At 47.0% G+C, this 285,749-nt stretch overlaps 3 protein-coding genes, 1 long non-coding RNA gene and 1 other non-coding gene across 7 annotated transcripts; 1 reads left to right on the top strand and 4 right to left on the bottom strand.

Annotated features, from left to right (window-relative positions):
- Window positions 1-17,504: 17,504 nt before the first annotated feature.
- Window positions 17,505-51,091, bottom strand: SLC22A2 (solute carrier family 22 member 2). Of its 2 annotated transcripts, XM_047769796.1 has the most exons (11): window positions 50,544-51,091; window positions 48,775-48,878; window positions 41,681-41,835; window positions 39,231-39,399; window positions 33,919-34,033; window positions 32,201-32,307; window positions 30,480-30,694; window positions 29,270-29,378; window positions 28,274-28,386; window positions 24,165-24,264; window positions 17,505-18,479 (listed from the first exon to the last, which is right to left on the bottom strand). In XM_047769796.1, exons 1-11 carry the CDS (start codon window positions 50,952-50,954, stop codon window positions 18,413-18,415), a joined length of 1,665 nt encoding a protein of 554 aa, XP_047625752.1. In that variant the 5' UTR covers window positions 50,955-51,091; the 3' UTR covers window positions 17,505-18,412. The 2 variants fall into 2 exon arrangements, with proteins under 2 accessions (XP_047625752.1, XP_047625753.1); XM_047769797.1 differs by lacking the exon at window positions 28,274-28,386 and having other exon boundaries at window positions 18,419-18,479.
- Window positions 51,092-107,330: 56,239 nt separating this feature from the next.
- LOC125121768 (small nucleolar RNA SNORA18) lies at window positions 107,331-107,458 on the bottom strand. Its single transcript, XR_007133631.1, has one exon. It is a non-coding gene; the product is annotated as a small nucleolar RNA SNORA18 (small nucleolar RNA).
- A 6,459-nt stretch (window positions 107,459-113,917) lies between these two features.
- Window positions 113,918-129,733, bottom strand: LOC125121501 (uncharacterized). 2 transcript variants are annotated; one of them, XR_007133480.1, is made up of 3 exons: window positions 129,186-129,733; window positions 128,112-128,252; window positions 113,918-114,205 (listed from the first exon to the last, which is right to left on the bottom strand). It is a non-coding gene; the product is annotated as an uncharacterized LOC125121501 (long non-coding RNA). The 2 variants fall into 2 exon arrangements; XR_007133481.1 differs by lacking the exon at window positions 113,918-114,205 and adding an exon at window positions 121,492-121,520.
- Window positions 129,734-129,968: 235 nt separating this feature from the next.
- On the top strand, window positions 129,969-227,801 carry SLC22A3 (solute carrier family 22 member 3). Its single transcript, XM_047769795.1, is given in 12 exon segments — window positions 129,969-130,262; window positions 130,265-130,446; window positions 171,655-171,758; window positions 174,070-174,224; window positions 175,961-176,129; window positions 176,972-177,089; window positions 207,364-207,461; window positions 207,581-207,795; window positions 216,320-216,428; window positions 217,378-217,490; window positions 220,532-220,631; window positions 225,962-227,801. Coding segments are annotated over 12 exon segments (1,674 nt in total). The 5' UTR covers window positions 129,969-130,012; the 3' UTR covers window positions 226,023-227,801.
- Window positions 227,802-228,621: 820 nt separating this feature from the next.
- PLG (plasminogen) lies at window positions 228,622-273,208 on the bottom strand. The gene is made up of 18 exons (XM_047769794.1): window positions 273,079-273,208; window positions 271,644-271,750; window positions 266,979-267,093; window positions 265,221-265,360; window positions 262,797-262,917; window positions 260,290-260,408; window positions 259,005-259,167; window positions 257,970-258,115; window positions 254,074-254,233; window positions 248,032-248,210; window positions 246,170-246,318; window positions 244,973-245,066; window positions 241,766-241,886; window positions 239,742-239,816; window positions 239,000-239,137; window positions 236,785-236,891; window positions 229,646-229,791; window positions 228,622-229,026 (listed from the first exon to the last, which is right to left on the bottom strand). Exons 2-18 carry the CDS (start codon window positions 271,708-271,710, stop codon window positions 228,865-228,867), a joined length of 2,202 nt encoding a protein of 733 aa, XP_047625750.1. The 5' UTR covers window positions 271,711-271,750; window positions 273,079-273,208; the 3' UTR covers window positions 228,622-228,864.
- Window positions 273,209-285,749: the final 12,541 nt, after the last annotated feature.

Below are 285,749 nucleotides of genomic sequence, written 5' to 3'. Positions count from 1 at the left end.
ATGAATCTAGAAAGTGAGCTCATGTGCAATAATATCGCAGTAAAATATGAAAAAGAAGAGTTCGGTTTGCTGTGAATTAAGAGTAACTGGTTCAAGGTTCTGGTAATGACCACTTTTTTTAGTTACCACTTAAAAAGAAGTGATTTCCTTCCTGGAGTACAAAAACATTTGTTTTAAAATGTCTTTACTTGGGAGACAAACCACAATGACAACCTCATGGGCACCCTTCAGGGTACATTGGGGGGAACATATTCTACCAGGAATTGGAGGCAAGATCAAAGCGATGTGGTCACATCATCAACACTTCTGGCCAGACTGGTTATGCCGGGGGGTTGGCCCCGCGGACTTGAGATCTTGGTATTCCGTCCTGGGCAGTGGCTGCTCTTCCTTCGAGCATGGACCTGGGCTACCTAGAAACCTGAGCTCGTGCTCTTGGCAAAAGCAAAACAAAACAAAACAAAACAAAACACGCAAGTCTACGTCCATTTAAAAATTATACATAAATAAATAACCCAAACAAAAGCACCCCTGGACCCAAAGAAGGGACCTAGCTCTTCATTTCAGCTTCTCCCAAGCAAAGCCATGTCTCATCTTTCTCACCAGGACAGTTCTCTCTGGGTATGTAAATTGCAGGCTTTGAATCTTTGTTGCAAATGTGTATTCAAACATCCCCTGCTAGCCTTTCTTAGCATCTTCTGGCAAAACTTCTGAGGGAGGCTTTGGACAGAGAGGAGTCACTATTAAAAACAACAGGGAGACCTCTGACTTTCTTCCCGCTCAGTAGACACATCTGAACAAACTAGATGTGGCGGGCGGTTCTGGAGGAGAAGCAGGCCAGGGTTTCCGTGGAAAGCACGAGGGTTTGGATCCCAGTGGGTTTGTCTGCACAGCGAGGGGGCGCGTGTATGCAGACCCCCAGACCGGCTCCGCCCCGGGTGGACGCAGGACCAAAGCGCATCTGAAGGTCGCCTGATGTGCCAACAGGGGGCGCCGGGCCTCCTCCCGGCCTGACCGTCCCCCAACCCCCTTCCACAAAGGCGCCCAAACCAGTCCCCACAGAGGGGGTGGGGAACACTCGGAGAGAGGAGAGCCCGAGGGGCAGGGGCGGGGGTGGGACACAGGCCTTGGGAAGCAGCAGAAGCTTCTAGCAAAGCCTTGGCAGCCAGGCCCCCCTGGCGGCCTTCCTGGTAGCTGTGAAGTCCTGTTGGTTCGGCAAGCACGTGCTGAGCGCCTGCTGTGTACTCCATCGCCTTGGGCTGCTGGGGTGTGTGGAACAGCGCCCCCTCCCGGCGGGAATGAAGCCCTGGCGAGGCAGTTGAGGTCAGGTACTTAGACGGGCCGGGCAGCACGGCCAACTGTAAAGACAGAGGAGAGAGAGGTTTGACGGCCCTGAAATCAGCCTCCCCATCCTGCCCCAATGCGCCTTCAGGGCCTAGAATCCAGCCTCTAGAGCTTTCTCCGTGCAGGTCTTGAGAGCCAACCACTGAGACGCACGAAGTGAGTGCGGACAAGAGGGCCAGGGTGGAGCGCAGAGGGCGACCCCAGGGTGGAAGGCTCCCTCGCGGCCTCGCTCCCTAAGGCACAGAGGGACCGTAAAAGCAGCAGCGTCTTGTCCCTTTAGAAAGAGGCCGGGTCTTGGGGAATGAGCTGGCGGTGATTCTAGTGCCTCTTCTACCATCTGCTGACCTAATGGCCGGGATCAAGTGAGTCCCTGAGCTGCGTGAGCCCCCGTGTCCTCCTGACACCCACTGTGCCTTGTGAGGGTGCCGTGAGAAGAGTGTGCAAAGTGTGGACCAGCTCCAGGCCCAGGCCAGACGGCGCCACTGCGGGGTGTCACCCAGCCTCCCGCCCTTGGGTCCCCACATCTGCAGGGAACCCCCCAGTCGGTCTCCAGCTGGAGGGGGAAGGAAAGCCATCCATGCAGCTCGCTCCCTGCATCTGGCTACTAAGGGCAACGTGGCCTATTGTCCCTCCCACCTCTGCCTCCTCCTGCAGGCGAAGGTTCAATGTCAGGTTTTGAGATGTCAGTGGAACAAAAGAGAAGCCAGCCCGCATTGATCTTTTAGAAGGGTCTCCTTTAGAAGGGATGCCAGAGGGTACACTCGTCTGGGTTAACTTTGCCTCTGACTGAAATTCCCCAAATATCAGAGGCTTAAACAAGAGAAACGTTCTTTCTTATATTCAAGAAGTTTGAGGAGGCTTGCCCGGCGCTGGTTGATGATTTGGGGGCAGGTCCAGGGACCGCCGTCTCATTGCTCTGCTGGGCAGGGCCTCCCAGGTCCCAGGTGGCCGCTGGTGCTCGCTCGTTGCCACATTGCAGGAGCCATGCTTTCACGACACTTCCTGGAAGAAGGGGGACTTCAGATAAAAACGAAGTCCGAGAAAAATAAGTTTGCTTTGCTCACACATTTGAACTTTGTGGCCTGAGAACTTGTGGAATCATGCAGTCAATACACATGGGTCTGCAGCTTAGCGGTTTCCCATCTGGGGCCCCATGGGTCTGATTCTTTTTAATGACTGTGTTGGGATGCACTGAGCAACACAGGTTATTCAGGAGTTCCCTGGTGGCCTAGGGGTTAAGAACCCCGTGTTGTCACGGCAGTGGCCTGGGTCACTGCTGTGACTCAGGTTCTATCCCTGGCCTGGCCCAGAAACTTCCACGTGTCACAGATGTGGACCCCCCAAAAAAAAAAAGAGAGAGAGAGAGAGAGAGAGAAGCTATTCAACCATTTCCTTTTCTGTTCCTAGAATTTGGTCCTCTTCACTGGAAATTAAATGATGGTTTTTGGTGGTTGTTGTTGGCTCTCCTGCCCCATCTCATTTGTCACACCCCCCTGCGCGGCCTGGCTCTCCAGAGGACTTTCAGGATGGAAGCCCAGCTCCATCCCCTGGCCAGGCTTTCCCTCCAGGACGGGGTCAATAGGCTCCAGCACGGGTCCACGCTCCGTTGTCCCCCACACACCTTTCGCAAGCTCCATTCTAGCACCTCTGTCTTGCGTTTGCCAGAAGGGCCGAATGGTGCCAGATCTCTCTGCCCTTCAAGCATTGTGCTTATGAAACACATTTTTCTTGCTGATTCAGGTCGTCTTTGTCTCATTGTACGAATTTACCTTGTTCTCTCTCTTTTTATGTATGTACATGCCTATGTGTATATAATGACGTCTCACACTGGGTGTTACGTTACATAGAAAATCATCCCAAACACACATGACTGCATACGAAGGTTCTCAGTGGGTACAGTTCCCAAACATCTCAGTTAATATCTTCTGTCTGAATTGAGTAGCTCCCCTCCCACCAGGTGCTATAGTTGCCCCTCAAAAGCAGCAGAGCTTGTCTGATCTGCTGCCCCTCGAGGATGTGCAGTCAGGGGACCTCTGTCTGCCTCTAATGCTGCTGTCCCTTTGCGGGGTGACATAGTAGATCTCAGGGGCCATAGTGGCCTTCTGTTTAGCAAGTAGGCCCCACCCAGGACCTTTTGGGAATGAAAGTGGGATGGGGAAGGGGACAAGGGAACAGTCCCGGGAAGGGTTGCTGTGTCTGGGCCTGGAGACAAGAAAAAGTCACCATTTGAAAGTGTGAGGGTATGTTTTTGCCAAAAAACAGAGACTGTCAGAGACCACCACAGTCGTGTTGAAAAGACAAAGATGCCTAGTGGTCCTGTTGTGGCTCAGGGGTTAATGAACCCGACTAGTATCCATGAGAATGAGTTTGATCCCTGGCCGTTCTCAGTGGGTTAAGGATCCGGCGTTGCCGCGAGCTGTGGTGTAGGTCGCAGACGCAGCTCGGATCCTGCATTGCTGTGGCTGTGGTGTAGGCCGGCAGCTGTGGCTCTGATTCGACCCCTAGCCTGGGAACCTCCATATGCCGTGGGTGTGGCCCCAGAAAGACAATTAAAAAAAAACAAAACAAAAAAACAGTCCCCACAAAGATGCCTAAATATGGAGGGTTTGTAATGGCCAAGCAGGGACAATTTCAACATCATAAAAATTGTCATTAGAATTGATTGGAACAAGCTGAGACTATAAAGAAAGTCACAAGGCCGTGATAATCCTGAAAAGGAACAGATAATAGGAATCATGCCAAGGAAAAAGTGCACATGAGTTTCTAATAAAGTTTATGAGGCATTCTGTTAACTGTTCAACACAACGAATGTGAGTTTGCGACTCATGTTTAGATGAACACCAAGGTTAATGAGCGTAAATAAGAAACAGACATAGACGGAATGAAGGCATGCTTGAAATACAGAATGTCTATGGTTTGATCATTTTAATTTAAAATACGTTGGCCAGACAGAATTAAACTGACTTGGAAACCAAGGTCAAATCTTTCAGGGACTCAATCCAAGTTGAAGACAGTAGGTTAGGAATGCAGGCGGATGTGGACCTGCTTGGTCCATGTGGGAAAAGATGCCCCGAGCAGGGGTGGAGGGCTGGCAGGTGGAGAGGGATGACAGAGGCTCATGCGCGTTGCCCCCATTGTGAACCACGGTGCCAACGGGTAGCCGCTGCCCTTGGCCCCACTGCCCAGCTGGAGGAGAGGGAGATGTCACGTCCTAGATGCTCAGGAGTCCTTAGGACGGACCACCAGGTGAGGATCCTTGGGTTCTTGCAGGAAAGAATTCAAGAGCAAGCCGAAGGAAAGAGAAATCAAGTTTATTTAGAGGGATACACACTCTATAGGCAGAATGAGGACCATCGCAGGAAGCGGGAGCGGCCCCAGGGCATGGGGTCTTCGGTTCTCGTGGGCCAAGTAATTTCATAAGCGGGTGACCAGGAGGAATATTCCTGCTATTTCAGGGAAGGGTGGGGATTTCTCAGAAATTGGGCCACTGCCCACATTCTGGCCTTTTACAGCCCACCTTGGGACTGTCATGGCATCAGGGGGAGTGATTTTTAGGCAGTGGGCACAGTGTTTTATTGTGTGCCTCTAATGGGAGCAATAGCTCAGGGGCCACATCTGTTGTCATAATTTTCCAACCCCCATGCAGAAGGCTGAAAACGATGCAGGTAATATTGAGATATTGTTGGGGTGTCACATTTAGTCCGGACGGATGAGTGGGTGTCCTAGACTCTTGATGCTGGGACATTTCCATTCCATTGTGAGCAAAAACATCAAAGAACAGACTGGTCAGGGAAGGGGGCAAATCTGCTTTGCAGCCAATGCAAACTCTTCTAATGTCCACTTGTCTGTACCCCCAAAATTTGAAGAGTGACCCATCCATCCTGAGTGTGTGTGACCATGTTGTGACCTTCTATTTAATAGCGAGCAAAATGCTCCAGGAAGCTGTCTTAGCTTCTGCTAATAATGGGGAGAAATGTAGATTTCATATTCAAAAATGGAATAAGCAGAGAAACTATCACCAAATGTTAGAAAGATTTAGGCGTTCAAGACAAAGTGACAAAGATTTGAATGTTCAAGACAAGGTGACATAGCACATGATTCCTTTTAAAGGAGTTCCCTCCACCAAGAAGAGAAAAATTAAGAAAATCTTGAATTCACATCCTCTCCCAGTTTCTAGAAGATAATGAAATCATGAAAAAATTGTTCATAGGTTTATTACTTTTAGAGGAAAAAAATCGGGAACAGCTACAGAGACAACAAAAGGCACAAGAATACTACGGAAAACCAAAGGAGTGAATTAGGAGGTGAGCTCGAGGACTTTTGCCAGAACGAAGAGAACCGTGGCAACAGTGAGCATGATGAATAAAAAGATAAAAGTCAAGGAAAGCAGATGCCTTAAATGCAATACGCCCATGTAGAAGATTCGAGATTAAACTGCCTCGTGTTTTATCCCGAAGCTTCAGGCCTCATCTGGGTTCCACCAAAAGCAGAGGAGTGCTTTGCTCTGGAGTGGGATCTGGGGGAAGCTGGGAATATGGGGAGAGGAGGTGAGTGAGATGCAGAGCTCCTTCCGTGGGGCAGAGATACAGGGATACCCAGAATTACTGGATCAAGACAAAAGGCCTTCCAACTGAATCACACCAAAGATACCCCTCAAGTGTGGAGACAGCCCTAAATACCCCTAGACTCAATACCCTCCACTGTACATCAGACACATTCGGGTTGAATTATCTACATGTGGGAAATAAAACCACTTAAAACACTAGAAAATGATGTAGGTTAATATTTGAGTATTTCAGTTTGGGCAAGACCTTTGAGACATAATACCAATCAAGAAACTGCAAAGGATGGAGTTCCCATCAGGGCGCATCGAAAACAAATCTGAGGAGTATCCATGAGGATGTGGGTTTGATGTGGGTTTGATCCCTGGCCTCACTCAGCGGGTTAAGGATCTGGTGTTGCTGTGAGCTGTGGTGTAGATTGCAGATGTGGCTCGGATCCCGTGTTGCTGTGGCTGTGGCGTAGACCGATGGCTGCAGCTCTGGTTAGACCCCTAGCCTGGGAACCTCCATATGCTGCGGGTGCAGGCCTAAAAAGCAAAAAAAAAGAAAACCCCAAGCCAAACCTAAAAGGCCAATGATCAATCCTAAGACACACTTTGAGGATTCCCTGCCAATTAATGGGTTAATACATATGAAACGTTTTTACCTCTTAATAAGGAGAGGCACATTATCCCCAAAGGAAAATGGGCAAAGGGCAAAAACAGGCACATTGCCGTGAAAAGAAAATTGCCAAGAAACACAAAAACGTGTTCCACCTCATTGCTCAAGAAATGGGTAAAAGAGTCACGAGGGACGATCGTTTGCTGCTCACTTTTGAAAAGCTGCCTGTGTAAGTGGTGCGTGTGCATGTGTGTGTGCGCGTGCAAATGTGATGAGAGAGAGAGGAGAGGGGAGAGGAGAGATGGAGACAGGGGAGGCACCCTCTCCGGTGTGTTGGTAGAATTAATTTGCAACACATTCTGAAGGACAATTTGATACACGCAGCCAAGTGTTGAAATGTACACCGCGAACCTAATAGTCAACAGAAAAATCTCTCTATTCTCTATATGAGCCCTGCTCGTAACCATTCCGTTTTTTTTTAAAGGTTAAGGGTGTTTTTTTTGTTTTGTTTTTTTTTTATGTTTTTTTAGGGCCGCACCTGCGGCATATGGAGGTTCCCAGGCTAGGCGTCGAATTGGAGCTACAGCCACTGGCCTGCACCACAGCCGCAGCAACGCCAGATCCTTAACCCACTGAGTGAGGCCAGGGATCCAACCCACATCCTCATGGTTCCTAGTCAGATTCGTTTCCGCTGCAGTCCGGAAACTCCGAGAGTGGGTTTGTTTGTTTTTTTTAATTTTATTTGGGTGCAGTTGACTTACAATGCTGTGTTAATTTCAGGTGTACAGGAAGATGAATCAGTTATATACACACACCCATTCTTTTTCAGATTCTTTCTCCATATAGATGGTGATGATTGTCTTTTTAGGGCCGCACCCACGTCACATGGAGGTTCCCAGGCCAGGGGTCAAGTGGGAGCTACTGCTGCTGGCCTACACCACAGCCCCAGCAACGTGGGATCTGAGCCACGCCTGTGACCTACACCACAGCTCATGGCAACACCGGACCCTTAACCCACTGAGTGAGGCCAGGGATCGAACCTGCATCCTCATGGATACTAGTCGGGTTCCATAACCTCTGAGCCACGGCGGGAACTCCCCCCAACAGACTATTGCAGAGCACTGAGCGGATCTCCCTGTGCCATACAGTAGGTCCCTGTCGCCTCCTTCCTTCCTCAGCCTGCCTGCAGAGGCAACACGAAGTAACAGCAGAAAAGTCTCTCTCTCTCTCCTCCCCTCTCTCTGTCCTCACGTCTTTTGTCGTCCGCTCTCTTATCTCCCACGGCACAATGACTTTCCTAGTTTGATCTGTTGGCCAACCCTGCTTCATCAGTTTCATGGGACTTTGCTTCATTAAGGCCACGTGGTCTTAATCAATGCCCCCTTCTCCGGGATGCCTGAGAAAGGATCATGCCACTAGCTGAAGCTGGCCAAATTCTCTGGCACCAAACCGAAAGCGGAGGGGGGACTCTCTTCTTGAGAAAACCATTATTTCAAAATGTGTCTGAGCTGAGCTAAGATCATCAGTGTCTGACCCTGGGCGGTCACTTCCTCCTTAGGACAATTAGAGACAGCCAGGCTCGGCTTTGGAGGAGTCCCCCGAAAATGCCTGTAGACACTTCCTTTGAAGACCCAGAAATGGACATTTTTCCCGGCCTCCCAACTCAGCGTGGCTCAAAGAAAAAAGCAGCCTACATTGTCAGCTGTGGGAAAGCATTTCTGCACATTTTGTGTCAACCCATGTTGGCAGGGAACCTACACAGAGCCTGTGGCAGTGCGTGCAGCTTTGGGACTCTCCCCTGGTTAAGTCCTGCATGTGAGGGTGCCGGCCAGGGGACAGGGGACATGGACATGGGAAGAGGTGATGTGGGGAACGCTTCCCAGGTGAGAGCAGCCTCCTGGACAAGGGTCAGCCCACGTCAGAGTTGTTTATGAGGGTTGATGCTTAGAGTCAAAATGGTTTATGCACAAAGATCATTGCAAAACACATTTACACAAATAAGTACCATAAAATAAAATTAGAGCAACATGTTTGTGGCTTCTGTGAGTATGAATAGTAAGCCGAAGAAAAATACGATTTATTACAGTATTTCTTCTATAAAGGCCTCTGCCTTTTTCAGAGTGTGTTTCTTGATGACACGAAACAAGCCCCAGGCCTGTGGGCTATTAAGTGGAGAGGCCAGAGTTCCCGTTGTGATTAAGACAGTAACCACTGGGGAGTTCCCGTTGTAGCTCAGTGGTAACAAACCCGACTCGTATCCAAGGCCTGGCTCAGTGGATTAAGGATCCGGCGTTGCCATGAACTGTGGTGTAGGTCGAAGACTCGGCTTGGATCCCGTGTTGCTGTGGCTGTGGTGTAGGCGGGCAGCTGCAGCTCCGATTCGACCCCTAGCCTGGGAACTTCCATATGCCACGGGTGCGGCCCTAAGAAGCAAAACAAACCAACAAACCCCAAGACAGTAGCCACTGTGTGTATTTCACCACAATTAAAAGAAACTGTGTCCAGTAAGTGGACCGAAGCACGCAGGTGTGTTTCCCCCCACCTGGCAAGGGAGTTTCAAGCAACTGGTGGAGTTAGCCCCCCCCCCCGCCCCCACCTTGAACTCCCCTCTGGTTGGTTCCCATCCCCCTGCAGATCCCAGGGGAAGCCCGCCTGGGCTCCCAGACAAGGCCTGGTCACCCTGTGGCTTCTCCTTCTGGGCTGCCACCTTTGAGCGGGCTGTGTCAGTGCCTGCAGTGGGAGAGTCACCGTCTTATTCTAACTCCTTGTTGAAAGCTTTCTTTTCTGCTGCCGCATGAATTCCATGACCCAGGAATCACATCTTTTTCTTTTTTGGCTCTGCCCTTGGCATGTGGAAATTCCTGAGCTGGAGAGTCACAACAGAGACCTCAGCCACAGCAGTGAAAACTCGGGATCCTTAACCCACCGAGCCACCAGGGAACTCGCAGGAATAGCACCTTCTAGATCCATGCTGACTTTCTTTTTTGTTGTTGTTGTTGTTGTTGTTGCTATTTCTTGGGCCGCTCCCGCGGCATATGGAGGTTCCCAGGCTAGGGGTTGAATCGGAGCTGCAGCCACCGGCCTACACCAGAGCCACAGCAACGCAGGATCCGAGCCGCGTCTGCAACCTACACCACAGCTCACGGCAACGCCGGATTGTTAACCCACTGAGCAAGGGCAGGGACCGAACCCGCAACCTCATGGTTCCTGGTCGGATTCGTTAACCACTGCGCCACGACGGGAACTCCCATGCTGACTTTCTATGTCTCATACAGGACATACACACAGACAACACTTCATTAATAGTGGTCAAATAAACACTACTGTGAATGTCAATTAGCTGCCTACTTTTGCTTGACCCCATAGATTTTAATCCTTTTTTTGTTTATTGTGAGTGGCAGAGAATTTTCAGTAAGGCCTAGAGACAGCATGGAGAGGAACAATTCTAAAACCAGAAGCTCTTAAAATTATTCACGGCAGGGAGTTCCCACTGCAGTTTATTCAATTAAGAATCTGACTGTAGAAGCTACGCTGCTGTGGAGGAGCAGGTTTGATCCCTGGCCTGGCAGAGCTGTGGGTTAAAAGATATGGCCTCGTCGCAGCTACAGTGTAGGTCACAGCTGTGGCTCAGGTTCAGTTCCTGGCCTGGGAACTTCCATATGCCATGGGTGCCATCACAAAAAAAATTATTCATGGTAAATCCCATTTAGCTACTCTTGGTGCTGCCAGAATCCCCAGGTTTCATCTCTTGTAGGTTCTGGTGGTTTGTAAGCACTGGCCCTGCTGGGTTCCGTCTAGGCTTCCCAGGACCTAAATAAATAGGAGATGAATATGAATGTCCTTCCAGATGTTTTATTACAGTATCTTTCTCCAAGACAAGGAAAAGCTCCGTAACTGGACTGTGTCATAGCCAGTGGTAGATTACTTTGACCCAGATTGATCCGCAGACGGTGCCGCGGAGTCTGGGGTTCACCAAGGTCTGGAGATGCAAGAGAATTTATGTTTCTCCCTGTGCCTCTCGTAGCTACTCCAGCTGAGCCTGTCCTGATGACAGGCTAGCCACAGACTAGCCCCACAATACATCAAATATTTAAGGGAGTTTATCTCCTTGTGGCTTTAACCCCAGAAGCAGCGTCAGAATAATTATTAATTTAGTTAACTAAAGCTGGCTTTAAACTTTGGCTTAAAACTTGGTTGGTTAATGCTTAATTTTTCACAGTTCTGGGGCTAGTGACAAACACACTTGCCCTCTGGGTTAATCTCATTGACAGAGGTTGGTTGTAACATGTGCAGGTTTTCTTTCCATCCTAAATACTAGAATTTTGTGCTTTTTTTTTTTCTGTCTTTTTGTCTTTTTAGGGTCTCCCCCGAGGCATATGGAGGTTCCCAGGCTAGGGGTCCAATCGGAGCTGTAGATGCCGGCCTACGCCACAGCCACGGCAATGTGGGATCCGAGACGAGTCTTCAACCTACACCGAAGCTCACAGCAACGCCAGATCCTTAACCCACTGAGCAAGGCCAGGGATCGAACCGCCAACCACATGGTTCTTAGTCAGATTCGTTAACCACTACCACAATGGGAACTCCGAGAATTTTTTTTTTTTTTAAACCAAAAAATTTGTTTAAGTACATCAAAAAATTTTAAGTATGTCAAAGAAAGAAGACATCTATTCTAAGTCACTTTCGAGTAATTATTCCTGGATTTTTAGCATCATCACTTGATTTGAATGAATGAAAACCAAGAGTTCATTTAACCTGATTGCTTTCCAATTTTTAAGGATTATTGGGTCCACTGAATTAACAGTGATTCCTCACGTGTCAGAAGAGCTTGAATCTTCAATAACCAAAGAAACTTCAAGTTTCTTTGTGCTTGTACTTTTTTTCCCCAGATAAATATTTATTAAGTTACTGTAGTTTATTTGCTTTCCTAGACTAGGAACTTGCAAGATTTTTCCTTGACTACTAACTAGCTTGAGTAGCACTATAATTGTCTTTTATCCTGGCAAAGATAAAGTGCATTTTACTTCAACGACATTGAGTAGCAGCTACTTGCTACAATTACTGAATCAAATTTGGTGGAGAAAGATTCAGATTTAGTTATAAATACAATTACATGTAAGTTACAAAGTATACAACCTAAAAAATCATCCTTCGGGATTTAAAACCCCAAGAGATGAATTACAATGGAAAGATTTATTTTGTAAGTGATAGAAATATCGAATTAAAACCCAAAGTAGAAACCCTGGTGTTTCTAAAAGGTCTTATGTTTTAGTCTTGTTTCCTGAAGGATTTCTTTAAAGTACTCCAACCTGTTTTTATGGTTTCTTGCTGTCTTGGGTACAAAAATTATTGCATGGTGCTCTAAGGTACTGATGGCCTCAGGACACTGAGACCTGCTCCTGGACATTGGGACATCTGTGATGTCCCTGCGTGAAGCGTCCGGGGGTTGCCAAGCATGTGGGGTTCGTTTCTAGTGTGTTTGTTTTCTTAGAAGGTTACAGGTTAAGTTTCATTGCTGTATGCTTCTTAAATGCCAGTTTACCCTCTGGCCCCATATCTAATTGTCATCTTTTTTGTCCTGCCTCGATCTCTCCCTCTCCTCTGTGCCCTCCTCTCAGCCCCGCCCAGGCTAGCACTGGGTGGCCCTGTGCCTCCTGCTGCCCTTCCATTTCCCTGCCTGACTCTCTGCCCACAGGGTCAAGGCCATGTCCCCCAGCGGCTCTGCCTGCCTCTCCCCACCCTATATACATGCTGAATCCCAACCACATAGGGTGTCACCCCCAAACTTCCAGTATCTGCATGGAACACACTTTTCTCCTTTGTCTACAGAATTGGGGTGAAATGTCAGCCCCCCAAGGGACCGATCCCCACTTGGCCGGCGGGATCAGCTCTGATGTTGGGAGCCGGGCACTTCCTCCCCGTTGTCCCCAGGTGCACGCTGGGCTGTCATTACGTGGTTATTTCCTCCATCCCCCGGTGACATCAAAGCCCACATCCATCCTGTGCATCTTGTCCTGATGCCTGGCGGGAAGCTGGCACTATTAATCGGTGGCCCATAAGTGCGGAGGAGAGAAGATAGCACCCTCCACGCCGTGGTTCGGGTAGAGGGACCTCGCAGGCACGATGCAGTCCTAGTTACAGCACCTGCTTGCTGTGTTTGAACTGGGCGCCTGCAGGAACTGTGAGCTCCAAGAGCTCGGGACCTGGGGAGCTTGTTCCTCCAGCGGTCCCCAAGCCTTGCCGTTCTTGGCCCAACATGAAAATCACCACTGACCATCTATTTTTGGGGGAAATACTTTGTGACATTTCTCAAGTGTTCCTGGGGGTAAGAGATGGCTTGGAAAATGTGCACACAAGATATGAATGTGGCCCTTTGCAGAATTCTTCTTATCAAAATCTAAAGATGATGAGCATTATTATTATTATTTTTTTGTCTTTTTGCCATTTCTTGGGCCGCTCCCATGGCACATGGAGGTTCCCAGGCTAGGGGTCAAATCAGAGCTGTAGCCGCCGGCCTACACCACAGACACAGCAACACAGGATCCGAGCGGCGTCTGCAACCTACACCACACCTCACGGCAACGCCGGATCCCTAACCCACTGAACGAGGCCAGGGATCGACCTCACAAACTCATGGTTCCCAGTCGGATTTGGTAACCACTGCGCCACGACAGGAACTCCCAATGATGAGCATTATTGTCATGGGCAGTAAAGCCTCAGTGAGAAGCGCTGACTCCAAGGAAACCTCAGGCCGTCTAAATGGATGGCTGCAGCCAGGAATGGAGCTCTGGGCTCGAGCCACTGACCTGAGAATCCCTGCCGGCACCTGGTGTCGGACTCACTGCTTTGTAGGAGGTTCCGGGCACAGGAGCACTAAAGTGGTGGGAGGCTGAACAGCACCAGGGCGTAGACCCACGGCACAGCCAGACCGGTTTCCAGGATTAATGTTCTCTGCCCTGCAGGTGGCTCCGCAGCCGAACCCTGAGGTTCTGGGTCACGGAGCGCATCTCTTTCAATGAGGGGCCAGAGGGCACACTGCTTGGCATCAAAGATGCTGCATCACTAGAGGAGTGGGGGTGGGGAGGGAGAGGAGGCAGCCCAGGGCCATGGGAATCTGGAACGTGGCGCCTCAATTTTCCCAGGACCAGTCGTGATAGAGGCGGTGTCCTTGTGTCCTTGGGTTTGAAGCAAAGCACTCCTGATGCAGATTTGCTGGACTCCAGGCTTGGGAGGGATGCAGAAGGAGGGTGCATTAACATCACATGAACCTGAAAATTAGAGCAGCTGTGGACGAGGACACCCCTTACTCCATGTATTCCTGCCTTAGAGAAATTGTTGCTGGAGTTCCCTGGTGGCCTAGCCATTAAAGATCTGGGGTTGTCACTGCGGTGGTGTAGCTTTGATCCCTGGCCTGGGAACTTCCACATGCTGCAGGCATGGCCAAAAAGAGAGTAAGAAAAGAAAAGGAAAAAAGGGAAGGAAGGAAGGAAGGATGGAAGGAAGGATGGAAGGAAGGATGGAAGGAAGGAAGGAAGAAAGAAAGAAAAAAGAAAGAAAGAAAGAAAGAAAGAAAGAAAGAAAGAAAGAAAGAAAGAAAGAAAGAAAGAAAGAAAGAAAGAAAGAAAGAAAAAGGAAGGAGGGAGGGAGGGAGGGAGGGAGGAAAGAGTTGCCAGAGACATCTAAAAGTGAACTTGAGCCCAAGACCCATTTGTTCAATGGCATAGAACTTAAGGCACTCTGGCTCAGTTTCAGAGTCCTGGTTAATCATGGATCTTGTGCTAAGATCTGCCAATGAGGGAAAAGGGAAGGGAGTTTTATTCTTGGGGTTTGGTCAGGGTAGTAGGGTTTTATACACATCATCCTAATCATGGAGGCTTGCAGAGAGAAATAAGGAAATTTCTGTTTTTATTTAAAATAACAGCATCGGGCATTCCTGTTGTGGCTCAGCCGGTCATGAACCCAACTGGTATCCATGAGGATGCAGGTTTGATCCCTGGCCACATTCAGTGAGTTGAGGATCCTGTTTTGCCATGAGCTGAGGTGTAGGTCACAGCTGAGGCTCGGATCTGGCATTGCTGTGCTGTGGCCTAGGTCGGCAGCTGCAGCGCCGATTCAACCTCTAGTCTGAGAACTTCCATATACCTCCCGTGCAGCCCTGAAAAGCAATGTGTGTATATATATATATTTACCTCAGCATTGGACATCGAAGCTCATGAAACCAGCCTCTCCTGGAATGACTGACAGCTTTACCCTTCCGAGATGGTTAATTTTGCATCACCTTGATTGGCCTTGGGGTGCCCAGGTGAAACATGATTTCTGGGTGTGCCTGTGAGGGTGTTTCTGGGTGAGGTTAGCATTTGAAGCGGTGGACTCAGTAAAGTGGATTATCCCCTCCCCAGCTTAGGGGAGGTGGGGCACCGTCCAATCACTTGAGGACTGACCGGAACAGGAAGCAGGGAAGGGAGGTCAATTCTCAGCCTGCCTGCACCGCTGAGCTGGGACATCTGTCTTCTCTTTTTGCTGCACCTGCGGCATGTGGATGTTCCCAGGTCAGGGATGGAGCACACCCAATGGCAGTGACCTGAGCCACTGCAATGACAACGTGGGATCCTTAACCCATTGCATCACAAGAGAACGCCTAAAAAACTGTACTTTTAACCACTCATTTTTAAAAAATTTTATTTTATTATTTTTTTTTGTCTTTTGTTGTTGTTATTGTTGTTGTTGTTGTTGCTATTTCTTGGGCCGCTCCCGCGGCATATGGAGGTTCCCAGGCTAGGGGTCGAATCAGAGCTGTAGCCACCGGCCTACGCCAGAGCCACAGCAACGCGGGATCCGAGCCGAGTCTGCAACCTACACCACAGCTCACGGAAACGCCGGATTGTTAACCCACTGAGCAAGGCCAGGGACCGAACCCGCAACCTCATGGTTCCTAGTCGGATTCGTTAACCACTGCGCCACGACGGGAACTCCTAAAAATTTTATTTTGAAATAACTAAGCAAAGAGTCCAGAGAGGTCCCGGGTCCCCTCCACCTGTTTCCCCCCAATGGTTATGTCTTATATAAAATAGTATGAAGTCAAAACCGGGAAACTGACATTGCTGCAAAATGTGGATGGCGTTCTCTGTCATTTCATCATTTCGTCACACAAGAAGCCTTATATAAGCACTGCCAAAGATAATCTAATTTTTTTCCATCTCAATAGTTTTTCCTTTCATGACTGACTTTTAGAGATTGGCTCTTTTTTTTTTTTTTTGTCTTTTCTAGGGCTGCACCGGCGGCATATGGAGGTTCCCAGGCTAGAGGTCTAATCAGAGCTGCAGCTGCTGGCCTACGCCAGAGCCCCAGCAACACCAGATCCAAGCCTCATCTGCGACCCACACCACAGCTCACAGCAACGCCAGATCCTTAACCCACTGAGCGAGGCCAGGGATCAAACCTGCAACCTCATGGTTCCTAGTTGGATTTGTTAACCACTGAGCCACGATGGGAACTCCCTAGAGACTGGCTTTTATCACTCCGCATAACATGCCTGAGATCCATTCAGGGGAAGGATCTTGTGTTGTGTGGGTATTGTTGGTCTGTCCCTTTTTCTTTTCCTTTCTTTTCTTTTTTTTAACGGTTTATCCCGAATGTGATAGATGTCCAAGCACAGAGCATAGCAGAGGAGACGGTTTTTCACCACTTACAGAGGTCTCCCGTTAGCAACACCATCAGACAGTTCATCAGAACCCTATGAATGATATGCTCAAAATTCTGGGTAAAGCGTGTGCTAGGCGCATGAAGTAATGACTTCTGTATCATCCAAATATTATTATTTGTACTTTTATGCCCATGTTTTATTAAAGATCTGTTCCTTTTCTTGTTGAGGAGTGTTCCTTGGTATGAGGGACATTTGGGGTATTTCCATACTGTGTCTATTATGGATAAAAATGGCCACATGCAATTATGCATGGAATTTGGGGGGGACATATATTTTCCTTTCTCTGGGATGCATGTCCAGGTGTGCAGTTGCTAGGTGATATTGGAAGTATATGTTTAGCTTTTAAAGAAACGGCCAGGTTATTTTTCAGAGTTAATCCTTTATTTTTAAAAACAGCATGAACACACCATGGACATGGACGTGAAAACACACACACAAAAGCACCAGCATTGCAGAAAAATCTAATCTTTCCCAGTGCATGGCCCAGGGCCACACCCCATCCCCTAGACCATTAGTTGGATGTACAGCCGTCATTCCTATGTTATCATTCTCAGACTCACCTTTACCCTTCACTGTGGAGGAGTTTCTGTGGAGTAGCTGTAAATCTTTTTTTCTTTTTTTTTTTTTCCTTTTTAACTGATGAGTCCAAATACCATGGTTTATTGAATCATGCCTTATATTTAAGGACTTTGGTTATTTCCAAATGTTACTGTCATCAACACATGATGCAATGAATACCTCTGAGATGCATGTCTGTATACATTAGAGTTCCTCAAAGATGAAAGTGGTGACATTGTTGGGTCACAGACATGCACTGATATTGATATCAAGTATTGATATCAACTGATGTATTTCTGATATTGATAGACACGGCCAAATTCCTTTCCTAAAGAGTGTACCCATCAATACTCCAGCCAGCAATGCATGAAAGTTTCTTCATCTCCTCACCTACTCTTGATGTTTTTATTTATCAAGCTTTATTAATTTTATTGCTATGATGAGCGAAGAGTATTTCATTGTTATTTTGTATTTCCATGACTAACTTTTTTTTAAAGTTAACCATTTTTAATGCGACTTTTGGAGTTCCCGTGGTGGCGCAGTGGTTAACGAATCCGACTGGAAACCATGAGGTTGTGGGTTCAGTCCCTGGCCTTGCTCAGTGTGTTAAGGACCCGGTGTTGCCGCGAGCTGTGGTGAAGGTTGCAGACGTGGCTCGGATCCCGTGTTGCTGTGGCTCTGGCACAGGCTGGTGGCTACAGCTCCAATTAGACCCCTAGCCTGGGAACCTCCATATGCCACGGGAGTGGCCCAAGAAATGACAAAAAGACCAAAAAAAAAATTTAATGCGACTTCTATAAATAACTTTGTATTCTTGGGCCATTATTTTCCCCTAACGGTCTGTCTAAAGGACTGTCTTTTCCTTGTGATCGTTAGTAGCTCTCTATTTCTTTTGGATATTTTATATGTGTTGCAAATATTTTCCCGGATTGGTCACTCATCCATTAAATTACCCAGCTAGCCTCATTTCACTTAGTCTTGCTTTGTGCAGTCACGTTGATCCATCGATCTTTCACTTTAGGTCTCCCGGGTTCTGTTCTTGCCTAAGAAGTCTTTCTCATTTCCCATTATGGAAACATTCCCTTATATCTTTTCTACTGTTGTTGGTCTGCTGACTACTGGAGCTGCTGCTTGACGCTCCAGCGGGCGCATTAAGTCTAGATCTTGGGTTAGAGCATTTATACCAACAAATGTGACCTGATCTGTTATTATGTTTCATCCTTCTGGCCAAGCATCATTATCATTCATTCCTCAATGGTCCGCCATATTTCTGCTGATGTAAGTTACCAAATCTTGACAGTCTTTTCATGGATAAGCTCCCTCTTTTCCTAGACAGACTGTTTACTCCTCCCCGTGAGATTTTCTAGAATAGACTCTGGATGTGTGGGGGAGGTCTTGAGACGTTCTGGCATCCGCTGTCAAGGTATCTACGTAAGATGCAGGCATTAACACTGTTCCAGCGAGGGAGGACTGCAGGACCTCATCCCAGAGGCAGACACACTGGTATACAGAACAACAAACTCCATTTGGTCAAGGTTAATAGTGTTCAGAGAGAAGTAAGGTTGAATTGCATGTGCTTTGCGAAGAGAGCAGAAATCTCTGAGTCTAGCCTTGTTTTCTCAAAGAGAGCCAGAGCAGCTCTCTCGTCCTAATTTGGTGGAATGTCTAGCTTCTTGACTTGGAGATAAATGAGCTTTTCCTTGTTTTTCCTTGGTCTGCAAAAATAAAATGGAGCGGGGAGAAAGAAGTGGTGAGGAACTGTACATCAAAATAAAGTGGATCATAAACGGAGCAACGTGTGAGTACAAGCTTTGTTCAGGATCAGTCTTGCGTAGGGTTCCCTGTGGTGATGCTTGGAACGAAAACGGACAGAGCTTGGTGAAGAGCTCATGTGGATGCAGCGGTTCCTAAAACTCTCTCCCGAGAGTGGGACCGGCCTATGTTCCTTATTTAAGGTGTTTCACCCATCTCTGTAACACAGAGGTGGGAAATGTCAAAATTTAATTTTCTATTGATTAAAAATGATGACTGCAAAATCTAGGCACTGTTATCAATTCTGAATAACAGAATTGGAGAAATTATTTTTACCAAAGTTCATGTACTTTTCAGAAGTTGTACAAGTAAAAAAGCCATTTAAAGATGTATTCAGGGACGTCGGCTGTGGCCCAGTGGGTGAAGAATCTGACTCTTGGAGTTCCCGTTGTGGTGCAGCGGAAACGAATCTGACCAGCATCCCTGAGGATGCGGGTTTGATTCTTGTCCTTGCTCAGTGGGTTAAGGCTCTGGCATTACTGTGAGCTGTGGTGTAGGTCTCAGATGCGGCTCAGATTCTGGCGCAGGCCTGCAGCTACAGCTCCGGTTTGACCTCTAGCCTGGGAACCTCCATATGCAGTGGGTGCGGCCCTAAAAAGACACACACACACAAAATCTGACTGTAGCAGCTTGGGTCGCTGCAGAGGTTCGGGTTGGATCCTCAGTGCTACTCAGTGGGTTAAGGGTCCACAGTTGCTGCAGCTGCGGCTTGGATTCAGCCCCTGGCTGGGGAACTTCCATGTGCTGCTGAGTGCAGCCATAAAAAAAAATTTGTTCCGATTGCAACTTTTCTCAGTCCTCTCGTCTTTATGAACATCAGAATGTTGCTAGCACTCATTGCAGAAATCCTGCATTCCTCATTTGCTGTTCCCAGCCTTCCTGACATGTTTCTGTTGATAAAGCTGAAATCCAGGGTGGTGGGGCTGCTCCTGGGTCCCCTGCATCTTCACAGAATCTCCTCCACCCGGAGGCGCTTGGCCTTGCCTCAGTCTCTGGACCAATCTGAGAGACGGGCATGGGAGTAGAAGCTCCCCCAAATCACCAAGTGGTGCTGGGGTCCTCTCAGACTCCAGACCTGAGGGTCCAAGGGTGTCCGCTGAGTTCCCAGGGTCTCCATGCCAACAACGGCAACAACAGCAACAAAGCCATAGCAACAGCAGCCACAGCAAGCGCAGCAACACAACAGCAGCAGCAGCAGCAACAGCAGTAGCAACAGCCCCCAAGCAGCTGGGCGACAGGGAGCTGAACAGAGCTCCGTGCACCGGCCCCGCATGGCCTCCGCCCCACTCGTGGCCCAGCCCTCTGAGGTGAGGAGAGTCCACGAGCCCTGACTCAGGCTGCCAGGACTAGACCCTTCTTGGCTTTGTCGCTTACTGGCCCTGTGACTGGGCAAATCCCTCCCTTGCTCTCACCTTTGTTTTTTTTTTCCAGTTGTCAATGCGGTTAATAATTCTACCTGTTCCACAGGGTTGCTGCAGGGGTTAAATGAGGCGAAACATGCAAACGCCTTGGAAAGCGCTCCCTGAGACCTCTTAGCACACGTTAGCTCCGGTGACCTGATTTTATAGACACTGAGACAGGCTGACAGGGTGAAATAAGGTGGCAAGAGTAAGCCAGAGGCTCTCTTGTTCCTAGGATGGGCTCAGGAACAGAATGACTTGGATGGGGGGCAGGGGGGCGATCCCGGCTCTGCCCGGGTCAGCTCTTCCTGCTGGAGAAGCCAGCCGGAGCCCAGGGGCCGATTTGACTTGTTCCCCCCCGCCCCCCGACTCCCCACCACCTCTGCCTCCTGCCGGCTGCCCCACCTGGTCCTTCTCTTTGGGGGGCACTGTTGCTCAGCTCTGCCTTAGTCCCCAGCTTCTCACACGCTCCTGAGAACCCCAAGCCTTACAGACCTGTTCTGTCTGTAAAAGGTGAACGCAGTTATGTGATACAGAAAACAGAAAAGGGCAAGTCTTCCTAGACGTACCTGCAGATCACACAGAGAGCGAGGACACAAGACAGCAACAGGGATAATCAGTGAACACATCTCTTTAGCTACTTTGAACCAGCCTGAGGAAAATGGAAAACTCTCTCACTTATAGGCGTGTGTATATCGCTGACCTGCATGTCTCCACCTCAAAACCATTCGGCAGAGATTTAAAAAATCTGATTTCCACTTAAGTCATCTGGCTACATAGTTTCCTGTTTTATAGATCAGCTATGAATCTTCTATGAAGACTTTTCGGGAGTTCCCGTTGTGGCACAGTGGTTAACGAATCCGACTAGGAACCATGAGGTTGCGGGTTCCATCCCTGGCCGCGCTCAGTGGGTTAAGGATCCGGTGTGGCCGTGAGCTGTGGTGTAGGTCGCAGATGGGTCTCGGATCCTGCGTTGCTGTGGCTCTGGTGTAGGCCGGCAGCCACAGCTCCAATTGGACCCCTAGCCTGGGAACCTCCATATGCCTCAGGAGCGGCCCTAGAAAAGGCAAAAAGACAAAAAAAAAAGGAATTTCCGGTGGTTATCAGACATTTACTGAGCGTCGGGCACCTTATACATATCTTCTCACCTCATCATTACAAAAATACATGGAGTTGGAAGTGTTGCCCCCAATTACAGATGCAAAGTTAGAGCCTGGAGGAGTTAAGGTCACTTGAGAGGACATGTGAAGACCTGGCATCACGTATTACTGCCTTCCTGGCACTGGAGCTGGCGGGGAACAGCCTGGGCGAACCTCCCTTAGGGATGCTGTGGAAGGAACTCGGCTTTTACCCCACAACCACTTGGTGAGCCAGGAACTGTGTGTGCCAGGAACTGCGTTTGGGTCCAGCGACACGACAGGACATGGGATGGAGTCTCTGTCTTCAGTGCAGCCTGGGAAGCTGCAGTGACTTGGGGGTCCAGGGGGAATGGGTGGTCAAGGTCAAGAATCGCAAAGGCACAGGACATAAGGGATGCCAGCCTGTGACAGCCTCCAGCGGGCGTGTCCTGCAACGAGCTCAGGGATGGCTCAGTGCCTGCAAACTGTTAATGGGAGGAAACGCCCGCTCAGTGTTACCCAATCCTCTGACTTAAAAACACAACAAAACAAAACAATAAAACAGATACTGGAAATTCAGTTTCTGTGGAATTTCCCACTTTTAAAAAACAGCACATGGGAAGCAAAGCCCTTGAGACCCTGGTGTCCTCTGGGCTGCAGGGCGTGGCCTCTGGCTGAATGCAAAGCCTCTTCCAGCTCCAAGCCACGAGGTCTAGGAAAACCTGTAGTACTGTGATTCTGCTGCTGTGACATTTGCCCAAGTACTGAATAAGCAAAATGGGAAGGGTTGGTAGGATGGATACAATTCAGTTCATGGTGCCAATGGGTCAAAAATGGAATGTGGGTAAAATAAATGGAAATACCTAAGCATAAATTTGTAAGGAGTGTGTCATATATGTTTCTCTTGATTTTTTTCTTTTTACGGATGCAGCTGTGGCAAATGGAAGTTCCCAGGCTAGGGGTCGAATTGGAGCTGCAGCTGCCAGCCGACGCCACAGCCATAGCAATGCCGGATTCGAGCTGCATCAGCAACCTACATCACAGCTTGTGGCAATGCCAGATACTTAACCCCCTAAGCAAGGCCAGGGATCGAACCTGCGTCCTCATGGATCCTAGGCAGTTGTGTTTCCGCTGAGCCACGATGGGAACTCCAAATCTGTACGCTTAGTGGTAATATGGCATACTGCCTATTTCCCTGCATTCTTTCCCAGCACGGTACAGCTGACCCTTGAATAACCCAAGTTTGAACTGCCTGGGTCCATTTATATGCAGATATTTTTCAATAAATATATTGGAAATTTTGTGTGTGTGTGATTCGTGACAATTTGAAAAAACTCACGGATGAACCAGATAGCCTAGAAATATTTTTAAAAATTACAAAAGAGTTAGGTGGCTATTAGCCTCTCCTTACCTAGTTCTAAGGTGAGTGATATTTAATATAAAATTAATAATGAGTTCATTTTCTGTTTTATAACTTGGCTCTCCAAGAGTTACATTACTGTACAATATGCCCCTTTTGCAGGCTTGTGTTGGAGAAACTGCCTACCAGCCTATCAGCATAGCTAAGTGGTTTTTTAAGCATGTAACAATATCTCTAATACTGCATTTATTTTTTTTTTTGTCTTTTTGTTGTTGTTGTTGTTGCTGTTTCTTGTGCCGCTCCCGCGGCATATGGAGGTTCCCAGGCTAGGGGTTGAATCGGAGCTGTAGCCACTGGCCTACACCAGAGCCACAGCAACTTGGGATCCGAGCCGCGTCTGCAACCTACACCACAGCTCATGGCAACGCCGGGTCCTTAACCCACTGAGCAAGGCCAGGGACCGAACCCTCAACCTCATGGTTCCTAGTCGGATTCGTTAACTACTGCGCCACGACGGGAACTCCTCTAATACTGTATTATGAGTATGATTGTAATACTGTGTGCCATAAAAGTTTTATAACAATTCATTCATTAGTGTATAGGCTAGGCTGCCAGGAAGCAATCCTATCCATTCTCTAGGCAGCAGTAAAGCTATCACACTGCTGCTTCTTCGTTATCAACGTGTGAATCATTAGGCCTAAAATTTGAATCTTTTTCACATTATCTTTTTATTGTTGATGCCTAGTGTTAGTCAAATGTGTAACAGCTACAGTGTTTTGTATCGCACAAGAGAGCATTCAAGTAGGTTGTCTGTAAGACTGACAATTTGTCTTACAAACAGATGTCAACTTACCGTATCGGTAACTACACAGTATAGTATTGCAAATATATTTTCTCATCCTTAGGATTTTCTCAGTATTTTCTTTTTTCTAGCTCACCTTATTGTAAGTATACAGTATATAATGCATAGAAAATACAAAATATGTGTTAACTGATTATGTGTTAACTGATTATGTGTTAACTTACCTGCTAAGAGCTTCTGGTAAACAGCAGGCTCTTGGCAGGTAAGTTTTGGGGAGTTGAAGGTTATACGTGGATTTTGGCTGCAGAGGGCGTTGACACCCCAATCTTTGTGTTGTTCAACTGTATTTTGCTCTGACAATCCCAGGGGTATTAGTGGGGTGTTACTTTGTGTTTCTTTTGCTATGAAGGAGGCTGAGCATATTTTAATATTTTAGAGCTCGTTCCATCTTCTTTTCCACTGAATTATATTTTACCCATTTTTCCCTATTGAGAGGTTGCTCTTACGGATTTGTTAGAACTCTTTATATGTTGGGAAAATTAGCCCTTTATGGAATACTTTCTCTCAGTTCTTTTTTATGGTTGTTTGCTTGTTTTGTGTGTTTTTAAGCTGATGGCAATGTGTCAATGCAGAATTTTAAATTTTGATTAAGGCAAACTTTTTGTAATGTGGGTCCTGGATGTGGGGGTGTGTGTCAAATTATAAAGACCTTTCTCACTATGAAAGGATAAAGGTATTGCCATCTAGTATCTTCATTCTTTTACTGTTTCTTAGTCTTTGATTTCATGTGTATTGAGCTCAGTGTACGGTGTGAGGTATAGGTTCGACCTCATCTTTCTTTCCAACTGGCTGCAGAATTTTCCCCAAACCTGTGTTGAATAGCTCATGGAGGAATTCCAACTCCCTACCTCCGCATGGTTTCAGCTTCTTCAATGGTCTCAGGCAAAGTCTTCCCTTTGGTTTCTGGAAGCAGCAGCACCAGGCCTCCAGCAATCAAGCCAACCACAGCTGAAAGCCAAACAGACGCGAATCACATTCGCAACTGAAGCAGGCTGGCTCCATAATTAGAGCTTCCCTTATTCTTTAAAAAAAAAAAAAAAAAAAAAAACCCAAACCAAAAACCAAAAAAAAACCTTCTTTTTTTTTTTTTTGGTGATTTCCTATACTGACAGATTCCTTTGCCATCTCTAACTGCTCTATTCTCCATCATAAATATTTCGCCCATTCCAAACTCTGCTGGATTACAATTCCTTATAGGGACATGAAATACTTAACGTTTTGAGGCAAGGTTATTCTCGGCTAGAGGACAGTGCCATGATATTAAGATAGGTTGGAGTTGGAAAATAACTCTGAAAAAAATGCTAAGAAAAGAACGAATAGAAGCCTGCCAATATAAAGCACTTAGTAATGAAAATGAGCCAGGAACTTGAAACATTATTAGCAAAATAAAAGTAATGAGTCATGTAGTACCGTATACCAGCGTTAAATAGGATAGCCGGCGCTTTTGGTTCTGATTCAGGTGTTGGGTCAATTCCTCTTGTTCCTTTTTCCTTTAGTCTCTAACTATAATCTTTTGCAGAGGCTGGGGGTAATAGTAAACCTTATGGTGTTTCTGTTTCTGTTTTCCATTAAAGTTTTGGGATTTTCAGGTTACATCTTTATATGTTTGTCTAGAGTAGAAAGTAGGAAGTAGGATGTGGGATCTTTACTAGTTTTGAGTTTCAAAAACTGCCTGCTGGACTCCATTTCTGTAGTCTTAAAACTGGCAGAAATATAGACCATAGCAGACAGTGGTTCAGGGCACTGGCTGCAGCTCCAGGCACCTGGGTCCAGTCCTGAGCCCTCCTCGTGCTGGTCCTGGAGCCCTGAGAAGTTCTGCCATCTCCCCGATGCTGCTCCAGACTGCCCTACAGAAAGTGGGTCGGGGTATCTGTACCTCAAAGGCTTATTATGAGGCTGAAATGAACTCATCTTTGTTAAGCACTTAGAAAAGTACTTGGCACGTGCTATGAACTAAATAGCTAACCTCTCAAGGTCTTTCCAGACCTCGAAAGATTCGAGTGGTTGTAACTCATGCAAACGAGAAACATATTCCGCTGGCTTTGAGTCTCTGAAGTGTGTGGTCTTTGAAGAATACATCAGAGGCATCATCTATTTAGTATTTCATATTTGCAAACATAGGTCTGCTAAGGAAGCAAGATACCCCTTATCATTTTTTTCCAGGGCTCTTTCAACCAGGACTTTCCAATGTATTAATTTGTTGATGTTCAGGCTTCTCAGTGACCCCTTCTGGCTGTGTCGAGAGCCCAATGCCATTATTGTGTGAAAAGAGAAAGAAGTTAAAACGTAAAACTGTTAGGTGGGCTTCCTGCCAGCTATTAAAGGTTGGTGAGAGAAGGAAAATTCCAGCAAACATAAAATTGGGAGTTGTCTCTGTGTCTACTTCACATGTTGAAATGCAGTTAACATCTTGTCTTTTCGAGGGAAAGGCAAGGTGTGAGGGAATGTTGGTGATGGTCCCTGTGGGTCTGGGCTCTGCCTTTTAAGTTAACTGGCACTGGGAGAACAAACAGCAGTGACGTTATCTATTTGCTACCCGTGGGTCACCTAGGGACGTGGCCGAGATTGAAGTGAAAGGAAAGATCTACAGCCTGCGATGGGGCTTCCTCTGGATGGAAAGGGGTTCCTGGGGTCAGGACCCTCCGCCAGTGTCGGGGCAGGAAGGAGTTTGGGGCAGGACATCTCAGCGGTGCCAGCTGCTCTGTGGCCAAAGCATGATTATCTCCAATAAAGACCTCGTGTTCTATCAGCTTTGGCCATCTCCCTGCGGAGCTGGAATGTGGAGGCGTTCGCTGGGTCCATTTCGAGGGGGACTTCTAGCAGCAGTATGGAACTTTTGCTGGCATGGAAAATCTCCCCTCACAACTCCCTTGAGAAGAAGGAAAGAGAGACTCAGGTGTGACCATGTGCAGGGTAGAGAGGAAAGCCCTCTGCTGTGCCCCTGGGGGGCATCTGAGATGGTCTTTGCCTTCCTCCCCCAGATGAGGCCAGTCTTGTGTGTCAATGGGGGAAAGGGTCACATTTTTGGCACATTAAAGGAAGGACTCAGGGAGTTCCTGCTGTGGCTCAGTGGAAAGGAATCTGACTGGTATCCATGAGGACGCAGGTTCGATCCCTGGCCTCGCTCAGTGGGTTAAGGATCCAGTGCTGCCTTGAGCTGTGGCGTAGGTCACGGACATGGCTCGGATCCTGCACTGCTGTGACTGTGGTGGGGGCCGGCAACTGCAGCAGCTCCGATTCAGCCCCCAGCCTAGGAACCTCCATATGCCGAGGGTGTGGCCCTAAAAAGACAAATTGATAAATAAATAAAAGAAAGACTCAGAACGAGTCTTAAAGAAGCCTGAAGTGAGTGCCTCAGGGCCAACACTGGGAAGGCGAGTGCCACGTGTGTGAATCTGGAGCCACGTCTGTGTGGACGGACGCAGAGGAGAGGACCTGTCTGCCTCTGTGAGAAAAGGCGATGGAGCTGAAAGGACGAGGTGCCCAGGGTCAGCCCCGTCTAGTCCTGGGCTTGTGTTCAGCAGTGCTGATAATTCGGTTTGTCCTTCTGCTTCCGTCCTGCAGGCTGGTCAGGGAGGGGGCGAGCTCAGCGTCGGTACATCCTTCAGGCTCAGAGGGAAGTGCTGTGTCCGTGCTCCTTACACCTGACTGCCAAGGCATCTGAGGATGGGGTGCCCGGCACCCACACAGATGTTCCTTTAATGCAGATGAGTTTTCTTTAAAATTTTTTTTTTTTGCGTAAGCTGCATCATATATATATTCTCTTCTTCGACTTCTTCTTCTTCTTCTTTTTTTGGCAGCACCTGCAGCAGGCAGAAGTTCCTGCGCCAGGGATGGAACCCGAGCCGTGGCACTGACAACGCTGTATCCTCAATGGCGAGGCCATCAGGGCATGCCCCTCAACTTATTTTTTCACTCAACCTCATCTTGGTGGCATCTATCTATGTTGATTTATCTCCCTCTGAGGATCCGTTCTCGTTTCTATAGAGCAGAAGTTGGTCTATACGTTTTGACAACGTTTCCACGAGGGCGTTTGTCTTTTGTTGATTTATGGAGGTTCTTCCCATAGCCTGGAGCCCAATCCTGTGTTGGCGATATTATTGCAAGTATCTCCTTCCGGGAAGTTGGCTTCTCATTTTCAATGGTGTCTGCTGGTCTTGAAGGGTCTCCTGGGGAGGTGGGAGTGGGGCAGCCACGGTGATCTCTGGGGTCACAAAAGCTGGTGGTGGAAATGCCAGGGAGCATTCACTCACTTGAACTCTTGCTGAAGGCAGACCTTCTGCCTGGGTAATTCGCTAATGCATGTTCCCCCCTTCTTTTGAAGGCTGCAGGTGTGGCATATGGAAGTTCCCAGGCTAGGGGTTGAATCAGAGCTGCAGCTGCCGGCCTACACCACAGCCACAATGCAGGATACTTTATCGCACTGAGCGAGGCCAGGGATCAAACCTGCATCCTCATGGATGCTAGTTGGGTTCTTAACCCACTGAGCCATGACGGGAACTCCTCACTATGCATTTTCTTAATCTTGGTCTTCATTTTCCCTGGGTTTGGAAGTTGCTCTTTGCAAAAGCTTAACCACCTTTCTTTGAAGTAATGAAGAAAAAGGTTTGTAGTTTTCTACCTCTGGGCCTAGAGGAGGCAGAAAGAGTGAGTTCTTGGACAGAGAGACCCCAGGGAAGTGGCAGAAGTCAGTGAGGAGAGAGGGTATCCTCAGGGGAACTTGCTTCCCCTTCACTTGCCCTTGACTTTGCACCTGCACAGGCACGAGTCCTCGTGGCTCCCAAACCTGAGGCTTAGTAGCTGCTCGTACTGTCAGTGATGCTGGGATCATGACGCTAGTACCAATGACTAGTCAAGTTAGGTAGTTACATAGGCATGATGTCTATTTGGAGGTGGAGAAATGGAGGCCCCTGGAAGAATAGGATTTCAGTCAAAGGCATCTCTGAGGCGTTCTTACCAAAGACCACCAGTGGGAGCTCGTGCCAGATGTCGGTGAGCCGGTAGACCAGGAATGGCGTAATGATGCCACCGATGTCACACATTGAGGAGCACACGAGGACCCCAAGGTTCCTGAAACACAGGACACTGATGTACTTTTCGACTTATCACAGGACAGTAACTGAAAGAGGATGTCCGTTTTATTTTCAACGTGCAGAAATGACACCAAGTACTCAATTCCGTTCATAGTCTGTGGTACCTGTTTTGCTCTAACTTTCTTAAAGATTTTTAATTGGGGGCAGGGGGCAAGTCTTGCTTTTTACTCTCATCGCAGCTCTGCTGCTCTGTTCTGTGGTCCTCCTTGGGCTGTCCCCCCTCCTGTGGCCGTTTGGTCACCCTCTCCAGTGGCGCGGTACCTTCTGTTCTCATCACACGGCTTCTGTGTTTGACCCCAGCCTGTAAGTGTGAGATGTGAACTGGCTACTGTCTTGACCTGGTCTCGTCTTGCCTTATCCTGGATTTTGAAGACAAAGGTGTCTTCCCTAGTGATTTTCACACTAAGTCAGAAAGAGAAAGACAAACACCATATGATATGACCTATATGTGGAATCTAAACTATGACACAAAGGAACTTAACTATGAAGCAGAAGCAGACGCAGAGACAGAGAAGAGACTTGTGAGTCCCAAGGTGGGGGTGGGGGAAGGATGGGGAGTTTGGGGTTAGTCGACGCAGACTATCATGTATGGTATGGATGAGCAACAAGGCTCTCCGGTAGAGCCCATGAAACTACACTCAATAGCCTGCGATAAACCAGAGTGGAAAAGAAAAAAATATATATGTATAACTGAATCACTTTGCTGTACAGCAAAAATCAACACAGTAAATCAATGCTAATAAAATTAAAAACAAACAAACAAACAAAAAAGCAAAAGTTCTCTGCTGGCACCTGCAGCCATTCTCACCAGTAAACAAATGTCCCGATGGCCCCCCTTCGTGCGGAGGGAAGCTTCTCACCTGATGAAGGTGGGGTACAGCTCCGCGTTGACCAGGCAAACCATCTCATAGGCCATTGTGATCCCCATTCTGCCCAAGCACAGGACGGTAATTCTTAGCCAGTGTGGGTCTGAGGGGAAAAACACAAACACTTACACATGCTGCACCTGCTTCCTGGTTTCCAATCGGTGCTCCGGAATGGGGTGTGCAAGGAGAAAGCCCACACTCCAGAATAACACAAAAACAAACAATCGGTTCTTCTACAGACGCGAGACAATTCAGCAAAATTCCCCGTGTCTGCTTGTTTGAGCCTCAGACGCAACTCTGACAGGTCCTCAGTGTGGACACTGGTCACTAATGACGGTGGGATTATGCCAGCTTCCAAGCTGGGCCAACTCCAGCCCACAGAGGTCACCCAGAAGAAACAGCAAAAGATGGGCATGTATTAAACAACTGTCAACAAACCAAACCCCTGGTTGTTAATAAGACTCTGTTTCAGAGGCTGCTGCTTCCCCTTATTAGGAAAGCATTTTCCCAGGAAAGAGAGGACTCGAATCGTAGTTCGTGGTTGGCATTTACTTACGTTTTCTCCTTTAGTCGGCAGGGAAGGAGTTCCCATTGTGGCTCAGTGGTAATGAGTCCAACTAGCACCCAGGAGGACGCAGGTTGGATCCCTGGCCTCGCTCAGCGGGTTAAGGATCCAGACCTGCAGTGTAGGTCGCAGACGCGGCTTGGATCCTGCCTTGCTGTGGCTGTGACATAGACGAGAAGCTGCCGCTCCGATTCCACCCCTAGCCTGGAAAAGTCCTTGTGCCACTGGTGCAGCCCTAAAAAGACCAAAGGGAAAAACAGATTCTGCAGGGACGTCACGGGGTTTCCTAAATCATATCTGCGGAACGCTGGGAAAGACGGTAATCCGGGCCTGCTCTCCCCAAAGCCCACGTGCTCTCTGCTCCGGGCCAGCTCCATGGCCTGGAGCAGGCCCCCTGGCCTCTCTGGTTATATTCTATCTGAAAACTGCTGGGTGTGATTACATTACATCAGGCCGCCACTGGGTGTCGCTGTTCTTAGAGGCGGGTTTGCTCAGAGCGCCTCCCAGATGTTTCCTTCATTCTTTCCAATCATAATTTAATGCCGTCGTTAAATCACATGTTCTTCCCGTCAAGTGGCCCTGCCGTCTTCTCCTCCCAGGGTCTTGGAGGACGAGAGCCTGGCTGGGCCTGACACTTACCCTCAGGGATAAAGACCGAGGCCAGACAGGCTGCCCCTGCCACCACATTTGACGCAGCCCAGGGATGACGGCGACCTAGGCGGTCGATGGTGAGGAGGATGATGAAGGCGGCTGGGAATTCAACCAGCGCTGAGTAGAAGAAGTCCAGGTAGAGGTTGCTCCCGGCGAGGCCCATGTGCATGACAAGGCCCTGGTAGAGAACAGAGCTCGTGAACCTGAGCAGAGAGGAGAGCTCAGGTCAAGCCAAGCGCCCAGAGAGAGTCAGCAGAAGGCTGTGGGTCTTTCTTTGGCCTTGTCTTGGTCCCCTCCCCGATGGTCCACGGCTTCTCCACTACCTGACCCACTGTGGTGCCTGGTCGTGACCCCGGAATCGGGAAGAGGGGAAGAATTAGGCTAACACCCCTGGCCAATTGAGCGGCGACAGGAAATGACTTACTAGAGTGATTGACTTAGTAAAACTGCATCAGGTTATTCCTGATTTGCTGTTTCTCTCTTTATGGTCTTCTAACGCAGTGGCAATCACAAGGATTGACTATTGAGTCCAAACGTCGGGGACCAAGGAGACCAAACGGGCACCAAATTCCCAAAGAGGTACAGACGCCCCCTTTTTGGGGGCTACAGTCAAGGCATGCGGAAGGTGCTGAGCCAGGGGCGGAAGCCACGCCACAGCAGTGGCAGTGCTTTCACCGGGCCACCAGGGGATATTCCAGCAGAGCCCTGCTTTTGATCATTTATCCTCTGACCTGCCACAAGCAACACTTTAACCGTGTGGCTCGTTGGGTTGCCTAAACGTACGCAAGGTCTGTAAGGGAAAATACGAGGAGACTCAGCAGGAGTCGCAATTCCTCAGAAAAGAAAAGGACGATGAGGCCAAATTTCACTGATAGATTTTACACGCAACATGGAGAAGGGCTGAATCAATTCCTGATGAGCTTTGCTTTCGTCAGTGACTGTGACTCTTCCTTTGGCTGCTGTGAGGTCTCCCAGGGCTGCCCACAGTGAGGGGATGCCGGCTGCGCCAAAGGCGGCCGATGCAGGGGCCCGTGGTCCACAGATGGGCAGGGTGGTCAGGCTTGAGTTCCTGGACTGCGGAGCCAGTGGCTTTTGCTTGTGGTTTATTTTTGTTTGAGAAGCTAATTTTTTTTTTTTCTTCTCCAGGTCGAAAAGAGAAAGAAAAAGCCCTTTTTTTTTTTTTTTTTTTTGCCAGTCTCGTACCAGTGGGGAGAGATCTACATTTACCATCAGTTTGGACGATATATTAGAATCACCTGGAGGGTTTTAAAAGCATTGGTTCCACTGGGTTGTGATGATCCTTGTACAACTATAAATGTCATAAAATTCATTGAGTAATAATACAAAAAAAAAGAAAGGAAAAAGAGAAGGAAAAATAAATTGGTTACCCGGGCTCTTCTGTCCAACAATGAAATCTGTTATCTTTGTGGGGGAGGGCTCTGGCCTTGGTAGTTTATAACCTCCCAGGAGATTCTGAGACAAAGCCCAGGTTGGGAAGGTAGTGATCTCTGAAGTTGGGACTGTAAGCTGATTTCAAATCTGCTTGGGAAAAACGACTTCAGGAAAATCTGCTATGAGCGAGCCCACTTGCCGTCCACCATTGAGGCCAGCTGGACCCAGGCTCGGTTTGAAGGTATTTTTGGCCCCTTGATGTGGGCGACTGGGATTAGGAGCATTGGAGGGATTTCTAAGGGAAAAATATTCCTTACCAGTTGTACATCAAGATCAAAGTGTGTTTCCTTATCTGAGGGGTTCTGACCAAATCGAGAAATGAGGGCTTCAACTTCTCGCCAACTTCCTCGTCAGGCCTGAGGCTCTGGGAAGAGAAACAACAAGACCGGCTTTGTGTATTTGATGATGCCGTCCTGGGGTCACTCAGGGAACAATGGTAATACTTGACCCTTGCTGAGGGCTTTTAATGCGCCCAGGACTAGCTAAACCTTTCACACGCAGCAGCTCGTTGAAGCATCCCAACTACCTGAAATGTTAGGTCTGTTTTTCATTCCATTACACAAGAGGAAGCTGGGCCACGGAGAAGTGAGGTCACTCATGCAGGTATATAAAGTGACACTATTGGTAAAAGCACAGCGGGTAAAATCGAGGTCCAGCCCAGGGGCCCTGGGGCCTGGGGGTGTTGACCCGACGTCTCGGCACACCCCGACCATGTGGCACAAGGGTCACAAGACTGTGCTCTGGGAAGCTGGCACTCAGACCAGCCTCAGCGTCGCCTGGAGCTTGTCAGAATGAAAGATCTCAGGCCACAGGCCAGCCAGACTGAACCCGAATCTGCGTTGTCACAAGGTCCCAGGGGAATCCGGGTCTGGAAGGACCCGGTAGGTGGAGGCGGGGACATGCCATCCCCAGGGTTCAGGGGCTGAACCCTTGTGAGAACGGCTCCCCTCTGCCTCTGTCCTGAGCAGTGTGTTACAGTGCGTGAAGGACCCCGGAACAACGGGAAGAAGCCTCCAGAACGCCAGCTACGACCAGCCTTCCTGCCCCCGCCTGAACTCTGAGACCCACAGATGCTTTGTTCCCTGGCCAGTTTCTGAGAGGATCTGGAATCTCAGAATCAGTGCTAATGCCACTGGAAAGAAGGTCTATTCCAACCTCCCAGGAGAAAGTGAAGAAAAAGTCCTTTGAGCCCCTAAATCCTCACTCTGAATGTCACCTAAATCTCAAATTCTTACAAATCGCCAGGCTTAGGTCCTCATTCAGAAATGGTTTACTCTTTTTTTTTTTTTTTTTTTCCCCTGCACCCATGGCCTCTGGAACTTCCTGGGCTGGGGATCAAACCTGTGCCACAGCAGTGACCAGAGCCACTGCAGTGACAATGCCAGATCCTTAACCCGCAGCACCACAAGAGAGAACTCCAGTTTACTAATCTTTCAATAAAATGTCTTAATACCTTGCTTTTCTCTTTTCTAGGCCCTGTCAGATGAAACGGTTTAATGAAAGGGGATGAGGTCTGGTAAAGGCAAGTCACTAAATGCAACGAAAAATGGACACTTCAGCAATTTGTTCTATTCAAGAAGGCAGGGGATTGCTTAAAATTTGGGGGGAGAATTTCTATCTAAAATTTTAAAAGTCCTAAGAAACTGTGTTTGAAGAATCTCGTCTCTGGGGACACCTCCCTCCCCAAGGGTGCTGACGGACACACGGACAAACCAGTCATCGGGTCCTGGGCACGGGAACTGTGCCATCTCGAGATAGAAGCTCCTCATTGGACTTTTACGTGACGTTTGATTGCCTTTTCGTTTTACGTTTTTCATCTGCTTAAACCATTCTACCAGGGAACTGCAATCTTAGGACAAAGGGCATGTCCCTTCGCATATGCTGGGTCCTGCTGTGGCTTCCGGTTGAGACAGTGCCTGGTTTTCTGAATCCTCCCTGGATTTGACCTGATGTGAGGCTTCAATCGCTGGCTCACCTGAAGAGAGGCAGGTAGAGATTTTCCATTTTTCTTTGCGATGTGCTTAATGATACTCATGGCTTTAGCGTTTTTGTTCTGGGAGATCAGCCACCTGGGGGACTCAGGTACACACCTAGGGCACAGGACAGGTGTCATCAGTGCTGTTAGGTGGAAGAGAAAATCCTGCCCCCTCCACTACTGCTCCCTCTCCCCCCATGGTTATCACATTCCCCGTGGGGGATCTTATAGTGAGGTTTGGTTGGACCCACAAAGGAAATAAGAGTCGGGGGGGGCTGCACAGCAAAGGAAGCCATCAACAAAATGAAAAGGCAGCTTACTGAAGGAGAGACAATGTTTGCAAACCATGTATGTGATAAAGGATTAATATCCAAAATATATCAAGAACTCATACAACGCAATAGCCAAAAACCCAAGCAATTTGATTTAAAAATGGGCAGAAAAGGAATACAAAAATATGATACCTTTTAAAATTGCACCTCACAAAATCAGCTACCTCGGAATACACCTGACCAAGGAGGTAAAGGACCTATATGCCGAGAACTCTAAAACTTTAATCAAAGAAATCAAAGAAGATGTAAAGAAATGGAAAGATATTCCATGTTCCTGGATTGGGAAAATCAATATTGTAAAAATGGCCATCCTACCCAAAGCAATCTACAGATTCAATGCAATCCCTATCAAATGACCCAGGACATTTTTCACAGAACTAGAACAAACAATCCAAACATTTATATGGAACCACAAAAGACCCAGAATCGCCAAAGCAATCCTGAGAAACAAAAACCAAGCAGGAGGCATAACTCTCCCAGACTTCAAGAAATACTACAAAGCCACAGTCATCAAAACAGTGTGGTACTGGGATCAAAACAGACAGACAGACCAATGGAACAGAATAGAGAACCCGGAAATAAACACTGACACCTATGGTCAATTAATCTTTGACAAGGGAGGCAAGAACATCAAATGGGAAAAAGAAAGTCTATTCAGCAAGCATTGCTGGGGAACCTGGACCGCTGCATGCAAAGCAATGAAACTAGAACACACCCTCACACCATGCACAAAAATAAACTCAAAATGGCTGAAAGACTTAAATATACGACAGGACACCATCAAACTCCTAGAAGAAAACATAGGCAAAACACTCTCTGACATCAACATCATGAATATTTTCTCAGGTCAGTCTCCCAAAGCAATCGAAATTAGAGCAAAAATAAACCCATGGGACCTCATCAAACTGAAAAGCTTTTGCACCGCAAAGGAAACCCAAAAGAAAACAAAAAGACAACTTACAGAATGGGAGAAAACAGTTTCAAATGATGCAACTGACAAGGGCTTAATCTCTAGAATATATAAACAACTTATACAACCCAACAGCAAAAAAGCCAATCAATCAATGGAAAAATGGGCAAAAGATCTGAATAGACTGTTCTCCAAAGAAGATATACAGATGGCCAGCAAACACATGAAAAAAATGCTCAACATCGCTGGTTATAAGAGAAATGCAAATCAAAACTACCATGAGATACCACCTCACACCAGTCAGAATGGCCATCATTAATAAATCCACAAATAACAAGTGCTGGAGGGGCTGTGGAGAAAAGGGAACCCTCCTGCACTGTTGGTGGGAATGTAAACTGGTACAGCCACTATGGAGAACAGTTTGGAGATACCTTAGAAATCTATACATAGAACTTCCACTCTTGGGCATCTACCCGGACAAAACTCTACTTCAAAGAGACACATGCACCCGCATGTTCATTGCAGCACTATTCATAATAGCCAGGACATGGAAACAACCCAAATGTCCATCGACAGAGGATTGGATTTGGAAGAGGTGGTATATATACACAATGGAATACTACTCAGCCATAAAAAAGAATGACATGATGCCATTTGCTGCAACATGGATGGAACTAGAGAATCTCATACCGAGTGAAATGAGCCAGAAAGACAAAGACAAATACCATATGATATCACTTATAACTGGAATCTAATATCCAGCACAAATGAGCATCTCCTCAGAAAAGAAAATCATGGACTTGGAGAAGAGACTTGTGGCTGCCTGCTGGGAGGGGGAGGGAGTGGGAGGGATGGGGAGCTTGGGCTTATCCGACACAACTTAGAATAGATTTACAAGGAGATCCTGCTGAGTAGCATTGAGAACTTTGTCTAGATACTCATGTTGCAACAGAACAAAGGGTGGGGAAAAAATGTAATGTATACATGTAAGGATAACTTGATCCCCTTGCTGTACAGTGGGAAAATAATAAAAAAAAAATGGGCAGAGTATCTGAATAGACATTTTTCCAAAGAAGACCTACAAATAGCCAACAGGTGTATGAAAAGATGCTCAACTTCACTAATCCCCAGAGAAATACAACTCAAAACTACAATGAGATATCACCTCACACCTGTCAGGATGGCTATCATCAGAAAGACAAGAAACAGGAGTTCCACTGTAGCTCAATGGCTTAAGAATCTGACTGCAGCAGCTTGGGTTACTCCAGAGGTGTGGGTTTGATCCTCGGCCAGGCACAGTGGGTTAAAGAATCCAGTGTTGCTGTGGCTGTGACTTGCATTCAATCCCTGGCTCTGGAACTTCCATATGCCATGGGTGAGGCCATTTAAAAAAAAAAAAAAGACAAGAAATAATAAGTGTTGATGAGAATGTGGAGGAAAGGGGACCATGGTGCTTTGTTGGTGGGAATGTAAATTGGTATAGCTGCTGGGGAAAACACTATGAAGCTTCCTTTGAAAAATTAAAAAAGAACTACCTCACGACCCCAAAATTCCACTTCTGGGTATTTATCCCAAGAAAAGAAAAACACTAACTGGGAAAGATATATGCTTCCACATATTCATTGCATTATTACTTAGGTAGCCAAGATAAGGAAGCATCCCTCAGTACACACAGAGGGATTGCTTTACGAGCCCTTGTGTACACCAAAGTCCCTGGGTACTCCCGTCCTTAAAGAAAATACCATAGTATAGGAAATACAGTCAGCGCCTCCCTCCTCAAGTTTCACATCTGGGGATTCAACCAATAGCAGACTGTAATTTCACAGATGCAAAACGTATGCCTGTGTATATTTGATGATGATGATGGTGATGATGAGAGGGGATCTCCCAAGGAGAATGAGATGAGACATTGCGATCAGATGGGGCAACAATTTGAAAGCCAGCCAGCACACATTGGGAAGGTGAAGGACTTGAGAACCAGGTCAGAGCAGGCAGGGACTGGAGGTAGCTAACTTAGCGGGGGGAAGGCAGGATGCGTTCTGAGAGGCATATCCAGATACGTTAAGAACTGCCTAGTTGAACAGAAAGTAAGGTAAATTTTGAGGCTGTGAGTGCAGAGTTAGGAACACTGGGTAAACTCCACGGGAATGGGAATCCTTGCTCAGGGAAATGTCTCTTGAACCCGAGCTCGGGTTTGCTGGTTGACGGTCATCCTTGACGCTGTTGAAGCAGAGGCTGGATGATCAGCCACTGGGGGCTGTGCTGTGGGACTGGACTTCCGCCCTGGACAGGAAGCTGAGCCAGGTGTGCTGATGGCCTCCTGGGATGGTCAGTCAAGACAAGTGAAGCGCTGACCCCAACCAGCTCCTTCTGTGACGTCCACACCCCTGAGCCCCTCTAACCCTTCCTTTCTCTCCATGGGTGCCACCTCCCTCTTCTTCCATCCTGGCTCCTCGTCCTCAACTTGGACTTCAAAAACAGGTGTTTTTTTTGTGTTCTGCCCTACCCCCTTCCACTCCTGGCCCCGTTCATTTCCTCTGGGCCGTCCCATCCAGCCCACAGCTGCCACAGACATGAATTGGACTTGAATTCCTCATCCTTAAGCTTCACTGCCCCCGGATGTCTGCACGGAGATGTCCTTCCAGGGTCTCAAGTTCCAAATGCCCAAAGCTCATCTTTCCTTCCAAATCCGCCCCCCTTCTCCTGTTCCTTATTTCTGAACAACACATGGACCCACAAGCCTACACTCTGGGTGTCATCCACTAGGGACCTCCTCTCTCTAAACCTCCACAATTTAGTCTGTCACCAAGCTCTGTCATTGCCACCTTATTAAAGTTTATAATGTTTCCTCTTCACACCTACAACTTCTGTCTTAATTCGGGCCCTTGTCTCCTCTTGCAAGAATCATGGTGATAGTCTAACCCAGCCATCTGGACAAGAAATAACAAATTCCTAAGGGGATGGATTTGGAGAGAGAAAGGACACAAGGATGGAGCTAAGGGTTACTCTCAGAGTTTTACTGGCTTCTAGAGGAGAAACAGGCCTCCTGGGAAGGGTTGAATATTTAATTCACAGACAAAACAGCTATGGATGGGAAGAGCAGGTAGAAAGTCTAGGAACTAAATAAATGCGCTTTTGCAGGGGAGAGAGATTTGGTTAATAATCCAGCATCCCTCTTGGTTTATCTCAGGAAAACTTGCATTAGGAGTTTCTGATAGTTTTTGCTGTTCCTATTGCTTTCTATGTTTCTCTTGGGCAGGGCTGACAAACATGTTTTCATTGCCCTGCTAACTCTGATTGACTGGTATGGTCTGGCTGGGGTGCCCTGTTGGCCTTCTCAGGGATAAAGACTGCAGTGATTGATTGGGGATGTCTGCTTTGGGCATGGACATGGGAAATGGTGACACGAGTGCCATAATTCATCTTCTCTCTTCTGGGGCAGAATAAGAACACTAATATTGTCAGTCTCTTTAAAGGGTGTCACGGCCACTATAAGCTAATTTAAACTCCACATAAATAATATGAAAGTGTGAGGATTTAAACGCCACATAAATAATATGAAAATGTGAGATCCAAGTCATAAGACTCTTAAGCTCAAAGTGAAAGAACATTTGATTTCCAGAGACAATGGTTGAAGCATGTGATTTTTATCCCTGAAACATAGACTTGAGTTTCCTGTGAAACAAAAGAATGAAGAAAATCTTCATAGCTTGGAAGGAGGGTCTGCATTTTGGAAGACAGCCTTTTTTTTTTTTTTTGGTCTTCTTAGGGCCGCAGCTGCATCATATGGAAGCTCCCGGGCTAGGGGTCAAATTGGAGCTGTAGCCGCCCGCCTACACCACAGCCACAGCCACCGAGATCTAAGCCACGTCTGCGACCGACACCACAGCTCATGGCAAAGCTGTGTTCTTTAATCCACTGAGTGAGGCCAGGGATTGAACCCACATCCTCATGGAAACTAGTTGGGTTCGTTACCGCTGGGACACAAAGGGAACTCTGAAGACAGCATTTTTAGCTAAAGAAAATATTTAATATTTTAATTTATTTCTTTTTTGTTCAGCTGGACTTACCAGTAATAGAACAAGAAGCAGAAGTTGGGCAGAGTCACGGTGAACTGCAGCCACCTCCAGTGTGGAAGTGCGTATGCCACCCCAGCAAGCACCAGGAGCCCAACGGTGAAGGCCACTTGGTAAAAGATCCCCACTGTTCTCCGATAGCTCAGCCCGACAAACTCTGTAACTGCAGAAAGAACCCCAACAGTCAACGCAAGCCAGCACAACAGTGGGCTGACTGTCCAAAGATGGGGAAACTAGAATGACAACCTCCAAAAAAAGCAGCCCAAATTCTAGAATTTTCTATATAGCCCTCTGAAAAAGTAAAAATGTTCTTTGGGGCCTATTTTATTGCAATTTTTGATGTTGAGTTAATTAATATAACTTCTTATAATCCCACATTACCTGGTGTGAAAGTCCTACCACCTCAAACAACACATGATTTACAGAATAATTTTAAGGACACATGCAATTATATTTCAGATACACACAAAATGTTCATCTAGAGTAATAAAGCAGTGATAATTTAGGACCCGAATAAATGAATCAAACCTTGACTTTAGAGCATAGACAGTTTTCATATAAATGAATAGCCCAGTTTAACTTGTTTCCGTACATGAGTTGGCCATTTTCTTGACTGTCCCATTAATGTGTTTCAATGGCTTGCAAACCCAGGGATGAATTTCCAAGCTGACCGGAGTCAGCTAGTACTGGCTTGGAGAGCCGATTTCTACATTTTCAGAAATGTGACAAGCTGGTTTTTAACCCATTGCTAACTCAAGATCAGTCCTGACAGGAGTCTTTACAACCTAGAAACTGGACAACACTATGAATCAGGCTCTTTGTTTTCCAAGAGCCAGTTAATTGACATAACATGGCATAATAATCAGCCGCATCCCACCCCATGGCTACACCACGACAGACTGTAAAGTCTGTGGTGCATGGATTTAGGAAATGGTCATTGTTATGACACAGACACGCAAGAATTGGGGTTCCAGCTATTCCACGAACTCAGGGTTTTGTTTTGAATATTTGGTAATCGTGTTAAAGACGTCAACAATTTTTAAACCAAAGAGAAATTATTTCTATAAATTACTGTGAATAATCCAAAAGCATTTAAAAGGAGAGTTAAACAAAATTACGCATATGTTCAATAAATAGAATTGCCTTCCTTCAGTGTGGCTGGGAGAAGGTCGTGGAGAAGGTCGGGGCGCCGGGTAGAAAGAAGGCACCGCATGGCAGGTGAGCCTTCAGGACATGCAGAGGGACCGGAGAGAAAATGAGTGGGAGAAGGCTGAAATGTAAATTCAAATTCCACATACTTCTACACGTCCTGTGTTCTAGAAGCCAATTTCTCATGCAATCACCACGTACATTAATTCCTTTGTTGTCTAAATGTAGATCAGGCGACCCCATGACAGGCACCGAAGTGTATTTAGCATCATCTCCTCGTCATCTCAAAGAATTCCCCAAATTAACTCTCCTGGGTAAAATTTTAAGCACACATATTCTAGTGCTCTTGTGCAAAACGAGAGATGTATTCATCTTATTTGAATTTCAGTGTCCATTTCCCTGAGTACAGATGCTATTTGAATGCAGCTCTGAAGGGAAAGGACTTATGGAGTGAATTCCCAGTATGTGATTGTGGTGGAAATTCATCTTCCTTTAAGGATGCTTTGCTGTCATAATTCAGATATTCTCCTATGATCCATGGAGCTTGAGCATAACCAGCTCCTAATGAGTAGGATGTAAATGATATTCCCGGCCCTACGCATGGCTTCCCGAGGAACTGAGATTGACCGCATACTTGTATCCTCAGTTTCCTTGCGTATAAACTATGAGGATAACTATGAGAGTTTCCTGGTGGGCTAGTGGTTAGGACTCAGTACTTTCACTGAGGTGGCCTAGGTTCCATCCCTGGTCTGGTAAGTGATCCCACATCAAGCCAGTGCATATGTGGCCAAGGAAGAAAGAAAGAAAAAAGGAAGGAAGAAAAGAAGGAAGGCAGGAACAATGAAAGAAAGAAAAAAGAAAGAAAGAAGAAAAGAAGGAAATGAAAACTGAGGATAACTGCGGTTTACTAGAATGGCTATTTTCAAAGAAATACAGTCCCTTATAAATGTAATACATTTCTCATAGTGGATTTTTTTCTCTGTGTAGCCTAATAGGCTGGATTTTCTCTCTATGAAACACCCCAGGGTACAGAAAGCAAAATTCCTAAAGTTATATAAGAACTTGGATGGCATAATGTTTACCCTCATTTCTGCTTCCTCATCTTCTTCATAGGAGGAATGCAGAATGAGTTTACTGAAAAGACTTCAGAAATGCTTTCGATACAGGAAAAAAATCTTTCGACATTGACTTGAAGCTGAGTCCCCTCTTCTGCGCCCCCCCACCCCCCATCTGGCAGGTTGTATTTTGGCAGCAACTCCCTTTGCTCCCCCAGCTACCGCCACAGGTGTTCTTACTCAGGATGTAGCCTATCATCCAGCCTGCCTTGCTGACCAGTCCCTGGATCAAGCGAAAAACGAGCATCCACGTATAGGTTGGGGAGATGGCCGTGAGGACTCCGGACACCGCGTTGATGAGGATTGTGAGCAAGAGGCAGAGCTTACGGCCAAACCTGCAGGGAGGAAACAGAGGGGGAGTAGAATTCCATTCACTCGGAGAAAACCCTTAGACCAAAGCAGAGGTCACCGCTGAAGGATGGAAGCTGAACGTTCAGATGGACACCCAGGAAGGGAGCCCTCCTTCAGGTCACGTCCGGCAGGACTTCTCATCGGAGCATCATGTATCGACTTGAAGCACAGTGAACCCCATTCACCCTGGACTGGAGCCCTTCTCAGCCCCACACAGAGTGGGGGCAGGGGGGCGCACAGGGAAGGGGAAGGGGTGTTTTTTCAGGCCGCCCACTGCCGATCGCCCCAGGAGCCCATTCGGGGCTTCCATCATCACCCAAGCTGGGCCTTTGCACCAACAGTCTTAAGCAGCGGCCCACCCAGGATCTTTTGCTTTAGAAAAAAAACGGAGTTCAGTGCTCCGGGTCCTTCCCCATCCATTTCCCACACTGCCTCTGGACACTGTGGTATTGTTGTCTCCATGGAAACGGTGGGACAATGGGGTCCCCTTGCATGTCGCCATCCCAGAGGGCCTTCGCTGTGGAGCTGGGCAGCTTCTGCACATTTTATTTGTGGGGCTTGGATTTTGTCTGTTTAGGGACCTGGAGAATCATATCAGTACCCAGAGCAGAAGAGAATGTGTAACCTTGACCTTACCCCTTCCTGTGATGTCCAGCGAGTGTGCCGGCCTTTCTCCACTGTCTCATCTGGACAAGACCTGTCTGATCCCACCGGCAGAGGATTAAGAGCAATATTACACTTAAAGAGCTGGGTGCCCAGCCCTCCCCCTCCCTCCCTGTGCAAAGCTGACTCGAGGCTCAGTCTCTCATTTTCCCATTTTATCAGGTCCTCCTGGTTTTGTTCTAAAGGACGTCCTAATCAGCTGTTAGGGGATATGTTAAAATTTCTTCATAGCAAGTGATGTTTTACTTAATCCTTTTTTTTAAGGGCCACTCCCATGGCATATGGAGGTTCCCAGGCTGGGGGTCCAGCTGGAGCTGCTGCCGCCAGCCTACACCACAGCCACAGCAACGCCGGATCTGAGCTGCATCTGCGACCTACACGACAGTTCACAGCCACGCCAAATCCTTAACCCACTGAGTGAGGCCAGGGATCAAACCTGCATCCTCATGGTTCCTAGTTGGATTCGTTTCCTCTGCGCCATGAGGGGAGCTCCGATTTTATTTCATTTTTGTTTATCTACTTCAAACTGAATGTCACTGTGTTGCCTCGTATTAGCAGGGTACATTCGATGTGGCCGGACATCTTTTAACCGTCCCTCTTCTCTTAGGCACCTCTGATCTAGTGACCATTTGAATACTGACCATCTGAAAACAACTGGCAACATCATTAATAGTTACCTGGGGAGTTCCCGTCATGGCGCAGTGGTTAACGAATCCGACTGGGAACCATGAGGTTGAGGGTTCGGTCCCTGCCCTTGCTCAGTGGGTTAACGATCCGGCGTTGCCATGAGCTGTGGTGTAGGTTGCAGATGTGGCTCGGATCCCGAGTTGCTGTGGCTCTGGTGTAGGCTGGTGGCTACAGCTCCAATTCAACCCCTAGCCTGGGAACCTCCATATGCCTCGGGGGCGGCCCAAGAAATAGCAACAACAACAACAACAACAGCAACAAAGACAAAAGACAAAAAAAAAAAAAAAGTTACCTGGGATTCTTAATGCTTTAAATCTCAAATGTAAAGACATGGAGAACAAACACACTTGTGGTTGCCGAGGGGGAGGGGAGGGGGAGGGGGAGGGATGGATTAGGAGTTTGGGGTTCGTAGATGCAAACTATTATATTTAGAATGGATGAGCCATGAGGTCTTACAGTGCAGCGCAGGGCACTGTCTCCAGTCTCTTGGGATAGAACACGATGGAAGAGCATATGAGAAAAAGATTGGTCACTTTGCTGTACAGCAGAAACGGGCACGACACTGTAAATCAACTGTACTCTAATAAAAATTTTTACAAGAGTAATAAATATGCAAAAGGTATCTCTCCCTGATTATGTTACTGCGTCTGACCATTCTGTACATTCATGAGGTTTTTTTTATACCTATCTCCTGTATTTGTATGGGGAGAATGCCATATATCGGTGCATTATTTCTAGCCAACTCTGTTCGGTGACCTCACTTCGGAAGCTTGGGATGGACCCCTGTGGGAATACTGACACCGCTGAGATCAGCAGCTCCTCCAAATCAGGGCTTTTTCCGTTAGAGAGCCAGTTGTTAAACATTTAAAGCCTGGCATTACATCACTGATGCTTACAGTAAAAAACCTGGAATTGGTGAGAGATTCCTTTTGTGTGTCAGGTGATCCTGAAAATCATTCCTTGGACAGTTTGAATGATGAAATAAATTCGACATCTTAGAAAAGGTTTATTGAGCATATGTTCTCCCTCCTCCCTTTCATCCTTCTTTCCTTCATCCGCAAAGCCGACTCTCAGAGAGTTTTGCAACTTCCTGTAAGACTCAGCATCCTTATTACAACCCATTCATAAGCTCCTCCCAACTTTCTTCTAAAAGACACACCCCCCCTCAGTTCCCTTTGTGACTCAATGGGTTAAGAACCCAACTGGCATCCATGAGGATGTGGGTTTGATCCCTGGCTTCGCTCAGTGGGTGAAGGATCTGGTGTTGCCCCAAGCTGCAGTGTAGGTCCCAGATGTGGTAGGTCAAAGATGTGGCTCAGATCTGGCACGGCTGTGGTATAGGCTGGCAGCTGCAGCTCCGACTGGACCCCTAGCCAGGAACTTCCATATGCCCAGGTGTGGCCCTAAAAACAAAAGACAAACAAACAAAAAAATAAAAGACACCCCGTCAACTTTAGGTCACATTTTCAAAATTCCTTGTACAATGAGGTCTGACGGCACAGCACAGGGAGCTGTACCCAATCTCTTGTGACAGAACATGATGGAGGATAATGTGAGAAAAAGAACATGTGTGTGTGTGTGTGTGTGTGTGTGTGTGTGTGTCTGTGTGTGTGTATGACTAGGTCACTTTGCTGTACAGTAGCAATTGACCCAACATTGTAAATCAGCTATTCTTTAATAAAAAATTAAAAAGAAATAAAAATTCCTCGTAGCAGACAATCTATTTTAATTAAGGCTGGTTTAATCTATAATACGAAATGGGTTTCTATGAGATTCTTGCCCCAGGGTATAAACTTGACAATTATTCAGAAATAGGCCTTACGTGTGCAAAAGATAGCGTGAGAGTGTCCTTTTGGGGCCCTACGGTGGTTGTCTTCTTACACCCTCTGACTTGCACACACAAACAAGAGAAAGGGGCAACAACCACCAAAACTTCAGGTGGGTTAAGAAAAAGAAATGGAAGTAGGTTCACAGCTTTGGGTGGAAGAATAATGAGTCAGCACCTTTGCACGGGAGTTTTCAGCCAGAGGGACAGAGTCATGAGCTCATCCAAGAAGGTGGATAATTGACTGGGTTATAAGGTAGGAATGTGCAGTCAGGAAAGAAGTATACCCAGACTCCTACTCTTTGGGTAGGATGAGAATAATTAACTCCTTTATTTAACCAGCCGTGAGGCTCGGTCACTTCTGTGCGGGCGCGTCGAGTGTTGGAATCTGCTCCTTACGGAGAAGGAAGGCGTGGAGAGGGAGCAGGGGCCAGCGGGCTGGGCAGCCACCTGCTGCAGCAGGTGGACTCTGGACCTCCCTCGTCAGGGTGTCTGTCCTGACTTAAAGGGTCATCTCTAAACCACGGTCCTCACTTCTGTGACAATAAAAGTCAAAGTGGATGGAGTTCCCGATGTGGCACAATGGGTTAAGAATCCTGAGCTGCTGCAGCTGTGGCCCAGGTCAAAGCTGTGGCTCAGATTCCATCCCTGGCCTGGGAAATTCCACATGCCACGGGCACGGCTACTAAAAAAGAAAACAAAGGTACAAACCAATGACCTCCCTCTGTACCCCCCGAGGCTCTTGGCCACACAGAGTGCCAGCAAGAGACTTGAACGGAGTCTGAGTGGATACAGAAGTGGTGTCACACCCAGGGCTGCTTGTGGCCAAGCACCCCCCCTGTCACCGTCCCTCCCTCCTGCTGCCACAGGGGGCTTGGGGCCTTGAAAAGTCAGATTCCCCAGAGGAGGCGATTGACGAAGCTGTCCTTATTAATTTTTTTTTTTTTTTTTGGTTTTTAGGGCTGCACCCGCAGCATATGAAGGTTCCCAGGCTAGGGGTCCAATCAGAACTACAGCTGCCAGCCTACGCCAGAGCCACAGCAACACCAGATCCGAGCCGAGTCTGGGACCTACACCACAGCTCACGGCAATGACGGATCCTTAACCCACTGAGCAAGGCCAGGGATCGAACACACAACCTCATGGTTCCCAGTCAGGTTTGTTAACTGCTGAGCCATGACAGGAATTCCATGTCCTTATTAATCTTTAACACATTTGCTAGTTTTAATCCAGACTGACAGCTTAGTATCATCCGAGAAGATATTCTACCTACATTTAATACTAAACTCAGAGGTTTGGGTTTGGGTTTATCAAAGATATAGTGGGAGGGGGACAAGCATAAATGTCTACCGTTTGTTTTAGAATTAAATAGGGAATTTTTTTTTTTTTTGTCTTTTTGCCATTTCTTGGGCCGCTCCCACGGCATATGGAGGTTCCCAGGCTAGGGGTCGAATCAGAGCTGTAGCCACAGACCTACACCAGAGCCACAGTCACATGGGATCCGAGCTGCATCTGCAACCTACACCACAGTTCACGACAACGCCAGATCCTTAACCCACAGAGCAAGGCCAGGGATTGAACCCGCAATCTCATGGTTCCTAGTCTGATTCATTAACCTCTGAGCCACGACAGAAACACCAAATAGGGAATTATTATGTTATGCTATTTTATTTTATTTTTGTCTTTTGTCTTTTTTTTTTTTAGGACTGCACCCACGGCATATGGAGGTTCTCAGGCTAGGGGTTCAATCGGAGCTACAGCTGCCGGCCTACACCACAGCCACTGCAACGATGGATCCGAGCTGCGTCTGTGACCTACACCACAGGTCACAGCAACGCCAGGTCCGTAACTATATAGGGAATTATTTGATTATAAGTTATAACATAGAATTATATTCAAAATAAATTCTAAATATAATTACTTTTTAAAATGTTATTTTATTTTTTATTTTTTATTTTTGTCTTTTTGCCTTTTCTAGGGCCACACCCACAGCATATGGAGATTCCCAGGCTTGGGGTCTAATCTGAGCTGCAGCTGCCAGCCTACACCACAGCCACATCAGTGCCAGATCCGAGCCGCGTCTGCGACCTACACCATAGCTCATGGCAATGCCGGATCCTTAACCCACTGAGCAAGGCCAGGGATTGAACCCACAACCTCATGGTTCCTAGTCAGCTTCATTAACCACTGAGCCACGACGGGAACTCCTAAAATAAGTTATTTTATAATAAATTGTACAAGGTTGTACATTTATTATATAGCGATATAGCATATGTCACCAGGTGACTAATGATGAAGGAGAAGGGGACTCTCCATAATGTTGCCCGCAGGGCCTGGCACAGGGAAACCACTCAGTAAACAGTCAATATTACGGATATTAAATAATTGGCCCTGGAGTTCCCATCGTGGCGCAGCGGAAATGAATCTGACGAGCATCCATGAGGATGCAGGTTCAATCCCTGGCCTCGCTCAGTGCTTAAGGATCTGGGCTTGCTGTGGCTGTGGCTTAGGCCAGTGGCTATAGCTCTGATTCAACCCCTAGCCTGGGAACTTCCATATGCCAAGGGCGAGGTCCTAAAAAGACAAATAAATAAAGAGCCCTGCTAGCCAAATTATGTAAGGTGCTTATCAAACATAAAGCTGTTTATTTTTTTTTTGTTCCTCTCCTTTTGGGGACTTCTTAAAATATCTAATTAGTCATCAACAGAGTAAAGAGGAACGTCCAGCGCGGTGAATCCAGGATGACAAAATGATGGATAAATGAGAGACACAGGAATAGCTGGATCAGTCTGTGTCACTGGCAACCAGCTCCCGAAGACCCCGACCCATGAGAGAGGACCCTTTGCCGAACGTTCCACGTGGGAGGTCTCTCGGGAGATATGACATAACAGAATTAGATAGTTACCTCCACTGAGAGGACACCCTGTTTCCCTGTCACCAAATTGACTCATAGGTACCATAAATATAATTACATCTGGCCCCAGGGCCCCCATTCAGGAATTCTGTGGCCCCTCGGGCTCAGAAAAGAACAATAGGTACACACACACACACACACACACACACACACACACACACACACACACAGAGTTCCCGATGTGGCACAGCAGAAACGAATCTGACTAGGAACCATGAGGGGCGGGTTCGATCCCTGGCCTTGCTCGGTGGGTTAAGGATCCAGCCTTGCCGTGAGCTGTGGTGTAGGTCATAGACGTGGCTCGGATCTGGTGTTGCTGTGACTGTGGCTTAGGCCGGCGGCTGTAGCTCCGATTGGACCCCTAGCCTGGGAACTTTTATACGCCGTGGGTGCCGCCCTAAAAAGACAAAAAAAAAAAAAAAAGACAATAGGTAGCAGCAGTTATCTGGTTCAGGTACAGGACAGGGAGGCAGAGGATGAAGCTCAGAAGCCCCAAAGGCACAGGACCAGGAGGATGATATGAGGCCAAAGAATGAACTGGGATCAAAGCATCCATCACTCTCCCTTCCAACCCTAAGCTTCGGGACGTTGCACCAAGAGCTACCACTGCCTAAGGTTCAAACATCCCCTTGAGGCCCTCAAGAATTAGAAACTAGAGACATCGGTCATGCTTATGGAAGCCGCAGATGAAATCTAAGCCTCAGGACAATCGACATTAGACCAGGAATTGGGGGTCCGTGTGCTCTGGGAAAGGATGGGATTCAAGTCCAGGCAGGTGAATCCGAGCGCTCTCCTGGGACTGTTTAAATTCTACCACCTTTGCCCCGCACCTACCTGTCTGCGACGTAGCCGATGCCCACAGAACCGATAAAGAATCCTACATTCACAGCCGACTGAAACAGGTCCAGCAACCAGGAGTTGGCGCATACCAGGTCGAACTGCGAGGGCCGAGGGGTGTCCCGAGTCAGGAGGGAGAGAAAACAAAATCCGGTTAGATGCCACGGAGCCCGGGGGCCTCAGGAGATGTTCTTTGCATTGCCCCAACGTGGCTGAGTGCCAAGTAACCAACTGTTTTTTGCTTAGATAAATCTTTACACAAGCGAAAGATGTGTCCTGCAGTCTATTTTGCGTCATTGGGTTAACCTCTATTTTGGCTAAATCAGCTGAAATTGGGTAATGACTTATGTGCGAAACCATTTTCCTTCCTAATTTTAATACTCAGAGGCAAAGAGGAGCGCAGGCGCATAAGGACCCGCGTGTCACCGGGCCGGGGTGGGGGGGGGGGAAATTGGGCTGTTTGGTGCCTCTTTGCTGTCTCTTTAAATTTGGGGAATTAAGAGTATCTTGCTGGAGTTCCTGTGGTGGCGCAGTGGTTAGCCATGTGGTGCAGTAGGAACCATGAGGTCTTGGGTTTGATCCCTGGCCTCGCTCAGTGGGTTAAGGATCTGGTGTTGCCATGAGCTGTGGTGTAGATTGCAGAGGCAGCTCGGATCCCGCGTTGCTGTGGCTGTGGTGCAGGCCGGCGGCTACAGCTCCGATTCGATCCCTAGCCTGGGAACCTCTAATATGCCTCGGGAGCGGCCCTAGAAAAGGCAAAAAGACAAAAAAAAAAAAAAGAGTTGCGAATAGCTGTTTCCTGTGCTCTCCTTTGGAACAAGAGGTGGTGTTGAAGGAGGGACAGGTGCTGACCTGGAGGTCAGGAGGGAGGGTTTCTAGGGCTAACAGCTATCATTTTTTTGTTTTTTTGTTTTTTCACTCTGTGGCCTCGTGCAAAATTTTTCTCTGCTCTGGGCCTTGGTTTCCTCAGTCTGAACGAGTGAGATCGGCCTGGAAACCTCCAAAGTTGTAGGATGTTAAATCTATAATCCTCCACATCTCCTGTAACTCTCCGACAACTTTAGATCCTTTGAAAATGCTTCTCTACCTAAACACCTGTTCACAGAGATTATCTTCATATCATCCAAGCAGGTTTATTTCTTCCCCCAAGCGGTCCTTTTAAATTAAGCCCAGCAACTGGCTTTCTTTGTATTTGCAGAATAATTTCATCCCCCCCTTTTGCTTTGCCTCCAATAGAAACAATTTACTTTTTCTATTTATTAAAAAAGAGGCTTCCCAATTAGCTGTTAATGCCAAGTGCAGTTTTTAATAAAATAATCCCATAGCATCCGCTCCAATCCCATATGGTTTGATATGGACACTTTGAGCAAATTAGAAGAAATTAGCCATTGAGAGCAAAGCACATTGCGTCACGGCAGGGCCCTGTTTTGATGAATTCCAGGGGCTGCCGGTAACGGAGGCGAAGGTTGGGCTTTCGGAAAAAGCAGCAGCTTGAAAATTTCCCCTTTGCTGGCATTATTTCCAGGAATTCTGATACACTTTTGCTTGTCTATTACACCTGGACCTGTGTACATTGGAATCATTACTGTCAGAATTTCAAGTTTAAACTAACCTGCTCACCCTCCAGACAAATAAGAGCCTGGAGGTTTTTGTTGGAAACTAGGATTTTAACTCCAAAGAGCATGTCTGGGCTCCCCTGGGTAATTCCTTAAGAAAAGCTGCACTATGGGCTTCCTCTGTCCCTTCTAGGTCCCATGCGAACTTACCTCGGTGACGATGGAGGAGCCGGGCGTGTCGTACACCCAGCCATACCGACAGGGGCCCAGCGGCAGGTGGCTGCTGTTGGCGGCCAGGCTGGCCAGCGGGTCCACGCAGCCCAGGGCACTCTGGTTCCAGTCCACCTCGTAGCGGCGACACTGGCGGGGGAAGGCCTGGCCCGCCGGCCCCGGGCCTGGCACCGTGTAGTTCAGTTCCTCGGCCAGGCTCCAGCCGCATCTCTGGCTCAACTCGGCCACCCCGGGGCTCCGGCAGCGGTGGTCCGGGATGAAGCCGAGGAAGACGATGCCCACGTAGATTGGGGTGAATGCAGCCGAGAGCAGAGCTAGAAGGAAGAAGGTTTGTTTCTGGAAGAAGTTGAATTCCCCCGTGTGCTCCAGGATGTCGTCCACCGTCAGCATTTTCCCCTCCTGATGCTCCGGATGCTGCTTCCTGAGCTGCAGGTGCCGCTGGGATGAGCTGTGGGCAGCTCAGCACGGCTGCGACCAAGAGTCAACGGGTGAGCACTGGTTTACTTTAGAAGGCGCCCAGCCTTGGTCCAGACCTTTACAGGTCAGGCTGACTCCTCCTGCGGCTCCCCTGACCACCCCCCCCACCCCACCTCCTGGCAAGTCACGGGGTGAGATGCTGAGTTTATTGCAACATCGCTCCCAGAGTTGGTTGCAACCTCATGCCGACCCCCCACACACAATCCTTTCTCTCCACCGCACGGGGAGAAATCTGAGTGCTTTCACGTATCGCAGACCTGTTAATCTTTCTCTAGTAAACGGAGTGTCCAGGAAATTAATATATTCCTATCTCACCCACACAGCCAACCTCTTCTCTAAGGGGTTGCAGGGAAAACACGCACTCTTGGCCTGGCTCTCCCAGTGCAAAGTGAATCACGACCTGCGCTCAGAGCTCTCTTCCACATCCGAGGCGGTTTGCACATTCTATCGCTGGGCTCGTTCTGCAAACCACAGCAAGTGCGCTCGGATACCTGCTGGGCTGCTTGTTTGGACTCTTCGCGGATTTTATAATTCTGCTCTTGAAAGCATGAAAATCTGGCATGCTTGCCTTTGAACCCTGAAACCACTTAACCCGTTTGTGAGGAAAGAATAAAATGTTCTCCAAACACAAAGGTCAAGTGTAAATGCAGGCAGGAATGTTCTCATTCTGCTGCCGTTTAAGTGGTTCTGCCTGTGGTCTGGGAGGCCCCTTTAGGAGGGCGTTGGGTCCATCCAAAGGTGAAGGAAACAGGCAAACGTCTTTCCTGGTGGGGAAAGCATCCTTGTTGCGGTGGCAGCTGCCCCGTCAGAAGGGCTGACGCACGTGCGTGTTCCAATACCAGAAACTGGACGTCCCATTATGGCTCCGGAGGTTAAGAACCCGGCGTAGTGTCCATGAGGATGTGGGTTTGATCCCTGGCCTCCATAGTGGGCCAAGGATTCAGAGTTGCTCTGGCACTGCTGCAGCTCGGATTGGACCCCTAGCCTCGGAACTTCCAGATGCTGTAAGTGTGACCATTAAAAAACAAAACAAAACAAAACAAAACAAAACAAAACAAAAAAAGAGTTCCCATTGTGGCCCCGTGGGTTAAGAGTCTGACATGGTGTCTGTGAGGACATGATTTTGATCCCGAGCCTCACTCGGTGAGTTAAGGATTGGGTGTTGCTGTGAGCTGTGGTGTAGGTCGAAGATGCAGCTCGGATCCCTAGTTGCTGTGGCTGTGGCATAGGCCAGCAGCCGAAGCACCAATTCAGCCCCTAGCCTGGGAACGTCCATACGCCCAGGTGTGGCCCTAAAAAGAAAAAAATCTTAAATTCAATCCTGTTTTCTTTTTTTCCCATTGGGTTCTGTTTTCTGCAGGCAGAACAGCAAGGGTCTGCAAGTAGCAACTCCGAGTGGTCCTTCACCCCACGGTAGCGGCAAACTTCTTGTTTTCTTAAAAAAGCAAGAACCAGGGTGCCTGTGGGGACCCTGCCAACCTCTTCTGTGCTTTGTCGGACTCCCCAGGGTGCTCTGCTTGATGGTGGAAGGATGGGAGGACTGCTGCCACCTGCCCTAGATGGAGTGAGTGGGTTCAGACTCTAGAGAACCAAGACTGGGGGGTGTTGCTGTCACAGAGCTGCAGGAGTTCAGAGTGCATCCACCCAGATATACCCACTGACGGTTCGATAGGAAAAAGCAAAGCAAAACAAAACAAATGAGAACTGGATTTTTTTCTTTTTTCTTTTTAGAGTTGCACCTGCTGCATGTGGAAGTTCCCAGGCTGGGGGTCGAATCAGAGCTGCAGCTGCCAGCCTACACCACAGCCACAGCAACACAGGATCTGAGCCGTGTCTGCAACCTACACCGCGGCTCATGGCAACGCCAGATCCTTAACCCACTGAGTGAGGTCGGGGATGGAACCCAAGTCCTCAGGGATCCTAGTTGGGTTCTTCATCTGCTGAGCCACAAGGGGAACTCCAACACCTGGATTAAATTGCTGGTGGTACCGTGAGTGGCCAAGGCCAAGGGCAGGATGTGGTGAGCAGGGGTCTTGGCTTCTAACGTAATAAATTGTCACAGACTGAAAATGCCAGACCAGGGAAGCTGTGGCTCATCCCACAGCGGTTTTGGATAATGGGTAACGGGAAGGATTTCCAGGAGATGAGGTCCTGACTGGTTGTCTGCATCCAGAGAGGTGTTGCAGTTCTTTGCTCAGGAATACTCCAGAACTAGAGAGATTTTTTTTTTCAAATAAAGATAAAAAAATCATTAATAACATAAATGACAGATAAGCTGAATTGTGCCATCTACGCCACTCTCCTGGAGGTGGAAGTTAAGGTAGACTCTCATTCCTCTTTAAGCTTTTTAAAAAAGTCAGTCTCTCGTTAGCGCCAAATCACATTGTCTCATAAAATAATCCCAGAATGCCGTCGGACAAAACATCGATTTCCGAGTTGCTGTCTGTAATTCTTCAGTGTGGTTTCATCTTCTGAACAAGGGTGCTGAGTGCCCTGGACGTTCCCCAGTCGGGAGCAGTTGGCAGCGACCAGCTGTCACCCAGTCCCACCTCTGTCAAATGCGTGGATCCCTCGACAGGGCCGTCAACACACAGCCGCTGAATCTCGGGGCTGCCAGCTTCACGGCCCGACATTCCGAGTTTCTGTCACGCCAGTCCTGTCTCCTGCTCTCTACCTATTGGCCCAGCTCTCACCTCCAGAACTACCTGCACGCCTCCTCGAGGCGACAGCCCCTCCCACAGTAGAGATGTGGGCATTGCCATGGCGACGTGGGGAGACAGGCGGTCTATGGTTTCTCCCAGGGGTCAGGCACGGCCAGCAGGCGCTTTCCTCTTACTCCCCGACCCCCACCTCCAGCCTCTTCTCTGACCCCAGGTGCCGATGGCAGAAACCAGAGGAGGACTGGCAAGTGGCAGAGAGCTTGACAGGGAGGAGGGGAGGGAAGAACGATGCTGGCGTCTCTTGAGTGTGTGCCCTGCTGCGGGCAGCCTTTGAGGAGTCGTGCCCATGTGACTTTTCTTCTGTCATCCAGAGACCATCCTTGGGGGGCAGATGTGAATGTTCCTATTTTATGGAAGAGGACACAGAGGGTCAGAGAACTTAGGGTCAGCCAGCCCGTGAAGGATGAGTCAGAGCCAAGGCAAGGGTGTCCCCATGCCTCCCCTGTCTGCTGTCACTCTCAGGAAGTGACGTAGGAGGTGGCAAGTGAGAAAGGGCCCAAGGTCCCCAAACCTGACTCCAATCCCAGAGTCCAGAGGTGGTCCTGACTGCCTCTTCCTAGGAAACCCTACAAACACCTGCACCCTGGATTTGACGTGGACACGGTTCTCTTCAAGATGCCCGATCTTCACGCTCTGAGCAAAGGGCACCAGGTGCAGGGCAAGCAGAGCCTCACTTGCCAAGAAGGCGCGATGCTAAAATCCCCTGTGATCACCTGCAGCAACCATCCGGTAAAGGGCGGGCAGGATCTCAGCCCACTCAGAGCAATCGCTTGCCCGGCCATCCGACACTCTCGCATTGAGGTACCAGCCAAAGAGCCATGCCCACCATAAACCCATCCTCCTGAGGTGACAGACGGGCCCTCCATGGAAGCCACGCGGGCGGGGAGGGGGAGAAACCCCAAGAGGGAGGGAATGGAGCAGTGGTGCTGACGCCACGCTGACAAGGCGAGTCTCCTGGGCACCCACCCCGGTCTTCGTGGGGGAGCACTCACACCCTCAGAACCGCGGCAGGAGGCTGAGCAAATCCAGCACCAAATGATCCTTTAATCCATGTAATATGATGACCCATTGTGATGAGTGTCGGAGTATTTCTCCGTCTTTTATCTGTTTACTTTGGAATGTACCTAAATAACTATTGTCCCCAGGTGCTGCCTGCTGGCAGCATGGAGGAGGGAGGAGGGCCCGGGCCGACTTCTGAGCTCCCCGCCAGACCGTGGGTGGTTAGAGCTGTGCGTCCCACCAGGGACAAGCCCCCTGACCCAGAGAAAAGGCACGATGTGGCCTGGGGTCCGTGCTGCTGCAGGTAAGCTGGAGTCCGCCTGAGACCAGGGTGCCTGAAAGCAGGTTGTCTCGGGGTGAGGAAGGTCGTGTGTCCTCCAGGTGCTCGCAGGGGGGGGATGGCAGCAGAGGGGGCGGGACCGGGAGGGTCCACACAGCTGAGCTGTGACCAGCCTTTCGCGAGAGCCTCTGTGTCACCTCGGCTGGCTCCCCGCGTGTAAACTGGTCAGAGAGCAGCTGAGTGGGAACCTGCCCCTGTCAGCGGCCACCAGGCTTTCTTCACCAACTCCCCCCCTCCCCTCACCCCATCCTGCACTGACCTCGGCCTCTTCCCCGCCCCGCTGTCCTTCTGTGTACACTGGCCAGAGCGGCAGGAGAGCTGTGTTGACCCAGAATCGTGACCTCACGGAGCCTGTGGATGGAAGGACCTCAGAAAACATCGAACAGCACCGTCTGATGCTTAATTCCTCAGAAACATCTGCCCAGGTCATCCACTGATGCTTCCTATGCTGGGGAGGCCGCTGTTCCAGTGGGCATCGCTGATTCCTCTTCCAGAATCTTCCACCCTCTTGACATTGTTCTTTTGTCGCGGGGGAGATAGCTTAGGTTAACACTGTCCCCCACAGAACGTCCAGTTCTTAGAAGATGGCTTTCCTTGACCTCAGACCCTTCTCTTTTCCACGGTAAATGCCCCTCCAGGTGGCAGGTGTCCAATTTTTCTCCACCAGGGACCACCCCGATGTGAGCCCTAGTTTCTCCCCTGAATGTGCAGCATCCAGGATGGAGCGCCAGTGGGGGTCCCCCAGGCGCTGAGAGCTGGGTGCTGCCTTCTCGAGCAGAGCTGGGCTGACCCCGGCACCTCGGCCGTCAGCCCGCTACAGTGCCCTTCCTGCCGAGGGAGGCCTGATGGGGACTCTCCTTGGGCTTCCTTCATCATCAGAATCTCCTGCTTTGTTTCTCTTCATTGGTTCTCTTCTCCCCACAAAATGATGATTCTGAGCTTGTTTCCTTTAAGCCAGGAAGGTGGAGTTAACACAGGCCCTGGGGTCAGGGGGCCTGCCCTACGAGGGCGGGAACAAGGTTTCAGGGCTCCCTCCCACCCCTAGCACCCTCTTTTCCCTCTTAGCTCAGGCTCCAGGCCCTGGGGGGTGGGAGGGGGTGCACAAAATGCCTGGACCCTGTGCCTTAAAATACAAGACACCAAACCACGAGGGCAACCTGGCTGACGTCCTGGGTTCATTTGAAGAGCTGGAGGGAAATGTGATTTTTCAAAGAGCAGGACAGTTGGTGACGAAGTTTCCTTCTTCCCAGATACAGTTTGACTATATCACCTCCTACGTAAAAGGCACAGCGGATTCGATTGGTCCTTTGGCTTCCGAGTCAGGCTGAACCTGAGGCTCAGACAGGCGCTCAGCCTTCTATGCTCAGAGCAATTTGATGGGGCAGCTCCACCTTCCCCCTTCATGGGGTTTTGTTTGCCAAAGCAAACGCCGTGTTATTGTCCAAATACAGCAGAACTTCCGCGGGCATTTAACCAAAACCCAGGAGTGAGTCAAGCCAATTTAAAACAACAACAACAACAAAAACAAACAAACAAAAAAAAAAAACAAAGAGAGATGGATAGCTTTCCTCTAAGAGAGTGGATCTGATCCGGATGGAGGGAATACACTTTCAATGTTCAGGATGCCACTGAGAAGTGGGAAGTCTCTTTATGATTCCACTTCCATAACTCTCAGCTTGCGTTTTTGTTAACGTCTGGATTAGTGATCAATTTCCTCCTTGCACAGGTTGTTATTTCTTGAGGCTGTTTATCGGGAGCACTGAGGGTAATAGCGCTAATCCTCTCATCGGCTTAGGAGGTGGGATTTCTCCACAGGTGTGTGGACCGGGGTCAAAGGGAATTCATAAGGCTAACGCCCGTTAATCCCAAGCCAATTTTAATGAAGTAAATAAACGAGTAAGTAATGCATGGCTAGAAACACATGTGTTTTAAAAAAATCTATGCACGTGTAATGATTTTTTAAAAGTCCCACGAAATGATGAATCTGGGCATCAATCTTCATTAGATGAATGAGGAGGAGGAATTTCATCTTGGAGAGGTCAGGCTGACGCCACCTAACTAGCCTCATCCATCAACAGAAGGGAATAAACTGAATCCCCAGGGTTCCTTTAAACATCGTAATTGAAGGGCTTCATGATAGGCTAGCGGTAAATCCGAAGTCTTCAATGTCATGTGCACAGAGAAAGACCCCCCATAATGCTTCGTTTGCTACAGAACTATCATCACAACAGAAACACCTATAAATTCTCCCCCCTCTTTCTCTCCAATGTCCACCTTAATACAGGTGGAGCCAAGCCGGGCTGCGTGAGGTGTGTGGGTCCCGGGTCAACTGCTACTACGTCCTCTTCCTCTCTTTGGGTTACCACCCTCCTTCATTAAGAGAAAAATTATCAAGTCTGTCACCCAGAGAATTAATTCCTCTAGAAAGCCTTCATCTTCCTAAGAAAGACAAATTTAAGTAGAAGATGAGGGGTGGACTTGGAAGTAATTTTGGGATGGCACCCATGGCATGTGGAAGCTCCGACGGAAATGAGAGAAGATGGCAACTGATTAAAGGGCCTTGTTTGTATTTGAGATGTTTCCTCCAGATCCAGTTTCGGAGTTGAGCTTCTTTGATTCGGGAATAGAAGGAACATGCAGCCTCAGAACACGGTTTTCAGGGGACCACAAGAAAACTGGGGAAGCTGCAGGTGGGTGAGCAGGTGCTGGGCAAGCGTGTGGTCGCTTAGGGGTGCATCTTTCCTATGATGGCTCCTAAACTGGAAGCTGGGAGAAGGAGCAGGGATGCTGTCAGGCATTACTCAGGTCCCGGCCATTTCGGTCCAATGGCTATTGTTTGTCTTCCTGGACTGATGGCTGCAGGGTTCTGTCTTGATACCCAGTCGGGCCTTTGTCCGTGGGCATGCTCCCTCTGTCACAAGCGAGGCATTTGTCAGAAGCGGCTTAAGTCCTCTGTGCAAAGAAACCAAACCAGCCTTGGCTGGGGAGACACAACGGTGTGATGGAAAGGGGCTCCCTGGTGGCCTAGCAGTGTTGCTGTCACTGCTGTGGTGCGGGTTCAATCCCTGGCCCAGGAACCTCTGCATGCTGGGGGCTTGGCCAAAACAAACAAGCAGAACACAGGTGATGGGGGATCAGTCACAGAGAAACATAAGATGTGATAGGGTGTTTGCAGGCGTGGTCTCGGAGCAGAGGGGATCTGCCAGGAGGCCAGCCTCTTCCAGAATCTCCTAGACTAGGTCTCTGAGACTGAGATGTTGCCGGCAGGACAGTCTCGCCTGGTGAATCAGAGAACAGCAGCTCCCCCACACTGAGGGGAGGAGTCAGGTGGGGTTCCGATTCTAGAAAATTCTCTGTTCCCTTCCAATACGTTCTTGCTCCATTCTCTCGACGATCTCTCCAGTGGAATCTTCATAGATAAGTTGGAGATTTTCATTCCTTCCTCCATTTCTTTCGTCTATTTTCCATCTCTGTTTCTCTGTGTCGAGGTCTATGTGAGAGCCCCAGATGCATTTCTCTTCTGCTGCGCTTACTCTCAAGTTTAATTTGTCTACGGCATTTTATTTTAAGGCCTGAATTTCCATTGGGTGCCTTTTCGGTCTCCTTGTTTTTTGAATGTAATTTTGTATTCTTACATTATGCATTCAAATACTTCCTTTACATGTTCAGACTTTTCAAACAGGCTCATCGAAAAATATGTTTTAGCTGGGGGATAATATGAGAAAAAGCCTATATCCGTATTCTTCATAGATACATCCATATATACATATGTATGACTGGGTCACTTTGCTGTACAGCAGAAATGGGCACAACATGAAAACAACTATCCTTTAATAAAAATGTAAAAAAAACCCAAATTTTTTAAAAATTAAAAATATTTTTGAGATTTCCTTATTTTTGTGCTTCGGGGAGTGAATTTTCTCCAGTTCTTCGCTTAATTGGAGGAACTTGGTTTCGGCTGCTCATCACCTCCAGCTTGAATCCATGACTTCTGTCCTTCCTTAGCATTAAACCCCCAGGGCCAAGGGGTTTATGGCACTCCGTGGACTCAACTCATGATGTAACTCAAGGACCACCTGCAGCATGCAAAAGTTCCCTGGGCCGGGGATCAAACCCACGCCACAGCAGTGACAATGTCAGATCCTTAACCCACTGAGCCACCAGGGAGCTCACCACCTCTCTGATTTTGACTTCCTTCTATGGCGCCAGCTCTAGGGATGTGCTTTTCTTGCTTTTGAGCTTGGTTCTCTATTCAACAATGAACTGATCCAGGATTTCCCAGCATCACAGAGAAGGTCTGTTAAGTCTGCTGTACCTACCAGGGTCAGCTAGTATTTATGATGTGCCTACTGTATACCTACTTGTGCGGAGGATGAGAAATAAGAATGCATGGTCTTTTTCTTCAGGGAACTTAAAGCCCAGAGGATCAGACAAATGCAACATTTATAATAAAATACAAGAAGTTCAACGCTACACGGGGTTCACTGGAAGCACCAAGGAGGGGGCATCTGACTCAGGCGTTAGGGAGGTGGGAAAGCCAGTGAGGAAATGCACATTTTTTCTAAATAAAGACTTGATTGGAAAAGATGAATGCGGAAGATCATTTTTGTGGGGGAAAGGTTTTGGCTTTGTCTTATTTTAAAAATCTGTGTGTGAGACCCACAGCCGCAACAGTACACAGAAGTGTACTCATTCCCACAGTCGAGGACTTTCAGAAGCTTCGCGTTTCTTTCAACACCAAAGATGTTATGTAATGAATCATTTATTTAGCAAGTGTCATCCAAGCAACTATTAAGGTAGCATCTTAAAAGATTAATTTTACCACTGGGACACAAATCACCCCGGAAGACCCAGAGTCATTGCCAACTTCCATGAATATTTATTAGAAGGCTATTCCCAAGGACTTAGGAAACATTATGCTATTTTGTTTTGTTGGTTTTTTTTTTAGCATTAAAAAAGTGCTACTTATCCACATATTTTTTGGAATACATGAAAATTATGACTTACAGTGAGGGTAAATAATCTGAGAGACAATTTTAAAATAAGGGACCTGGGAGTTCTCATCGTGGCTCAGTAGGTTAAGAACCTGACACAGTGTTCGTGAGGATGCGGGTTCAATCCCTGGCCTCGCTCAGTGGGTTAAAGATCTGGGGTTGCCGTGAGCTGTGGTGTAAGCTGGCAGCTGCAGCTCTGATTCGACCCCTAGCCTGGGAACTTCTGTGTGCCACAGGTGCAGCCTTAAAAAAAATTAATTAATCTGAAATGGAAGAAATATATTGAACTCGCTGTAGACTCATGGGAGGTCTGAGCTGTATGTTACCTTGTTGGAAAGCCAGTCCAAAGAAGTTGGAACCAGGTTTTTCATTTAGCAGCATTCTTGGTCTCTACTGTCTAGATGCCGGTAACACCCATTCCCATCCCTCCAAATCCCAACCAAATATCCCAGATGGTGCTCGGTGACTCGGGATGAGAACTACTGGTCCACACCCTTTCTTATACAGATGAGATGTGGAGGCCAGGAGAGAACCTGCTGCCACTCTGTGCAGCTGGTGTAGAGGCAGAGCCTGGAACAGCATCCCTGCTCTTCTGCGCCTCTTCTTGGGCTCTTTTTGAAGGAACTGCAATAAAACCTCCCGGCTAGTGTTAGTTAACCACCCAGGCCTGTTTGCAGCAGAGGCCTGGGCTCGGACCCTCAAAATAACGTAGCTTCTATTGACAAACTTGGGCTTGGCAAGTGCATCCTGTTTGGGTTGTCTCCAGTGGACTTAACCACGATTTTTGTGAAATTTCAATGATACTCATTGAGTTGATTCTAAGTAACCAAAATGTTCCTTCCAAGCTTCACATTTTCTTTTGGAAAAAGTATCTGCTTCTCTCTCCATCTCCTTCACTTGTGAAATTAAAAAAAAAAAGCCGTGAGCCAGGCCAAGGGGATTCTGTGCTTTGATCATTTTCCACGGTGCTGATGACTGGGCGACCGCCTGCTTGCCAAACAGTAAATGAATCCGTACACAGCTTTTGTTCCTTGGATAATCAGCTGTCATAGACCCAAAGTTAAAGTTCACGCCATGAAAACATCCGGTTTTAACTGAAATCTGTTGTTCTGGTTGGACTATTCAGACACCTGGGGGAAAAGACCAGATAATTCACATTTGGAAACTCTGGTCCTGGGATCCGCCTTTATCCACCATGTTGACAAATGAGTGAGAGAGACAGCAGAGGGTGAGTGGAGCCAGGTTCCAGAATATTCCTCCGTAGGGACTGTACCCAGCCCTTCCTGGTGGACAGAGGGTTCACTTTCTCGCAGGTTCCCCGGGGTCACTTGGCCTGCCTGGCGGCTTGGATTCTGACACTGCAGAGCTGTTGTCTCTGAAATCTAGCAGCCTGGGGTTGGACACGGACCCCCGAGCCAGCAAGTGGCCAGTGACATTCTAGCTCAACTCCAATTTATGTCAGTGTGCCGGTGACGAAATTCATGAGTCTCCCATGACACTGGTGAGCGGCTGATGGGGCAAATCCTTGCCCACAGCCCGTGCCAGCAGCCACAGCAGGTGTTGCCGCTTGCCTGTTGTTGAAATGACCCAGAGGCTCTGCGAGGCAGCTCCGGAATGCTGCTGACGCCACCCGGGGGCTCAGCCGGCCTACCTGTGTACGCTGCCACCCTGCCAGTTGGTAAAAAGATCTGTTTCCGTATTGTGAGGCGTCCTCACTGTACCAGATGACGAATTTTGAGCTGGCTTTGTGCAGAACCCAGAAACATCCAGATTCCCTCGTGGCTCAGCTGGTTAAGGATCTGGCATTGTCCCTGCTGTGGCTCTGGTTATAGCTGTGCTGAGGGTCGGATCCCTGATCTAGGGACTTCTACACACTGCAGGAGATGCAAAAAAAAAAAAAAAAAAAAGGAGAGAGAGAAAGAGAAGGAAAGAAATAGCCCCGTCAAATTAAAAATTGGAGGTGGAAAAAAAAAATGAGTCAGGGAGTTCCCATTGTGGCTCAGTGGGTGAAGAACCCGGTTAGTATCCATGAGGATGCAGATTTGATCCCTGGCCTCACACAGTGAATTAAGGATCTGCCATGAGCTGTGGTGTAGGTTGAGAATGCCACTTGGATCTGGTGTGGCTGTGGTTGTAGCTGTGGTGAAGGCCGGGGCTTCGGCTCTGATTTAGCCCCTAGTCTGGGAATGTTCATGGGCCGCAGACGCTGCCCTGAAAAGGCAAAAAAAAAAAAAAAAAAAAAGGAAGAAGAGGAAAAGAAAAAAGAAAAGGTCAATGCATAATCAGGATGCCTGGAGGCCCCACAAAGCCCCCATCTCTTTCCCCTGAATTCCTACGTCTTCTGCATTGTCAACCGAATGGAGCTGTGATGACGTCCAGGTAGGCAAGGACAAACTCCTGGTCCCTTTCCTTACACAGCACAGCGTGGGATGTGGCAGCATGGGACAGCAGAAAGAGGACTGACCAAAGAGAGTCCAAAGCTCTGGATTCCATTCACAGGCGGACGGTTTTATAGGTAACTCAGCAGCTGGGGTCCAGGGCGGGCAGATGGAGCCCAAACCTCATGACCTCCCCTACGAATCTTTGACAGGCAGGGAGTTGCTCCGCCCCACTCCTGCTTTCCTTCTGTCCCTTAGAGAGATTCCCCACTCTCAGCCTCTGCCTGCAGAGCAGCAGCACTGTAGCCCCGGACAAGCTTCCTGTCTCTTAGGGGTCAAGCCTTTGCTTCTTCCCCCTCGATGGTGGCTCTGCTGGCCTCCGAGCTCCCTCTCTTGGTCCTCATGTCAGGACCCAGAGATGGTCCAGCTTATTTTTCTCTGCTTATCAATTTACTGTGAGCAGCAGACGCCATGAGTGAATGAATATTAAATGATACGGGGCAGAACTTCTCAGATTATACTCCCCCAAAGCACTGTTTTTGCCCAAACTGGATCCATTTTAATTGCAGCTAAAACCAGACTCTTGTCTCTCTCACCCACTTCTCTGTTTGTGACCAGAAAAGAACTTATCTTCAATTTTTTTTCTCTAGTGGAATTTTTTTTCTTAGATTTCTTTGGCTGCAATTTTCCTTCCTTCCTTCCTTTCTGTTTTTTCGGTCCACACCCACAGCATAAGAAGTTCCCAGGCTAGGGGTCGAATCAGAGCTACAGCTGCTGGCTTATACCACAGCCACACAGGATCTGAGCCACAACTGCCACCTTCACCACAGCTCATGGCAACGCCACATCCTTAACCCACTGAGCAAGGCCAGGGATCGAACCTGCATCCTCATGGAACCTAGTCAGGTTCGTTAACCACTGAGCCACGAAGGGAACTTCCTGCTACCAATTTTCAAGTAGACAACTAATCAAGTGGCAAATGAAGTTTTATTTTTACGCTTGAGATAGCTCTGTTAACAGCCTTTAAAAAAAATGGGCTCAGATGTGCAACTATTTGAAAGGAATTCTGAAGCAGGTGTGCGAGCTTAGACATCTGGACTCTGGGCTCAAGGCAAGTCCATTTCTCCTGTTGCTCAGGCCAAAACCCTCCATGTCAGTCTTGATGGCTATTTCTGACCCCTATTTCCTTTTCACTCACAGGTAGCCCGTCAGCTCCAACTGGCAAAACATGCCAGATTGGATGCTTCTCGCCATCCGTCCTGCCCCCCTCCCTGGTTCAGGCCACCACGCGCTCTCACCGGGGTTGGGCTTTCCCTGCTTCCCTGGACCCCTTACCACCTACTGTTTCTGATCCAGCAAATCCTCCGGAGCTCCCCTTCTCGCCCTAGAATAAGACCTGCGGGATTCCTCGCCTCCCCCCTGCCCTACCCTCGCGCCCCCAACCCTGGCCTCCCGCTTGCTCTCCGTCGCCCCCTGCTGGACCTCACACCTAATTTTTATATCAGGTAGGAGGTGCGTGTCAAGATTAATTTCTTGGCAAAGGATATATCCCATTGTTCCAACGTCATGAGTTGAAAAATCTATACTTTCTCTACCGAAATGCATTTGCACTTTTGGCACAATCTGTTGTCCATAAACGTATGGGTCTGTTTCTGGACCCTGGACTTTTCCATTGGTCTATTTGCCCATCTCTATGCCAACACCACATTGCCTCCATCAGTGTAGTTTTAGAATATATCTTGACATGGAGTCGGGTTAGTTCTCCACCTTTGTTCTTTTCCAGAGTTCTCTGCCTATTCTGGGTCTTTCTCATTTCCACATGAATGCTAGAATTTGCTTGTGAAAGGAAAGCTTCCTGGAATTTTGATAGAGATTGAGTCTGCAGATCAATGTAGTATGAGTTAAAATTTTAACAATATTGAGTCTTTCAGTGTATAAAAATGGCATATCTCACTCTCGCTTAGATCTTTAATTTTCCTCATCAGTCTCTTGTAAATTCTCAATATAGAGGCCTTGCATAGCTTTCATCAAGTTTTGTATTTTCTTATTTTTGCTGCTATTTTAAATGATGTTTAATTTTAACTGTTGATTGTTGCTAGCGTATAAACATATCTTGCATATTTGCCCTGTATCTTGCAACGATGATAAAATCATTATTAATTTTAGATTTTTAAAAATTAAAATCACGTCATCTGCAAATAAAGATAGTTTACTTCTTTTCCAGTCTGGATGGTTTTTATTTCTTTTTCGTGCTTGATTGAGCTGCTTGGCATCTCCAGGACAATGTTGAATAGAAGTAAATAGAGGAGGCGTTCCCTGGTGGCCTAGTGGTTAAAGGATCTGGCATTGTCACGCCTGTGTTCGAGTCACTGCTGTGGTGTCAGTTGAGTCCCTGGTCTGGGGAATTTCCACATGCCATGAGCACACCCAAAAAAAAAAAAAAAAAGGTAGGTAGGAGAGACATCTTATTTTGTTATTAATAACCTTAGGAGTAAATCACTTAGTGTTTCACAGTTAATTATGATATGAACTGTAAGTTATTCATAGACCCACATTATCAGATAAAGAAACTTCCCTTCTAGTCCTTAGTTTATATGAATACACATAAAGTGTGTTTCTTATAGAAGCCTTTAATGGAATTTTGCCGTATTTATGTTCTCTGACAATCTGTGCCTTTTAACTCTTTAACGCTAAGGTCTTTAGATAATTGATATTTAATATGATAATTTATATAACTAGATTTAAGTTGATAATCTTGCTCTTTATCCTGTCTGTTTTTCGTTCCCTTTTCCCTGTTTTCTCCCTTATTTTGGATCAATTGCTTGCCATTACTCCATTTTGTTTCTTTTGTTGACTTATTAGCTAAAACTTTTGTTTTGCTATTTAGTGGTTGCTTTAGTGTTTATCATACACATACTTCAAGCGGTATTACAGGACTTCCATAGAGCATAAGCATGTGCGATGTTAGAACCCCCGGCTTGGGAGTTTCCTTCATGGCTCAGTGGTTAATGAACCTGGCTAGGATCCATGAGGAGGCGGATTCGATCCCTGACCTTGCTCAGTGGGTTAAGGATCTAGCGTTGCTGTGCACTCTGGGGTAGGTCAGATGTGGCTCTGATCCTGCATTGCTGTTGCTGTGGCTGTGGTGTGGGCCGGCAGCTATAGCTCTGACTCAATCCCTGGCCTGGGAACTTCCATAGGCCATGGGTGTGACCCTAAAAAGCCAAAAAAAAAAAAAAAAAAGAACCCCTGGCTTGCATGTTATTGTTAATCCACATTTTTACTTAAACCCCACATCTTGTGAAAATCCACAGTCTTTTTTGTTTGTTTGTCTAAAAGTTTTAAATGTTAAAAAATTTTTTGCTTTGGGGAGTTCCTGTTGTGGCTCGGTGGTAACAAACTTGACTAGTATCCATGAGGAGGCGGGTTTGATCCCTGGCCTCGCTTAGTGGGTTAAGGATCCAGCATTGCCACTAGCTCTGGTGTAAGTTGCCGACACAGGTCAGATTTGGCGTTGCTGAGGCTGTGGCATAGGCCAGCAGCTGCAGCTTCAATTCTACCTCTAGCCCAGGAACTTCCATGTGCCACATGTTTGGCCCCCTGCCCCCAAAAAAGGCTTTTTGTTTTCAAAGTTAAAAAAATTTAACAAGACATTATTTTTGCTTACATTGTCAAGAATATTTTTTTTTATTGATGTATAGTTGATTTACCGTTTGTGTTCATGTCTGCTGTACTGCAAGGTGACTCAGTTATACATACATGTACATATATTCTTTTTAAGATAGTCTTTCCATTATGGTTTATCTCAGGATACTGAATGTAGTTCCCTGTGCTATAAAGTAGTACCTTGTTGTTTATCCATATGACATCAATAGTCTTTTAAATAAGAAGAAAACAATTTTACATCTTTACCAACGTAATGTTATCACTGATTCCCCTTCTTCCTCCGTGTAGGTCATGAGATCTCTTCTGGGTGTGATTTTCGGCCCATCAGGGACATATGGCAAAGTCTGGACACAGTTTTTGGGCATCACAACCGAGGGGAGCTACTATTAAACATCCAGAGGTTAGAGGTGGGTGTTGACAAACATTCTACCGTGCACAGGACAGTCCCCAGAACAGAGAATCATCCAGCTTCTCATAGCAACAGCACCGAGCTTGAAAAACCACTGGTGTGAATTTCCATTTGCTTTCACTATCCTTTTGCCTCAAGAGCTTCCATTAAAATTTCTTTCAAGGTGGCTCTGAAGGCAGTGAATTTTTTTCAGTTTTTTAAAATTTAGAATGTTTGCTTTAATCCCCCCACTTTTGTTTTGTCTTCTGTCTTTTTAAGGGCTGCATCATGGCATATGGAAGTTCCCAGGCTTAGGGGTTGAATCGGAGCTGTAGTTGCCGGCCTACACCACAGCCACAGCAATGCCAGATCCGAGCCAAGTCTGTAAACTACACCACAGCTCACGGCAACGCTGGATACTTAACCCATGGAGTGAGGCCAGGGACAAACCCAAGTCCTCATGGATACTAGTTGGGTTTAATAACCACTGAGGCAGGACAGGAATTACCTTCCTGCAATTTTTTTTTTTTTTTTTTTTGCTTTTTAGGGCTGCACCTGCGGCATATGGAGGTTCCCAGCCTAAGGGTCTAATTGGAGCTACAGCTGCTGGCCTACACCACAGTCACAGCAAAGCAGGATCCGAGCAGCATCTGTGACCTACATCACAGCTCACAGCAATGCTGGATTCCTAACCCACTGAGTGAGGCCAGGGATCAAACCTGCAACCTTATGGTTCCTAGTTGGATTTGTTTTTGCTGTGCCACGACGGGAACTCCCCTTTCCCTAATTTATGAAAGGTAGTTTTGGGGGAATAGAATTTTAGCTTTGAGGTCTTTTTTCTTTCAGAAAAGAAAGATATAATACACAGGGGAACAAAGATAAGGATGACAGCAGATTTATTTTTGGAAACAGTGCAAGCAAGAAGATAGTGGAGCAGTATCTTCAAAGTGCAGGCATATCTTGGAGATATTGCACATACAGTTCCAGACCACCACAATAAAGCAAATATTGCAATCAAATGAATCACATGAATTTTTTGGTTTCCCGGTGCATATAAATGTCATATTTACACTGCACAGTAATCTAGTAAGCATGCAATAGCAATAGACTGAAAGAATGACGTACAATGTATTTAATTAAAAAATACTTCATGGCTTAAAAATGCTAACCTGGAGTTCCCGTATATCTTTTTCTTCAGCTGCTTTCCCGACTTTGTCTTTATTGGTGGCTTGTGAAATTTGATTATGAAGTACCTTGGTGTGATGTTTTTGATGTTTTTGTCTTCAGGGTTAGGTCAACATCTTGGATTTGTGGGTTTATATTTCTCACCAAATTTGGAAAAATTTCATTCATTATTTCTTTAAAATAGTTTTTCTTGTGTTTCTTTCTCTACTCTTCTTCAGGGATTCCAAATATACATATATTAGGTCATTTGAAGTTGTCCTAGAGTTGGCTGATGATTTTGTCATCTTTTTAAGTTCTCTCTCTTTTTCTTTATTGTCTTATTTTGGATGGCTTTTATTGCTGTTTTCAAAGACACTAATCTTTAATTCTGCAATGTCTAATTTGTTGTTGATCACATCCAGTGTATTTTTATCTAATAGTTTGTAGCTTCCATCTCTAGATGTTTGATTTGGACATCTAGGATACAGTTACACAGTCAGAATAACTGTTTTATGTCCTTGTTTGCTAATTCTATCATTTAATCAGTTCTGGGTTAGTTTCGATTGGTTGATTTTTCTCCTTGTAGATATTTTCCTGTTTCTTGGCAGGCAGGGTGAAACTTACTTCGTTTGGTGCTACTTTCTATGTTTAATATTCTTGGGCTTTATTTTGTGATGCAGTTAAATTACCTGGAAAAAAATTGATCCTTTTTGTTCTTGCTTTCCAGAATTTAGTTGGAAAAGAGCAGCATTTAGTCTCAGGCTAGTAATTCCACAGTACTGAAAAAATATGACTCTGAGTGCCAAAGACCCATTAATTAGTTTTTCCTGGGGACAGGCACTTTTTCTGTCCCTGTGTGAGTAGCCTTCCTACTAATCTGCTCAGACAGTTCTTTGCTCAGCTTCACAGTTTCCTCATGTGCATGTGCCTAGCAGTACTTTGCTAAATTCTTTTTTTTTTCTTTCTTTTTGGCTGCACTCATGGCATGCAGAAGTTCCTGGGCCAGGGATTGAACCCTTGCCACAGCAATATCCTGAGCCACAGCGGTGCAACCCTGGATCCTTAATCCTTCACCACCAAGGAACTCCTCTTCTGAATTCCTGGGGGAGACCCTCCACAGACCTCAGGAATTTTTTCTCCATGTGACTTTCCTCTCTGGCACTTACTTCTGCAAACTCTGGGTACCCTGTTCTCCCACACTCTCAACTCTGCTGATGCAGTAGAGCTCTGGTTACCAAGGGAGTCCACTGAACACCGCCTGGGTCTTCTGTCTCCTCACCACAGCCTTGAAACCCTCTCATGGCAGAAGCTGGGGTCATCAGAGGGCTCGCCTTGTCTATTTCCCACCTCTTAGGATTACTATTCTTTATTGCCTGATGTCCAGTGCCTTGAAAATGGCTGTGTGATGTGTTTCATTTGGGTTTTAAGATTGTTTCAGGCAGGAGGGTAAATCTGGTTTCTGTTGCTCCATCTTGATCAGAAGTTACAAATTAACCAGATTTTATTTCCTTCCGACAAGCATGTATGCATGTGGCTATGATTTTATTATTGTACACATCCCATAGATAGTTGCTGTAAATAAAAATTGATCCTGGTTTTATATTGGAACTGAACAGATGAATAATTCATACATTTTGTTTGCAGGTAAGTCACACCTTACAGGTGCTGACCAAGTCAGAGAATCCTGGCCTCACTTACCTTCCAGCGACTCATGTGCCTGCAGGGACCTCTTGTCTTATTAAGGGATGAATGGCCCCTTCTCAGTGAAGGCCTTTGTTCCCATCAACTATCCACTTGAAATTTGGTCAAGTTCACTCCTTGAAATTCCATATTTTGCCTCCCTGATACGTCTATGAACAAACTTCCCTTAAAAAGACCATATCACATTTCCAGTTTTAAAATCGAAATCTAAAATAATACACTTCTAAAAATACCCTTACCATGATGAGGTTCTTAGGCATGAAAATATTGAGATATGTTACAGAGATGTTCAGAAGGTAAATGGTGGAATCGCCACATGAGGTGTTTCCGTGTCTCTGACACGTGGATCTTGAAAGCAGGAATAAAAGCCGAGCAGCCCACACTAACACAAGTAGCCTGTTCCCTCTTGGGATGGAAGGCCAAGGCAAAGCCAGCACATTTTAGGCAGCTGGAAATTTATGCCAACATTTCTTCCCCGGTTTATTTTTGGCCTTTTTATTTTAAAAAGTTTTAACTTATAAAGGTGTTCAAAATTTAAACAGATTTTTTTTCTTTGACTTCTTCCATTATTTTTATGCTGGACTGTCATTCCTGAGAGGGTATCAAGTTTTAACCTATATTATTTTTATGGGGTCATCTTCTATGTATTATTATTGAATTCATATGGAATTTATTAGGGATATGAGATAAGAAACCAACATTATTTTTTCCAAAATGTCAAGAAATTTTGCTAGCACCATTTCTTTAAAAAATACCACCCCTGGAGTTCCTGCTGTGGTGCAATGGGTTAAGAATCCAACTGCATCGGCTCAGGGCACCGTGGAGGTGTGGGTTCGATTCCTGGCCCCACCCAGCAGGTTAAAGGATAACAGTGTAGGTTGCAGCTGCAGCTCGGATTCAATCCTGGCCCAGGAACTTCCATATACCATGAGTGCAGCTATAAAAAATAAAAATAAAGATAAACACCACCACCACTGATTTGTGGTGTCATTTTTATAAAATGTACACTTCCTTGTAATAAGAGCTGTTCATGGGTTCTTAGTTCTCCTGTTTATTTTTGTTTAAATGTCTATAGTGCTTCTCTAAATCACAGAAAGGACTTTTTGTAGATAAGACCTACACTATTCCTGTTCACTGACTGTTCTTATTCAGTCACTCAATCTTCCAGACAAACTTTATGTTAACTTTTTCAAGTTCCAAAAAACCCCCCCACCATTACCTATATCTATAATGCTTCTCTAAATCATAGGCAGGATCTATCTTTTATGGTTTACTATATATACAATAAATAACCAACATGGACCTACTGTCTAGCACAGGGAACTATACTCAATATCTTCTAATAATCTGTAATGGAAAAGAGTCTATGAAGTTCCTTTGGTGGCCCAGCAGTAATGAGCCTGACTAATATCCATGAGGATGCAGGTTCGATCCTGGCCTCACTCAGTGGGTTAAGGATCCTGCATGGCCGTGAGCCGTGGTGTCGGTTGCAGATGCAGCTTGGATCTGTTGTGGCTGTGGCTGTGGCTGTGGTGTAGACCGGCGACTGCAGCTCCAATTTGACCCCGAACCTGGGAAACTCCATGTGCCACAGATGTGGCCCTAAAAAAGAAAAAAAGAAAAGAATCTAAAAAAGTATCCCTTTTGCTGTATACTTGAAACTAACACATTAACAACATTGTATATCAACTATATTTCAATACATTTTTTTAAATTAAAATTTCAAAAAAATGAGAACACTCCAATGCTTTGGGGGAAGAACTGCCATTTTTACAATACTTTAATCTTCTCAATCTTATCACCCAGAAATATTTTCTCCCTCAACTTATGTAGATACTGAGATAGAATATATTCTCTGTGCATTTTTAATAAGATTTTCTCCAAGTTATTTTTATTAATTTTTTTTTTTTGATATTACTGATATTGTGGCTGGGAAGGCTGAGCTTTGTAACTGGGCTTTGTCAATGATTTTTTTTTTTTTTCTTTTTAGGGCTGCACCCACAGCATATGGAAGTTCCCAGGCTAAGGGTCGAATTGGAACTTATACAACAGCCACAGCAATGCGGGCTCAGAGCCCCATCTGTGACCTACACCACAGCTCACGGCAATGCAGGATCAATCGAACCTGCAGCCTCAAGGATACTAGTCAGATTCCTTTCCACTGAGCCACGACAGGAACTCCCTGTAACTGACTTTTGCTGGTTAATAGAAGAGACATCAATGTCTCTACATCTTTTGTTGGTCTTCTTTCCATGTTTCTGTAGTTTTCAGCTGGTTTTGATTTTGTATGGTGTTTTTAATCAATAGGTCACTTAAAACCCTTAATATTCTCTTGATTATGATTCTTTTTTTTTTTTTTAATCTTTTCTAGGGCCAAACCCATGGCACATGGAGGTTCCCAAGCTAGGGGTCTAATTGGAGCTGTAGCTGCCAGCCTGCACCAGAGACACAGCAATGCTGGATCTGAGCTGAGTCTGCAACCTACACCACGGCTCGCGGCAACGCCGGATCTTTAACCCACTGAGTGAGGCCAGGGATCGAACCCGCAACCTCATGGTTCATAGTCAGATTTGTTAACCACTGAGCCACGATAGGAACTCCCTTGATTATGATTCTGTGTAATGAATGCTAGGAGTTTCTATGAAATCCTGAGTTGGAGAGGGCAGAACACTAACCCAAACTTCTAAAACATCCTTACTATGTGATGTATTTTTGCTATAAAATTCTTGAATTCCTTAGAGACGAGTAGATCTTTAGATATAACAAAGCCAACTCTCTCATTTAGAGAGAATGAAGCAGTCTCTGGTATGTGGCGGTTGCATATTTTTTTTTTCCTTTTTAGGGCCACACCTGTGGCATATGGAAGTTCTCAGACTAGGGGTCAAATTGGAGCTGCAGCTGATGGCCTACACCACAGCCACAGCAATGCCAGATCCCAGCCAATCTGCGACCTACACGGCAGCATGCGGCAACTCCAGATCCTTAACCTACTGAGCAAGGCCAGGGATGGAACCCGCATTCTCAGAGAGACAGCGGCGGGTTCTTAACCCATTGAGCCACGATGCGAATTCCAGCTGTTGTAATTTTAGATGCTGAGAGGGGGGCGAAAGAAACATTAGTGACCACGTTGTAATGAGCAGTCATCATTACTTCAATATTCGGGTAATGTGACACTTCCGTTTCCTGCAATTTTCCCCACAAGTGATAGCAGCACGGTCCCCTGCTTTCTCAAAATGGCACATTTTATAGCAGAGCAGAAGCAGAAAGGAAGCTTCCACACACTCCCCCAGGCTGTTTTCTAAGCACACAGCAAATGATGGGACAGGCTGTTGCACTGGCAGCATCTCGGGAAGTGTGGATGGCCAGTACAAATAAACCGTGAGCCTCCAAGTTCAAACTCACTGCTGTAGAGTCACGAGTGTCCGGGAGAAGGGGTGGGGGGCACAGCGGTGCCTGGAACTCAGGGCAACTCAACAGGGAAAGATCCTTGTGGGAACTTGTATCCTTAAAGCCACCAAATAAACACTTTAAAGAGTTCTCCAAGGACATAGCATTTATTTGCCTTGGAAGATGGGCAGTTGTCCAAATCCCCTGGAGGGAGTCAGCCTTGCAGAGTGGAGGATGCAGCCCTGAGAGCAGAGAGAGCTAACACAGACCTTCCTCATCATTTGTCACCAGCCTGGAAGAGTCCTGCCCCTCTTCTTGTCCTCTTTGCTCCTTGTGTGGTTAGAAAGCCTTCTGAGAATCATTCCCTGGGGGTGGGGTAGGAAATGAGCCTGACTCCAAGGTCAGGGGCAGTCAAGTTCCCCAGAGAGCTGAGGACAACCCACTTTTGCAGCATCACCTCCAAAGCTCCCTTGAAAGGGGGTGGAGATGGCATCTCCATCTTCATAGAAAACATTCATGAGCTTATCCAACAACTACAGAGGGGGTTTGTGGTGTGCCCAAGACTTTGAGTTACAAAGGATCCAGAAGACCTGGTCTCAGCATCGAGGAGGACGGCATCTAAGGGTGGGCAGCAAACAGAGAGAGACGCCCATGTTCAATGACAGCTTTTATTATTTTCCTCTGCAAGCGGCAAGCACCTCCCTGGATAGCTTAGAATAGTTTGAAGGGAGTATATTGTAATGAGTGGCCCTTGTATATATCATGAAGTTACAAAGAGGTGAAAAATAACGGGATAGGAGTTCCTGTCGTGGCGCAGTGGTTAACGAATCTGACTGGGAATCACGAGGTTGCGGGTTCGATCCCTGGCCTCGCTCAGTGGGTTAAGGATCCGGCGTTGCCTGCCGTGAGCTGTGGTGTAGGTTGCAGACGCGGCTCGGATCCTGCATTGCTGTGGCTGTGGCGTAGGCCAGCGGCTACAGCTCCGATTAGATCCCTAGCCTGGGAACCTCCATATGCCATGGGAGTGGCTCTAGAAAAGGCAAAAAGACAAAAAAAAAAAAAGAAAGAAAGAAAGAAAAAAGAAAAATAACGGGATACACCAGAACATCAAGGCTGGAGTCTCTGCTCCTACCACCCATGTGACCTTGACCACTCATGGCACTACAAACCATAGGCATGCATGCCTTGGGGCACTGATGGGTTACATAAGGACATTAACCCAGGGGGACTTGCTGGAAGAGGTGGTTACTGGTGTTAGCAGAAACCTGGCCTCCAGGGATCAAGGTCAAGGATGGGTTCTTCATTTAGGTCCTTAGACTGGATTCTTCCATGGCTATGGTCTGGAAATGTTTTTTTAATGAATAGGTCAATATCCAGCACTGACAGGGCAGGGCATAACAAAATGCAAGCTGGGCTGTGATCTTACATTTGCACACCAATCAAGTATTTATTTATTGGATGCTTGTGACTTCCACGCACCCACCTCTCACAAGACCGTGGACACCCTGAGGGCAAGGTCAGTGTCTTGCTTGTCTGTGGGAGCTCAGTCTCTAGTGCTGTGCTGGGTGTGGGGTGGGGTTCAGTAAAGCCACCGAAGCCCCAGCGGGAGAAGAACATTGAAGAAACCCATGACACATGCCCTGTGTGAGCAGGTGAAGACGGCACTGCTTTGCCACCAGAGCTTCGCAGACTCAGTCTGGGCTGAGCAGGACAGGGCTCCCAGCCACCCCACTTTCTGGAGTGTGCTTGGGTGAGGAAATCGCACTTGGCAGGAGACTGCACTCAGCTCAGAGCTCGGGAGGGAATCCTGTCTCTGAGGCAGACTGGGTCGTTGACTCCACCTGGTGGTGTTTGCAGAGTCCTCACTCACCTGCCGAGAAGCATTCAGTACCTACTCCAAGAACAGGAAGACTCTCAAGGAGGGGCTGGGGGCTGGGTGAGCCCCTCGGAGCATCCGTGGTCCCCACACCTGCCAGGCACGTGGGCACTGCCCCCCTGCCCCCAACCCACAGGGCAGCTTTCCTAGTGGGACAGCCTTCTTACTCCCTGAGTAACAAAGCCTTCTGCAAGAGTGCTGTCTGAATGCCCCGGATGGCCAGTGGTGGAACAGGCAGCTGTGAGGTTGAGCTGTTCCCACTGAGCAGTCTGAGGTCCAGAGGAAAATTCCGAGGGAGACATCTCCCCCCCGGATGTCCCACCTCCCAGTGGACTCATCTCTGCTACACCAACGCTGCCCCTTACCTTCCATGTACATGGGGCTCTGCCATTTATAGGGATGTTCATGTGTGACCTTGAACCTAGCTGGCTGTCCAGCGGAGATAGAAGAGGAGTGCCCTTGGCCGTGACACAGGTGAGAGATGGACAGGTGAGGTCACCCAGAGAGGAAACAGCGGGTGGGGCTAGCCAAGGCCGGCATATGCTTTGCAGAGGCTACACCCTCCGAATCCAGTCCCTGCTATTTGGTCCTCGCACCCCCAGTGCTTGACCTGAGGGGTGACACCTCCTGTAACTGGTACACTTCGCTCCGTCTAGCAGATCCCGCGGGGTGGCTTATTTGTGCTGACCTCATCGTTGGACAGCCCATCTAAGAGGGATCAGAAAAAAGAAAGAGACCTGAAGGTTTATTCGAGGTATTTCTAGAAGCAGGACACCTCCCCCATCCCTGTGGGCAAGACAGCCCGGGACTGGAGAAGCCACGGCGCCAAACGCACGACAGGCGTTCCAAAGAAAACACAGATGGTTCTCTTTCTAAAGCAGGCTGTGGGGACACTGTGTCTTTTCTTTTTTGAGGTCATGTTCATTCAGTAGGGGTACGGGGGACTTTGTTATGGGCAAAGACAATTCCAAATGCATGGACTAATTAGCTGAAACCAAGAAGTGTAGGGTTAAGAAAAATAAGAGGGGGAGAGGGGATGAAATTGTCTGGATGTCACAGAGATAGTTTCTATCTCAAAAGAATGGCGGGTGTTCCGGGAGAAACTTCAGGAGAAGTGGAGCTGTCATGAGAAGCCAGGTTGATCTCTGATCCTTTGACCTCAGAGGAAGAGGACTCTGCATCCGTCATAAACATCCTGTTATCAGAGAGGATTACCCAAAGCAGCATCGTTTCCCAAGACCGGATTCACCTAAAATGAAGCAACACAAGCGCTGTTGTTTTTGACCGGAATTAGGAAAACTCGGGAGACACACAACCCTATAAAAATATTTTCTTAAAGGGCAAAATCACTGACTGTCCTTCCACCAGAAGCTCAGAACAAGTCGTATTGAACGTTGTTCTGACTGGGAACACGGCGATGACCAGTCAAGGCTTTTCCATACAGGTGCACAAACACACACACGTATACCCGTATAGTTACACACGTGCGTGCCGATGCACATAGCCACATGGATACGCGCAGGGCCAAGTCCTCACCCCTAGCACCTCAGGATATGACTGCATTTGGAGATGCAAACACAGCCTTTCAAGTTGCCTTTAGAGAAGCAGTTAAGTTAAAAGAGGCTGTTGGGAGTTCCCGCTGTGGTTCAACGGGTTAAGAACCCAACAGAAGGTTCCCAAGGAGGCGGTTCCACCCCTGGCCTTGCTCAGTGGGTTAAGGATGCGGTGTTGCTGCCAGCTGCATTGTAGGTCCAGCATGCGGCTTGAGTCTGCCGTGGCTGTGGCTATGGTGTAGACACATTTGACCCCTAGCCTGGGAACTTTCATATACCACAGGTGCAGCCCTAAGAAGAAAAAGGAAAAAAGAAAGAACAAACAAGCAAAAACTCCGAGGCTGTTGGGGCTGCAGCCATATCACCAGTGCTGGCACGAGTTGCGCATGAAGGGGGGACCTGCCAGAGGCGGCGTCTGCAAGCCCAGGGGAGGCCTCAGAGGGAAGCCAACCCTGCCCATAGCTGACCTTGGACTTCTGACCCCCGGAATGGTGAGAAAATAAATCGGGTTTAAGCCACCCAGTCTGCGGAATTTTGGGTTGGCTGCCCCAACAGTAGATAATGGATGGCCGAGATGTCAATGGCAAGATTTTTTCTCATTCTCCTCATGCTTGGCTCCTTCTCTCTCTGTTCCTGCCTCGCCTCAAGGCCACCGCGTAAGCTTGTCACGTATGGGTCCCCACTGCTGTGTACACTCAGAGAGAAACGCGCATGTGTACGGGCAGAGGGGAGGGCCCGCCGCTGTTTTCCACAATGAAGATCATGTTTCAAGTGGTCCTTGACATTTTGGTTTGCATGATGCTTTATACCTCTTTACTGTTGAAACAGCTTCAAACTTAGAGAAACGTTGCAAGCATAAGACAAAATACCCACGCGGTTTTTTGGGGTTTTTTTTTTTTTTTTGGAACCTTTGATCCATTTGAGACTGATGGACCATGTGATGCGACGCCATGGGCTCTGAACACTTGGGTGTGTGTTTCGTCGTCATCGCTGGCAGGAAAAGTACAGGAAGGATGCTGGGCTCTTCCTGTGGGAGCCCATCCTTGGTGCCCCGGTTCCACTCCCCACTATTTTTTATATATATATATATATTTTTTTTGCTTTTTTGGGTGGCACTCAAAGCATATGTAAGTTCCCAGGCTAGGGGTCCAGTCGGAGCTGTAGCTGCCAGCCTACACCACAGCCACAGCAATGCCAGATCCGAACTGAGTCTGAGACCTACACCACAGCTCATGGCAAGGCCAGATCCTTAACCCACTGAGCATAGGCCAGGGATCGAACCTGCATCTTCATGGACGTTAGTTGGGTTCATTTCCTTAGAGCCACAATGGGAACTCCCGCTTTGCTACTTTTTGATACAGGATGTTTCAGGGTCACCTGTGTGTCCCGTGCCCCAGCGCTGGAATTGGCTATTTCTCTAAGGAGCTGCTCTTCCTTTGGCAGAGAACGGTATGTAAAGGCCAAGATTAGGAGTTCCTATTGTGGCTCAGTGGGTTGAGAGCCTGAGGTCGTCTCTGTGAGGATGTGGGTTTGATCCTTAACCTGGCTCAGTGGGTTAAGGATCCAGGGTTGCCGAAACCTGTGGGTAGGCTGCAGCTCCAGCTCGGCTTCGATCCCTAGCCCAGGAACTTCTGTATGCTGCAGGTGTGGCCGTTAAAAGAAAAATATAAAACAAAACAGAAAAAAAAGCCAAGATCCTTGGAGTTCCCGGTGGCTCAGTGGGTTAAGGATCCAATGTTGTCACTGCTGTCTGGGGTCGCTGCTATGTCTCCCCAGTTTTATCCCTCGCCTGGGGACCTTCCATATGCTGTGGGCACAGCCATAAACAAACAAATAAATAAATGCCAAGATCCAGACCCTAGATGTGCTCAGTGTGCTCAGGGGGCAGCGGGGGAGGGGGCTGCACCCAGTCGATAGAGTTAGAGGCTATACAGACACTTACACACATACATGTGTGTTTGCACGCGCATTTATACACGCCTCTGTATACACAGCTACAGGTACACATGCATCTGTACGTCTCCATCTGGATCTATGCTTGTTAGTATATTGACAACCATGAATTCACAATCTGTTTCCACTTACTATTTACTCGAGTTCCGAGTTGTCCTTATCTGTGCCTTCCACCTCCGACAGTGAGGCATCTGGACTGTGTCCGCTCAATCCCCTGGACTTCCTGCCTCACCTGCCAGGATGCTGAGCCCCAGGCCAGGCACCCCCCACGAGACCCTCCTCACCGCTGGGCCCCCCCCTGGCCTGGCAGCCCCTCTAAGTGGACGCCTCCTCGCTCCCCAGGCCCTGACACTCCACTGAGCCTCCCCCTACAAGCCACCCTCCTCTCTCTTCTTGGGGCCCCCCAAGTGTGAACACCCTAGGAACCTGGCTTGTCCTGCAAGGCTGCCCTCCTCACCCCCAGTGGCCCCAGCAGCCCGGGTGTGGCTGCCTGCCCTGCTCACACAGAGCGGCTGGGTGGTTCTGCAAAGGAAGAGAAGGGCAAAGGCGGGGAGGGCCACTCTACTGTCCTCACTGGGCAGGACCCGGGGCAAATCCTTCCATGGCACTCACGGGGAAGGCGTCCCCCGCATGGCCTGGGTGTGTCATGGTGGCTCTGTGCCCCTCGGTGTCATCCCTTTGTTTTATTTTATTTTATTTTTTCAATCTTTTTTTTTCATCCCTTTGTTTCAGTGTTTTACCACCACAAACAAAGCTGCAATAAACATCCTTGTAGAAACCAGTGGACTGGGTTTTGCTTTTATGCCTAAGGGACAGATTTCCAGGGGTGGGATTGCTGGGTCAAAGGTAAGAATTTAAAGAATGTCCGGCAATCCTGTGACAATCTCTGAGGCTCTGTTTCTTCGCACGGGAAACCAATGTGCTGAGGAGCGTCCGTCATGGTCCACGCACGTGGGTTGGAAAAAGAAATTTCCAGCACAGCCAGTGAAGAGAAAGAAGAATTTACTGATATAAGAGATGCCGCGAGCACAGTGGGGCCACTTCCTGATAATCGGGGAGAGCCGACGCCTGCCAGTGGTCCTGTCTGTTTTTATAGCCCAGGAAGAGGAGAGGTCTCACTCTCAGGATACACCCGCTGACCTGCTGGGTGGTTGGGGAAAGAGGGGTCTTCTGATATGCTTACTGGCTGGTTGAGGGCGTATAAGGCCCCTAGAGGGGCGGAGTGAGGCGTGGGCCACCCACCTTTCCTATAGGGGTGGGAAGGGGTAGGCCAGGTGGCTCGAGGTGGAGGAGGGGTGTTACAATGAGACAGGTGGGGCGATGATAAGGGACTGCTCATTCTTGTCTTGGGTTCCGTCTCCTCTAAGGGGCTGTGAAGTCCCACAGTGTCTGGTATCCTTGGTCTGATGGCCCCTGGCCTTGGCGGGTGTCAGGGACTCAGGGAGCACAGGTGCGTATGGGAGATGGTGGAACCTTCTCCAGTAGCCACACCAGCCAAGAAAACTCCCTTTCATATTGAACTAGATCCCTTTTCTTACAGTGTCTTTGTTTGGCTTTGGAGTCAGGATAATGTCGGCTTCATAGAATGAGTTAGAAAGTGTTCCTTCCTTTTCAGCATTTTGGAAGAGGTTGGGAAGAGTTTGGTGTTAATTCTTTGAATGTTTAAATCTGTTCCAGGGCTTTTATTTGTTGAGAGGTTTTTGATTAGTGATTTAATCTTGTTACTGGTTAGAGGTCTGTTCATATTTCTGTCTCTTCATGATTTAATCTTGGTAGGTTGTCTGCCTAGGAATTTGTGAACTTCGTTATCTGATCTGTTGGCAAACACTTGTTCATAACACTCTCTTACAATATTTTTTCTTTGCATACTTTGAAAGTGTCAAATATTACTGTTTTAAAGCAAAAACAAACAAACAAACAAACAAAAAAACCCTCCCTTTCAATCCCTGTGGGTCCCCATCAGGGGACAGAGTGAATCCCATCCCCACTTTCAGAATTTACCCTCTCACCCTCTGCATCTGGCTCTGTGTCCAGCAAACTGAGCCTTGAATGCAGGCCAGGCACGGCTGGGCTAGGAGGTTGACCAGCAAGCCAGTCCTTGTCATGGCGTGTGCCATGGGCTGTGGGGGCACAGGATGGGGCGGCTCAGATGCAGAGGAGGGCAGGGAGGGTGGCAAGGGCTTTCCAGAGGAGTGATGCATGACCCTGCTCTGGAAGGTCAGGTAGGTGCCTGCCGGCCAAGGGAGAGGCAGGGAGTGTCCCACAAAGGAAACAAGTGACAGTGACCCATATGGGGCATGCCGAGTGCACACTCTCCACTGGGATGCCAGGTCCCCCTCCTCCTGCCACAGCCCCCATCCTCACTGCCCCCCAACACAGCAGGCCCCTCCAGCATCACACTTTCACTCTGTCATCCTCCTAGACTTTCTCCTGAGGAAAAGCCACCTTTCAAAGCCCGGCGTCCCCAGGTGTGCCAGGCCTTCCCCTGCTGCCGCTGCAGCCACTTATCTGCCCAGGAACAACCAGCCCAGTGCCTGGCACTTGGTGTTTATCAAATCCTGTAGCTCTTATCACCAGAAACACTTATCTCAGCATCTGATCTTAGGCTGGGAAGTGGGTTTGGGGCTTCCTGCTCCCCCTGGATAGACCCCACGAGGGGTCAGGCCAGGTTGTGCACCAATGGGGCTCAGCTGGGTGGGCACAGAAAGAAAGAGCCCTTTGTGCCGTGGTCTTTAGACGGTGCAGAGGCCTTGTCCTCTGAAAATCCTTCATACCCCCGGGGCTATGCTGGGAGGTGGGTACGCAGGCAAAACCCTCTGCTTCTGTTTAGTTACCAGCAAAGTAAACCCAACATCCAGCTTTCCCACCAAGCGGGGGCAGAGGGGGAGGCTGTTGAGCAATATTCAGCCATGGGAGGAGGAGAGGAGGCTTCTTCATGTTTTCTCTTCCCATCAGGGCCCAGAGTGATTGGGTGAGTGGCCAGTGGAGCAATCCTCATGTCTCGTATCTGAACAGCTGCTGGCCCCCCACCTGCAGGGATGGTGAGGACAGCTGACACCCACTCATTCTTTTTTTTGTCCCCCTTTTTTTTAGGACCGCACCTGCAGCATATGGAGTTTCCCCGGCTAGGGGTCAAATCGGAGATATAGCTGCTGGCCTATACCACAGCTCAGGGCCATCCTGGATCCTTAACCCACTGAGCAAGGCCAGGGATCGAACCTGCGTCCTCAGGGATGCTAGTCAGATTTGCTTCCACTGAGCCATGACGGGAACTCCAGACCCTCTCCTTCTGCTGAGACAGAATCATCCTGCCATTTTCGAGGTCTTTCCTTTGAAAGAGTTACTGCATTTGTCATTAAAGCTCATCTCTAAAGGCCACTTTTTTTTGGTCAGTATTTTACAGTCAAATCGAAATAACTAAACTAAAATCCACGTGTGCTGGTGGAAGAGCATGTTAAGGAGTAAAGTGGTTATGGTAAAAGGGTGTGCCCCCAGGCCCTGTGAATTTGAAGTAAGTGTACAGGTCGAGTCTAACAGATTAATGCACCTGCTGAAATGACTAGACATCAAAGTCCTGGTTTATCCGTAAGACGGAACATGAGCACCTGCCAAGCTGGGAGGGCGGCGATTTCAAGCTCCCAGTCAAGAAATCGCCTTGGAAAGGGCTAGCTCTGAGAGTCGGGCTCATTTCTGGGCTGAGTCCATTTCCAGGAAATCGCTGTGCTTGGTAGCTCATCTCTAACAGAACACTTTATCCGCGGGGTAAGTGTCTGAAATTGCCCAGGAAGGGTTCAGTTGGTCCTAAGACCAGTGGAGGTTCTCCCAGGAATGTGTGGTGGGAAGGCAGTGGGGGCCAGTGCCACCAAGCCTGGCAGGAAGAACCAGGGGGCTGCTCTTCCTGGAACCAGCTTCGTGACCTTGAGCAAGTCACTTAGCTTCCAAGACTTCTTCCAGTCCTACATGCTCAGATGTACAAGCTTTGGGGAGATGGTGACAGAGCATCAGGTAGAGAAAGCCTTGCTGATGAGAAAGAGAAACGCAAGCTCTAACGTCCACGCTTTCTAACGTGTGTTGGAATCCCTTCTCTGCGTTCACGCTCTCAGGCTGTAATCACTTAGATTACGGCGACTGGAACAGAGTGGAGCAATTCAGAAGAGGTCTGGAAAATAGGCAAGTCCTGAGTTGACAGGGAAGGGAGGAGCCTGCCCTGGAAAGAGAAGGTTGTTCCAGGCAAGGATGAGTTTATCTGGAGCCTTGGAGGAGCAGTGGGTGGGATGAAGCGTGGGTGCTGGGGTTTGGGTAATAAGAGAAAGCCAGAGAGGCTGAGGTCATGGGAAAAATGCTTTAGTTGCTAAATGAGGTTCACCCAAACTTGTCGGAAGCAAGAATGGTGGACTTGACCAGGAATGAAATCTGCTGGTCCATCAGATCCAGCTGGTTGCACTTCATGGGCCAGGGAGATACATTTCAGAACCACAGTCACTGACATAGTGGAGCCAGCAAGATACTCAAGGCAAAAACAAACAAACAAACAAAATAAAACAAAGAAATAACAACAAAATCATCTTCTATCACTCAGACTTTAAAAAGAACCCTTGGCTACCAGATGTTGTTAGAATCATTTCAGGATTCGGAAATAGAACAAATGTAGCTTAAAAAAAAAAGAAAGCTGAGGACCTCCTGTTGTGGCTCAGCGGTTAACGAACCCGACTAGGATCCATGAGGATGTGGGTTCGATCCCTGGTCTTGATCATTGGGTTAAGGATCTGGCCTTGCTGTGAGTTGTGGTGCAGGTCAAAGACGCAGCTAGGATCTGGTGTTGCTGTGGCTGTGGTGTAGGCCAGTAGCTACAGCTCTGATTTGATCCCTAGCCTGGTAACATCCATATGCCTCGGTTTTGGCCCTAAAAAGCCAAAAAAAAAAAAAAAACCCAAAAAGTTGAATGGCATTGTTCTCAAATGCCCCCCTTTCTTTGGTCTTTTGAGGGCCGCATCTGCAGCATTTGGAAGTTCCCAGGCTAGGGGTTGAATCAGAGCTGCAGCCCGTGGCCTACACCACAGTCACAGCCATACAGGCACTGAATGGCTTATGTGACCTACATCACAACACACAGCAATGCTGGATCCTTAACCCACTGAGCGAGGCCAGGGATTGAACCTGCGTCCTCATGGTTACTGGCGAGCTTCATTTGTGCTGAGCCACGATGGGAACTCCCTTCCTTCCCCATTTTAGCACAAATCAGCAAAGGCTCTTACAGACCAGCATCATTTAACTCACCCATTCTCCAGATGGCGAAAATAAGCCCTGGGAGAGAGAATGCAGAATCACAACATAGGTTTACTTCCATGGGTTCTTCAGTTGACAGGGCACGTTAGCAAGATCTATGAAAATGCAAGGATGTGCTATAAGCAGATAGGGTAGGGGCTCCCTGGAGAAAGAGAACCAGGCATGGATTTCTTGGCAGAAGAGAAGCCATTTTTAGCCTAAGCCATTTTGGGATCTAAGCCGGGCCACAATATTTGCCCTTGAGCAGGTCTCAGTAATTAACGATCTTGAGTGAACAAAAGAATACAGAGACTGTTACCAGGCAAGAGAGGTAGCAATACCCAAGATAAATACTCCCAGTTCTGTTCCAATGGTAAAGGTTAGTCTGAAGCTGTCAACCACCAGGCCAACCGGAACCCAAAGGATGATGACATTGACCTTTTCTGAGCCTCGTGACTTCAATCAACCGAAGCTTGGATTGTCAACCACCCAAGCCCCTTCATGAATAGGTGTGAACCCTGAGCTTAAAACTTACCTAATTGGTGGAATCTAAAAAAAGGACACAGGAGTTCCCATTGCGGCTCAGTGGTTAACAAATCCAACTAGGAACCATGAGGTTGCCGGTTCGATCCCTGGCCTTGCTCAGTGGGTTAAGGATCTGGCATTGCCATGAGCTGTGGTATAGGTCAAAGACTCGGCTCGGATCCCGTGTTGCTGTGGCTTCTGGTGTAGGCTGGCGGCCACAGCCCCGATTAGACCCCTAGCCTGGGAATCTCCATATGCCGCAGGTGTGGCCTTAGAAAAGGCAAAAAGACTAAATAAATAAATAAATAAAAATTAAAAAATTAAAACTTAAAGAGGACGCAATGAACTTCTTTAGAGAACAGACGCTGACTCACAGACTTGGAAAAACTTATGGTTTCCAAATAAGGCAGGTTGGGGGGTCGGGGGATACACAGAGGGTTTGGGATGGAAATGCTACAAATTTATTGTGATGATGGCTGTACCCCTCTAAATGTAATAAAATCCATTAGGTAATTTTAAAAAAACCCTTATCTGATTCGCTGTGCTGAGAGACACAGCTCTGGGAAAGACCTGGTGCTCTTCTTACTACAAGGAATAAATCCTTCTCTCCCCACATCTTTGTCTTGGTTGCATCACGGCTCAACACTCACCAAGAGGCAAAACCAGTTTTTCAGGGAAGGTTTCTTGCTCTTATTTACAGGGGATTGTTAGGGTCTGGGAAGCTGGTAGCCAAAGAGGCCTTTAATTTATACTTTCTAGTTCTCTTCAAATCCTGAAGTATACTCCTAGTTCTAGAACCTTTAGAACAAGAATTATGGAAAGATGAAGGGAGTTCCCATCATGGCTCAGTGGTTAATGAACACGACTAGTATCCATGAGGATGCAGGTTCGATCCCTGGCCTTGCTCTGGGTTAAGGATTCGGTGTTGCCATGAGTTGTGGTGTAGGTTGCAGACGCAGCTCAGATCCCATGTTGCTGTGGCTGTGGCTGTGGCTGTGGCTGTGGCTGGTGGCTACAGCTCCAATTTGACCCCTAGCCTGGGAACCTCTTTAAGGCCGCAGGTGCAGGTGTAAAAAGACAAAAAAAAAAAAAAAAAAGACAAGATGAAGAAAGATGAAGGCTTCACAGACCTCATCTTACTACCTGAAAACTAGGTTCACCTCTTGCTGGGTGTTGAGCCAAAAGACACAGGCAAGCCAAACATCAGAAGGAAGAATTATTCTTGCAGCCAGTTAGGAAAATACCAAGGATCTTTCCCAAAGCAGTGTCTTCCTGAACAGCAAGATAGGGAATTTTTAAGCTAAGAGTCGATGCATATTCACGAGGGGCTTGAGCAGGCATCATGCAGCCTAGGACTGGGGCCAAGGTTGATGGAGCGCCGGCTCTAGTTGACTGAAGTCTCGGGGTCAACATTGTCAGTCCACCCTCCCCACCTGCTGCAGAAATCAGAGACTTACCGGGTTGTGATGCATTTCCCTTGAGAAGGCAGTAGGACCCTGTTTTGTTGCTGAACTATTGTTTCTTGACGGCTTTTCCTTTGTTCCGCACCCCCTTACTTCCCTGAAGATTTTGATTACTGGAGTTCCCGTCGTGGCTCAGTGGAAACGAATCTGACAGGCATCCATGAGGATACAGGTTCGATCTCCAGCCTCACTCAGTGGGTTAAGGATCCTACGTTGCTGTGGCTGTGATGTAGGCCTGCGGCTGCAGCTCCAAATCGACCCCAGCCTGGGAACTTACATAAGTCGTGGGTGTGGCCCTAAAAAAAAGACCAAAAAAAAAAAAAATTAGATCACTGATTACTGAGACCTGTTCAAGGGCAGGCTTTGTGGTCACACTTAGATCACAAAATGGCTGAATTTAGGCCCCAAGCGGCTTCTCATGTCAAGAAAGCCATGCCTGGTTCTCTCTCTGAGGATGCCTACCCTTTGTGCTTACTGTCTGTCTCTTCAATTGACAGGCGAGCCAGCTGAAGCCATGAAGATGCACTTGTTAATTCCTCTTCGTGCCTGCCAGGCCGCTGGACACACAGGCCGCAATAAATCTCTGAAGCCACGTGCTGACCCCCAAGGTTGAAGGATGGCGCTAACGTGACCTAGCGGAATAATCGTGGCAAAAGAGCTAATGATTGTGGGGAGGGGACACATCTGGTTGGTATCTGTTGTAGAAATGTAAGCGGATAAGGCAGAGGCCCCCCCAGGGGAAAATGACCCGATACGGGTTTTTGACAGAAGAGAAGCCATTTTAGGGTTGAGCCAGTCTCTCTAATCCTGGCCACAAGCCTGCCCTTGAGTAGATCTCTGTGATAAGGATCTTGAGGGGACAGAAGGACGGTTATCGGGCCCGAGAAACAACAATGGCAGAGATAATGCCTCTGTTCTCAGCTCCCGGTTCTGTTTCAAGGGTGCAGATGAGCCTGAAGTACTTTCTGGACGGTTTTGCCGAATTCAGATCTTCCTCAGGATCCGCTGGAACCTGAGGGATGGCCACGTGGGGGCCCTGGTACCTTCAACCAACGCGCGCTGGCGCTCCATCCACTTTGGCCCCAGCCCTAGGCTGCATTCCGGCTGCTCAAGCCCCTTCGTGAATATGCATGTTTAGCTTAAAACTCCCCCAGTCTTGGAGTTCCCGTTGCTGCTCAGCAGAAATGAATCTGACCAGCATCCATGAGCACACAGGTTCGATCCCTGGCCTCGATCCGTGGGTTAAGGGGATTCAGTGGTGCCGTGAGCTGTGGTGTAGGTCAAAGATGTGGCTCGGATCCAATGTTGCTGTGGCTGTGGTGTAGGCCAGCAGCTATAGCTTCAATTAGACCCCGAGCCTGGGAACCTCCATGTGCCATGGCTGCGGCCCTTAAAAATAAAGAAAGAAAGAAAGAAAGAAAGAAAGAAAGAAAGAAAGAAATGAATATTCCCCCAATCTTGCTGTTCAGGAAGACCCTGCTTGGGAAGGAAGGATCACTGGCTACAAGTAATAAATCTGTCCTTCTCCACGGCCACCCAGATGTTTGTCTTTGTGGTGTCTTTTGGCTGGACACCCACCAAGAGGTGAATTTAGTTTTGGGGTAACAGGAAAGTGGTGAGTATGGGATAATTTAAAATTGTTGACACAGCGCATGGATATTTGTGGAAGGAGTCTAAAGTAACCTTCCTGAAATATCAACGTGCTATGCTCCCTCTCTAAGGAGGGTGGCCGAGGATGAAGGGGAGGGGGCAGGGGCGACCCGGACAGTTTCTGGTGGGGCTCGTTTCTAGGCTACCGCACCTGGTACCTTCGGGCGTTCAACGCAGGCTGCCTCTAAAATCCATGCTGGGTGCTTTCCAGAAGTTTTCTATCTCGCCGATGCCTGCGTCTCCCTCCCTCAGCCTCAGAAGAATGTAGGGAAGGCACAATGATGGAGGGGCGGGGGCGGGGGCCCTGGGGGGCCCGTCACATCACCCAGGAGCGTCCTGCTGTCACCCCCCAGGGGCCTTGTTGGCACAGAAGAGATTCTCAGCAGAGTCAACATCCGAGCTCCCCAGCAGCAAGACTTTTCATCAGTGTTTTGACCTATTGGTTTGAGTCCAAAAATTGTGACTCCTTCTTAACGTATCCTTTTTTTTTTTTTTGATACTATTCCTTCAGAAATCATCGCAGAGCACAGAATTCTTGCCAAGCACTCAAGTTATGTGAGGAAAGAGGAGGAGGAAGGAAGGGGGGAAGGCAGTGTTTCGAGCAGGGGTGAAGAACGTGCTTTTGCTGGTTGAGCTGGGCCAGTGCTGACTCTCTGGCCCATAAATCAAATGCGTTCATTCGGGGAAGCCCTGCTATTGGGTGCCGGGCTCTGGGTGGAGCCACGGGAAGCGGAGATGAGTGTGGCAGCTTTGTCCTCATGGAGTCACGTGGACTCTTTGGCTGAACAATAACCCGCTTGTGAACAGAGTCCGTGGCGCCTGGAAGAGCCTCTGTGGAGGAGCCAGGGCTCAGCAAACGTGGTGAGGTCCGCCAGAGCTGAGAATCGGGGGGTCCAGCCATCCAGAGTCAAGAGACGGGACTGAAGGTCTAGTTGGTCATCAGCTTTCAGCTGACACCCGAAAGGCCATATTAGACGTCAGGTCACTCTGGCGTTCCCGTCCTAGCATGGCAGAATGAATCTGACTAGGAACCATGAGGTTGCGGGTTCGATCCCTGGCCTCCATCAGTGGGTTAAGGATCCTACGTTGCTGTGAGCTGAGGTGTAGGTAGCAGACACGGATCAGATCTGGCATGGCTGTGGCTGTGGTGTAGGCCAGCAGCTATAGCTTCAATTAGACCCCTAGCCTGGGAACCTCCATGTGCCATGGGTGTGGCCCTAAAAAGCAAAAAAAAAAAAAAAAAAAAGAAGTCAGGCCTCTCTTGTTTAGACTAAGGGCTACTTTAGACTCATTGCAGCAAAGTTAAAAAACCGCCTCAGGAGAATCGAGCTCACCCACCAGTAAATTAACAACCTGTTGGCACAAAAATAAGTGGATTCTGGAGGAAGATATCAAAATCTGGATTCTTAGTAACCTAGCAGCCACAACGCCAGTGTAAACTCAGAAATTGATGGCGTGTGATAAGCAGTAAAACGTGACCCATAAACAAGGGGTCAAGAGAACATTACAAAGAAATAACCCAGGCGTGGCAGCTGGAAGTGGACAAAGACTGAAAAAGCCCTTATAAACATATTCAAGGAATTCAAGACAAAAATACTTATAATAAAAAGACAGTAATGGTATTTCAGTACAGTACGAGAAACCATAAAAAAGAACCAAATCGACATTTTATTTATTTAATTATTTTGCAAGTTTAGGGCCACATGCGTGGCGTATGGAAGTTCCCAGACTAGGGGTTGAATCAGAGCCACAGCTGCCAGGCTACACCACAGCCACAGCAGCATAGGATCCTTAAGCCACTGCGTGAGGCCAAGGATTGTACCTGCAAACTTGAGATCCTAGCTGAGTTCATTAACTGCTGAGCCACAAAGGGAAACTCCAAACCAAATGGAAATTTTGGAACTAAAAAAATAAAATATCCAAAATGAAAAATGAAAGAGATGGGCTTAGTAGATTACATACGACAAAATAAATGATCAGTGAACTTGCAGACTGATTAATGAAAATGATAAGTTCTGAAAAGCAAAGAGAAACAGATTGTAAAAACATTGACTTGTAAGACAAAGTCAAGCAATCTAAAAGGGTATAACTGGAGGAAAATGGGGCAAAAATTATTATCTGAAAAAATAATGATTTAAGACTTCCTAAATTTAGTGAAACACCTTAACTTTGTAGATCCAAATAGTTCGGAAAACATAAGCAGGACAGAGAAACCTCACCTTGGCATGTCATCATCAAATTGCTGAAAATCAAAGATAAAGGAGTTCCCACTGTGGTTCAGTGGGTTAGGAACCCAACTAGTACTGCCAGAGCTGGGGCCCTTACAGGAACAAATATGACCAGGACTCATGGAATGGGGTCAATGGTCCTACAAATATATGTAATTTTATTAGTTTGAGATCAAAATTCACCATCATAATGATTGTAAGGTCTGCAATTCAGTGGTTTTTGGGTATATTCTCATTCCAGAATATCGCTCTCATCCCTAAAGAAGCCACGAGCCTCCCAATTCCCCGTTCCTCCCAGGCCCTGGTAACCACACGCTCGCTTCCTGTTACTACAAATGTGCCTATTCCAGACTTGTCTATAAATGGCATCTTACAACATGTGGCATTCTCTCTCTGGCTTCTGCCATGTAGCATAAAGTTTTATAGGTCCCCCCACGACAGAGCCTGTGTCAGGTAACAAAGAGTTGCACCTAGGTGTCCTTCTGAGACGTTAATAGCAAGGCTGAAAGTTTTGGTCTTTGATGCACTGTGAGTTAAATTTTGTATATGCTATGTGTCGACTAAAAAAATGCACCATCTAAAAGTTGAGAGTTAAATTTTATTTGGGGTGAACTTAGGGCTTGGAGTTCCTGTTGTGGTGAAGCAGAAAGGAATCCGACTAGGAACCATGAGGTTTCGCGTTGGGTCCCTGGCCTTGCTCAGTGGGTTGAGGATCAGGTGTGGCCGTGAGCTGTGGTGTAGGTGGCAGATGTATACTGATGATCTTGCAGGCACAGCTTAGATCCCGAGTTGCTGTGGCTGTGGTGTAGGCCGGCAGCTGTAGCTCCAATTAAACCCCTAGCCTGGGAACCTCCATATGCCATGGGTGCGGGCCTAAAAAGCAAAAAAAAAGGGGGGGGGGGAATTAGGGCTTAAGCCCAGGAGACTGCATCTCAGGTAGCCCTGAGAACCGCTCAAGGAGGTGAGGAGGGAGCTGGGATACATGCGTTTTTGCAACAAAGGGAAGGTAGTAGGAACAAAAGATTTACAGGCAACCAGATATACAGAAAAGGCTTTATAGAAAACCAGTTTCTAGGGGAAGATGTGAAGGCTTGAGCTTAGTGGAATTACTCCTTTGCTATGCACCCTCGCTGGGGGCCAGTCTGAACTACTGCCCCACGGAAGAGAGGGGGGACTATTGAGATAAAAGCCCTAAAGCGGGGGCCGGGGCGGGGGGGCAGGGGGGGCTGCAGCCAGGCACTCAGTTCACAGAGGTTCGCTGCTGCTCTCGTGAAGGTGACTCCGAGTCACAGACAGCAGTCATCACATTGACGGATTTTAGTGTTTTTCTAGATATGGGGAGATGCAAGAATTGGGCTCATAAAATCTTCTAAAAATAACTCTCTGGAGACCTGTTCTTCCAGTTTTCCCAGAGCACAGAGCGCCTCTCTCCTGGTCTCCGCCCTGAGCAGTGCTGCGCGTGGGCCGCTGCCATGGCACATGGTTTAATGCATGCAGAGGCTGATGGCCAGGGTCAAGCTTTGCATGTGAAATAGGGATCAGATTTATTCTTTTTCATGTGGACTTTCAGTTGTTTCAGCACCATTTGCTGAAAGACTGTTCTTTTCTCCCCTGAATGGTCTTGGCACCCTTGAGAGATGTCAGTTGACCACAGACGTGTGGGCTTATTCCTGCACGTTCTGTTCCATCCCATTGGTTTCTACATTTGTCCATAGGGCAGCACCACACTGTTTTGACTGTTGTAACTTTATAATATGTTCTAGAACTGGGAAGTGTAAGTCCTACGTTCTTCTTTTTCAAGATGGTTTTGGCTATTTGGGGTTTTTGTATTGTCGCAAGAACTTTAGGATCTTCAGTCCATTTCTGCAAAAAAAAAAAAAGTGGAATTTTGATAAAGAATGAATGGAATCTGTAGATCACTTGGGGAACACTGCCATCTTAACAGTGTTAAGCTTTCCAATCTATGAAACGAGATGTCTTTTCATTTATTTAAGTTTTCTTTAATAAGCACTCTTTATTTCCAGAATGCTTTGTGGTCTTCAGTGTATACGGCTTGTACTTCCCTGATTACATTTATTTGTAAATATTTTATTCTTTTTGCTGCTGTTGTAAAAAGAATTTTTTAATTTTAATTCTTAATTTTTTTATTTTTTTAGCACCACACCCGTGGCATATGGAAATTCCCAGGCTAGGGGTCGGATCCAAGCTACATCTGTGACCTACACCACAGCTCATGACAATGCAGGTTCCTTAACCCACTGAGAAAGGCCAGGGATTGAACCGGCAACCTCATGATTCCTAGTTGGATTTGTTTCCGCTGTACCACGATGGAAACTCCAGAATTATTTTAAATGTCAGTTTTTTGTTTTGTGTTTTTTTTTTCCCTGTGACATGTGGAAGTTCCCGGGACAGGAATCAAACCCATGCCGCTGCAGTGACAACACCAGATCCTCAACCCACTGCACCACAAGAGAACTCCCTAAATGTCATTTCTGGGTTGTTCATTGTTAGTCTACAGAAATACAGCTGATATTAGCAAATTGATCTCATATCCTGAAACTCTTCTGAACTCATTTATGAGCTCTTATTGTTTTGTTGTATTTTTTCCATTTGCTTGTGAGTGTTTTTCACAAATGCTCCCCAACAGTGGCTTTGGTCCTGGGTAGGTTCCAAGTTAGATGACATAAGGGCAAGTCTTTTGAGCTGATTCTCCCGGGAGTCGCCAGACCATCAAAACAAGTAATTGCAGTTCCTTGTGAATGAAGTCTATTCTGCTCCCTCTGGAGTGGTACCAGGAACACAGAATGGGATTTTCGGTTTTTATTTGGGTCATCCAACATGTGTAGGACAGTAAGTGGCCTGAGTTAGAATATAAGCAGACACGTGGGCAGCGGTGAATGACATGGCTGACTGGTCAGAGACCTGACAAAAGCAAGACTGGAAGGCTGGGGACAGAGGAGGTTGCCTGTATGTATGAGAAGTGCGAGTATCTCACACCGCGTGTTTTGTGCTCACCAGAAAGCACCCGTCTACCGAACAACCAAGTAGATGAAATAACTAGGTCACCTGATATCAGCCAGGCTCTGTCACTGGCATCACGATGCTAGCCCAAAGGGGACCTGAGTGAAGAGACTATGGGGGCAGGAATGGGGACATGGGCCCAGAAGCACGGCTTCCAATTGGCCAGGCTGGTCAAGCTACACCTGCTGCGCAATCTACACTCTCCCACCCCCCTCGCTCCCGGGCATAAGGCTTCCCTCTCAGCCATGCCATTGTTCCAGTGGCTGCCACTATGTCTGCAGTCCAGGCAGCAAGAAGAAGAAAAATAGGGAAGAAGGCCACCTGAACTCTTTCCTGGAGACTTGCCGAGGCCCCACCAGTTCTACGTGTATCTCCCGTGGCAGAACTGGGTCGCAAGGCCACCGTCTCTGCCGAGGAGGCTGGGGGATGCAGTGGCACCTGCAGTTGTCAGAAACGCACCGCGAATTTTAATTTTTCATTAGTTCACCTCGTTCATCAGGAGCTATTGATAGATTCCAAAAAATTGTAATTCTTCCATAGACGGTAAAGAAAGACATTCCTATTGATTAAATACACAGCGTGCAGGCAGTAGAGATGACCCACCAAGCTACACCAAATTCTTTGAGGAGTCTAGTAAAAAATGGACAAACTGGGGTTAGATTAATGAAGAAAAATAAAAGAAGGCACAAATAACAGCCCATGGAAAGAGGGACAGAATGAGGCAGCGGTGGAATTTCCTTGCCTTGAGAGGCGGACAACTCCATATCCTGCCATTTGAACGCCTAACCTCGCCCGAACTCATGCCCTCTCCTGCGCCCACGGCCTGCCCTTGGTTTGGGTGCTTGTCTCCCATCTGTGCCATCACCCTGGCCCCTAACTGGGCTCCCCACGCCTGCTCTCCTCCTTCCTACCTGCTCTGTGCCCTTCAGATGCTGTCAACCAGCAGCAGAACTTTCACCATGAAGCTCACTCTCCAGCCCCTTCTCGCTCTGACGCCGATATCTTTTCACCTCAGTTAAAATACTCTCCATCCTCTGAATTCATCCCCGCGATTCATTTCCAGCCTCTGCAATCTTGCTGATGCCCCTCCCTGTGAAACCAAATGTCACCCAGCAAAACAGCACTATTCCTACCAAGTCCCCAGCTTGAAACCTGGACTACTTCCACTCAAGGCATAACAATTTTGTGGGGTTTTTCTTGTTTTTTGTTTTTCCTTTGCTTTTAGGACCGCACGCACGACATATGGAGGTTCCCAGGCTGGGGACTGAATCGGAGCCTGTTCCACAGCCACAGCCACACCAGATCCGAGCTCCGTCTGTGAACACCACAGCAACACCATATCCTTAATCCACTAGGCGAGGCCAGGGATCGAACCCAAATCCTCATGGATACTAGTTGGGTTCCTTACCGCTGAGCCACAATGGGAACTCCAATTTTGTGTATTTTTAAAATTTGATATAATTTCACCCATACTGAAAAATTCCCAAAGTAATTTTAAAAATGTCTGGGTGGAAGTTCCCGCCATGGCTCTGCAGAAACGAATCTGCAGACGATGCAGGTTTGATCCCTGGCCTCGATCAGTTGGTTAAGGATCCAGCATTGCCGTGAGCTGTGGTGTAGGTTGCAGACATGGCTCGAACCATGTGTTGCTGTGGCTGTGGTGTAGGCAGGCAGCTGCAGCTCCGATTTTGACCCCTAGCCTGGGAACCTTCATATGCTGTGGGTGTGGCTCTAAAAAGCAAAAATAAAAAATAAAAATAAGTCTGGGTAGCATTTCCCAGATTTACAAGTTACTTATATTTTGCCCTATTTTATCTCTGCCTCTGTACATGCACGCACACACACACACACACTTTTTATGAACCGCGTGAAAGGAAGTTAGAGACATACTGCTTCCTCTCACTTAAATACTTCTGTGTTGGAGTTTCCGTTGTGGCGCAGTGGTTAACGAATCCGATTAGGAACCATGAGGTTGCGGGTTCGATCCCTGGCCTTGCTCAGTGGGTTAAGGATCTGGCGTTGCCATGAGCTGGGGTGTAGTTTGCAGATGCGGCTCGGATCTGGCGTTGCTATGGCAGTGGTGTAGGCCGGTGGCTTCAGCTCCAATTAGACCCCTAGCCTGGGAACCTCCATGTGCCTCGGGTGCAGCCCTAAAAAAAAAAAAATTATTTCTGTGTCTATTTCTTGAGAACAAGGGTATTTTGTTATATAACCACACTGCAATGATCAAATTACAACACAATCATCTAACCCAGTGTCTGTATGCCAGTGTCATCGTCCCTTCTGGCTGCTTGTTCCCGTCCGGGACCAGCCCTGCCCTCAGCTGCTGAGTCCTTGGTGTTCTCTTCTCTGGGTCAGTTCTCAGCATTTGTTTTTCTTCCTTCTAGGGCTGGGACCGTGTCGCGCGTAGCACAACAGTTTCTCTTTCACACAGTGGTTGTGTGTACACGCTACGTATTTCCTCTCCCAGCCTTTGGACACCTCGGCGGGGTTATCAACGAGTGATCCAACTTTTACGCTTTGCCTGGCCCTTCCCAGAGTGCTCAGCACACGAGAGATTTGTTAGGGACAAAGCAACTACTGTTCCTGTGATTGGAGAGGTTGCTTTACAGGACAATTGCCTAGCTCTAAGGAGTCCACCCGAATTAATGGGCACCCGAAAACTGTAGCGTGGTCCCAACGCTGTAATAAAGAAGGTATTAGGGGCACAGTCTTTAAGCCTTAGCCTGCTGTGGCCCACTTTGCCTGGCATAGCAATAAAGCTATTTTTTTCTTCTTTACCCCCCAAAATAAAAAAAAAGAAGGTGTTAGGCCAAGGCAGAAAAGATAGCTTTTCTTAATATTCTCATAAAATCAAAAGCCAAGAATGCAAACCAAGTCCTTCCAACTTACAAGGGTTCTTATTCTGTGCAGTAGATTCCAAGCCCTCTGGGCCTCTTCAGAACCCAGGAGGCACCTTCTTTCTTTAGTTCATGTTCAGTCTCTTTCTTTGGACTGTATCCTCTCTCTTAACATGTAAACACATTCAAGCCTTTCACTTTAAAATAAAACTCAACTGCACGTCAGCTGTACTTCCCGTCTCTGTCAGTAGCTACGAACAAGGGCAACATCCTTGTCACCAAATCTAATGGACATTTTCCAGACCTTGTCTTAGGTGGGCTTTCCGCATTATTAAATATGGTTGAGCACTTTTTTCTTCTGGAAATACTGTCCTTTTTTTATTGGCTTCTTAAAGTTATATTTGTCTTTTTAGGGCCATATCCGGGACATATGGAGGTTCCTAGACCAGGGATCGAATTGGAACCGCTGTCCTAAACCACAGCCTCAGCGATGCAGGATCTGAGCCACGTCTGTGACCTACACCACAGCTCAAGTCAATGCCAGATCCTTAACCCACTGAGCGAGGCCAGGGATCAAACCTGCATCCTCATGGATCCTAGTAAGGTTTGTTTCCATTAAGCCACGAAGGGAACTCCTAAAGTATATTTAATTTACAATGTTGTGTCAATTTCTGCTGTACAGCAAGTTGACCCAGTCATACCTGTCTGTGTGTGTATACATATGTGTGTGTGTATACACACACACACACACACATATGTATATGTACATTACTTTTCTCATATTATCTTACATCATATTCTATCCCAAGAGATTGGATATGGTTCCCTGGACTATACAGTAGGACCTCATGGCTTATTCATTCTGAATGTAATAGTTTGCATTTACTAACCCCAAACTCCCAGTCCATCCCATTCACTCTTCCTGCCCCTTGGCAACCACAAGTCTGTTCTCCCTGTCTGTGAGTCTGTTTCTGTTCTGTAGATAGGTTCATTTGTGCCACATTTTAGATTCCAGATATAAGTGATATCCCTTTGGTATTTGTCTCTTTCTGACTTACTTTGCTTAGTATGAGAATCTGTAGTTGCATCCATGTTTCTGGGAATGGCATTGTTTTGTTCTTTTTTATGGCTGAGTAGTATTCTATTCATCTTCTTAGTCCATTCATCTGTCGATGGACATTTACATTGTTTCCATGTCTAGGCTGTTGTGAATAGTGCTGCTTTGAACATAGTGGGCTCATGTATCTTTTTGAATTGTAGTTTTGTCCAGATACCCGCATGGGGGTGGGATTGCTGGATCACAGGTAGTCCTATATTTAGTTTTCTGAGAAATCTCCCTATTGTTTTCCACAGTGGTTGCATAAATTTACATTCCCACCAACAGTATAGGAGGATTCTCTTTTCTCCATACCCACTCCAGCATTTGTTATTTGTAGACTTATTAATGATGGCCATTCTGACTGGAGTGAGGTGGTACCTTGTAGTTTTGATTTGCATTTCTCTAATAATTAGTGATCTCGAGCATTTTTTCATGTGCCTACTGGCCATCCGTATATCTTGTTTGGAGAAATGTCTATTTAGGGATCTTAGACATTTAGAAATGTCTAAAATCGGTCTTCCGTGCATTTTTTGGTTGGGTTGTTTGTTTTTGTTGTTGTTGAGTCGTATGAGTTGTCTGTGTGTTTTGGAGATTAAGTCCTGGTCAGTTGCATCAATGGCAAGTATTTTCTCCGATTCTGTAGGTTGTCTTTTCATTTTTGTTTTGTGTTATGGTTTCCTTTGCTATTCAAAAGCTCGTAAGTTTGATAGGTCCCAATGGTTTATTTTTGTTTTTATTTCCACTGCCTTGGAAGACTGACCCAAGAAAATATTTGTATGGTTGATGTCAGAGACTGCTTTGCTTATGTTCTCTTCTAGGAGTTTTATGATGTCATATTTTATGTTTAAGTCTTTAAGCCATTTTGAATTTATTTTTGTACAGGGTGGGAGGGTGTGTTCTAGTTTCACTGATTTATGCAGCTGTCCAGTTGTCCCAGCACCACTTGCTGAAGAGACTCTTTTCCCCATCTCATATGTCAAAGATTTGTCGAATCTCCTTTGTCAAAGATTAATTGGCCGGAGGTGTCTGGGTCTTGTTTCTGGGCCCTCTCTTCTGCTCCTTTGATCCGCATGTCTGTTTTTGCACCGGTGTGGGAAACACTGTCTTGTTTTGGCCTCTCAGACACGACTCCTTTGGGTTTCCTTCTTCATCTTCATCTCTTTTGAGGCTCTTTCCTCTCCACCCAGACATTCCGAATGAGAGTTCCTCAATTTTAGTCTCTTTCTCTTTGCATTTTGCACCCTTTTCCTTAAAATCTCATCATCTGTTGTGGCTTTAATTAACATGTATATGTAAATGACTCAAAATTACCCAGTCTTGCCTTTGACTGAGAACTTTGGACTTGACTGCTGCCTTGACATCTCCAGTAGGATGGCTCAAAGGCAACCTAAACTTGACATGTCTGTATCAGTCAGCTACCGCTGCTATAACAAAGTACCATAAACTGGGTGGCTTAAACAGATGTATTTTCTCATAATTCTGAAGGCTAGAAGCAGCAGTGGTTTTTTTAGAGGCCTCTCTCAGCCTATAGATGGCCGTCTTCTCACTGTCTTCACGCAGTCTTCCCTCTCTGTCTGCATCGGTGTCCTAGTCATCTCTTCTTACAAGGACACCAGACTGGATCAGGATGCATCCATATGAGCTCCTTTTAACAAATAACCTCCTTATAGGCCCTGTCTCCAAATACAGACACATTCTGAGGTGCTGGGGGCTAGGGCTTCAAAACACGAATTTTGGGAGACACAATTCACCCCATAACAGTGTCTAATACCAAATTTATTATCCTTTCCCCAAACTTTTCTATCTCAGTTAATAACACCACCATGCATCTACTTCCAGAAACCAGTAGCCCAGGAACCATCTGTATGTCTGCTTCTCTTTCCCCCACTCACCTACCATCACCAACTACTGTTAATTGTAACCTCCTAAGTATCTCCGGGGTCATCCATTTTTCCCACATCCATCTCTCTCTCTCCCTTTTTTTTTTTTTTTTTTTAGGGCCGCACCCACAGCCTGTGGAAGTTCCCAGGCTAGGGGTCAACTTGGAGCTGTAGCTGCCAGCCTATGCCACAGTCACAGCAACTCGGGATCTGAGCCATGTCTGTGACCTACACCACAGCTCACAGGAACACCAATCCTTAATCCACTGACTGAGGCCAGGGATTGAACCCGCATCCTCATGGATGCTAGTCAGATTCTTTTCCACTGCGCCACAATGGGAACTCTCAAAACTGAGGATTTAAGCCTCAAGTATCTCTGAGAAAAATACTCTAAGGAGGTGAGGGGGGAACTAGGGTATATAGGATTTTGCAACAAAGGTCAGGTAGTAGGAACAAAGGATTATAGCTAATAACGGAAAACTAGATATCTCAGATTAAGGAGTTTAGCGCTTTTCTATGTGTGGGAAGGTGCAAGGTCTGGCTCACTGAAACCATTCTTTTGCTAAGCATCTCAGCTATCTGGGGCCGGTATCCCGGTCCTGTGTAAGTTTAAAATAATGGAAGGATCTTTTTGCAACCCCAAACTGGAAAGGAGGTTGACTATCTTTTCACCTGGTAAAAGTACAGGAGATGTGCTGGCAGCTGGTCTGTAGATGCCCCACCTTTCATGGTCTGTGCACTTGAGTGGGAAGAATTTCCGGACTCATAGCAGGATGAAAAGAGTTTATTGTGATATGAGACGCTGGATGGTGCTAGCCCAGGGAGAGGAGAGGTCTTGCAATACACCTGCTGACCTGCCGATTGGTTGGGGAAAGGGACTCTTCTGATACACTTGCTGGTTGGTTGGGTGCATATAAGGCCTCTATAGGGGTAGGGTGAGGAGTGGGCCACGTACCTTTCCTAGAAGGTGCAGGAAGGAGTAGGCCAGGTGGCTCAAGTTTGGGGAGGGGACTCAAGATGGGTGGAGTGTTGATAAGGGTCTGGTAAGTCCATGTTTTTTGTTGTTGTTGTTGTTTGTTTGTTTGTTTTTTGCTTTTTTAGGGCCACACCTGCAGCATATGGAAGTTCCCAGGCTAGGGATCCAATCTAGGAGTTGAGCTACAGCTGCCGGTCTACACCACAGCCACAGCAACACAGGATCCAAGCCACATCTGCTACCTACACCACAGCTCACGGCAACGCCAGATCCCTGACCCACTGAACAAAGCCAGGGATTGAAATAGCATCCTCACGGATACTAGTGGGATTCGTTTCTGCAGAGCCACAATGGGAACTCCCAGGCTCTGATAATTCTTGTCTTGGCCATGGTCTTTGAGTTCCAGCTCCTGGAAGAGGCCTTGAAGTCCCATATCACCTGCCCTGGGAGCCACGGGGGAGAGGGGGCACCTTCCTCCTCTGTCTGAGCTTCCGGGGTCTGCACCTCACACCCCCTCCAGCAACAGAGCCTGATGGAGAGTAAACAGGTGCCGATGCACGCAGAGCCTCACAAAAAGAGGAGCAGCCTGGGGGACCAGGGAAGATGGAGTGACTGAAAGATCCCAGGGGCTGGGGAAGAAGGTGTCAGGGATGCTGTCAAAACTTGGCCTCCGTCCACAGTGCCGAATAGAAATGCAGATACAGAGTTTTGGGTGAAGGAGAAAAAAATCAGCTTTATTGCTTTTCCAGGCAAAGGGAGGCCACAGCAGGCGAGGGCCCTCAGGACAGCCCTCCTTTGGGAGAGAATAGGAAGTGGTTTTATAGTTTGGGGGTGGAAAATGGGGCCACAGACAAGGATCAGGATAGATGCAAGCTTTTGTTTTTTTTAAAGTTGGTGTTTCGGGGCCCCAGGACGGGTTCTGGTGGTCCTCCTCTCCCGTTTTCATTTGCCGGGGGGGTTTAGTTCTGCAGAAGCGCTCAAGGCTGTTGTTCTGTATTTTCCTTGAGGAGGAACCAGCACCTGCCCCAAGGCTGCACCATTGTCTCTCAACGGCTCCTCCCCCGTCTCTGCATCCCCTTCCTTCCCTGATGAGCAACCGTTTGATTCTGCCCTTTGGAACTCAGGGCAGGTCCTGGAGGCTGAAGCCTATTCCCTAAAAACAAGAAAGGTGGGGGGCGGGGGACACTGAAAGGCTTGTGTGCCCAGGAGCCCCTCAGGGCCCAGCTCAGTGGAGTGTCAGGGAGACGATCCCCCCAAATCCAGAATTAAGGCGTCCTCCCTCTGTGATTGCCCGTGGGCCCAGGGCAGGGGCAGAGGAGAGGCCAGGTGCAGCGCATCCAAACCCCCGATTTCCATAACTGCCTCTGGGCCAAAGTAAGGGATGACTAAACCTTCTTGGCGACCCACACGTGTGCTGCACCAGCACCCGCACCCCCCCCCCTCGGCCTTTCTCCAGAAGGTTGACGAGATCAAAGAGCACCGCCAGCCAGGAAAGTGCTTTTATTTCTGACCAGGCCACCTTCCCGCCCCAATTAGAGGTTACATACGTCCTCATGGTATTTCAGTCTTTTCTTCCGGACGCTTATCCCAGGGCGATTCTCCCGTTTGCTTACGTGTGATAGCTGTCAATTGCCCACTGGTCTGAAGGTTCTTTGGGGGTTGAGGGCAGCTTTTTTCTTATCATTTTATCTTGGTAGCTAGCATAGTAGGCACTCGAAAACTCGCTATGGTCTCTTAACTCAATGGAAAATTTGCTACCTGGTCTGACCGGAAGGTCTTGTCTACTATGGACAAAAAGTTTGAGCATAAGGGAAAAATACATTCGGCTAAAAGCATTCTGAGTTTATTTAATTTACAGTTAAAGGTGGCAGAAAAAGATGCAAGATATTATTTCCAATGATGAGTTAGCCTCACTTTGATTATGGAGCTGTGATTTCTGAACGAGTAAGAGAAAAGCATTTTAGAAGATTTGGAAAAGATATGTTTATGTATTAAAAGATATGGTTAACCTATGGTCTATTTTATTTTCAAATGCATGATTTCACCTTGTTTTAAAAATATATGTTGAGCCCTGTTCAGTTTTTTCCTATTTTATAGCCTGCCTTTTAAAAATTGAAGTATAACTGATTTACAACGCTGTGCAACAAAGTGATTATATATATATCTCTCTCCATATATGTCTCTCTCTCCATATGTATATGTATCCATGTATGTGTATCTCTCCATAGATATATATATCCATTCTTTCTCGTATTCTTTTCCATCGTAGGCTATTAACAAGATATTGAATATAGTTACTTGTGTTATACGAAGGTCCTTGCTGTTTATCTATTTTATCCATGGCCGTGTGTGTCTGTTCATCCCAAGCTCCTAATTTATCCCTCCATCATCCCTTCCCCTTTGCTGACCATATATTTGGTTTCTACGCAAGCACAGTTCAGTTTTGATCCAATCTGAGCTGAGAGTTTCCTTCTCATAAGGAATTTTTTTTTTTTTTTTGGTCTTTTTAGGGCGGCACCTGCAGCATATGGAGGTTCCCAGGCTAGGGGTCTAATCGGAGCTACAGCTGCCTGCCTGCACCAGAGCCACAGCAATGCCAGATCCGAGCTGCCTCTGCGACCTACACCACAGCTCACGGCAATGCTGGATCCTTAATCCACTGAGCGAAGCCAGGGATGGAACCCACATTTTCATGGATACTAGTCGGGTTCATTGCCACTGAGCCACTGTGGGAACTCTTCTAACAGGAGGATTTAACCCCTCGCTTTAAGTAAAGAAAGTGTTGTCATGACGACTGCAGTCAAGAGTGAGCTGTCTTCAGTTGAAAACAACGAAGCATATATCTGAAGTGTTCAAATTAAAAATAAATGAGACCAGCCTTGAACATTCCCTGAGCAGATAAAACCAGTTCAGCCACGCCAACAAAGTTTACTTTAGGTTATTTTGCAAGGCTAACTTAATTGGATCATTTCTTGCTTATGCCTCCGGAAATCATAAGCGAGACTTCCACTGTTTCCCAAAATCGATATGAGATAATCCCTGCCCAATAACCTCTCGTTTAAGAAGATGCTAATATTCTAACCCATCGCATTGAAGACAGTCACCGCCCTCTCACTACATCAGCTACTTTATTACAATTTACCCAGAGCTTCATTCCACGTTCTGGTTTCAATGCAAACTGCCTTTTTGATGTGTGCAAAACAAACTTTTCTACTTACTACTTTTTTTTTTTTTTTGGTCTTTTTAGGGCCACACTCGTCACATGGAGGTTCCCAGGCAAGGGGCTGAATTGGAGCTACAGATGCCGGCCACAGCCACAGCCACGGCCACGGCCACATCAGATCTGAGCTCTGACTGCAATCGACACCACAGTCACCGCAACGCCCAGACCCTTAACCCACTGAGCGAGGCCAGCGGGTTAAGGCCATGACCTCATGGTTCCTAGTCAGATCCTTCACTTCTGCTGCGCCGCAATGGGAACTCCCTACTTACTACTTTGGTGATTCATTGACGTTGTAGCCAAAACTGCGGTCGCTGTACAATTAAGTCTCGGAGACAGAGTTTTGAGGAAGAGAAAGGACAGCTTTATTGCCTTGCCGGGCAAAGAAGGACACAGCAGGCTAAGGCCTCAAATCTATGTCCTGTCCTGACAGGGGACAGGAAGGGGTTTTTATAGGTTTCGTTCAGAAGACAGGCTTGTTGATGAGGTGTCCATATTATGCTTCATCCATAGGTCATTTCAGCATCGTCAAGGACGGTGGCAGGGGTCTGGTGATGGTTTCTGGTTGTCTTCGGGGTTACGGTCCCTTGAGCGTCTCTCTGGAATGAAGCCTGCTTTCAGGGAAGGGGTGTTAGGGGGTGTTTCATCTACAACAGGCAGCACTGGGGGCAATAGAACTCTAAGGAGAAAGTACCCGTTAGCAAAAGAAAGCAGTTGAGCCAGGAAGAAATCATTTGTGAAAAGCCAGACACTAGATGCACTAGAACTCTAAACTAGAAAGAAACTATCAGCAACACGCTAGTGGGCCCTGGCACGACATAACACCATGGAGACGGTCTTAGCTAGTTTTTAGCCGTAACACGATATTTCCTAATCATTACCTCTTTCTTCTTTCGCTGTTTGTTTGTTTATTTATTTGTCTTTGCTCTTTAGGGCCGCACCTGTGGCATATGGATGTTCCCAGGCTAGGGGGTAGAATCGCAGCTACATCTGTCAGCCTACACCCCAGCTGGTGGCAACACTGGGTCCCTGAGCAAGGCCCAGTATTGAAGCCGCATCCTCATGGATACTAGTCAGATTCATTTCCGCCGGGCCTCAGCGGGAACTCCCCTAATCATTAACTCTTGAGTCAGCCTTTGAGACTGAGGGGAAGCCTGGGAGGCTAAAGCTAAGGGCTTTCATTTCAAAAGACAAAGATTTAGGGTCTGCTACACAGTTTCTGTTTTGCTTCTGCTATTTCTGAACTTCGGCAGAGGTTATGACCGCCTGATTCTGTGGAATATTTCTCAATGTTTCTCCCTAAAGCTCATCACCTCCTACTTTCAGGCTGAGGTTCTCAGCACTTTTGAGGCCAGTGAAGTTGGTTTCCTGCACCACCAGCCTCCTTCTTCTGACTTTTCCTTCACTTCCAGGCACTCAGAGCCACTGGACTTTCATTATCATCAAAATGCGAGCTCAGGAAAAACACCATTTGCAAACACCCAGTGTGAACAGGTTATGAACTGTATTTTTCTGGGATTTACATTGAAACCATGAAAGCAACTACAGAATAAACACCTTTGTTTCCAAATAAAGAATGTTTCAGAATCAAGGAAGAGATATTTTGGATATCTTTGGATAGACAGCTTAATATACTGATACTTTAATAAGATGCTAAAAAGAAGACCCGCCTTCTTCCCAGACCCCTAAGCAAGAGTCAGTCACAGCACTTAGCACAGGAAATTTCTGTTTGTTTACCATTCAATAAAATGAAATTCGTGATCTTTATAATCAGCTCTTTATTTATTCACAATAGGGAAGGGTGGGGTGCAGAATGAGACTGAATTTCACCTTGGCGCTGTGCCGCTATCAAATTAGTGTCAGAAAAAAAGCTTGCAGGCATTGTTTTAGCTAATCCAGGTAATTGGCGATGCTGAAATCGTTGAAAAAACCTACTGTTTTATTTATTTATTTTTGGCCAGGCATCCAACCCACACCACAGCAGTGACCCAAGCCACAGCAGTAACAACACTAGATCCTTAGTCTGCTGAGACTCCAGGGAACTCCTGAAAAAACATACTTTTGTCATGTTGTTTTATATGACAATGAAACTATCGAAGGACAGCAGCCTTGAGAAGGAGGTAGGGAGTCAGCTTAATCAGAATCACTGCAGTGAGTGGAGGAAAGTCCCATCAGATGGTAGAAAAGATAAAATCAGAATTTTTTTTTTTTTTTTTTGCTTTTTAGGGCCTCGCCTGTGACCTATGGAAGTTCCCTGAGGTAGGGGTTGAATCAGAGCTGCAGTCGCCAGCCTACACCACAGCCTCAGCAACTCGGGATCCAAGCCGAATCTGTGACCTACACCAGAGCTCTTGGCAACGCTGGATCCTTAACCCACTGAGCGATGCCAGGGATCGATCCCGCATCCTCATGGATACTAGTCAGATTCGTTTCCGCTGCGCCACACTGAGAACTCCAGTTAAAATCAGAACATTTTTAAAGACAAAAGCAAAGTCTCTCTCTTACAATCACATGTATACTGATGGACTTTAATCCTTTCTTCCGCATGACATGACTCATGACTGTAATTTTTGTGTGAAGGCACTAATTTGTTTTCGAGATATATGTAAGAAGTTGCATGAGTTCTCAGTTTAGAATCACTCCAACTGGGAGTTCCTGTTGTGGTTCAGCAGTTAACAAACCCGACGAGTATCCATGAGGATGCGGGTTTGATCCCTGGCCTTGCTCAGTGGGTTAAGGATCTGGCATTGCCACGAGCTGTGGTGTAGGTCACAGAGAAGGCTCAGATCCTGTGTTGCTGTGGCTGTGGTGTAGGCCGGCAGCTCCAGCTCCGATTCGACACCTACCCTGGGAACTTCCACATGCCACAGGTGCAGCCCTAAAAAGACAAAAAATAATAATAATAATAATAATAATTCCAACTTACCCATTAATGGGTTTGTTTTATGAAACAATCACCCTCTGACTTTAGTGAGGATTGGGGCTGGTTTTAGCTTTTGAAACCCTCTTCCCTCTCTGTGCTCCCGCCTCCCTCCTTTGGTTCCCTTACAAACATATTTCAAGAAGATCTATAAAAAGATGGTCATCAAGATGAAGACATAACCAGGAAATTGAGTAAGAATGTTGTCACATTCAGCAGTCCATCAAATGGAAATCCCCCTTGAAGAATCCTGAAACACAGTGTCTCCCAGAAAACTTTTAGGAGTGGTGGGGCCTCTTTCCAACTTTGTCTGCCCTGTAGCTTGCCTGCCTGTAGCCCGACTACTCAGAAGAGTCAGCTCCCCCTGCCCCCCCCCCCCGCCCCCTTGACAAGCAGACCCCAGCCCTGTGCCCTGCCTCCTTGACCGCAGCTCCCTGGACCCGTGTCGTCCCCTGACTGATGATTTACTGATGCTCTTTTCTGTGAATTTGAAGTTAGAACTCAGCCCTTTTTTTCAGAGGTTACACAGACACATTTGCCTAGTGGATACAGCAGGTCTACAGTGAGAGAAGAATGAGCAGACACACAAGGATGAGCAGGAACTCTCTGTCCCATTGTTTTTTTTGTCTGTGCCCATGGCGTGAAGAAGTTCCCAGGCTAGGGCTTGAGCTACAGCAGTGACAACTCTGGGTTCTTTAACTGCTACAGGCCACCCACCAGGGAACTCCAGAAACTCTACATCTTCCAGGAAAAGAGAGAGTGAATAGAATTTCAGTGGCCGATGACTTTGGAGTGTCCAGCTCCAGGCTTTACGTGAGTGTCCAGTTCTAGTCTTGCCTTTGGCCTCTGCATTGCACCTGCCCTTGGCCGCTAGGACCCACTCCTCTTTCTTCTGATTCAGTCTCCTTTTAGCTCCGGCTACTTTGAGGAACTTCTGTTTTTATAAACGAAATAATCTACTCCTGAGAACCAATAACCTCGGAGTTGGTTTCCATTACTTATTACCAATAATAATCTGAGATCTGTGGCCAACAATTTTATTGTATGTACTTAATTTTAATTGCTAGTAAATCTGCCAAAAGCAACAAAGAAAACAAACCAACAAACCCAGCTGCTGGGGTTAAGGCAGAGCCGGAAGGTCACTGCCAAGATTCTAAGGAGTGTTCGGGTTCAGCGTCCGCTATGGTTAGTGGAATTTGAAAGAGGCTCCAGGCTTCCCAACCCTTGGCTGTTCAATCAGACACGAATCTAGATACTGCTGGGAAAGGACTTCGCAGGTGCAGTTAAGATTAGGAATCACTTGACTCTCTCCTTTTTTTTTCTACACAAAGTGTAAGGTTTTTTTTTTTTTTAATTATGTGAAACGTAGGCAAAATTATTTATTTATTTATTTATTTATCTTTTTGTCTTTTTAGGGCCACATGCATGGCATATGGAGGTTCTCAGGCTAGGGGTCTACGCCACAGCCACAGCAACACCGGATCCAAGCCGTGTCTGATACCTTCACCCCAGCTCATGGCAACGTGTGATCTTTAACCCACTGACCAAGGCCAAGGATCGAACCCTCAACCTCATGGTTCCCAGTCGTATTGGTTTCTGCTGCGCCGTGATGGGAACTCCATGGCAAAATTATTTAAGTCAATACATTTCTAAGGACTTTCTTTCATACGTGCTGATTCTTTGCACTGCCTATCGCCTTGGTTTCTCCGGTTTGAGTCACTATCTTCAAGGTAGCCCTTTCAAACGGAGTTTTTGCTCAATCCATAGGTCATGTCATCCTGTCCACATTCTTTTAGTTGGGCTTCTTTGATCCCAAAGGGAATATGGACACAGTTCAAAATTCCCCACCTGGAATCCTTGGGATCCAGTGTGCTCCAAAGTCATTGACTTTAGGGCCACCTTTGGGGTCAGAAGAGATGGAGCTGCCTGGTTCTGAATTTCAGACACCCGCTCAACATGCACTAAGTTCAAATCACACTCACCCCTAGGCTATCACATCCTAGAACAGGACAGATCCTTGGGATATGCCAATATCTAAGATAAAAAAGTGTGACTGCTGGGTTTTTCATAGTTTATTTAGCAGCTCAGCCTTATGGCTCCTCCGCACAGATCTAACATGTGCCGTGAGTACGGAAAACCAGATGGTTACTCTGCGAGGCGTTTCCAACAATGTAGGTTTACAGAAAAAGCCCCATCGGAATAGACCTCAACAGGAATCACCTGACTTGTAGATGAGATTCTCCGGAGTCCTTGAGAAGCAGAAGAGGAAGGAAGAGACATTTGGAGCAGGAGAAGGATTCAATGACTATTTCTGGCTTTGAAGAGGGAGGGGGCCGCCAAGCCAGGAATGTGGGCAGCTTCCAGAAGCTGAGAACGACTCTCAGCTGGCAGCCAGCAAGGTGCAAGGGACCTCGGATCTTCGTCCCATAACCCCATGGGACAGAATCTGGCCAACAACCCCAATGAGCCTAGAAGTGGATTCTTCAGATAAGAGTCTACACTGCCTGACTCCTTCACTTCCACCTTGTGAGGCTCTAAGCAGAGAACCCGGCTCAGCTCCTCTGTGCCCAGATTTCGGACCCACGGACGCTGCGACCTAAGACATGGGTCCTGTTTGAAGTCTCTACGTTTGTGGCACATATTCCTGCAGCGACAGGAGACTGACACACCAGCACCACCTTGGAACGGGGTCCACTCCAAGGCCCGAGGGTGGCCTCTCTGCCGTCTGGTCTAAGTCTCTTGCTTGTAAGACAAACAGCGGAAAAGAGAAAAGCAGCAAGGAAACGTCCGGTCAAGCATCCCAGTCTGTCCTTGGGCCGTCTTCAGGTAGGTAGGGGCTGGATGTGCGGATGAAGCAACTGAGGTCCCCGACTAAATGTCAAGGCCATCCTCCTTCTCCCCTCCCGGCTGGGAACCTCCCATCATGGAATTTATAACTCATCCTCCTCCCGCGCAGGTTGGCGATGCCACAAAAACAACCTTTCTTGGGCTATTTTGGGAATTATATTCCCAGCGAGAAATGAGAAATGCAGACCCACATGGAACCGGAAAGGCTTTTGGGAGAAAGAAACTCGCGAATCATCATGGGGCTAGTAATGAAGAAAGGGAATACGATTTCAGGCTTAACTTTTTAAAAATAGGGAGACAGGCTCTGGGGTGTGAGAGAGGCGTGGGGCTGGCATTCCCAAACCCCTGCCCTGTGGTCCCAGCAGACCCCGGACCGGATCCATGTCTGTGGAATTTGTAAGGCTGCGCATTTTGGCTGAGAGAGGGGGATTTTGAGAAAGTGAGGGTTTTCGTGGCTACAGAAGGGGCAGGAAGAAAGGACCAGGGCCAGGGTTAGAGATGGTGTCTTTCCTGCTACAAACCTGAGCTCCGGAGCTTCAGAGAAGAAGGGGGCTGAGCAAAAGTGTTGGACCTCTGCTGGGACCCTGGGACTCTGAGCAGAAGCTTTGTGTCCAGGCAATCCAGAGTGACACGGAAGGAGGCCGCCCTTGCTGTCCCTCCACCCCAGAGCCCCAGGGCCACGGAGTGGGCAGCAGGGTGGAGAATGGAGCCACCTGCTGGGGGAGGGGAGAGGCATGGAGCGGGGGTGATGGGGAAATGCCTGGTGAGCCAGAGCAGACTAGTTTCTGAGGGCGGGGAGGGCCTCTGGGTGGTGGGAGGCAGCTCGAGGACCTCCCGGGGTGGAGAAATGCACAGCCTCAAAGCCCTGAAAATGTCGGCAGAAAATGCCAAATGATGTCATTTGCCCCCAAAAGCTGGCGAGGTCTGGAACAAATCCCTCCTATACCCTCATTCCAAAAAGAGGTGCGTGGGCTCTTTTAAGAGGCTCTGCCAAGATGGAAGACAAAAATTTTCATTAAAAAAAAAAAAAGCCAGAATGTACCTCAAAAAAGCCCAACAAACAAACAAACAAAAACCAAAAAAACAAAAAACAAAAACCAAACCAAAACAAAACAACAACAAAAAAACCCCTGTGTCAAGGTGGAGTTTGAGGCTTATTTTAGGTTATTTTATTTTGCTTTTTAGGGCCACACCTGTGGCATATGGAAGTTGCCAGACTAGGGGTCGATAGGAGCTTCAGCTGCTGGCCTACACCACAGCCACAGCAATGCTGGATCCTTAACTCACCGAGCGAGGCCAGGGATTGAACCTCATGGATCCTCCTCGAGTTTATTTCCACTGAGCCACAACAGGAACTCCCTGGGGCTTCTTTTAAATAGCCCTCTCTCCTGGTTTCTGCAAATCCCAAGAATCTCCCCTGGGTCATGAAAGCAGATCTCCACGAGGCTAAGCCCAAAGCCCAAAGCCTCCCTCCAAACCCCAGCCTCAAAAAAATTCTAAACACAAAAATTCAAGCAGGACTCAGTTGATCTCTGGTTTGGGTGAGACCCTGTATTTCTATGGAAAGGCTGTCCTCCTGTTTTGTTTTGTTTTTTTCCACTTTTTTGGCAGCCCCATAGCATATGGAGTTCAGATTGCTTAAAGCTTTCCCGTGTTTTGTTCCTGCTCTGCCGCACAGCAGACCAACACAAAAGTTGAAGACGGAAATGGCAATAACAGAAGGGTCGATCCAGGACACTGCGAGACCCCTCACCATTTTCTTTCTTTCTTATCTTTCTTTTCTTTCTTTTCTTTTCTTTCTTTCTTTCTTTCTTTCTTTCTTTCTTTCTTTCTTTCTTTCTTTCTTTCTTTCTTTCTTTCTTTCATTCCTTCTTTTTCTTTTTCTTTTTTTTGGCTTTTTAGGGCTACACCTGCAGCATGTGGAATTCCTGGGCTAGGGGTCGAATCAGAGCTACAGCGGCCGGGCTACACCACAGTCACAGCAAGGCCTACACCACAGCCACAGCAACGCAGGATCCGAGCCGCGTCTGCAACCTACACCACAGCTCACAGCAATGCCGGATCCTTAAGCCCCTGAGTGAGGCCAGGGATCAAACCCGCAACCTCATGGTTCCTAGTCGGATTCGTCTCCGCTGCCCCACGGCGGGGACTCCTCTCACCATTTTCAAGTGCTTGCAGCCAATGCTGGCCAGACTAGTGGACGCTGGACGTACAGGGGGCACCAGGGGTCAGTGAGACTTACGACGTAGGAACCCCATCCGTTTCATCACCCACAGTGGAGGTCTTAGCACTTCTGACAGAGGGAGGTAGGAGGGGTGGAACATGAGGGACGAGGGAAGCCAGTATTCTTCTATGATTGAGTCAGAAGACACTGTCTGAGGTTTCTAGAACAAGAAATAGAAATCAACAACTTTATATGAAAAAGAACCAAACATTATTCTGTGGTCATAAAATATGGAGGGCCTTATGGAAAAGGAGTGCTTTATGATTTATAGAAGAGTTAGTAGATACTCTTGAGAGTTGCTAACCAAGAAATGGAAGTGACAGCCAGAAGGACTGAAATCAGAAATCCTCCCCCGTGGTCCGCTCGGGGAGGTGGCCCCAGGGATGCAGGAAGTCCTAGGGAGATTGTAGGCATGTGTCGTTTAATTTTTTTTCCTTTTCTTTTTGGCTGCACCCATGGCATGAGGAAGTTCCCAGGCCAGGGATCAAACCTGCGCCAAAGCGCAACCCGAGCCACGGCAGTGACAATGCCAGATCCTTAACCTGCTGCACCATCAAGGAATTCCTTAAACTAATTTTTTAAATAAAATAATCCAACAGGAAAGTGTATTTCGAGGTCGAAGTTGGGGGCAATGAAGAAGGGGGACAAAAGTGGCAATAAAGCCGTGGACTTGGGTCCCCTGTGCACCCTTTCTCCTGCCCTGGGATCAGGTGCCCACCCAGAAGGACAATTCGTAACGAGCTCCAGGGTTTTTGGAAGGCCATGGTGTCATAGAGGCCCTGGCTGTACTCGGGCCCGAGGGCCCACCTTTCATAAAGTCACCTTTGGCAGCACCAGGTGACTCTGCGCCACGCCTGGGCTGGGGTCACAAATCTGCGAAGACAGGGAATAGCAAGGGAATTAAAAGTTTGATGCATGGAAATCTTCGGGGAGGCTTTTTATCCAGGAATAGCTAGGCTGGTGATGTCACCATCCTGACCTCATGTGGAAGGAAGGTACCACGAGCATCACCAGCCGTGCAGGTGGCAGAGCATGTCTCCAGGATTCATGGGCTTGCAAGACACCCAGAAGATGCTGGGTAATTTTGAAGTCTGGAGGGCTTTTATTTATTTATTTATTTTGTCTTTTTGCCTTTTCTAGGGCCGCTCCCGTGGCCTGTGGAGGTTCCTAGACTAGGGGTCTAATCGGAGCTGTAGCCAAGGCCTACACCAGAGCCACAGCAATGCGGGATCTGAGCTGAATCTGTGACCTACACCACAGCTCACAGCAACGCCGGATCCTTAACCCACTGAGCAAGGCCAGGGATGGAACCCACAACCTCATGGTTCCTGGTCGAATTCATTAACCACTGTGCCACGATGGGAATTCCGTGCTTTTAAATTTATTTAGAAAAGGGGCAGGATAGAGGGCTCATTTCTATCCAGTTCTATCTAGTTCTCTCTCCCTCTGTCTCACTTGCATTTAGAATTCATTTCAAAGATGGATTTTGGAGGCAATTTTAATTCATTGGGGGCTAAGTAGCAGTTCCAATCACAGACTGGAATTAACGAGCCTTTACAGATGGTCCTGGAGAAGCCTCTGCTCAGAAATACAAGGAGCAATCTGTCAGCCAACACTTTTTGAGGTGGAAATCCTGTTTTCTATGATTTTGACAATGTTGTTTCAAGAATTCAGGCAGTCGGAGTTCTCTCGTGGCTCAGTGGTTAACGAATCCGACTAGGAACCATGAGGTTGTGGGTTCGATCCCTGGCCTTGCTCAGTGGGTTAAAAGATCTGGCGTTGCTGTGAGCTGTGGTGAAGGTTGCAGACACGGCTCGGATCCCGTGTTGCTGTGGCTCTGGCACAGCTCGGATTCGACCCCTCGCCTGGGAACCTCCATATGCTGTGGGAGTGGCCCTAGACAAGGCAAAAAGACAAAAAAAAAAAAGGAGAGAGAGAATTCAGGCACTAGCCCCTTGGCACCGAGAGCAATGAGGACGGCCTTTTCTATGAGAGATGTGGGAGCCAATAGGACTGTGGATGGTATCAGCAGGGACCCGCAGGCTTCCTCGGGTTCTGCCCACGGCTCTTGGGCAAATATTAACTGATGTACCAATGTGAGGTCAGGAACTTGGGAAATTCATCAGTGATGCTGATAAAGACACAGAAGAGACAGATACAGAAAGGACTTAGAATCCCGGTTTTAGGCTCAGAAACCTGGGTCTGAATCCCACCTCGTTCTCTTACGGGTCTCTTTGTTCTCGTCTGAACTGGAGTCGCCCTGGAAGAGAAAGAAGCAGCGTGACCAGGTAAGAAAACCACCATCTTTAGAACTTGTCGGACTTGGTTTTAAGTTACGTCCTTGTTATACTTGCTTTAGCAAGAAAACCGAACCCAGACTTGGAAAGTATCTGGACGTGGGGACATCCTAGTGGCTATTCTAGAAAGGGGTAAGAGATGAGGACGTGAAGGAGAAATTCTGCCTTCCCAAATGAGGCAGGAACAAGAGCGAGGGCTGGGAGGGCCGAGAGTAGAGGGGGTGGCACGTCTGGGGCCAGGAGGTGAGAAGGCTCTGAGTTGCTCCTTGAATGACAAAAAGAAGCGTCCACTAACTTGGAGGCATTACGTATACTGGGCTACATTTGCTGTTAATTTGGAGGCATTATATACTTGGGTTCCTGTGCTGCTGCAGCCCCAACGACTCTCACATTGATAACTGGAGCTATGGGGTAGTTGAGATTGCCCAAGGAGAGTTCGTAGAATGAGAAGAAGGGAGTGATTGGGGCAGAACCCTATGGAATGCCCCCTTGGAGCAGTGGACAGAAGGAAGGAGGGGCTCCCACCAAGAGGTCTGTAGATGGGCTGGGGCCTCGCAGAGGCCAAGGGAAGGAGGTCCTTCCCGAAGGAGGGCATGTCAAAGAAGAAGCGTCTTATCAGTCGGACTGAGCCAAAAGGGGGTCTTTAATGATCTGGACAGGCTTAGTGGAGGGTGAGTCCAGCAGAGGCTGAGAGCCAATGGGCTGGGGCGGCAGGTGTGCAGCGCCCCGAGAAGGGGGCTGTAGGCAGGTGTGCGCTTCTGTCCTCCCCCTTCCTTTTCTTTCTTTGTATCCGATTCCCTTCATCCCTTATCTCCCCGCCCCCTCCCCCCCCCCCGTCTTTCCTCTTCTGAGAGGAGAGGCCCAAGCATGCTTGAAATGCTAATGAAAACAAGATATTGAAGCGACAGGCAAACAACTTCCAAAACTCTTATCTATGCCCAAATGGCTTTCTCATAGAACCAATACGCTGCCCATCAAACGGCTCCATCTGGATGTCCCTGGGTGCTTGAAGTTCAACGCTGTCTCAAAGGGCTCCTTCTGTCTTTCCTCCCAGTGTCTTGCTTGTTTCATCCTCCTGGCAGGCACCACCATCCCCTCCCCACTGCCCAGGCGGGGACCCATCGGTCACCATGGACCCCACCCCCTGCCGCCCCTGGTGCTGTCCTGCTAGCACCTCGACATCCCTCACAGCCGTCAGGCTCGTCCGTCCACACCGTCGCTCAGTGGAGCTGCCCCCCTTCTCTCGCCTGGACCACCGAGCCTCCCGGATGTGGCCACTTGGCCTCTAGTCTCATACCTTTGAAGGAACTTTCCTCAGCGAAGCAACCGCATCTTCAAAAGAATTCTTTCCATTCTGTTGGAGTCCTGCAGCCTTCCAATCGTGTTCTGTGGCTTCCTGGCCTTTGACTCTGGACCTTCCCCCTCGGTCTGGAATGCCCCGTATTCCTACGTCTTAGATCCAACTCAAGAGGTTGTCTGGCTCTCAGACAGAGCTGATGTCGCCAGTGCTCCGGCCTGACACCTCTGCTGTGACTTCACGGGTCTCTCGCTGGAGAGTAAGTTCATGAACACCTGGTGCCATTTCAGGAACTGAATGAAGGAAGACAATGAAGAAGGCGGGGTTAAACGCAATTTCTTTTTTTAATTTTTATTTATTTTTATTTTTTTGTCTTTTTAGGGCTGCACCCGTGGCACATAGAGGTTCCCAGGCTAGAGGTCCAATCGGAGCTACAGCCGCCGGCCTACGCCAGAGCCACAGTAACGCCAGATCCGAGCCGCATCTGTGACCTACACCACAGCTCACAGCCACGCCGGATCCTCAACCCACTGAGCAAGGCCAGGGATCGAACCTGCAACCTCATGGTTCCTAGTCAGATTTGTTTCTGATGCGCCACAACAGGAAGTCCTAAATGCAATTTCGAGGAACTGGTGCCTCATTATACTTTTTTTTTTGGCCAGGCCCAAGGCCTGCATAAGTTCCGGGGCCAGGGATCAAACCCATAGCACAGTAGTGACAAAGCCCATCCTTAACCCACTGAGCCACCAGGGAACTCCTGGTATTATACTTTTGGGGCTCAGTTCTCTAACTAGCCAGAAGCTACCAAATCGTATCATCCCTGAGCAAGGCCACCACACTCCTCTCATTTCCCCACAGGATACCTCCTCAAATGACTTGCTGTGTTGCCTGTTTCCCAGACTCTGACCCTGGGAAATGTCACTCCTTCACGCTGGCCTCTGAGACAGGGATTCCAAGGTGGCAGTGCGTTCTGGACATGGCGCAAAGCACACTCTCCTCTTGGGGATAAACGATGCTCCTTAAGGAGTCTGAGAAGTTTAACAGGAGGAAAAAACTTCATTGTGATTGGCAAGTTTTCCCAAACGTAATGGAACCCTTTTTTTCTTCAAGTTGCACCTTGACTTTTTTTTTCCTCACAATTTGATCCTAGTTTTGCTTAATATTTTAAAAATTAAATCAATTAATTATTTCTTTTTATGGCCTCACCTGCAGCATATGGAAGTTCATGGATTAGGGGTCGAATTGGAGCTGCAGGTGCCAGCCTACCCCACAGCCACGGCAACACCAGATGCCAGCCACATTGTGACCTGTGCTGCACCCTGCAGCTACGCCAGATCCTGAACCCTCTGAAGGAGGCCAGGGATCGAACCCACATCCTCATGGACACTGTGTCGGGTTCTTAACCCACTAAGCCACAATGGAAACTCCGATCCTAGTTTGATTTAAATTTATTTGTGTGTAGATAGAGATCCCGTCATGGCACAGCAGAAATGAATCTGAGTAGCATCCATGAGGATGCAGGTTTGATCCCTGGCCTTGCTCAGTGGGTTAAGGATCTGGTGTTGCTGTGAGCTGCAGTGTAGGTCGAGACGTGGCTTGGATCTGGCATTGCTGTGGCTATGCTGTAGGCTGGCAGCTACAGCTCCGATTCGACCCCTAGCCTGGGAACCTCCATGTGCCACAGTGTGGCCCTAAAAAGACAAAAATAAATAAATAAATAAATTTATTTATGTGTAGAAAGAGGTTATATATCAAAATGTTGAGTTATTTTCTGGGTAAATGTATTATGGGCGTTTTTCTTCTTTTCTAGATTTTTACAAACAGTGTATACTATTTTTAAGGAGAAAAGTGGATAATTTTTAAAATGAGTTGAGTGATATGAACAAAAAGGAATTAATGGTAGAAATATGGAAGACAGGAGTTCCTGCTGTGGCACAGAGGGCTAAGGAGCTGTCATTGTCACAGCTATGGCGTAGGTTGAAGCTGTGGCTTGGATTCCATCCCTGGCCCAGGAACTTCCACATACCCTGGGTGTGGCAAAAAAAAAAAAAAAAAGAAAGAAAGAAAAAGAAAAAGAAAGAAAGGAAGGAAGGGAGGGAGGGAGGAAGGAAGAAAGAAATGACAAAGAAAAAGAAAGAAAAAAACTGGGGAGATAGTTGATTTTTGTCAATTGTGTATTTCCACAGAAGATTGATGTAAGCAAAGCATTACTATGTTAAAGTTGAATCATGATAATCTTATCCTAATGTGCAAAAAAAAAAAAAAACCCCAAAAACCAAAAACCAAAAAACAAAACCAAAAAATCAAACCCCTGTAAGTTATAAGTGGACAGTATTTTCTGCAGTTTACACTTCTTCTATAGACAATGGCCGGGGCTGCCGGTTGTACACCAGGAGCTCTGTATCAATTTTTCAGGAACCCTCACAGCTATGAGTTTGCAGTCTCTCTGTTTCTTCAGGTAACAAAGTAAGGCTCAGAGCTGGAAGTTTAAACTTAAAGCGGGCCTGTGACTGTCCTTCTATTTACTAACAGTTGGGTTATTCTAGTAACAAACACATCACACTGGAATCCTGTTTAATTCCCATCTTCTGCAGACAAAATAGCATATAGCAGTTTTCACATTGTCCCCCCCCCCTTCTTTAGGGCCATACCTGCAGCATATGGAAGTTCCCAGGCTAGGGATAGAATCGGAGCTGCTGTTGATATAACTGTTGGCCTATATCGCAACCACAGCAATGCCAGAGCCAAGCCACATGGCGACCTACACTACAGCTCACGGCAACTCGGGATCCTTAACCCACTGAGCCGAGGCCAGGGATCGAACCCTCATCCTCATGGATGCTAGTTGGATCCATTTTCCAAATAAGCAATGTATTTTGAGTGGATGACGTGTTTTAGAAACTAATGACTTTTCCTCAGTTAAGAAAATCTATGATTTATCTGATGAGGTTTACTTTTTTTTGTTGTTTGTATAAAACTTTCTGTCCCACCTAGCTGTTTGAAGATTAAAAATAAGTTTTACAAAAGTTATGAGTTTGAGGAGTTCCCATCGTGGCGCAGTGGCTAACGAATCCAACTAGGAACCATGAGGTTGCGGGTTTGATCCCTGCCCTTGCTCAGTGGGTTGGGGATCCGGCATTGCCGTGAGCTGTGGTGTAGGTCAAAGACACGGCTCGGATCCCGAGTTGCTGTGGCTCTGGCATAGGCTGGCGGCTACAGCTCCGATTAGACCCCTGGCCTGGGAACTTCCATATGCCGCAGGAGTGGCCCAGGAAATGGCAAAAAGACAAAAAAAAAAGTTACATGATTTTGATTTCTTAATTAAAATGTAAATGGGTGAAAGTCAGATCTTGCTTCCTTTAAGGATTCACTCCAGGCTCCTTTTCCAACACAATCTGGGTGCTGAGCTTCAAACCTAAAGATTTAGTGTTTTTAAATTTGAGATTTCAAAGACAGAAATTTAGTGTATCTCTACCCGAGACTAAAATCCATACTTCTTGTTGAAAAGTGAAAAGACACTTCATTCCTTAAAAAAACAAAATCCATTTGAGTTTTTTTATGGTGTAGCAGGTTAAGGATCTGGTATTGTCACTGGAGTGGTGGATTCGCTGCTGTGGCGAGCGTTCAGTCCCTGGCCTGGGAACTTCTGCATACCCTGGGCGCAGCCAAAAAAAAAAAAAATTTCTCTGTCTAGTTGACTTTTACAGCTGAAAATGATATTTCTTTATGTAATAGCCCCTTGGATACTTTAATGAACTGCAGCGTGAATAGGAAGCACTGCCCAGAAGTTCATTCACGCAACATCTGGAGCAGTTTCTGCTACCGGCATGCACAGAAATTGTTTTTCCTGAAAGGATATGACCAAATCTCAAATCCTATTGTGGAGCTGGTATTTCAAAGCTCAGCTTCACATTATTTTCCAAGACAAATTTCCTAAATATGTGGATGAATAAATACTGTGAAGAAGGGACTTGCCATCTGAAAAATCATCCTGAGAATTGTGATTCTGGGGTATGCGCATCATTTCACGCCAGGGTGGGCATTCCACTCAGCATTTCAGACATCCCATCTGCAAACCGTTGTCTGATGTTCTCTAGCGGAGATTTCGCAGTCATAAAGGATTCGAGTGGAAAGACGTTTGGAAAAAAAATCCGTTTGCCTATCACAGCCTCCGGGTATAAAATGCACCCCGTGGAATTAAAGTCTGCTCACACTGTGACCTGAGGAACTTTTAGATTGTGTCTATATAATACTCACAGGGGCAAAAGGCATAAGTCACCCCTGGCCCTGCCAAGTTTCCTTTGTAAACTTGTGGTGTTGGCATCACCAGCTCATGACAGGCACATCAGGAGCACATCAGAAAACGTCAGCGGAGCAATAATTAGCAACCGCGTCAGGTGTCTCGGCCCATTTTGATAATGTGAGATCATGGCTTTCTTGCTCCTGGATGAACAGGAAAGAATGGTTTCTGGAAACCACAGAGGACCTAAATCGTTTTTCCTATTCATGTACGGGGGCAGGTATTATGAAGACCAAGCATTAAGAGAAAAGAGGTTCGGAAAATATATTCTACACAGCTAACAGAGGAGTCACTGAGTTTCCCCAGGGTCAGTGGAGACTGCAGACTCTCTAGAAAAATGCTCAGTGTTATGTTGGGAAACACATACAAGAAAAACACATGATGTGGTCCCGGTCATTGACGAGAAGGTCGAGAAGACAGTCAGCCCTTGCATGACACACTTGGAGGAGAGTTCCTCCTACGTGGTGGTGTGTTCTTGAGTGGGAGGTGGTTTGACACAGGCAGAAATGCTTGGGAGGTAAAAGAAAGAGCTCGTGTTTGGGAAAGAGGCATAGGAGAGGCGGGATGGAGAGCAACTTGGAAATGGAAAAAAACATTGAAAATAGTTAACATACGGACCACATCTTCTTCATCCACTCATCTATCATCGACGGACATTCACCCCGTCCCCATGTCCTGACTCTTGAGCCTAGTGCTGCAATGGACACCGAGGTGCAGGTGTCTTTTCCAGTTGTGCCCAGGAGCATGATGTTTTCAATTCCTTCTTTTTTCCTTCTTTTTATTTATTTTTTCTTTTTAGGGCTGGACCTGTGGCACAGGGAAATTCCTGGGCTAGGGGTGGAATCGGAGCTGCAGCTGCCAGCCTGCCCCACAGCCACAGCAATGCAGGATCTGAGCTGCATCGGCCACTACGCTGCAGCTTGTAGCAATGCTGGATCCTTAACCCACTGAGCAAGGCCAGGGATTGAACTGACATCCTCACAGAGACTGTGTCGGGTTCTTAGTCGCTGAGCCACAATGGGAACTCCTCAAAGTGGTTGCATCTGCGCGCCGAGGCGGGGAAAGTCCGGGAGAGCCGGGTGACCACGTGCGAACGGACCCTGTGTGTCTTTAGGTGTGTGGTGGAGGGTGCACACAAACCCTTGTACTCCTTGTGTCATTATTATTTTTTTCAATGTACAAATAAAAGCCACTTTATTGTAAATAACTTATCATATTACATACAGAAATAAAATTATATTGCCAACTATTTTTCAAGCAAGCATATCAAAACTTCTGAAAAGAAATTTTACCTTGTGTCTTTGTTAAGCCAAGAAAGCAAGTATTTTGTGCCGTAAGATCATTAACGCCAATGATGAAAGCAGCACAAGAGCAGAAGAAACACAAATCCTTTCCCCGCACCCCACCCCCATCATAGCCTTCTTATCAGACTTGGGTGTGGGGACATGTGATTGGTGGCTGTATCAGCAGGCAGTTCTTTTTTGCCCATCTAAACATAAATGCTTGTTTTGAGGCAGAAGAGATCCATAGCTTATGGCCTCGGTGTCACCTGTCACCTGCGCTACAAACCCAAGGTCACACCCGAGACAGCCCCCATACAGACAATCCCCGATTTACTGCACAGGCGGCCCCGAGACCCGGCGTGGAAACTGGTTCTCCGGAACCCAGGAGCACGTACCCACAGCTTCTCCAGCCGGCCTGTAACACTCTCTTGAACCCCCTGAGTTCTGACGCTGGTTCCAAGCGCTGTCTCTATGCAACCGTGACACTGAGGATGGAGCCGGGCCAGGGGGTGGGGCTGGACGTGGCGTGTGGGGGCTGCCATGTCCTTGAAAGGAAGCGCTCGGTGGCCCAAGGCATTCCTGGCACCAGCTTCTCAGGACTAGTTGTCGTAGCAATAGAGCATTACTTTTATTTTTTAAATAGCTCTTTTTTGGAAGCAGTTGAAGACTCACAAGAAGTTGTAAAAATAGCACAGGACTGCGTATCCTTTACCCCAGTGTCCTTAGTAACCGGCTTCTATGTGATCACAGTATAGTGTCAAACCCTACACTGATGTCGGCACAAAAGATTCTCTTAACTCAGGTCGGGAGCCTGCCCAGATTCAACCAGTTATTCCCCCCACCCTCCAGACAAGTATACTGCTTTGGAATTAGGAGATCACTTTATTTTTCCAGTGTTACAATGTGAAAAATAAAATCTTATTTTTTTGCAATAAAATCTTCCATTCTTTACCCTAAAACATGTAACTGACAATGTTATTTGAGTGAAGACTGAGTAGGTTTTTTTAAATTATTATTATTATTTTTGTTTTGTTTTGTTTTAGGGCCGCTCCCACGGCACATGGAGGTTCCCAGGCTAGGGGTCGAATCAGAAGTGTAGCCACTGGCCTATACCACAGCCACAGCAACGCGGGATCCCAGTCACGTCCGCCTGCCACCTACACCACAGCTCCCGGCAATGCCAGATCCGTAACCCACTTACCGAGGTCAGGGATCGAACCTGCGTCCTCATGGATATTAGTCAGATTCGTTTCTGCTGAACCATGACTCCTCACTTGGTTTTATATTTGTACAAATCATTTTAATTTTGATATTTAAAGGCAAATATTGTTTTGTTTTTGTTTTTGTTTTTGTTTTTGTTTTTTTTAGAGCCTCGCCTGCGTGGGCATATGGAGGTTCCCAGGCTAAGGGGTCAAATTGGAGCTGCAGCTGCCAGGCCTACCCCACAGCTCACAGCAACGCCATATCCCCAACCCACTGAGCAAGGCCAGGGATTGAACCCAAGTCCTCATAGATGCTAGTCAGATTCGTTAACCGCTGAGCCACAATAGGAACTCCCCAAAGGCGAATATTGTTTTTCAAGTTTCTAGGCCATACTATACTTAGAGCCAAAAGAATAATTTATGAAATGGCACCTTTATACATTAATCTGAACCAGCACTTGATAACCGTGCTGCGCCTGGGTCCCAGGCCTACTACCGGTGCTACAAACTGAGCAAAGTCACTGCACATGCGTCATTTGATCTCGTTGGTCCTTAACTACTTGACTGCAAAATAAGGAAATTAGGCTATAGAACCAATGAAATTTTTTTCAGTTAAAAAGCAACCCTGTGGTACCCCCATTTCAAAAGTATTTTATAAAGATTGTTACAGAAAGTCTAAGATGGTTTTATGAAGAACAAACAGGCAGTTCCTGCTATGGTGCAGCAGGTTAAAGATCTGGCATTGCCACATTGGCAGTATAGGTTGCAGCTATGGCTTTGATTCCATCCCTGGTCCGGAAATGTCTCTATGCAGTGGGTGTGGCTGGAAAAGAAAAAAAAAAAGAATGACCAAAACAAAAATGAAAACCAAACCCTAGCGCTAAAGAAAAAAGGAAAAATACCGTGTCCTCTTATAAAAGTTAGGGGGAAAAGTCCAGAAGGAAATTCAAGGGCAGCATCACCACGGAGCAGGAGGACACCTGCCTGCAGGTGGTCCAGAACCACAGACATGGTGTGAATTCTTCATAAGCCACTTGGACTTGTGTGACTTTGGACAAAGCATGTTAACCTTTCTAAGCCTCAGGTCCGCATCTGTAAAAGGAGGATGTGCCCTGTTCGTGTGGCTCTGAGGAGCCAAAGGCATATGGCAGGTCTTCTTCCATGGGTGTTAATAGAGCCCCCGAGTGTCAGGTGTGAGTGGGAACAGAGCAGATGTTGAGTGAAATGACAGGACGGCTTGAGGGGTCTGCCTGCCTCTGATAGCACAGTTAGCTGTCAGGGGGAGCCTCTGGTTCCTGAGGGGACCTCTTGGGGAGAATAAGCTATGGGGCTTAGAGGCGGCTGTCACCCTGGGCCTCTCCCGAGACCCTGGGAACTGAGAAAGGTGACAGGTTTCCCCCAGGACGTGGAAGAGGGACACCCAGTCTCTGAGGAGAGATCTGGACGGGCAGCAGTGAGTGCCACTCATCAGGCACGCTCTCTTCTCTTTCAAGGAAGAGTGGACACCTTCCCCCTGCTCCTTCTCTCACTGTAAACTTAGGATTCGAATTTGGACGCTGGATTCCACCGTCGAAGACCTCTTCACATGAAAACGGAACAAAGGCTTCTTATTCTCGTCCCATCTTGCTGCTGACACCAGTTTCGTGTCTGCAAATGCCTTCTCTGCTGCCCCGCCTCTTCTCCTACTATTTATAGCAGTGTCTCAAACATGGCCTTCCCATTGCTCTACTCAAAACAAATGGTAAAATCATTGTGACTGCAATTAATCCAATAAAAAGAGAGAAACAAGTAAAACAGAAGCACCTGCATGTCCTCCCGTCCGGCAGCCACAGGACATTAGCTATACCACAACGTCATGGTGGGTATTTTTATTCTCCCTATACCAGTCCTTTCGGCCACATTTTAAAAAGTTTTTATTTGGAGCTTTCGCCGTCTCACATTTAAGCCATAGCTGTGACATCTCACAAATTTGGACTTCCTGTTGTGGCTCAGTGGGTTAAGAACCCAGCATTGCGTCTGTGAGGATGCAGGTTCAATCTCTGGCCTCGCTCAGTGGGTTAAGGGTCTAGCATTGCCGAAAGCTGCAGCATAGGTTGTGGATGTGGCTCAGATCCAGTGCTACTGTGGCTGCGGCCTAAGCAGGCAGCGGCAGCTCCAATTCAACCCCAAGTCGCAGGTGCAGCCATAAAAAGAAAAAAACTCACAAAATCAAATATTCTGTGTGCCAGCAATCTACAACCCGCATTAGAAAACTAGTGTTAGGAGTTCCCGTCATGGCACAGAGGTTAACGAATCCGACTAGGAACCATGAGGTTGTGGGTTCGATCCCTGGCTTCGCTCAGTGGGTTAAGGATCTGGCGTTGCCATGAGCTGGGGTGTAGGTTGAAGACGCGGCTTGGATCCCTCGTTGCTGTGGCTGTGGTGTAGGCCGGTGGCTACAGCCCCGATTCGACCCCTAGCCCGGGAACCTCCGTATGCCATGGGATCCGTCCTAGGAAAGGCAAAAAGACCAAAAAAAAAAAAAAAAAAACCAAAAAAAAAAAACAAAACAAAACAATAACAACAAAAAAACCAAACTCGTGCTAATCTGTAGGTAAAAACTGCACCAAAAATGACCTGGATGACTGTCGTCTAACACATTTTGTCCTTGTATTTAAAGGAAAAGAGAGCTTGAACTCATTGCATTTTACAGCCAGGAAATGGTCTAATTACTTACTTTTATGAATATATCCTACTTTTTATTTTAGAAAGAAATTACTTATTGGCCCAGCCAGAACCAGAAACTACTCTTTGACTCCAATATAGGCTGGGAAAGGAAACATCTATAATTTGAAAAATATGAACAAAACTTAATTCCAAAAGGAAAGTAATCTCCAAGCAAAAGCCTTTAACCCACAAAATCAGCTACGCAACTCAATCCCCTTGGTGCGACTTTGCTAACGTGGAACTCCTCGCTCCAGACCATCTTCCATGCACAGAGAGACTCTGGAAATCATTCACTGCCTACAGTGTTACAGCATCTGCTTGTGCCTGCGGTACCATAAAGAACGCTTGTGAATACGGACTTTATTTTACCAAAAATGGGATTGCGAAGAATGCATTATTAGAGTTGGTCTGTGAATTGTCCCCTGTGTGCAGTCAGATAAGTGCAGAAATTGAGAGCAAGCCTCTGGAAACTTTTATACCAATCTAGCATCACATGACATCCTGTTGTGTGGTTGGTGGACAGGTCTCCTTGAATAGGATGGAGACCAGTTCTGAAGTTGTTAAATTCACCTCGGGGTTGGGGTTGTATGTGTTGTGAGCTGCAGACTATTCATGCCCAGTAAGGCCACACATTCGTCTGCAATAGGTAAGAAAGAGAAGATAAACCAACATATCGCCTTTACCAGCCATGGGCTGAGTAGCCTTGAGAGCAGAGTTTTTGCAACCTGTGTCTTTTACAGAACATGTCAGCGTCACTCCATTCCAATAACTAGGTCAATAACATAATTTTCAATGAATGTGCTATTCTTCAGTTTTTATGTCTGATCGATTGAGAAGTGACTCTAGTTTTAATTCCTGCCTGCAATCTCCTCAGGCTCCTTCTTCCATGGGCAGGCTGCATTCCTGGGGTTTGTATACAGTGGCCTTGAGATTCAGAAACAGTGGTTGACTCTTGAAGGCTCTGCCCAGGGGACCACTCCCATGCTCTTGAGGGCACCTCACTGAAAGACAGCTTCATCCAGAATGAGATCCAGAAGCTTCTGGGCAGTATTTTAACAATTAAAGGCACAGTGGCCTCTTCACTGAGACTTTCACCAATCCCCAGAGTAAGAGACGTTCTAAGAGTTTCCAAGACCCACAGGGAGTATGGTGTCACTTTGGCGAGTCCCAGGCTGCACTGACCAATAGAAGGATGACTCTCTGTCCTCTTTCCCTTCACGCTCCTGCCCCCCGTGCCTCCACCTGCTACTCCTAATCATTTGTGGCCGGCTTTCCACTCTGTCTCAAAGTTATCCTCAACTCAGTCCTCTGGATAGTTCTCGCCACATGACGGGAGTGGGACAGAGGAACCCATTAACCATTCCTGGCCTAAACCATTTGTGATGAAAAGGTCTCCGAGAGCTGTGACGCGCTTCACCTTGCACTTGGTACAACGGCACAAAACTACAGGCATTGAAAGGAAAGTGGCAAAGGACTTGCTATTGCTTATGTTCAGAGAGTAAATACAAATCCTCGAGTCTCCTAACCTTGAGGAGGTTTCTCAACCTTGTCAATATTGAACCCGGAATACTTTATTTTATTTTATTTTAATTTTTTAGGGCCGCACCTATGGCATAGGGAAGTTTCAAGGCTAGGGGTCCCATCAGAGCACAGCTGCCGACCTACGCTGCAGCCACAGCAACGCCAGATCCTTAATCCATGGAGCGAGGCCAGAGATCAAACCCGCACCCTCATGGATACTCGTCGGGTTCATTACCAATGAGCCACAACGGGAACTCCACAACAGACAGACTTGGGTTCAAACTATCGTATCCTCCAACCTCTATTTTCTGACTGTGGACTTTTGGCGGGTAGAGACATCTAGGTTATACAGCAGTTCTGATGGTTAAAAATAATGTTTGTAAGTCAATGGTAGGGCCCAGTGCTCGACCACGTAATAATGGAGGTCTCTGTAGTTTTTCTATAATCACATACTCGGGTAAAAAACAGCCGCTCCATATGCCAAAGAAGGTAAGAACGAGAGCGTTTCAGATATTCTTACCCATTTGTTAACAAAAGAAATAGGATTTCTAGGGTTTTTTTTTTTTTTCCTTTAGGCCTGAGCTGAAATTTGGATTCACTTGCTAAATCATCTCTCAGCAGATGGTTTTCGAAAGTTTTGTTTCAAGATTGATAGTGGTATTCCCAAGGAAATTAATCATTTTTTGTGCTTTATAAACAGCACAAATGTCATTAGGACCTATTTTGGTGACTCAATATGTGGTGGATAAACCCTAATATCTGGCATATACCTGCCTCAATGCAATACAAAACTACCAAGTATAAAATTTTAGATGAAGAAACCCAAACGGTTACCTTTTCAAAAAGAGTTAAAAGTCAGGAGTGTTTTACATAAATCAATTGGTGGTGGGCCAACTGATTCTTCTTCTCTCTCTCTCTCTTTTTTTTGGTCTTTTGTCTTTTTTTTTAGTGCTGCACCCATGGCATATGGAGGTTCCCAGGCTAGGGGTCCAATTGGAGCTGTCGTCACCAGCCTACACCACAGCCACAGCAGCATGGGATCTGAGCCGCATCTGCGACTTATACCATCGCTCACGGCAACACTGGATCCTTCATCCACCAAGTGAGGCCAGGGATGGAACCTGCGTCCTCATTACTAGTTGGATTTGCTAACCACTGAGCCATGATGGGAACTCCGGCCAATTGATTCTTATTGCTCCTCTTCAACAAATACTGATTGGTCCCATGTCTGGACCAGTGATGTCTGGCAGAACCTCCTGTGACAGTGGAGATATTCTGTGTCTGCAGAGTCCAATACGGTAGCTGTCAGCCCCACGTGGTTCTTGAGCATTTGAAACACGGCTCTAAGGAACCGAGTCTTTTATTTCACTTCATTTTAATTAATTGAGATTTAAACAGCCACATGTAGGTCATGGTACCTTATTGGACAATGTAGGTGTAGAAGAGATAGCAGTGTTTTAAGATAGATGAATGTGATTTGGTTTTTAATCTCAAAAATCTGCAAAATACGGGAGAAATAAAATGCAGGCATAATCTCACCTGAGAAGGCCAATCAAATTTCTATGCAACTTAATAAAGGGTAAAATTTAGGTGGAAGAAAATAGCCCCCAAATTGCCAAGATAATTCTCAAGGAGGAATAAGGTAAGAAGCAAGAAGAGGTGAGACTTGTCCTACCAAATACTATGAATTATACAACTATTCATGATTAATAATAAAAAGCGGCCTGAAGATAGAGAAATAAAGCAGTAAAACAGAACAAAGAGCCCAGAAATCCATTCCTGCAGGATTTTTTCCCCTTTTTTTCTTTTTGGCAAGAAAAAACAAGGCCAGGATCAAACTCAAGTCCTCATGGATACTAGTTGGAGTCTTAACCCACTGAGCCACAACAGAAACACCAAAAAAAAAAAAATTGATGCATTTTACAACATAAGAATTTAAACGTTTTGAAATTCCCCTTGTGGCCCAACAGGACTGCAGCATCCCTGGAGCACTAGGACACAGGTTTGATCCCCTGCCCAGCACAGTGGGTTGAAGGATCCCATGTTGCCACAACTGCAGCGTAGGTCACAGGTGTGCCTCAGATCTGATCCCTGGCCCAGGAACTCCTCAGATCGACGAGTGGCCAAAAAAAAAAAAAAAAAAAATTAAACTTTTTGTAGTCACCAAGACACTAAAATACATTTAAAAGACAAGCTACAGACTGAGGAGATAGGACATCTGACAAAGGAGTGGAATAAATAAATATACAAACAACTTCCTCAAACTTCAGTAGGAAAAGTAACAAAGAGAACACAGGCAGAGGATATGAGAGGGTGACTCGCAGAAGATGAACCCAAATGACAAATAAACATGTGTTTAAACCGACTAAATCAGGGGCTTGTAAACCAGAAGAGAGACCCTGCATGTTGTACCCAGACCTTCTGCTAATGCCTTTGAGTCTAACAAGCCCACGTGTTCAGTGTGGATGCATCATCTCCTATGTTGCTGGTGGGAGGCGAACTGGGGCCACCTCTGAAAGCAACTTGGCCACATCCAATGAAGCTCAAACTATGTACACTTGACAGTTCCTCCCTGTCTATCTGCAGGCGTTTGTCTTAGATCCACTCTTGCACAAGGAAATGTGCACAACTGGTTCACTGCAGTGTTATTTACAATTGCGAAAAGTTAAAAATGAGCTGACTGTTTCTCAAATGAATTGCAGTCTGGCCATTCAATAGAATGATACATGGTAGTTAAAGTAAAGTAAAGTAGATCCTTATTTATCAAGGCTAATGGGTCTCAAAAATACAATGTGGAGTGAAAAAGAGAAGTGGCAGAAAAAAAAATACAGGATAAAGTACCATTTTGTGTACTCTTTTTTTTTTCTCTTTAGGGCTGAACTTGCAGCATACAGAGGTTCCCAGGTTAGGGGTTCAATTGGAGCTACAGCTGCCAGCCTACACCACAGCTCACAGCAACGCCGTATCCTTAACCCACTGAGCGAGGCCAGGGATGGAACCCAGAACCTCATGGTTACTAGTCGGATTCATTTTCACTGCACCACAACAGGAACTCCCTGTTTTGTGTAAATTTCAAAGCACCCCAAATACTGTACAGGTCTCCCCCACTCTCGGAAAGAAGAGCTTTCCTATGAAATCTTCCCTACACCGAAACGGCAAAAAGTGAAGCAGTCACCTTAGGACATACCTTGCTAATAGATGCAGAAAATAAACTGAGATGAAGCCCAGATGTTCAGAGACAGTTCAAAGCTGTGAGGCTTGAAGCTGACCTTGGCAGGTCACTCTGGCTGCCGGGGATGGAGGCGCGCACTGCTTCTGCAACGACTCGCTGCAAAACAAATGCTGAACGTTATTTTTGCTGTTCTTTTCTCTCAAAAACGAAAATTCTCTTCAATGTCCCTCGGTTAGTTCTTTCATAAAAATCAAGTGGTGTAAAGCAACCTTTTGAAGATCAGGGGACACCTGTATAGAGCTTGCGAATAGCACCTAGTATTACAAAAATGAAAAGATGAGTAACAAAAAGCTTCATGAAAGCTACACTTGGGCGGGAGAGGTCCTGGGCCTTCCTCAGAGGGGGCTGTGGTCTGGCCTTCCTCTCCCCTAGGGCCAAGGGCTTGTTCCTACCTGAGGCCCATACCCGGACCCTCCCTCCAATCGCTGCGATCTGAGACCCCAGGATTCCTTGCTCAATGGTCCTGAGCCCTCTTCCCGAGCCTGTGCATAGCCTTTTCCCCAGGCCCACCTTCTGAGTATCAACTCAGCAAGAAATAAAACCAGTAATAAGAGCTAACAGGTGAAATGGGATGCTATGCTCAGGCACTTTGCTGGCACTTCATATACAGTAATTCATTCAACCCTCACAGCGACTCTCGGGGGTATCAGCCTCAGCTGACAGATGAGAAGACCCGGCTGGGATTAAGGTGCCCAAGGTCACCAGCTGGTGTGAATGGAGGCAGCCTGGCTGGGGTGACGATCTGGGGCGAGGAGCTGGAGAAATTCTCACAAGACGTGTTTGGAGGGGGGCGGCTGGGCCAGGGCGGGATTGGGGGTGAGGCGGTGCGCAGTCTGCTGTGCCGACCAGTCCGCACAGCGTAAGGGGCTGCAGCAGAAAGAGCTGGTACCCCGGCACCGGGAAAGCATCGGAGCGTGGACGTGGACACTGCAGCCCCGGCGCGGAGCAAGAGGCCAGGACGCCAGATCCCACATAGCTCTGCGGATTTTTAGGCGAATAAGGAAGTTAACAGCAACGACTCAAACCAACCTACAAAAGCCTTTTCCTCGAGAGTTCCGGCCATGAGCAGGTGTGAAGGCCCTGGCGAAGGACACCTGTATTGGCCTAAGGTCCCTTCCCACTTTGAACTTCAGGACTCCGAACAAGAGGCTTAACCTCTGTGGGTTGCCCAGCTGCCCTTTTGAAAAAGTTGGACCATCCTGAGATGCCGCCAACGTCTAATCCCGCGCGGTCCCAGCTCTGCAGTCGGTCAGCTGTTCTGGGAACTGGCCGCCCAGCCCCAGGGGCGTGCCGAGCGGCGGCCTCTGCGTCCAGAGGGGACCAGCACGGGGGCGGGGGGGGGGGTCTCCCGGGGCACAAGGCCGGGGACCCGGAGCGCGCGCGTCGTCGGTCCCCCAGGCTGCACCCGGGGCCTGAGAGTCCTTGGGTGGCCCTGGAACGTTCTTCCCTGGAGCCCGACCCGGGACCGCCCGTAGAACAGGCTGCTGGCAGGGACCGAATGGAGCTCCGCGCCAGGCCGGAGGCTGTGCGCGTCACTCGCAGTCCCGGGCCGGGTCCCCGGCTCCCCGCCAGGCCGCGCAGCCCTGGCCCGGCCGCGCGCCAACCCCGACCCCAGGGCGGCGGCGGCCGGGGGGAGCGCGGCCCCGACCGCGGCGGGAGCCCCCGGACGGGAGGCGGGGACCTCGGGGCAGGAGCGGCGGCGGCGGCTGGCGCGGCTCCCAGGGGCGTGAGGCGGGCGCGCGGGGGAGGCGGCGCGGGGGAGGCGGCGGCGGCCGGCCCGCGGGTCACTCGGAGGCCCGGGCGGCGGGCGGCAGGACGCGCTCGGGCAGTCGGCGGGCGGGCGGGCGGCGCGCACCATGCCCTCCTTCGACGAGGCGCTGCAGCGGGCCGGCGAGTTCGGGCGCTTCCAGCGGCGCGTGTTCCTGCTGCTGTGCCTGACGGGCGTCACCTTCGCCTTCCTCTTCGTCGGCGTGGTCTTCCTGGGCAGCCAGCCCGACCACTACTGGTGCCGCGGGCCGAGCGCCACCGCGCTGGCCGAGCGCTGCGGCTGGAGCCCGGAGGAGGAGTGGAACCGCACGGCGCCCGCCCGCCTCGGCCCCGAGCCCCCGAGCGCCGCGGCGACGGCCGCTGCCAGCGCTACCTCCTGGAGGCGGTCAACGCCAGCGCCGCCGGCCCGGGCGCGCTCAGCTGCGCCGACCCGCTCGCCGCCTTCCCCAACCGCTCGGCGCCGCTCGTGCCGTGCCGGGGCGGCTGGCGCTACGCCCAGGCCCACTCGACCATCATCAGCGAGGTAAGCGCCCGGGGTCCGCGCCCGACGCGCCCGGCCGGCCGGGGAGAGCCAGCCGGGAGGGGCCCGCGCGTGGAGCACCCCCCCCCCCCCCGCACACGCGGGCAGTCGGTGCGGCCGGCCCGCCGGGAAAGTGCGCGGAGGCCGGGACCTGTCGGTCACCTCTGGGGACCGGCCAGGGTCATCCCGCACTTGGGGGTGCCGCGTCGTCTTTATTTGCCTCTGCTAGCGAGTTAACGGAAAGGTGTGCTGGCTTCAGGTGTGAACGAGACTGATCCTAGAAGCCAAGCTCTAAGATGCTTCGCACACACCTTCTCGGGGATCAAAGCATCCAGGAGGATGTGCAGTATCGCTGAGATTTGCAGTGGTTGGAAATGAGGCGGGAGGAGAGCCACGGCGTCTGGGGCGAGGACGCTGAGCAGGTCCCGGCCGGCTCGTGGTCTCCAGGGACCAAAGAAGAGGAGAATCCGGCATTTGCAGGCAGCGCCAACTTTCACTGGCCCAATGTCTGAAATGTAAAAGGACGAAGGTCGAGGCTTTTCCGGGAAAATGACTTTGGTAAAACTGCTTTGGGGAAAAGAGCAACATCTGAGAGAAGTTGCGACAGCTGAGGTTTTGAATAAGTTTTATTTGATGTTATTTTTTCTTGCTCATAAATGACAGGAACCCAGCAGAAGAGGCTGTAAGGCGTGCAAGGTAGACACCCGACTTATCGGGGGTGGCTTCTGGGGGCCGGGTGGGGGCAGTCCCCAAGGTTCCTTCAGGGTTCGGTGGTCCTTACCTTTGGCGGCAGGACTGTTTTTGCGCTGGGCTAGGGTGGCAGTTTGCATCCTGACTGCCTCTGTTGCACTTGGGTGGCAGGGAGGCACCCTTTACTGAACTCGGCAATATGAGATCAACGTAATTGCTAACAAATGATTGTGCCCAGGCAAATTTGGGAAAGAAAAATGTTGGCCTCTTATTTATTGTCAAACAGTTTTTCAGCAACCTACTTGAGAAATGGGTGGCCTCTTCTGTCGCTATTAACGGAGTTCTTTGGTCTGGTGACGGCGCCTCTCTGCTGTTGGGATTGTAGATCTTTGAGGTTATGGCTGTTCTGCAATGCCACGTGTGGGTGTGTTAGCACACTGAGTATGGTTCTGTGCTAAGAGCTGTAGGGATCAATCCTCAAGGCAGCTCAGACAGGCTGTGTGTGTGTACTTGAATTTCTGCATAACTCGAGGGTACTGATCAGGACTCCTTTATAAACTGTGGCGGTCTTTTTAAATTTTTATTTATTTATTTCTGCTTTTTAGGGCTGCACTGGTGGCATATGGAGATTCCCAGGCTGGGGGTCTAATCGGAGCTACAGCTGCCGGCCATAGCAACGCTAGATCCGAGCTGCATCGGCAACCTACACTCCAGCTCACAGCAACACCGGATCCTTAACCCACTGAGCAAGGCCAGGGATGGAACCCACAACCTCATGGTTCCTAGTCGGATTTGTTTCCAAAGTACCATGACGGGAACTCCAATTTTTTTTTTATCTTTAAAAAGGTGTACTTTATTTTTTAAAGTTTATTGAAGTATAGTTGATTTACAATGGTGTGATAATTTCTGCTATACAACAAAGTAGTTCAGTCATACATATACACACATCCATTCATTTTCAGATTCTTTTCCTACATGGATTCTCACAGAATACTGGGTAGAACTCCCTGTGCTATACAGCAGGTCCCTGTTGGCCAATCTTTCCATACACCTCGGTGGGCATATGCCAATCCCAAACCCCCAGTCCCCCCCCTCCCACCTGCCCCTTTTAGTAACCGTAAGTTTTTCAAAGTCTGCGAGTCTGGTTCTGTTCTGCAAATAAGTTCATTTGTATCTTTTTTTTTAGATTCTACATATAAGCGACATCCTATGGTGTTTGTCTTTCTCTGTCTGCCTTACTTCACTCAGTATCATCATCTCTAGATCCATCCCTGTTGCTGCAAATGGCATTCTTTCCTTCTTTTTACGGCTGAGTGATATTCCATTGTACACACGTAACTGTGAAGGTCTTGTTGGGGACGTCACTCTTGAAATGGACAGGGTGCAGGCTTGGACGGGAGAGGATGTTGTCACTAGGACTTCCTGGAGTTGTATCTATTAGGTGGCTGCTTCTCTTCCATTCAGCCCAGCTGCTTAGCACTTCCTTTCCAGGCAAACCAGAAGAACGACACTTGGAGAGCAGATACCTACTTTTTGAAAAACGTGTAAACCTCACATGAAGAAGAAAGTGAGTCTCAAAGGCAAAAAGCACACACACTGCTGTGGGGTTTCCATGAGCCAACATGGTCCACGGACAGCAGAGGAGGGAGACGTAAAAATCTCCGAGTTAGCACCCAGACAGATACCTTGGATGCATCCTGGGGTTCCAGGGTAGTTTCATGCATTCCAGGGTTATTTCAAGGAGGGGCAGTTGGTCTTATGAAAGTCTCAAAGGCACTGTGGAAGGTGGAAGGAGCCCTGGTCCTGGCACTATCTCCAGCTAGCTGTGTGGCTTGGGCGAATCTCTTAACCTCTCTGGGCTTAGCTTTCTCATCTTTATTGTTAGAGGCTGGATTAAGCCCTTTACAGTCCTACAATGCATCAGTGTCATCGCTGAAGGGCTGTTCTCTGGGTCTCAGAATAATGGTCAAAATCTTTAAGGAAAAGTAAAATGGTATTGAGGATGCTCCCTCAAGACCTCTGACAATTTTTGGAAGTATATTGAAGAGATGTTTTGGGAGGGGCTCCAATATTATTTGCTTCTTCTGGTTTGTTGTTTTTAATGTTTTCATTCTTTTTTTGGGGGGATCTTTTGGTCTTTTTCTAGGGCAGCACCCTCGACATATGGAGGTTCCCATGCTAGGGGTCAAATCAGAGCTGTAGCCACCAGCCTACGCCAGAGCCACAGCAACACAGGATCCGAGCCACATCTGTGACCTACACTGCAGCTCACGGCAATGCTGGATCCTAATCCCACCGAGTGAGCTCAGGGATCGAACCTCAGCCTCACGGGTACTAGTCGGGGTCCTTAACCACTGAGCCATGATGGGAACTCCCTTTAATGTTTTGCTTCTTAAAAGCCCCTGCATCTATTCAGGAAGCTCAGCTGTCCAGAACAACTCCTTCCCTCCCTAAGTTCTGCACAGCTAATGTGTTACTGTCTTTAGTTTTGCCTGTAATCCAGTTAGGTTTTGTTCTCTCATATTTCGTCCGAGTGATGAAAGGCACTGTAGTTCTATCTCTGGCGCACAACGTGTACCCAGTGTGTTTTCACAGACTTGAAATCTAATGTCTTAATCATGGAAAGGGGTGAATTGGGAGAGCTCCGAAGATGGAATGGGAGACCCGATTCCAGAATGATCCCACATGGCGTTAGATATCATCCTTGCCGCCGTGCAGGAGCGAGGTCATTGTCCTGGCTTCACAGAAGAGGGACCTGAGGCAGGAGATGCAAAGGAACCTACAAGGGTCCCAGACCTTTTATGCAGCCAAGTCGGGTTCCCATCCCAGGTCTTGGTTGTAAATCGGTCCCTTCTCTTCCAGGCAGCGCTCTAAGCCCTTGGACCATGTCCACGCAATAGGACACCAGATCACTCACACTTTAGAACCTGCGAGAAATCTTGTTGAACTTTCCTGTTTACTTAGTTACTACCCTGGTCCTCTGGCCAGAGTGTCGTTTTGTTTCAGTTCGTGCTGTCGGGAACACAGTTGGCTGCAGACTGGGCGGCCCTGCTATCCTACAGCGGGAATGGCTGGCTGTCCTCTTGGTGTGAACATTGCAAACCGGGCGCTTAAACCCCATCCGCTGCCCCTCTTCACTTTACAAAGTGAAACCGTCCAAGGAGTTAAGTCAGAAGTCAATGCCAAGGGCTGCGTCCCACTTGTTTCTCCTGCTCAGGGCGATAAAAGAGATTTTCCACCTACGTTTCCCATCTTCAGTGCAGACTTTTCTAAGGTCTGAATCTCCGGGTCCAGCGTGGAGCAGAAGAAAACACGATGTCATGCGGAGCGGCTCCCAGCGCTCATTGCCCCAGAGCGGGCCTGTGAAATTGACATCAGGGCTTTTAAGTGCTTGCTTGTGTGCCGTAGACGGGGAGGGGGGAATCCAAACTCCAGCACTAGCAAGCAGGCTTCAGAGCACCAGTAAGCATAGATGGAATTGCCCTTGTTTATCCTTTCCAGATTGCTTTTCTCCCACACAAAAAAGGAGAGTCTCTTTGAAGGAAGCAGCTGCCCCGTTGAAGAAAGCAGAGGCTGCTTCATCTCTGGGGCTGCTGCTTGGCTTCCCACATCCATCCCACAGCGTGAAGCCAGCCTCAGACAGAGAGCCGTCCGCCGGTCCTCCCTGACTATTTGTACACTGTAGAAACACACTGTTGTGAATACTGGAGAAAGGGGTTTAGCCAGGTCCAGGTTCGAGTCTGGGCTGAGTCTCTAATTTGCTCTGGGCATTTTAAAAAGATCTTACTTTTTTACCATTTGGATTTTTTTTTTTTTTTCTTGGCCATGACCACAGCAAGCAGAAGTTCCTGGGCCAGGCACTGAACCCCAGCCATAGCAGTAACTTGAGCCACAGCAGTGACAAAGCCGAATCTTTAACTGCTAGGCCACCAGGGCACTCCTTGTTTTAACTGTTAATATTATTTGAGTCTTCCTTTTTTTTTCTTTTTCTTTTTTTTGCTGAATCAGCCTCACCAGGAGAACATCTGTTTTACTATTTCTTCAAAGGACCAATTATGGCATTGTTCATTTTCTCTTCGTGAGTTTCTCCTCATTATTTGTTCTAGTTTTTTCGATTTCCTTTCGGTATGCTTTTTTCCAGTGTAAGTTACATGCTTAGCTCAATTATTTCCTGCCGTTCTTCGTTTCTAGTGTAAATGTTTAGAGCTATAGATTTCCTTCTGTGCACTTTCTTGGGACTGCACCCAGCAAGTTTGGAAATGCAAGTTTGATTCCATTCTCAGTATTTTTAATTTCCACTGCTATTTCATCTTTGACCCATGATTTATTTTAGATACTTGTTTTAAAATTTTAAATGTTATGCTGTTTCTTTAGCTTTTAACTGTTGACTTCTAACTTAACTTTGGAGTGGTCAGAGAAGGTCTGATCATACCGATTCTTTGAATTTTATTGGAACGTTCTTTCTGGCCATTTAGGAGGTCAGTTTTTATAAACCCTCCCTACATGCTTGAGAAGAATGTACAGACTTTAGCCACTGGGTACAGGGTTTTTAGATGTCCGGTATATGAAGCTTGTCAATTGTGCTTTAAAATGTTCTATATTTTAATTAACTTTCTTTCGACTTGGTCTATCAAAATGAAGAGTGTTGAAACATGCTTGTCAGTTTCTCCCTATATTTCCAGCAGACTTTAAAAGTTACACACATGGGAGTTCCCGTCGTGGCGCAGTGGTTAACGAATCCGACTAGGAACCATGAGGTTGCGGGTTCGATCCCTGCCCTTGCTCAGTGGGTTGACGATCCGGCGTTGCCGTGAGCTGTGGTGTAGGTTGCAGACGCGGCTCGGATCCCGCGTTGCTGTGGCTCTGGCGTAGGCCGGCGGCTACAGCTCCGATTGGACCCCTAACCTGGGAACCTCCATGTGCCGCGGGAGCGGCCCAAAGAAATAGCAAAAAGACAAAAAAAAAAACAACCAAAAAAAAAAAAAGTTACACACGAAGCCATTTTATTGGATGCATTTACATATAAATTTGGAAGTTTTAAAAACCCACCTAGTGAATTGAACCTCTTATGATAGTGTAGGATCACTGCCTAAAATCCATGATGTGTGTTGTCTTGAGGTCTATTTTGTACAATATTAATACAGCTACTCCAACTTCCTTTTAGTTAGTACTTGCCTGATGTATCTTTTGTTATTCTCTAATTTCCGTTTTTTTCGTCTTTTTTAGGGCCGCACCCATGGCATATGGAGGTTCCCAGGCTAGGGGTTGAATCAGAGCTAGAGCTGCCAGCCTACACCACAGCCATAGCAACTTGGGATCCGAGCCGCTCTGCAGCCTACACCACAGCTCACAGCAATGTCGAATCCCGGGTTAAGGAGGCCAGGGATCGAGTCCACGTCCTCGTGAATGCCAGTCAGATTCATTTCCACTGAGCCACAACGGGAACTCCTGTCATCCTCTAATTTCAAATGTCCTTGTCCTAATAGTTTAGATGTGTCTCTTATAAAATGCACATAACTCGAATTTGCTTTTAATAGTGTGCCTAGTCTAGTTACTGTTTATTGTGGTCATTGGTCTACTTGGGCTTGTTGTACTGTATTTTTTTCTTTGTCTTGTTCTTTCTATGCTCCCCCCCCCTTTTTCCTTCCTTTAAAAATGATTTCTTAAAATTTGTCTTTCTTATTCTATTCCTTCCTTTGTTTGGAATTTAGATTCTTTATTTCAATTCTTTTAGTGGTTCCCCTTGAAATTTTACTGTGCTTACCAGAGCCTAAATTAATTAATCAATCATTTATTTATTTTTTGCTTTTTTTTTTTTTTTTTTAGGGCCGCACCTGTAGCATATGGAGGTTCCCAGGCTAGAGGTCTAATTGGAGCTGCAGCCGCCAGCCTACGCCAGAGCCACAGCAACGAGGGATCCGAGCCAAGTCTGCGACCTACACCACAGCTCTTGACGATGCCAGATCCTTAACCCACTGAGTGAGGCTAGGGATCGAACCCACATCCTCATGGATACTAGTTGGATTGGTTTCTGCTGCGCCACAATGGAAACTCCTAACAGTTATTTTTAATGGCAAGAAAGCATTAGAAATGAGTGCTGGTGCATGCCTCGTCGCCCCACTAGGTGCCTGCTGCGTGGTATAGGCAGCTGGTGGCCAAGCAGATCCATGCAGTGATATGCGTCTGAATCCCAGAACCAAGAGGAATGAGACCATGAAAGAGCATTTCCTGCTTCTTTCTGGCAGCTGATATATTGGATTATCAGCGACAGTTCAGTTGAAATTTATTTAGCATTTATTGGAGGCTGGGCACCCGGGGAGGCTGGGAATGCAAAGACGGGGAAGGCATTTCTCCCAGGGCTCAAGGCCTGGCAGAGAGACTTGCCCGAGGCGGTTTTGTGATGCGTGGTGACAGATGTGGTGAAGGGAAGTCTTCTGATTGACGGGAGGGGGGGGGTTTAAATAAAAGCCGGGTGTGCCCTGCCCTTGGCCTCAGGTCCGAGGACAAGGAGGAGTCCAAGAGGAGTATGTGAAGAGAAGGGCGTCCTGGTCCCACAGCCTCTCTCTTCATCCTCATTTATTTGTGGCCATTTCTCAGGTGCCATCTGGTTGATGTGTGTTCCTGTGACCCACCCCAAGGTTCTTGGCATAAGGCAGGGTAGTGGAAGGAACTTACCTGTCCTTTGGGGTCAGAGACATCTCAGCCTAAATCTCAGCTCCTCTGTATTTCAGCTTTGAGGGCAAGTCCCAGAACGTGTCTGATCCTCAGTTTTCTCAGCTCTAGAATGGGCGTAATGACACCTACCTTGGTGCTGGTCTGGTGCATACAGACTGCCTCTCATTGAGCCTGGCCCTACGTGATGCTCAAAAAATTGGTTTCTGTCACCATGTAAAGACTCTTGATCTGGATGGGGGTGGGGGAGGGAGAGAAGGAATAGTGATGGGCCAGATTTGAGCCCGGAGCTGTAGTTTACCGGCCTCTGGTCTAGCATAATAAATCGTGAATAGACTTACCTTAAACATTAAAAAAGAACAGCATCTCTTGGGCATGAATTTCCACGAAGGCCGAGAATGTCCTGTCCGTTTGCTCTGGGACACACAGCTAGGTTGTATTTTCCAGCCTTGCTTGTAGCTGGGGGGTCCGGGGACAGAATTCTGGTTGGTGATGTTGGGAGAAGCGACGCACCTGGAGCCAGAATAACCTTCCTCCTGGTAACGCCCCCCTTCCCTCGTCCACTGGCAGAGTCCCAAACCCCCCAAAGATGGCAGAATCCTCAGCTAGAAAGGAATCGCTTCCCAAAAGCCTGTGAGGCAGGAACCCCCATCCTCTTCCCCCCCAGCTCATCTGCATGGGAATGTGAAATTAGTGAGAAATAATCTTTCTTGTGTTAAACCCCTGAGATTTGGGGCAGGGGGTTCATTTGTTACAGCTCTTACTGTGAGCTGTCCTGACAAATACACATTTTAGTGTATTTCCTGTAGGCTGCAGGCACGTGGTTAAATGGTAGGAAAGCTGGTTCCTTCAAGACAGGCCTCCCCGTGGTCTGCACACAAGGTCACCATGACCTTACCCAAGGGGCTCTACAGCCCTGCAGGCCCCTCTCCCCCGCAGGCAGTAGGACAAGCTGGGCTGTCCTGCCTTTTCTCCAAATACCTTTCCTCTTTCTTCTCCAGGCTGATCCAGTTTTGACCTAAAGATGCAGCTGAGAGTTACCTAATCTAGAAACACCTTCCATCATTTCCCCCCCCCTCCTCCCTGCCGCCTTCACCACCACCCTGCAGGTATCTGGTTTTCCTCCTCTGCCCAGCCACCCTCCCTGTGGGCTAAATGTGTCGCTTGCTTGAGGGCAGAGACAGGTTTGTAAACATGTGTGATGAAATCACGTGGCATTGCATAAATTCTGCATTGAAATTAATGAGTGAATGAGAAAGGGATTGAGTGGGGTGTTTGACCCCTTTTATAACTCTGGCTCTGCCAACCCCGAAGTTGACCTGCATGGATTAAAGATGAGCTCTTTCCCCCAACAGTGCTGCTTTATGTTTGCATTCATGACAAATATTCACTTAGAGAAAATGGACATCTGAGCAAGTTGGATCTATTTGCTGTCATTCGAACAATTGCTGTCAATTGAACCCAAGTCACTGCATTTTCTTAGCATTATTTACTCTCACTCACCAATGTTGTGTAGTTTTCAGTGTGAAAATCTGGCACAAATTTCACTTGTTCTATTCCCAGGGAGTCGTTTTATTGGTGTCGTTGTCGAGTGTGGCTTCTTTGTGACTTAACCAGTGACAGGCTCCCGTCTTCCCCCTTCACCTCCACTGACAAATCCTTAAGTGGCCGTGGCCCTGCAGAAAGTGCCCCCAGGCCTGTGAGCAGGGGACCGCAGCCACAGCCCCAACCCGTGTCTGCATGGGCGATCCATCGTCCTCAGAATCTTAACTGGAGGATGTGTGCGACCTGGAACATGAAAGGGACAGGAAGAAATATGACGGCTGGTTCTTTGGGGCCATCATTTTTATGTGCTGACGTCCATTATACAGAAAAGGCTTTTCCCAGCTGTCCTGGCGCTTTTGGGGACATCTTTGTCGTCAGCCGAGCTGGGATCCAGGAGCAGCAGGACACAGGTTGGCGAGGGGGCCTGGGGAGCCTGGCTCACAGCAGTTCAAGGGCGCAGTGCCGAGTCCTCCCAGGCTACGGGGGAGGGGCAGGGGCAGGAAACATTGCCTACCTTTCAAAACAAGATAGAGCCTCTCCAGTTCTTTTCCATTTTTTTTCTCTCTGAAACTATAACCAAGAAAGGAAGTTTATTTCTACTCCGTGAGAAAAAGCCAAGTTCCTAAAGGTTCTTGGGGTCGCTTTCTAGAATGACCATGACACGAGCAGGTGATGGGTTCATGCCTTTTTATCTGGGTGAGAGACTGGTCACAGGGCATCTATAGGATTGCTGGGCTCTAACTTTTCTTTTTGGTGCTTGTAATAAAACAGAGTAACTTTGGGGCTGGTGCTTATGTCCTACTAGAGAAAACCGGTTAGGAATATGATTTAGAGGCTCATGGGATGGTGAATAAATAAATGTGATTTTTAAAAAATTCCTGCATTTGGAGTTCCCCTTGTGGCTCAGTGGGTTAAGGACCCAAAATTGTGTCCCTGAGGATGTGAGTTCAAGCCGTGGCCTCCTCAGTGGGTTAAGGATCCAGCGTTGCTGCAAGCTGTGGCGTAGGTCACAGATGTGGTTTGGATCCCACGTTGCTGTGGCTGTGGCGTAGGCCAGCAGCTGCAGCTCAGATTTAGCCCTTAGCCTGGGAACTTCCATATGCCGAAGGTGAGGCCGTAAGAAGAAAAAAAGAAAGAAAAAGAAAATTCCTGCCTTTTAGTTGTATAGCTACTATGGGCCCCGCGAAGCACATCCCTCAAAGTGTCAGATTGATTCAGAATTTAACTTTAAACACTGTGTTAGGGGAAATTAAAAATGAAAGTCAGAAAATAAGTGTGGGGATGACCGCTGAGTGTTTTCTGAAAGCTTGGATCCTGGTCTCTGATCAGTCAATGAGGCAGACATTGAGGTGGAAGGGGCACTGATCCAGGACTCCGGAGCCTGGCAGAGGTTACTGTGAGTTACCGGGGGCAAAGGGCAGCATTGGTGGACCCGCTCTTTCCTTGTCTGGGTGGAGCCGTTGATTATCAATTGATTTCCAAGGTTGCCTTTATCATTCTGCAGTCCAGGTTGTTTTCAGGTCCCTGATAGATTTAATTCCTGACCTTGAACTTGGGGTTGCCATCTTTATACAAGAGTGGGAAGGTGGCTTAGAGTGAAGCTAACTTCAAAGCTGGAAGGGGAGCTCCCTGGTGGCTCAGCAGATTAAGGATCTGCATTGTCACTGCAGCAGCTTAGGTCACTGCTGTGGCTTGGGTTCGATCCCTGGCCTGAGAACTTTTGTATGCTGCGGATGCAGCCAAAAAAGAAAAGAAAAAGAAACAAAGGTGGAATAGTTACAGGCAAGAGCAGGGGGGATGACCGAGTGATGGGGTGAGGGCTCTGGATGTCCTTTTTTTTTTTTGTCTTTAGAGCCGCACCCACAACATATGGAAGTTCCTAGGTTATGGGTGGAATCAGAGCTGCAGGTGCCAGCCTACACCACAGCCACAGCAGCACCAGATCTGAGCCACATCTGCAACCTATGCCATGGCCTGCGGCAATGCGGGATCCTTAACTCACTGAGCGAGGCCAGGGATCCAGCCCAAATCCTCATGGCTCCTAGTCTGATTCTTAACCCGCTGAGCCACAACGGGAACTCCTGGATGTCATTTTAATGGCCGTCCCTGGGACTGCAAAGTTGCGACAGTCACATGGAAAAACAAGCGCGAGCTTCCCAAGCTTATCCACGTTATCTTCCTTGGCCACGATTCTCTGATTATAACATCTTACCATTAACTCAACCTTTCAGCGCTAAAACACTTAAGTATTTGAAAGTAATTCCGACAAATGTGTGTCTGCGTCGGGAGTAAGAACCTTTCTTTTAGGGGGGTTGTTGTTAACTTGTATTTATTTGTAAGAAAACCTAAAAATTAATGTGGGAGAACTGCTTCTGAGAAAACAGTTTAGGGATGAAATTTGGAGGCATCAAAGCCTGTGAGAAGTGAGGCGCGCCTCCTGTCGGGGTGGCGGGTTCCTGTGAGGAAACAGCACACCAGCCACCTCCCCATTTTTGCTTCCTGGGTTGGTGTCAGATATTCCAGCAGTTGTTGGGATATAATTGTTTGATTTTTCTTGGCTTCATAATGCAGAAGTAGGAGTTTCATACGTAAGACAAAATGGTATATCATGGTATGGAGTGCTATTTTATTTTACTTTATTTTATTTTATTCTATGTATGGTCACACCTGTGGCATATGGAAGTTCCCAGGCTAGGGATCAAATCAGAGCTGCAGCTGCCGGCCTCTGCCACAGCCACAGCCACAGCCATGCCTGATGTGAGCTGCATCTGTGACCTGCACCGCAGCTTGTAGCAACACCAGATCCTTAACCCACTGATCGAGGCCAGGGATTGGCCCTGCATCCTAATGGACACTATGTTTGGTGTGTGTGTGTGTTTTTTTTTTTTTTTTTTGGTCTTTTTAGGGCCTCACCTGCAGCAAATGGAAGTTCCTGGGCTAGGGGTCAAATTGAACTTTGTAGCTGCCGGCCTACACCACAGCCATAGCAACATGGGATCCAAGCCACGTCTGCAACCTACACCACAGCTCACGGCAACGCTGGATCCTATAGCCCACTGAGGGAGGCCAAGGAAAGAACCCACATCCTCATGGATGCTAGTCGGGTTCATTACCACTGAGCCACGATGGGAACTCCCTGTGTTGGCTGGTTAACCTGCTGAGCCACAACAGGAACTCTGCAGTTTTATTTTTTTATGGAGTGAAAAGTTTTCTGTTTCACTGCTTGTGTAACAGGGAGGCAGATTTGGTGAGACGGTGGTTGTCTAGGAAGCGGCATCGCCGCAGTGGTGCCGGAGTGAGAGATGCAGGTCAGGCCTTTAGAGGAGTTAGGTGGGGCCAGGCTCTCGGCAGGCCCTGCTGCCCGGAGGAAAGAGGACGGGAACCGGGACATCGTCCTGATTCTTAGGACAAGGGGACCTGTGAGCTGTGAGCGGGTTTGGTATGGGGGACTTCCAGTGGCTGCGGAAGCTTTTGCTCATGGTGTTGGGGAGTTTCTGGAGCTGGAGCCCACATCTTCAGGGGGCTGAGGGTGCCGCCCCCCCCGCCCCCCGCCCCGAGAGAGAGAAGACAGAGCGTCCTTGTCTGGATGCCACTGAGATGAGGCGGGTGGCTTCCAGGTGTGTGACGTGAGCTTCCCCCAGGAGGACGGCCCCCAGGCGCTCATCCTCTGCTTGAGAGCGTCACGTCTCAGGCGCCTTTTCCAGTGGTTGCTGATGCCTTTCGGACGCACAGAGTGGCTCTGATTTCGTGGGGCTTCTGCCAGCTGGATGCGCTCTGCGCCCGATGCACAAGATGAAAGACAGACGACATGTGTGTCCCGAGCCCCTGGAGAGGGATGCGGTAAGCTGATGCCTCTCGGACAGAAACAGGAGGGACCAGGCACCAGGGTCTGTGTGTCTGAAGACTGACTGTCCCGCATGTGGGACCGCGGGGAAGACACCGTGTGCTTTTAATGTGGATACTCCTTTAAGGGCAGAGTTTGGGAGACATTTATTGAGAAAGGGGTGCCCTTTCCTTGTTCTCAGATGAGGCTCTCAAAGCAATCACTGCGAGAGAAGTCACGTGGCTAATTTAAATATTCAATATCCAGGAGTTTCCGTTGTGGCTCAGTGGCAAGGAAGCTGACTAGGATCCATGAGGACGCGAGTTCGATCCCTGGCATTGCTCAGTGGGTTAAGGATCTGGCGTTGCCGTGAGCCGTGCCATGAGATCTGGCCTGGATCCTGCGTTGCTGTGGCCCTGGTGGAGGCTGGCGACTACAGCTCTGATTCGAACCCTAGCCTGGGAACCTCCATATGCTGCGGGTGCGGCCCTAAAATAAATATTCAGTATCCAGAATACTGGGGGAGAAAATGAAATGGAAACTAATTAACATGAATTTGGCATCGACTTTGAAACAAATCAAACAAAGCGATAAACTTCAGAGTTCCTGTGGCGTAAAGGTCATCGCTCTGAGACCCTTTCCCCCAGAGGTTCTTGGTCTTTCTGTGTCAGCTTCTTGGCAGTAACGGTCATAACAGGGAGTTCCCGTCGTGGCTCAGGGGAGACGAATCTGACTAGGAACCATGAGGTTGCGGGTTTGATCCCGGGCCTCGCTCAGTGGGTTCAGGATCTGGTGTTGCCGTGAGCTGTGGTGTAGGTCCCAGACGTGGCTCAGATCTGGCATTGCTGTGGCTGTGGCTGTGGTGTAGGCTGGCAGCTGTAGCTCCAATTCGACCTGTAGCCTGGGAACCTCCCTATGCCATGAGTGCAGCCCTAGAAAGACAAAAGACAAACAAACAAACAAAAGTCATAACATATTTACCTGTAGGCCCCTGTTGTCCGATGGTCGGCGACCCCGTGAGGTTGCTGTGATCTGCTGTCCAGTATGTGTGTATACGAAACACTTAACAGAGCTTGACAAGGTCAGAGCTACAGGCTCTGGCAGGAAGTCCCAAGCCTCCGTTTCCTCAGGGGTCACCTTGCTCGGAGCCACATGGATCAGAATTGCCGTTGCTGGTGGCAGACACGCAGCTCTGAGCAGTGTCTCTGCCCCATCCCTTTTCGAGGGAGGGGTTTTTGAAAAGAACTAAAATAGTCGAACATCAGGCTCTTTCCATCACGTGCGTTATTCACACGTACCAGCAATCCTTCCATAAATCTGGACCCTGAAACTTTCCCTAAGATGCTCTGGTTAAAAAGGCAGTGTGACTCAGGCCTCTTCTAGCTGGGTCACTTAGATTTGCTTCATAGTTTGGGGCAGTTTGCAATGGCCATGTCATGTCACCGTTTGCTTGTCCTGTCATGAGACTCTGGCCTCTGAGAAAAGACCAAAATCTATGCCCTCCAAAATCTGCGAAATGAAACTAACAACAGGGTGGTGATGGTGGGGCAGGAATCATGAATATTGAGATTCGAGTTGGGATTGAGGTAAATTTGGGCTGAGCTGCTGTGTGTCTTAAGCAACCTGTTCTCTTGCCATTGAGTAGGCAGGAGAGTCCCTTAATACCCACCAGGGTCAAAAAGCCATACCGTAATATGCACTTGAAGCTTTTTAGTTATGGATACACCTTTCCTACTGAGAAATGTTTTCCTCTTGATTTACAAACAACATGAAAACATAGAGACAATTGATTTAATCCTCACACAAGGTGCGGGGAGTGGCCTGTTATCCCCTCCCCATTTGCAGAGAAGGAAAGTAAGGTGCAGAAAGATGAAATAATTCGCCCCAGGTCGGGAGCCGTAAGATAGGAGAGTTGGAAAAGGTTTTTTTGACGTCTGGGCCAACAAGAGATTCACTGATGTCTCTGGAATATGAAAGGGACTTCTGAAGTCAACGAGGAAAAGACAGCAAGTCTTGTCTCAGAATTGACAAAGGATGGGAACCCTTTTCCTACAAGGAAACTCAAAAGGCCATTCAGCCCAGGAAGCAAGTCGCAGTCCCTCTTATCAGAGACGTGCAAACACACACAAGATGGCACTTTACACTTGCCAGGCTGGTTCGACCGACCACAATCTACCGCAAGCCAAGTGTGGGTAGATTGCCGTCCGGCTGCTGGAGGGTTGTGGAACATGCAGGAACAATCTGCAACGACGGATACAAGTTAGGTGTCCACAGACATGTACTGGGACACAGCAGTTCCACCCCTACGCATAAATCCCTAAGGAAAATCTCAGACCCACCTATCAGGAGGCCCGTGTGTTCACCGCAGCGTTATTTGGGTGGCAGGGGATTGAAGGCAACCTGGGAGAGAGGAGATATCAAATGTAGTGGCTGTGCCCGAGGGGCAGCTGGAAATGACGGGTTAGATGCTCACATGGCATCGTAAGTGGTCCACAGGCATCGGGCAGAGTAAAAAAGTAAGAAACAGAATGAGGGACAGGATACAGTGCCACTTACATAAAATTTCAAATATGTGCACACCGGGAGTTCCCTGTGGCTCAGTGGGTTAGGGATCCCAAGTTGTCACTGCTGTGGCTCGGGTCACTGCCATGACCCAGGTTTGATCCCTGGCCTGAAACGTCCAAAAGCCATGGGCTCAGCCAAAAAAAAAAAGTTAAAAGAAAACAATATGAGCACACAAAACAATATGCAGATTCGGCAAGAACACAAACAAAACATACACCTTCACACGTCAAGGTGGTTCTTTTGTGGGAGTGGGATGGGAATAGAAATAGAATAAATGAATAAAATAAGGTAGGAGTCTGATAACCAGTGATTATAATACATTATAAAGAACTCAACCTTCTACCCTTGAGGGTCAAAAGAGACAGATAAAAAGAAGGAAATGAATTTTTCTACCCAAGATACCTATGGGTCTTATAAGATGCCTTAGAAATCACCCCAGCCCCTGGCCTACTTAATGAATTGGCCTATAACCTAAAATTGTAGGTAGGATCTAGGTTAGTGGATTTCAAACTACTTTGGTGACTCTAGGCGTTGATTGCCTGCCTCTTTCAGCAGAGTAGTTTTACTTTTACCAGTTTTATCTTGGTGTTAAGATTCTGTTTTGTTTTTTAAGAGGGAAATAGGGTTCTGCTTCTAAAATTATGTTTGAAAAGATAAAGGATCAATATTCCCCAGGACCTCTTCCAGATCTAACACTCTATATTTTATTTTATTTTTTCTGGTCGCACCTATGACATATGGAAATTCCCAGGCCACAGACTGAACTCGCACCATAGAAGCAGCTCGACCACAGTAGTGACAACGCCAGATGCTTAACCCTCTGAGCCACCAGGCTACTCCTAAAAGTCTATATTTTAATCCAAACAACCAACTTAACAAGACCGTTTTAAAACTCAGAGCTTGGAGTGTCAGCTCCACGTGTGATTGTATATACGATAGTTCTTAGGCAGGTGTTGGGATCTTCCGTTCCTGATGCTTTTTCAGCTTGTGTTAAATTTCACTGTACGACAAAACATCATTGAAAGTCCACCTATGCATAGATTTGAACCTTGTAGGTTAAATGCATCTCATGTGTACCAATACTGCAGATTTTAAATCCTCTTATGATGGCTGACCTGAGACTTCCCCAGAACCCTTTGCCTCCCTTGACCTGAATAATCAAAAAGGTGATTGCAGAGTTCCCATTGTGGCTCAGCGGGTAAAGGATCCCACATAGTCTCCATGAGGATGCAGGTTTGATCCCTGGTCTAGCTCAGTGGGTTAAGGATCTGGCGTTGCCACAAGCTGCAGCGCAGATTGCAGATGCAGCTGGGATCTGGTGTGGCTGTGGCTGTGGCTGGCAGCTGCCGCTCTGATTTGACCCCTAGCCTGGGAACTGGAACTTCCAAGTGCTGCAGGTGCAGCCCTGAAAAGGAAAAAAAGAGAAAAAAGCTGTTGCTCCATGTAGAGGAACTAAGATTTAATCTGACCTAGCTTTTAATAGCTAGAGTCTGTTTAAATGTCTCTTAGCGAGCACATTATATTTTGCCTTACTCAGTTTATATTGTTTTATAGTAGTGATTTTTTTTTACTATGTACTGAGATACGTTGCCTTGATTCATCAACGATTAATTTATTCATCTGTTTGAGATTATGTGCTATGTATGGTGGCCGATTTTGACTACTGAATTTATTTCCAGTCATTAAAAACAGGAGTCAGACATTTTCCAGGCGCTGTGAATATATGACATAAGCATCAAAATAGCCTTGTGAGGGAAGTAGCTGTTCTTTTCTCATTTTCCAAAGGATGAGGCATTGAGGCTGGGACCATCTGCCTGATGTGTGCAAGAAGGACGGTGGGAAAGCTGGTTTTGTCCTCGGGCTACCCTCCCCCCAAACCAGTGTCCTGTCCCTTCCATCTGCCTCCAGAGCAGTGGCTCTCGAAGTCCGGAGTCATCTGGAGGGCTTGTGGAGACTCAGATTGCTGGGCTCCACCCCAGAGTTTCTGAGGCAGCAGGTGTGGGGTCAGGCCGGAGAATGTGCGTTTCCAAGCGGCCACGTGTTGCTGACGCTGAGGTCCTGGGCCCACACGGGGAGAAGCCCTCGGTCTGGAAGGAGGTTCGTTTTAACTGAGGACGTGTCCATTGCGGCGATGACGGGCTCGCCTCACGCCTTCCTGCGCTCTGCCCGGAGGATCCCCCGCTCAGGCCTTGCCCACCCTCCACCGCCAGTCCCCCCGCCAGTCCCCCCGGAAGCCACGCCCCCGCCTGGACCGCCCTCCTCCTGCAGGAGGCGGAGTCCGGAGCGGCCAGGGTGTGTCAGGTGCGTCACCAGGTGCGCAGGGCCCTCCCCACATCTCTACAGTCACAGGTCCCAACCTTCCAGAAGATCGGCTCCGCACCTCCTGCTCCTCCAGTTTCCCGACCGGTTCCCTCCCCCGAAGGACCCCTCCACCCTCTCTGGGGACCCTTCCTCCTCCCCCACCCCGGCCCGCGGAGATGCAGGGTCCAGTCTGGCAGCTCGGTGCCCGGCCCCCTGGGGACCCTCACCCCGCAGCTCGGGGCTCCGTCCTCCCAGCCCACCCTCCCCGCCGGGTCCTCAGCCTCTCCCTCCGCTTCTCCGGGGTCTCTGTTCTCTACAAGCTCCCAGCCCGCACCTCCCCACTCACACCCTTGTCCCTCCCTCTCGGCAAAGCCCCTGGCTTCACATTTCCCGAAATTGGAAGACTTGGGACCAGAAGCTTCTTCGCGTGCCGCCACCAAAACGAGGACTGCACCTGCGTCTGCCCGCATCCTTCCCTCCTGTGACACAGCAGCCGTTCACAGAAGGGTACCCGCCCTGTCCCAGGTCCTGCCCAGTCCTCAGGTCTCTGCTGCCTCCCCACCCCCGCGGCGTCCCCTCTGCTCGCATTTTCCCGCCCCCCCCCCCCCCCGCATCTGAAAACGCTCCAGGGTCTCTTGTCTACAGAACCCCCTCCCTGAGGCCTGTTGTCACCCCACGGCTCAGGATCCACATTTCCCCCTCACTTTTTTATTTTTTGTTTTTTGCTCTTTTTTTTTTTTTTTTTTTAAGGGCCGACCTGGGGCACTTGGAGGTTCCCAGGCTAGAGGGCGAATCGGAGCTACAGCTGCCGGCCTACACCACAGCTGCAGCCACAGCCACGCAGGATCAGAGCCCCATCTGCAGCCTACACCACAGCTCATGGCAACGCCAGATCCTTAACCCACCAAGCGAGACCTGGGGTGGAACCCGCAACCTCACGGCTCCTAGTGGGATTCCTTTCCGCTGCGCCAGGAGGGGAACTCCAGCACATTTTCTTGAAGGAGTTTTCGTCTTACTGCCTCCACGTTCTCACCTCCACTCTCCTCTCAGCCGCCGCGGTCCCCTCGGTCCCCACCGCTCCACAGACCCCAGGCTGCTGCCACTCCCTCCTCTCTCCTGGTCTCATGTGGACGCCACAGCGGCACCTGCGCTCCAGGGAGGAGCGTGATTCACACGCTTTGGTGACCCTGCCGCCATGGTCACCAGTTCGTATTTCAGTGTTCTGCTCATTTTGCGCCTCCGGATCCCTCTCCCGTTTCACTTCTGTCTTCTCCCGCCAACATCTGTTGAAGCCAAGCGCATTTAAACGGATGGGCACAGCTGGGCATGGGTTCTGCATACTTCCAGGAACGCTGGATCCAAAATCTGCAGCAAATAGTCTATTTAGTAAAACGTTGAAGTAACATACGTTAAAAAGCATGTATTTCATGATCTCCTCTGTTACAGTGATTTCCAGGTGCTTTTAGGAGATTTCCTGTTTCATCTTGCCTTTGTTCTTTACTTTCGCAGTGACATTCCATCTCTAAAGAGTTGAGAGCTCCCTGGTGGTCTAGCGGTTAGGTTTTGGTACTTTCCACGGCTGCGGCTCGGGTTCAGTCTGGCTGGGGACTGAGATCCCACCTCTAGCCACTGCAATCCACAGCCAAAACAAACAAACAAACGGAGTTCCTGTTGCGGCCTAGTGGGTTAAGAACCCAACCTAGTGTCCTTGAGGATGTGGGTTCAATCCCTGGCCTTGCTCTGTTGGTTAAGGATCTGATGTTGCCGCGAACTGCAGCGTAGGTCACAGATGTGGCTTTAATCTGGAGTTACTGTGGCGTAGGCCTGGAGCTGCAGCTCTGATTCAGCCCCTAGCCCGGGAACTTCCATAGGCCACAGGTTTGGCCCTAAAAAGAAAAGAGAAGAAAAAAGAAAAGGAACCCGCTCCTCAAAACCTGACAGAATGTGTTGATAACTTATCCTTGAATGCTTGTGTTTACTTGTTGAACCTTCCCAGTCGGGCCAAAATCCATTCATGTTTCGATAAATCATACGAGCAATGCTGCTGCAGTATGCGAACATTTTCCAGACTATTATGAACATTTTTAACGTCCTTAAGTTTCCTTAAAAAACTAAATATAGAACTACCAGCAGTCCCACTCCTGGTCATATATCCAGAGAAAACTCTAATTTGAAAAGATACCTGCACTTCAGTGTTCATTGCGGCACTATTTACAGTAGCCAAGACATGGAAGCGACCTAAATGCCCATCAACAGAGAAATGGATAACGAACATGTGGCACATAGACACAATGGAATATTATTCAGCCATAAAAAAGAATGAATGAATGACATGTGTAGCATCATGGATGGACCTAGAGATTATCATCTTAAGTGAAGTAAGTCAGACAGAGACAAATATAGTGTGATATCACTTGTATGTGGAATATAATAAAAGTGATACAAAAGAACTTATTTATAAAACAAACAAACTCACAGATTTTAAAATCAATCTTATGGTTACCATAGGTGAAACTGTCAGAGGAAGGAAAGAATTGAGAGGATGGAATACCGTAAACACACTGCTGTGTAAAATACATGATTATTATTATTATTATTATTTTGTCTTTTTGCCTTTTCTGGGGCCGCTCCCACGGTATATGGAGGTTCCCAGGCTAGGGGTTGAATCGGAGCTGTAGCCACTGGCCTACACCAGAGCCACAGCAACTTGGGATCCGAGCTGCTCTGCGACCTACACCACAGCTCATGGCAACGCCGGATCCTTCACCCACTGAGCAAGGCCAGGGATTGAACCCGCCACCTCATGGGTTCCTAGTCGGATTCGTTAACCACTGCGCTACGATGGGAACTCCTGTAAAATACATGATTAATGAGAATCTACTGGACGGCACAGGGCAATCTACTCAATTGTTTGTAATAACCTACATGGGAAAAAACAGAATGGATATATTTATATGCATGAGTGATTCACTTTGCTGTACACCTGAAACTGGTACAACATTGTAAATCAACTATATTCTGATAAAATTAAATTTTATTCAAGAATTTTAATTCCTCTATAAGTACACACATGCCTTGGAGGTATTGCAGATTCAGTTCCAGACCACCAAAATAAAGCAAATGTTGCAACAAAGCAAGTCTTAAGATTTTTCAGTTTCCCAGTGCACCTTAAAGTTATATTTACACCACTCTGCAGTTTATTGTGTGCACAGCATTATGTCTAAAAAAACAGTGTACACATATTACTTTAAAAAATTATGCTGTTGGAAAAATGAAGCCGATAGATTTGATTGATGCAAGGTTGCCACCAGCCTTCAATTTGTAAGAAACACAATATCTGCAAAGCACAATAAGACGAGTTGTGCCTGTCGTGGAAAACAATAGCAGAATTTACTACCGTGTGGGACCATCGTGAGAGCGATTCTAGTGTTATGTTTGGGATGCTCATTGGCCGCTTTATGGTATTTCCTTCTCTGTCTTTGAATCCTTAAAGGAACAAAGAAAATACAGATGGCTTTCCACGTGAGTCTTTTGGAATGCTTTCTGTCTTTGCTTTTTAACACCAGCACTTAAAGATTTACTGGAAATTTCTGACAATTTGTTTTATGTTCGATACACAAATAAATTGCATGTAAACTTTTTAATGAAAAAATAGAAAAATTTCAAAAAAAGGTAACAAAGAGTCATGTACTCACCACCCAAAATGAACAAATGTTAGCACTTTGTCGTATGTGCTTTAGATTTTTTTTTTTTAAATCTAAAGGTTCTGCTGGGTTCGCAGAAAGTGGGCATTAATAAAGCAACTGTGCAGTTGATGAAGTTATAGTGTAGTCTCTATGTGTTCTAATCATTCGCTATAAGTACTCATATCTTACATAATGTCACATTTTATGGTATTTAAACTACATTCACACTTATTCCCTCCGTTGAAGCGTCACGAAAATAAAACAAGAATCTTAAGGCTTAAGTTCATATTTTGGATGAATCAAATAGAATAAGGAATAATGAAATGCTTTGGGAACCATAGAGAACGGTGAAGATGCCGCTGCTATTAAGACCACGGTCCAGTTTTTCTGTGAGTGAGTTTCACACTGCAGTCCTGCCCTCCGCTTAATCCAGTATCTCTTTGGTGACACTGTTCCCTTTGCTTCTGCCTCATCTCTTTGCCGAGATATAACCGGTTCTTCAAGGCCTGGCTCCAGCACTGCCTCCTCCCAAAGCCTTTCCTGGCACCTGCCTCCCAGCTGGAACGCAGCTCTCTGCTCTGTGCTTGCGTAGCATTCTGTGTTTCTCTTGTGGGATTTAAACACATTCCGCCTTGTATTCTATTTCACATACTCCATCACTGGTGCTCAACGGGGAGCTTGGAACAAACCAGAGCCCAGCCTTGAGCCCTTCTCATTGCATGACAACATGCCCCAAGCCTGGGAGCCGTCTGTACGGGTCTTTTCACCAAGCCTGGCTGCTTGTGTCGCTTCCAGGATGTGCAGATAGAAGATCTAGACGTGCCTTCGATGTGGCCTCATCTGGCAGGACAGGGAACTCTCTCCTGGCTTATCCAAAGTCACACAAAGTCACCCAGGTTTAGAGAGAGGATGCTGGCCTCTGACAGGGTCGTTTCTCAGGATTTGCACCATCCCGGGACCATAGGGCTCATGGGTGGGGCAGCACTTTCCAGGTAGGAGCCGATGTGGATCAGAAAGAGCCACAAGAAAGAGAAAAGACTTGGCAGCAGGGAGGCCATTCAGGCCTTTTCTAGGATGGATGCCAACCTCTGGTTTAAGCATTAGGTAATGAAAATCAGTGAATGTGTGTGTGTCTTGTCTCCAGCTTCACTTGTAAGCACTGCAGTGACAGTGGCTGGAGCACCTCTGCCTCTGAAGAGACAGAGTGGGTACCCACGTCTTTCTGAGCGGCTTCCTGTGGAGGTCTGACACCTACCGCTCTCCCACGTGGGTAGGTGCACAGCAAGAAAGACCACAGGTCACCTTACAGCTTGGTGGCAGCATCTCCAGAAACTTGTCAGACCGGACCTGGACCTTTGATGTGGCAGGAAGCGAGGCCTCGCACGCAAGCAGATCCGCATTAGTGCCTGCAACCAGCCCCACTGCCCCGTGGAAATGCCCTCTCATTTCAACTTAATAAGTATGGTCCTTAGCCATGGCCTATTTTCCTGCTCTTTAGCCTAGTCTGAGGCAATGAAAAGTCATAAACAGCCAAGGTGACACTCTAGAACTTTCCTTCCTTTTCAAAACAAACATAATTTTAAGACCAAGATACACAATGCTTGTGTAAGACCTTGTACTCTTCCTTTCCCCCCCATCCGTTGCTTCTAAGAGGAATGTGAAATGGCTGGAGTTGAAAGAAAAACGAGACTGGAAAATAGCAACATTTTTTTTAAAACATTATACCAGTCACAAATTTTTATAGCAAGCACGAGGTAATGTTCAGTTGGCAAAAATATGATGGAAATAGCTCCCTTACTGAAAAGAGATAGTTTAATGAAGTCTATGTAATTATTAACATATTTATTTAAAGAAAATGGCAAGAGTTTAAAAAACAATCTCAAAACCAGAGCGTCTTGGAGATTTGTTGCAGTATATATCTCTCCAAGCAAAAGTAGTTAAAGGATGATCTCTTGGACGTGCTTCAATGAAGAATGTATAATCCAGCAATTTTTGTCTTTTTTTATGGCCACACCTGTGGCATGTGGAAGTTCCCAGGTGAGGGGTTGAATTGAAGCTGCAGCTGCAGGCCTACACCACAGCCACAGCCACTCAGGATCTGAGCTGCACCTGTGATCTATGCTGCAGCTTGTGGCAATGCTGGATCCTTGACCCACTGATGGATTGAACCTGCATCCTCATGGAGAATATGTCAGGTTCTTGGCCCAATGAGCCACAATGCAAACTCCTATTCCAGCAATTTTTAAAAACCACACTTCTGAAGTTCTGTTGTGGTTCAGTGGTAACGAACCTGACTAGTATCCATGACGTTGTGGGTTTGATCCCTGGCCTCGCTCAGTGGGTTGGGGACTCAGTGTTGCCATGAGCTGTGGTGTAGGTTGCAGATGCAGCTCAGATCCTGCGTTGCTGTGGATGTGGCGAAGGCCAGCAGCTGCAGCTCCGATTTGACCCCTAGCCTGGAAACTTCCATATGCCCATATGCCACACCTGCAGCCCCATAAAGGAAAAAAATGACCCACACATTTCTTTGTATGAGCCTGAAAGAGTAGCGGGTCAGGGCATACGGGGTGTCAGAGGGGATGGACTCAGGAGTTAGACATTTCAGCTCGGCCTCCTCCCCACCTGCTGACGAGCATGTACCCTCCACCTGATTTCCTGATCACCCTCACCTCAGTTTCCTCATCTGTAAAATGAGGATAATAATCCCGTCCGCCCTCCCTCAGGGTTGCTGGGAGGATTAAATGAGATCGTGGGTACAACTAATTGACAGCCTGGCCAACAGAGCACCCAGTGCATGTTAGGTGTCAATAAAAATAAGTTGAAGCCACTAGATTCCAGATGGGAAGCCTTCCAGAGTCCTTCCTATAAGCCATCACCTGTGTATGTATTCACCTGTACACCTGGATATGCAGAATCAAATGGCCAGGCTGCTGAGCTGCTGTATTGCTGCGTCCTGCTCACTTGGTCAGTGCATGTTCAGGGAGCTCCTACCCCTGAACATGACATCGACTTATTTAGGGAGACTTAGAACAGGGTCTCCCTGAAGTCCATCTGCATTTTTTTTTTGTTTCAATAACTCCAAGAAATCATAAGGAAAATAATTTGTTTTTAAAATGCAACAAGGGAGTTCCCATCCTGGCTCGGTGGAAATGAGTCTGACTAAGGACCATGAGAACAGAGGTTCTATCTCTGGCCCTGTTCCGTGGGTTAAGGATCCAGCATTGCCGTGAGCTGTGGTGTAGGTCGCAGATGGGGCTCAGATCTGGTGTTGCTGTGGCTGTGGTGTAGGCCGGCAGCTACAGCTCCGATTCAACCCCTAGCCTGGGAACCTCCTTATACTGCAGGTGCAGCCCTTAAAAAAAAAAAAGGCAAAAAATGTTGCACCAAGAAGCAAAGATTATCAGTAATAATGAATGGCAATGTGGTTTAAGGTGCCATGAAGAACTAGAATGACGATGCTGGATGATGAATTAATTGTTCCCTGGAACCAGCCAAATCTAAGTGCATCCCAGTCTCCCTTCTGACACACCCACCGCCTGGGCAATGGGGTTCTGGGCATCCTAAGGACTTTGGGGAATACACTGGGGTGTGTGTGTGTGTGTGTGTGTGTGTGTGTGTGTGTGTTCTAGGAACACTGTTCAGAGTCATATAGATCCCAAAGTTTGCTCTGCGCTTCAGGTGGAATGGTTAAACTCTGCAGTCGCAACAAGGAAACACTTGCAAACAACCCATTGTCCCGGACTTCCCTGAAGCACTCTTACCAAAGCTCCGGCCCAAACGCTCCTGAGATGCAGCATTTTCTCAAGCCTCTTTTCCTGATTCTAATCCACTGGAAATATTACGAAAATAATTCTATTGCCCAGAGTCCCACTTATTCCTGCTCTCAAATACAAACTGCCAGGAGAAGAGAAAACAGAAAGTGAACCTGAGACGCAAGAAAGGCCTTGGGCTGCTGAGACAGCTTAGGTTTGGCACCGAGATTCTTGTTTGGGTCAGTTTACCATTTTTAACCTTTGTGGTCACTTGTTGACTTCTGCTGACAATAACTTCTGCTTTTCTTACTGGTTTATATAATGATCTGTTTCTCCTCCAAAGCTTTCCAATACGTTTTTTCTTCTTTTCTAGTCTAATAGTAATTATTTTAAGGATATGAGTCTCCTGGTGTTTCTGACAGTCATTGCATGTGCACAGGACAGAAAATTTCAGGACAGGAAAGCGCAGATCCTCGAGACTCTGGTCCGTGTCTCTAGTTCGGACGTGTGAACAACACTAAGGCTCAGAAAATTCTAGAATGAGACGTCAAAGTCAGGCAGGTGTGCTAGGATTCAAATATAGCTTTTTAATATTCATATCACAGTCAGTGATTCTTTAGATGATTAAAAAAGACCCGGGTTCAAGTGGGAAAATGCCAAGGATTGAAATTCTGTAGCCTAGGTTGTATACTCTGGAGGAGTCGATTTTTATATGGTGCTGCCCCAGGTGTTTCTTCAGCTTGACTGCCTGTGTCCTAAGAGTGTGTTCCATTAGAAAACATGGGCTTTGGAAGACTCCCAAAGGCGTACGTGGCACTCCCATGTTCTGACTAGATGATGAAAATCTTTGGCAACAGCAGCTTCCAAGTGGAGAAAAAGTGTTACGCCTAATTCTGAAACACAGAAACTGATGTCGGGGCTGCTCCATCCTAGAATTCTTCTTCAAGGAATACCTGTAATACACACCTGGAAATCCTTGACATCTCAAGGCGGCCGATTGCTAAAATTCCCATGTTAAGCCCTCCTGGGAGACAGGAGGTGGGGGAGTCTGTCTTTCTCTCCAAAGGATCCAGAAGATGTTTGCTTTTCTCAAAAGGGATGGTTAAGCTCGTTGAGGGATTTACTGTGACTGTTATTATTTTTCCTCTGTGTGTTTCACCCAGCCTGTGATCAGACGGCTTACGATAGCCTTCCTGTACATTCCGTGAGGTGTTACAGCCCAGGGAGCTGCTGAATATCACTCTGTCTGCATTTAAGGAAAATTCCTAGTAGCAAAATATCTCCTGGTAGTTTTCAAAATGCCAATTCGATGTGGTGGAACTACTTTTTTGCTCTCATAAAAGTCCCCACGTCTTGATTCATGATAGGTTAATATAGAAGTTTCTTTTGCCCAAAACAAAGACTCATAAAAAAACAGCTACACTTGTATTATTTTGGGTTTTACGTATTATCATGTTTCAAGGATAAATCATGTTTCTAAAGAACATGTTTCTAAGGATAAATCATGTTTCTAAGGATAAATCATGTTTCTAAGGATAAATTCTGGGGTGTTTCATTTTTCCCTTTGTACTTTGTACTTATAATTATCAAATAATCAGTCCATTTTTTGTACTATTTATTGTACGTTTCAAATACAACTCAACCCCCATGAGTCACTGGAGTTAGAGTCCTAAGAAATCAAGGAGCTTTGAATTTGTCATTGTTTCTAATTTCTATCTCCTCGTCTCTTACCTGTGCGTACAAATAATAAGCAAATAAGTAGGTCCGAAATACACATGCAGACCATGTTACCTGTCACCTGGGCAGCCTTACTTACAAAATGTGGAATCATTTCAATATGTTTATCATGGTTATTTATTTATTTGTCTTTTGTCCTTATAGAGCCGCACCCGCGGCACATGGATGTTCAGGCTAGGGGTCTAATCAGAGCTGTAGCCGCCAGCCTACACCAGAGCCACAGCAACGTGGGATCGGAGCCGCGTCTGCAACCTACACCACAGCTCACGGCAACGCCGGATCCTTCATCCAATGAGTGAGGCCAGGGATGGAAGCCGCAACCTCATGGTTCCTGGTCGGATTCGTTTCCGCCGCACGACGAGAACGCCTCAGGTCTTTTAAATGCCTCCACATCTCCTAGTTATTTCAGAGGATTGTTATCATGCAGTGGATACACGGTCAAGTCCAAGGAGAACTTCTCATCCCTTCAGTTAACAATGAGACGAATCTAAACAGAGCCTACCCTTTCTTTTCTTAAAAATGAAAACCTTTGTCGGGAAAGAATGGGCTTGCATGGAATGGGCTCAGGCACATGTATTTTAGGAGGTGAATGTAAGAGTTTTACAAAGGAATATGTAAACCCATGTAATTTAGCAAGCTGCTTTACATTATATTTTTCAAAATGTATTTTGTAATAGGTTGGAATATAGGAAGGTTAACAAGAGAACTGGAATCATTTTCTTGAAATTATAATTTAATCTTTCATCCCCAAATGCATATATTTCACTTGCTGTGACTTGACTACATTCAAAACTCTTATTGATTTAGTATTTCCTTTTTAAAATAAGGCTTGTGGTATATTTCTTTAAGGGTGAGGGAAAAACCTACCTAGGAATTCCCCCTGTGGCACAGCAGGATTGGGAGCTTCTCTGCAGCGCCAGGACCCAGGTTCAGTCCCCTGCCTGGCACAATGGGTTAAAGGATCCAGCGTAGCTCACGACAGTGGCTTGGATCTGATCCCTAGCCTGGGAACTCCATGGGCCACAGGGAGGCCAAAAAAGGAAAAACAAAACAAAAAACCTAATCCTTTATTCAGCCTAAATAATTGGTTGAATGATGATGGTCACCTACGCAGTAGACTAAATATAGCTACTTAGAGTGACGGTGTGCAGGAGAGATTCACAGATTCCTAAAGCACATGCAGACTCTATGAAATAGATATTCATGAAGGGTCTGATGTGTCTGCAGAGCATCTCCAAACAAGGGGATGCGTTTTATCTGGCCTGGAAGAATGAAGGAATAGGGTTTTTATCAGAGAAGAGATTTAAAAAAGGCCGTGTTCTAGACAGAGATAACAGCTGGAAGCTTGCAAAGTTAAAAATGGTTCAAATATGGGTGAACGCACCAGTGCCGCTGAGAAAATGAAAAGTAATGGATGGAAAGATTGGAAAAACATGTCAGGGTCCTAGCTAGACGAAGAGCTTTGAAGCCTGTAGTAAAAAGGCCTGAACTTTCTTCTGTAAAAAGTGGAGAGCTATTGAAAGTTTTAATCAAAGGACAGACAATCTATTTCCAAGGCATTCCTCCCTAGTACCACATGTATGACCTGTTATTATTCTAAGGCTGATTATTACTTTAGTAATATCTCATAAAAACAGATGTTTAGCAGACCCATTTTGGGAGGTCTCCACCATGAAGCTTGAATTTCAGGTATTGGGTGTGATGTATGATTAATATTATGGAACAAGATCCATAGAAGCTAACCTTGGTCTCTGGGATTGAGAATATTGGCAAAAATGTGGTGCATAACTTTAAATGAATATTGTTCTAGGGAACTTAGATGAGTGTGTTATCTCAAACGCTAACAGTTACAAGTTATCCTAGAGTTCCTGTTACGATTCAGTGGGTTAAGAACCTGACGTAGTGTCCATGAGGATGCAGATTTGATCTCTGGCCTCACTCAGTGGGTTAAGGATCCAGTGTTGCCACAAGCTGCGGTGTAGGTCACAGATATGTCTCGGATCTGGCATTGCTGTGGCTGTAGTACAGGCTGGCAGCTGCAGCTATGATTTGACCCCTGGCCTGGGAACTTCCATAGGCCACAGATGTTGCCCTGTCTTTTGACATCTCAAGCCAGTGAGACATGCGAAGAACAGGAAGTTGCTGGGGAGAACAGGGAGGCAGTGGAGAATGACTACCAATAGAAACTGACTCCAAGTCAGCCCAGACTTCGGGTTCAGTATCAAAGACTTCAAAGCAGCTATTATAAATATGTTCAACCAATTAAAGGACATTCAAGGAATTAAAATGATTTTGATGAATAAGTAGATAGGGAATCTCAACAGAGAAATGGAAATGATTTTAAAAATAGAAATTTTATTTTTTAAAATTAATTTACTTGTCTTTTTAGGGCCACACCCATGGTGTGTGGAAGTTCCCAGGCTAGGGGTTGAATCAGAGCTGTAGCTGATGGCCTATACCACAGCCACAGCAATGCCAGATCCAACTACATCTGTGACCTACACCACAGTTTACAGCAAGGCCAGATCCTTAACCCACTGAGTGAGGCCAGGGATCAAACCCGTGTCCTCATGGATACTGGTCAAGTTTGTTACCACTGAGCCATGATGATAACTCCCAAAAATAGAAATTTGACAGCTGAAAACTATAATAATGGAGATGACAAATTCACTAAGTAGTCTCAATAACAGATTGGGGGTGGCAGAAGAAAGAACAAGTGAACTTGACGGTCAGTCAGTGGAAATTATTCAGTCAGTAGAAATGACCCTAACAAGAGGGAAAGAAAAAAAGATTGAAGGTAAACAGAAACTTGGGACTTGAAGGATACTATCAGGGGTTCAGCACACAAAATCTTAGTTTCGTTTATGCAGTAGCTTCAGATCAAGTAGCAACAGCAAAGAATGAGAGCTGCATTCTGCTATGACATTATTTATATATTATTCATTTAGTAATATATATTGTTAGTTATATATTATAATATTATAATATTTATATATTATTCATTATTTATACATTTATATGTTATTTATATATTATTCTTTTATCAGAACTGGATTTGCCAGGACTAAGTACAGACTTGCCTTAGGCATTAAGGGCTTAACCTGTACCTAGAGAGAGGTTCTTGATTTGTGCTTTTGTACTTTTAATTATTTCCTAAATTTCATGTGAAATTAAATATCATTTGAAAGACTTTTAAGAAGACAGTCTCCCTGCCCTGCCCTCACTTATCTCTGATTTCCCACTGGCAATTATTTCAAATATAATTGTCAGGGAGAGTGTCCACTTCACTGCATACCAGCCTTTAACCATCTGACTCTGAAGGCCCTTTTCCCCCATTCCTCTTGCCATCCTTACTTCAACTAAACTTCTTCCCCTTCCTTCCAATATTGACTTTACTTTCAGTATAGGATTTCTGTGTTCTTCCAAAGTGGATAGAGTTTTACGTTTTTTCTAGCAAAATACTTAAAAATAATTACTACATACGCAATGCAGAGAAAATTAGGACAACACAAAGTATGGAAACTAAATCATTTATAGTCCAGTCATGAGAACTTTTCAATTAGCTGGGGATATACTTCCCTTCAGATAATCTGATGTATATGCTTCCGTAGAGATTGTTGTGGAAAAAAAGGTCATATGCCTTGTTTTGGGTAACCTGATTTTTGAATCTGCTAAAGTATAGGTGTCTTTCTGTATCAATAAATATATACCAATACCTGATTTAGCTCCGCAGAGAAAGCTGAATCCCAGGTTAGGGGCAGGAGGGTGGGAGATGGAACAGGAAAGACAGGCTCCTGTACAGGTGGGGGTGCCAGCGGTGCTGAGCACAGAAGAAACATCTGAAAGTCTTCAATCCCCAGGCCTCTTACTCATACTCAGCGGTCTCCAAGGCCAGGATGGGTGTGGGGATGGAAGTGCAGGTACTTGCAAAGACCTCTTCTCCCTCTGCTGCTGGCCACTTGACTCAAAGCTTCCACTCACAGAATTTCTCTCTGGGCTTCATTATAACTTCTCTCCCCCCCCCCCCCTTATGGGTTCCCAGTTGTGGCAAACCAGGGTTAGCACCTCAGACTCCTCTGTGCTTCTCTTCTTTTCTCCCTGATGTCTCCTCTTGGCTGTTTTTCTCAGGTTCCTGAAAAACCTCACGTGGGCATATCTCAGGTCACTAATCACTCATCCCCAGCATTCCACATGCTGCCCACTGCCCCCTTTTGATTTGATTTCAGTACTTACGCTTTTAATCTCCAATAACTCCTTTTTGCCGAATGCACCTTTCCCCAGACTCACCACTCTGTTTTGTCAACGTGATGGCCTCTAGCTTCTCTCTGAGACTCTGAATTAGGGCTTTTAGTGCTCCTGTTTCTTGCAGTCACTTATGACTGAGAACCATTTGCTCTGAGGGCCCAGATGGTTCTTCTCGGCTGAACTGCAGAGTCTTGCCCCTGCCTGGGCACTTTCTTCTGCTTGTGTTTGCAGATGGGCCCGCCGGTGGCTCAGAGCTTGGTGAGGATATGCAGGGCCTATTTGGTTCTTATGGTTCCCACGGTTTCCCCCAGAGCCCTCTTCACTCTGAAGTGTAAACATTTTTCATGCATGTTGCATAATCTTGTAGTAGAGTCAGTCAGCAGAGAATGCCTTTGGCTTGAAAACCAACTTTCAAAATACCTTCCCACATTGGAAATCACCGGTGAATGTAACACAGAGACCCCTCTAGAGTGTTTCCATTTTGAATTTTTAATACAATTGTGATATAAACTGTTGTCCAATTTTTAAACCTTCATGTTCATACGTAAAACTTTCAAGTGTGTGTTTTTTTGTTGTTACTGTTGTTATTAGTGTTTACTATTATCATTATTGTTTTTTTTTTAATTTTTTAATTTTCCCACTGTACAGCAAGGGGTCAGGTTATCCTTACATGTATACATTACAATTACATTTTTTTCCCCACCCTTTGTTCTGTTGCAACATGAGTATCTAGACAAAGTTCTCAATGCTATTCAGCAGGATCTCCTTGTAAATCTATTCTAAGTTGTGTCTGAGAAGCCCAAGCTCCCGATCCCTCCCACTCCCTCCCCCTCCCATCAGGCAGCCACAAGCCTCTTCTCCAAGTCCATGATTTTCTTTTCTGAGGAGATGCTCATTTGTGCTGGATATCAGATTCCAGTTATAAGTGATATCATATGGTATTTGTCTTTGTCTTTCTGGCTCATTTCACTCAGTATGAGATTCTCTAGTTCTATCCATGTTGCTGCAAATGGCATTATGTCATTTTTTTTATGGCTGAGTAGTATTCCATTGTGTATATATACCACCTCTTCCAAATCCAATCATCTGTTAATGGACATTTGGGTTGTTTCCATGTCCTAGCTATTGTGAATAGTGCTGCAATGAACATGCGGGTGCACGTGTCTCTTTTAAGTAGAGTTTTGTCCAGATAGATGCCCAAGAGTGGGATTGCGGGGTCATATGGAAGTTCTATGTATAGATTTCTAAGGTATCTCCAAACTGTTCTCCATAGTGGCTGTACCAGTTTACATTCCCACCAACAGTGCAGGAGGGTTCCCTTTTCTCCACACCCCCTCCAGCACTTGTTATTTGTGGATTTATTAATGATGGCCATTCTGACTGGTGTGAGGTTATTATCATTATTGTTATGATTGAAAAAGGAAAAACAGAACTGGAGGAATCATGCTCCCTGAATCCGGTCTATACTACAAAGCTACAGTCATCAAAAAGGTGTGGTATGCACAAAAGAAGAAATACAGGTCAGTGGAACAGAATAGAAGGCCCAGAAATAGACCCAAGCACCTATGGTCAGATCATCTATGACACAGCAAGCAAGAACATACCGTGGAGGAATGACAGTCTCTTCAATAAGTGGTACTGGGAAATCTGGACAGCTGCATGTAAAAGAATGAAATGAGAACATTCTCTAACATAATATGCAAAAGTAAACTCAAAATGTAAGACCAAATACTGTAAAACTCCTAGAGGAAAACATAGGCAGAACACTCTGACATAAATTGCAGCAACATCTTGTTTGAGCCACCTCCCAGAATAATGAAAATAAAAGCAATTGTAAACCAGTGGGGTCTAATTCAACTTCAAAGCTTTTGCACAGCAAAGGAAACCATTAAAAAAAATGAAATGACCACCCACAGAGTGGGAGAAAATATTTGCAAATGAGGAGACTGACAAGGGATTAATCTCCAAAATATACAAGCATCTCATGGAATTTTATATCAAAAAACCACAAAACCCAATCAAAAACTGGGCAGAAATCTAACTAGACAGTTCTCCAAAGAAGACAGACACATGGCCGTGGTCCCTCCGAAGGCTCTAGGGGAGAGTCTGCTCCATGCCTTTGCAATCACTGCCAGGGACAATGGCAGTTATGGGCTAAGATATACCTCCCAACTCATATGGACCTCAGATTGTGACTGTATGTGAGATAGAAGCTCTAAAGGGGAAATTACACTGATAAGAGGTCATTCGGGTGGGCGCTGGTCCAAAGGACTGATGACCTTAGCAGAAAGAGACTGGGATGCAGACACACACAGGGAAGCCTGCGTGAAGACGCAGGGAGAAGAGGCTGTCTTCAAGCTGAAGAGCGAAGTCTCAGAAGAAACCAACTCTGTTGACCCCTTGATCCCAGACTTCCAGCCTCCAGAACTGTGAGGAAATAAACTTTTGTCGTGTAAGCCGTGCTCTGTCATGGCAGCGCTTGGGAACAAATGGGCAATCCTTGGCGATCCTTGGCTTGCAGAGGTGGGACTCTTACCTCTGCCCACGTGTCGCCATGATGATCCTTTAGGAAGGACACCAGTCCTTGGATCAGCCACCCCCCCATCCAGTATGACCTCAACAAATTATATCTGCAAAGATCCTCTTTCCAAACAAAGTCATGTTCTGAGGTCCCAGATAGACATAACTTGGGTGAGGGGTCGGGGGAACCTTCTTCAGCCAAATACAATATGCAGAAATTAACTACCCTCCAGCAGGTGTGTAAATTCCCGATAACCTCTACACCAGTAGTTTTCACTTACCTGCTCCTTAGGCTAGATTCCGATTCAATTGGTCTGGAGGGGAGCTTGGGCTTGTTTTCACTTATTCCCAGTAATTTTAATGCGCAATGTTAAAAACCACATTTTAAGATCATTTGTTATGGTATTTTTTTTTTTTTTTGGTCTTTTTGCTATTTCTTGGGCCGCTCCCACGGCATGTGGAGATTCCCAGGCTAGGGGTTGAATCGGAGCTGTAGCCACCAGCCTACGCCAGAGCCACAGCAATGCGGGATCTGAGCCGCGTCTGCAACCTACACCACAGCTCACGACAACGCCGGATCGTTCACCCACTGAGCAAGGGCAGGGACCGAACCCGCAACCTCATGGTTCCCAGTCGGATTCGTGAACCACCGCGCCACGACAGGAACTCCTGTTATGGTATTTATTATCAGCAGCATTAGGTCACTAATCATAATGCAAGTGGCAACATTTATCCAGTATTTAATGTCTCAGGCATTGGACGAAGTACTTTACGTACATTATCTGAGGGAGAGCATCAGGGCAGTTCTTACTCTCATTGTATAGATGAGGGACACAGAGGGTTAAAGATGCTAAGAAAACTGCCAAGGGACACAAAACTAGGGACGAAGACACCCAGGCAGTCTGACTCCAGAACCACGGCTCCTCTCTGCCCTTAGCTCTGTCCAGATTCAGAGCCTCTCATCTTGCTCTTGTCTTCAGCTAGTCTCAGCTATTTGGAGAAATCATAAATATTTTCAGATGAATAACCGCTTGTCTTCACTACAAAGAAAGCAAACAGCTTGAACTTCTGAGATGTGAGGGTGAGAGTCACAATGGTTTTAAGCTAATGAATGACGAGGCATTATTATTACATTTAGTTTCTTCATTTCTCCCAGTTTCATGAGCTCAGACAAAAAGCATGCATGTAAAGGACACCTCTCTGTTATATTTCAAAGTTTATTTGCTTTAACGATACATTGAAGCCCGGCTATTATCAACCTGGGAGAACAGCTTCTATGACAAGTGATACTCTGCAAACCTTGCATCACTGGCGGTGCCTCTATGCATGTGAAGTCACCTGTTCTAGGTGATCATTGCAGACTCTTGGGTTTCCTGTCTTTTTTCTTTGGGTCTTGCTCTCATCTCCCTGGCATCTCATTCTGTCCTAGAGTCATGGCTTCTGCTCTGGGCCTTTCCATTTGCAACCTTCCAGACTCTTCCTCTATCCTTTAGAACCTCTTCCTCCCTTGTTCTGAGCTCTCTCATGCCCCTGGTTTCCTGAGTAAGAAACACACTGTCCCGCCCCCTGGGCTTGTGCTCCCTTCCCCAATGGGAGCGTAGAGACGAGTGGTCCCTTTGCTTCAAGTCTGAGCCCAGCTCCCCCAGTGCTGTAGGCAGAGCTGAACCTCACAGGCACTGATGCTCCTGCCTGTGCCTAGGTTGCCCATCTTCCTGCTCAAATGCCCTTCTTGCCCCTGTTAATGTCCCTCCTTTTCGTGAATCTGACTGCTCTGGGTCCTACCAGTCATTTCTTTCTCTGAGGCCCTGTTGCATTTAGAGTCAATCCCATGCCTTTTAGATCTTAATTGCTGTGCACTTGCCTCCCATAAATGGACCCTGCCTCTCTAAGCCATGCGATGAGCTCCTCAGGCGGTGGAAACAAAGCGTGCACATCACCGGTGTTCCTCCCCGCCTCATCTGCACGATGCCAGGCACCCCACTGGAAGCCACCTGCAAATGCCTGAGAATTAGTTTGCATCCTTGCAGTTCATCCGCAGGGTTCACACAGATCAGAAAAGCATTCGCTTTTTGTGAAGACACCCCAATAATGCCATCAGATCATGTTAAAAATTTTTTCACGAAGACCAGAATTAATGATGGCATCCTTTCCCCTCACAGAAATCCAACCCAGACTGTTTTCTTTATGGTTGCAATATTTTTAACCATTATTGGGCTCTGTCATGGTGACTTGTTCATTAGAAGGGGACCTATCCATGGGGGTCGACGGGTGACTGGCGGAGGGAAAACGGACCCAGGGGTATCCCACACCCGGTGGTCAAACCAGAGGCATGAGAGATGTTTTTATCACTGGTGCAGAGTTTAGTGGCTACTGATTTCTGAGAGCTGATTTGCAATGGCTCCATTTACAACTCATCCTTAGAAAGTCCAAACAGGCACTTCGAGCTTATCATTTGACTCCAGCAACTTCCCTTTCTCCCACGACCATACAAACAATGAGTGCTGTTTCTCATGGCCATGGCCATGGCCAGAGTCAAATACTGTGATGTCCTCTGAACGTAAACTCTCTGATGTGAGCACTTGTTCAAGAGGCTAAACAGGACATCTAAGGAAAAGCCAGCTGCTGGCCATCAGGAGCCATTCCCTGTGGTTGGGGGGCAGAAACGGCCCCTCTGGAGTTTCTGTCGTTTGCATCCTCGCATTATTTTCACCTCACTCCCTACCTTTGACCTTTGCATATTGAAGACATTCTGTTGTTCTCATTCTAAGGATAATTTAGAAAGCAAAACTTTAGCATATATCTGATGATAACTTGATCCAGCATTTTAGCATTACAATTCAAATTAACATGTCTGTTTGGATTTTAACAACTAGGAAAAGCTAAAAAAAGCCCTTGGTTGGAAGCCCTTCAAAAAAAGTATCTAATTAGCTGGAGTTGTGCTTTCTGCAAAATGAAGCAATGCAATCCTTCCAGCAGGACATAAACACTTGTTTGAAGTTTTCTGCTCACGCCAAGGGGAGTCATTCTCTTTGTGTAAAATCAAGTTGAACTTTAAACAAAAGTGACTTTAAAAGAAAATTAACAGGATGTGTATATATGGGTTTATGAGCATTTAAAAATAATTACAAATGTGTACACACAAAAAAAGGAGACGCTTCCCTTGTTCTTAAATAGATTTGCCTTAGGGCAGACATAAAGGCTTGTGTCTTTGATTCAGACAGTTAGGTTAGGGTTAAGAGGGGGAGGGATGCATTAGGAGTTTAACATAGACACACACGACTATATATGAAATAGATGATCAACAGGACCAAGAGCACAGGGAACTATACTCAGTATCTTGTATAAAGGGAAAGAATCTGAAAGAACAGTGTGTGTGTGTCTAACTGAATCACTTTGCTGTGTACTTGAAACTAACACAACATTGTCAATCAACTATACTTCACTTAAAAGAAAGCAGTTACATTTGACAAGACCTGGGTTTTAGGACTCCCTGGGAACTCCCAGCTTTTAGCACTTTATTTCAGGAAAAAGTCCTTAGCCTATGACAGTCATTGGCTTCAGTGTCTGCTGACCTCTCTTTAGACACAAAATCTATCTCGGACCCAGAGCGGTTTGGGCAGCAGGCAGGGAGCTCAGAGCTGATTAGGAGGCACTGGCCCCAGGAGGCAGGGGTCTCCCTCCTGAGTGTAGGAGCAAGAGTCAAGACCAAGCCCTTCAGTCCTTCTGAGCACAGGGTCTGTTTCTGCACTGGAAGCCTAAGTGTGTGTGTGTGTGTGTGTGTGTGTGTGTATTTCTTGATAGGTACATAATTTGTTTCAGTTAATTTATTTTGTGCTTTTGAAAGATGGCAGGCTCCCAGTTGTAAAAGCAGAAACTGGGCTAGGTATTTCCAGCCAGAAGGGATTTAATAAGCGGATTTGGATTGGCGCTGTTTTGGAAGGGCTACAAAAGCAAGGGGGGGACAGACCAGGAAGAACAGTTCCCACGGAGCCCCTGCCCTGCCCCACAGCATCACAGAGCCTGTGGGCCCTGCCCCTTTGGCCCAGGTGGCCAGGGAGTGGTTAGAAGCACTGATTGTTGTCACTGCTCTGGTTGGAGCTGGTGCTGCTGCCACAGCCAGACACAGAATCTCCATTTCCTCCTTCTTGCCTTCTAGTCTCACACCAGTGCCCCCTACTGGCAGAACCAAAACAGAACCCCTGCTGGTAAAGGATTCTGAATAGTGAAGTTTCCATTCCTCCAGCATCAGAGATGCAGAACAAAGCACAGAGGACTGACAATATGTGGCCCACAGGGCATCACAGTGCTTTAGAAATGGTTATTATAGCATTTCAATCATGTAAACATTTATTTTAAATTAATTTTGTTTGGGGAGTTCCCTGGTAGCCTAGTGGTTAAGGATCTGGCATCATCGCTGTTGTGGCTAAGGTTTGATCCCTGGCCAGGGAACTTCCACATGCCATGGGTGTGCCAAAAAATTAATTTTATTTTTGATACAAAGTATGAAATAAATCCTTTTTGACAATTTCTCCTAGGGGAAAGTGAAAAAGATCATTGATTTTTTTATATTACAGAATATTTTGTGCATTTAAAGAATATTTGGGGACATCTTAATTTATACAATTCAAAAGCAGCTGGACACAGTCATCAAAAGACTAGCTCTTGCTAGGCCTTGCCGGGTCATTCCTCTACCTGCTAACCCAGTTATCCGAAGCTCAGCTTGAGGAAGCAAATTCTACTCTTTGGGACTTTATATTTGATGCTGGCTGATACTGAAATGTTTTCTGAATCAAAGCGTTTTCTCTGGGAGTTCCCTGTGGTACAGTGGGTTAAGAATCTGACTGCAAGCAGCTCGGGTCTCTGTGGAGCCTCCGGTTCCACCCCCAGCCTGGTGCAGTGAGCAAAAGGAACTGGCATTGCCACAGCTGTGGCATGGGTCACAGCTGCAGCTCAGATTCAGCCCTGGCCAGGGAACTTCCATATGCCATGGCTCTGGCCATAAGGGAAAAAAGTTTTCTCTGGCAGTTAAATCATCTGTTTGACCTCTGAGATTTTATGTACTTTACTTCTAGTTGCATTCTCGTTTAATTCTAGTGGGAAGTTATTTTGGATAAATGATCACCTGCAAGTTTACTTAAAATGAAACTGTTGTACCTTGAGAAACCAGTACCTACATTGATGGTAAATCTCTTTTACGTTGCCATGGTTACTAGTATATGCATATATGTAAATCTTCTTCTTTAATCTCCATAAAATTAAAAAAAAATTTTTTTGGCTGCACTTGCACCATGAAGGAGTTCCTGAGCCAGGGATCAAACCCCCAGCACAGCAATAACCCAAGCCACAGCAATAATGACACTGGATCCTTAACCTGCTGAGCCACCAGGGAACTCCTCCACACATTTTTTTCAGCAACTGTGAAAGAATATATGTGTATGTATAACGAATTCACTTTGCTATACACCTGAAGCGAATTGCTGCTGCCCTGAGTTTGTTCTCCCCCCTTCCATGTTAAGTCGACAGGGCATTAGCTGTAGAACCAAGACAAGAAGTCGGGTTTTATAAGTGAAGATTTCAGTTTGCTTATGAATATGTATCTATAAGACCACCCATAATTTCTATTCCAAAAACATTAATTTCCTCTTCATGCTACCGTCTAGAGCAGCGGCCTTCAAGCATGCCCCCTGGAGGTGTGCAGAGACAACCACGGGCATGGCAGCCTGAGCGCTTTGAAGGGAGTCAACACTCAGAGCCTCCACTCACTTGTGTCCAAAGTGGATCTGCCTGAGGATATGTATGCGGTGCAGATGCAGGTCCTTTTCCCAATGTCCTTCTCCTTTGAGACAGGAATCCCGCTTCTCTTCCGTCTGACTATGTTGTATTGACCTGGGGGTTAAAAACCTGTGGGGAAGCAAACAGTGGGGTAATTTGGAATATCGGTAAGAAAGCAACTGAAAAAGAAAGTACGTGCATACAGGGAATCTGATCAATACTCAGTGGTGGCCTGTATGGGAAGAGAATCTGAGAAAGAAAGAATATGTGTATAACTGACTCACTCTGCTGCACACCGGAAGCGAATACAACATTGTGTGTCCACTTTGCTCCAATAACATTTTTTTAAAAAAGAAAGTAAATGACTCCAATGATTTGATTAAGCGCTTTCTGTAAGTCTGGTGGTTTCTGTTTCTTTTTTTTTACAGCAAGACTGTAGGGGTCTTAAATGGCGTGTTGGTCAATAGAAAAACACAAGTAATTTTGATGATAGATTTTGCAGGGTGAATCTTGGCAAATGCTGGGGAAGCAAGCCAAAGAATTGAGCCACCCTCCCGTAGCAAAACTCTCTCCGCTCCCGTTCATTTACTTACACAGACAAGTTTTCTTGGCACATAAATTTGTAAAAATGAAAAATGTGGGTAGAATTGATGCTGAGCCCTAACTCATCCTAGTAATAAATATCCTTCCTGCACAGATTACGTGAACCAACTGGAAAACCCCAGGTGTTCTTAAGATTCTTCTACTAATGGAGAGGTGCATCGACCACAAATTTTTACTCCTCCGTAATAATTCTTTTCCAAGAGTCATCAGATCTTATGTTTTTGCCAATTATGTTCTAAGAGTAACTGTATGCTACAGGTATGGCCCTAAAAAGACCAAAAAAAAAAAAAAAAGAAAAAGAAAAACCAAAAGTGACTGTAATTATAACCCAACCAGAAAGGAGTCTAATGTTTAGAAATATTGTCACAGAAAAAAATTTGATTAAAGGTCAATTTATAGACATAATTCATTACTCATAGAAGTGCTTCTTTACCTGTCCATCAACACAACACATGTCAACACAAAACGCAGTATTTTCTACATAAAATATTAGGATCTATATAGATATATAGATATGGGAATGAAGATAAAAATTCCGAGTGAGAAAAGATTGGTGTCAAATTTTAGACTTTGTTTTCAGTGGATGATGGTGGGTGTCCCATGGCTCTGACTCTTAGACTCTACCGGATACAGTTGAAAGAATGATTTTAAAATGTCAGTATTTAGAGTGTCCTGGAAATTACATCCTGGCAGATATTGAGACTGATAAGGAAGACATTTATATATCTCTATAAAGATATGTACAGATACACTTCAAATTTTTACTGAAGGAAGATGCCAACAGAAATGTTTAAGTAAAGATCACTGGTCTATACAAAAGATTAGGTGTCTTGAGGATAAGCATTGCCACACAGCTCCTGTCTTTCTTTCTTCCTTTCTTCCTTCCTTCCTTCCTTCCTTCCTTCCTTCCTTCCTTCCTTCCTTCCTTCCTTCCTTTCTTTCTTTCTTTCTTTCTTTCTTTCTTTCTTTCTTCTTTCTTTCTTTCTTTCTTTCTTTCTTTCTTTCTTTCTTTCTTTCTTTCTTTCTTTCTTTCTTTCTTTTTTAGGGCTGCAAGTGCAACCTGTGGAAGTTCCCAGGCTAGGAAGTCCAATCGGAGCTGTAGCTGCCAGCCTACACCACAGCCACAGCAACACCAGATCTGAGCCACGTCTGTGACCCACGCCACAGCTCACAGCAATGCTGGATCTTTAACCCACCGAGCACGGCCAGGGGTAGAACCCATGTCCTCATGGATACTGGTTGGGTTAGTTATCGCTGAGCCACCACAGGAACTCCCCATGTGTCTTCTTTGTTTTCCCAGTTTGACCTCGTGTGTGACAATGCTTGGATGCTGGACCTCACACAAGCCATCCTCAACCTGGGCTTCCTGGCTGGGGCGTTCACCTTGGGCTACGCAGCGGACAGGTGAGCACAGGTGTGACCGCCGCTTCACACCTAGAATACGATGTATACGTGTGCAGAGGAAGATGTTTCATGTTAACTGTTTGAAAACTCTTCTTTCTAAATGTAGACAAATAATCTTGATTCCGCCATTCAAGACTGTCACATTTATTTGGTTGGGCTAATTCCTTCCTTCTTAAACTCCATATCCCTCGAACTGTGTGGGAGGTTGGGATGCCCCCTGTGGGTCTGCACGTGTCTGAGAGGAAACACAGAGCGGCAAGGCAGTGACTTGGTGGTGGGGCAGATGTGGAGGAGCTGGAGCTGATGCCACGTGCTTTAGTAGCTCAGTGGTCGTGGTTTGATTAATTTAGCCTAAGGTCAGCCCCTTACCAATTTGTTTCACTTACTTTTTAATGAAATGTATTTTATTTTACAAATTAAAAATCTGCAAAAAGCGTTTCTAAAAACCATTGAAAGAATCTGATCTATTACTGAACAGTCATAACGATACGTTACTGGCAGACCCAATGAGGGTGCATATTGAGGACAGTTGTGCTTCTCTGTTTAACTGTTCCTGCTTCAGACATGGTTGATGTTGGCTCTTCTCCTGTTTATTCCTTTATCCCAGTTCCAAGTGTGAAAATACGGGCAGGGATCTACTCACCCTTAGGACAGGGATAGGAAAGCTTTGGCCCTTGGCTCTACCTGGCTTACTATTCTTCCGGTCCCTCTGGCCCAGGCTTGGGGTCCTGTTGACCAGGCTTGTGGTGGACAGGGCGAGGAGGGTCACTTACAGAGCTGCCCACAGCAGTAAAGTGGCCAATTCAGGACAAAATGCCCCAAATGCTGTAGGCAATTGATGGTCTGTGTTTGACCCGACCAACACCTCAAAATGGGTAGAGCCTTTGGTTTCTTTTTCGGCTCCTTCTGTCCCTTTGCTTTGGGCTGTCCCCACCCCTTCTCTGCCTGTGACTCCCTCCTTCATCCTTTGTGGCTGCTGCTCTTTCTCCTTTTCCCTCCCTTTTACTGGTGTCTTTCCTACTATTTTTCCTTAACAGCCTTTTCAATTCATCTCTTCTTCCTTAATTCTCCCCCCCAACCCCCACCACATCACTCTCTCTCCAAGCGGGATGCCACGGGGAGCTGAGTTACAGATTTTCGAGATGTATTTCTTGCGTTCTCGTGTTACTCCTCCTAATTTAAACATCGGGTTTCGCTTCTTGTGCATGCTTCTTTTTCACAACCAGTAAACATATCTTCACACTGGAGGAACTTGGCCAAAAGAAGGGGGGTGGCTTTTCCTACCTGTGCTGTAAGGGGGGCTGAGAAACTGTCCTCAGAAATGACCTGTGCTTTAGGGAAAAAGACAGAGCCATGAATCATGCGGCTTCAACTCAGGGCTGCCCATCTTTCGGCTCCTTCTGTCCTTTCATATTCTTGAAGAAAAGCACAAGAACAGCAGAGTAGGGCCTGTATCTCTGAGAGGAGGTGGGAAGGGCAGAGATGAATTTAGAAACCTGGATACACCAAGGCTACTCGTCTCCATGCTACTGACTGAAGCAAGATGTTGTGTGAATTTGGTGGAAATTTCTAAGGGATGTCTTTGCATCAAGTCTCTCAAAGGTCATTGATGACAGGCCCTTACCGGCCAATGGTCTGGCACAGCTCCACTGAACCATTGAACATCAGACTCTCAGAACATTGCCCATGGTGACCTGTGCCTTTTCCTAAGCTCTTTGATAATAGTTGTGTAAATGCTGAAGGTAAAACACAAAATTTAAGAACAACTCACGTTCCTTGTGAACTTGGTAGTTTGTTGAGGGCTTTCGCATTAGCGACTCATTTGAGTCTCTGCGATGTCACTGTTTTTTGAAAACCAAAACCAAAACCTGAGTCTTGAATGGCTTAAAAATTTCACCTAAGGTTGCATGACTGGTGGATGGTTGAGCCAGAATTGAAGGCCAGGTCTCCTGGCCGTCATGACCATTTCAGCTTCTTTCTCTCCCATCTCTTTCTGTCGCCACCCACGGAAATGCAAACTGTGTCACCAGGGCGATTACATGTGAAAACTCCTTGTCATGGAAACTGCAATCCCAAAGGATACATTCTGCGCTTTAAATTTTGTAACAGCCTTGCAAAGGCGTATGTGTTTATTTGCCCCGGTTTGGCTATAAAACAAAACATGGCATCTTCAGCCATCCTTCACATGGTGAGATAAGGAAGTTAGAGAGGATAAAGTTTCTGTACTGAAACCGCTGTGACATGTGCTAGTCTTCTCCTTGTATTGAAGGAAACGTTGAAGGAAATGTCTGCCTCTCTCTTTCTCAAAAAGGTACGGACGAATAGTCATTTACTTAATATCCTGCCTCGGTGTTGGCGTCACCGGCGTTGTGGTGGCATTTGCACCCAATTTCCCTGTGTTGGTGGTCTTCCGCTTCCTCCAAGGCGTGTTTGGAAAGGGAACATGGATGACATGCTACGTGATTGGTAAGTCGAGGCTGCGCCTCCTTGTCTGTTTGAGAACCAGGTTAGACGGGCGAGACGTGCCTGCTGGTCAGCCTTTCTCCTGCAGGTGTGGTGCTGCTGCAACAGTCGTCATTTCTGCAAACGGTGCAGGGACAAGGTTCTGACTCTTTAGCAATTAACACTCCACCTAAGTTGGGACCCACATATGGAATATCCCACACTACCGGGGTGAACCACTTCATGGCCCTGCCATGTTGTTATCCCATGGTTTCTCGCTTGGCTTTATTCGAGATTAATTTTTTTTTTTAATTCCATAGTTCCTTGATTTTCCATGTATTTCTGTGATACAGTTTGAGCGAACATTGCTGTGTTCTCAAATACTGTTTCTTTAATGGCATTCCTTCTGTGCCAATGGAGAACATTTTACCACGCGGAGGTGTGACCTGACGACGAGAAGTTCATTTACAAACCTTTCCTCTTTCTTACCTGGAGAGATGGACTTCTGAGTGTGACACAAAAAGAGCTTCCCTTTGCCCTTTGCTTCTATTACCAGGGACGGTCCTGGCTGCCCCCTTTCCAGTAGTGTCCGGGTCGAGCCCTGACTGTAAGAAGCATGGTAGGTGAGAGTTCCTGCTGTGGTGAGGGGGTTAGTGACCTGGCCCATCTCCGTGGAGCCGCTGGTTCAATCCCCTGCCCAGCGTGATGGGTGGAGGATCTAGTGTTGTTGCAGCTGTGGCTTAGGTTCGATCACTTGCCCAGGCTTGGATTCCATCACTCGCCCGGAAACTTCCATGGGCCGTGGGGGTGGATGAAAAAGAAAAAAAAAAAAAGAATCCTGGTGGGTGGGTGACCAGGGAAACGTGAGGGCTCTTTTTTGATTATCGCTCCTGACTTGTGGGCTTCCACTCTCTTTCACTACTGCTGGACAGTCCCTCTTTGGGGCACCGACTTTGGGGACCCTCTGAAGATCTTTCTTGTGGGCAGGGAAGGAGAGAGGGAGCTAGGAGGGTGGGCCGTCACTGGTGGGGGCAGGAGGAATGACTTTGGACTGTGAAGCGTTTTTAAGGAGACCCCAGTGTGGGTGTGGCATTAGGGCAACCACAGAGCAGCACATCCCAGGATGATCAGAATCGGGTTAGAGACGGGTAGAAAGTGGGCAGTGGGGGGGTGGGGGTGGGGAAGGAAAGGGATCCAGCAATAAACCCCCCATGTGCTGTTTAAAGAAGTATCATGTAAATGAAAAGGCCAACAACACGGAGGGAATTATCCTTGTGAGAGTGAAACCGTTATCTGTAGATTCTAACATTCACGATGTATCCCCTAAAGAGACAAGAAATGTGAATCTTCAGAGATTGTGGAACAGTCTAACCATTTTACTGTGTGTATGTTTTGATCATTACAACTACCTTTCAGAAGAGTCATCATATACGCTCTTCTAAAACCCATGCATGTAGTATTTGGCTACCTGGGAAGGGCGCTGGGCTGGGCGTGTAGGGAAGCACAGCAAAGGCTTGTTGATGACAGCCGGAGAAGCAAGTGAGAGGAAGGCACCTGAGTCAGCTGGAAGGCGTATTCCCATCATGTCAGGGCCTACGGAAGCTTGGGTATCCTTAAGAGTCCTATGTTGTAGTCTAGCAGAGCTGATGGATGTAGCGGGTGCAACATCTCTGGTTGGTCGGTCGGTCGGTCGGTCGGTCGGTCGGTGGGCTTCGAGCCTCTCCTGAGCTTCCCTAACCTCTGTCTTTGTTTTCCTCCAGTGACGGAAATAGTAGGTTCGAAGCAAAGAAGGATCGTGGGAATAGTGATTCAAATGTTCTTCACTCTTGGGATCATAATCCTCCCTGGAATTGCCTACTTTATCCCCAACTGGCAAGGGATCCAGCTGGCCATCACGCTGCCCAACTTTCTCTTCCTCCTTTATTACTGGTAACGTGGACTGGGTCACTGTCAAGTTTATCGTTATTCCACAGAAAGGGAGAAGCCACGCTTCTCAGTCAACCTGACCATGAGGACAATTAGATTTTCTACCCTCTCCGGAATGGCTGTTGGCCTTGAGAACCTCTAGAGACTTTGAGCATTTTGTAGCGATTACATCTCGATGATTGACCAACAGGTGTTATTAAAATAAATGAATGAAATTCCAAAACGCAAAATTCTGACTCAAGGGAATTATGGGTTATTATTTATGACTTTATGGAAACGGCAAGGCCACAAGCCATATCTGCCCATAGTTCAACATGCAGTTTCAGTGAAAGGTGTTTGTGTCTCTGTATCTTTTATCAAGCAAATTAATAGTACTCAGGAATTCTCTGAGGAATAAGAAAGTTGTTATCAGATAGCTACGGATGTGCGCACTTGATGCTCATCAGAGTGAACATATTTTAATTCTTCCCCTAATTTAATTTTGATGTATGGGCAAATCAGTTTACATAACTTGGGTTCTTAACCTTTTCCTAAATGCTCCTTAAACCCCAGTTCTTTTCATATGTGTAATTGAGGACGCTAGAGCCTAAGATAGCCTTCTTGCAAGAGTAATGTAATATTGATTATTTTTATCATGAGCAATGATTCAGTTTATCAAGTGAGCATTTTCCCCTCTCATTATGAACTTGTGAAAATAATCTGTCTCGGCGAGCCTGTTGTAAGCCCTCAGAATCGCCTAAACATGTATCTAATGGCCAGAGCCACTTGGATAGAGGAACTCAAGTCAGTAACTTTCAGGTTTTGAAATTCACAGGCATAACTCATAAAAGACTTCTTTTCACCAGGGCAGTCCCCGAATCTCCCCGCTGGCTGGTTACTCGGAAGAAAGGAGATAGAGCATTAAAAATTCTGAGGAGCATTGCCAAATGCAATGGGAAATATCTCTCGCCAAACTACTCGGAGGTAATTTTATACATTCCTCGTCACGAAGCGCGTGAGAGTGGGTGAGTTAACTTGTCACTGATGCACGTGCCATCAAACATCTGACTACTCCTTTTGAGCTTGGCTTTAAAAAAAAGCAAGCTTTGAGAGGAGTCATGATGGGTCGTAGGAAGAAATAATTGCAGAGTCGTAACAGCACTGCAGTTGAGCTGAATTGGTCCTTTAGTCTATATTTTAGTAGCTGAACCGTTGAATTATTATACTGTACATACTAGAGGCCCCACAGTATTTAATCTTTCAATCGTCCTAATTGTGCAAACTCTAAAGCTTTTCTTGACCGTCAATCTTAGTCTAAATATTTGTCTTTAAGCTTAGTCTTGGAAATGTTATCTATGCCAACCAGAGCTTGAGCAGTAGTGTCATAGTTCCGCCTTTGACTCACACATGTTGGTTGGTCTGCCGTTCTTCCCTTTCTTCTTTCTTTCCTTCCTTCCTCCAGCAAAGGCTTTTTGGATGCCTCTGAACCGCTGCACTAAGAGAAAGGGGGGGGGGGTTATTAAAAGCTCGTTCTTTGCTGTTTGGAAGAGTTGTTGTGCCATCGAAGACACTCATGTATATTTGAAGCAATGCCTGAATAATTAGAGCAGCATTTGAAAAATAGATGATTATGCTTCAGCTGCAAAGACGGAGTGAATGCAGAAGAACAGAAGGATTATTATGACAGGAGTATTCAGGACGAATTTTTAAATTTTTAATATTAACATTGCCAAAGTTGTTTTCTTTAGCAGCATTCAGTTTGTTTTGATAGAAACGCTCTGATAAAAATGGGCTTTGTTGGTTTTATTGTCGCTTCCTTAACTTCCTGGCTCCCCAGAACTGGCCAGATAACGTGGATTTCTACCATCTGCTTTGACTCTTCTATTAAGCAGCAAGCAGTAGGTTCTGTTGTTTACAAAGCTTTCAGCTGACCAATTGTCCCTGATGGAAATAGGTCAATGATGTACCTTGAGGTTTACAGGTCATAAAATATATGGTAGGAGTTCCTGTTGTGGCTCAGGGGAAACGCATCTGACTGGCATCCATGAGGACACAGGTTCTATCCCTGGCCTTGCTCAAGGCGTTAAGGATCTGGCCTTGCCATGAGCTGTGGTGCAGGTCCCAGACATGCTCGGATCCCGTGTTGCTGTGGCTATGGTGTAGGCCGGCAGCTGCAGCTCTGATTCGACCCCCAGGCTAGGGGGTCCAGCCCTAAAAAAAAAAAAAGGTAGATAGAGCATGATCTGTTCTCACCACAAAGACTGTGGTGATTCCTTGTGATTCCTTGACTGAGCACATCTGAGCTGTGCTTTTAGGAAAAAAAAAATACCCCGCTGCCCTCTCAGCTTGCGCTCTTCACTCAAGCCATCAGTCTGCACAGCTGGATCAAACGCATGATGCATTTTACTCAACTTTCCTGCCTAGATGGGTATTTTTGCTCTTCCTCCAGCAGTATCCTGAAGGCGTTGCACACATAGTCCCAGAGTAGAAGGTCTAAATCGAGGTGTTAAGAATAAAGAAAAAAATAGCGTGTGCTGATGGCTTGCGAAAGAAGATGCGCATTAACCAGGCGTGTCGTCGTGTGTCACCACGACAATGGGTGATTTCCGAGAACAGCTACGTTCTATGAGTGTCTGGTTCAGCGCTGCTCTGGTAGACCCACTGACCCACTTCAAATTCATGAGCAAGCTAGAGATCATTTCAACAGAGAGGTACCCAAACACTCTACATGGCGGTGATGGTATAAGATCGTGAGCTGTGGATCCAGGGGCTTCTGTGACACTTTAACTCTGGTTTTCAGCAGTTAGATTCTCTCCGTTTGAAAGTCAAGTTTGAATCAAATTTCAGTCTATCTAGGGAATGTACTCTAGCGTCCTAGCTACCACTGCGGGCACAGGATCTTGGGGGTGGTTATGTGCTCTGATTGGCTCATGAGCCTCTTCGGTCTTTTTATTTTTATTTTATTTTTTTTGTCTTTTTCTAGGACTGCACCCACAGCATATGGAGGTTCCCAGGCTAGGGGTCCAATTGGAGCTACAGCTGCCAGCCTACACCACAGCCACAGCCACATGGGATCCCAGCCATGTCTGGGACCTACACCACAGCTCACGGCAACGCTGGATCCTTAACCCACTGAGCGAGGCTGTGGATCGATCCCGCAACCTCATGGTTCCTAGTCGGATTCGTTAACCACTGAGCCACCACAGGAACTCCCTCTTTGGTCTTTTTAAAGAGATTCCTATCTTTTCTTTTCCTAGCAAAGTTGCGGGGTGGAGAATGCTAAGGTTTTCGTTGTGTTTGTTTTTGGCGTTCCATTGAGTTTGCTGCAGTCTGAATTTCCCTGATGACATCCCTTAGGCTTTAACATGACCCTCTGTCTCCTGTATTCTTGAGGATGGAATACAACTAAATTTAACTAAATGGATAGGTCTTAGAATGAAACAAGCTCAGGTTTGTTATTTGGGGCAAGACTACTTCCTAAGTGGCTTTGCACTTTCCCCCTAAGAGCCACCTAGGGTCTGTCTGCCTGTCCCTTCTTTTGTGGTGTTCGCTGCCACTGATAATCATTGCTTAGATTTATTAATTCATCGGAGGTTGCAAGTTGACCGTTTCCCATGTTGTCATTATTTCTTCATCTGTTACTGGAATACTTATATCATCACATCAGTCGACGTGACTCTCAGATACAGTTCCTGCCGGAAAAGCAGGACATATGCCTAATGCTTTCTTTCTCTTCAAATTAGTGAATTGGCTCCTTACATTCTCGAAAAGTGATGGGTGCATTGTGGGTCTCGTAAGCCTCCTTATGCACTCCGGGATTTATAGCCACTTTCTGTGTTTCAGTCTTTTGCAGTTACTGTTATTATCCTTTCTGATGCTCAACTTGCCCCATCTTTGGACAGACAAGGTTCATCTTTGTTGGTTCCCGAGTCTCTCTGCCACACCTCTCGCAGTTTCTGAAAGCTCCCTTGGCTTCCCTGCTCGTGAGCACAGCATTTCCAGGCTTGGAGTTCCCACTGCGGGGCAGCAGATTGAGGATCCACCGGGGCCACAGGTGCCTCCTGGATTCGATCCCTGCCCCAGGAACTTCCATATGCTGCAGGTGTGGCAAACAAACAAACAACAACAACAACAAATATATATATATATATAATATAATATATAATCTTATATATATATATAAGATTTCCCAGACTGGCCTTGTAAGTTCCAGTCTCGTGCTTGTAATCATCTGCTTCCAAAGGGGGCTTCGATTTTTGAAACAAATGTTGTCGAACTGAACCTATCCGTCTCCAACCTTTCAATACTGTACAACATGAGCAGAGAAGCAAAGTGTTGTTTTTATGAAGAGAAAGAACGAACACTTCCTTTTAAAACACCTCGCTAGCAGCTGAGTTGGGTCAAATTATTAAAGACCAAGGTATAGTGTTCCATTTCAGAGATCTTCCCATGATCATGGCAGAATGCCTCTTTCCATTCTCAGAAACACCGGCCAGTAGGGCAGGCCTTTGACTTGAACTCCGGCACCAGCATCAGCGCAGGATCCTATTCTTGGTTGGGGGTCACATGATCCATGACTCACATTTTGGTGACTCAAATGGCTATTGCCCAGGTCAGCCTCAGGATCACCTTGAAACCTTATGCTGACATAGTCACATCGAACCTCAGACACCTTTTGGCGCCTCAGCTGGGAACCTGCTCTCTGGACGTAATACATGGAAGGTCCTCATGCCCAAGGCTGAGACCCTCCTAGACCTTTCTCAGAAGCTCTCTTCCGGCAATCCTGACTTTTGGAAGACGTCCCTATCCCGTAAATTCCTCATCCTCCAGACCGCCAATTCCCACCTCACCCTCAGGCCGCATTCCTAGGTAGCAGGATGAATTGCAAGGAATCTGCTTGGGTGCAAAGCAGCCCTAGGACATCTGACAGCGGGCCCCTCCTCTCATCACAAAAGCTCAGCCACCTCCCAACCTAGCCTGTTGGTTCCCTCGCTGGCACCAGAGGTCCCGGTCTACTGGAGACCAGAGGTGGTAGGGTGCCAGGTCGGGGCAGAAGCTGTGAAGGCATCACCAGGGTCAGACGGCTCTCTTGCTCTTTCCATCTGCCACAGGAACAGCCCAGCCAGCTTGGAGCTGTTCCTTCAGCAGGTGTCCAGAGTGAAAAGAGTACGACTTGGAACAGAGCTGTGGCAACGGACCTATGGCTGAGATATGGAATGTGGCCAAGAAGTCACTGTTTCGTCAGTAAACATCTCAGAGATTTTGCTACAGAGAATTGAGGGTGTTTGTTTTTGCAGCCAGAGTTAACTAATGTAACTGACCGGAATCGTACTGGGTCAGTTGCCTACGGAGAGTTGAGTGATCCAACGTGTTTTTGGCCATCTGGAGGACACTGGATTGTGGTAGAGGAGATTCATGTTGGAAATAGTCACATCTTGCCCCTTATTTCCAGTGGGTGAAGATACTTCCTGGCTCCACTGATAGCAGGCACAGCAAAGTAACTTGCTTGGTCTCATGGTGGTATGCAGCCTGCCCTCTGACCCTGAGCTTGGCCATTTGGGTTGCCTTGGCCAATGGTAAGCGACCAGAGGTGATGCAGGAGAGGCATGAAGTGTGCTCGTGTGCTTGGGCTTGATGTCCATGCTTCAGCCATCACTATGAGAAGAATATGTCTGGCTCTCCTACTGACCACATAGAAGGCTAAGAAACATTTGGAGGAAAGCTGATCTAGCAAAGCCTCCTCAAACCCAGGTCAGCAGTCTCCCAGCCAGCCCACAAACATGAGAGCTAAATGAATGCTTATTATGTTATGCCACTATGATGGTTGTTACGCAGCAGTAGTTATCAATGGTCAACTGATACACTGATTAAATAGCCTGTTGTCACTTACTAACCTGGACTGTACAACACATAGGTGGTGACTCTGGCAGCAGTTTTGGTTTCTCCTTCTTCGTCCTTTTTTTTTTTTTTTTTTGGCTTTTTATGGCTGTACTTGTGACCTATGGAAGTTCCCAGGTTAGGAGTCGAATTGGAGCTGTAGCTGCTGGCCTACACCACAGCCACAGCAACACCAGATCCCAGCCCACATCTGCGACCTACACCACAGCTCACGGCAATGCCAGATTCTTAAGCCACTGAACAGGGCCAGGGATCGAACCCACATCCTCATGAATACTATGCTGGGTTCTTTACCCCCTGAGCCACAACAGGAACTCCATTGGTTTCATTTTTTAAGAAAGGATTTTAAAGACCCTTATCCTAAAAAGCTCTCCTCTCCCTACCCCCTTCTCTTGTCTTTGTATGGGATATGCTCATGGAAAATAGTAGCTCACGACTCTAGTCAAAGAGCCTCTAATACTACAGACTGAAGATGCCCGTGTTTGTTAGTGATATTGTTCTTTTCTATTGGTTCAAAACCCTCCAAGGCTTGAGTGTGATTTCCTCATTTTATCATATGAGTGCCTATGTAGTTCATTGTTCATAGCTCATCACAGCCGCTTGAAATGTAACTACCAGATGTTACAGTGACACTCATTCATACATAAACACACGCATGAGAAGACCCCGTGGTGCCATGTTTAGGTGACACCAAGAACCGACACGAGCCTTCTGATCCCACAGGGACAATCATCAATTTAAATGAGTCCACTCTTTGAGGTATTTGCAACATAGAAAATGTTAAAGCCTCATCGGACAGTGTCAGGCTAATTGTTAGATTCCCCTAGTCAACTGAGAGCCTTTGGACTCTTCATAGCTGCCGTGTTGTCTATCTTTTAATAAACTGTCCCAGAAGCATCAGTATTGCTGCAGAGCGGGACTTTCCAGTTTGGGGAATGTGTTTCTGACGTTTCCTTTCAAAAGGGGACTTTACAAGCATCGTGTTTCTTCTTCCGAAAAGGAACCACACCATGATTCTGGCTGTCGCGAAGCCCATGTGGGTCGTGGGGTGTTTTAGTCCAGTTGTGCCGTCTTTGTTGACTGTCGTCATTAACTAGTATCTCAGACTTGAAACCAGAAAACTCTCTGCGTGAAACTCTGTTGAAAAGATCTAGAGAAAGTAACTTAGGCCCAAGTAGTGCCTGTGTCAAGAGTGGAAAAGACGTGAGTCTAGAAAACAGTGAAGAATGTTGGAGGGAGAAGGCCACGGGGAGCTCGCACGTTGCTTTCCCTTAAGAGGCACCTCTGCGTTCTTTGACGTCACACAGAAGGAATGATGCCACTTGCATCCGCAAAGCTGTCATCCTTAACCTGACACATTCAAGTGGTTGCCGGAATAGGCATGCCGCCACATTAGCTTTAATTTAGAATATTCTCGAATGCATAAAAAAATGTCAGGGCGCTTCATATACCAAACATAGAATGAGTCCTTGGAGCTGAGCATTAATAGTACTGCACTTAAATATATTTTTGGAACTAGCTGGAGTTCTGTAAATGGTTAATATTTCAATAGATTATTCTAATTAGTTCCCATGTCTTTAAATTTTTGAAAAGAGGAGGATGTGGAATTAAAAGGGAAAATGTTGGCGTTCCTGTCGTGGCTCTGTGGTAACAAACCTGACTAGTATACATGAGGACACGGGTTTGATCCCTGGCCTTGCTCGGTGGGTTAAGGATCTGGCATTGCTGTGGCTGTGGTGTAGGCTGGCAGCTGCAACTCTGATTTGACCCCTAGCCTGGGGACCTCCATATGCTGCCCGTACAGCCCTAAAAAGCCAAAAAAAAAAAAAAGAAAAATTTTTATGCTACAATTTAAAAGGCATTAAAAACAGCACTGATGAACCCAGAATGAGTTACTTTCCCAAGCTGAGTGACTAAATAGGAAGTTTCTTTCACTGAAGAAAATTGGTCCTAAAAATCTTCCAATAAGTGGACTCTCATTTAACCCATACAAAGCTTGAGGAGGGCGTGGTTTCCAGAGCATCATATGGCTTTCATTGAACTGGGAATCCGAGTGACACATTCCTGAAAGCATGAGAGCACAGCCTGGGTGCCGGCAAGGCGGATTTTCAGGGCCCTTCCTCAAGGAGCAGCGTTCTGAACGCAGAACCCTGGAGAGAGAGGCTTTCTCCCTCCCTCTCACTCACCTTCCGGAGTCCCTTTTGAAAGAACGGGGCCGTATGCTCTTGCCAAAGTCTTAAAGCTTGAGAAGGACACATCGGAACTGTGGAAGAGGCACACTCAGCATCAGTGTTATATAAATTTAAATAAATAAACATGTATGTATGTGTACGCATTCCTATCAGTCAGTCCTCGTCTGATTACCAAGTAATTGGAGGAGTTCCCTGGTGGCTCAATGGGTTAAGGAGCTCAGTGGGTTATGGCTGTGGTTGCAGCTGTGGCTTGGGTTTGATCCATAGCCCAGGAACTTCTACATCCTTATAGGTGTGGCCCAAAAGGAAAATAAACACAAGTAATTGGACAGCTACAGACAGGGCTGGTAGGGTGACCAGCTGTCTCTGTTTGCTCAGGACTGCAGGGGTTTCTGGGATGTTGAAGTTTCAAGCTAAACCCAAAGAAAGCCTCAGGCAAAGGGCGGGGAGCTGGACCCCCTGCGACGAGTCCTGGCTTTGCTCAGAGGAAGATACCAAAGCTGTGCACTTTCTAGCTTCACAGGCACCCCCCAGCCCACCAGGGACCCCCGATGCCTCTGACAGGGGGAGGCCTGTCCTGCCAGAGGATGGGGCCTGCAGTTTCCCAGGTCAGATGCAAGGTGCTGAGCCCCCGGGTGCCTGTCAGGCTTCCTCTTTCTTACTCAACCCCTCACTTCCTTAAAAAACAAACAAGCAAACAAACACCTTTTATAAGGAGTTCCCATTGTGGCTCAGCAGATTAAGAGCCTGACTAGTATCCATGAGGATGCAGGTTCAATCCCTGGCCTCGTTCAGTGGGTTAAGCACCTGGTGTTGCCACAAGATGCAGCATAGGTTGCAGATGCAGCTCGGATCCGGTGCTGCTATTGCTGTGACTGTGGCACAGACTGGCAGCTGCAGGTCCAATGTGACCCCTAATCTGGAAACTTCCATATGCCATAGGTGCGGCCCTAAAAAAAAGGCCCTTTTATGGCCTTTATTTATACAATATGAGGTGATATTCCTTTAAAAAAAAAAAACCCACCTCATTGGTGTATGATTGACATGCTAAAAGCTGTACATATTTAATGTAAAAACGGGCTCGATCCCCTGTATCTACTCTAGCTGTTAATCTGGACTTGAACCCTAGCTTGTTTGACCAGGGCCCTGGCCCCCTGCTTCCTTTCTGCCTGTTCTTCCTTTTGAACGTGGGATCCCGTTTCTTATGGCTTCTGTGGCCTTACTTAGTTCGATGTTACCCCTCCTGATAAGACAGCTGCCGCCTCGAACTTGTTCTCCAGACGGGGCCCACACGGGACAGCTGTGCCGGCCACGGGAGACCCCGGCGTCCCCCTTTCCCCCCGAACCGGGGTCTCCACCTGGAGGGACCGTCTTGGTCCAGACGCAGGGCCAAAGCCCTCTTTTGCACCTGGTTTGCCGTCCCGAATACGAAGATGCCAGCAGACCCGACAGGCCAGACAATGTGGATTAAGACATTGGGAGAGAGTTCCAGGCTTTACGTAGTGACACTTAGAGTCATTGCAATTCCGTGGGCTCTTTCTTCCCTTCGCTCTTCTCAAAGGCTGATCCCTGCCCTTCAGAACAACAGACCTCCCGCTCCGGCCCCAACCCCCCTGGGGTAATGCCGAGAAGCATCTATTTTTGCCTTTTTCTGGCCCAGCCCAATCCCTGGTGGCATTGCAAACAAAACCAATTAAAATATAAAACAAAATGAATAAGCCATGCAGGGTGATTTTATTCTGTTAATATCGATTGCTCTGTGTGTGTGTGGGGGGGGGGGGAATTGTGAAAATGCCTAATGCAATGCTTTTAATTCTGGAGCTCTCTAATAGCATAGGGAATGAGTTTGCTTTTGCTTTTCCTCTTTTGACCCCTCGCCAAGAGAAGGGCCCTCTAATACCGTCTTTGAAATCTTCGCATTCTGTCTGTGTGAGAGAGGAAGATGGCAGCTTTCTTAAGTGTTTTGTTCCTGTGCCATTTGGCCCGCTCTCGTGTTTTTGGCAAAATCGGCCTCTGCAATCCAAATTACTGTGCTTCCCCGCTGGGAATAAATGAGAAAATACTAGCTCTTTGTCGAAGTGTCCCTTGCTGTGGAGGCAATAATAGGTACAACTTCCAGAACTCTGCACATCCAGCTCCCTTGCCAAGAATTCCTGGAGGTTATTCCTAATCCAGAGCTGCTGTTACCATGACAATGCTGCTTGCTCCATCTTCAAGACACTAGGAAAATGGCCTTTCTTCATGAAATAATCCTAAGAATTGCAGCCCCGGGTGAAATCATTTCAGTTCCGCGGCGCTGAGTTGATTGTTGGTGTACACGTGCTCCTTTGATACAGAGTAACAGGAGGAAATTGAGCTGAATACTAAGGGAGAAAACGTGCTGGGATCCACTTGTTTCAACCCCTGGAGGCCCCGTCCAGGTCGATGGTATGAAAGGTAGCAGGTGCTAGACTTTCAAGGGCTAAATCGCCCCTTCTCTGGAAAAAATAAACATTAAGATCTAACAGATGGCTAGATCAGGTTGTGTTGCTATAGCGACATCCAGGTTGTGTTGCTATAGCGACGATGCTTCCCACCGGTACAGACGCAAAGAGGACCAGGCCTGTGCCATCCGAGATGGCTAGATTTCTTGGTTTGGGGCAAATCATATGGCCCTGTGCCGTTTCCATTTTTCTTTGAATCTGGTGCTGCTGGAGGGAACGAAGTATAATTTAATGTACAGAAAGGGGAGATGATTGAGAAGAAGCCTTCCTGCTCCAGACAGTGAATGTACTTGTCTTAAGGTGGCTGAATCAAGGAAGCCACAGAGTTCCCTGGTGGCTCAGTGGGTTAAGAATCTGCTGTTGTCACAGCTGTGGCATGGGTTTGATCCCTGGCCCAGGAACTTCCATAAGCCAAAAAAGAAAAAAAAAAGAAAGGAAGCCTCAAAGAGCAAAGAAATCCTATATCCTTCCCAGGAAAAGAACTTGGGGAATATTAGGGAAGATGGCCTGAACCTAGGGCAGTTTTTATGCTAGAAAAACAGAGTTTTGTCACTGTCCCTAGGAATGGATATTGAAAGTGACCACAGAGCAATGTTCTTGCTAACACCCTCCTGTCTCCCAGCCTCTGTGACCTCAGCCCCGGAGCCGATGGCCGCAGTGGGCCCCTGATCCTTGGGGACCCTCGGGTTATTGCAAAAGCCCACAAACCATGTGCAACTGAGCCTTATCTATAAAAAGAATTCGTACATCTTGGGTAAATACATCCTGCTTTTTCAGATGAAGGTAAGTGCCACTGTGATGAATAATGACTGATGAATCGAAAGGCATTATTAAGTTCACAGTATACTTGTGTTATTGCGTGTTCTCAGTGCACAGAATCAAAAGCACAATTCCCATCATGCAGACAACCATTAAATTCTTTGACATGGACCAGAAGTTCTCACGCTCAATAAGGAGAAGAGTCGCTGATCACTAAGCAAGAATCGGATTAGAGTCCATCTGTTGGGTAACTGTTCCTTGAGGTTTCAGAGTTAAAGTTCTATGGCGTTCTCAGGAAAAGCTGAAGGACCCCAGCGTCTTGAGAAACATATGATTCTTGACAACAACTTCGAGATTGGTTTTTTTTTTTTTTTTTTGATTCCATAAAATCAACTCAAGTTCATCATATTCTACTCTTTGGCTGACCTAAAGGACAGGTTCTACCCTGAAGGAGCGAGGATTGAGGAACATGCTGTACAGCTGTCTTCCTGTCTCTCAGAGGTGGCTCCTTGGTTTCCTTCCCGTTTATGGCTCGGAGCCACCACACCGCTGACAGTTGAGATCTTGAGAAGGACCGAGCAAGGCTGACTGAGTGAACACTCAGCATGATGCTTTTTCTTTCTTTTCTTTCTTTTTTTTTTTTTTTGTCTTTTTGCTATTTCTTTGGGCCGCTCCCTCGGCATATGGAGGTTCCCAGGCTAGGGGTTGAATCGGAGCTGCAGCCACCGGCCTACGCCAGAGCCACAGCAACGCGGGATCCGAGCCGCGTCTGCAACCTACACCACAGCTCACGGCAACGCCGGATCGTCAACCCACTGAGCGAGGGCAGGGACCGAACCCGCAACCTCGTGGTTCCTAGTCGGATTCGTTAACCACTGCGCCACGACGGGAACTCCAGCATGATGCTTTTTCTATGAAACACAGCATGACAGAGAGGAAGGGCTTACCGGACAGTCTCCAGACTCACATACTTCTCTTTGAAGCCTCGGGTGGACAGATTTCACTGAAGACACTTCAAGCCTTCCCTCTACAACTCATAGCCACTTAAATGCTGTAGTTCTACAGGCTGCTCTAAAGTGAGCAGGGACAGACTTTTTAATGGCAGTTGAGTGAAACACGGGACCCACTTCGTGCAGTATTTCTAGTACTCTCCTCTCGCCCCACAGTTCTGTAAACTGCATGATACACTGTGTTGTCTAATAACAAGCAGCCTCTGAAACTGCAGTCAATTATTAAAGTTGAAGTGAACATATTTTTCAACTTCCACACTAAATTACAGAATATTTTGTGTGGTCACCACATGTTTAGAAAAACCATTCAAATGTAATTGACATGAGCTTGTCCCAGAAACAAGAGTAAACCAACACACACTGCAGCAGGAATTCATCAATTGTTCATCCATTTATTCAGCAAATAGTTACAGAGCACTAGGTTCAAAACAGCTACTTTTACACAATCTCTGTGCAATGTTTACTTTCACAAATGTCTCCCAACATGCATTCGAGGCGCCTTATATCTTCTCCAGTTCTCTATAGTTGACTTTTTTTTTTTGAGCTGTTTTCAGGTCCCCCCATATCACTTGCCTATTCGAATATACTCACTTTCATCATATGGAGAAGTTTAAAAGGACTAATTATAAATGTTTCTTCTCATTTAAAGCTGAGGAACATCTTAAGTCTCGTGTGTAGTACTTGGAAACCATTTCAGCATGTTTTCATTCTGATGTCATTTGTTTATAGAAAGACATTCTAATTGAGTCCCAGTTAGTACATCTGTTGTTCATGGAAACTACCCTTTGTATTTGTTGGGCCCTAATAGTGCAAGTCACCCTTCACAGAGTAGAGAGTGCACGCCATATAACACCAATGCATCTCACTGTGGTCCAGAGTGGAACCAGGAGACTGATGTGCTTTACTCTCAAAACCCTCCCAAATCAGAATTCCAGGGATGCTGTGTGCCACCTGCTCCGGGTGTGTACTTATAAGTAGCTCATCCCTCTTTAGAGATGGTTCTGCCTGAACAATAAATAACTGCCTGCAGAAAAATGTTTTGCCAATCAAGGAACAGAAAGGGGAGCAGCTCACAAATTTCAGAGCGCACCAAGGGCTACCATATTTGTTGGGGTGCACGTCAGCTGCTCTTTTGTGGGGGCTAGGCAGAGGTGAGATGTGTGGTGGCTTGACATGGGATCTCAGTTCCCAGACTAGGGATTGAACTTGAGCCACAGGCAGTGAAAGCACTGAGTCCTAGCCCCCACACCACCAGGGAACTCCCCTCCACTGCTATTTAACTATTTAACTGTATTGACTTTCTTTGGAAAATTTCTCATTGTTCCCCAACGCAAGTAAATAAACCTGAAACTAAGGGCTTTCTGAGGGGCAGGAGGGGGTCAAAATCTGGATAGCTGGAAAATCTGGAAGCACTGAAAGAAGAGGATATTCTGAAATGACCTCTGTGTTACTCTGTAGGAGGTAGTCGGGCTTATTGCCATTTTTCTTTGAGCACAGAGTTGAGTTAATCTTGCCTCTCTACGCATGGCTGGGTTGGGCTGTGCAGGCTCCTCTTATGTTGGCTCGATGTGATTCTCCCTTCCTCCCCCTTCTCTCTTCCCCCTCCCCAGCCAACAAGTCCCCAGTCCAATATGCCTGGTTTATGCCCTTTGCTATTAAGGAGCCCTTGTAAACTAGAACTTGCATGTGTCCACATAGGTGATGCAAACGGCCTCGTGATGCTCTAGATGGGTTTTATTTCTTACTGTTTCATGGAACCATGTTTTAAAGGTCTCCGCCTGTTGCCCACATATGAGTGCTGTGTGGTTTTCTGCTGTATTTCGTCTCCGTCCTTCTAATGATAGGCACCGGGGTTTTCCTCCAGTCATCGTGATAAATGTTTTCATACATGTCCCCTTGGTTTATCCATTCTATACATAGGAGTTTGCACCTGCTCTTAGTCCCAAACCCCCCATCCATCCTCTACCCACGCTTGTCAACCACAGGTCTGTTTCCTATGCTTATGAGTCTGTTTCTGTTTCATAGATAAGTTCCCTCCTATCATATTTAAAATTCCATGTAATATCACACGTTATTTGTCTTTCTCTTTCTGACTTCATTTAGTATGACAATTTCCAGGTCGTTCATGTTGTTGCAGATGGCATTATTTCATCCTTTTTTTTGGCTGAGTAGTATTCCAGTGTATATATGTACCGCATCTTAATCCATTCCCCATCGATGGACAATTAGGTTGTTTCCATGTCTTGGCTATGGTGAACAGAGTTACAATGAACACAGGGGTGCATGTGTCTTTTTGAGTTATAGTTTTGTCTGGATATATACCCAGGAGTAGGATTGTTGGATCGGATGGCAACTCTGGTTTTGGTTTTTGAGGAACCTCCATGTGGTTCTCCAGAGTGGCTGCCCCAATTTCCATGCCCACTCTGCATGTAGGAGGGTTCCCTTTTCTCGTGCAGGTCCCTTTGGACCTTTGTGAGGTTTCCCTTGGAGTGAAATGCCTGGAAGTGAAATGACTGGTCATGGGATGCGTGCAAGTTGAGTGCCCGAAGCAATGCCAGATTGCTCAGTACACGCACAATTGGTACTTTCCAGTCTTCTAATTTTGTCCAGCCTCCTGAGTGTTTTAAGTTGCACATCTCTGGTTACTAGTGGGGTTCAGCACATCTCCATGCGTATTGCTTTGCTATTTGTGTTTCTCTTCCATGGATGGTCTCGCCACGTCTTTGCTTGCATGTTAGATTTTCTGGATTTCTTGGATTCCTTGAATTGGATTTGTCCCCTTCAACTTACAGGATCTCCTTGTATATTCTAAAATTTACTCCCTTGGTTGTTTTTAGATGTATCTTTCCCTCGATGTTTAGTTACCCTTTAAGTTTACATGCTTTTTTTTCATTGATTGACCACAAATTCTTAAATCTCTTTTTTGGGGGCCACACCCAAGGTATACAGACGTTCCCAGGCCTGGCATCGAACCCAAGCCACAGCAATGACAATGCCAGATCCTTAACTACTAGACCACCAGGGAGCTCAAAAAATTCTTAAATCCTCAAATTGATTTGATATGATCGGATTGGGGTATTGCCTATTGATTGTTTCATAGGTTCTGTTTAAGAAATATTCTTCTGCACCCAAAGGCCACAAAGATATTCTCCTGTTAGCTTATGGCTCCATCAGCTGTAACATTCAGGCCTGAATTCATCTGAAAATCACCACCATTGCCACCCGGGGATCCGCCTTTGTTTGTCCAACCCTAAGCCAATTTTCTGAGCATCAGCTAATAGGCAGATGCGTCATTTATTAAATTCCCACTTTGGAGTCTAAATTAGTTTACGGCCTAAAACCTGTCTACTATTTTTAAGGAGCCCAGTAACTAGTAACCTATATGCGTGCTCTTGGGCCGCAGATTGGCGCTACATACGGGCAGCTGGCCAGTGTTCTCGGTGAGCGTGGCACGCCCAGGAAGCTCCGTGGAGCTGGAGATCTAGATGATGAGCCAGAGCAGTGAGAGACCCAGATCTGAATACAACCAGCAAACCGTCATCTTGGGAGTCTCCATCGTGGCGCAGTGGAAACGAATCCGACTAGTATCCATGAGGACTTGGGTTCAATCCCTGGTCTCGCTTAATGAGTCCAGGATCTGGCATTGCTGTGAGCTATGGGGTAGGACACAGACTAGCTCAGATCTGACGTTGCTATGGCTGTGGTGTAGGCCGGCAGCTGCAGCCCTGATTCAACCCCTAGCCTGGGAACCTCCACATGCCATGAGAGCGGCCCCGAAAAGCAAAAAAAAAAAAAAAAAAAAAAAATCTTCTTCACACTCTCAGACTGAAAAGATAAGTATGTTGAGGTCAGCAAATGCCCAAATCCTCTAAAATACACTTTCTGCTTGTGGACTTGGCTCCCTCACTGCTCATCGCTGAAGTGCAGTGGAAATACTTTCCCAAGCCTGAACATCAGTGATGCAAAGGCAGAAGAGGTGTGACTGCCCCCCATCAGATACTCAAGCATTTCTTTAAAAAATGCAAGTTGTCTCTGGGAGAACAAACCCACCCTCCACATACCTCTCAGAAGGCAGTAACCACGAAGGCACAGGCTTCGGCAGTGTAGAAAGAGATCATCTTCAGACCCACCAACCCCGACATTAACCTGCTGGTGGTGGGGGGGGGGGGCTGAAACGTGACTTGTTAACTTTTCCATTACCCGGGCAGCAGCGTGGCGCTTTGCCATGTGCCTTCCAGCGGGGCGGTTGTCCTACCCAGGGCTGCCTCTGTGTTACAGTGTCATGGTTTATGGCTGTAATAAGTGAATTTGTGCCTATCGATGGAAAAAGCAGCAGCAATAGCCCTTGTTTCTTTTTAGGAGTGTTAATGGTGTGACTTTAAAAAAGAACTTGTGAGGAGCAAACAAACGCATGAACATTGCACTTTTCCCAAATTTAAATTGAAGTCTTAGTTTAATTACTTAGTACTTCGCGCAATAAATTCCCATAAAGAAGAGGGTGCAGAATAGAGGGCTTTTTGGTAAACACGAGCAACTCCTTTATCAGTCAGGATAAGCCAGGCGTGTGGGTAACAAACATGCCCCAATCTCAGATGAAACCCTCAAAAGATGAGCTCTCGTCTGTGCCATGTGGCGTCGTTGGGCCAGGGGTGGGGGAGGGGATCCACTCCTGTCACAAAGTCCTCACTCTTTAATCCAGGCTGTCATCACAGAAAAGGGGGGTTTCGAGGGTCTTAATTCAGCAATTAAATGCTCACAACCCCTTGGCAGATCTGGGGATGTGTTCCCACCTCGTCATGCCAGGCCAAGCCCTGAAATCCTACCACACCCCTGTGATGGGGCCAGCAGGGGTAAGGGGAACCCGAAACTTTGGGCCAGCAGTGCTCGTGGAGGGGGACCTCCATAGATCTCTTTTCGAAGAAGAACAATGATTAAGAATACAGATAGTGGACTTCCTGTAGCTGCTCAGCAGTAACGAACCCAACTAGTATCCATGAAGATGCAGGTTCGATCCCTGGCCTCACTCAGTGGGTCAAGGATCCGGTGTTACCATGAGCTGTGGTGTAGGTCACAGACACGGCTTGGATCTTGGCATCGCTGTGGCCGTGGCTGTGGTGTAGGCCAGCAGCTGCAGCCGATTCAGCACCTAGCCTGGGAACGTCCATGTGCCGCAGGTGCGGCCCAAAAAAAGCTAGAAGAAAAGGAATACAGACAGCACATGAAAACAAACTTATGTCACCAAAGCGGAAACATAGGAGGAAGGATAAATGAGGAGTTTGGAATGAGCATATACCTACTATACATAAAACAGATAAATAAGGACCTACTGCACAGCACAGGGAACTCGACTCAATATCTTGTACTAACCTATAATGGAAAAGAATCTAAAAAAGATTTGTATATATATTCACTGAATATATATAAATATATATATCTGAATCACTCTGCTGTATACTCACGACTAATACAAAAGTACAAATTAACTGAACTTCAATGAAATAAAAAGAACACAGAATTCAGTTTGCGAAACACCAACTTAGGACGATAAGTGCTTTTGAATTCAAATGATTTACTATAAAGTAGGTTTCGCCTTTATAACTGGTAAAAGTAATAATGATAATTTGGCCAAAATGAAAACACAATTTCCAGAGTTCTCATGGGAATATCCAACAGGAGCTATGAAGACCCATTTCCCAGCCAGAGAATCCGCAGCTCGGGGCACGTGGAGCAGGAAGCAGATGGTGCCCAGGGCGTGTGGAAAGTGGAGAAGCAGGGCAGCCAGGCCTCTCCTCAGCTTGGCCAGCAGGCGGGCCAGCTCAGCCCAGGGATCTGGACAAACCGCTGAGAAGATGCCTGGGAACCAAGCTGAGGGCATCACCAGGGAGAAGGCCAGGATCGCTGCCGGCTCATGGATAGGCTGGTACGTGCTGGACGAGGAAAGAGGATGAGCGCTGGATGAGAAGAGGGACCCAGGCCCCTGAGCAGAAGCCCCGCAGGAATACAGGAGGCAGGGGTCCAACTCGGGGGCGCTCCGAGAGTCCTGGACTCACTCCGTCACCACGGCCGGGGCCACCCAGCTGATGGGGCTGGTGTCACCCTCATTGTCGTTGGTCTGTACAGAAGGGGCTGCTGGCCCAGAGATGGGGTGGGTGTGCCCTGTGCTCCAGGCCCAGGTGGAAGGACAGCTGCCAGGACTCCAGCTGGGCGAAGTTGCTGGAATCCTGCCAACACCTGAACCCCTGGAAGAGCTAGAGCTGGGTGTGGACAAGAGCCAACTGCGGCATGGACCACACCCCCTGCCAGTGGGGAGAAAGCCCTCTCCTGCATTTATAGTCGGGACCTTCTGGGTGCTGATGTGGGCAGCTTCTGGAGCCTTCCGAAGGCTGCGAAGAAACAGTGATGGGACGAAATGCGGACTGGCTCTTATTTGTGTCATAGCAGGTGATCTGCTTTAATCCACCCTCACTCCTCTTTAGAAAAGCCCTTGGCTAACAAGTGGCTTATAGCTACTCCCTTTGCCCATGGAGAACTAAAAATCTGTGTGCACGCAGATGTGCTGCTGTGGCTTCAGACACGGGACACTCTTTATCATTTGATATTTAGAATAGCCACCCCCAGTGACATTGATTGGTGTTATAGGGGAGTTCTGTGATGCATTTAAATCCCATCCGCTCCCAGGAAATGTTGGTGTCCCTCCCCTCCTCCCCCCCCCCCCGCCGCCGCCCACGAGTTCTGAGTCTTTAGGGTCAGAGTTGTAGAACTGAGAATGCAGTTCTTTCTCTCTTCTGTTTTCACACCTCTCTTCCCGCCCGCGAACCCTCTCAGATTTGTTTTTAAGAGATGAAGAAATGTTCCACCACGTGACCCACAGCTGCAACCCATCAACCTTTGCTGATCTTAAGGCCACACTCTGGGTCCGTGGGGGAAACTCTAGAAAGATGCACTTTTGCTGTTCTAGGCATCGAGCCCAGTCCTGGAGGAGGGAGGGAGGGACTCTCTCTCCGGCCAGATGCAAATACTCAGGATAAATATCTCAAAAACGAGCTGGCTGAGCCGGGGTCCAGGGCCGTGGCCACGAGCCGTGGGTGGCCGTGGAGCCTGAAACGGGGCCAGTCTGAACGGAGGTCTGATGTCTGAGCAGCATGGTGGATTTTCAAAGATTTACTGTCATGTAAAGCCTGGGAACTATCTCATCGGCAGTCCCATGCTGATTACATGTTGAAAGGATAGTATTTGATTTAGATCTGATTCAGTGGAACATATATATATATGTATATATATATATTTTTTTTTTCTTCTTAAGGCCACACCTGCAGCATAGGAAAGTTCTGGGGTTAGGGGTCAAATCGGAGCTACCACTGCCGGCCTTCGCCAGAGCCACAGCAATGCAGGATCTGAGCCACATCGGCGACCTACCCCACAGCTCACAGCAACACTGGATCCTTAACCCACTGAGTGAGGCCAGGGATTGAACCCAAGTCTTCACAGATACTAGTCGGGTTCTTAACCCACGGAGCCACCACGGGAACCCTGGAACATATTCCTTAATTGTGCCAGCTTCTTTGTACCTTTTTTTTTGTCTTTTGTTGTTGTTGTTGTTGCTATTTCTTGGGCCGCTCCCGCGGCATATGGAGGTTCCCAGGCTAGGGGTCGGATCGGAGCTGTAGCCACCAGCCTACGCCAGAGCCACAGCAACGCGGGATCTGAGCCGCATCTGCAACCTACACCACAGCTCACGGCAATGCCGGATCGTTAACCCACTGAGCAAGGGCAGGGACCAAACCCGCAAGCTCATGGTTCCTAGTCGGATTCGTTAACCACTGCGCCACGACAGGAACTCCTCTTTGTACCTTTTTAATGTTGCTGCTAGAAAATTTATACGGACGTAGGTGATACACTCTATGTTTATTGGACAGCGTTGGTCTAGGTGACTGGTATTTTAATTACTAAGTCTCAAAGGATCATTTTAACTATGACTCTTTATCATATGAACTCTGTATGGTGAATATTTTATCTACTCTTGTTCTAAAGTAGAATGAGGTTTTTAAAATTCCCAAAGCCACTGTTGGTATTTTGGTGAATTTTCTCTTATGGATACCAGGCAACATTATTGCCACAAAGAAGCCAGCCGGTGCTCTGTAATGTTACACATTTGCTCCTGGACCTCCTGGTCCTGGCCTCCATCTGACTAAAGGGGTGTCCACGAAGTGGCAGGGGGAGCGTGGGCATGCCACGGCAGCCACGGGGGGACTTCCTCCTGGCCTCACCCAAGTCCTCTAGCTCCTGATGCTTTTATGGAAGACCTATGGGCCAGTTAACTTTGAGAGTGGCTCCTGGACTTCCAAATTGGGGAGCCCCAGATTCCCAAGTAATATTTTGTTCTCACAGACTTTTTAGAGAGGAGAAGCTTCTAGAGAACAAAATTTATGATAACATTTCCTGACTGAATCAGTGTTAGACTCCAGAAGACATAAACTCCCCCTTCTTAACTGAGGCTTCACCTTTCCTTGGGAAATACAACAATTACTGAGAAATCCACCTGCTGTGATCAACCAGGTGAAACTGCAAGGCAGGAAATGCAGCCACCTGACACTGTCCCCTCCCCTGCCCGCACCAGACCCTGCTGATCAGCCGAGAAACCCAGGGGACTCTGTTCCTTCTCAGGGAGAATAAATACCAGGAGTCAGCAGGTGAGATGTTGACCACCTGGGCTTCTCAGTCTCCTGAGATGTCATTAAAATGCAGATTCTGGGAGTTCCCTTTGTGGCTCAGCGGGTTAAGAACCCGAGTAGTATCCATAAAGACGTGGGTTCAATCCCTCGCCTCACTCAGTGGGTTAAGGATCTGGTGATGCTACAAACTGCGGTGTAGGTCGAGGATGCAGCTGAGATCCAGTGCTGCTGTGGCTGTGGTGTAGGCTGACAGCTACAGCTCTGATTCGACCCCCAGCCTGGGAACTTCCATATGGGCGGCCACAAAAAAACAACAACAAAAAGCAGATTGCGTTACCCCAATCTGACGTAGGGCCTATGTAACACGCTCCTTGGTGACCACACCGCAAACTTAGGGACCACACTTTTTTTTTTTTTTTGGCCTCATCCACAGCATAGGGACGTTCCGCCAGGCCAGGGATGGAACCCAAGCCATAGCAGTAATCTTAGCCACAGCAGTGACAATGCAGAATCTTTAACTGCCAGGCCACCAGGAAACTCCCACAGACCGCACTTTGAATAGCAAGTTTCTCCAAGTGTCATTTGCTCATGTGCATATTTGTGAAAAATTACCCTGGGTAAGTCCTGGGAGATCAGCAGTGCCAAATTAACAGTAAGTATACCTGGAAAACTTAAGACAATCTAATTAAAAAAGAAATCTATCCCTTTAAAAAAAAAAAAAAGCACAATGACAGTTCCTCTTTCCAAGAGGATTCGTGTCAGTACCTTTAAAAGGATCTCCCCAACTTGTGCCTTAAAGCATAAGTTACTAAGTTTACTGATTAAAAAGATTTAAGTGCCAAGTGAATTGTCATCTAGAAGTAAAAGATCTCTGAAGTGTTATAAAAAATATAATGTGAATTTGAATTTGAACATCTCTATTTTTGAGTTCTCCTTGTGTGCCAGGCAGGTATATTGGTGACTTTAAACAAAATTAACAGCAATTATTATTTAGCAAAGAGGAGTTTATTTGGAGCTAGCAGAGGAATTGCAGTTTGGGACACACAAGCTATGGCAAACCATAGCCCAGTCTGAGGGGATAAAGGGAAAGTTAGCTTGGATTAGGTTCTGGGAGGAAATTGGGGAGGGTCGTTTTGAACAAAAGTTCACTGGAGGAGAACCAGGGTTGGGGATTCTGGCAGTTTGCTGTTACTGAGGATTCTAGAAATCTTTCTTGCTCTGGTGTCTAAGTGGAGGGGAGGGGTTCATGCTTGAGAGCGCTCCCTTCCCCTTCGCTGCTTCCTGACTGTTCCAAATTGTTTCCTTTATACACATTATGTATCATCTAACTACATCTTCCAAATGCTAATGAAGTGTTACTCTTTGCATGCTACTGATGAGCGTTTAGACAATGCACGGATAAGAAAATGTTTCCAGAAAAATCCAGCATCTCTGGGCTGATCCTGGCTGGTTCTGTTAACCAATCCTGTGGCAGCAGAGCTCTGAACACCAATCCCGTGGCAGCAGAGCTCTGAACACCATAACAGGTTGTTGTGTATAACCTCTCTCTCTTCCACGGCGATTGCAACAACAATGTCAACTTCAAGAAACGTTTCAGAAAGGCACCAGGAAGAATCATAAATAGAGCTGGATTAACCCAAGAAAGATAGGATCATTGTTGGTGTAAAACAAAAGTCTCGGCAGAATTAAAAGACAATTAAGAGACAAGCAACGTTCCCGCTGTGGCGCAACGGGATTGGTGGCATCTCTGCAGCACCAGGATGCAGGTTCGATCCCCAGCCCAGGACAGTGGGTTAAAGGATCCGGTGTTGCTGCAGCTGTGGTATAGGTCACAGCTGTAGCTCAGATCTGAGCCCAGGCCTAGAAGCTCCGTATGCCGAGGGGCAGCCAAAAAGAGATAGAGAGAAACAAATAGAGCACATAGCCATCAGCTCCATAAAAGAATATCAGGAAACCAGCAAGTGCGGTTTACCTGTGAGCAACCCTCTGTTCAATGAGTGGCATGACTAGGTAACAAGACTCCAAACACCCAAAAGTGAGCTAGAGCACTTCCTGTCTTGCTTTGTTCCAGAGGAAAGCAGCAGACAGCACTTAGATGGATAAATGTAGGACAAAATAAAACACCTAGCTAGATACAAAAATAACATATTGGATGGTTCCATTTATATGAGATTCTGGAAAGGCAAACTGTCAAAATTCACTGAGGTGTAACTTAAACGTGCGGCATTCTGTTGGATGTGAATTATATTTCAAAAAAGAAAATTAGGAGTTCCCATTGTGGCGCAGCGGGAACGAATCTGATTAGGAACCATGAAGTTGCAGGTTCAATCCCTGGCCTCACTCAGCGGGTCAAGGACCCAGCGTTGCCATGAGCTGTGATGTAGCTTGCAGATGCGGTTCGGATCTGATATTGCTGTGGTTGTGGCGTAGGTCCAGTTGGACCCCTAGCCTGGGACCCTCCACATGCCGCAGGTGAGACCCTCAAAAGACAAAAACAAAACAAAAAAAATTAAAATACCTATCATCTATCTACCTATAAGAACCCGATCTAGCATTTCTCTTCTTTTGTATGTGACTCAGACTATGCAAAAATTGGCCATCCCATGGCAGGAGAAAAGAAGCACAATTTCATTTCAAAACGTAGAGCTAGAAGTTGTTATCAAAGAATAAGAGCTGCAACAGTCACTACGCGTGAGCTGCCAAGATTTTCCTGGATGAATTCCATCTGAGATGTGGCTTTTAGTCTCCGAAGGTCTTTGGACACCAGAAAGTGGTTCATCTTTCAGCATATCTGCGTCACTGCGGAGAGCGTGTTAGTAAATCAAAGACCAGCTGGATTTGCTCTTAAATTGGCAAAATACTTACTCGCCTGCAAGGACGATTAATCCTTTCATTTCCTGAACAAGGAAAATTGGTGTTATAGTCTCGATTACCTTCCGTTGTTATCAGCACTTCATATTTTGGGGGGGACAGGACCTACATTAGTCCTTAAACTTGTGCTTTGGGAAAGCAGAGACCATGGGACTACTCGATTCGAAAAGTTTGAAACTAGACTAATAGTAAATGTGTTTGCAGAGTAAATTGGAGCAAGTATTTTCGTTCTTTAATACGAAATTATTTTGCCGAAAATGCTCAGCTCTCATGCAAAAGCATTGTTCTGGACTGAATTCTCCAGATAATTCTGCTTTTGCCAATTAGTAACAGAAAACCAACCTAAATGGGCTCTGACAACAAGCCCAGTTCCTGGCTCAGGGAGCTGGAATTCTAGAGTTAGGGCAGAATCCAAGGTTGTCCAGACCTGGGTCTCCACCTTAGGCTGTGGTTTCCTCCTTTCTCCACTCCGCTGACAAGGTGGGTCTTCTTCATCCTGGTTCCCTCCTGGCTGTAGGACAGCTGCTAGGATCTGAGCCCCTCAGTAATTCCCTAAGGGGTTGGAGAGCAGATTCCTTCAGGAGCCACTGACTTAAGGGCAATGGATGGAAGCTTTCCCGGAAGCCCTTTTCTCATTGGTTCAAATTGGGTCTCATGTCTATTGCTCATTGGTTCAGAAGGGGTCACATGCCCAGGCACTTCCTAAAGGATTTTACCCTTAGATAATCAGACATCCCCCTGCCACTGGAAACAGAATCAGCTTCCCTAACAACATGAATTGAGGACAAGTGCGTGTATTTGGGCCAGGGGGAAGTAGTGGGGTTCTGTTAAGAAAGAGAAAGGGAGTTCCCGTCGTGGCTCAGCAGTAACAAACCCGAGTAATATCCATGAGGACACCGGTCCAACCCCCAGCCTTGCACAGTGGGTTAAGGATCCAGCGTAGCTGTGAGCTGTGGTGTAGGCCGACAGCTATAGCTCCGATTCCACTCCTAGCCTGGGAACTTCATATGCCAGGAGTGCGGCCCTAAAAAGACAAAAAAAAAAAAAAAAAGAGAGAGAGAGAGCAAATGGGAGAATGATATTGAATCAATGACAAAAAAGGTACACTAACATCTAATTTAAATCCATTGCTGTAAAAGTGAGCTAATTTGGAGTTCCCCTTGTGGCTCAGTGGAAATGAATCCGACTAGTATCCATGAGGACAAAGGCTCAATCCCTGGCCTCACTCAGTGGGTTAAGGATCTGGCGTTGCCATGAGCTGCGGTGTAGGTCATAGATGCGGCTCGGATCCTGCATTGCTGTGGCTGTGGTGTAGGCCTGTAGCTACAGCTCCGGTGGGACCCCTAGCTTGGGAACCTCCATATGCCGTGGGTATGGTCCTAAAAAGACAAAAATTAAATTTTTTAAAAGGTGAGCTAATTTTTGTTACAAAAGTAATGTAGGTTTAAATGTGAATGTTAAGAGAATAGTCATAGCCAAAAAGAAGAAATGAAAAGCCACCTTAACCCCACTGCCCAGTGAGAATCATTAGTGAAATGATGCAGGCATGCTTTTACACTATGAAGGGAACGTTATACTCTGCAGACAGTGGAGCATAATAATAGCTGTACAGACTTGGGTAGCAGCCGCTTGGGTTTCATCTATATATTGTCTGGGTGTCTTCATGAGGTGAGCGGCTTAGCTTTCCGGTGCCTAACTATTCTTCCCTGTAATGGAAATAACAGTATCTGCATAAGTTCCTCTAGCACTAACCCTCTAGTTCAGAGGCTGGCAGCCTACGGCCTGCAGGCCACATCTGGCTTGCTGCCTGTTTTTGTAAATTAAATTTTACTGGAACCCAGGCATGGACATCCATTTATGTGGCCGCTTTCACGCACAATGGCCAAGGAGCTCCAGCAGGCACCTGATCTGGCTTATCAGGTACATATCTGGCTCCTTGCAGAAAAAGTGTGCTGCGTTAGCCCCTCAGACTTCTCCTATCTTATCAAAACTCTAACGTGTCATCATTCTGTGGTCATGCAGTAACTGATCTCGCCTGGAGAGCAGGAAAACGTGATTATTTGCAGAGCTAACATGGCAGCAGGAGACGCTTATTTATTTTATCTGTGAGGAGGAGTTAAGAACCGTGCGTAATTGGAAAAGCTACAAAGGTGTTGGAGTGTCGAGTTGTCTATCTGAATTGAGCAGAAAGCTTGAAATAGGTGAAGGGTGTTTTCCTTAAACTTTAGAATGTTGGTATTGGAATGGACCTGAATGGAAGTCATTGTTCAGTCTTATCGAAGAGATAGAAGTCACGGCTCTAGGAAGAAAATGAGAAGATTGAAGGGGAAATAAGAGAGCTTCCGTAAGAAATTATTTTTTTTTATTATTAGAGGAGTCGAGTTGATTTCCAGGGTTGTGTTAACTTCTGCTGCACAGCATAGTGGCCCAGTCATACATATATTTACATTTTTTTCCCTTCATACTGTCTTCCCTCATGTTCTACCCCAAGAAATTGGACATAGTTCCCTGCGCTGTATAGTAGGACCTCATTGCTTATCCGTTCTGAATATAATAATTTGCCTCTATCAGCCCCAAACTCCCAGTCCCTCCCACCCTCTCTCCCCTCCCTCTTGGCAACCACAAGTCTATTTCCCATGTCTGTGAGTCTGTTTCTGTTTTGCAGATAGGTTCATCTGTGCCATATTTTAGATTCCCCGTATAAGTGATATCATATGGTATCTTTCTCTTTCTGACTTCCTTCACTTAGTCTGAGAATCTCTGTTTGCATCCATGTTGCTGCAAATGGCATTATTTTGTTGGTATTTTTTATGGCTGAGTAGTTTTCCACATCTTCTTCATCTATTCATCTGCTGATAGATGTTTAGGTCGTTTCCATGTTTTGTCCATTGTGAATAGTGCTGCAATGAACGTAAGGGTGCATGTATGTCTTTGAATGAAAGTTTTGTCTGGATATATGCCCAGGAGTAGGATTTCTGGATGATATGGTACTTCTATATTTAGAGGCACCTTTGCTTTATACTGTTTTCATAGTGGTTGTACCAACTTACATTCCCACCAGCAATGAAGGAGGGTTCCCTCTTCTCCACACGCTCTCCAGCATTTGTTGTTTGTAGACTTGTTAATAAGGGCCATTCTGACTGGTCTGAGGTGGTACCTCGTTGTGGTTTTGATTTCATTTTTCTGATGAGTAGGGAAGTTGAGCATCTTTTCCTGAACCTGTTGGCCCTCTGTGTGTCTCATTTCTCCGAAGTGAATATTGCTTTTCAGAAGATGATTCCCATCTGCATGCTCCGGTGAACAGGGGTGCAGCTGCACCAGCGGGCAGAGCTGTCAGGGGCTCCGTGGAGAGAAGAGACTAGACTGGGATGAACAGGACCCAAGTGTGAGTTGTGGGAAAACCCCAAGTGAAAAGAAAAGCATCGCTGGAAAAAGTGATACATTCACAGAGGAAAACTGCCCTCATAGGATGGGTAGTTTTAATCTTAAATTTTGAGATCCTCAAAATCTCAGTTATTGTCATCCAAGCTAACGTTTCCACAAAATAGTGTTTAACTAAGGTTGGTTTTTCGGTCAAGTGCATAATGCCCATCTTTACAATGATGAAGGGTCACTATCAACTACAAAGACGTTGTCTGGGATAAAAAGCTTTTTTATACATTCAGTGATGCAGCGTAGAAGGTTTAAGAACAGAGCGTCTCCATCACATGCCTGATTTCACATCCGGGCTTAGCCACCTTCTGCCCAGTTAATCCTTAATGTCCTAAGCCTTGCTTTTCTTATTTATAAAATAGGATCAATAAAAGTACTGACTTTAGAGAGTGTTGATGGGAATTAAATGAAATAATTCAAGAAAAGTATTTAGCACAGGGAGTTCCTATCGTGGCTCAGCGGTGATGAACCCGACTAGGATCCATGAGGATGCAGGTCCGATCCCTGGCCTCGCTCAGTGGGTTAAGGATCCGGCGTTGCTGCGAGCAGTGGTGTAGGTCCCAGATGCAGCTCGGATTTCACATTGCCATGGCTGTGGTGTAGGCTGGCAGCTGTGGCTCCGATTCAACCCCTAGCCTGGGAACTTCCACATGCCTTGAGTGCAGCCCTAAAAAAAAAAAAAGAACATAAATAGATAAAGTATTTAGCACAAACTCTAACAAGTGTTACACACTTCATAAAAGTTAGCCTTTTTAATGTGGGCAATATATAGAAACTAATTGTGAAAAGCATTATGATACCCAACCATGTAGCAATAATTCCACAGATCCCCTGATATCTGTGGAATATTGATTCCACAACCCTCTGCAGATACCAAAATCCTCAAATTCTCAAGACCCTTGTAGAAAATGGGTCTCAGTTGACCCTCTATATCCACAGATTCTGCGTCCATAGATTCGGCCAATCTCAGTTCCTGCCTCAGTTGGTTGAGTCCGCAGATGCAGAACCTGTGGGGTGGAGAGCCAACTGTATTGTTGTAACATACTAAGATCTTTCACTTATAATTACTCCTGCTTTATTTTTGCAACAGCAGAGTTCTTAGGATTGAGAAGATGAGGTCAGGAGGCGTTCCCATTGTGGCTCAATGGGTTAGGAATTCAACATAGTGTCCATGAGGAGGCAGGTTTGATCCCTGACCTCACTCAGGGGTTAGGGATCCAGTGTTGCTGCAAGCTGCCTCGCGGGTCGAGGATGTGGCTCAGATCTGGCATTACTGTGGCTGGCAGCTGCAGCTCTGATTCCACCCCAACCCCAGGAACTTGCATATGCCGCAGGTGTGACTGTAAAAGGAAAAAAAAATTAATTAAAAAAAAGAAAATTAGCTCAGGGAACATTTTAGTAAGGATTTCGTTAACCATGGTACAGGTCAACTTGCTGCTGAAAACGAGAACCAAAAAAATACCGTGACAAAAAAGACAACATGCCCACCCAGAAATGAATAGCCCAGCACCAAAGTCGGCTTTGCTCCAGGAGGCCCTGTTGGGTCTGGGTTCCATTTATCCTGTTTCTCCCCCACCCCCTGCAGTAGGCTGTGTAAGTGAAGCTAGTTCACCAGCATCTTCCTTTTCCACCTCTCGGGAAGGGATGAATGAAGAGCAAGCCACGTCCTTTTTAAAGGATGAGACACAAAACTTGTACACATGGCTTCTGTCCCATCTCATGGCTGAGATCTTCATTGCTGGACCACCCACAGTTGAGAGAAAGGCTAGAAAATGTGAGAAGGTGACTTTCGCTAGGCAGCCACGTGCCCAGCTAAAACTCCATGGGTTCTGTTACCCAAAGGGAGAAGGAGAGAATGGAGGGTGGAATCCATTACCAGGCGTCCACCGCGCTGCTATGGAAACTACTGTTGTTTCATGGACTCCAGGATGCTTCTACCTGTGAGAGACATCATCCTTTTGTGCAGCACTAAGCAAGAAAAGTACCATGCTGTTGAAGCTGTGGGCACCCTGCTTTCTTATCAGTGGAATTGTAGGACACCTCCCAATTGGGAGATTTTAAATGCTGAAGAATATGTGTCTTTGTGGGCAAAATAGAGTGTTGGAAAGACTCAGGAAAAGAAAGCAATCTAAAGGCATCCATTTGCAGGCTTCTTTTGTGTGTCTGTGACTTTCCTTGGAGCAAAGCATAGGCAGCAGAGGTCAAGCTTTTATTGGCCCATTGAGAGTGATGCTGAGAACAGGTGATTGGTGAGGTCCTGTCGGTGTGGATTTAAGTCCCATTCCTATGCTGGCTGGTAGAGAGACTTTTGACTCAAAGCCTTGGGGAAAATTTGCTTAAATTTCTACTTAATCTGGACCAGATCTGGAGTCGAGTAAACAGACAGTTCAGGTCCTGTTTTTAGGGTTCTCACTTAGCAGAAGGACAGAGACTGAGGGCTACACTCCGAGGGAACAGACATGGACAAGGCTCTTGACTTCCTGTTTCAACGATCAGTCCTCACCCAAATGCTGGGGGAACACCAAGCTTGACATTGTAATACTGGCCCTGCGCTCCAAGAACGCCAGAGCTGGTGGAGGGAAAGAGATAAGTAGACCCATAAAGGCATGCGGTTGTGTAAGTGCTATGGTGAAAGTCTGGTAGGTAGAGACACGCATTGGGGCTCATCTGTTCGACCTGAGTTTAGGGAAGACTCCCAGTGGAGGTGAGGACCAGGGAAGTCCGAGGGCTCTTCAAGCAGAGGCAACAGACTGTGCAAGCACCTGACAACGTGAAACCGTGGTCCCTTCAGGGAACTGAGTTATGATTCGTTTGGGACACTAGACTCGTAGCAGTGGTTATGGAGGGCTTGCTGTCCAGCTTTGTTTCCTCTAAGGCGCCTTACACATAGTAGGCAAACAGCAGTGTTTATTCCATTGAATTAGAGAAAAGACCAACTTCTTGGAGTTCCCACTGCGGTGCAGTGGGTAAGAATCCAACTGTAGCAGCTGGGGTCACTGCAGAGGGGCAAGTTTGATTCCCAGCCCGGCACAATGGGTTAAAGGATCTGGTGTTGTCCCAACTGTGGCACAGATTGCAACTGCAGCTTGGATTCAGTCCCTGGCCCAGGAACTTCCACACGCTGTGGGTGTGGCCAGAAAAAAAAAAAAGACCAAACCTCTTTTTTTTTTTTTTTTTCCTTTTTATGGCCACACCCCAGCATGTGGAATTTTCCTGGCTAGGAGTCGAATTGGAGCCTACCCCACAGCCACAGCCACACTGGATCCAAGCTGCATCTGTGACCTATTCCACAGCTAGGGCAATGTCAGATCCTTTACCCAGTAAGCGAGGCCAGGGATCAAATCCATTTCCTCACACATACTATGTCCTGTTCTTAACCCCACGAGCCGCAACAGAAACTCCAAGCCCGACTTCTTGAATGGCCAAATAGAGACGAGCTGAATTTTCCTGGATCAAAGAAATGATAGATTCCAGTGAATGGACAGAAGCAAAAGGGTCCCTTTGATACTGCTCTTGTTCTTGAACTTCACGTTACTCTTGCTTATTTGTCAACTTAAGGTTTGAGGATTTAATAGATAAAGGACCTTGTTTGTTTTCCAGCTGCTTTTATCACTTTTATGCTTACTTTCTTCGATTCAGTAAATGCACAAATTATTTTACTTTAGAAAACACCTTTTATGCTTGTGTGCTCAGCGCGTGTCTCACTGCTGCTATCAACCTAAGAACAGATTCTCAGACAACAGCCACATCTTTGTGAATTCTGACTTTACAAAGGCTAGAGAACCAACCTTTTTATTCTCAGGTTTTAAGACGTAACGCCGAAAGACCCTGGTCAGTTCAGTAAGAGGGTTCGGCAGCGTGGGAGCTGGTCAGTGACACATCTGTAACACGCAGATGTTTCCTGCGGAGAATGGCTACTGAAATCTGCTTCTCTTACACAGGTCACTGTTACCGATGAGGAGGTTAGCAATCCATCCTTTTTAGACCTGGTGAGGACTCGCCAAATGAGGAAGTGCACGCTTATCCTTATGTTTGCTTGGTGAGTTGGACCTGTGATGGATTCACAAGCTTGCGTCAGATTTACAACGCATCCCTTTCTTCAAGGCAGGTGCAGCTTCCCTCTAACCTGTTCTCCGATGTCTGTCAATGTTGCTTCAGGTTCACGAGCGCTGTGGTGTATCAAGGACTCGTCATGCGCCTGGGAATTATAGGAGGCAACCTCTATATTGACTTTTTCATCTCGGGAGTTGTGGAACTGCCAGGAGCCCTCTTGATCCTATTAACCATCGAGCGTTTCGGTCGACGCCTACCCTTTGCCGCAAGCAATATAGTGGCAGGCGTGGCATGCCTTGTCACTGCGTTCTTACCTGAAGGTAACTGTGCCCCCAGTCTGCTTGGCAGCCCAGAACCTGAAAACAGGCTCTTAAAATAACGAAGAATGGGGGACTTTCCGCCTTTAGAAAATGTCCCATAGCATCAAAACCTTAGTGTCAGGCACGCTCTCCTGATGGCGCTCTATTTTCTGCCCAAGCGGCGTGACCACTTTGAGTATAAGAGATTGGTTCCGTAGATTTTTCTGTTTTCTTCATTTTGAGGCCCGCTTATGGATAAAATAGATGTGTGAAATCTAGCTCGTAGTGATGCAGTTTACTTTTAAAAAAGTGTTTATTGACGTATAATTGATGTACAATAGTATATAAATTATAGACGTATCATATAGTGAGTCACGATTTTAAAGGTTATACTCCATGCGTAGTTATTATAAAATATTGGCTTATTCCCCTTGTTGCGCAATAGATCCTTGAGTCTTACTTTATACCTGGCAGCTTGTACCCGTCACTCCCCCATCCCTATCCTGCCCCTCCCCTCTTCCCTCTCCCCACGGGTAGTTAGTTCGCTGTATCTGTGAGTCTGCTTTTTTCTGTTATCATCGCAACGTTGTTGTATTTTTTAGTTTCCACGTATAAGTGATATCATTGAGGAGTTTGTCTTTCTCTGTCTCACTTACTTCACTTGGCATAATACTCTCTAAGTCCATCCATATTGCTGCAAATGACAAAATTTCATTCTTTGTTATGGCTGAGGAACATTCCGTTGTGTATCGATGCCACCGCTTCTTCATGCAGTCATCTGTTGATGAGCATTTGGGTTGCTTCCATATCTTGGCTATTGCAAATAATGCTGCTATGCACATCGGGGTGCATTATCTTTTCAGATTGGGGTTTGGGGTTTGGGGGGGTATATACCAGGGAGTGGAAGTGATGCAGTTTACTTTTTTTTTTTAGGGCCACATCTGTGGCATATGGAAGTTCTCAGGCTAGGGGTCAAATCGGAGCTACAGCTGCCAGCCTACACCACAGCCGCAGCAACGCCAGATCCCAGCCGCATCTACAACCTGCACCACAGCTCAGGGCAATGCTGGGTCCCTCACCCACTGAGCGAGGCCAGGGATCAGACCCACATCCTCATGGATACTAGTCGGGGTCTTAACCTGCTGAAACACAACAGGAACTCTTCTGCAGTTTACTTTTGATCACCTTTATCTGACTCCTTTTGTGGTACCGTTGACTGTGTTTCCTGACCAGCTCTCACACTGCCAATCCCATGCGAAACATCGAGGCTACACAAGGAAGAAAAACACACGTCTTGACTTCAAAATGTTGATAACCCAGTAAGGAATATTAATCCTTTAATGTTCTCGCAACAAGCAGAGACAAATGAAATAATAGACATTTTAAACAAAATTTAAAAATAGGAAGAAAAAAGTGTCAAGAGTGATTAATTAATGGGGCTTGTCGGGAAAGCTTCCCAGGGCTGAGAACCAGGCACGTGGATGATGAAAGAGAAGAAACGTGCTGCCCTGGTCTTTCCCGATTGCAGCCTGGTTCCCAGAAGCAGGAACCACCCTCCGTGGCTCAGGAGCCAAACCTTCCTTGTTATCTCAGGGACGTCCTGACACCAGCGGTCACGGCTTCACAGCCTGGCCGGGAGCTTGGGCGTGGTCTTGCAAGATTCAGGAGGAGAACAAGGGAGCTCCGAGGAGCTGCTGCAGTTTGGACAATGGCAATGAGGAGGGAGAGATGCTGAGAGCAGGAACAGAGGTCGTGGTATTGGGGCCTGGAGGGGAGACGGCGATTTTCAGTTACATTTTGCAGGGCTGGCTGCCTGGAGCGCGGGACAGAGGTTGCATGTGTGGCCAGGCCACTGTTAACACAAAGCCCGTTATCTCTGCCACAGTGGGCCCTGGACAGAGGAGGCCAAAACACTCCCAGGGAACTGGCGTTTCAGAGTGAGGGAATTACTCCCGCACTCCGGGAGGTGTAGGCTGGGGGGTAGTTGCTGGGAGAGCTGGAGTGTCCGGTGGTGTTTTGTGTCAGCACGAGAGAAAGTGTCTTTTCTTTTGAGAATCCTGTGAGGATCAGGAGAGAACTGATACTCATGTGGAAGTCAAGAAGTCAGACATTTACAGATGACTTTGTGAGTTACATAAAACTTTATGAGGCGTTCCCGTCGTGGCTCAGTGGTTAACGAATCCGACTAGGAACCATGAGGTTGCAGGTTCGATTCCTGACCTTGCTCGGTGGGTTAAGGATCCGGCATTGCTGTGGCTGTGGCATAGGCCGGCAGCTACAGCTCCGATTCGACCCCTAGCCTGGGAACCTCCATATGCCATGGGCGCGGCCCTAGAAAAGGCAAAAAGACAAAAAAAAAATTTTATGAAATCCCCAAATGTCAGATAGACCCTTTTAAATAAAATGACAGTGAAGCCCATCTTTAGAACCAAGGGCCAAAAAGTCCTATCATGCTGGAAGGGTTGATGATGAACAGAACCGTTCCATTTACTTCATTTTTCTGGAGTGTATTAGTGTCTTAGTGCTGCTGTAACAAAGTACCACCCACTGGGTGGCTTGACACACAGAAATGCGTTCTCTCCCACCCCTGAAGGCTGGTGCTCTGAAATCCAGATGTAGGCAGGGCTGTGCTCTCTCTCAAAGCGCTGAGGCGGGGGTACTTCCCTGCCTCGTCCTGGCTGCCTGGCATTGCCAGCCATCCTCAGCATTTGTGGGCATCAGTCCAGACTCTGCCTCCATCTTCCCATGACCTTCTCTGCATCTCTGCGCCTTAGCTTACCCAGTACCTCTGCAGAGACCCTGCGTTGTAATAAGGTCACCTCCTGAGGTTTTGGGTGGACATGAACTTTTGGAGAACGCTGTTCAGCCTCCTGCATTCTAAGAGCTGGGGGGAATATCAACATCTATTCATTGGTGCCACTAAACTAGGAGTAGGGAGAGTGCGGTGAGCAAAACAGGCATAGTTTCTGTCCTTGGGAGTTACACACCAATCGGCAGAGGGTGAGAAATCAGGAACGTTGGAGACGTCACTCTTTCTGTTTGACTTCAACCCCCAAAAGTTTTGGGGTTTAATCGTTAAAGGTGGCTCCTAACATAAGGTCTTCTGTTCTCATCACAGATGGAATAGGCGTAAATGTCAATGACATATTCATTAAGCACATATGAAATTAGGAAAGTGGGGAGAAGGCCCATGTTTTCATGATTTAACTTTCCCCTTGATTTTCTCTGGCCCTGGACTGATTGGGAATATTTTATTTTATTTTTCCGTTTTTATTGAAATACAGTTGACGCACAGTGTTATAAATATATATGTATGTATTTTTAGATACTTTCCATTATTACAAGATATCGAGTGTAGTTCTCTGTACACAGTAGGTCCTTGTTGTTTATTTTATGTATCAGTGTGTGTATTTTAATCCCAAACTCCTCATTTATCCACCCCTGTATTCTTCTTCGTTTTCTATGTCTGTGCGTCTATTTTTGTTTTGTAAATAAGTTCATTTGTATCATTTTCTTAGATTCCATATATTTCATTTTGTAAATAAGTTTATTTGTATCACTTTTTAGATTCCAACCAATATGACATGACAGTTATCTTTGTGTGACTTACTTCACCTAGTCTATAATCTCCAGGTCCATCCACGTTGCTGCAAATGGCATTATTTCATTCTTTTTATGACGTATATCCCATGGTGTATACGTACCACATCTCCTTTATCTAGTCACCTGTCGGTGGACATGTGGGTTGTTTCCATGTCTTGGCTGTTGTAAATAGTGCTGCTGTGAGCATTGGGGTACATGTATCTTTTTGAATTCTCCTTTTCTCCAAATACATGCCCAGGAGGAAGATTGCTGGATCACATGGTAATTCTATTTGTAATTATTTAAGGAACCTCCATACTGTTCTCCATAGTGGCTGCACCAATTTGCATTCCCACCAACAGTGTAGGAGGGTTCCTTTTTCTCCACACCCTCTCCAGCCTTTATTATTTATAGACTTTTTAATAATGGCCATTTTGACTGGTGTGAGGTGATACCTCATGGTAGTTTTGATTTGCATTTCTCTAGCCACGTGCCATGCTGGGCGTCTTTCCACGTGCCTGTTGGCCATCCATAGGGATGATTTTAATGTGTATTGCACGCAGCATGATCCCAGAAAGGGATCAAGGGCTTATGTCCAAGCCAATATTGAGGTGAGTGAGTGGGTAGGCCTCAAGCTATCTTCTAGAGAACCCTTTCATATACTGGAAAAACAAGGCAAAGAACAGACTTTTCTGTTGGGTCCTCATCAGTTTTATTTTGTAGACAGAATGTCCCAATTTAATCTTTAGAACCGGTCTTAGCAACACTGAAAACGAGTTGCTCTTATTCTGGACGCATTTTGTTTGTATATTCTGTGGATTCGCGCGATCAGTCACAGGGGCTCAGAAGTGACTGGCAAGAGTAAGTTCAAAGCCCTACTGCTCCTTGTGACGACCAAGCGTTGGAGGTTCCACACTTGACAGACCAGTCCTGGCTTTCCCTTAAGGGGCCTTTTGGACTTGCTCTCTTGGGCTGTTGAATTAACATTAGAAAGACCTTCCCTCTCAGCCACTCCTGACGTCAACGAGACGATGCCTGCCCCTAAGGAGAATGCAGATTAGCCTTTTAGGGGAACCGACTCTAAAATTATCCCATAGAAAACAGCTTCACTGACTTTCTCTCCGCTAAGCATGAAGATTCAAGGTCTAAAGAATGAAATCCTGGGAAAGAAAGTCTTCCAGGCGCTGTAGCCTCATCTAAGACTCTGTTTTTGTTCCCAATTTTTGCACTCTAAGTGAAACCTGAAAAATAAAGAGGGTTTTTGTTTTGTTTTGTTTTATTTTTTTTAATGTATGCCCAGTCTGCCGTCTTTGAGTTTATTTAAGATGGCTACAAACCTAGCAGTTTTGGGAAGTCTTTTTGAAATGAAAACGTTCTCTTTGACTTTTATTTCTCCTTAAGTAAGAAGCCCATTTAGCTTACTTACTAGGAGTTCTCACTACATTTTATTTCAGAACTCAGAGCAGATGGTCCATTCAAAGGAGACATAAAATTGTGTTTGTTTAAAATCCTGCAGACCCTCTTCAGAAATGGAGGTATTCTGGAGTTCCTGTTGTGGCTCTGTGGAAACAAACACGACTGGTATCCATGAGGACACGGGTTCGATCCCCGGCCTCACTCAGTGGGTTAAGGATCCAGTGTTGTCGTGAGCTGCCGTGTAGGTAGCAGATGTGGCTCGGATCTGGCATTGCTGTGGCTGTGGTGTAGGCCAGTGGCTACAGCTCTGATTCGACCCCTAGCCTGGAAACCTCCATATGCCATGGGTGTGGCCCTAAAAAAAAAAAGAAAGAAAAGAAAAGAAATGGCGGATTGTCCTTAGTAATCTCTAACAGCCCGACCATAGCCCACTGAGAAGGGCTGTCTTTCTCTGTGTTCTCAGGAACCCATGGGAGGTGGTTTCAGCTTCAGTTCCCATTCTTAAACTGTCTTGCAGTTTTTTTTGCCATTGCTACCAAAAGATGTCTATTGTCACTCCAAGAGGAACATGGCACCTTACTGGGATGCTCTGAAGGTTTTTTGGTTCCGAAACTGAGCAGGGCCCTGTGAGGGTCCTGGGCGCAAAAGCCTTTCTGTGTCCCCCTGTCCCCCATTTCTTGTTCTTAGGAAAGGGGCCTCATTCAGCCACCATGGCCTTCCCGGAGTTCGTAGGGGCAGGTTCAGACAGGTGCTGATCAGGGAAAGAAGGGGAGGCAGAGAGGATTGGAAATAGTCAAGCAGCAATAGCACAGCCTTAGAACAGATTCCTGGTTCCCTCTGAAGGGATACGCATGATAAGATAGGCATCTTATTTACCTAAGAGAAAAGCTATAGTCCTTATGCTGCTTTTAGAAATGAATGCTTTAAAACCGAGCAGTGTAGAGCCCTTCCTTGTCCTTCTCCCTGGCTTACTTGCACCCTAAACACGGTCACCCTTAAGCTAGAGTTTAGGCACCCTGAGAACAAGTGCCTGTGGGTTAAAGATGATTAGCACGTGATATTTTTCAGGAACTTTTCAGGATACTGGCTGTTATTGGTTAGAAAGAGCGGAGAGTCTTAAGCAAGCTTGATAGCATTTTTTTAACATTTTACTGAATTGACTATCTGTATCCACTGAGCTTCTCATGGTGTGTGAATGTGTGTTTTGTTTTTATTTTGTTTGCTTGTTTGCTTTTTAGGGCTGCACCTGTGACATATAGAAGTTCCCAGGCAGGGGTTAAATCAGAGCTGTAGCTGCCGGCCTTTGCCACAGCCACAGCCACGCCAGATCTGAGCTGAGTCTGCGACCTGCACCACAGCTCACAGCAACCCTGGATCCTTAACCCACTGAGCAAGGCCAGGAATCGAACCTGCATCTTCACAGATACTAGTCCGCTTCTTAACCCACTGAGCCACAACAGGAACTCCCATGTACGTGTTTTAATTTGCTTTCTTGGTTCTTGTTTGTCCCTCTCCCACCCCTGCAGTTACTTGTAAACTTAAATTGTCATTGGAGCGGTCCGTGGAACTTACTTATAGAGCAGTCTTGCTTCAGTAGGAAAAACTATAGCTTCAGACCCTAACCTGGGGACTCAAGTTATTTCCACAAGAGCAGGTGGTGTTCTTTGCCACCTGAGAGCAGCAAGAAGTCCCCGGCCCGGCGGGGACCCAGGCAACCTGAACACCAGCTGCCCCTTTGCATCCCCAGCACCAGCTCCGCACCACCTGCTCTCACCGAAGGAACGGGTGGAACGCGTCTCCTAGTCGCCTCCTCGGCCTCAGGGAAAAAGTAAAGGCTAAATAAAACTCGTGTTTACAACTGTGCCAGAGCAGAGGGTAGCCCGGCGCCTGAGCATCTCGGCCCTTCCTCGGTCCCGGGTGTGACTGCTACTGCGACCGCTGCAGGTGTCCTCATCTGGACAGAACGTCAGGGACCACACGAACTCCTCGGCCAGTGTGCCATCAAAACGTAATAAACCGGAGCCTCCCAGCCGTGACCTGGATTCCAGAACCGTCTCTTTCTCTGCTTGCCCTCCTGGACAACTGTTTTAGTTAGAGAGTTTTAGCTTTTGTAAAAAAAATTATTATCGATTGACTATTCTCTAAAGAGAACACAAGTAAATCTACCGAGCTTGATTCTCTTCTTTCATCCCCTCGCTCATGCCGACTTGTCTGTGTATTCAGCGAAGTGCAGTAATTCTGGAAAGCAAGAGGACCGTTGAGTACACATGAGTATTAAAAGGAAAAGTCTCCCTTCCAGAGTCGGAAGTCAGGCATAGGCTGAGCGCCCTTGGCTTTGCCTTGGAGGGCAGATAAGCTCCTGTTCACGTGGTCATGTGTCCTCACCCCAAGCCCTTTAAGAAAAGATGGTGGCTTTTTTTTTTTTTTCCTAATGTACAGCATGGTGACAATTGATTACAATTAAAAAAAAAAAAAACTAATAAAAGTTAAAAAAGAAAAGAAGGTGGCAACTGCACAACTCTTAAGAAATTAGAGCCCTGACTTTTTAGAGCAAAAATGGTTTACTCCTTCTTCCTTAAAGCACAAAAGAAAGAACCTCTGGCATGTCCCACTAGTTACTTTGGAGGAAAGGAGAGTTTCCTCATAGAACCACTGCAGACCGAAAACAGTCCATTTTTAAATGCGTGAACCGGGGAGTTCCCGTTGTGGCTCAGCAAAAACGAGCCCGCTGGTATCCATGAGGATGCGGGTTCAATCCCTGACCTCGCTCAGTGGGGTAAGGATCCCGCGTTGCTGTGGCTGTGGCTGTGGCTGTGGTGTAGGCCAGCAGCTGTAGGTGACCCTTTAGCCTGAGAACTCCCATATGCTGCAGGCGTGACCCTAAAAAGAAAAAGAGTGAACCCGTCAGTATTAAAGAGTTGGGTTCCTTCTAGATGATTTCATCGGCAGAGTGGCAAGATTGGGCATGGGAAAGACACTGTGGTTTATGAACCATACACCCCGCCATAACCCCTGCAAAGACATCCCTTCCAAGATCCCAGTCCGTGGAGCCTGGCTGCTCTCTAGAAACCAGAGTTGGCTTCAGGTCCCGATTCTTCCTGGTCTGTGGGGAACGGTGATTCCGTGCGTCATCCCTAAGGGGTAAGAACAGAAGAGGACAAATGGGCCGCAGGCTGTGGCGATGGTTTTCAAGGGCACAGACAAAGACCGCCGTCCAGACAAAAGGCCAGTGGCCTCCAGGCCTCTAGGAAGGCACTGCTGGGTCATCCTTTCCAAGGCGGTGGCTACTTAGCAGCTCCCTTGACTTGTATTTCTGTGGCTCCTGCCCTGCTCAGGATGGCAGTTGGAAGGCTAAATACTAGCTCCCATCCTGGGGGTGATTGTTCCCGTTGAAATGTGGTTACCGTGCGAGAAGCTATCTATCATTTGCCCTTAGAATGAAGCAGATCGCGGGCTGGGAGGACACCAAGTCAATGCCCTGGGCTGTGTTGTAAAGTTGTACTGAAAGCGACCCTAACTCCTCCTTTCCACGTCTCTGTGTTTGCAGGAATACCCTGGTTGAGAACCGCGGTGGCCACGCTGGGAAGGCTCGGGATAACCATGGCCTTTGAGATTGTTTACTTGGTAAATTCAGAGTTGTACCCAACCACTTTACGGTAATTCCAACCTCTATCCTGGTTTCCCTAAGTAATTCTACAGCCGCATGCTTTGACTTCAAAACTGCAAAAGCGTTTCCTAAGCTTGGCGACCTCCTGGCCTGGGCTGACGTCAGCCAGTGAAAAAAGCCAAGTTGTGAGTTGTAGCTGCTTTTCTGCATTATTATCATCAGTTTCTTTATACTTTTTGGTGGTGTTTTTGTGGAAAGCACCAGATTTGCAATCAGAAAATCTGGTGGGCGTGCTGGCATCTCCTGGGTTAAATCTGGCTTCATCAGCCTCTCACTGTTGAAAGGCTTCAGCCTCTGTTCTGACCACACTCCACGTGGACGGAACGGAACAATGGGCACAGATAGTGCAAACTGGTGCCCTTTCCTGGGCACACCCTGTGGTCAACCTAGGGTGCCAAGGTGACAAATAATGCCACAGAGCAGACTGGGTAGTGAGCCGCTGATGGAAGAATGGTTTCCGCCACCACTATAGATAGACCCTTCTCACTGGGCTGGCCGTGGCTCAGCACCCACCCAGACATGACCTGCTTGCAGGTGGGAAAGGATTTGCTCAGAGTATGAACTTTTCAGGGCCGCACCCGGGGCATATGGAGGTTCCCAGGCTAGGGGTCGAATCAGAGCTGTAGCCACTGGCCTATACCACAGCCACAGCAACGCCAGATCCAAGCCACGTCTTTGACCTATACCACAGCTCACGGCAACGCCGGATCCTTAAGCCACTGAGTGGGCCAGGGATCAAACCCATGTCTTCATGGATACTCGTCAGATTCATTTCCACTGAGCCACGACGGGAACCCCTAGAAATTTTCAAAGTTAAAAATGAGAGCAGTAGAATTCGTTGTTCCAATATCTCTGTTACTTATAGAAGGGAAAATTTACTTATCTGGAATTTATTTCCATGTTTTTCATTTCAAACTTTTTTTTTTTTTATTCCGCAGAAACTTTGGAGTTTCCCTCTGTTCAGGCTTATGTGACTTTGGGGGCATCATAGCCCCCTTTCTGCTTTTCCGGCTAGCAGCCATTTGGCTGGAACTACCTCTTATCATCTTTGGTAAGAACCCAGTTTATATACTATCGTGAAATGCCTTCATTCACATTCGTGGCATGAATAGAGCCCTGTCATGACGATCAGATTGGATATTAATGAGATCCGCTTACTCTTTTTATGACAGCTGCTTCCGTTTTAAGGCACCGCAATGAAAGATAAACCGTAAATCATTTACACTTACTTTACTTCAAAGGGTTGTGATAAAAAGTAGTCAATGTAGCTTTCTCTGCTGAGGTGCCGGCCTACACCCCAGCTCACAGCAACACCGGATCCTTAACCCTGCTGAGCGAGGCCGGGGATCGAACCCGCGTCCTCATCTAGTCAGATTCGTTTCGCCGAGCCACCACAGGCACTCCTTGCTCAGCGGTTTAAACGCCAATGGAAACATCCAGTCCACGACCGCATACATGCTAAGGAACGCAAAAGCCCTCTGGCCGTGCTGGGGACCGTCCAATCAGCTTCTAGCCGCTGACACCAGTGACTCGAGAAAAGATCGTTTCAAACTATTTCACGGGATCTGAGAAACAAGCTCGGCATTGATGCTGGGCCAGCACGAAAGAGCAGAGAGTTCATTGTCCAACAGCAGGACAGAGACATCTAAGAGCACAGTCACTCAAGATTGGGGGCGGGCGCGGGGGCCGGGTGTGGGGGGGGGGGGGCTGCGGGCTGGCCTGCCAGGCGGGCTGGCTAAGCTGGGCAGTGGTGCAGGCCCTTCCTTCCCAGAGCCTGACTCAGGGGGAGCCCCCTTTCCAAACCACCAGTCACAAGAGAGGAGCCCTCTGAGAGCACAGCCCAGGATGCTGCTGGCACCAAGGGGGAAGGTTGAGGAGCGAGGAAGCTGCGTCTCGGCTGAGATCTCAGATGAGTGGCAAGGAGCCCCAGGAGGGGCTGGGCTGGTGCTCCAGGCAGTGGGAAAGCCTAGAGTAAGAGCAAGACAGTGTTCTCTCACCTGCAGGAAGTTCGAGGCCAGAGTGTAGTGGGTGGGGTGGGGCCTGAAGAGGGATAAAGCTGAGAGACGAGCTGGGCCCAGACCACAAGGGGCTTCTCAGATGGGTACAGGGTCTGCCCTTTATGCAAACAGTAGTGGGAAGCCAGGCAGAGTTTTAAGCTGGGGTTGGCAGTGCTAGATTTGCATTTTAGAAATATGATTCTGGAGTTCCCTGGTGGCCTAGTGGTTAAAGGATCTGGCATTGTCACTGCTGTGGCTTGGGTCCCATCCCTGGCTCAAGGACTTCCACATGCCTCAGGTGCAGCCAAAAAAGAAAGAAATATTTGGGGTTCCCACTGTGGCTCAGCAGGTTAAGAACCCAGAACCTGACTAATATCCATGAGGATGTGGGTTTGATCCCTGGCCTCGCTCAGCAGATTAAGGATCCAGCATTGCTGCAAGCTGAGGAGGTCCTAGGTTGCAGATACGGCTCAGATCTGGCGTTGCTGTGGCTGTGCCTAGGCCATGGCTGTGGCTCCAATTCAGTCCCTAGCCCATGAATTTCCATATGCTATGGGTGCAGCCCTAAAAAGACAAAAAAAAAAAAAGAAAGAAAGAAAGAAAAAATAAATATGGCTTTATGGCAGTTCTGCCAATGAATTAAATGTGAGAATGAGACTTCAAAGGCTGTTGCTGGAATCAGGTCAGAGACCACTGTGCCTCGCTCTAAGGTGATGGCACTGAGATGGTTGAGGGGGGGATTGGTCAAAGAAATCTATCAGAAGTCTAATTAGCAAGGGGGAGATTGGGCGGGGCTGGAGGGAGCTGGGGGGATGGGCAGCCCAGGCCCCTGGCTGGACACCCAGAGCTGGCGGTGTGGCCCGGGTTCAGTGAAGCCAAGGAGCGTGTCTGCACTGCACATGGAGGGATTCTGCCTGGGCTGTTAGCGCCTCTAAGAAGCCCAAGCCCAAACTGTTTGAAGCCGGTGGTTTGACCAGCCGAGTCAGGAGAGCTGTGGCCTCGCGATAAAGGTCCAGAAGCCACCTGGGTGTGGATTGCCACTGAGGCCACAGGAGTGACCCACCCCCCCTCCACGGGAAAGAGGATGGAGTGAGAGGAAAGAAGGGGGCCCAGGATGGAGCGCTGAGGAGTGACAAGCATCTGGCATGAGCAGAGTGAGAGGAGCCAGCCAGGGGACAAGGAGGGACACAAGAGGGGCAGAAGGGAAACCTGGAGCAGTGGGAAAGCCAGGGGAGGGTGGGTGGTGACGTCGCCAGCTGCCAGAGGAGCCGAGAGGCCAGGCAGCAGGGAGGAGAAGCAGTGCCACTGAAGGTGGGGGTGGCGGCCACCGGTGACCTGGCCGGAGTAAGGCTGGAGGGGACATGGAGCAGAACCCAGATTAGAGCAGGTGGATGCCGCGGTGCTGGTTCGAAGGATGCACGTCCGCAACGGGCGTATTTACACCAAGGAAATAGGCAAAGGCAGGAATCAGGGAGTTTATTTTCCGGAGCGCGACTCTTAGGCTCTTCCAGGCACAGGCCTAGGGCAGGAAGATGCGGCGGAAGTAGGAGAGGAAGGCGTTCCAAGGCCTCGGGCTCTAGGGAACCGAAGGAGGGAGGCCGGTAGGCTCTTTCGAGGGAGAGATTTGAATACGTTTCAGGGCTTCCACCCATGGGCGAAGGGTGCTGGGGAGAGAGGATGAATCAGCGGAGCGAGGAGCCCAAAGGACTCCCACGGATGCCCCCGAGCAGACGTGGGGACAAGTCCTGCAGTGTCACAGGGTAGGAGGAGGAAGGGGAGGGCCGGTGTGCAGTGACGTTCCAGCATTGGTGCAAGGACCCCGAGGGACCCCTGGCTGGCAGCTTCAATTTCCCCTGTGAAGTAGGAGGTGAGGGCTTCACTGAGGGTTTGGCACTTAGTAGGTCCTCAATAAATAATTGTTAAATGAGTGAATGGATGGATGGGTGCCAAGAGCACAGGGGGGAGTGGGGCTGTCCAGGGTTCAAGGAACATAGAGAATGTTTGAAATCAGGACAGAGGCACGGAGAGCTGGGGGGCAGGGATGAGAAGGGGGCAGCGTGTTCCGGGTAGGGTAACACCTTTCCCCATCCCGCAGGTATCCTGGCGTCCGTCTGCGGTGGTCTCGTGATGCTTTTGCCTGAAACCAAGGGAATTGCCTTGCCAGAAACAGTGGATGATGTAGAAAAACTTGACAGGTATGGTACGAAATTCGGCACATCCTAAAACAGCGTTTCAAACTACCGGAAAGGACAAAAGGACAGTGTGGGGGAAAAAATAATATGAAAGCTCTAGCTCACATCCAAAGCAAAGAATTCCAAGTAGCTTTAAAAGGTTAATGTTAAAAACAACAAATCTGTAAAAGATTAGGTGCTATTTTTTCAGTGGGGCTCTGAAGATAGAAACATTTCCAAATAAGGTGTTGAAACTCAGAAGGAACCTGAAAGAAAGGGGCAAAGCAGAAATAATTGAAATGTGCAACCATAGGCAACAAATTGTGAAAACATATATATATATACATCATAAAGTATATATTATAGATATGGATATAACATATGTCATACATCCATACTATGGATCCCTATGCAGAGATCAAAGGGACTGCGGCGTATCTGGAATGCCACGGAGAGCTTTTCCACATGGGTGACAAAGTGAAAAGTCGTGAAGCAATGTGTTATAATATTTATTTAAAAATGAACCCAGGAGGGAGCTCCGTTCGTGGTGCAGTGATGAACGAATCCAACGAGGAACCACGAGGCTGTGGGTTCGATCCCTGGCTTCGCTCAGTGGGTTAAGGATCCGGCATTGCCATGAGCTGGGGGGTAGGTCGAAGACGCAGCTCAGATCCGGCGTTGCTGTGGCTGTGGTGTAGGCCAGCGGCTACAGCTCTGATTTGACCCCTAGCCTGGGAACTTCCATATGCCATGGGTGCAGCCCTAAAAAAAGACAAAAATAAAATAAAATAAAACCAGGAGTTCCCATCATGGCTCAGTGGAAGCAAATCTGACTAGTAACCATGAGGATGCAGGTTTGATCCCTGGCCTCGCTCATGGGTTAACGATCTGGCATTGCCATGGGCTGTGGTTTTGGTCACAGATGTGGCTCGGATCCCAAGTTGCTGTGGCCGTGGCGTAGGCCGGCAGCTACAGTTCCGATTCGACCCTTAGCCTGGAACCCTCCATATGCCCATAGGTGCAGCACTAAAAAGACAAAAATAAATAAATAAAAATTTTAAAAATAAGTAAAGCCAAGAGTAATCCCTCTCTATAGCTAGATGGGAAGAGAAATGATAGATTTAGATCGATGATTAGATAAATAGACAGATGATAGATGATAGATATGACGAAAACGGATAATAGAGATGATAGCTGATGGCAAGTTGGAGGATAGACAGGTAAATAGCAGAGAGAGAGAGACAGGTGAGGGGTAGATAAACAGATGGCAGGTGGGGAAGGAAAGAGAGCAGGAGATTGAGTGTGGGGGAGGGTGACTAGATGGGGTGCAGAGAACGGAAATATCCGGCCAGTACCTACACATGAAAGAGATTTTTGTTATACCAAGAAAAATTCACATGACACGAATTCTGATGCTCTCCATTTGGAATCTTTCATAATAAAAAGATAGGAAGAGAGAGTATGGATATGAGAGTGTGTAGGAAATGATATAAAATGATAACATACATCCCCTGGGGTACCAATGGCTTTGGAAGAGGAGTGTGGAAGGGGGGACACCACTTTTCTACTCCACAGACTTCTGAGTTGTTTGGTTTTTTTAAAAAACAATGACTCATGGTTTTGTACTATTTGTGATTTTTTTTTTTTTTAATTAACAGCTGGGAATTCCCATAGTGGCTCAGCAGTAACGTACCCAACTAGGGTCTATGAGGATGTGAGTTTGATCCCTGGCCTCGCTCCGTGGGTTAAGGATCTGGCGTTACCATGAGCTGTGTTGTAGGTCACAGAGGCAGCTTGGCTCCTGCATTGCTGTGGCTGTCGTGTAGGCTGGCAGCTGCAGCTCTAGTTGGACGCCCGAGGCTCGGGACTTCCATATGCCACAAGTGCAGCCCTAAAAAGACAAAACAAACAAACAAACAAAAAAACCCAGCTAATTTGAAAAATCAAAATCAAGAGTTCCCGCTGTGGTATAGTGGCTTAAGAGACTGACTGCAGCAGCTCAGGATGCAGTGGAGGTGTGGATTCAGTCTCTGGCCCAGTGCAATGGCTTAAAGGATCCAGTGTTGCCACAGCTGTGGTGTAGGTTACAGCTGCAGCTCGGATTCAGTCCCAGGCCCAGGACCTTCCATATGCTGTGGGTGAGATCATAAAAAAAATAAAATAATCTTCTAAACAATGACCTGGAAATTAAGGGTGTAAATCTAAATTTTAAAATGTATCAGAGTTCCCATCGTGGTGCAGTGGTTAACGAATCCGACTAGGAACCATGAGGTGGTGGGTTCGATCCCTCACCTTGCTCAGTGGGTTAAGGATCTAGCGTTGCCGTGAGCTGTGGTGTAGGTTGCAGACGCGGTTCGGATCCCGCGTTGCTGGGGCTCTGGCGTAGGCCTGTGGCTACAGCTCCGATTGGACCCCTAGCCTGGGAACCTCCATATGCCGCGGGAGCGGCCCTATAAAAGGCAAAAAGACAAAGTAAATAAAAAAATAAAAAATAAAAAATGTATCAAAAATATTTATGACAAGACTGAACTGTTAGCAACCTTGCGGCAGTTTTATTCTTCCCTTGGTGGATCGGGAAGAAATCAGAAACTGATGGGTTTTTTTTTAGGTACCTGTATATGTCATCAGTGGTTTCACATACGTCATTTCATTGAATACTCAAGGTGATTCTGTGCAATTCAAGTTCTTATCCTCACTTTTTATATACCTGGAAATCTATGCCCAGAAAGACTTCACAACTTCTGCAGGCTGGGGCTGGAATTGACCTTGGCCAGTGTACAGGTGTGACTGTTGTTTTGGGTAGATTACTTGATTGTGAGTATTTTAATAGCAAGTATCCCCCTGGTAGAATCGGAAATTTCTCTTTTCATATACTCTTTTAATGAGGTACCACCGTCTTCCCGGAGATAGGCAGCCATTGCTAAGTATCTCATGAATATTTTAACCAGATCTTTAAAACTTATAGAGTGACTTCATTGCCCTATTTTGTTTTTGTTTTGTTTTTGTTTTTTGTTTTTTGGTCTTTTTAGGGCTGCACCTGTGGCCTATGGAAGTTCCCAGGCTAGGGGTCAAATTGGAGCACTAGCTGCCAGCCTACACCACAGCCACAGACAGCAACGCCAGATCCCAGCCGCAGCTGCGACCTACACCACAGCTCATGACAATGCTGGATGCTTAACCCACTGAGGCCTGGGATCAAACCCACGTCCTCATGGATCGTAGTCAGGTTCTTTTCCACTGCGCCACAGTGGGAACGCCTGTCCTATTTCTTGATGCTATTTTGAAAAACCAGGTTGATGAGTCATCTCAGAACTTTCCTAAGAAAGGCTTCTCAGTGCACGCAGGACCACACCAGCAGCTCGTAGCCCAGGGGCCGACACCAGCTGGACTGGCCAAGCAGGGGACAGGTGGACTTTTGGCCCTCAAAGTGACCCCATCCGCTTCTTAAGCTTGTTTCCAAGTGAACAGAGAGGTAAAGGCTTCTTCCTCAACCAAAGTTCTACCTATGTTTTACTTAAAACAATGCTGCATGAGCTTCGAGGAGAGGCGCAAGACTCTTTTTAAGACACTGCCACTTATACGCTAAAACCCAGCTCAGAAATGCGCAGAAATCGTGAAAACTCTCTTCTTGAGGTTACGAGGTCTTGCTGCATCCAGAAGGATAAACACTTTGCTGGCTGTGTCATCACAGACCAGTATTTTGTTTGTATCAGGGTGTGGGGGCCAGAGCAAGGTGGGGGCCCAATCCTGCCCCCTAGTTGTAGCCACCAAAGGAAAGAAGCATATTCAAGGTTAAACGCAGCTGGGGAAATGGTGCGGAGGAAGCAGGGTGATCTTCCAGTCAAATATCCAGACTTTGAGGGTAACTCCTCCTGGGCTGAGGTGCCCTAAAGGAGGGTGTTCAGGGCTGGGACACCCACGAGTGTGTCCTGGCCAGGATCATAGGGTGGAAAGTAAGAAGGGGCTCAGGGCTGACTGTTGGTGGCAAAGCCTGTGAATGTGTCATTGGAGCCTCGAGACGTCCGACTCTCGGTGCTGCGAGTCCTTTTCCTGAGCACCTGGGGACACACTGTGCCAACACTCCAGCAAGAGGGACGGAATTCCTCCTCCTCCTCCTCCTCCTCCTCCTCCTCGCTCCCACTCTCCATGGCGTGCAGCAGTTCCAGGCCAGGAATCAAAGGGATCCCTTAACCCGCTGGGCAACCAGGGAACTCCTGAGTTCTTCTCTCTGACTCGGCTCTGCTTACCGCCGCTTGTTTAAATCATGAGAGTGAGGACACTCGCTCTTGATCCCCAGCCCAGTCAGGGTCGGATTTTCAAACTCATCAGGAGAAAGCAGGGGAGGAGGAAGTGATCTGGGGTCAGGACTCTTCTATCAATTCAGTCGCATCCAAGTGAGAATGAAACAGTTGGAAGCGATGGCGTTTTGGAGGCGAGAGGACCCTCCGACGGGTGTGTGTGGGAAAATTAATATCCAACCCATATATAAACAGGAAGAATCGGGCCAACAAAAATCCAACATACACAAATGTTTTTCGGATTTTTTTTTCCTGTTTGTAACTTGTCCGTATTAAAAATGGGGTGAATTAATTCATGATGCCTAGACGCTACCCTTGAAAAAACATGGAACCAAAGCCTCATTTACGGTTCTGCAAATTAAGCACATGAATGGCCTTCTATAGTTACTACTCTGGGAGAAAGAAAAAAAAAAACAAAACAGCCCCAAGTGACTGAAACCTGTTGGCATTTTCCCTTGTAAAAGTGGCACATTTTATCATTTCTGCTTCTTTTCGTGTACATCAGCAGCTCATCTCTAAACCATATGTTACTGAGTAGAAATTCATCAAGAATTTAGATATGCCGTAATGCTAATTAGTCCCTGCCTAGGGTCTGACGTTGGGGTAAAAATGAGCTGAGAGACGGTTATGTTTGTTCCTTTTGAGTTGAGTTTTTGTTTTTGTTTTTTTGTCCTTTTGCCTTTTGTAGGGCTGCTCCCACAGCACATGGAGGTTCCCAGGCTAGGGGTCCAACCAGAGCTGTAGCCACCAGCCTACGCCAGAACCACACCAACACAGGATTCGAACCGCGTCTGCAACCTACACCACAGCTCACGGCAACGCTGGATCCTTAACCCACTGAGCAAGGCCAGGGATCGAACCTGCAACCTCCTGGTTCCTAGTCAGATTCCCCTGCGCCACGATGGGAACTCCATGAGCTGGGTTTTTATGAAAAGTTAAGCATGAGTGTATTCCATCAAAACCAGCTATGATACTGAGTAGTAACAGAATGATTTTCTTCTAAGGAAGTGGATAATCTTTCATAAGGATTTTCTCTTTTCTCCTTTGTTTTGTTAGTCCGTATTCCTGTAAATGTGGCAGGAAAAACACAACCCAAGTTTCGGGCTCTCACCTTTGAGGCCCCCACTGGAGACAGAAGGACGAGTCTCTCCAGGCAGCACCCCCACTCCCGCCCTGCACCCCTCCCCGCACCCCTCCCCAGGAACCGACGTGCCTTTCAGAGACGCCTGTGTGTCCATTTCAGCTGCGCAGCTCCCAGTGTTTTTAATACTTTACAAAGACCTTCGGACTACCCAGAGTATTTTTCTATGACGTGGGATGAATTAGGACTTACATGCTGTGGAAGTTTCTGGGAACATGTAACATGCGGCTGGTTTAGCCAAGAGCCTGCTGTGAGCACAGCTCCTCTGGAGGTTTTTTCTCACTCGGGGCGGTGTCTCCGACCCACGGGGTTACAGAGAGACGAGCAAAGCCCCATCGAGATCTCATGACAGTTCCATCAAGAGTGCAGGATGAGCGAACCGAGGATCCAGAAAGGACATCCCGAAACGGGTTCATCAAACCTGATCAAGCAGCGGAGGCTCTGGTCTGCGTGATCTGAGGATTCCAGGCCGGAAGAAGACCTGGGAATCCTGTTAGTAAAAGGCTCTGACGCGAAGGACCTGGGGCCACGTGGCTCTACGCCTTGCTCTCTGGTCTCCCCTGGAGCTCCGTCGGCACCCGGGGTCGCAGGCACCTTCAGCCTTGTTCCATCAGTAAGAACAAATCCGCTCTATGGGTTCCAGGTGCTTGGATTTCTAACATTGAATTTGAGGTGATTCAGGACCACTTCGGTCCTCCTTTCCCGGCCACCTGGAGCCACAAACTCAGTTTCTGATGGGTGAACCCATGGATTAGGATCTCACAGGTCTTAGGATTTGAATCATAAAGGGATATTTATCTTCTGTTTGTGAGTTCTGTCCTGTGATGGGGCCCATGGTCAGGAGTGAAAAAGATGGACGGACCCCATTCGATCCTGACACTTTTAACTTGTCTTGGGAAGAAGCTTACATTTTAATTTAACAGAAGGGTTGATGCTACCCATGCTTAAAAGAATTAGCAGAAGCTTTGTAAATGCCTTTGTAGGTACTAATAAGGGATTTGATCTTTCTTTTTTTGATACTGAGACTTTTTTTTTTTTTGGTCTATTTTTTTTTAGGGCTGCACCCATGGCACATGGAGGTTCCCAGGCTGGGCGTCAAATCGGAGCTGCAGGTGCCAGCCTATGCCACAGCCACAGCAATGCAGGATCCGAGCTGAGTCTGTGACGGACACCACAGCTCATGGCATCGCCGGATCCTTTACCTACTGAGGAAGGCCAGGGATCGAACCCACATCCTCATGGATCCTAGTTGGGTTCACTACCACCGAGCCACAATGGGAACGCTATTACTGAGACTTTTGAAATGTGGAGTTTAAGTACACATATGCCGTCTTTATGATGGTCTGTGTTCTACATTTGTTACGCTTTCAGCTTCAGTGTGTATCTGATGAATTGGTTTGGGTGGACACGCAAAATGGGAACCAAAGGAAAATCTCGCCAGTGAGGAAGAAAATCTCTATGTGAACACGTGGCAATGTATGCGGTGTACATGCTCATCATAAAGTACGTTCTCGGCCCTTAAAGCACATCGGGATGGAGTGTGAACGCTTTATTTTTCAATGAAATAAACACAGTTCTTTGAGGACGCGGGGCTGCATCCAGCCTCCCTCCACACTCACTTGCGTTCTGCTTCCTTTGCATTTGTCTTTGCTGTGGAATGATGGTTGTTTGTTGATACTGTCACCTTTGAATTGTATTTTGAGGTGACATGTGGGGTTCTGACCACAATAAAAAAATGCACATGGTCAAGAGAAACCGATTTTCATCCTTTCTCTTCCTTTTGAACCTGAGTGACTGTAAAAACGATTGCCATGTGAATGAAGAGAGTGCCGCATACGTGGGCAGCCAGCTACGGGCGGAAAGGAGGGGGCTGCCTTCGCCGTGTGTTCACGCTGCCTTGCCAGGCTCTTGGTACCATCCCTAGACTCACATGGGACCCAGAGTAACACGCAGCCTCCTGGCTGGTCTTGTTTCTGTTTTGTTTTGTTCTTTTCTTTTTTTAATTAAAGTGTAGTTGATTTACAATGTTGTGCCAATTTGTGCTGTCCAGCGAAGTGATCCAGTCATGCATATTCTTATTCTCAGAGTATCTTCCATCAGCTTCTATCCCAAGAGACTGGATATAGTTCCCAGGGCTATACAGCAGGACCTCATTGCTTATCCATTCGAAATGGAACTCCCCGTCCATCCCACTCCCTCCCTGTCTCGTGTTATTACACTACTGCTGCCCACTTCCCTTCTCCGTAATGACTCTCTGCCCAGTGTTCCCTGTGCTGGGCTCAAGTGAAGTCATCAGTGACAGATTTCACCCCCAAGAATAGCCTTTGTTCTCACAGTCCCCCATCTATGTTTCAGCTTTAAAATCTATCACCCCTGTGCCTGGAATAAAAACATTTAAGCTGTGTGTCAAGGCATCTTCCGGCGAAAAGTAAATATAAGGGTGACTTACTGATCCTACAGGCTTCCTAGTTCTCTATGCTTCTGAAAAAGAACCAGATCGCTCAAGTCTTGAAGAGTGACCTCGTTTAAAATGGGCAGAATGAATGAGGAAATGACAACGATGAAAATCAAAACGTTAAAGGAAGTACAGTTTATTTTCAACAAGTGTCATAGCTGCATTGCCTTATTATTAGAGAATCCAGCAGTCCATGGGCAGGAAAAAGTTATCCACAACAATACACACACACAAAAATGTGCCAGTAGATGGTAGCTAAGGACAGTGCCTCATTTAGATTAGTGTCAATTATTTCTGAGCTGAATTCCCTGCGCAAGGTCCAGCTTCCAGATCCCTTGAGACTTCCCGCTGTTTCCCATCGAATTAATTACTTCTCATTATTTCCTCAATCCAAGTAACAAACCTTGAAACACGGACATACACACCAGGCTTATTGGGGAGCGCACAGCCAAGACCCCAAGAAGTGACTCCTTGTAAAATGTATTTGTCCTTCTCAAAGCACACCAGAGGCCCTCCGCTGTCACCCTGTAGAGGGAGGAGAAAAGCCATGAAGGATTAAGCTTGCATCCTTTTCATGATGGGATAGCATCCTTCCTCCCCACATGCCCGTTTTCCCACTCTTTGAACACTCCTTTCCAGTCGAAAGGGGACCTAGTGACGTAATGCTCGAACATCTGCTGCGCTTAGTCCACGTGGCAAAGTCTATTCAACAAAACCAGACCATTTGGTGTTTCCAGGGGTGGGGGAGGGGAATCCCTCAGGAAAACCGTACTCATCCGTCCAAAGCCTTGGGGTTTCTTTTAGGGAGAGCGGAGGTGGAAAAGAGGTGCAGGGGGTCTCCGTCTTACGCCGACCTCCCTTCCCTACTGGAAAGGCCATGTCCCGGCGTCCTGGTCCCACCCGCTGGTGCCCTCCCAGAGGCAGGTGCGCGGGCTGTGGCCCTTACAGCCCATCTGGAAGGCAAGGCCCAAGAAACCTCCTTAGAGGATCCGAATCAGCTTTCGGAGACACACCTAAAAGGTTTCTGGGTGACATCCAGACAGTAGCCCTCCATTGACACCGTTGCCTTTTAGGGGCTGCGATGTCTCAGGGGCCAAAAGAGGCCCCCACGAGACGGACTTGGCTCCCTTTAGTCTCTTCCTACCTGGCAGCTGTCGGTGCCTCCAGCCAGGTGCCCCGCACACAGCTCGTTGGGGCTGACCCTCCCGTTCAGATACTCTTGGCGATTACACACTTTGTTCTCAATCACGGGCAGCCGGGCTTCCTTGAGGAAGCCTTCGCCGTACGTGCCTGTATTTAAAACAGTTTAGAGGCATGCTTACTGGATTGAATTCATGTTCAAATGAAACTTCCAGGATAACAGAGCAGCAGTGACAGATCTCTTGTTTGTCCGTGAGGGTGGATAAAGCAAGGATTCAGTTCCCAATACTACTAGAATTCTTCTCTTTTTTTTGACCCTTGAGTATAAACATTAAGATTTCATGTTCCCAAGACCTAGACTTATTTAATCTGGGCTGAGGTTTGTTTGTGTTGCCATTTTTTGGTTTTCGGGGTTTTTTTCCTAACACTAAAGAAATTTATTTTTGGAGTTCCCGCTGTGGTACTGTGGGATCAGCGGCATCTCTGGAACACCAGGATGCAAGTTCGATCCCTGGCCTGGCACAATGGGTTAAGGATTTGTTGTTGCTGCAGCTGCAGCATAGGTCAAAACTTCAGCTCAGATCTGACCCCTGGCCCAGAAACTCCATATGGCCAGGGCAGCCAAAAAAGAAAAAAAAAAAAAAAAGGAAATTTATTTTTCATATATAAAGAGGGATTGAGGAGTTACTGCTGTGGTGCAGCAAGTGAGGGATCTGATGGCTCAGGTAGCTGCTGGTGCAGGTTTGATCCCCGGCCCAGGGAACCATAGGCTGCAGGTGAGGCCTAAATCAATCAATCAATCAATCAATAGGAGGGATTTAGAAATGCTGGCGCTGCTATTTTTGTGTCTTCTCTTTCAGGATTTTTAAATGCTTCTTCTACTACTTATATTGCACATCTTTTTCATACAACATTATAGCATAAGGACTTTCATAATGCTATGATCTTTATCATGAACATTGGGGGGGTGACCACTTCGCAGGCTTGGTTTCCTTCTGGGTTGGGGCAAGGGTTCTGTAAACAGCGGTGATGTCACAGCATTGTGAAGGGACTCAAGGCCACAGCACTGTCCTGTGCAGAACAGGTCAAGAGTCATTTTCCATTTTAGATTTTTTTTTACCACAACATAAAAAGAAGCAGCGGAACTGTCATTTACTGAGATCCTTCTCAGGCACCACTCATGATGTGTGCAGGCCCTTTAATCCTGACAATAGCCCGATGACCTAGGCACGTGTGACATTCCTATCGTACAGTGAGGACACGGAGGCTGAGGGAGGGTGTGTATTTGGCCCAAGATCACCCAGAGCAAGTAAGTGGGAGAACTGGGATTTGAACTTGGGTCTGCAATGATTGTTCAAATTCTTCACCACCAGGCTCATTGGCTCCTACAGCTGCTCTCAACCCATCATGTCTTTGTTGATACAGTTTATTCATATTCCTTAGTATTTTCTTAAGTCTGAAGTCCCAGAGATTATATAGACACATTTATGGCTCTCAATAGCATTGCCAACTGTTTTCTAAAAGGGTGTAACCGTGTCAAATGCCACTGGGGGGAAAAATCGCCACGCAACACCCTTCTGAGTACGTGGTTTCTACTATTTTAAAAATATTTCTTAATGTAAACGGCAGAGCGCGTCCTTCATTCATTTCCTCGTCTACTTTTCTTTTCCAATTAGGGACAGTGAACATTCATCTATGCATTTATTTCACTCACTGTATTTCTTTCGTGTGTGAGGAAAAACTGCTTTTCCACTTTGGCAAATGGAAACAGAACCCTTGCAAAATCACAAGGAGAAATGATGTCTTCCAGATGGACACACCCAGATAGGTCTCAGTATGCTTTTCACAAATAATCCAGTTTTCCGATTTTGCAAGCCCAGCTTTCACGGGTCTTGCAAAATGTTTGTCTTGCCAGCATGGAACGGCCAAGAAAGAAGGTAGCATTTCTCCTCCAGAGACTTTGCGTGAACTTGCGTTTGGAAAACTTACCCTCCACCTGGAGGTGGCAGCAGCACTAAGAGGAAAGGAGGGACTTGTCCCAGCGCTGGCTGCTTAGAGCCCCTGGGAGGACGGTCCTGGCCACAGAAGCACTGGCTGACAGGTGTGTTACTTGAATTGAGTGGCTAGGAGGAGGGAGCAGCCTTTCTCGAAGTTGGTTTTTGTTTTCGCTTTTGTTTTTTGCTGAAAAGTAGTTTATTCAAGTATCTGGTTCTTAAATCTGCTTTCTGAGCAAAGGAGACAATATGATGATAGGGACAAATCCATTCATGGAGGGGACGTCCTTGTGGTCTGTGCAGTGGTGCTGCCACCCCGTGGCCACAGTGGAGATGGCATTTCTAAGGGCCTCAGGTGCCCCAGGTAACCTAGGGATGTGGTGGAGGGGAGGAAGAAGCAGGTCCCTGAAAGTGGCCAGCGATTGCTGATGAAGGGCTGACCTGAACGACCGCCTCGACATCAGCACTCCCTTGCTTTGGAAGAGGGAAGTCAGGGAACGTCTAGAGACTGAAGGGGAGAATTGTGACCTCACAAAGGCAGGCCGAGGACCTTGATTTGATGGCATTATTGTGACGTACAGAAACTTGATAAACAGACTTGACTCCTATTTTGTGACTCCTGGTCCAATGAATATATTGAGAATCATTTTCTCAGTTAGACATTCAGATGAGGCCTGGAGAGCCGGGGGCGCCTGCTGCAGGCTGGTGTTCAGAGACGTGTGGGTGGCCGGTGAGACCGACGAAAGAGTGAATGGGCTTGGGGGCATCTGGCAGGCCTGGGTTTCATCAGGGCTCAGCTACACATGGGCTTTGTGATGTCTGCTGATGATAGTGATAGCAGTGGCGGGGGGGGTTGATCATGATGGTGATGGTGGTGAAGACGATGGTGATGTTGGTGATGATGGGGATGATGGTGGAGATGATGGTGGTGATGGTGGTGATGATGATGGTGGTGATGGTGGTGGTGATGGTGGTGGTGGTGATGGTGGTGATGATGGTGATGATGATGGTGGTGATGGTGAGGATGATGATGGTGGTGATGATGGTGAGGATGATGATGGTGATGATGATGGTGGTGATGGTGGTGGTGATGGTGGTGGTGATGGTGAGGGTGATGATGGTGATGGTTGGTGGGGGTGGATGGATGGTGGTGGGGTGATGATGGTGGTGGGGTGATGATGGTGGTGGGGTGATGATGGTGGTGTGATGTTGAAGATGATGGTGATGGTGGTGATGATGTGGTGAAGATGATGGTGGTGATGATGGTGGTGATGATGGTGATGATGGGAATGGTGGTGATGATGGTGGTGATGATGGTGATGGTGGTGATGATGGTGATGATGTGATGATGGTGGTGATGATGGTGGTGATGATGGGGATGATGATGGTGATGACGGGAATGGTGGTGATGATGGTGGTGATGATGGTGATGATGGGAATGGTGGTGATGATGGTGGTGATGATGGTGATGGTGGTGATGATGGTGATGATGTGATGATGGTGGTGATGATGGTGGGTGATGATGGGGATGATGATGGTGATGCTGGGAATGGTGGGTGATGATGGTGGTGGATGATGGTGATGGTGGTGATGATGGTTGATGATGTGATGATGGCGGTGATGATGGTGGTGATGGTGGTGGTGATGATGGGGATGATGGTGGAGATGGTGGTGGTGGTGGTGGGGATGATGGTGGTGATGATGTTGGTGATGATGGGGATGATGGTGGTGATGTGGTGGTGATGATGTGATGATGGTGGTGATGGTGGTGATGATGGTGGTGATGATGGTGATGATGATGGTGGTGATGGTGAGGATGATGATGGTGGTGATGATGGTGAGGATGATGATGGTGGTGATGATGGTGGTGATGGTGGTGGTGATGGTGGTGGTGATGATGGTGATGGTGGTGGGGTGATGATGGTGGTGGGGTGATGATGGTGGTGGGGTGATGATGGTGGTGTGATGTTGAAGATGATGGTGATGGTGGTGATGATGTGGTGAAGATGATGGTGGTGATGATGGTGGTGATGATGGTGATGATGGGATGATGGTGGTGATGATGGTGGTGATGATGGTGATGGTGGTGATGATGGTGATGATGTGATGATGGTGGTGATGATGGTGGTGATGGTGGTGGTGATGATGGGGATGATGGTGGTGATGATGGTGATGATGATGGTGGTGATGGTGGTGGTGATGATGGTGATGATGATGGTGGTGATGGTGGTGGTGATGATGGTGGTGGTGGTGGTGGTGATGGTGAGGATGATGATGGTGATGGTGGTGGGGGTGATGATGGTGGTGGGGTGATGATAGTGGTGGTGGTGATGATGGTGGTGTGATGTTGAAGACGATGGTGATGGTGGTGATGATGTGGTGAAGATGGTGGTGGTGATGATGGTGGTGTGATGTTGAAGACGATGGGGATGATGGTGATGATGTTGGTGATGATGGGGATGATGGTGGTGATGATGGTGATGATGGTGGTGATGGTGGTGGTGACGATGGTGGTGATGATGGGGATGATGGTGGTGATGATGGTGATGATGATGGTGGTGATGGTGGTGGTGACGATGGTGGTGATGATGGGGATGATGGTGGAGATGGTGGTGGTGGTGGGGATGATGGTGGTGATGATGTTGGTGATGATGGGGATGATGGTGGTGATGATGGTGATGATGATGGTGGTGATGATGGTGGTGATGATGGTGGTGATGATGGGGATGATGGTGGAGATGGTGGTGGTGGTGGGGATGATGGTGGTGATGATGTTGGTGATGATGGGGATGATGGTGGTGATGATGGTGATGATGATGGTGGTGATGATGGTGGTGATGATGGTGGTGATGATGGGGATGATGGTGGAGATGATGGTGGTGGTGGTGGGGATGGTGGTGGTGGTGGTCACAGAAGAAGCACAGGAGCTGCTAAAATATCATCTCCGCAGCACTGAGCCCTTCCTAGGCATTATCTTCATCCTCACAATGACCTTATAGGGTGGTACAGATGAGGAAACTGAGGCATGGAGAGGGTAAATGATTTCCTAACATCCCATGGAAGAGGCCAGGGCGAGGACTCACACCCAGAGCTGTATAATTTTAAGTCCATGCTTTAATCAGTTAGATATTGTGGAGAACATCTGTTGGTTTTCTGGCTACGGAGAAGCCTTTCACCCCACCTCTCATCGTCCTGTGGAAGGATTCCTGCCCCACCTCACTGCCCCACCTGGGTGGGAGTGGGCATCTCTGAGGAGGGGACACAGGTCTGAGCATCGGGGATAGGTTGACAGCATGCACATGACCCATCGCGCCTATCAGAGCCAGGCAGGCTATTGCGGGCAGGCGCCTAAAGGAGCAGCCCCGTACTCCTCCCGCCCAGTGATGAGCAGGAGGGCAGCCATTGCGCCATCAGAGCTGCTTTGGTCAAAAAAGGTGCCCACCTCCTGGAGGGAGAAGGACTGGGCCAGGGCCATCATATGAGCCAGCAGACTTGGCAGCTCACTAAGAATCTCCCCTTTATGCCTTGGATTTGCAGCCACTTGCAGAGGGTTGCACGGGAGCACGTGCGCGCTGCCATTAACAGGCCTCAGCATCCCCTTCCGCACACGCGCCCACTGTCCCCAGCACGGCCCTGCAGCCCATTTTCCAGCTGAGGAACAGGTGCAAGAAGAGTTTGTGCCCTTTCTTCGGATCTGGAGCTAAGAAGTAGGAGCTGGGACTTGGACTCAGGTCTGTCTGCCCCCCTGCCCCCCACCACGACCAAGGGTTCCGCTACTGCCCTGCACCTTCTCTGAGCCGGGATCCCTCTTTGCAAGAGCGGAACGAAAATATCCAACTCTCGGGGTCTTGTGGCATTTACATTTTTTATAATACAAGACCTCGGCACATCCACAGTGACCCTTCCTTTGCCAAGTGTCCCCCTCCTGCCCCTCAAGGCTCACAGATTCCACCTGCAGAAAGGGGACCCGGGACATCCAAGAGGCCAGGTTTTAAACATGGTAGGAAAAGGGCAACGAGAAGGAAGATAATCTTAAAATGATCGAGACCAGTCGTTTCTTTTTTAAAGTCCGAAAACCTTTCTTCAAGTGAAAGCTTATGCCGAAGACTACCAGGGAGACAGCAATGGGAATACACTGATTTTTTTTTTGTCTTTTGTCTTTTTTTGTTGTTGTTGTTGTTGTTGCTATTTCTTGGGCCGCTCCCGCGGCATATGGAGGTTCCCAGGCTAGGGGTCGAGTTCCCAGGCTAGGGGTCGAATTGGAGCTGTAGCCACCGGCCTACGCCAGAGCCACAGCAACGCGGGATCCGAGCCGCGTCTGCAACCTACACCACAGCTCACGGCAACGCCGGATCATTAACCCACTGAGCAAGGGCAGGGACCGAACCCGCAACCTCATGGTTCCTAGTCGGATTCGTTAACCACTGCGCCACGACGGGAACTCCGGAATACACTGATTTTACAGGTGATGGCTCAGAAGCCGAACGGTACAAAGAGGTAAGGTGACCCGACTGGTCTGCCCAGCTAGTGGCAGAGTCAGAATGATTTTCCAGGGCTTCTCCCTCCCACTCCGAGGCCTCACCAACACCTCTGAGAAAGTGAGGCAGAGATCTAGTACATTCTACACTGTTGCTAGTCTGAAGGAAATAATAATGACGATAAAGATATGATGCAGGGCAAACCGCAAAGGGGAGGAGGGATTCCCCAACAGAGGTCAGGCGCTGATACGGGGTCCTGCACAAATGTTTCCTCTCCCCCCCTCCCCCCCATCGGCCAAGGCCAAAGACCAGCCTAGAACTGGGATCTTTCCTTCTTCCCCTCAGCTGTCCTTCTGCCCCAACTGGATTCTGTGCGATCAACGTGCTGTGAAAAATAATCCAACACCCTTAATTCTTGGGCTTGTGTGAAAACCCTCCTTACCTGGCAACACAACGCTAACATCGAATTTATGGGTTAAGAGTCTCCAAGGAACACTAGCCCTCCCTCTGTCCATGTCCCCTGATGACTCATTATGGAGACAGAGGCAGGTGCCCAGAGCCTGTAGGGGGTGGACCTCATTCACTGATAGAAATTGGTGCAAAAGCAGGTTTTCTCCTGCAGGCTGCAGGTCAAACGCAGCCCCTCGTGGGAATCACGGAGCTTGGCTTACCTTTGGTTTCTCCCCAGCCAGTGATGTAACACGCTGTCCTGTCGGCGACCACATAGTTCGGGGCTGGCAGACAAGCCGGGATTACCTTGTCAGTGATGATGGCAGGGCTGAAAGGACAACACCACATGTTCCATTTGACTGCCCTGCTCGTCCGTGACGTCTGCCATTTATCCGCTGGCCACCACAAGAAGATGCCACCTGTCCCAAAGCCCTGGACCCCTCCAAGCTGGTTATTTCCTGGCTTTGCTTTTCACCCTCAGGACTGCCTGTCGAATCTTATGAACCAAACAAATAGAATGTGTTGTTAGCAAGACGCCAGGTGTGGACAAGAAACTAGAGGTGGGGGCAGGGACGACAGAGACTTTTCACGTCGATGCCGGCCCTGTGGACATTTTCTATCAGGCACACGCTTCTAGAGCAAGTTAAGAGAGTGTCCATCAGTAGGTGGCCTGCCCGGCAGACATACAATCACAGGGCTTTCATTATAGCAAGTGCCTTGTGTCGCCACAAGCAAGCTGCTCCATCTTTGGGTCCTCAGATCCCTCACCCATAAATGTTACAGCAGCATGGCTCTAAGAATCCGGTATCACGCTAGGCACCCAATGAAAGATGATGGAAAGGAAGCACCTGGCATAAGCAAAGTAGCCTTGTTTTCAAAGACCCTTCACGTGCCTTCGAATTCCAGGGAATCAAGCCTTAGAACCTCGATTTTTAGGCTTGATTGTTTTTAGTAAGTTCAAGCAGAAAAACCATCGGAGGTGAAAAAATGCCCTATTTTGATGAAGAGTCATCACGCCTCCGACTCTGAAGCAGACACATCCTCTTGGAGGCTGGGAGCAGAACAGACCCAGCCCCTCACATGGAGTGACCCACTGATGTCACATCGTAGGGACCCCTATGAAATGCCAGCGCCTCAGACTCTTGGGGTGTGGGGGACCCAAAAGCTCATATGTATCAGTCCAGCAGAGAACACATCCGGGACCCCAAGTTTACTAAATTATTATTGGTTTTTTGTTTTTGTTTTTGTTGTTTGCTTTTTAGGGCCACACCTGCAACACATAGAAGTTCTCAGGCTGGGGCCGGAAATGGAGTTGCAGCTGCCAGCCTACACCACAGCCACAGCAACGCCAGATTCGAGCCACATCTGCTACCTACACAGCAGCTCATGGCAACGCTGGATCCTTAACCCACTGAGCAAGGCCAGGGATCAAACCCGCATCCTCATGGACACTCGTCGGGTTCATTTCCACTGAGCCACGATTGGAACTCCATTAAATTATTTGTTCAAGGATCAGAGCTTCCTGATGGCCCCAGAGGCCATGGAAGAAAGAGAAGAATCAGTTATTCTTTTAGGCTCAGCCCTTTCTTCCCTTTCTAGAGTGTGTCCAAACCCCCCAGGGAGGCACTCCTGCGTTTACTGACCCAGAAAATGTGTGAAGTGTTTCTGACTAGACCCAGCAGGCCCCACTCAGACGCCTGACCGCTGGCCTTGCGCTGGCCTGGCCATCCCCAGCCCCATCCCCGCCACCCCAGTGTTACGTGGAATCCACCAGGCACAGCTACTGAGCTCTGTGCACCCTGCCGACTCTCCCAACTGCGCCTCTTCTCAAAATAGCTGTCTGTTTACTTAGCTGTCTCTGCTGGGACCTGTTTCCAAATACTGCTAACTTTAAGTGACATAAACAAATTCATCATTTTTTGTCAGGCTTCATCAAACACCATTGCAAGAGGATACAGAAAAGCCAAGCGGAAAAGGAAGGATTTGCACCTGTGAGTGTGTGTGTGTGTTCACACGGCCTTCTCCAAGTGCTTTGAAACACATGATCTCAAATGATTCCCCATGTACATTATTACGCTGAAAAGGGAATCAACCTGGAATAACTGAATAATCCTCTGATTATGAACAGCTATTAGCAGACGGGGGAGCGTGAAGGGAGAGCATTTGAGGGGTGACTCTACCTCAGGTTTGAACTTGCTCTTTGTCCACATGGGGAAACTGAGTCACGGTCCCTTTGTCATGACGATGATGACGGCTAGGACGAGGCAGGGAGGGCAGAGGCCAGGCGAAGGTCAACACTCTTCCCAAAGCCCAAAGCCTTGGGGGCCCTAGACAGTGCCACCCCTCCCCGCCCCCCATTCTGTTGTGGCCCCTAAAACCCAGCCTTGAGCAAATGTTCTCACAGCTCGGAGGGTGGAAGCCAGAGGCAAACAGTACCTGCTCAGCTTGAGCAAGGCTATGTCCGCAGGAGAGGGCCCCCTGAACAGCTTGGACACGTCTATTTCCTGAACACCTTCAAGGCGGTACTCTTCGTGTGCACCCAAAATGACCCTGTATGATGAAGGACTTGAGGACCTAGAGAAGACAATGACATTAGGAGCAAAATAGAGGCCAGCCCTTCGTCGGGGCCCTTGGGAGCCATAAACCTTGTATCTTTTCCCCGCTCTGCTATCTCTAATCAGAAATCGCTGTATGGCAAGAAACAAAAGTCCCAGTTTACCTGAACCTGTCCACTCTGGAACATTCTCGGGGCTGCTCTGGGCCTGCCCACAGAGGAAGAATGAAACAAGGGCCAAAGGCAGCACAGGGACAGACACCCTTGTCAGGGGACTGGGGACTTGGACCCCTCTCCTGGTGAAGGACCCGTCCTGCCACGGATCCTGCAACCTGCCAGAACGGGGTCAGTCTGCTTGGTTTCTCTAAAAACACCCTCTCCTCTCTAGTGGCCCTGACAGTTGTGCCTCAGGCTCCTTCACATCCATTCCCTGGTCCCCAGTGTCACTGCCATGGAAGGAAGGAAGGAGGGAAGGAGGGGGGAGGGAGAAAGACGACAGGAGTGGAGGAGAGAGGAGGGAAGGGCGGGAGGGGAGAAGACAAGGAAACGGAAGGAGAGAGGCGAGAGGCGGCAGGAAGCCTTTAAGACAAGTGAGTCTCAGCATCAGTTTTCCCCTAAACATACTTTTCCAGGCAGTGCTTAGCAGTCAGCACCCACTCCGGGGATATTAAAGTGCCTCCGCAGAAGTGCCGTCCGTACCTAGAAGGAAAATGTGCCAGAATTTTAGCTCAAATCTGATGATTTAGTCTACAGGAAGCCAGAGAGAAGTGTTCACTCCACTTTGATACCGCTAAGGTCCCAAGGGACAAAGCTACCAGCGCATCACAGGGGTGGGAGGAGCTTCACGGGGCGGGCTCTGCAGGTCACCCACTCTACTCTGGGAGGTGGCTGGAGAGTGCTGTCCCCCGGGGAGCAAACCCCCATGGCTCCCACGTCCGTGGTTTTCACCCTTTGGCCCTGGACTCCAGCTCCTTGAAGTCTCCTTCTTTTTGACAAGATCTAGGCAAGACCCAATGAGTCGTTCTTCCAGGAGTATGAGGTTCTGAATGGCCACAACTCACAGGCATCAGCTAATTTACCTAAGAAAGTTCGCTTTGGGGAAGTCCCCTAAATCATTACCACTTAGGCACCAGGTAGCTCATAAAATATTTGTGAGCCGCTCAGAGCCCATCATAATGAAAAGGGCACCAGTAGTAAGTGAATGGTGGCGAGCAGGGCAAGGGTCAATCAGGAAAGAGCCCACCGCGCAGCTTGGGGATGAGGGGATATGAAATACGTGAAAGGCGAAGGGTCTGTAGAGGAAGGAGTTAGTAAATGACAAGGCAAAGAAAAGAGAAGCCAACACCACCGCAGAACGAAATACCCTGGAACCAAGTTTATCCACAGCATCTCTCAAGGAAAGATGGAGGCGCGATGGTGAGCGCAAGCGCACTGGTGCAGGACTGCGGCGAGGCAGCAATACCCACAGGCAGATTAGCCTGTTTCTCGCCCCTGCTTTAAAGGAGGCCCCGGAAAACGGACTTATTAAAAGACGAATGCCGCTGCAATGGGGCCGGTAGGATGCGGACTGATGGCTCTTACTTTGTGGCGACCCTGAGCTGCCCTGAGGCAGATGTGTTTGCGAAGGGGGTGGACACCCTTTGATTAAATACGGTAATTCACCAAACTAAAGAGAGAGAGACTCTGTATCTGGGATGTAATTTTGTCTCTACCCCTCAGGGGTCTCGTTTCTAAAAATATCCCTTTCTCTTTGTTTTGCAAAGCGGCAGTGGGCATCTCTAGAGACCCTCGAGGCATCTTTGCTACTTTTCCAGCAATATTGGATCGTAGGGTAAATTACCACATCTACACGTTTTGATGACAGCTGCTCGGGTCAAGGAAAAAGTTCTAACTCGGACTGTTTTCAAGCTAAAGAACATAGCACAGAGGTAACGACGACAACAAAAAGCAGGCCCGCAGATGCAGAGAACAAACTGGTGGTTTCCAGTGGGGAGAGGGAAGGGGCAGGGGCAGGATAGCGGTGCGGGAGCAAGAGGTGCAAACTGATTGGTATAAAATAAGCTACAAAGGGAGTTCCCGTGGTGGCTCAGTGGGTAATGAATCGACTAGGAACCATGAGGTTGCGGGTTTGATCCCTGGCCTTGATCAGTGGGTTAAGGATCCAGCGTTGCCTTGAGCTGTAGTGTGGGTCACAGATGTGGCTCGGATCCCGCGTTGCTGTGGCTCTGGCGTAGGCTGGTGGCTACAGCTCCGATTCGACCCCTAGCCTGAGAACCTCCATATGCCGCGGGAGTGGCCCAAGAAATGTCAAGAAAACAAAAAATAAAATAAAATAAGCTACAAAGATATGTTTTATAACACGGGGAATACAGTTGATATTTTATAATAACTATAAATGGAGTATATATAACCTTTAAAAACGGTGAATCACTATACTGCACACCTGTAACTTTTACTGCACGGCAACTATACTTCAATTTTAAAAAGAACATAGAAAAAGGTTTTTTATTTCTATCATTTGCCTTCCTCCTGAAGAGAACTTAGAGGCAGTTACACATACAAAGCTGTGTGGATTTAGCGCGGTTGTAGAAAGGGTTTGCAGGGCTTACAGAGAAGATGGAACAAATTGTTTCTGGAAAGGCTGTTACCTGGATCGAAGGCTAATTTGCCAGGGCCAGGAGTGTGCGATGGACACGCATCCACCTACCACCCTCGCAGGACACTTCTTTGGCTCCACCTTGGGCTTCCCGCAATCAAATGAAGAGGTTACTGGGGCAAAAGGGGGGAAAATTTGCATCTGAAGACGTGAACAAGAGCCACTCATGAGAAAGTCACAGCTCACAGCAAAAGCACTGAATTTCTGACATCTCAAGCCCTGAACTAAATTGTAAAATTACAAGTATCTTTTGAAAGACTTTTTCTAAGTTTCAAAAGTGGTGGTAGGTAAGACAGAACTCTTTTCTTTCAAGAAAATACAAGTACTAAAAAAAAAAAAAAAAAAGAACCCAATGCAGTGTTTGTGAGGACGTGGGTTCGATCCCTGGACTCAATCAGTGGGTTAAGGATCTGGCATTGCCATGAGCTGTGGTGTAGGTCACAGACATGGCTCAGAGCCTGCATTGCTGTGGCTGTGGTGTAGGCTGGCAGCTACAGCTCGGATTGGACCCCTAGCCTGGGAACTACCATATGCTGCGGGTGTGGCGTAAAAAGAAAAATTAAAATGAAATGAAATGAAATAAATAAATAAAATTAGGTGTAAAGTGGGCATCTTTCAATTTCTGAAGTAAATATTAAAGAGAAAAACTATACAAAAACTATACTTAGTAAAACTGAGAAGCGGAATATTGGGCTGAACAGAATACAGCTCTGATTTCAAATTGTTTTACTTAATGCTATTGCTTGTGCAATTTGCAAGGTGCCATTTGTTTCAATAACACAGAAAATTTACACAAATTTTTCAGGTGTGCTGCTTAAAGAAGTTTACATGTAGCCTAAAAAGTTAATCAAGGTACTTTTTCATTTTAAAGATAAGTTTTCCATGTGAATTACAAATAATGTCAAGTTTGGAAATTTTAAGAAAAATGATTGTTAGGAAATTTCTCTCTTAAATAAAGGAAACCCAAAAATTCTCAGACAATGAGCAATAAACATTTTTTTTTGAAAAGAGAGAAAACAGAGTTCCCGTTGGGGCTCAGCAGTGGAAGCAAATCTGACTAGTATCCCTGAGGACATGGGTTCGATTCCTGGCCTCGCTCAGTGGGTTAAGGATCCGGTGTTGCCGTGAGCTGTGATGTAGATTGCAGACATGGCTCGGATCCTGCATTGCTGTGGCTGTGGTGTAGGCAGGCAGCTGCAGCTCCAGTTCGACCCCTAGAATGGGAACCTCCTCATGCCGTGGGTGAGGCCCTAAAAAGACAAAAAAGACAAAAAAAAAAGAGAGAGAGAGAGAGAGAAAGAAAATGAAAATAACGTAGGAAAAAAAAAGTCCTACTTCAAAGAGCTATCTCATTCTGAAAAATCTGAATGAAGTTAGCCCAAACCATAGAAGCACCCACATACCCAAACCCCCTTAACTTGGGACAGTCCCCCTTTGAAGCACTGACCTGACATATTGGAGGAATTATGATTTGAGATTGCATTCATTTATTTACCCAAATATGTATTCAAATATATATCATGCCTGGGGCATGCCAGGCTTTGCTCTGAACGCTAGATAGAAGGACGTAGCTGGGGTCTGTCATCTTTGTATTCTAATGGATGGGAATGTGAGCTGTGACACTGGGAAGTTCAGCAGAGGCCCCAGAGATGTTCCGGGGAGGTAGGAGACAAACTTCAGGGCGCAGACATCAAAGGAAATAGCCTCTTCTGCCGTTGCGGCATCCTCGCCCGAGTCGGGGAGCTCTATGAACCTGACGGAAAAGAATCAGGTTCGTAGAGACGGAAGAAAGAAGAAGGGATAGAAAAAGGATTTTTCCAGCAGACTGTGGGGTCCCCCATTCCATCACGATGTGGGCATGTGATCAGATCACTTGCTCTGATCTGCAAACCTCTTTCCTGCACGGGGGTGGAGGACGGAGGGGGTCCCAGGCTCGACTCACACTTGAGAAGCCTAGAGGGCCAGTGGTGGCCGAGGGCTGCACTTGGGATGCACTGCTCTTCCAAGGGAATCAGAGGTGCACGAGTCCCAGCCACAGCCATGGACGGCAGCTATAAACTCCCCCTAAGTCCAGAGAGCACAGTTACAACAACCAGCAGAATCCTCTGTCACCCGGTCACTCCTTCCTCCCGGCTGTCCCAGAGTGGCCCCAAAGCAGACCCTGACAGTGTGGCTCCCATGCTCTTAAGCCCTTCCCCAAACAGCCTCCCAAACCTCCAGATGTGGACCCGAGCGGCCTTGTAGCCGCACCGTCTCCCCTCCGGCCTGTCCCTCTGAGTGGCAGACACAAGCGCATGCCACCAAACCACCAAAGAAGTCCAGGCTGATTCCAGGGAACCAGATCCTGTCTGCAAAGGTGGCTCAGCAAACAGTAAAATAAGGCCCGAACCAGAGTGGTTCCGTTGCTCTCCAGACCTACCGAGGACTTGTTATCCCAGACTTTTCAGAACCAAAACCAACTCCCCTTCCCCTGATCCAAGCCTCTCACTCCCTAGAAAAGTCTCAGAGAAACGAGGAAAGAACACAGACAAACTTTCTCTCTCTCTTTTTTTCTCTTTCGGCCACACCCGTGGCACACAGAAGTTCCCAGGCCAGGGATCAAATCCGAGCTGAAGCTGCGACCTACCCCACAGATGCCGTGGCACAGTGGGAACTCCAGACAAGCTTTCCCAAAGTTATCTGGCTGATGCATGGCCAATGAATAGTCATTTTAGGATAAAAGGAAGTCGGGGCTTAGTAAAGAGCCCCGTTACTTTTCATCGAATTCTTAGGATGATAATTTACAGGTTTACAATGCACCTCATATGTGGAGCTGTTTCCTGCTGTTTGTCGTTTCTTTCTTACTTCTCAGCTGCTAAAGGAGAAGACTTCAGATCGGGGTGACTATCAGTTTGTTTTTCATGCATCCCCCAGCAGCCATCAGCGCGTTCGGTGGAGCTGTCCAAAGTCTGATTAGATTGCTGCTAAGCTTCCTCTTCTGGAGGATTTTGTACGTATTGTATTCAAAACATCGAAGGAAAGGGGGGCGGTGCCTAACCAATGAGGCCCCGCGTAGCACAGATTCTAGAGGCCCATGATGAAGAGCGCACTCTGGGGAGAGGGCACCCTCTCTGGCCCCAAAGCACTCAGCCCGAGCTGAGGCTTGCTGATCCATTTTAAGGGGATGATAACTGCCCTTCTTTGGAAGAAGGCCACTTACCACACTGAGGGACGTCGCAGTAGTCAAAGAGCTTTTGTGGGTTTGTGGTGTAGCACCAGGGACCGTTGTCGTCGCCGTCAGGGTTACGGCAGTACTGCAAAAAGAGGCAGGTGTGCAGGGGGTGGTACACACGGGGCAGAAGAGGGCAGAGAAGGGACCACGAGGACAGGCGCTTATCCCACTGTTGTTTTTGGACCATGGAAGGTCAGGTTCCTTTGGAAGGGAGGGGGCAAAGTTAGTTTTTAGGATGCTTGTGGAGCCTCTGATGCATAGCATGGAATGGGTCATGTCTCCTTGCCCACAAGGCGCTCCAGCCATGCGGCCGCTCTCCCGGAGGAAGGGCGAAGACCCTCAGGGGGTTTGATAATTTTATTTTATTTTTTTAGGGCCACATTTGCAGCAGTTCCCGGTCTAGGGGTAGAATCGGCGCTGCAGCTGCCGACCTACAGCAACGCCGGATCCAAGACGTGTCTGTGACCTACACCACAGCTCAGCACAACGCCGGATCCTTAACCCACTGAGTGAGGCCAGGGATCGAACCCGCATCCTTGTGGATACTAGTCAGGTTCATTACCGCTGAGTCATGATGGGAACTCCGAGGTAGAGATAATATAAACGGTCCTCCCCACCAGGGACCATTCCTGCCCGTGGGGACCTCCGAGACCCAGCCGGAGAGGACGTGGGTGACATCTTGTCCGTGTTCACTTCAGCCTTCCATTCATGATGCTTGTTGGCTGTGGCTTTGGAATGGCTTCTTCCCCTGGCCCGGGACGACGTCTTCCTTTCCCTCTACACGCCCACCCCCCGAGGAAAGCACCCCCAGAGCGTGTGAGACTAGGGGAAACCCTAGCAGAGTCCGAAGGGCCCGTGCAGTTGTTTTCTAGAAACATCCAACCAAAATGTTAGGAAGCTCATCTTTGATCACCAGAACCTAGAGAAGGCACACTGGAAACTGGAAACAGCACCCGATAATGAACTCAGGCAGGAAATGTCCCAGAGGGAAGTGACAAGAAGCGTGGAGCTTTGCCAGGCTCCCTGGCCGTCCCACCCCGAGGCTGGTCAGATTAGGCTTGGGCCCTGAAACCTCGCCCCGGTCCCCAAGCTCAGCCGGGCTGCCTTTCTCTAACAGAGGATCGATGCCGTTGGCCAAAACCGTTCAACAAAAGGCAAAAGAGAGTCCGAGTCACGGTGACTTACATTTTTCTCCAGACCTGCCCGTGGATTTGTCTCTGGAGTGAAGATGCTGTGTCTGTGGGGCTCCTGGGCAGCCCACTCCTGGCAGGGGATGCCAGCCACCGTGGTGGCCCTCTTGCCCCGGTACCTTTTCCCATTCCCGAACATGCAGTCTGGCGGGGAGAGACACGGGGTCACTAGGACTGCACAGACCTGGGTGACAAGGAACACAAGCCGCAGTGCGAGGTCTCTCTATTAGAGACAAGGCTGCGGTCGCATCCCTCGGGGCACAGGTGCCCTGCAGACATTGATGCCGCTGTGAACAAGGTAGCCGGGAGCGCCCCTGGCTCAGAAGTCATGACAAGCCAAGATGTTAGAAGGGGAGCTTTGGCCACGACACGAAGCTCATCAGTTGGATAACAAGCTGAGGGGTGACACCAATGTCACGATGAACCGTTAGATGGCTCCTCAGCACCTCCCTCTCCACACGCATGGAGAAAAAGAGGGAAGGTTGAAAAGGATTTTTTTTTTTTTTAGGGCCGTGTATGGAAGTTCCCAGGCTACGGGTCTCATTGGAGGTACAGCTGCCAGCCTACATCACAGCCACAGCAACGCTGGATCCTCAACCTGCTGAGCAAGGTGAAGGATCTAAGCCGCATCTGCATGGATACTAGCTGGATTCTTAACTCCCTGAGCCACAATGGGAACTCTGAAAAGGACTTTATAAAAACATTCTATTTCAGCCAGAGCTGTGCGATGAGCTCACTCCTTCTGGGTGAAAGGGATAATGAAGCAATGACTAGGAGGCCTCTTGTGGCCCCGTGGGTTAAGGATCTGGCACTGTCACTGCAGTAGCTCAGGTCATGGCTGTGCTGAGGGTTTAATCCCGGGCCCAAAGAACTTTCATACACTGAGGGCACAGCCAAAAAGAGAGAGAGAGAGAGAGAGAGAGAGGTCCCTTCCCCAAGCTCATCCCTCATCTCGAGCCCTTCAGAGACTTTGATGTGTGGCTTATGGGGACCAGTGCACAGCACCCTGATGGCCCCTGAGAAAATCCAAAACGTCAAAGCTAGGCCAGCGGACTTCGTGGCCAAGGAGCAGGGTTGTGCTGGGCAGTCCATGCTCCCGTGTTTGCCAGGACCAGGGAGCATGAGTCCCCAAAGGAGGGGCATCTCATGGAAGGACCACATGAGGCCAGGTCAGGTCAAATCAGGAGGCACACCCAGCTGTGCCCAGCGCCCAAAGTCTCACCCAGAAGGTGGGGGGAGAGGTGAGCTTGGCCTGTGTGTACAGCAGGTGCGCAGGAGCACGGGAGGGGACCGTAGGTGACGTTCTCCAGCATCTCGGAGGAGGCCCGCCCGCCTCCAGAAGGACAGGGGTCTCTACTTGAAACCGAGTTCTCACTGAGGTCCCTTCTGTCTGGAGGATTTGGGATCACCCAAACGTGGTCAGAGCAGCCGGGGGACCCCTGGGCTTTCAGGCTGGGGCAGGGGGCACATCAGCCCTTCTGTCCCCTCCCCCTGCAGTGATACGGCGCCCTTCCAGCCATTTCTATTCCTCCATGCGAACGACTGAGACGTGCTTTTCTGGAATGTTCCATTTCAGCCAGTGCCACCATCACCCACCTTTCAATCCACCCAGGCTCAAAACTGTATCCATCCCTCACAGCCCATTAGCTTTCAAGTCCTAAAAAAACCCTCCCACCCCATTACACCAGCAATAACAGCTCAGGGTCCCCGAGGGGACCCGCTGGGGCGACCTTCCCTGTCACAGACTCAGCTAGCACCCCAGGTCCCTACAGCAACGCAGCTTCTGCATCCATAAGATTTTCACCATCTCTCATCCCCCAGCACCCGAGGATACCGACGTCCGGCCAGACTTCTCACCTTCCGAAAGATCCTCTACACTGGGAACCTGCACAATAGCTGGAAAGTTTGTGACCTGCTCTTCTGTCTCTGAGCATTTCTTCAGGTTGCAGTACTCCCATCTCACTCTTGGATCGGTGGTGTAGCACCAAGGGCTTTTATCAGCGTCTGGGTTCCTGCAGTAGTTCATTGTCAAGCCACTGTAAATTGCACAACAGTACAGGTCAGGAGAAGCGAGCATACCTGCGGGACACCCCAGCACCCTTGAATTATGTAAAACAGAGTGACTGAAAATTTTCCATGAAGGGACAAATATACCAATTATTATTATAACATCACAAAAGCACACGTGGTCCTCAACTTCTAAAGAACTGGGTGAGTTTTAAAAAATAGGTTATAATTTTTATTTTAAAAACCCCTAAAATGGGGAGTTCCCCTGTGGCTCAGTGAGTTAAGGACCTGGTGTTGCTGCCATTGCGGCCCCGTAAGAATCCCTGGCCCAGGAACGTCCACATATTGCAGGGTGAGGCCCAAAACAAAAATGAACAATCAAAACCCCCCAAACTCAACAGTGATACATAAATGTATAAAAGGAAGTATCAAAATATCTTCCTTTCCTGTTAAATACATTCCCCGTGGATAATCAGTATGGATTTTTTTTTTTTTTTGGCTTTTTTCAGGGCCGCAACTGAGGCATATGGAAGTTCCCAGGCTAGGGGTCGAATCAGAGCTTCAGCGGGCGGCCTACACCACAGCCACAGCCACGTGGGATCCGAGCCGTGTCTGTGACCTACACCACAGCTCACAGCAATGCTGGATCCTTAGCCTGCTGAGTGAGGCCAGGGATCGAACCTGCATCCTCATCATTCCTATTTGGGTTCGTTAACCACTGAGCCACGAAGGGAACTCCCCCAATATGGATTTTGAAGCATGTATTTTATATTTTTTTCTAGGCACATACAAATGTATTTATATGTCTGGATTTCTCTCTGTGTGTGAGTACGTAGGGCTATGTGAGTTGGAACTAAAACCTATGTCCCCGAGGAAGAAAAGACGCACAAGATGATGGCGCTCCCAGGGCAGCCCTTTTAATCTCTTTACTCATATTGTAGCTATAATGCTGCACAGTTACAGTGAAAACAAAAAGTCATAATATTACTGTCAATATCCTAGGTAGATTGAGGGAGTTGGGGCATCGCAGGCTTGTGGAAGCCTTCCTGGAAAACCAGCTCCCAGCAGGATGAGATTCCTAGAGGGTGCATCGTGGGGCATACAGGGAAGAACGCCACGACCTTCCAGCTGCAGCCACTTGGGGACCAAAGAAAGCCAATGAGATGGAAGGACAGCGGGACCAGAAGGATGGCGGGAGAAGTCTGAGGGCTGAGTCAGAATCAACCAGGTATGAGCAGAGCTGATGAGGAGTCCAGGCTTCTTGGGTGACTTGGACCCCAGAACTTTGGCCCAGCCTCTTACAATTCTCATTTCTAGAATCCTCTTTCTGGTTTAGACCCATGACCTGTGGCTATCTGAGCTCATTTGAAGAGCACGACATGTGTATTAAGGAAATCCAGCACGGCATCTGTGGGTGCTGTAGACAAGCCACAGTCTCAGGCCCAGGCCCACAATTCAAGCATGCCAGCTGGTGGGCAGATTTCCGAGTAACCCAAGAAGCTTATCATACGAAACAGGGTCCTGCTCTCTATTTTTAAGGGTCGTTTGATGAGTTTTGATGAGCAAACATCCCCGTAAAACCCACACTCCTATTGTGATAGAGAATATTTCCTCCTTGGGTGATGCTAAATCCATCTCTGCCACCCACCCCGAGGCAAGTACTATTGATCTCTTTAAATTACTTTTGCCGTTTCCTGAACGTCATATAAATGGACTCGTACAAGTATATTCCCTTTTGTGTGTGACTTCTTTCCCTAGTAAAGTGAGCGTTATCCATGCTATTTGAGAGTATCAGTAGCTCGTTCCTTTTTCTCACTGAATAGTATTCCATTGTAAGATTATCTCATCAATTATTTATTCATATTCTTTTTGATGGCCATTAAAGGGGGCTCAAGTTTGGGGCTATTATGAATAAAGCTACTGAGGACTCTCTGGTAGATCTTTTTGTGGACTTACATTTTCATTTCCCTTGGGTGAATATTCATGAGTAGAATTGCAGGTGTGTAGGCAGATGCTCATTGTATTGTACTGTATTGTATTGTATTGTATTTTTATTGGAGTACAGTTGGTTTACAGTTCTGTGTCACTTTTTGCTAGATCATTTAATTTTATAAGAAAACACTGGACTGGAGTTCCCGTCGTGGCTCAGTGGTTAACGAATCTGACTAGGAACCATGAGGTTACGGGTTCAATCCCTGGCCTTGCTCAGTGGGTTAAGGATCTGGAGTTGCCATGAGCTGTGGTGTAGGCTGCAGACGAGGCTCGGATCTGGCGTTGCTGTGGCTCTGGCGTAGGCCGACAGCTGCAGCTCCGATTCAACCCCTAGCCTGGGAACCTCCATATCCCTAGGGAGTGCTCTAGATAAGGCAGAAAGACAAACAAACAAACAAATAAAACAAAACAAAAAAAACCACTGGACTAATTTCCAAAGGGGTTGCCCCATTTTACACACCTGCTATCAGGGACGAGAACTGCAGCTGTTTCCTATCCTTGGCACCACTCGTTAGTTTGTCTTTTAATAACTGCCATGGCCATTGGGGATTTTGGTGCTATCTCACTGTGGTTAGAATTCTTATTACTGTGATAGGTAAAATGTTGAGCTTTTTTCAGGTGCTTATTGACCATTGGCATATCTTTCCCTGTAGAACGGCTATTAAAATCTTTTGCCAATTTTTGTTAGTTTGTCTGTCTTCTTACTGGTGAGGGGGAAGGATGTTTTTGTACCCCAGATACAAGCCATTTATCAGAAAGATGCATGGAGAGTCTTTTTCTCCCAGTCTGTGATTTGTCTATTTATTTTTTCAACAATGTTCTTGGTGAATAGAAGTTTTCATTTTATTAAAGTCCAAATTAAAATTCTTTTCTTTTATAGCATTTTATGAGTCCTATCCAAAAATTGGTCGCCTTCCATAAGGTTGTGAAAATAATCTCTTATGTTTTTTCCTAGAAGCTTTATATTTCAGCTTAACTTTTAGCTTTTACCTTCAGGTCTAAGAGCTTTCTCAAGAGAATTTGAGTTGGGAGGTTTGGGTTTCTTCCCCTCTAAGGACACTCAGCTGGTTCCAGAACAATTTGGGGGGAAATGTCCTTTTCCTATTGAATTGCTTTGTCATCTGTATTGAAAATCGATTGACCGTACACATATGGGTTTGTTTCCAGACTCTCCCGTTTTCTAGTTTTATATCTTCTTCCTAGTATCACCGATTCCTGAATTCTGTTGTGATTCCCTTTCTGACTTATGGGTTATTTAATTTTTCATGATTATATCTCATTTAATTCTGTTGGGTCAGAAGACACCTGTATATTATTTTAATCCTTTTAGATGTACTGAGACTTATTTCAAGGCCAAGCATATAGTATACCTTGGTGACTGCTCCATGTACTTGAATGCACTTCTGCAGTTAGGCTTAGTGTTATATCGGTTCATGCTTTTCTCTAAAATGTCTATATTCTCTCTGAATTTTTTGTCTGCTTGTCCTACTGTATTGTTTGGGAAGAATTTATAACTATGCTGAGAGAGAAGTGAGAAAATCTCCAACTATAATGGGGACTTATGTATTTCTCTCTTTAGTTCTGTCAGTTTTTGCTTCATACACCTGACCTGTTTTTAGGGTCAACACATTTAGTATTGTCAACACTTTTTACTTCTAAAATGGACTTTTTTTTTCTTTTGTCTTTTTAGGGCCACACCCATGGCATATGGAGGTTCCCAGGCTAGATGTCTAATCAGAGCTATTGCTGCTGGCCTACGCCAGAGTCACAGCAACGCCAGATCCGAGCCGTGTCTGCAACCTACACCACAGCTCATGGCAGCGCCAGATCCTTAACCCACTGAGTGAGGCCAGGGATCAAACCCACAACCTCGTGGTTCCTAGTCAGATTCGTTTCCGCTGTGCCACAACGGGAACTCCTAAAATGGACTTTTTATCTCTGGTATTGTTCTAAATCTACTTTTATATTGAAAACCTCTCCAGTTTTCTTTTGATTCGTGTTCTCACTTTCTATCTTTTGATTTTTAACCTATCCATGTCTTTATACTTAAAGAGCATATGTATATTGTAAAGATGTGACTGGGCTTTGGTTTTTATTCAACTGACAGTCTCTGCCTTTTAATTGCCTTTTTATCCGTTTACATTTAATGTACTTACTGGTGTGGCTGGGTTTAAGTCTGCCCTCACTCTATTTACGTTCCTTTTGTACTATGCCTTCTTCACTCTTCTTTCTCTCTTTTTATCTTGGATTAATTGAATATCCTTATTATCTTCTATTCCTCTGAGTTTTCATTTTTAGTGGTTACTCTAGGAGCTACAATACCCCTCTCTAACCTATCACATTCAATCATGCATTAATATTAAACTGCATCATGAATAACATAAGAAAACTAAACAGTGGATTTATGTTTAGCCTTTATTTATGCCACTGTTTTCATAATTTTACTTTAATGAATAAAAATAATAATATATCATTATGATTTTGCTTGGAGCAAAATTATCTTTTAAGAAATTAAGTAAGGGATAAACACTAGCCTTTTACATTTATATTCATATTTATCATTTCCATGGTTCTTCATTACTTAGGATACATTCAGATTTCCATATGATAGTATTTTTCTCCTTCTGCCTAAAAAGCTTCCCTTAACTTTTTTTTTTTTTTTTGTAGTACAGATCCATTGGTAAAATATTCAGGGTTTTGGAAGGAAAGGAGGAATATGGCTCATTTAACTTTCATTTTCAAAGGATATTTTTGCTGGATATAAAGTTCTAGGTTGATAGGGTTATTTTTCCTTTAATCATTTAAAAATGTTATTCCACTATTTTTGGGCTTGCACAATTTCTGATGAGAAGGCATCAATCATTTTTATCACTGCTCTCTCTTGTAAATGTGTCTTTTTCCCTGTGGTTTCTTATATTTCTCTTTGTTTGCTTTGCTGTACCAATTTGACTTTGCTGTACCATTCTTTTTTTTTAATTAATTTATGGCTCATTGAGTTTCTTGAGTCTGTGAATTTATAACTTTCTTCATATCTGGAAAAATTTAAGTCATCATTGCTTCAAGTATTTTTTCGGTCTCAGTATCTCTCTTCACTCCTTCCTGCACTTGATTTACACATATGTCAGACCTCTTGATACTTATCTTTCTAAAAGAGAAGTTGCTGAAGCTCTATATTTTTTCAGCCTTTTGTTTTCCTATATGTGTTTCAGTTTGTACGGTTTCTATTATATTATTCTCAAGTTAAAATTTTCTTTGTGATGTCTACCTAATAGCTATCTTAAATTTTTTATTTGACATATATTTTTAGTTCTATCTTTTTCATTTACCTTTTTTATAGTTTTCCATTATCTGTTTATTTTATATTCATACTTTTTCAAAAAAATCGTTGAGCACAATTATAATATCTTTCAGAGTTTTGTCTGCTAATTCCATCATTTCTATAACTTCTAAGTCTGTTTGTATGGCCAGATTTTTCTCCTGGTTTTGGAGCACATGTAATGATTTTTGTAGGTCTAATAATTTTTAAATTTTTGGCAGATATGGTAGATGCCACATTACTGAGGGACTGGATTTGTTGTTTTCCTCTCGAGAGTGTTGTTGAGAGGCATGCGGTTATTTACTTGGAGGTCATTTTGATCCTTTTAGGATCGCTTTTAAGTTTTGCTAGGGTGTTTCTTGAGTAGCTTTTATTCTAGGAATACACCAATCCTGCTCCTAGAGTAGCCTCTAGCTACTCTTCCTTCAGAAATTTTGCTCAAAAGCAAGGTTCCTGAGACATTTCATCTCACATTCTGGAGCCGAGAGAAATTTTCTCCCTAGAGGCTACTTGCAAGCATGGCCCCTTTAACAGAAATTTAAATTGGCTTTTGCTCCACTACTGGCTAAAAATCAAAGACATACGCATTTGGGAAGTTTCCTGGGGTCTTCTCATGCCGGTGTGGCGTCATGGATACCCAAGACTGACATTTTCTTCCCGTGATGGTTGTGGAAGACGTGCCTCGGTAACTCTCCCCATTGCCTTTGTAGCAGTCCTGGGCAACAGGGGTTTGCTCGGGTGGTACTGAAATTGAAATAAAGGAAATCAGTGCATGATACCTAGAACAGAGAAATATGTGAAATAATTTATGATGCAAACAGAACGGTAGTCTCTGGGAATTAACACTCTTCTCTTTTACATATTGGCAGGCAGATGCACAGACAAAGAAAACGATAAGTCCGTAACATTCTAAAACTTTAATGACTAACTTTTAGTAAATAATTATTTGAACACTCGGAAAAAAATAAGCAAGGCAGAGTGCTTGCAACTGGAAATCACACTCACGTGCAAGCTCTCGTTTATAAATCTCTACTGAGTGTTCCCGAGAGCAGCTAGGCGGGTCTCCAGAGAGAGACACACTCATCAGTGTAGGCTGCAGATGGTGGGTGACTGGTTGCCAGAGGGGAAGACACAAAAACCTTGTGCATTTCCCCAGATTCTGCTTATACAAAGCCAAAACCTTAAGCTGCTGGGGGGGTGGGGGGGTAGAGGGTGGGGGCAGGAGACAGGAAATGGTCCTGCATCTAGGACTCAAGAAAAACCCATTGCTTCTCAGGGAGGGGAAGAGGCAAAAATCTTATTACCCTGGGAGAGGGAGCAGAAGATTGTCTTGTGCCAGGATATTTCACCCATACAAAGCAGAAGTCTGCTATTCTTCCACTCAAGACTTACCCCAGATACAAGTTAGAGTTTAGTTCCATGGGAAGAAGGGACAAAAATACTGAGAAACATCCCTGCCAAAGTCCAGGTGCACAGCACAGAGTCTGTCTAAGGCTGGTGGTGGATCAGGAAGATAGAGAATGCCTGCCTGCACCAAAATCTTAGCATCGAGTAGCAAGAAACAGTAGTCTATCACCAGGCTCAGGTTAAAAGCATGGAGCGACCTCTTCTGTGGCGCTGGCAGGCCACAGAAGAGAAGGGATTAGGCATATTGAGAAAATTCTTCAGCACCCCAGACCCTAGTCTAAGAACAAGATAACTGCACCCCTCCTCTTGGAAGGAGGATTTGAAACCTGTGGTCCATCAAAGGTAAAAGCAGCAACAACAAAACCCAAATTCAGTTCGCCTGCTAATTATAATGATTCAGTTACCCACATAACATACTGATAAAAGAATGTTAAAAGTATAACATTTCAAAGTATAAATGATATTTGCTTCAGTATCTATTGTTCCTCTACAGATACATCCAGCATGTGATTAAAAAAAGTACAAGACACCCACCCCCCAAAAAAAAAGCCAAGGACAAAAAGCCATTGTTAAGTGATAAACAGTCAACAGATTCAGACTCAGAGGTGACTCAGGGCAGACAGACAGAGATGCGGACTATCAGAATGAGAGTATAACTATGATTAGTATGTTACAAAATCTTGTAGAGTGCTGCAACGGTGAATGATATGCACGGGTAGAAGAAGAATGCCAGCAGAGATGGGAACCATTAAGAAAAGAATAAAATGCAAATGCTAGACATAAAAGCCTTATTATCCCAGACGAAAAATTTCTTTGATGTGCTGATCCGCAGACTAAACACAACTGAGGAAAGAATGAGTGAACTTGAAAACAGGTTAATAGATATTATCCAAACTGACACACGACGAGAAAAAAGAGTGGGGGACAAAGCAGAAAAGGAATAGAAGAGGAACCAGGGAAAATGAAATGGGCTAAGATTCGGGTGACTGGAATCCCATAAAAGGAAAACATGGAGAGAGAGAAATGGAAAGGGGAAAAAATATTTGAGCAGTATTGGTTACGAATTTTCCAAAAGTACTGAAAATCAGCAATCGACAAACACGAGAAGCTCAAAGAACTTCAAGTAGGACAAATATCAGAAATAAATAAGGAAGCAAACAAGCAGACTCACCTAGAGGCACCATAGTCAAAGTGCTGAAAGCTGAAGAGGAGAGAAAATCTTAAAGGCAGCCAGAGAGAAAAGAAATATTAAATATAGGGGAACACAACTAAGGTTTCCTGCCAGAAACGATTCAAAACAGCAGGTAATGGGGTTGTATCCTTAAAGTGGTAAAAGGGGAAAAAATGTCCACCCAGAACTCTGCACCCAACAAAAATTATTTTTTAAAACTAAAGGCAAAATAAAGACTCTCTGACATGCAAAAGCTGAAAGACTTCATCATCGGCAGATTTGTACCATGAGACATGTTAAAGGTTAGGTGTTTGGGGGAAAAAACACGACAGGCGAAGTTTGGAGAACCTACAAAAAGAAATAAAGTGTAGCTGCAATGGTAAAAATAAAAATAAACATAGAAGATATTTTAGGAGTTCCCATTGTGGCACAGAGGAAACAAATCCAACTGGGAGCCATGAGGTTGAGGGTACGATCCCTGGCCTCACTCAGTGGGTTAAGGATCCAGCATTGCCATGAGCTGTGGCGCAGGCTGGCAGCTGCAGCTCCAATTCAAGCCCTAGCCTGGGAACCTCCATACGCTGCCGGTGCAGACCTAAAAAGACAAAAAGACAAAAAGAAAAAAAGGTATTTTAAATTTATAATTGCTTTAAAACATGACGGACATGTCAGGGCAAAAATAGTATCAATGTATGGTGAGAGTTATAATAGAAATAAACTCTCTGAGAACAATAGCACAATATTTGAAGAGGGAGGACACAGAAGTCTAATGCTGTAAGGTTGTTACATTGTGCAGCAAGTAAAATAATATTATTTGTAAGTGGAAGGTGATAAGTTAAACATGTATATACTGTAAACATTTCAAAAATATTAAAATCGGGGAGTTCCCACTGTGGTGCAGTAGGTTAAGAATCTGACGACAGCGGCTCGGGTCACTGCAGAGGCACAGGTTTGATCCCTGGCCTGGGGAATTTCATATGGTGCTGGTGCAGCCATTTTAAAAAACCCCTAAAATCAGGGATATTAGAGGACAATCAAAAATACTCAGTGAAGGATCCAGTGTTGTCTCTGCAGTGGCTCGGATTCAATACCTGACCGGAGAACTTCCATGTGCCATGGTGTGGCCAAAAAAGAAAAAAAAAAAAGTAATGCAAAGGCAGAAAAGGATGAAAAAAAGAAAGAAAACTCAAAGAGGACAATAAATAGGATAGGTAGAAATAACTAATTTGATAATAGAATTAAATCTGAACACATTAACAACTACATTAAATGCGAAGGGTCTAAACATCTCAATGAAAAGACTGGGGGAAAAAAGATACACCACACAAACACTAGAAAAAACAGAGGTGCCATGGGGCTGTATTCATATCAGCAAAAGCAGACTTCAGAACAAGAAATACCTCTAGAGATAAGAACAGTCCCTAATGATAAAAGGATCATTTTCCCAAAAAGGCTGAACAATCCTATGGGTCCATGCCCAACAAAGAGCCCAGGAATACATAAAGCAAACCCAAAACCAGGAAGAAAAAGCTGAACACACAGCTAAGCTGGAGCATCGCCATGCATCTCGCAACAATCAATAGATCAGGGCCTGGAAAATTAGTAAGGATTCAGACGAGCTAAACGATAGTAAGAAACTTGACCTAACTGGCTTTTACAGAACACTTGTCTCAACAGAAGCCAGATTCTTTTCAAGAGCACGTACAGCATCCGAGCAAGAGGACCATATTCTGAGCCACAAAACAGACCTCAACAAATTTGACATAGTATGAAGCCAAATGGCAGGTTCTCTGACCACAGCACTGCTAACCTATGAACAAAGCTCCTGTACACCAGGGCACTCCTGGAGCAAGAAAATAGAGCATGGGGAGCCCCCAGGAAGCGCCCCTGGCCCTTTCTCACCAGGGGCATCCAGATGCTCCGTGGATGTCGTGGAGGACCCGCAGGACGGTATCTTGCAGTAATCCCACCGCACCTCGCTGTCGGTTGTATAGCACCACGGAGCCGTTTCTCCATCAGGGTTACGGCAGTAGTTCTCATCCAGATTTCTGAAAACGGAGTCACCGTGAGTGTGGCTTTTTCAAAAAGGCTAAAGAGATAACCACGTGCCCACAGGCTTGTGAATGGTGATATTGACTATGAATCCAGCTAGTTCTCTAGAATTATCCAAACTGAGTGATGGGTAGAAACGTGAGCAAAGGAGGATTCCATGGAATTACGGCGCAGAGGCTCCTCTTGGGTAAATGTTGGAAATGTATCCTTGACTGTGCATAGAGAAGGGACACAGGTCTTCTGCTGTGTATCAGGCACTGTGCTGCACGCTGAAAACACAATGGGTATTTTTTTTCTTTTTTTTTTTTTAGAGCCACACCTGCGGCATATGGAAGTTCCGAGGCTGGGGGTCGAATCAGAGCTGCAGCTGAAGCCTACACCACAGCCATAGCAATGCCAGATCCTTAACCCACTGAGCAAGGCCAGGGATTGAACCCACATCTTCATGGATACGAGTTGAGTTCTTAACCCAGTGAGCCACAGTGGGAACTCCCACACTGGATATTTTCTACACAGTTCTTGCCTCAAAAAGTGTGTGTCATAGCCTGGAAGGTAGGCGTCCTCAAATCTTTCTGTACATTGAGTGCAAATGTCAACAAACATTGTTGGAACCCACTCTGAGTAGCTTTAGTAGCTCCCAACTCGGGTCCAAGGATTTGCATTGCTAACAAATTCCTGATGCTGCTGATACTGCTGGCCCGGGGACCACACTTTGAGAACCAGTGTTCCGGGAAAGTCAGTGCTAGATTTCACTTCCCTTGCTCGTGACTTTCCCGGTTTTCACTCCCAAATGAAGCCCTCCGTTCCTACAGTCACCAAAACCAAGGCAAAGCCAATGGCGTTTTCACCTTCCAGCCAGTTGACAGGGAGCAAGAGCAGACTTACTTGCAGGGAAAGTTTTCGGGGGTCCTGTTGTGCTTGTGGGGGCTCTGCGCACTCCAGCGTTGACAGGTGTGCCCAGATGCAGTGACAGACACTGTCCCTCGGTAGTTTTCACCTCTTCCCTTCAGACACTGATACGTTGGCCCGGAAGTTGGTGGGGGTGTGGCTGAAATGGGGAAAATACATTACGAAGAATATTCTTTTAAGAATGCACAGATGACTGTTACAGGGGACCCGAGGCAGGGTCTTCTTTTCCGCTCATCCTCTCAGAATTCAGCATGTGAAAAATTGTCTATTATTTTTCAGAAGAAGTGGACTTGGTAGAATTGATGTTTCCCAGACCATGTCATAAGGAGCTCCTCCAGGGACAAGACCCTTGGAAGAGATGCTTCTTTCTTTAAGAGTCAGGATCCACAGGTGTCACGTCCCACCTTACACCTGCCCATGTACCAACAGTCCAACTTCCTTCGTGAAGAATACATCATTCATTAATTAAACTAACTGAATGAGCGCCAATATTCCACAAAGTCAAACAACAGAATCCACGGGAAGAAGGGAAAACAGTGTCTTCAAGGAGAAGTGTGTGCAGCCAGAAATCAAGAAAGCCTTATGAAAAAAAGATGACAGAAGGAGAAACTGATGATCACAAGGACGCAGAAAACGGAGGCACGTGAACTCCCCCCAGGAGGACCCTCAGAGCAAAAGACAGGAAACCAGCCCTCACAGCCTTCTGAGCCCTTTCGAACAGTCTCAAAGCGCCTTGTTTCATGCCTTGCTTCAAATTCTCAAAGAAGGAAAGTATGATCAAATTGCTTCTTTCAAGGCTTTCCTGCTGGGTCTGCCACTGCAGCCCCCGCCCCCTGCTCCCTGACCTCTCTTCTCCTGCTGCTCCCTTCCACGTTGGACATGCTGAGAAACTGGACATCCAGAGACTCCGCTTTGTTTCCAAAGCAACAATTTGAAATGATAATGAAATCCATGTGCCAGAAGGCTGATTTACCTTCAGCCCCAGAGAAAAGTAGGATAGCACCGATGTCTCCCCAAAGCCTACTTTCATCTGTACTGGAAAGAGGCAGAAGTCTCTGATATGGGACCAAATAACCCCATAATAAAGAGATGCTCTGATCAGTTACCTACAGTAACCAAGGAACTGTTTTAAAAGAGCAAACACATCCCACAGGACTTGTTGGGCACTTTTTAGGCACCCCGCTCAGGCACGGCACTCTTGATTCCAAGAGAAGAACACACAGGTGAAGATCCCTGGGGAGCGGGGAGGAGCCATACTTACTGCATCTCGGGATGTCACAGAATTCCCAGCGTTTGTTGGGATCCGTGGTGAAGCACCATGGGCGGGGCTCCCCGTCCGGGTTACGGCAGTAATTCATCTTCAGATTCTTGTTTGGAAATCTGAATGTGCGAGAAGGATTTTAACAGCACTGAACATTTTTATTCTCAGATGAGAATCATTTCAACGGGGCAAATATTGAGCACCTGCCGTCTGCCAGCCATAGTCAGGCACCCAAGGAGGTGAGTGGATGAAGACTGTCCTCAAAAGAGATGAGATTCTCATAAGAACAATGAGCCGAGTATTCTAAGAGCTGCTTTTCTAACAGTTTGCGTGTGCAAAAATCACGGAACAAGGTCAAGTGTATCATTTTGGCCATCTGGAAAACGGATATAACCCAACTCCAGTTATTCGGCTGCAACTAATAGCAGTTTTTAAACCACAAAATACTCACAGGCTAGACATAGTTGTCTAGTAAATTGCACAGCCTAGAAGTTTGTGTCTTCATAGTTTAGAGGAACGGTCCTTCTGGTCTACCAGGTTCTGGTCCTGCTAGCCTTTAAGTTTACAGTAACTGAGACGGATAAACTCTGCTCCTGTGAGGACCTGGCCCAACAGTGCAGGCCTGAGAGCCCCCCTCACCAGAGACCCAGTGGCTGAGACTGTGAGACGCACCCCAAGCCTTGTGCCCCCCTGGACTTGCTACATCCCGCCCTGTGGCTATAAATGCTTAGGATGGGTAGAGCAGCCAGAGGTGGCTTAAGCATCCTCTTCTTCCACTGTCCTGAACGTAAATTTCAATTCTGAGCTTTGAGGCTTTTACTGTATTTCTTTGGAATATGATAGGGAGAGGAAGATGGCAGTAGCTGTGTTTCTAAGATAGCTATTTGGAATAGGAGGTACAGGAATTCAGGGGAGCTATTTTCCATGTTGAAATCTGTGGCTTGGTCTCTCTCTTTTTTGTTTTGTTTTGTTTTTTTTGTTTTTGGTCTTTTTAGGGTCGCACCCCCAGCATATGGAAGTTCCCAGGCTAGGGGTCGAATGGGAGCCGTAGCCACCAGCCTATGCCACAGCCACAGCCACACCAGGTCCAAGCCTTGTCTGCAGCCTACACCACAGCTCACGGCAACACCGGATCCTTAACCCACTGAGCGTGGCTGGTGATCGAACCTGCGTCCTCAGCGATACTCGTCGGGTTCTTTACCACTGAGCCATGATGGGAACTCCTGGTCTCATTTCTTATAAATTTATGTAAGCCCCATTATAATCCTACAGTCATCACAGGATGAAGAGAAAGACCAGAGCAGCTACAGAGAGGGAGGTGTTTTACAGTATAAATTAATGTGAAATAGAAGACCCAGAAAATCATACTCTAGAAATCATCATTACTTTCTAGATTAGGGATTTTTATTTCCATTACAAATGCATGATCCCCTTTGAGGATCTAGTGAAAGTTAGGAATCCTTTTGCTCCCCAAAACTGCACTGATTTAAATACTGAGAGGTTCACAAAATCCTAAAGCCCATCCATAAATCCTAGGCTAGGAAGCCTTGAATCGCATTAGTATGAAGGAAAAGGAAAGGAATAAAGAGACAAGGGAACTATTTGGAAAATACACAAGGGAGGTGTATTTGTATTTCTTTCTTTTCTTTTTTTTTTTTTTTTTTGTCTTTTTAGGGCCACACCTGTGGCATATGGAGGTTCCCAGGCTAAGGGTCAAAGCGGAGCTGTAGCCGCCGGCCTACACCACAGCCACAGCAACACCAGATCCGAGCCGCATCTACAACCTAAGCCATAGCTCATGGCAACCCCAGATCCTTAACCCACTGAGTGAGGCCAGGGATCGAACCTGCGTCCTCATGGGTACTAGTCAGATTCGTTTCCGCTGAGCCATGATGGGAACTCCCGTGAAGTGTATTTGTATTTCTTAAATTTTAATGCACAAATGAATCAGCTGGGAATCTGGTTATAATACAAATTCAGATTCAGAGGGTCTGAGATTCCTCATTTCCAACTCTCAGAGGATGTCGCTCTTGCACTGACCACATTTTAAGCAGTAAGAACGTATCCTTCATGGGAGTTCCCGTCGTGACGCAGTGGTTAATGAATCCGACTAGGAACCAAGAGGTCGAGGGTTCGATCCCTGCCCTTGCTCAGTGGGTTAAGGATCCAGCGTTGCCGTGAGCTGTGGTGTGGGTCGCAGACGCGGCTCAGATCCCGAGTTGCTGTGGCTCTGGTGTAGACCGGCGGCTACAGTTCTGATTAGACTCCTAGCCTGGGAACCTCCATATGCCATGGGAGCGGCCCTAGAAAAGGCAAAAAGACACACACACACACAAAAAAAAGACTGTATCCTGCATTTGCAGTCGTGTGAGGAGATGCAGACTTTGACATTCAAAAACATCAGGTGTGTTCCCTCTTACAGGAATGCTAAAATACCCAAGTAACATTAAATTACTCAGAGCTCTGCAGCGTCGGCGACATCTGATTTCACTCCCAGTGAGACTTACTTGGAAGGAAGGTATCCGTGAGCATGTGGGCTCTGAGAGCCCCAAGACTGGCATTCAATCCCAGACATGGTCTTGGAAATTTTGCCCTCATAATGTTCTCCACTGCAGTGCATGCATTCATCTGGACAGAAGGGAGAAGGGAAGGACGGAAGAAAGATACTGAAATGGATGAAGCAAAAAAAGACCAAAAACTAGCATTCCACCTGAAGTGTCTCAAGTACTATTGTCACCTGTTCGTGTGTACTTTCCAACCATCACTTGGCAACATATTCGGCCATAAAGATCTAACTTTCTAATACAGTCTCAGAGGACATCCTCTTTTTCAAATGGGAAAAAGAGCACATTTTGGTCAATACCCTCTCAACCATGATAACCATGGCCAAATCCAGAAACTCCCTAAAGGCATGTCCTCAAACTGGGTTGCATGGTCCTTGGTGGGTTGGAAGGGGTGAGGGAGAAGGTTGCCCCTAATCTCAGAAGCCTGGAACTTTCTCTCTCCTTCTCTCTCTTTCTGGCTGTGCCTATGGCATACAAAAGTTCCCAGGCCCGGGATCAAACCTATGCCACAGCAGTGACAATGCCAGATCCTTAACCCGCTGAGCCACCAGGGAACTCCTGTCTTAAAGTTCTCTACTAGAACTTTTAAATATCAGGGATTTTTATGTCAATAGCTGTCTTTAAATTTTTCTAGAAAATTGTTCTGATCACATGGACGACAGCCACATGAGCTGGCAGCCTCCTGGGACTTTAGTGCTGGGATTTTTGCTTTTGTTTGTGGCCTCTTTGGAGAACAATGTTCACCTAAGGGCCGGGCTTCTCTTTTTATATTGTTGAGAAGCATGGTTGGTGTAGTAGTTCTTATATCGTTTAAAAACTGAAACTTTGGAATTCTTGAAATAATACGGTGCTGCAGGGTAATAGAAGACTTTAATTTTTTATGGGGTATTAAGGAAAACAAGCAGACTTGATACAAAAACAATGCTGTCATGTCAGGTGAGGGTCAAATGACCTCCTCGCATGGTGTACAGATGAAGGATCCCATGGTTGGACTTGCTAAAGGGATGGAAGAAACTGACTCCTCACGTGGTACACACACTACCCACCCGGTCACCCAAATCCCACCTTCATCCATCACCCCCTTGCACCAATCAATTAGCAGGAAATATAAAATGAAGAGCTTTTTTTTTCTCCTGAGGCATATGGAGGTTCCCAGGCTAGGGTTCGAATCAGAGCTATAACCACTGGCCACAGCCACAGCCACGCCAGATCTGAGTTTCGTCTGCGACCTACACCACAGCTCATGGCAACACTGGATCCTTAACCCACTGATCGAGGCCAGGGATCAAACCTGTGTCCTCACAGGTACTAGTCAGGTTTGTTTCTGCTGAGTCACAGTGGGAACTCCCGAAGAGCGCTTTTCAATCAGATGTTTTACATTTTTCAGCATTGGCTTTTGAGGTGTGCTATTAAAGTGACTGGTCCAGGAGTTCCCGTCATGGCACAGTGGTTAAGGAATCCAACTAGGAACCATGAGGTTGCAGGTTCAATCCCTGGCCTTGCTCAGTGGGTTAAGGATCCAGTGTTGCTGTGAGCTGTGGTGTAGGTTGCAGACGTGGCTTGGATCCCGCGTTGCTGTGGCTCTGGCCTAGGCTGGTGGCTACGGGTCCGATTCGACCCCTAGCCTGGGAATCTCCATATGCTGTGGAAGCGGCCCTAGAAAAGGCAAAAAGACAAAAAAAAAAGTGACTGGCCCATTAAAATGATAGATTGCTGACGTAGCAACTGGTTCGTTGTTTGGTTTCAATGAAACAACAACATCTACGTGTTTAATTAATATCGTGTCTTTGAATTGTATTGATCTTGTGGTTTTGTTTTAACAATTTAACTGCAAACATGTTTCTGGCTTTACACGGAGTCAGAACTGCTTAAGCCTAAGGCGTGTGTATCTAGAGTTGATAGCTAGTTTCACATGCGTCCAAGTTAAAGTACATTTTAATCAAAATAATTCAGATGAGGACGTTCCCTTCGTGGCTCAGCAGAAAAAAAGCTGAGTAGTATCGATGAGGACACAGATTCCATCCCTGGCCTCACTCAGTGGGTTAAGGATCCGGCATTGCCATGAGCTGTGGTGTAGGTCACAGAGGCGGCTTGGATCTGAGGTTGCTGTGGTTGTGGTGTGGACTGGTGGCTACAGCTCCGATGCAACCCTTAGCCTGGGAACCTCCATATGCTGTGGGTTCGACCCTAAAAAGACAAACAAACAAACAACAACAACATGATAATAATTTAGATCGATAATGAAAACTGCAAAAGGTCATATCCAGCCCTGACTGGTTATTAACACCCCTGTGGGAGATCAATTTCCAGCGATTTACTCCGCATAAGAAAGGCAGGCAGGAAAACATTCCTGGGAGCCGCCCTGACCTTCACACTCGGGGATGTCGCAGTAGTCGTATCTGGTCTCTGGGTCAGTGGTGTAACACCAGGGTCCCTTCTCATCGTTGTCTGGGTTCCTGCAGTAGTTCTCCTCCAGTCCCGCTAAAGGAAACTTTTCAGGTGAATACCTGTGGAGGATGGCAAAGAATCACGCTGACCGGGTCTTTAAAAACCAGCCTGTTATCAGCAAGACAGAATGAGACGCCCTCTCTTTCCCCATCCGAAGCGCAAGGTCAAAGGTCCTGTCACCCACTGTGTATCTCCACTATGTGCGATAGCATTTGTGTCGTCCAGTTTTCAGTGTCCCTGTGGACAACCCGTGTCAGCAGAGTAGTTCACATCTTCACCCTTATGACTGTATGGACAGCCCTAGAAGTCGAGCCAAAGTGCTTTGATGCACCGGCAGTAGAAACAGAAAGCCCTTAAAAGCTTGCCAAATGCATGATGTTTTCCAGACACCTGCTTTTGTCAGTTGCCTTCCTCTGTGTAAAAATAATAGACATCAACACCATTTTGTCTGTGTGACCTCTGCTCAAGGCATTGCAGTAAAATCTCTCTATACATGCTCTGATTTAATCTTAATAAAAATCCCTATCAGGAAGGTAGTGTTATCCCCATTTTATAGATGAGAAAACTGAGGTGCAACATTGTAAAACAACTCAAATCGTGCCCAAGCTTGAACAATCTTTTTCTTTTCCCTTTTTTTGGATGCTCCTGCGGCAGGGTTCCTCAGCCAGGGATCGAACCCACGCCACAGCAGCGACCCATGCCATGGCAGTGACCTAAGCCACTAGGGAACTTCCTGAGCTTGAACAATTAATAAATAGCATCTCAAGAGTTTGAAGTCAGATCTGTCAGATTCCGAACTCTGTGTTCTCTTTGAGAAGCATCCAGAATTAATGGGTGCGTAGGAGGATGGAGCTAAGCTCATTTTCAGAGATGAGTTCCTGTGTGGTCATAAGAAATTAGATTAAAAACCTAAAACATGGAATCTAAAATGGCCAGGAGTTCCCTGGTGGCTTAGTGGTTTAAGACTCAGTACTTTTACCATTGCAGCCCAAGTTTAATCCCTGGTCTGGGAACTGAGATCCCACATCCAGCCACTGTACCCCACAGCCACCCCCCCAAAAAAAAGCATCTAAAATGGCACGTTTTGCTTCTTTTTTTGGGGGGTTGTCTTTTTGTTTTTTGGGTTTGTTTTGTTTCGTTCTGTTTTGTTTTGCTTTTTAGGGCCACACCTGCGGCATGTGGAGGTTCCCAGGCTAGGGGTCAAATTGCAGCTGTAGCTACAGGCCTTCACCACAGCCGCAGCAACTTGAGATCTGAGCCACATCTGCGACCTACACCACAGCTCACAGCCACACCAGATCCTTAGCCCACTGAGTGAGGCCAGGGATCGAGCCTGCGTCATCATGGGTAGCAGTCAGGTTCATTACTGCTGAGCCACAGCGGGAACTCCCAACTAATTCAGTTCTAAACATAGTCACCTTTGGTCTTTTCTCAGACTCAGCCTGGAATTCATGGTTTTATTGTCCTTTTTACTGTTCTAATTCTCCCAGAAAAGTGAATACACAGGAATGAATGGAAAGCAGCCGTTTTCTGCTCTTCTGCCATAAATAATTGACCTGTTCGGCATCAACTTCAGTTGCGGTGTCCCCACAGCTGCTTTTCACTCTTCCTGGTCCGAGTCAGACGTAATGGAATCATTCTAAGTCATGAACACAGAGGCAAAAGAGCAGGTCTTACTTGGGTACGTGCGGAGAGCTGACACTCCATTTTTGACAGACGACACCACTTTTTGTTTTGGACGTGGTCCCCCTGTAGTTCTTTCCATTTCCAGTCTTGCACTCGGAGAGATAGACTGAGGGAAGAAGTCCCAACAGCGGTCACACCCTCTCACCACGAGACACATCGCGAAGGGCCCCCCCGCCCCCTGCTTGGACGCGCTGAGAGAAAGGACAGCACGGCCCGCCACCGAAAAGGACAGTCTTTTACACCCGTGTAAGAGCTACAGTTAGCAGGAATTCCTGCCGTATCGCAGCAGAAACGAATCCGACAAGGAACCACGAGGTTACAGGTTCAATCTCTGGCCTCGCTCAGTGGGTTAAGGATCCGACGTGGCCGTGAGCTGTGGCGTAGGTTGCGGATGCAGCTCGGATCCTGCTGTGACTGTGGTGTAGGCTGGCAGTAGTAGCTCCAGATTCGACCCCTAGCCTGGGAACTTGCATTTGCCATGGATGCGACCCTAAAAAGACAAAAAAAAAAGTTACAGTCAACAAAGCTGTGTGGGGCCTTAATGCATTTATTCAAAAGCCACAGCCCCTCCGTGGGCCAGACACCTACTGGGTGTTGGTGACACGGGGACACGGAGAGCGGGAACAGGCAGAGGCCCTGGCCTAGTGGCGCTTCCACTCCATTGGAGTCAGAGGGGCCGGTTACAGAAATCGATCAAGGACACGGACTGCGAAATAGATAACCTCAGAGTGACCCGTGTGCCAGAGAAGATAAACAGCATCATGGGAGAGCGGATGGGAAAGGGGCTGGGGGCTTTCTGCCCGGTGGGCCAGCAGGCTTTCAGGGGCTGAAAGACAGCAGAGCCACTTCTACTTTTGGAGGTTCCCGGGGTTGTTTTATTATTTTTTTTATTTTGATTTTTTTGGCCATGCCCATGTCATGGGGAAGTTCCTGGGCCAAGAGGAGCAACAATTCAAGATCCTTAACCTCTGGGCCACAAGGGAACTCCCCCCAGTAGTATTTGAAGTATGAAAAAGTGCCAAACAATTGTGGTCTACTTTCAGTGGTTACAGTAGATGCTCTCAACCAGCCTCCACTTAACTAACTCACCAGATAGCCAGCGGGCCCCATCCTGTCTTTAGAACATTCTACCACGTGCCTGCCTGTGGCCCACATGTAGCAGGGTGGGCTTCCATGGCTGGCAGGTCAATTTTGGGTGTGCCCACCCACTCTCTTCCTATCAGTTGGCTTATATGCTTACCAAGAGTACTTTTTTTAATTACTAAATCTTTTTATATATCTATATTTGATGAAAGATGATCTAAACAGAGAAGTGAATGTGGGGGGAGGGGTTAGAGATTTTTTTAACTAATTGAATGCTTTTCAGGACTTGAAAGAGTTGAATAGCTTGAAAAGTTATCAAATCCTCTGAGAGCAACCCATTCACAGAGGGGATATGAATTTGAGGGCAGAGGAATCATAACAATATAAAGGTATTTTACAGTCAAATTGATTTGTAGATGTCTCTAGATTTGCTTAAGTTCAGAGAGAAGGTCATTAATTATTCATCAGAGACAATTCACTAGAGTGTAGTTTCTTAAGAAAGGCGCCAGGGAACTCCTATGGGGGCCTCTGATCCAAAGACGTTAAGTCAAAGGTGCCAACGCCAACTTGTGTTTTCAATGAAAATGTAAAATATTTAAGGTATATTTGTCTCTTTGGTGATTCCCCACTTTAGCCAAGTTTTAAAATGAATCGATCAGTTCTCTGGAGAAAATACTTCCAACACATCCCGAGCAACTAGTGTTTAAACCCGACGCTCTGCATAAAGACTGCAGACAGAGCTTCCTTGAGATACGTTCTTACAGGAGAAAGATTACACTTATCAACAATGTTAAACGCAAGGTACTTTGGGGGCTAGGGGTCGGGGGAGACTTTTAAAAGGCGAGGATGCTTGAGCTGAAACTTCAGAGTGAGAAGGAGCTGGAAGAACAGAGGCAGCTCCCAGGCAGGAGAGGTGTGTGCGCGGCCTTCTGGATGTGGAGAAGATAGAGGCCCCTGTTCAACCGCTTATGGAGCCAAGCCAACGAGGTAGGATCAAAAACGCAGGGCCCTGGGGAGTTCCCGTCATGACTCAGCGGTTAACAAACCCGACTAGCATCCATGAAGATGCAGGTTCCATCCCTGGCCTCACTCAGTGGGTTAAGGATCTGGTGTTGCTATGAACTGTGTGTAGGCCGGTGGCTATAGCTCCGATTCACCCTGTAGCCTGGGAACCTCCATGTGCCACGGGTGTGGCCCTAAGAAAGACAAACGAAAAAAGAGAAAAAAACACAGGGCCCTGTAGCATCTGGTGAGTAGCTGGATTTTATTCTAAGGGCACTAAGGGTTTAAAGCGGGGACATTACAGACCAGCCAGTGATGGTGACAGCTTAGACCCAAGTGGTGGCAGTGGCCCTGGTGGCAGTGGAGATGGTGGCAGTGACACTGGCTGTTCCCAGAAATAGCCTGGCAGGTGCTCCAGCGGGGTCAATATTCCACAGTGAAGAAACAAGCATCTGAAAAATGACTGACTTTTGACTTTTCACCTTTCTTTTGTTTGTATGTACCCGGCAGAGTTTATATAACCTTTTGCTCCTTTTCTATCACCTTGAAAACAGGCAGCTCTTCAACCATCCAGACGAAGCCTCTGGGTCACCCCCTGATCCTTCTGGTTAACAATTTACAAAGGACGTGTTTAACTGTTAGCATTTTGCAGGGAGGATCCCAGCAGCCTTTTCAAACCCTGAAGGACGTTGGGTAATTAATTCTCTATCTTCCTTTACCCTCTATGGGGAAGAACGAATAACTTGACTGATCAACTCTAGATTTAATCGGCACTTTAGTCTCAGGAATTAGAGCTAAGCAGCGGGCCAGAAGAGAGTGAATGCACCTAACAAGATGGCCCAACGCCTAGGTATCATCTTAACCTGAAGAAATCCTGCTCAGAATCTTCTTTAGAGTTTTGTGGGCTACCGAGAGAGGGCTGCGGGCGAGTCATTGTCAAGGACACATGAAATGGGATGTTTTCAGTTGTCTTTGACACCTGTGATACAGGCAAGAGCAAAATTGCTATCAAAACGGCCAACCACAGAACATAGGAGGTCGTTTTAAACGCGTCACACTGTCATGCATTCATTTAAACCTTCATACCTACTTTCTGACCTTCCTCGTGTCTAAGGAGACGTGTGATTTCCCTAGGAATCCAGGCCACCTGTGATCCTAACCTACAAAGATCTAGCATTTTCAAGAAAACTGGGGAAGGGAACTGCAACCCTGGCACCTTTTCAAAAGACAGCATTTCAGAGTCTCGGGGAAACACAGACTACGACTGAAAAAGAAAGTGGAACGTGTGAGAATAAAAATAAAGGTATTGACTCTATGCCAGTGTTACGGCAGATTAAATAGTTTTGCTGTTTCTCCAGGCTTCAGACTCCAGACTGTGATCCATGTGCAACAAAACACTAAGATCATAAAAAACCTGCAAACTCGCCCTCTTCTCTTTAAAAATAAAATAGAAATTTGAATCTCTTATGTTCTGGGTCACAGAGGCAGAAGTGATGGAAGTGATTTTGGAAATCAAATCCCTTCCTTTTTTTCCTGTCTTTTTTTTTTTTCTTTCTTTCTTTCTTTACAGGGCTGCGCCTATGACATATGGACATTTACAAGCTAGAGGTGGGATCAGAACTGATACAGCTGTCCGCCTACATGGCAGCCACAGAAACACGAATCCAAGCCCCATCTGTGACCTGTGCTGCAGCTCAGGGAAAGGCCAGATCCTTAACCCACTGAGGGAGGCCAGGGATTGAACCTGCCTCCTCACTAACACTATGTCGGGTTCTTAACCCGCTGAACCTCAATGGAAACTCCTCCCTTCTTTTTTTCTTTTCTTTTCTTTTTCTTTTTTTAGGGCCCCACCCTCCGCCTATGGAAGTTCCCAGTCTAGGGGTCAAATCTGAGGTGCAGCTGCTGGCCTTTGCCACAGCCACAGCAGCAAGGAATAAGAGCCACATCGGCAACCCATCCCACAGCTCCCAGCAAAGCCAGATCCCAACCCACTGATCAAGGCCAGGGATCGAACCTGCATCCTCATGGATACTAGTCAGATTTACTTCTCCTGTGCCACAATGGGAACCTCCCACTCCCTTCTTTTTTTTTTTTTTTGTCTTTTTACCTTTTCTTGGCATATGGAGGTTCCCAGGCAAGGGGTCTAATCGGAGCTGTAGCTGCCAGCCTACACCACAGCCACAGCAACGTGGGATCTGAGCCGCATCTGCAACCTACACCACAGCTCACGGCAACGCCGGATCGTTAACCCACTGAGCAAGGGCAGGGACCGAACCCGCAACCTCATGGTCCCTAGTCGGATTCGTTAACCACTGCGCCCCGAGGGGAGCTCCCTCCCTTCATTTTTAAATCAAGAAAAATGAAACCTAAAAGGTGAAGTCACAGACTTAAGCTGACAGAGCAGGGGAGCAGGCAAGTCTTCTGACTCCAAATTCCATGTCGTTATCCCATCGCACCTCCATTCGCCCGGGCTAATAAATTACAGATGCTAATAGGGGGAGGAGGGGGGAGGAGGGGGAGGGAGGGAGAGGGGGGAGAAGAACAGGAGGAGGAAGAGAGCATGGCACTTACTTCTCTTCTCGAATAGAACCACGTCTCTCATCCTAGCGATGGGGGAGGTCTTGCTGTTCTCAGCCATCACCACACACTGCTGCTCTTTGCTGTGATACTGGAAAGCCCTGCAGAAGAGACACAGAGAACACAACGCACGCTTTCCTCTGCTGAAGGAAAGCAGACTTTTGCAGCTCTCTCTCCCGATGAATCAAGGAGCTCAGAATTATTACTTTCCATTCAACCGGCCACCGTATTGATGAAGTCCGGTTCAAGGAGGCATCCGTATGGCAGTTACTCTTGTTTTCTTCAACCTTTACCTTCTCCCCCTTCAAAGTTTCTTTCTTTTGTGGCCCTTCCCTTGGCATGCAAAGTTCCGGGTCCAGGGATCCACCCTGAGCCACAGCTGTGACACCACCAGGTCCTTAACTGGCTGAGCCGCCAGGGAACTCAAATTTTCTTTCTTCCTGTTTCAACTGGTATACTCTCCCTTCCTTCATTTTCTTAGTGAAGTGCCAGAATTATGTGCTTTGTGTTGGAAAGACATAGCTGAGTGCTTTGAACCCACTCCCAAGACGGTCTAGATATACTCCTACAATTTCCCCTCGACATTCGACCCCCTTGAGTCATACCTCTCTGCCCTGCACCAGGCCCCACGTGGATGCCGAGCCTGCATCAAAGCCACCCACGGCCTCCCTTCCAGCCCCATCTCCTCCATGAACCCTTTGCGTTAGCTGGCTTGGTCCACACACCATCCTTCTCAGAGGCGCGTGGTCATGCCGCTCCCCCGCCTTCTCAATATTTACCGGGTTCTCGCCCTGCAAAGCCCAGCTCAGCCCCCACCTCCTCCCAGCCCTCCCTAGCCGGCTCACTTCTCAGAGTGTTCTTTCTTCTGAGTCTTTATGGAGCCCCCATTGATTACATCGCTTATCAGTATCTCACATTGGCTGTATATTTTTTCTAATTTTTACATTTTATTCTGTTCCTGTGACTCCACCATCGATACAAGAGATCAAGCACTGGATTTTTCATCTACACACAAACCTATCCTGTAACCTGATATATATCTACCCTATACACCAGATCACTGCGTCTATGCTTCGAGGCTCCTTAGGGTCTAAGACGCTTCCAGTCACATGATCTTCCATAACTATTTACGGATGACGATGGTTAAAAACTAGAGCTCAGAACAATAGCTGCTGATGTTATGTGTAAAAATAAATCATTTCCTTTTGGGGCCTTTTTCTAAATGGGACCCTAATAAATTTTAACAAGAAACTGTATGGTTTCCGATACTGGGAGACAATACAGATTCCAAACTCCACTCCCATGAAATTCCTCTTTCTTCTGAAATCCTATTTTTGTTGATAAATCCATGAGCAAATTTCTTGGGAGTCAATGGAATGGTGTCCCAAAGGGCAAGACATCCGCGCAGGCGCAGTGACAACAAAAATACCTGCAGATGAAGGCTGTTTCCGCCTCACACTTGGCTGCACACTCTTCCACGCTCCTGGCTGCCACCTGCTTCCGAGACAAACTGAGCAGGAATGCTCCCTGAGTATTGACATAGTCGTCCAGAGGGTCCCCGAGACCTGCACATGGAAGATGAGAGGGAACCACTGCTTAGTTACCATGAATTTGTAAACAATTTGCTCCGCATCCACCAAGAAAACTCGCTGTTTTACTGGAAGCAGAATGAGCCAGGAACACAGTTCCACGACAGGTGGCGCTGTGTTAAAGGAGCAACCGGACTGATGGGTTAGAACTACTTCACCACATCCATGTTACCAGGGGACCAGCTGTGAAACTTTAAAGTATGTTTGATCGGTTTGCTTATGACTGCATGTTATGATAGACCAGACAGAGCCCACCGGGGGCAGCGCTGACGTTGATCTGTCTATCCCTGGGTATCAACAGGACCTGAAGGCCATTATTTGATTTCCAGCAGTGCAAGCTTTGGTTGTGACACTGTCGCTTACGATGATGTGATACGCAATCTCTGAGTGGTTTCATCACGAGATACAAACAGCGGGGTGAGCGGACGATGTCGAGAATAAATGAGACCTGAAGTAAATCTCAGCCACGATACACGGTCATTTTTATACTGGGCTTAGCACCGTCCAGTGCACCCACGATTTCTAAGAGAAATCCCTTTTCCCACGAGGATGACAGCTCTCTGGCACTTCCCAGGAAACTGTAAAAAAAGCAGAGTCTGGGGAGTTCCCATCGTGGCTCAGTGGTTAACGAATCCGACTAGGAACCATGAGGTTGCGGGTTCGGTCCCTGCCCTTGCTCAGTGGGTTAAGGATCCGGCGTTGCCGTGAGCTGTGGTGTAGGTTGCAGACGCGGCTCAGATCCCGAGTTGCTGTGGCTCTGGCGTAGGCCAGTGGCTACAGCTCCGATTCGACCCCTAGCCTGGGATCCTCCATATGCCGCGGGAGCGGCCCAAGAAATAGCAACAACAACAACAACAACAACAATAACAACAACAACAAAAGACAAAAAAAAAAAGCAGAGTCTGGGACAAACAATGGCCTGGGTTTTCCTCTGAGATAAAATCCGAGGCAAAGCATCTGAAGTTTACTCTGCAGAGCGGGGCCGAGGGGGCCCTCAGCCATGTCCCCACAACAAGGCTACAAAGAGGACTCCATGTCCTGAGGCCCCACATGGCACCTGAGACAAGCTTTTAGGTGTGGCAGCCCTAGTCCAATCCTGGAGGTGGCAGCCTCCATCCTTCACGGATGGAGCACCAGCCATTTTCATAGGTGAGGGGCCGAAAGAGGGGAATCAAGGGGCGACAGCACCGCTTTCTCAAGTTTGCCTAAAAGGGATTAGGCAGCCTGGCAATGCTGACCACTGGGAGGGCAGTGGTGGAGACCAGCGCCAGGGTGATCGGGTTGAAGAGTGAGCAGGAGAGGCAGTGGGAACCACAGGAGTGGAGCAGACTTTTCAGAAGCCTGGCTGCAGAAGGAGCCCTTCCTTGAGCACAGTATCAGAAATGAAAAAAAAATTTTTTTGAAATATAGTTGATTTACAATGTTGTGTTAGCTTCAGGTGTATAGCAAAGTGATTCGGTTATACAAAAATACATATTCTTTTTATTTTTTCTCTTTTTTTAAATATATTCTTTCTTAGATTCCTTCCCATTACAGGTTATTATGAGGTATTGAGTAGAGTTCCCTGTGCTCTACGGTAGGTCCTTGCTGTTTTCTATTTTATTTTTATTTATTTTATATTTATTTATTTATTTATTTATTTATTTATTTATTTATTTGCTTTTTAAGGCCGCACCTGCGGCATGTGGAAGTTCCCAGGCTAGGGGTGGAATCAGAGCTGCAGCTGCTGGCCTACACCACAGCTCACGGCAACGCCAGATCCTTAACCCATTGAGTGAGGCCTGGGATCGAACCCACGTCTTCACGGATACTAGTTGGGTTTATTATCGCTGAGCCACAATGGGAACTCCTATCTATTTTATGTATAGTAGTCTGTAACTATTAATCCAGACCTCCTAACTTATCTCCCCCTGCTTCCCCTTTGGTAACCAAAAATTGGTTTTCTAGGTCTGTGAGTCTATTTCTGTTTTGTTTTAAAAAAGGCCCTTTGTGTCACTGTTTTAGATTCAACATACAAGTAATGTCATGATATTTGTCTTTCTGTCTGACCTCACTTAGTACCATCATCTCTAGGTCCTTTGGGAAATGTGTTAAGATGGGACCTTCTAGAGCATGTTTGGAGACTGGTGAAAATTATCCAGTGGGAAGGATCTTTAAGGGCCGGATCCTCTTCTCAGAAAGGCAGCCCTGATCACTTGAAAACCCACACGCTGCACAGGGGCGACTTGGTCTTGATTGCGACAAAGCCATCTCCCAGGGCCCACCCTCCCCCCACCTCTGCTCCTCAGCCTTCCTCAACCTGAGATTCTCCAAACTGGAAGGGTGGGTAGTTCCACCCTTGAATAGGAAGTCGATGGATGTAGCTGAATACAGCCAAGCTCTTGATACGTGTGTCAAAAGATTATAGACAAGGAAATATTTTAGACCCGTGCCCATGTCTTCATCCTACAATTTGAGCTCTCGTTTCCAGGAAGAATGGTCGTTTGGTAAATTCTATGGTGAATTTCTATGACTTGAAAAACAAACACAGTAACTCTAAAAAGTATCCCTTATGAAGACTTAAATTAAATCTTTGGAAGCTGTCTTAGAAAGGAGACCAGGCCAGGGTATAAATGACATCAAAACAAGCAAGTTTCCATTTTATCACCTTTAATGATGTTATGTTATTATATGTCATAGCGTGTACCTGCTGAGACCCACCTTGGGAGGCAATAGCCCGAAGAAATAGCCCAAAAGAGAGTACTTTTTTTTTTCCCCAGTTTGCAAAGTTTTCCCCCAATCCTGCCTTTAACTTCAGGGCTCATACGCAACGCCACGGGGTGCAATACATTTTATTTATTGACAAGAAATATTAAACAAAATATTAAACCAATCTTTTTAGTAAGAAACGCATTTTTATGTTTTATAGTCTAGGCTGAGTGTAGCTATAGGGTGCCACGAAAGCAAATATATCTTATGAGTAATGTGGTTGTATTGTTGTTTTTTAGCTCATAGTGGTGTGTAGTTGTGCCCTCATGCTTGTGTGTCTGCAAGAAAAGACTTCATGGTTTGTGAAAGGCAAACTGTCTATCCGCCTCTAAGAACCACTGCAAGAGGAGATTTCCCCCCCTCCCCCAGCTCCCTGGTCATGTCGGTGCACTGGAAAGATGAAATGCTGGCAGGGAAAGAGAATAAATGCCTTCCTTGCAAATAGAGCAGACGAAAGGCTTTTCCCCTCGCGTCGCTGAAGATATGGGTCCCTCCTGTGCCATGGAAGTCTGTTCTAATGCTGGGGTGTGACCCACTGATTCTAGAATTCCAGGTCCTGTTTCCAGAAGCTAAAATAGAGTATGTACCCCTGCACCCGCTCACAACCATTTCCACAAAAACCTCTGTGTAGGATCTCCCGCTGTGTGTTTTCTTTGATATTTCTGTGAATGTCTCCACTAAATCCAACTGTATTTGGCTCCTTTAAAGCACAGCTTATAAAATTTATCGGGCTCTTTATAAACCAAGATTCAGGTATCTATATGTTGTTTGTATGAAGAACTACTAGCATAATGTACAATTCCATTTATACAAAATGTCCAAAATAGGCAAATCAGAGACAGAAAGTAGATTAGTGATTGCCAGGGGCTGGGTGGGGGTGGAAATGGGGGAGGGGAGGAGACCAGTAGGAGGCGACAGCTAACGGGTGTGGATTTTATTGGGGGGGTTAATAAAAAGGTTCTAAAAGTCATGGTGATGGTTGCCCACCTCTGAATACTGAGAACCACTGGATTGTAGGCTTTAAACGGATGAACAATATAGTATGTGAATTATATCTCAATAAAGCTGTCAATCCCCCCCCCGACCGCCGCTGCCCCAAAGCAAAAAAGAACTACGAACACAAGCTTAGAGAATTTTTTTTTTCTTTTTTGGCCACCCTGCAGCATATGGCGTTCTAGGGCCAGGGATCAGATCCAAGCCGAAGTCGTGGCCTAAGCCACAGCTGTGGCAACGCCAAATCCTTAACCCAATGTGTGGGCGGGGGATCGAACCTGTGTCCCGGCGCTCCCAAGACACTGCCCGTCCCATTGCGCCCCAGTGGGAACTCCATGCTTAGACTATGTTCAAGGAGATTGAAACAAAGTCGAGAAAGTGAGAGGAAGCAGCAGGTTCCTTTCCGGAAAGCCTGGCTCAGGTCCTGGTTTCTTCACTTCCTGGATTTGGGAGTTTGGTCAATAGGCAGTGACCATGATTTTTGCTAAGGATGGATTTCTTCATCCATAGAAGGGGGGTAAATCTACCATCATCCCTACTGCACCAGCTAAAGAAGCCGGTGCTGATCAAGGACACTCAAGGTCACACATGATGCACAGATGGATAACAACGCACCTGGCCTGTCTTAGGAAAGATTGTTGAATTATACACACATGGTCCAGTCAATTGATGCCTGTGATTTTTCCAGGCACAGGGAGGACGCATATATGTACACAAGGCCCTTCTTAAGCCATAACACGTGCAGGTGAACACAACCACAGGGTGGCAAAGAAGGAGCGGCCAGAGATATTTCACTGCTCACGTTCAAAAATCAGGCAAATACGACACTTAACAAAACGGTCTAAATTAACCAAATTGAGAACCAGGCAGGCAAAGAGACTAACAACTCTGGGGATTGTTTACCACCCGGGCTATTTTTTTCCAACTAAAATAATTGCCACTCGGGCTCCACCTTTTAGGTTGCAAGTGGCGCTCATTATTCCCTCTGCCCGTTTGTCTCCAGTATTCCCAGAAGGGAAACAAAACTTCTTTCTTGAAGAATTTCTCAATCTTAGATTTTGAACAGGGACGCTCATGCATCAAAAGCAAAATTCAGCCAGTTGCCCATAAAACCACCATGGATCTATTTTTAATACATTGCTAGGGAAAAAAAAATATTGATTAAAGTGAAAAAAACTTTGTCTTACCTGATTTCAGAAATAAAAGAAGGAGAAGAACTACCTCTTTATGGTCCATTTTGGGACTGGCCAGCAGTGTCCGGAAAGTGGTGTCTCAATCCCAAGATATTATTGACTTTCCAGGAGAGGAAATGCACCCACAAACAAGATAATCACTCATAGTTAATTATTGTCTCCGAGGCCCATTGCCACGGTGCCTTGCAGGGTTCAAACATTACCTTGACTCTAGGATCTTACAAAATGTTTGAGAGCGGAGTCTGCAACAGATGCTGGGAACTGGTGGAGGCAGGCCCGCCCCTCGGCTGCCCCGCTCTGCCTGCTTTCCAGCCCCCCCTCAAGGCCCTTATGTTGGTTTCCTTCCTTCTTTCATTCTTCTTTTTGGGTTAAAAAAAAAATTACAATGATAGCTAACATTGGCTAAGAATCTCCTATGCCAGACCCTCTGCAGAGTCTCATTCAACCCTCGAAACAAGCAAAATTATCATCAACCCCACCACGATGAGGCGACTCGGGCTGCGAAAGTTTAACTTTCCCAACATTGCTTAGTTCGCCTGGGGTGAAGCTAATGCACACAATCTATTTAGGCCTCTACTGAGCTTAACAATTTTTTTTTTTTTTTGCCATTTCTAGGGCCACTCCAGTGGCATATGGAGGTTCCCAGGCTAGGGGTCTAATCGGATCTGTAGCCACCGGCCTACACCACAGCCACAGCAACGCGGGGTCCAAGCCGTGTCAGTGACCTACACCACAGCTCACGGCAACATCGGATCCTTAACCCTCTGAGCAAGGCCAAGTTTCGAACCCGCAACCTCATGGTTCCTAGTCGGATTCGTTAACCACTGCGCCACGACCGGAACTCCTAGCTTAACACTCTTAAGTTAGAGCACGGTGGTTAATGTCCTACCTAACAGTGTAGAAATCATTATGTAAGCTAAAATAATTTATTATCAAAACGTCTTTAAGTCCAGTAGACTCATACGTTCTCCACGATTACAAATTATGTTAATAAAATGTCCATCTTTTCCCCAAATGGAGTCACAGCACGTTATAGCCTCATCGTCATGAAAGAAAGCAAGATTGGTCAAATTAAGTTTAAAGGGCCTCTCGATCTTGTTGATTCTGTACTTTCCCCTGGCTTCGGGCTAGAACGACAGGTAGTTCAGGCTTTAAAATTCCTACATCAGAGTTCAATGATATTCGGGAACGGACTCTAGTTGTGAAATAAGAACTCAAAACCCACCTCTCTCTTGGCTATGAATTCCTGTCTGTAAACCAACCAGCAAAATGTGCGGGTGGGAACCCATCGTCCTGGGCGGGATCTCCTCCAGAATTGCCAGGAGTTGAAGCACTGTGTGTGCAGAATTCACAGGAACAGACGTGCGGGGGAGGAGGAGGCAGTGCCACCATGAGGGGCCCAGCGACCTGGTGCGTTTCCCATCCTTTCACGTCGCCCCGGCTTTCTCTCCTCCCCTCACCTAGTGGCCCAGGTTATTCAAGAGGACCCCAGATGGAAGAAAATTGGGAAATCAGCCTGGAATATATTTTTTCCTTTTTTTTTTTGTGATTATTTTTTTGAAGTATAGGTGATTGACAATGTTGTGTTAATTTCTGTTGTGCAGCAGAGTGACTCAGTTATACATAGATAAACATTCTTTTTCATATTCTTTCCCACTATGGTTCGTCACAGGATAGTGAATATAGTTCCCTGGGCTCTACAGTAGACTTTGTTTTTATCCATTCTATATATAATAGTTTGCATCTGCTGGTCCCAAGATACTTTTTTTTTTTTTTGTCTTTTTGCTATTTCTTTGGGCCGCTCCTGCGGCATATGGAGGTTCCCAGGCTAGGGGTCGAATTGGAGCTGTGGTCTCCGGCCTATGCCACAGCCACAGCAATGCAGGATCCAAGCCGCGTCTGCAAGCTACACCACAGCTCCCGGCAACGCCGGATCGTTAACCCACTGAGCAAGGGCAGGGACCGAACCCTCGACCTCATGGTTCCTAGTCGGATTCGTTAACCACTGCGACACGACGGGAACTCCTCAAGATACTTTTTCTTGAAATATCTGAAATGTCTTTTAGGGAAATTTTGTTGGTGAGTTTTTTGGTTTTGTTTGTTTTAATTTCTATTTTTTTTAATTTTTATTGAAATATAATTGATTTACAGTGCTGTGTGAGTTTCAGATATTCAGTAAAATGATTCGATGTACAGGGAGGTGATATATACATAACCAAATCACATATATATACACATATATGTATTAGATTCTTTTCATTATAGGTTAATACAAGACATTGCGTACACTTTGCTGTGCTGTATAACACGGTTCTTGAGGTTCCTTATCCATGAAGAACCACTATGCATTTATTTCCATTTAAAATTCTTGAAGGAGTTCCTGCTGTGAGGCAGGGGGTTAAGGATCTGGCATTGTCTCTGCAGCAGCTCTGGTCTCTGCTGAGGCACAGGTTTGATCCCTGGCCTGGGAACTTCCTTATGACTCAAGTGCAACCAAAAAAGGAAACAAACAAACAAACAAACCTTTAATACAGCCTTATGGATAAGGAGCCTCAAGAACCATGTTATCAGAAATTCTACATCTACGTAAATGTCCTTTTCCCATTTTTTAAAACACTTTATTGGAGTATGCTTGACATTCAACGGAGTATTAGTTTCAGGTGTACAGCGAAGTGAATCAGATATACATACCTAGATATCCATACCTATATATCCATTATTTTTTCCCATATAAGTTATTACAGAATATTGGCTAAATTTCCCTGTGCAATACAATAGCTCTTTGCCAGTTATCTGGGAATAGACAGTACATAGCAGTGTGTGTGTATAAGCCAGTCCCATCCCCCCAATTTATCCCTCCCCCATCGTCTTCCCTTTGGTAGCCATAAGTTTGATTTTGAAATCTGTGAGTTGTTGCTGTTTCAAAAATATGTTCTTTTGTATCATTTTTATTAGATTCCACATATAAATGATATCATATGATATTTGTCTTTCCCTGTCTGGTCCTTTTTTTTTTTTAATATGACTTTTTAATATACCCTTTGCCCCCTTTCCTCCAGGAAGCTTCTAGAATACATTTAGTTCTACAAGTATTTTGTGAATGAGGTTGCCCTCGATGGATTCTTCCCCATCCTCACCAGACATCAGCAGCAGGAAAACACAGGTAAGCAGGAAACCGTTTGGCTCTTGTGCCTCCTGTTCTACTGTGTAAAGAGAAGAGCAAAGAGGAAGGCGTTGCTTAGGTGTAGACAATGTCAATGCGTAGAGACTTCCATTACGGCGCAGCCCCATGTGGTGCAGCATCATGGGCACAGGGTAGGCATGAAGCAATAGACTATTCTAGATCGTGGTAGGAACCCCACATGGCACTCTCAGAGGGATGCTGGACAGCGGTTTTGCCCAAGGCTGTGAAGACAATTCATTCAATACAAGTCATTTTCTAGCAGACAGAATGGCAGAAACTGAGGAAAGAGAGAGACCATCTCTGCATATAGTATTGCAGGTTGAATAAATTCCAAGATGTTCTGGCAGCTTAGAGAGAAAACAAGTCATTGTTTCCTTCTCAAAAACTCATTGTTCTCTAAGCCAATTACAGCAGAGGTCTTTTTTATTTTTCCACAGTATTTGGACCAGACAAGAAATGTAGCCAACGTTAAATTTTTTAAGAAAAAAAAAAATGAATGTATCTAAAAACTGGTGAAATCTGAGCAAATTCTGCAGATTAGTTCGTTACATTGTACCAACAGCAATTCCTGGTATTGATAATGAGCTATGGTTATGTAAGATGTTACCTTTGGCGAGTTCCCACTGTGGTGCAGCACAAACGAAAAAAAAAAGAAAGAAAAAAAACATGTTACCTTTGGGTGACACTGAGTGGCTGGGTGATGGTTACACAGGCCCTCTCAACACTTTTTTTTTTTTTTTGTCTTCTGTAGCTGCCGGCCAGAGCCACAGCCAGAGCCACACCAGATTTGAGCCACATCTGCGACCTACACCACAGCTCATAGCAATGCCGGATCCTTAACCCAGTGAGCGAGGCCAGGGATAGAACCCTCAACCTCATGGTTCCTAGTCAGATTCGTTTCCACTGCGCCAGGACAGGAACCCCTCAACACTATTTTTGTAACTTCTTATGTGTTTATAATTATTTCAAAATAAAAAGCAATTACAATTAGAGATTATCAGCCTAAGGGGAGTAAGTCAGAAAGAGAAAGACAAATACCATATGATATCACTTATATGTGGAATCTAAAATATGACGCAAATGAACATATCTATGAAATAGAAACAGGCATACAGTCACAGAGAACAGACCTGTGGTTGCCAAGGAGAAAGGGCGGGGGGGGGGGAGTGACAGGTTGGGGTTGGCAGATATGAGCTATTATACTTGGAGGGACAAACAACGGGATCCTACTGTATAGCACAGAGAATTGTATTCAGTGTCCTATGATGAACCATAGTGGAAAAGAGTATTTTTAAAAGAATATACGTATATATATATATATATATATACACACACACACATATCCAAATATATACACATTCAAATGTGTACATATGTCCAAATATTTACATATATGTGTGTATATATTTGGACTGTGCCTATATTTCTAAATTGGGGAGCCTAACCCAACCTTTGGCTAATTTCTGTGAGCTCCCAGAAAGTGTGAAGGGGATGGGGAGAGGTCCTCTCCCCTCTTCCGCCCCCACCCCAGCGCCTCCCTGCATCCTCCCTGCCCAGACAAGTATTTGGCCTGGCTGATGTGCCGCCGCGCAGCGCGCCCCAACAGGCTCAGTGGCGCCCCTACACGTGAACCTGAAATCCCTAGGCTGGAGGAGCCCAACCTGCCCCCGCCCCCCCCCCCCCCGGGGCTCAGGGAAGACCCACCATCTCCGCACGCAGGTAAAACACAGCCAGAGAGAGGCCTCGCAGCACAACTGGACCCCGAGAAACGACCCGTCCCTCATCTCCTGCGCACCCCTCCAACCCAATGGTCCAGCGGAGGCGTCGGCGAAGGTCCCTTGGGTGGGGGGGGAGAAGCGGGCAGGGTTTCAAGGAAAGTGAGCCTTGATCTGGGCATCACCCTTCAGCAGATGCCCTTTCCGCGTCTGCAGGGTCTCAGCGCTGCGCTGCGTGCTGGGCAGACACGAGGAAATTCTCCCGCCGCCTGCGAGCCTTGCAGCACACCCGGCGGGGGCGCTGCGCGTCCGCCAGGCGGTGCTAAGGTGCAGCCGCCAGATGTCACTCCCGCAGGGGGACACGCTCTCAGCTGGAGGAGTGAGGACGCCTCCTGAGGAAGGGACACTGACTTGAGACCTAGAAGACAAGCAGGAGGGGTGAGAAACGGGAGAAGCGGGTTCTGAGCTGGAAGAATGCACGTGCAGGGTCGCGGAGGCAAGGGTTCCAACCAGGCGATTCAAAGTCATTCAGGCTGAAGTGGCTGGGAAGAGACGGTCCTGCGGTCCGATCTGGCCACGCTCTGATACTCCATCAAGAACAGCGGGTTGGTAGCTACAAACTGCTACATGTCGCACGGATAAGCAGTGAGGTCCTGCTGCACCGCACAGGGAACTACGTCCAGTCTCTTGAAGGCGACGGAAGTGACAGAAGACAGTATGAAAAGAGAGAGAGAAAGAGAGTGGTGTGTGTGTGTGGCTGGGTCACTTTCCTGTACAGCAAAAATTAGAGGAACATTATAAATCGACTATAATAAAAAAAAAAAAAAACTAAGGCAACAACTAGGGAGGGAAAACAAAGAATGGTAGGGACCCTTGGGAGGTTTTTAAATGGAAGTCAGCCTCATCTTTCTGCCTCAAGTGTGGCGAGGGGATCAGAAGAAGCCCAGAGAAAGGAGGTGAAAGAAGAGGCTCTGAAAGCAGGCAGCAGAGAAAGAGAACAGGGACTGAATCGGGGACACAGTTAGAAAGTCGCATTAATGGGATTTAGTGGCTGATTCAATCTGGGGAATGAAATCAAGACTGGCACCCACATTCTGTCTTGGGCGTCTAGTAGACAGTGGTATCTTCACTGAACGCAGAGGACAGAATAAGAGGAGTTTGCTTCCAGGCCTGTTATGTTTGGGAACTTGTGAAAGACAATTGGATGTCTGGGTCTAGGGCAGGTGTAGCCCATGAGACAGCCTCCTGTTTTTAGAAATAAAGTTATGTTGTTGCACAGCCAAGCCTGGTCATTTCCTATTGGCCATGGTGGCAGGTGCATGGCAGTGTCTGAGGTCAGTAGATGTGAGTGAGGCAGTATGCTGGCCACAAGCCTATAAAATATTTACTATTTGGCTCTTTGCAGGAAATGTTTGCTGATTCCTGGTCTAGGGCTGAGGGAAGAGGTGTGGGCGGGAGGTGTAGAATCAGGTACATTAATGTGGAAACAAAGGAAGTGGATGAGTGATCCCTGAGAGAAGAAAAGAGAGCCTGGGGTGAAACAAGGGAGGGCTTTTTTTTTTTTTTCCAATTATTGTGTTAGTTTCTGGTGTACAGCAAAGTGATTCAGTTATATATACAATACATGTATACATAGTTTTTCTTTTTCATGTTATTTTTCCATTATAGCTTATTATGAGTTACTGAATATAGTTCCCTGTGTTATGCAGTAGGACTTTGTTGTTTATCTATTTTATATACAGTAGTTTGTATCTGCTAATCCCAAACCCCTATTTTATCCCCTGCCTTTTGGTAACCATAAATTTGTTTTTTGGCTGTGAGTCTGTTTCTGTTTTGTAAATAGGTTCATTTATAATTCAGATTCCACATATAAGTAATATCCTATGGTGTTTGTCTTTGTTTGACTTACTTCACTTGGTATGAAAATTTCTAGGTCCATCCGTGTCGCTGCAAATGGCATTGTTTCACATTATTTCATTCTTTTTTATGACTGAGTAGTACTCCATTGTGTGTATGTATATCTTCCTTATCCATTAATCTGTTGATGGGCACGTAAGCGACTGCCCTGTCTTGGCTGTTGTAAATAGTGCTGCAATGAACATCGGGTGTGGGTGTCTTTTTGAATTAGAGTTTTGTCCCTCTATAGGCTGAGAGATGGGATTGCTGGATGATTTGGCAACTCTATTTTTAGTTTTTTAGGGAACCTCCCTACTGTTCTCCATAGTAATGCACAAATTTGCTTTCCCACCAACAGAGTAGGAGGGTTCCCTTTGCCAGCAGTTCTTCTTTGTAGACTTTTTGATGATGTCCATTCTGACTAATGTGAGGTGATACCTCCTTGTACTTTTTATTTGATTTCTCTAATAATTAGTGATATTGAGTAGCTTTTCATGTACCTATTGGCCATCTTTTGTCTTTGGGGAAATGCCTATTTAGGTCTTCTGCCCATTTCTTTCTTTCTTTTTTTTTTTTTTTTGGTCTTTTTGCCATTTCTAGGGCCTCTCCCATGGCATATGGTGGTTCCCAGGCTAGGAGTCGAATTGGAGCTGTAGCCACAGGCCTACACCAGAGCCACAGCAACGCGGGATCCAAACCACGTCTGCAACCTACACCACAGCTCACAGCAACGACAGATCCTTAACCCACTGAGCAAGGCCAGGGATTGAACCCGCAATCTC

Source organism: Phacochoerus africanus, chromosome 2, assembly GCF_016906955.1.
Source record: "Phacochoerus africanus isolate WHEZ1 chromosome 2, ROS_Pafr_v1, whole genome shotgun sequence".
Taxonomy (NCBI): Eukaryota; Metazoa; Chordata; class Mammalia; order Artiodactyla; family Suidae; genus Phacochoerus; species Phacochoerus africanus.
Note: the sequence above shows the minus strand (reverse complement) of the source record. Positions and strands in the feature narration are given on the sequence as shown.

Excerpts from the sequence above, each read along its gene's own strand:
- PLG (XM_047769794.1), bottom strand. The coding sequence starts at position 271,710 with ATGGCTGAGAACAGCAAGACCTCCCCCATCGCTAGGATGAGAGACGTG. Across the intron at positions 267,094-271,643 it reads GGTTCTATTCGAGAAGAGAA|TCTATCTCTCCGAGTGCAAG; the intron begins GTAAGTGCCATG and ends TTCTTCCCTCAG. Across the intron at positions 259,168-260,289 it reads CTGTGACATCCCGAGATGCA|CCACACCCCCACCAACTTCC; the intron begins GTAAGTATGGCT and ends TCCCCATTTCAG.
- SLC22A2 (XM_047769796.1), bottom strand. The coding sequence starts at position 50,954 with ATGCTGACGGTGGACGACATCCTGGAGCACACGGGGGAATTCAACTTC. Across the intron at positions 41,836-48,774 it reads ATCGGCTACGTCGCAGACAG|GTTTGGCCGTAAGCTCTGCC; the intron begins GTAGGTGCGGGG and ends TCCTCCCTGCAG. Across the intron at positions 34,034-39,230 it reads TGCTTCTTGTTCTATTACTG|GTGTGTACCTGAGTCCCCCA; the intron begins GTAAGTCCAGCT and ends CCTGTGCCCTAG.